The sequence below is a fragment of the Gopherus evgoodei genome, unplaced genomic scaffold, assembly GCF_007399415.2.
Source record: "Gopherus evgoodei ecotype Sinaloan lineage unplaced genomic scaffold, rGopEvg1_v1.p scaffold_48_arrow_ctg1, whole genome shotgun sequence".
Lineage (NCBI taxonomy): Eukaryota > Metazoa > Chordata > Testudines > Testudinidae > Gopherus > Gopherus evgoodei.
Genome location: NW_022060069.1, coordinates 1,061 through 289,418, shown reverse-complemented (window position 1 = coordinate 289,418; position 288,358 = coordinate 1,061). Strand labels below are relative to the sequence as shown.

At 43.6% G+C, this 288,358-nt stretch overlaps 1 protein-coding gene across 3 annotated transcripts; it reads left to right on the top strand.

Annotated features, from left to right (window-relative positions):
* Nucleotides 1-61,436: 61,436 nt before the first annotated feature.
* LOC115642983 (leucine-rich repeat and fibronectin type III domain-containing protein 1-like protein) lies at nucleotides 61,437-285,154 on the top strand. 3 transcript variants are annotated; one of them, XM_030546723.1, is made up of 5 exons: nucleotides 61,437-61,724; nucleotides 132,130-132,293; nucleotides 176,375-176,545; nucleotides 277,978-279,372; nucleotides 285,096-285,154. In XM_030546723.1, the coding sequence occupies exons 4-5, from the start codon at nucleotides 277,997-277,999 to the stop codon at nucleotides 285,139-285,141; spliced, it is 1,422 nt and encodes a 473-aa protein (XP_030402583.1). In that variant the 5' UTR covers nucleotides 61,437-61,724; nucleotides 132,130-132,293; nucleotides 176,375-176,545; nucleotides 277,978-277,996; the 3' UTR covers nucleotides 285,142-285,154. The 3 variants fall into 3 exon arrangements, with proteins under 3 accessions (XP_030402583.1, XP_030402582.1, XP_030402580.1); XM_030546722.1 differs by lacking the exon at nucleotides 132,130-132,293 and adding an exon at nucleotides 69,638-69,910; XM_030546720.1 differs by lacking the exon at nucleotides 132,130-132,293.
* The last annotated feature ends 3,204 nt before the right edge of the window (nucleotides 285,155-288,358 follow it).

Below are 288,358 nucleotides of genomic sequence, written 5' to 3'. Positions count from 1 at the left end.
TCCTATCAAAGAAAGCGATCAGATTGGTTTGACACGATTTGTTCTTTACAAATCCATGCTGGCTATTCCCTATCACCTTGCCACCTTCCAAGTGTTTGCAGATGATTTCTTTAATTACTTGCTCCATTATCTTCCCTGGCACAGAAGTTAAACTAACTGGTCTGTAGTTTCCTGGGTTGTTTTTATTTCCCTTTTATAGATGGGCACTATATTTGCTCTTTTCCAGTCTTCTGGAATCTCTCCCGTCTCCCATGACTTTCTAAAGATAATAGCTAGAGGCTCAGATACCTCCTCTATTAACTCCTTGATTATTCTAGGATGCATTTCATCAGGCCCTGGTGACTTGCAGGCATCTAACTTTTCTAAGTGATTTTTAACTTGCTCTTTTTTTATTTTATCTTCTAAATCTACCCCCTTCCCGTAAGCATTCACTATGTTAGACATTCCTTCAGACTTCTCAGTGAAGACCGAAACAAAGAAGTCATGAAGCATCTTGTCATTTCCAAGTTTCCTGTTACTGTTTCTCCCTCTTCACTGAGCAGTGGGCCTACCCTGTCCTTGGTCTTCCTCTTGCTTCTAATGTATTGATAAAAAGTCATCTTGTTTCCCTTTATTCCCATAGCTAGTTTGAGCTCATTTTGTTCCTTTGCCTTTCTAATCTTGCCCCTGCATTCCTGTGCTGTTTGCCTATATTCATCCTTTGTAATCTGACCTAGTTTCCATTTTTATATGACTCCTTTTTATTTTGTAGGTCATGCAAGATCTCGTGGTTAAGACGAGGTGGTCTTTTGCCACATTTTCTATCTTTCCTACCCATCGGAATAGCTTGCTTTTGGGCCCTTAATAGTGTCCCTTTGAAAAACTGCCAACTCTCCTCAGTTGTTTTTCCCCTCAGTCTTGATTCCCATGGGACCTTCCTTACCTATCAGCTCTCTGAGCTTACCAAAATCCGCCTTCCTGAAATCCATGGTCTCTATTTTGCTGTACTCCCTTCAACCCTTCCTTAGAATTGCAAACTCTTATGATTTCATGATCACTTTCACCCAAGCTTCCTTCTACTTTCAAATTCTCAACGAGTTCCTCCCTATTTGTTAAAATCAGGTCTAGAACAGCTTTCCCCCAGTAGCTTTTTCAACCTTCTGAAATAAAAAGTTGTCTGCAATGCAGTCCAGGAACTTATTGGATAGTCTGTGCCCCGCAGTGTTATTTTCCCAACATATATCTGGATAGTTGAAATGCCCCATCACCACCAAATCTTGGGCTTTGGATGATTTTGTTAGTTGTTTAAAAAAAGCCTCATCCATCTCTTCCACCTGGTTAGGTGGCCTGTAGTAGACTCCTAGCACAACATCACCCTTGTTTTTTACCCCTTTTATCCTAACCCAGAGACTCTCAACACTTCAGTCTCCTATGTCCATCTCCACCTCAGTCCAAGTGTGTACATTTTTAATATATAAGGCAACACCTCCTCCCTTTTTCTCCTGTCTATCCTTCCTGAGCAAACTATACCCATCAACACCAACATTCCAATCACGTGTATTATCCCACCAAGACATAGGAAAGGCAGTGCCCACTTGAATGCAGGGAAAAGCAGGTTCTTTTCCAATTGGTAAGGCAAGTTCAATCTGAAAAAAATACTTAATTTAATTGTGTTGAGTCTAAACTGATATTTCAACATATAAAAGCTTGACACTTCTTTCACGGCGCTCCTGCAAGGCAGGGAAATACCACTATCACCCCCATTTTACCAATGGAGAACTGAAGCCCAAAGGGATGATGTGACTTGCCAAAGGTCACACAGGGAATCAGTGGCAGACCCAGAAACTGAACCCGGATCTCCTGAGTCCCAGCACAGCACCTTAACCACAAAGCATCCTTCTCTGAATGCTATAGTGCTATAAACAATCATGAAGACATTCACATAGAATGCATTTGACTGAGCTAATCCAGTCTCCATTTAACTTTCCCAAATGCACTAGAGGGGTTTTAAGCCCCTGACGGATTTGTCTTCTGGTACACATCATCTGTCGACAGCAAGGGACTCTTAAAGGGACACAGACTATTCCAGATCCTCATCTGTCACTGCTTATTACTCCAAAACTTGGCAGAGATTCACATTAACAAGATGTTTAATATTTCAGCTCATTATACTGCTCAGACAATTCCACCATCAACTGCCTTCAAACTGATCTTATGTTCAGTCTAATTACTGTTTCCGGCATAGAAAGAGTTCAGAATTGCCAGAATTCATATCACTCTTAAAGGTGATATTCTACTGCAACAGAACAGAACTCTGGAACATCATGTACAGCAGGTGTCTCTTCCTTTCAGTTTGTGCTGCAAGCAGGGATATGCTAACTATCGCTACTGAGGATGTAACAGTATTCAGGTATACTAAACTAGCTTATCATATACACTAGGGGTCTCAAACACGCGGCCCACGGGGCTCTTGCGTGTGGCCGCCAAGCTCCCCTCGCCCCATCCCTCTGCCTACCCGTGCGGATTGCCCCGTGTGGCGTTGCGAGCAGCACACCCCTTCGGGCCGGGAAGGGGGAAGGAGGCAGAGGGCTCCTGCATTGCCTCCTTCCAGGCACTGCCCCCCGCAGCTCCCATTGACAGGCACAGGGAATGGCAGCCAATGGGAACTTTGTGGGAGGTGCCTAGAGGAGCGGCAAGAGCAGCGCACGCACGGAACCCTGAGCCCCCGCCACTCTCCCAGGGGCTGCGGGGACAGGGTTCCAGCTGCTTCCTGGAAGGAAGCGGCGCGGGGCCAGGGAGCCTGCCCCGGCCCCAGTGCATGCCGCTGCCACCCCGGAGCCGCTCTAGGTAAGCAGCGCCAGCAGGGCCGGCGCTTCCACTGCGGCAGCTCCACCAGAGCCGCGGGACCAGGGCGTGGGGCGGCGAAATTGCCGTCCACCTAGGGCGCTAAAACCCCTAGCGCTGGTCCCGGGCACCAGGCTAGAGCCCACACCCTGCCCCCCTACTCCCTGCCCTGAGCCCTCTGCCACATCCCACACCGCAACCCCCTGCCCTGAGCCCCCTGCCCCATCCCACACCCCTCCTATACCCCAACTTCCTGCTCTGAACCCCCTGCCGCATCCCACACTCTCTTGCTTTCCACTCACCAACGCCCTGCCCTGAGCCCCCTTCCACACCCTGCACACGACCTGCACCTCAACTCCCTGCCCTGAGCCCTCGCTGCACCCTGCCCCCTTTCTGCACCCCCTGGGGGCAGTGTTGGGGTGGGGACTTCGGGGAATGGGGTTGGATTGGGGCAGGAAAGAGGTGGGGCGGGGCGGGGCCTAATGGAAGGGGTGGAATGGGGGCGGGGTCAGAGGCAGCAAGGGGAGGTGTCAATGATGCGGCCCTGGGTTCAATGCACTAGTCCTCATGTGGCTCTCATGGTCATTTGAGTTTGAGACCCCTGATATACACCATGTTCAAAGTTGTCTCCAATTCATAAGCACCTTCAGGTTCAGAGACTCTCCAACAATGGGCAAAATAACAATAGTCAGGTAACACTTTTGATCCATGGGTCACAGAACACTTGACAAAGGAGCATCAGTGTAATTATCTTCATTTTCAGAGGGGAAACTGAGGCACAGAGAAAGGACGTGATCTGCCCACGGTTGCAGAATTGGGATAGAATCCAGGTCTCCTGATACCCAGTCCACGGAGACACTGCTCCTCTTAAACTTCCCAATAGGTCAGAAAAATGACTAATACTATGCATACAAAACCCCACACATGGGGTAGGTTAAATAAATGAAGTACTATGTCCACATGAAGCATCATCTTGTTATATCGGAAGACACGACTAGGACGATATAACCAACTGGCAGTTATGCTACTTAGTGTCAAGTCCTGTAATTAACTACAGCTCTCAGTTTGATTTAATACTGGCATTTATTTTTGCTGGTTTGTTTTGCATTTTTACTTTTCCTGTCTTCAGATGCTGAACTCTGCCATTTGTGCTGGGGTCAGTGCCAATCCATCTAACTTTTCGTTTTGGGAACTCCCGTCTGGCCTGATTGCATAAAAATCCCCAACAATAATACTTAGCACTTCACAGCTTCATAGCACTTTACCAACATTAAGTACTTTAAAGAAGTTCTCCCATTGGACCAGTCCAGATGTTGCACTTCTCTTTGTTTTACAGTTGGCTGTCACTGCTTTACATTGCTCACTGACGGCAAGGCTCCACTCTGTGTCTGACTGAGGCTTCACTAAAGCACGTATCTTTTTGCTGCTCTCTTGGGGCAAAAGGGAATTGTGAAAGTCTCTTGGTAACCACTCATCATCGGTGGAGAGCTGGAGCCGGTTCGCGGGAACCGGTTGTTAAATTTAAACCCTTTTAGAACCGGTTGTAAAGGGTTTTTAAATTTAACAAAAGCTCCAGCAGATCTCTGCCCTGCCCCCGGCCCCAGCTCACCTGGCTCCAGCTCTGCCTCCTCCCCTGAAGGCTCCCCCTCAGCGCGGGAAGCTTGGGAGGGCTGAGAAGGAAGCAGCAGCAGCAGCAGCTTCCTGCAGGTGAGCTGGGGCAGGGGGCACGAGGAGGGCTCTAGGCGCTGCGCGTCTCCGGGCCGGCCCCCGACTCCGGCCGGCCGGGCGGCGCGGCTCCGGGCTGGACCCCAGCCCCGACTCCGATTCCGGTCGGCCGGGCGGCGCGGCTCCGGGCCGGCCCCCAGCCCCGACTCCGATTCCGGCCGGCCGGGCGGCGCGGCTCCGGGCTGGACCTCAGCCCCGACTCCGATTCCGGTCGGCGCGGCTCCGGGCCGGCCCCCAGCCCCGACTCCGATTCCGGCCGGCTGGGCGGCGCGGCTCCGGGCTGGACCCCAGCCCCGACTCCAATTCCGGTCGGCGCGGCTCCGGGCTGGATCCCAGCCCCGACTCCGATTCCGGCCGGCCGGGCGGCGCGGCTCCGGGCCGGGCCCCGATTTCGGGCTGGCCAGTGGCTCTGGCCCGGCCCCCAGCCCCGACTCCGATTCCGGCCGGCTGGGCGGCGCGGCTCCGGGCTGGACCCCAGCCCCGACTCCAATTCCGGTCGGCGCGGCTCCGGGCTGGATCCCAGCCCCGACTCCGATTCCGGCCGGCCGGTCGGCGCGGCTCCGGGCTGGACCTCAGCCCCGACTCCGATTCCGGTCGGCGCGGCTCCGGGCTGGACCTCAGCCCCGACTCCGATTCCGGTCGGCGCGGCTCCGGGCTGGATCCCAGCCCCGACTCCGATTCCGGCCGGCCGGGCGGCGCGGCTCCGGGCTGGACCTCAGCCCCGACTCCGATTCCGGTCGGCGCGGCTCCGGGCTGGACCTCAGCCCCGACTCCGATTCCGGTCGGCGCGGCTCCGGGCTGGACCTCAGCCCCGACTCCGATTCCGGTCGGCGCGGCTCCGGGCTGGATCCCAGCCCCGACTCCGATTCCGGCCGGCCGGGCGGCGCGGCTCCGGGCCGGCCCCCGATTTCGGGCTGGCCAGTGGCTCTGGCCCGGCCCCCAGCCCCGACTCCAGGTGGCACAGCCCCCATCTCCAGGCAGCGCGGTAAGGGGGGCAGGGAGCTGGAAGGGGGTTTGGATAGAGGATGGGGGGTGGATTAGGGTCGGGACTCGGGTCGGTCAGAGGGCAGGGAACAGGGGAATTGAATGGGGGCAAGGGTCCTGTGGGGGCAGTCAGGAAGAAGCAGGGGTTGGATGGGGTGGTGGGAGGTAGTCAGGGACAGGGGTTCCGGGGCAGTTGGGACAGAGAGAAGGGGTGGTTGGATGGGGCAGGGGTCCCAGGGGGCCGTCAGGAATAAGAGGAGGGATTGGATGGGGCGGCAGGGGGCAGTTAGGGGACAGGGAAGGGGTGTGGATGGGGCAGGGGTCCTGGGGGTGGGGTGCCAAGGAACATGGGGGGGTTGGATGGGGCAGGAGTCCCCGGGGGTGGGGAGGGACAACCCCCTCGTGGGGTGAGGAGGAGGGAACCGGTTGTTAATATTATTACAGCTCATCACTGCCCCTCATCATAGTGTCTGAGCACCTCCTAAGCATTAGTTAATTCATCTAGAGCTAGGTGAGAGAGGTTTCATTTGCACCATAATTTTTCTTAGAAATTTTTTGGGTTTGCATTGAAAACCCAAACATTTTTCAGTTTTTGGTGACTGTAACCCAAACTCAGGTTTTTTAATGAAAACTGACAAATTTTAATCCAAACGGACATTTCCCACAAATTTATTTTTGGACAAAAAGTCAAGTTTCTGTCCAAAAAACTTTATGGAAAATTTTTGACCAGTTCTCAACATCTGTGAGGTGCAAAGATTTCAATATTCCCATTTTACAGATAGGGAATTGAGGCACAAAGGATAAGTGACTTGCAAAGGGTCTTAGAGGCCATCTGTTGAGTGCCAACAACTGAACTCAGATCTACTAGGTCCGATTCTCCATTGCCCTGCACTACGTATAGTCAGTTATACAAATGCAAATAGTGTGAAAAGCTACTAAAGGAGAAGCCCTCATTTTCATTCACACAAAGGCCCCTAATACACTGCTCTAGCAGTGGAATGAACCCTAAATATACAGTGCCAGAGTGGTGCAAAGGAACCTTAGTGTAAATGAGAACCAGCTTACAATGTTTTTGATGCATATTGCATCGGTGTAGCTGACTACACAAGGTGGAAACAATAGAGAATCAGACCCTTTGTGCTGAAGTCCAGTGCCTCAATCACCTTCCATAATCCACTGGGCTCAGTTATCTTGCTTTTGGTGTGAGATTTGGGGAGGATCAGGGGAAGTCCATTTGCTTTAAGAGAAAGGAACAATAGGTTACTATTCAAAAAGTCTATAGTAAGATTGCACACGAATGATCTTAGATCCAATTCTAATGGTTATTCATATTTGCTGGAAAAAATCTTTCCCATGGGGTAAATAACTTCACCTCTGTTGTATAAACCTTTTTCTCTCAATGGCTGGTTCTGCATGATATTCTGTGGAAGGGGAACTCATTCTTAGAGATTCTCTACCTAGCAGTTTTCCGGTGCATGTGATGGTAATGCTGTACCACTCACTTCCTCACATTTCTAATAAAGTATGAGATTTTAACATTCATCTCTTAATCAGTGAGTCTAGAGACAGGCCAATTATCATGGTATTTCTCTTTGCATTAGAGAAGGGATGGCAGTGTCCACCGAGGTGCCAAGCAGATCAGAGAATGCTAGACATGTCAAAGGAGTGTAAAAAATGGAAACAATTTTCCCTGGTATGGTGTTGGGGGGTCTGGAACAGGAATTTCAGTCCCTGTGCTATATGAAGGACATGTCAAGAGGTGTTTAGAATGTGGAATGCTCTGCACAAGTTGGAGACTGAAGTCTCAGAACTCTCTTCCAGGGAAGGGCTTCCCCGAACACAGGAGGCATGTATGGAAGTCAGGGAGTCTGCTCTGGGGATTAGCTGATTCCAGCTCCGACACCTCCTTTCTTCCTCTCACAGCACTCCCTGACTTCTCTGCCTGGCTCTCCGCGAGGCCAGATGCTCTGTGTTCATGGCTCAGCCCTCTGGCCAAGTCATGCATGTCCTGCCCTTCCAGGGTACCAAAATCTCTTTTTACAAACTGCCGCAAGCAATCTTCTCATTCACTGCCCAGCCAGTGTCACTTTTCTAGGCGCTGGCAGGGGAACCCATGCCCAGCTGCTGCTCCAGGTTCCAGCTCAGGATCCTCTAGGTCTGTTTTGTTCTGGACCTTGTTACCTGTTTTGTTCTGGACCCTGAGCCTTTCCTAACCCTCTGGCTCCCCCCCCCTCTGGGTTTGCCAGCCCGGAAACTTCCCCTCCCGGGGTGTGACTGTAGGCTGCTTTGTCTCTGTAGCCCCCAAACACAACTTCCTTTTCCCAGGGACTGACTGCAGGCCCCCTTGACCCATGCCAACATCCTGTCTTTATAAACCCAGCCCAGCTCCTTCCTCCTCAGCTGGGCTCCCTCATTAGTCAGTCAGGGGTTACTTACCCCCACCAGATTCCCTCACCTGTGGCCTATCTGGTGAATTGGCCTCCTTCTAAATCCACATTAACCCCTTCAGAGCAAGCGTGGGGTGAGAACCCCATCACTGTAACCCACACTGGTGCTCTATCTGTTCTAGGAACTTATCCAGCATTGCAATAGAATCTGAGTGCCTCAGTCTTTCATGTATTTATTCTCCACCATCTCTGTGAGGCAAGGAAGTGGTATCGTCCCCACTTCACAGATGGGGAACTGGGACAGAGAGAGGTCAAGTGATTTTGCTCACAGACACACTGGAAGTCTGTGGCAGAGCAGGAAATCACACCAAAAAGTCTCCCAGTTGCCAGACTCGCACCCTACAACTGACATCCTTCCATTTGCCCCCCTCTCGTGTCTGGTCCACATTAAAGGATATGCATATACTTATACGACAGCTGCCTGGTAGTGGAACTACTCCTTTAAGGTATTCTTCTAGTGCTGAAAGGACCAGTCCAACCCGTCTGACAGCTCAATCAGGGGTCATTTGCCCAAGAAGAACACAGTTGTCTCTGATGAGCCAAGAGCTGAAGGATGTGCGGCCGCACCCAAGCTAGGTTCCTGTAAGGCTACACATGCAGCCTGTCACAGATTAAATGTTTCTATGAATCTGTATTAGCCTCAATGAAACGGCGATAAGTGGATGTTTCTATCAAAGTTCTTTAAATATTTAAACACCATCTGACTAATCCAGCCATTATTAAAAGCCTTGCCATGTCCAATATCAGAGGCCTGGTTTTGTATTTTACCTACTGGTAATGTTTCCCAGAATTAGTTCCCACATATCATGAGGGTGTTTTAAAGACCTGCCTCTGCAGCTAGTAGAACAGTCTGGCTGTGGTTTGGTTTCTGAGGCCCTGTCCACACTAAGGAAAACTGACACCCATGCAGCCAACCAATGTAGTTACACTGATCCCAGGGGAGATGCGCTGTGCCAGTACAAAAGGGGGTCTTCACCTTCACGGGGGAGGATAACCAAAAAAAGTGGTGTTTTTACAAGGAGACAGCTCTCCGTGTAAAGTCCTAGCGGAGAGAAGGCACGAGTAATGTTTAATGCAATGTAGTTAGTGAAGGTAAACCCCAAGTGAGGGTGTAGGCTTCATCCTGAGAAGGTACACAGAGGTAAGTAGTACAGTGCCTACTACTTCTTCCAGTGAAGACATGGTCCTGATTACAACGTAATCTGGTAACATACCCCCAGTCTGCACTCACTGTTCATGTCCTTAATGTAGGCAGAGCCTGTGGTATCTCAGCCTTTTTTGGTCTCCAAATGCCTCCTGACTCATTTCTCTTTTGTCCTTTTTTTTAAATTAAGCTTGTCAGAAAGGGAAACATTGCTACAAAGCTAAACTTGTTACAAGTGTCAGCTTTTGGGTAGGAGGCCAGAAAGCCAGGGAGGCTTTAGCTTTAACTGCATACATTGATTTGAGACCAGTTTCAAAGAATTCCAAAATATGCCTACTGGGCTTTGCACCTGTTTAACTAAATCAGTTTTTAAAAAGCCACAAACCTTTAGCTGAAGAAGTGCAAGTTTGGCTCTGATAATCAGCACAGACAGAGCGCAGCCTGCCAGGGGAAAGCAGAGCAGACTTGGTTCTTGTTAACGTACTGGGAATTTGATGGTGCAGAGCAGCAAGCAGTGAACAAGAGAGGTAGTGGAGGCAGGAAGAGTTTTGCCAAGACATATTCAGGCCCCAGCAGATGCCAGGAGAGAGTCACAGTTCATGCTGTACCAGCAGGGAGTCAGTCACCCCCGAACCTGGTACTTCTACCAGTGGCAGACCCGGGGATCCACTGCACAGAGACAGCAACGGTTCTTGGATGAATTAAAGCAGGAGATCTACTCCTTAAACTTCCACCAAAATAACTAAATGGAATTCAATTCTCCAGGTAACGTCACCCACATAAAGGTTTGTAAAAAAGCAGCACAAGAGGGGGCGTGGACCAGGCTAATCGAAATCAACTTTTCAGTTCACTGAAAAGTTCTGAATAATTTTATCCCTCATATTCACTCAGCTCTAGTCCTCCCACAAAGCACTGAGATAGCAGGTTAATAACTGACTGAGGAATGTGTTAAGATAGCAGGTCAGATCTTCAGCTAGCATAAATCAGCTCCATAGAAGCTAATGGAGTTGTGATGGTTCATACTAGCTGAGAATCTGGCCCAGTATTTCTGAGAACTTCCTTTGACAAGGCTCTTCTCTTCTTATTTTACTGACAGTAATTTTAACCCTGCCCAATCTCTCTCATCCAGAGGAACACCTCATTCTCCACTGAAGCTTTTTAGTCAAACAGTGAATTTGATACTGATTTAATATGTTCATGGAGTCTTCCTCCTTAGATACTCACACACTGCATACCTAGGGTTACCATCTGGCTAGTTTTTGACCAGCCTGGCCATTTTTTTAAACAGATTTGTCAGTTGCCAGAAACATAATTTAATCTGTTGTGTTTTTTTTTTTTACATGGGTCTAAAGTTTGCATTATCATCACAACACACTGGGATAGCTAATGTTAAAAGTTTCTGTGTCCAGCTAAAGATGTTGCAGCATTCTCATTTCTATGGTTTAAGCAATAACAGATCAAAACAGTTGAAAATACAGCAGTTTGCACACCAACATGCAAATACACCACGTGTGTGAGAGAGGGTTTGAGTCACGTGAGAGCGAGGAGACATGCAATGTTATCAATCTTACTTATATGTGTTCTTTCTTGAGTTACTGGAAGTGATTGTTGAAGGGGGGATTGTGGAGTTGCGTTGGGGTTGTGGTGGGCTTGCCTTGTGTATGTGGGGGCGCCAATTTTTTTTGCATTTCAAAAGGTGGCACCTCTATGCATACCAGAACCTCCTTATTAGGACATTGAACATTCTGTTACCCAAGCAGCGAGAAAGCAGAACAATGTTTATATCCTTTGTGAAAGTTGAGCACACTCCTTTTCCATGTATTATAAGTAAGGTGTTGTGCATGTGGCTTTGTGACCTAACCTGGTTTAACTTGATTAATGTTACCAAACACAAATACTTTCCACAGAACACAGCCTCACCCCAGCTGTTTCCTGCCTCAGGAGGGTTCTGCCTTCCCAGAAGGAGGAGTTACTCATAGAAATGCTTTGAATCTATATTTTTACGCAGAAAGGAAAAATGCTTGTACCTTCTCCAAACACCTCACACTAAGTAGAACAGGGAAACTGGTCCCCAGTGTCACAGAAAGGGTCATGCAAGTTCTTGAATAACTGATTTCTTCATCACAGCATCTTTTCTGCACTGAAAAGGCATCTTGCAAAGTGAGCTCTGCCACCCTTACTCACAGTGAGTAGTGCCTTACTCTGCAAGCAGCATCATTACATTCAGAGGAGCACAGTACCTCTCACTAAGAATGGCCAGAGTGAGCATGGCCTGTCATATTTATTGTATTATTTCATAGCTGCAGAGTTAAAAGTCAGAAGGGACCATTAGATCATCCAGTCTGACCTCCTGTATATTGCAGACCATTAATTTTTCACCCCAATATCCCTGTATCAAGACAGATAACTTGAATTAGACTCCAACATTTCAGCCCTCAAAAGACTAAGCTGTTACCTGCTACAGGCAAAGAACAGGAGAGACTGAGTTGCCAGCCAAGGCAGGTTACTCATTAGGAGAGATTTGATGGTCTGTCTCTAGAATCACTGCACTGCAATCAATATTAAAAACACCCTTGCTTGCAATTATATCAGGTATGACACTATGTCGTCACAGCATTAAAGAAAGCTAAATATTAAGGCTTGCACTGACCCGAAAGCCCCGGCATTACCAGGCTGAGAATACTGTAAGGAATTGCACTTCTCCTTGAGCTCAGTGCAATATTTCAGGCTCCCATCACTGCATCCTTCAATCCCCCTAATCCAGCAAGATCTCAGAAAAGAGCAACCCTAAAAGTCTGAGTCTGGCATGTGAATGCAGATGCCCCATATCTGCCCTTGCAGGCGTGAACTGGGCTCTCTCCTGTCTCCTCATATCTCTTCAATCTCTATCTCAGCCCCCAAAGCTGCATGACTAGAAGAGAAACTCTGCTGCAACACACACAGCCCCCTTGAGTTAAAAACAAGGGCTCCAGCGATTTGGGGCAGCAGCAGGAGGCACCAAAAGATGAATGGGCTTGATAGGATGAGAGTCTAAAAGCAGCATGATGTATAGATACCATCTGGGACATGAACTGCCTTTGGAAGCAATCATACCACACAGAGATGGCAAGTCCAGGTGGGATCAGGTGCACTGGGGTAGAAAAGAAAAGCTCACAAAACAGGCGTTTGTTACAGAAATTGCTTGTGGGGTCTCTTTTTTGGATGTTTAATCTATCATATTATCAGTCTGAGGCAAATTCTTTACCTTCAATGGGACTTACCAGCCTAAATCACTTCAAACATTTAACTCATAGGAGCAGCCAGACTGGGTCAGAGCAGGGCTCCATCTAGCCAGTCTCCCAACTCCAAGAGTTGCCCTACAAGCAGCAGGGTTTAATTACAGTCTGTCCAAAACTTTGTTTTGTGTTATAACACAACAGCTATTTTAACAGCCAGGGTAATTACAGCTTAGACAATCTAGCTAGGTATACAGTTGATTTTCCATCATTTACAGTCTTTAAGTCAAGACAGGATATCCGCCTAAGACAGGGGTTCTCAAACTCGGGACCCCCCAGGGAGTCACAAGGGAGTCACGAACTGCCAACCTCCACCCCAAACCCCACTTTGCCTCCAGCATTTATAATGGTGTAAAATATATAAAAGGTGTTTTTAATTTATAAGAAAGGGTCGCACTCAAAAGCCTTCTATGTGAAAGGGGTCATCAGTACAAAAGTTTAAGAACCACTGTCCTAAGAGATCTGCTATTGCTCAAACAGAAATTAATGGGTTCCATGCAGAAGTCACTGAGTAGGTTCTCTGCCCTGCGTTATGGAGGAGCCCAGACTGGTCCCTTCTGGCTTTGTAATCCACGAATCTATGAGTCTATGAATAACTCTAGGTAGTCTCGTTACTCTTAGAAATATCCAGTCATCAGGGGTATCTTTGATGATTCTGGTGAGAACATTCAGATAGTTAATAAGGATTTTTTTTTTTTTTTAATTTTGGCAAGAATCTAATCCCTGCTTGAGGGCATGAGCCAAACACTAACTAATGGGGAATTAGATAGGACCATCAATAGCTATTAGCCAGGATGGGCAGGGACAGTGTCCCTAGCCTCTGTTTGCCAGAAGCTGGGAATGAGCGATGGATCACTTGATGATTCCCTGTTCTGTTCATTCCCTCTGGGGCACCTGGCACTGGCCACTGTCAGAAGACAGGACACTGGGCTAGATGGACCTTTGGTCTGACACAAAAGGGCCATTCTTATGTTCTTATAGGAGGAACATGTTCTCTTGTGGCCGGTTATCTCATCACTGCAAGGTTTCTTGCACCTTCCTCTAAATTAAAGCAGCTGGTCCTGGACCATCAGAGACAGGAGAATGGGCTAGAGAGCCCCCTGCTCTGATCCAGTCTGGCTGTTCCTATGTTCCTAGAAAGTCTGTGTATCTCTGGCTTCTTTGGTTTACTCAGGATTTCTGTCTCCATATTGGCTTAGTCCTTCGTTTCTCTGCAGATGCTGCATCTTGCATTTACAGAGAACCCCTGTGTTGACCTAAGAAAAGAGAACATGGTGGAAAGTGACATGATCTATAGTGTTAAATGGAGATGGCTCTTCCAGACTATTAGCACAGGGTGAGAGCCTTTTGGGGAGAGAGTTACTACTTTTACTTTGCGTGCCAGGTTGTGAACATTCTTCAAAAATAAATGGTAATTGGCCCCATATAATTGACCTAATAATGGCAAAGATACTGTAAGTAAAATAAACAAGCATGTGGCAGGGAAGGTCCCTCTCATGCATGCGGTGTCATTTCAATAACTTAAACAGGAGCAGTTGTCAAACAGCAGAGAGGAATGAATAGCCCAACTCCCTTCATATTATAGTGCTTTGTTAAAAAAAAACAAAAACAAACAATGGGGACTCGGCAGGCCACGGCTGGATTTTCTCAGACAACACACAGCAGAGAAATATTCTGAGAATCCCTCCCTAGATTACTTTAGCAATGGTATGTATGAAGGGAGTCCCTAGTGACAGAGGGAAATGAACAAAGAGACAGGATTACTACAGTAACACTCAACTGGGGCTGGAGAGGACCTAGGTTCTCCCACATGGCTTCCTCAGTCTAATGTGTAAAGTCTAGTTAGTTGTTCAGTGGCTATAGCTCTGCGTCACCACACAGAGGCAGCTAGCAATGCAGAGCAAAATCCGCCCGATGGCCTCCATACTGCTTACCACCAGTGAGGTGGCCACAGACCTAGCAATAACACTTGAACATGATCACACCCTCTCCATGTGCCAAGGGAAGATCTCACCCATCTGCTCTTACCAATAATTCAAAAATATGGGTCAGGGCAGCCCAAGGCTCAAGATTGTAAGCTACAGACCTAACTCATCTTTTCTATCTGTAGCTTCTCTGCAGGGGCGGCTCCAGACACCAGCGCAGCAAGTGTGTGCCTGGGGCAGCAAGCCACGGGGGGTGGCTTGCTAGTTGCTGTCAGGGCAGCAGGCAGGCGGCTTTCGGCGGTGCGCCTGCGGGAGGTCTGCCGGTCCCGCAGCTTCAGTGGCAATTCGGCAGCGGGGACACTGATGGTGTGGCAATGGTGGACTTCCCGCAGGCGCGCCGCCGAATCCGCATGAGCAGTGGACCACCCGCAGGTGCACCGCTGAAAGCTGCCTGCCTGCCATGCTTGGGGCGGCAAAAAACATAGAGCTGCTCCTGCCTCTCTGACATCCAGCCACAGGCCACATACCTGGATATTTCTGCTAAACTTATCCCCTTCAAATTAGTCAACATCAGGATTTAGAATATCTCCCTTAGGCATCAGATTTAACATACCCAAAGAGATGAATGGGAGGTGGCTCACACCTCTCAGAGCCATTGTTTCAGGCCATTTCTCTGTGAACTCAGGAAGACTGTGCTATAGCTATAACACATTGGGAGAGTTCTCTTTGCAGCCATCAGGGAGAGAAACTGGAGGAAGAGGGGGAGAAGTTTAAGTTCTGAAAAGCCAGTGGGGTTGTTGGCGGCACAAGCTGGTCTAAGGTAGCACTACACAGCTTTAGTGTCAGTGCAGAATCCCAGAACAGCAGGGCATAACTTTTCGCCCTGCAGTCATGAAAAACTGCATTGCTCTCTCAGGCCATGGCTACACTTACAGTTTTGCAGCGCTGGTAGTTACAGCTGTGTTCGTACAGCTGTGTAGGGCCAGCGCTGCAGTGTGGCTACACTGACAGCTACCAGCGCTGCAGTGTGGCCACATTTGCAGCACTTGCAGCGCTGTTGGGAGTGGTGCATTGTGGGCAGCTATCCCACAGAGCACCTCGTCCCATTTTGGCGCTGTGGCTTGTGGGAAGGGGAAGGAAGTGTGTGGGTCTCTCCGCTTCCTGTTCCAACGCCCCGTGGTGCTTTGCTACACATTCCGAGCAGTTTGGCGGCATTGTGAGTCTGCAGCACGATTTCTGAGATTTCTGTTACAAATGGAGCCTGAGCTGCTGAGGACCTTGCTGATGAATGTTGCCAGCACATCACTCATGGCAGTGGAGCTATTCCTTCAGCTGCAAAGTGACAGTGAGGAGTCAAACGATGATATTGAAACGCCTGACGCTCAAGACACTCAATTGCTTGTGGCAGTAACAGATGTGCTCAGCACTGTGGAACGGCGCCTTTGGGCTCGGGAAACCAGCACTGAGTGGTGGGATCACATCGTCCTGCAAGCCTGGGATGACGAGCAGTGGCTGCAGAACTTTCGGATGAGAAAAGCCACTTTCATGGGACTGTGTGCTGAGCTCGCCCCTACCCTGCGGCGCAGGGACACGAGATTGAGAGCTGCCCTGCCAGTGGAGAAGCGGGTGGCTATTGCAATCTGGAAGCTGGCACCTCCAGACAGCTACCGATCGTTGGCGAACCAGTTTGGAGTGGGAAAGTCCACCGTTGGAATGGTGCTGATGCAAGTTTGCACAGCCATTAATCGCACCCTGCTAAGAAGAACTGTGACTTTGGGGAACGTGCAGGACATTGTGGATGGCTTTGCAGAAATGGGTTTTCCTAACTGTGGAGGGGCAATAGATGGGACGCATATTCCTATTCTGTCACCACCCCACCTGGCATCAGAGTACGTTAATCGCAAGGGGTATTTCTCCGTGGTTCTGCAAGCGCTTGTGGATCACCGTGGGCGTTTCACTGACATTTACTCAGGATGGCCTGGAAAGGTGCATGATGCACGCATCTTTCGGAACAGTGCCCTGTTCAGGAGGCTGAGGGCTGGGACTTTTTTCCCAGACCGCAAGATCACAGTAGGGGACGTCGAAATGCCCGCTGTGATCCTTGGAGACCCCGCTTACCCCTTAATGCCATGGCTCATGAAACTGTATACAGGGAAGCTTGACAGGAGCAAGGACCGGTTCAACTACAGGCTGAGCCGGTGCAGAATGACTGTGAAGTGTGCTTTTGGCCGTTTGAAAGCCCGCTGGAGGTGTCTTTATGGGAAGCTAGATTTGGGGGAAAGCAGCATCTCCGCTATTATATCCACGTGCTGTACCCTCCATAATATTTGTGAAGGGAAGGGTGAAAGATTCAGTGAGGAATGGATCTCTGAGGTTCAACGCCTAGAGGATGAATTTGCACAGCCAGAGAGCAAGGCTACTAGAGAGGCCCAGTAAAGGGCTTCAAGGATTAGGGATGCCTAAAGGGAGCAGTTTGATGCTGAGAGCCAACAGTAATGTTTGGTGCCTTTGCTGTGCTCCTTTCTACCTTGGGGTACAATATTTACCACTTCCTGCAATAATAAAATGTATTGTAAAAGCCATAAAATCCCTTATTCACAGTACAGTACATAAAAGGCCAGGGGGGTTAGGGTGGTGGACTGTACATTCAGAGGTCTGAATATGTCCTGTTTGGATTACTGTTCAATGTCTGCTGCACTTCAGGATTACTATGCTGCAGAGTAATGGGGGTGGAGTGCACAGGGTAAGAATTGTAGTTATCAGGGCTGGTAGGTGATCGTATAGGTGTTGGGGGCAGCTGGGGGTAATAAGAAACTGGCTGCTGGAGAAGGGTGTTTTGTGCAAATACTGGGGAACAAGAAAGATAGCTTTGGGCGGGGTGTGGGTTACCACGGTACAGATCTGCCTGCATGGCTACGAGAGACTCGAAAGACTCAGTTTGGCGAGCCAGGAGGCTTATCAGCTGCTTTGAGGTTTTTTTGGTAGCCAATTCCTTTCTCCTGCTTTCTGTTTGCCTCAACTCATACATTTTCTCTCTCCATTCCTGCGTCTTCCTACTTTCTCTGTTGTAGTGAATCATAACTGCTTTGATCAATTCTTCTTTTGATTTTCGCGGATTTTTTCTCAAGTTCTGCAAGCGACGTGAGGCCGGTGATCCGGCTGCATTAGTCAAGGTCACTAAAAAAAAACATAGATAGAAACATGTAATACACAGAGGCTACATTGTTTATTATCACACAGTGAAGGAGTTTTTAGACTTTTTGTAGCATCCTTCCCACATACCTAACATAACACAGACAGGCCAGGGAAGCGAAGGCATGGCGAGCAATGGGGTGAGTGTTTCTGCCCCAACTGCACCTGGGAGGGGGAATTGACCGATGGGTCACTGGGGTTTATCTGCACTGGGTACAGGAGGTAGCTGGTGTCCTGCACAGGGGACAGTAGTGAACAGGAAGGTGGCGAGCTGCTGGCGGGGGGGGGGGGCGGTCCGCGTAACTGCCGGCCTGCTGGTGTGTAGGGGGGAATGCACAGCTGTGCTGGCTGCCTGCTGGGAAGGGGGGGGGGGGAAGACCGGAGCGCACCGCGGGGCTGGCTACGTGCTGGGAAGGGGGGGGAGAGACCGGAGGGCACCGCGGGGCTGGCTGCCTGCTGGGAAGGGGGGGAGAGACTGGAGGGCACCGCGGGGCTGGCTGCCTGCTGGGAAGGGTGGGGGGGACCGGAGGGCGCCGCAGGGCTGGCTGCCTGCTGGGAAGGGGGGGGGGAGACCAGAGCGCACCGTGGGGCTGGCTACGTGCTGGAAGGGGGTGGGGAGACCGGAACGCACCGCGGGGCTGGGGGGGGGACCGCGAACCTGGCGCCCTGCACTCAAGTATCCCTAAATTCTCAACAGGGTTTCCTACTGCCAGATATATCACTGCTGCGTGTTACCTGGGAAGAGAGGGAGGGTCTTCTACAGCAATGTGGATTCTGCCCTGGCCCCTATGCAGCTTGCCTGTGTGCAGCCATGGTCCCCCCACCCCTCGCTGCACAGTGGATCGGACGAGTTAGCCTGACCGGGACAAGGACCACGGTGGCTCTCCCTATAAACTTGCGAAAGCACATTGCGCACGCTCTGGCTGCAACTTTTCAAGAGATTACCGAGGCAGATTACAGAGACGTGATAGAGCAAATCAATGGGCTATTCCACGTTTAGGCATGCATGCAGGCAGCCAAAACCCAAACCCTCCTCTCCCAAAACATAAAAATCTGCTTACCCCGAGCACACTCCTCAGCTTCTTCCTCACCAGCAACTTCCAGCTGCTGCGACTGGCTAGCCTCCTCCTGGTTTGAGAAGAGCTCCTGGCTGCATGCCTCCTGGGACTCTGGGGTGTCTCCCTCCACACCAGTAGCCTCACTGTCGGCTTCCTCTACACCCTCCCCCATTTCTCCCTGCTCTGAACTCTCCATCGTGCTCCTAGGATTGGCAGTGGGGTCACACCCAAGTATGGCATCCAGCTCCTTGTAAAAACGGCAGGTTGTGGGGGCAGCTCCTGAGCGGCGGGCTTTGCAGTAAGCACTCCTCAGCTTTTTTATTTTGACCCTGCACTGCAACGCGTCCCGTTCATGGCCCCTTCTCAGCAAGGACTGTGATATCTGCCCATAGGTATCATAATTTCTCCTTCTGGAGCGCAGCTGTGCTTGCACAGCTTCCTCACCCCAAACACTGATGAGGTCCTGCAGCTCAGAATTGTTCCATGCTGGGGCTCGTTTGGGGCGTGGAGGCATGGTCGCTTATTGATTGAATGATTGATTGCACTCCACACCTGGCTGAGCAAACAGGAAGGGGATTTTTAAAATTCCCAGGGCATTTAAAGGTGGGGTCAGCTGAGCCCAGGGCAGTGGAGTGTGCATGATTACCAGAGAGGCTTCTAAGGTATGCTGGGATACCTCCTTATACCCCGGAGGTCAATAAAAGCGCTGGTGGGCGTCCACACTTGCTGACCAGCGCTGGATCACCAGCGCTGGAATCCCTACACCCGAGGCTCGACCAGGTGTACAGCCAGCGCTGCAACCAGGGAGTTGCAGCGCTGGCCATGCTTTGCAAGTGTGGCCACATCCTAAGTTGCAGCGCTGTAATCCCCTCACCAGCGCTGCAACTCTCTAGTGTAGCCATGGCCTCTGTCTACCACAACCCAATCAATACAGAGGCTTGAAGATGGCAGGAGGGCTCCAAAAGGCCCATCCATTTTAATGCCGAGTTCAAGCTGAATCCTTGCCTCAAATCTCCCAGGGACTGACTCTTTAACCATCCAAAGGCAGGTGTGTGAGCACTGAAAGCCAAAGGTTGGCATGTCTCTTTGGTATTACACAGGCACCTGGGCTGCTGTACTCTACTCTGGCGTCAGGTGGGTGAGTGGAAGTCAGGTTTCTCACAAGCAGAGCATGTACTGTCTCTTAGTGATCAGAAGTCATCTCTGTCAGTTCTTAGCCCTGGATAAGCATCTGCTTGCTGCCATCCTGTCTGTTTCAATATTACTCATTCTGGAATGAAATAAAAATCCACTTAAAACAAAAGGAACTCCATACATGAGGGCCAAATCACAACAATGGGGGAATCACTTATTGAGTGCTGCTGAAGGCAAGAGAAAAGAGAGAACAAGACAAGAACCTTGGCTGCCCTGACTTGAAACACAGCCCCAGAAACTATACCGATAAAATACAAGACAAAAAGCTTTGCTTCATCTCAGCTCATACAAAAGCAATTGCGCTTATACAGCAGAGACCATGCTTCATGCCTTAACTGATGTTTCACAAATCAATTATAAGCACAGATTATAAAATGTGAGGAAGGAAACAAATAGACAGCATGTCCACATGATGGGCTTCAGTTCACTTCCGAGACCTAGCCTGAATAGAAATGTTGGTTAGATGTTACATAAAATATTAATTATAGTTGGCACTGAGTTAACGTTACCCAGTCCTTTACAGGCCCAAGCCTCTGCTATCCACCCTACAACTGATTAGAAACTTTCTGATAATGTCGTTCCCATATAGCACATGCTCCTACTAAAACTTCTGTGGTGTTTCAGAGCTTCTGGTGGGACCCACGCAAAAAGATTAGAAAAGCAAGACACAAAATGAACTCAAACTAGCTATGGGAATAAAGGGAAACAAGAAGACTTTTTATCAATACATTAGAAGCAAGAGGAAGACTAAGGACAGGGTAGGCCCACTGCTCAATGAGGAGGGGGAAACAGTAACGGGAGACTTGGAAGTGGCAGAGATGCTTAATGACTTCTTTGTTTCGGTCTTCACTGAGAAGTCTGAAGGAATGTCTAGTATCGTGAATGCTTACGGGAAGAGGGTAGGTTTAGAAGAGAAAATAAGAAAAGAGCAAGTAAAAAATCACTCAGAAAAGTTACATGCCTGCAAGTCACCAGGGCCTGATGAAATGCATCCTGGAATACTCAAGGAGTTAATAGAAGAGGTATCTGAGCCTCTAGCTATTATCTTTGGGAAATCATGGGAGACGGGGGAGATTCCAGAAGACTGGAAGGGGGCAAATATAGTGCCCATCTATAAAAAGGGAAATAAAAACAACCCAGGAAACTACAGACCAGTTAGTTTAACTTCTGTGCCAGGGAAGATAATGGAGCAGGTAATCAAAGAAATCATCTGCAAACGCTTGGAAGGTGGTAAGGTGATAGGGAATAGCCAGCATGGATTTGTAAAGAACAAATCGTGTCAAACTAATCTGATAGCGTTCTTTGATAGGATAACGAGCCTTGTGGATAAGGGAGAAGCGGTGGATGTGATATACCTAGACTTTAGTAAGGCATTTGATACAGTCTCGCATGATATTCTTATAGATAAACTAGGAAAGTACAATTTAGATGGGGCTACTATAAGGTGGGTGCATAACTGGCTGGATAACCGTACTCAGAGAGTAGTTGTTAATGGCTCCCAATCCTGCTGGAAAGGTATAACAAGTGGGGTTGCGCAGGGGTCTGTTTTGGGACCGGTTCTGTTCAATATCTTCATCAACGATTTAGATGTTGGCATAGAAAGTACGCTTATTAAGTTTGCGGACGATACCAAACTGGGAGGGATTGCAACTGCTTTGGAGGACAGGGTCAAAATTCAAAAATGATCTGGACAAATTGGAGAAATGGTCTGAGGTACACAGGATGAAGTTCAATAAAGATAAATGCAAAGTGCTCCACCTAGGAAGGAACAATCAGTTTCACACATACAGAATGGGAAGAGACTGTCTAGGAAGGAGTATGGCAGAAAAAGATCTAGGGGTCATAGTAGACCACAAGCTTAATATGAGTCAACAGTGTGATACTGTTGCAAAAAAAGCAAACATGATTCTGGGATGCATTAACAGGTGTGTTGTAAACAAGACTCGAGAAGTCATTCTTCCGCTTTACTCTGCGCTGGTTAGGCCTCAACTGGAGCATTGTGTCCAGTTCTGGGCACCGCATTTCAAGAAAGATGTGGAGAAATTGGAGAGGGTCCAGAGAAGAGCAACAAGAATGATTAAAGGTCTTGAGAACATGACCTATGAAGGAAGGCTGAAGGAATTTGGTTTGTTTAGTTTGGAAAAGAGAAGACTGAGAGGGGACCTGATAGCAGTTTTCAGGTATCTAAAAGGGTGTCATCAGGAGGAGGGAGAAAACTTGTTCACCTTAGCCTCCAATGATAGAACAAGAAGCAATGGGCTTAAACTGCAGCAAGGGAGATTTAGGTTGGACATTAGGAAAAAGTTCCTAACTGTCAAGGTAGTTAAACACTGGAATAAATTGCCTAGGGAGGTTGTGGAATCTCCATCTCTGGAGATATTTAAGAGTAGGTTAGATAAATGTCTATTAGGGATGGTCTAGACAGTATTTGGTCCTGCCATGAGGGCAGGGGACTGGACTCGATGACCTCTCGAGGTCCCTTCCAGTCCTAGAGTCTATGAGTCTATGAGTCTATAAAATGATTGTTGTTCTCATCACATAAAGACTCTATCATAATGCACAAGGGGGCAGCGTTAAGGTTACACAGGCTACGTTAATTCTGGATTTCCTTAATTTTTGTGTGCTTCCTCTTGCAACCTTAGTGTCCTTTTAGAATAGTTTTTAAGTACGGAATATTATATGTTAATATTGAATCCGATAGCTAGCTAGATGTACTATGCACAGCACACATTAATATATTTTCACCTGATAATTTCCTTTTAGAGAAACTAAAAATAACACTTGACCCTTCCAAATGAAGCTGATTTCTCCTGCAATAAATAAATGTGGCAGAAATACCCAGTCACACCCATTTGATTGAAATAGGAGAGAGCATTTTTTATTAAGCCTTTTATTGTCTTTGATGTGGAAGGTCACCACATTTAGTCCCACTGCATACTAAGATGCTATTTACCATAGATAGGCTTTATTCGTCTCTGAAAAGTAATTATGCTGGGCTATAAATAATAATACAAGCATTAATCTCAGTGCCGCCTGTACTACTGGAAATAATTGGGTTGGAGGGTTCTAGAAATGAATGGAGAGAAGTTAAGTGAGATCTGTTATTGAACCATTTCATTAATTTAAAAAGATAGCTAACTAGCAACATTCTGGCTGTGAAATGAGAAACCCTAGTTACATTATCAGTGTGATAATTTCAGAGAAAGATGTTTGTCTTGTTACCTGTAAAACTGTTTAGGCGCTACAGCAGCAGCATAGAGATTTTCTAGCCAAAGAGGACATCTGCCATGCCATTCTAAAAACTGCTCTTCAGACCTCCTCCCCTCCCCCCAAAAATGTAACTTCTGGCTGAAATTGCTACCTGGGTACATCTATGGTCCCATCAGCCCAGTATCCAAATGCCCCATAAACATTCATGAATTTATCCTCACAACATCCAGTGTATACAGAGAAGCACTATGCTCATTTGACAGATGGGAACACAGGAGGCAGAGAGAACGACTCAGAGGGTCTCGCCCATGGTCACATAGAGAGGCTTGACACAGACAAGAATTGAAGGCATATCTCCTGAGCCTCAGCCCAGTGGGAAACACACTTCAGAGGATAGCACTGGCCATAGGAGGGTAATCCTGCTTCACAAATAGACAGATTGAAGCCCATTTCTCCTATGATGAAGAGGGAGATTCTTAAAGAGACTTTTTGGATCAGAAGACAAGGATGCTCTGTATGTTTCTGGTTCTGATGCCTCCTGTTATTGGACACAGATTAAATATGTGATGATTAAAAAGATTAAATTAATTAAGAACTCTACATACAAATATTCATTCTTCTTGAGTGAAGGGGGATTCACTATAACATGAAAGAAACCTCATTCCTCGCTTTGGTGGCTATACTTGAATTCTGTTTTTTCTAGAAGGACAATGAATGAATATCAATTAAAGAAAATCCCCATTTCTTAACTGCCTTCTGCAGGGTCTGTGGCAACTTCCAACAGGGACAAGACACTGACTGAGATGGATCCCTGGACTGATTCCCAGGAAGTTCTTAAGTCCCTGAATAGCTTTTAGAAAGGAACTGTTATTGAATTGCATTGTTTGCCTAAATGCTAACCCATTGAATCTATGGATCATAGGTTTTATGGCAGGTACCGTGAAATGCTGTGCAACTTAAAATTGCTTGGGATTTCTATTGACTGGTAGTGCCTACTCTTCAGCGAAGATGTTACCTCTAGATGGATTCTCAGAAGAGGATTTTGATAAACCAGGAAGAGCCGTCAGCTCATCATCACTATTTGCTTGCTCATCCAGGCTGAGTCTATACTTCCTCACTTCCTGTACTAAACAGTTGTGTGGCGATGGTGTGCTCTCTAAAGCAGCATTTTAGTTCTGGTCAATTTCTTTGTAAGTGTGATTCTAAAATGCCTTGGAATCCTTTGAGATAAAACCTGCTACGAACACATATATTATTAAAGGTCTCTAAGCCATGGAGAGCTCTTCTGACTGCCTGGGGGTTTCCTGGATACAGCCATGATCACGGTGCCTAGGCCATCTTGAAGTATTATTACTTCAAGAATTATTACTCCCTGTATTACTACATGAGGACAGAATCACTGGGCCCAATTCTCCATTCTGATTGAATAGTATTTTTACAACCACTCTGCAAAAGTGGAACACAAGCAGGAGGACAACAGAGGCCAGAATTTAAAGAGAAGACTTGCTTGGAATAATAGGTGTTCACTTTGCTTACTGCCATTTATTCAAGTACAAAATGCATCTTTGGCGGTATCTGGAGTTCAGACAGTTTGAGGAAAGATGGTCTCCCAAGCAGGAGTTCTGCTGCACAGATGGTCCTACTTATTAAGAAATCACTTTTCCTAGCATCTTTGGGAACCGTTCATCTTCTGGAATTATTTTAGTTTAGCTGGGTTGTTTCTTTCAGTTTCAGGAGCCAACACAGCTGCCAAACAGTATGAATTCATGGCCAGCCAAGGGTGAAGAACTATCTGATTTGACTTCTTACAGAATGACAAATGTGGAGAGTATCTTGTCCAGATGAATGATAATAATACAAGTGGAGGGCAATTTTGTTCTTCCCATAATTTTGTTTATGAAGAGAACAGCCATAATGATGGACCCTTCTGCACAGCAAGCCTCCAAGGACAAGCTAAAGGTAGTCAAAAAGCAGCAGTAGCAACCTAACAAAACTCTAGAGGTGTGATAGTTCACATATTAGTCCAGTTGCATTTTTCAGGAACGTAATTACAATGTTAAGTGAGGAGTTACTGTACTGGTTCTACAATCTCAAAAGTCATGTTGACCAGAAGGAATCACTTCAGTTCACTAACTACAGACAGTACTTCCTTGGTTTAATAAATCAGTTAGTTTTAAATGTGCACCATGTTTTGATAAACTTTCCCCCCTTATGTATCCTGTACTTTAAGGTAATTTTATCTAACCAATGAAAAAAATTTAAAATGCTATTCTTGTGAATTTTTAATTGAATTCCTCCAATTTCCATCCAAATGCCATTTGACACAAATCATAAGAAAAAAAGCGATCACCCACTAAATAAGAAATGCATCATTTTACAACATAAGTGAAAAAACATAAAAATTAAGAATCTGAATAAAATGTATGTTACGCTGTAGCTATATACGTTTAGTTAAGCAAATATATAGCTTATCATCCTGGTTAGTAAAAAGAAGGTGTCTGAAGCTTTTGAAAGAGACAATGGAAAACTGGAGAGGAATGTTCTGCTCCTGAAACTTCCCCTAAATGGGCAACTCCAGTATTTCATGGCAAGAAAATATTATTGATTTTGTATTATTTGATGCCAACTAAGATTAGGGCTCTATTGTACTATGCACCATATATACACATATGAGAAAAAAATCCTGTCCTAAAGAACTTACAATCTAAGTGGACAAGATAGAAAAAAGATGGAAGGGGAAACAGACATTTACCCAGCATCGCACAGGGAATCTGTAGCAAAGCCGAGAACAGATCCCATGTTTCCCAGACCTGTGTTCTATCCATTAGACAACATTGGCTTGCAAAGCAGAAGTCCATACTGCAATAGGAAAAATATCTCCACGCTGGAAAGAGGAGAGTAATTTAAAGGAAAGGAAGGAGCTCTGTGGAAACCTACGATACTCTCCATGGAGAATAAAAAAGAGAGGGCCACCAATAAGAGACTGGAATGCAAGAACTGAAAAAGAAAACTAAAGAGGAAATGCAAGAGAGGTAATTTGAGATAAAAATATAAAACTACAGAAAAATCCTTAAGTATCTGAAAACTAAAAAGCCTGGTAGAGAGTTAGTGCTTAAAGGAGCAGAGTGAGAAGCTAGTAGCTAGCAGTAAGGTCGATATCACTCATAGCTTGAATGATTCCTTTACCATGTAGTCCCAAGAGATTCTGAAGGTTACATCTTTCCTGGCAAAGGAAAATTACAAACCCCTTACATTGCATTAAGATCACTGCAGCTCAGATAATGAGGAAATTAAAACAATTAACACTTGAGAAAGCAGCAGGTCCAGGAGTAACAAGAAATTAAGGGAGATTCTGGTACCTGGAATTTGCAAAGTAGCAATATCTCCTCTGCTTCTTGGATGCATCTCCTGTATTAAAGCTGTGTCCTAGCCCTTGCAGGGGAAAGGCATTTAAAGGTGAAAAAGACCTGTTTACGAAGAGTGAATCCAGTATCCTAACTGACCCACTTCTGACCAACCAAACCACTGAACAATGTCTAAATGCATTTCCTACAGCACTTAAAAGAAAGTTATCAAGTGAAAAGCAACTGGCCCAACTCTGGCTGCAAGGAAAGTCTCAGCCAGGTTAAAACTTGATGATATTATGTGAAATGGAGAAATGCTTGGAAAGGGGTAGCTAAGAGATTTAACACAGGAAAGCTCCTGACACAGCTGTTTGAGTATAATAGACAAAGGAGGAGCAATGGTTGCACAGCACTTTGGCTTTCTGAAAAGCTTTGTTGTACTGTACCAGACCAAAGATTAATCTACAAAGCAAGTGCAGTAGCCTGGACAGCTAGACACTCAAATTAGAAACGGCCTTAGACATGAAGATTAGGTGGTGCTAATAAAAAGTGATGAACTGAAGGGACACCAGAAGGGTCAAATATCACTCTATCAAAAAATCATTGCCATTTTCAAAAGTGGCTGCATTTGCATGTGTCACATACGTTGCACAGGATGTAGGGCAGTGGTGACTAAACCCTAAAACTAGGGGAGGAATTATTTAGGATGGTACATGGGGAAGTATGTGGGGAAGGGGACTAACAGTATTGCCAACAGTAAGCATTCAAAAATCATTAGACCTCAAAAAGCATTAAATTGACTTTAAAATCATGAGTTTTTTTTAAAAGGTGTATGTTTAGGGTTCCTTTTATTTGCCTTCTGGATTTTGAACCTCTAGGACACACCCATGTTATATCTTTAAGGGTTTCTTCACAACGATGAGGGCTAGAAATTTAGTTTTTATTTTAAATTTAAATAAGAGATTTTCATATAATCTCACTTGGCTTCAGGAGCTGAGGATTAAGCCCACCACCAAATATCATGAGAGTTGGCAACACTGGGGTAAATAGGAATAATGAGATTAAATTAAGGGAAATACAGGCCGAATACTGTTAAGCACCAACAAATGCTTCCTGATAAGAAGATCTATTAGGCAGCAGAATCATCTCCCAAGGAAGCTAGTGGGATCTGCCACAATTTGGGAGATTTCAAACTAGCCTGGATCGTGAACTAGTCTAGCAAGGAACAGCTCTTTGTTGGCTAGTAGGTCTTTTCCATCTCTAAGGTCTGTGTTCCTTGTTCTCATGGTTCTGTTTGCTTGCATGATAATAAATGGCTAGGTTCACATGGCTATAATAAAAATCAAACACAGTGTGTTTAACTTGTGCTTGCACATACTGCTCGACAAATTATTGAAACTGAAAGAGATCATTACATTGAGTTCAAAAACATAACGTTAACAAAGAAAGTCAGACATTTTACTATTCCAGCAACACAAAGCACGGCTACTTGGTATTAAGAATAATATGGAAACATGCAAAGTAAGGCCTGTGGGGCGCTGGAACATAAAACTGGACTGGACCTCCTGGATCATCAAGTCCAGTCTCCTGCTATCACAGGCAACCCTGTCATATTCCATTTGTAAATTTATCAGCTCCATCTTAAAAACTAGTTTGGTTGTTTGCCCTTACTGATCCTATTGGAAGACTGAATCTCACTCCTCTGAGGGCTAGAAAACTTCTTCTAATTTAAAACCTAAATTTATTCATGGACTGTCTATGCCCACTTGTTCTTGTGCCAACATTTAACTTAAATAGTTCGTGGCTCTGCTTGGTATTTACACACACATACTTTATCAAGTGCAATCAGAGCCCCTCTCAGCCTTTGTCTTGCTAGGCTAAACAAGCAAAGCTCTGCTGTGTCTTCCTTGTGTAGTTACCATTGTTAATGGGCTTCAGTCATTCCACTTCAGTTTTGCAATACCCTTCCTTCCACTGGCCAGCTATTCTACTCTTTTCCTTAGTCTTCACCATGCACCCTCAACCATGTTACCTGATGTCTGCAAAGTGCCAAGATCCAAATTATTTGGGCTTTGCTTAAAGGAGAAAGTTCCTCTCTCCACATCTATTATTGCCCCGGTAGCAATTAAGGGAGGTACTCAAGAGACATGGGTTCTATCCCCACTTTACCACTGACCTACTGTGTGACCTTGGGCAAATCACTTCCTATCTCTGTGCCTCTGTTTCCCCTCTTATCCCTCGTCTGTTTAGACGCAGCTTGTCAGCAGCATTTTGGCAGATGCTCATCCGCGTGCCAGTACGCAGGTACACTTAGATGCCCTGGCGGGTGCCATGGCACCCATGGGCATAGTGTTGGGGACTCCTGGTTTAGACAATAAACTCTTCAAGGCAAGGATGGTCTCTCACTATCTGCCTGTGCAACACCCAGCACAATAGTAGCCCAGTCTTACTGCAATACAAGAGATAAAGAATACATACTGGAGCCCTTTCACTCTCCCTTTAAACGAGAGGGGGCAGCTAGGAGGATGTTTCTGTCAAGGGCCACTCTACTCCTTGGTCCAAAATAACTGCATGCATTGATCTGAGGGGAATATTGCAAGAAACATCCATGTTTCTGGGTGTTGGGAAAGGGCAAGAGACAGTGCAGGTTCCTTAGGAAGGATGGAGCACTCGTTTTATATTTCATTCCATGGCTGGTTAGTTGTGTTTGTTCTGTGATCTACATCTCTTTCATACAGGGTTTGATTTTTTTTATTCATCATGTACTAAATTATGTAAAATCTCCAGCTTTGGGCTAGGCAGCTGGCGTTATTTATTTATTTTAAATCAAAGTCGTTATTACACTCTAGCCTTACAGTGAAGCCTCATGGGATTTGATATCTTTTCCATAAAGCTAAATACTAGGGCCTACATTTTCAGTAGTAATGTGTGATTTTAGGTGCCCAACTTCAGATACCTTAAAAAGGGGCTGTTTTTCAGAATCAGGTCCTTCTAAGAATACTCAAGTTGAGCAAGCCAAGTCACTAACATTTTTGAAGATTTAGGCCTGGATTTTTTCCTGAAGTGCCTTGCCTGCAGTTGAGAGTCAGAGAATGTTTTCTCCAGTGATTAAAGAACAGGATTCCCAAGTGCTATACCTGACTCCTTTGCTCACTCCGTGACTTTGGATAAGTCACTTCTTTTATCTATGCCTCAGTTTGCCCCTGTAAAATGGATGTGATAATAATAGTTATCACTGCTACTCTGCAGTTTTGTATTATGCAAGTGGAGGGACGCTAAGTGCTTAAAAGGGATTGTAATTGGGCTTAACTCATTCTTATTTATAAAATGTTTTATAATCCTTGGTTGAAGGGTTCTACAGAAGTGCTACAATTTAAATGCTCTTCTTCTAGTCATTACTGTTACTATTCTCTACACTGTTTGCATTCTAGCCCAGACCTGTGGTCTAGTAACACTCCAGTTCACAACTCTACTGATGATAGTTTTAAATGTTACAGAAAATAATTCCAGGCTTCTGTTTAGAGAACCTTGATACTCTGAAATAATTTAGAGAGGTAATTGGTGTGATAACATGTGCTAATACATCTGTAGCAGGAGGTCCATACGGGACCCAGACAGCACATGCATTTATTCAGCACTCCCTTGGACCTCATAGCACGCATTTCCCCTAATTGGCTGCTCTTCCATCCAAGTAGTTAAATTAAATCATCATCAGCAACATACCCCCCAAATTATTACCCTGAAAGCTCTCAAGTCTATAATTGTGTTTGACAGTACTATAAATGCCACTATGGCTCTCTGTGACGGACTTCGCAAAGGTTTTCAAGCCAAGCAATTACACTGGATTTCCAACTAGATTTGGGAGATTAATCTTCCCATGGGGCTGCCCTGGAATAGGAGACGGGGCATGTTGGAGTGCTTCAACATGTGTTAAACCTCACATTCTCTGGCTATCAGAACTCAGAAACCCATCCTACACAGAAATCTGGGCAGTGCAAATAAAGCATATGCATCATGCTAAAACTGTTAGTGTCAAGTCAGGAGAAACCATAAAAGGGGATTGGGCTTACAAGCTTTCAAGAGCAACAGATATTTAATACTGTTCCAGTCTCTGTGCAAGGCATAACCTGGGGCTGCAGACCAAAACTGGCTCCTCACTTCCAGACTTTTGTTGTTTGCCTGTTTATAGGGAGACGCCTACAGATTTGTCCTGAACTTTGCACTTTCCTAGAGAAAGGCAATAGGGATCCTCTGTGGGTTTTGCCAACAGGCAGCAGAGCAAACGCTGAAATCAAATGAAGCAGAAGGAAATGGGATCATTTGGGATGTGAAATTCTCAGACAGATTGATTCTCATTACAATTTTAAAGACAAAGATGATGGACAGAAAGGAAGAACCATACTTTTGTTGAAATGAACTCTGTCAAATCTCATCCTTTTTTCCAGTACGAAGTGGGACTTGGATCCATCCACTTTCTTGTGATATCTGAGCAGAGGGGGTAAGAGGGTTGTTTTGGGACATGTCAGCACATCATTCAGATAAGCAGAAGGCTCCAGAGACATGACAGTCTCAAACCATATGGTCCGATCCACAAAATACTATGCAGATCATGTCTCACAGCCTTCTTGTAATTTACAAAAAGAATGCAAAGGACACTGGACCTTACGGTCTAATGTCTAAAGTAGAGCTGGGATTGTTGGGTCCTGTTCCTAGCTCTGGGAGGGAATACATGCTAGTGGGTCTCCTGGATTCTGTTCCAAGAGTCATGATGAGCATGTCATTTAGTGCCAAGAAGGGGGGTTGGAAAGTGGGGTCAGGAGACCGGGATTGTATTCCCATCTCTGTCAGTTACTTGGTATGGATGATCAAGCCACTTAACCTCTCTGGTACCTAATTTTATCTTCCAAAAGCTGTGTATGATATTTAGCTGTCTCACAGAGGTCAATTAATTCGAAACATCTGAGGAGGATAGTTTGACTCTCTTGAATAAAAAGTTATGATTGAGTTGTTACAGTTTTTTCTCAAAGTTTAAAAATGTTGTGACACATTGACTCAGAGATTGGCTCTACAAAGGGTACACAGCACTTCACCACCCCACAAATCAGGATATTCTGTCATCGTGTATTGCATTCACTATAGAAGTCCTCAGACTGATACACAATAGGGTAGAGGAGATGGCACAGGCACTGGACTGGGACTCAGGCGATCTGGGCTCAATTCCCAGCTCTGCCACAAGACACAGAGAGCTAGAGCTAGCAATACACTCCTGCCTTACTGGGGTGTGGTGACGATAAACTAATGTTTGTGAGCCATTCTGATGCTCTGGCGATCGATACCTCAATACACAGCACTTCTGCTACTGAGTACATCCCTACAGGTGGTACCTACCACCACTCAGGAATTGGTGGCTACAGATTATATTTGAAAACTCATTTTGGGAGCAGTCTCTGCATGAGGTTCCCTCTCCAGCAGTAGCTACCTCTGCTCCATAAAGAGGTGGTATAGCACTTGATGGCAGAGGAGGAGAAAGAGTTATTACAGCCCAAGGGTAGGATACAGAAAATCACCTTTAGTAATACAAAATATTTACAGGAAGAAGTGTGCCTAAGTTATTGAAAAAGTGGAGCGGCAGCAAATGAAATCAGTGGGTTTTATGTACCTATTTCTGCTTTTCAATAAAAATACATTCTTAGTTACCATGTCAACCTTTGCACAATGTGGTCTGAATGGTACTTCAGGGAGGCGGAGCTCCTTCTTAGGTGAACACACACTGCAATCTGCAAGGCAGCCCCATCGCTCCCCAAGCAGTGCCTCTGAACAGCAGAGTGACATTAATTGGTAATGTTTGGATGTTTGATTTATTTTTTAAAAACACCAAAACTAATATCTGGACTTTTCTGCAGTGATCTTATATTGCGAAGTGTCCAAAGACAACAGAAGACATCACGTTTAAACCAGAGGAATGGAAAGCATACATAAACTGAATACGGGAGAATCTGGAGATTTATGACAAATCAGAAACTAAAGAGAGAAAAGTAATAAAGGGGAAAAATGAAAAATGAGCAGCAAACTCCAAGGAAGTGGGGGTCATCTGTAGGTAACAGAGCTAAGAAAACAAAATGAGAGAGAAAATCTTGAATTCCTGAGACAGGTATTGGGACTTCAGAAAGAGACTCTGCTGACTCAGAGACCTAGTAACAGAGCTCTTTGCTGCTATGCAGGAGACTCTGGGCTAATTCCCAGAGCTGAGCTTTTGCTTCCCAAGAGCTACTTGTGCTTACCTAGCAAAGAATGTAACTCAAGGCTGTGCAGATGCCTCTACTGAAATTCAGGAGATGGTAGAAACACACAGAAAAACTGAAAAGGTTTTCAGTAGCATCACTCAACCTTGAAAATATTGTATGGCATTAGCTGTTCAACCCATGACCACCTCCCCTCCACTGCCTGACCACAACTCCCACTATCACCCTTATCAACTGGCTTTCCTTCTAAGGCCTTTGTCTAGACACAGAGATTGTATTGGTTTAACTTAAACAAGTGCAAAGCCCCCTGTGGAGCTCGTGTTTCAGTTTAACTCAAGCCAGTTCCCTGAAGTTATGCAAGTAGGGAAGGTGGAAGGAGAGCTCTTGATTTGAAGTTTCCGGAGGGAAGCTGAAGCAGAAGAATGAATTTGAATATTTGGAAGGTATGTGTAGTGCCACTGGCGAGAGATCCGGAGAACTGAAAAGATGAGCCCACTGTGCCTGGGCAACAGTGAAAAGCATGGCAGGAGTACTATGAGACCTGCAATTAAGTAACAAACTGAAAAGAAAAGTGTATGTGTTTGTCTCTGCCTGGAAATGCTGGATCTTAGAGAGATAGAAGAAAAGAAAATACCAGTAATACAAAATAATACACTGAGGAAAATGGCAGGCAAGTGGAAAGTAGACAGAATGTGCATGGAAGAAATTAGGGGGAAGATGTACTTGGAACTCTCAATGATAAATAGGTCGGAGAGCACACACTTGAGGTGGGCTGGATATGTGATAAGAATGGGAGAACAACAACCAGCAAAGAAAATAAGGGAGGAAGAGAATAGCAAGAAAGGACGTGGAAGTTCAAGGATACGAGGCAAAGACTCTGCCAAGAGAAGTCTGAACAGAAAAAAAGATGAACTAGAAGGCCTACAAACCTGTGCCATGGTCCAGAAGGAGTGGCAAAGGATCCCAGGGACCTCTTACTCTGTGTAAATAGGAAAAGGATTTGAGACGTATAGTGTGCAAACCCGTGTGGATGCTGTTGCTTCAGTTTAGTGCAAGCCGGTTCCCAATTGAGTTAACCTAAACTGGACGAAGCCACTCTGACACTGAAATAAGAGTGTTCACACAGAGGTCTCCATCAATTTAACTAAATTGGTTTAATCATGCTGTTAGTTAAACTGGAGCATGCAGACAAGCCTTGAATAATGACATGGTCATGTTGCTATTATAAGTCAGCTATTTACCAACTAATCCTATGCTGCTTTTTTAAAAAAAAAAATCTTTTATTATGCCTGAGCTTTGCAGGGCAGGGATGGTGAACCTTATACATTCCATAATGCAAAGAACATTACCTATATCTGTCTATCTATATGTATTTTCAACACTTCAACTAGTATGGCCTAATTTATCTTTGGGTTGTTTCATCTAAAGGAAATCGCCAAAGACTGGATGTTGGCCAATACTATGTCACTGTTTAGTGTTTATGCTCAGGGAGACGGTTAGTTTAACTTCAGTTAGTTTAGATTCAGTTGTGGGGAAAGTCTCCAAAATGATTCTGACAAGTCAAACGGGAACACTGTGAAAGAAAATACCCTAGAGTGGCTGGAACAGCTAATGTGATTTCAGGAATGGCAGATCCTGCTTCAGTGACTCCTGGGGACCCTCTGAGAATTACTGGTGTGAACTCAAAAATGAAAGTTACACAGTTAAATGTATAAACAGTTCTCTGTCAAAAAGCTAATTTTCAAGGGAACTGAATCATTGAAGAGGAAAAAACAGATTATGAAATTGAAAAAAAAGAATAAAGGGGTTAGTGCAAGACATATTCAGTGGCAACTATTTTAAAGCTTAGTTATAATTCCAGTGCCACAGGTGTACATACAACATCTTTCACTGCAGCCAAAGCAGTAGCAAAGGCTACAATGAATAAGCTTCAGATTTCATCCTGCATGATTTGCCTCATGCATAGCATAATTCACATATGTAGTTTACATGCAGAACATAGCAAATGCCATTTCTAGTGGCTAACAAAGAGGACTGAGAGTTAGGTCTCCTGGATTCTAGTCCAAGCTCTCAGAGGCAGTTGAGGCTAGCTGTTAGAACAAGAAAAGCTGGGGGTCAGGACTTTTTATTTCTATTCCTGGGTCTGCTGCTTGCTCCCTGTGTGACCTTTAGCAAGTCATTTCCAATATCTGAGCCTCAATTTTCCCCATTTGGAAAATATTGGGGATAATACTGACTTGCCTCAGCATGGGAGCTCTGATGGTTTATTAACTAATTGCCTGCAAAGCAGACCGGGATCCATGGAGAAGACACCACAGCAGTGCCACGTAGTACTGGTTTTGAATGTAGATCTGGTGCTCATCTTTGATAAGGATTTGGGTCGCAATACCTCTTCCAGCGCTACAACCTCCTTCTTTGGGAAGGACATCCAACATCCCATCAAACGTCGGACAAGGGCCACAGCTCACTGAAACCCAAAACAGGAGGCCTAGCATAACCCTCTCTAGAGCAACACGCATTCTCTGGAGTGTGGCCACCAGCAGAGAAGGGTCATTAGCTTAGGGAGACTGTGATGAGAAGTGTAGCGAAGACTGGGATGGGGAGGGCCCTGTCTGCTAGGAAAATGGCTGAGAAAGGAGGAGGACTATAATGGCTGTCATATGAGGAGAGATTAATAAGATTGGGACTTTTCAGCTTGGAAAAGAGATGACTAAGGGGGAATATGATAGAGGTCTATAAAATCATGAGTGGCATGGAGAAAGTAAATAAGGAAGTGTTATTTACTCCTTCTCATAACACAAGAACTAGGGGTCACCAAATAAAATTAACAGGCAGCAGGTTTAAAACAAACAAAAGGAAGTATTTTTTCACACAACGCACAGTTATCCTGTGGAACTCCTTGCCAGAGGATGTTGTGAAGGCCAAGACTATAACAGGGTTCAAAAAAGAACTACATACATTCATGGAGGATAGGTCCATCAATGGCTATTAGCCAGGATGGGCAGCAATAGTGTCCCTAGCCTCTGTTTGCTGGAAGTTGGGAATGGGCGACAGAGCATGGATCACTTGATGATTATCTGTTCTGTTCATTCCCTCTGGGGCACCTGATATTGGCCGCTGTCGGAAGACAGGACCCTAGGCTCGATGGACCTTTGGTCTGACCAAGAATGGCCATTCTTATGTTCTTAAAGGACAATTGTAAAGTCAGTCTGTTCAGTGAACCAGAGAATGAGGCTGTAAAAGCAAAGGCAAAGAAATGTAGTGAGTAGCTCAGAGAGTTAGAACCATGATCAGCTGCAAGCACGATTACTCAGCCCTGGCAGCAAAAGATAAACATGAAGGACAGCAGAGAAGTCACATTACTAGCATGCATCACAGAGCAAACCAAGTTTAACCAACATGGTATTGAAGGACCAGTGTCAGCAAGTCCAGAGTATCTTAGTGTCACATCTCAGCCATGTCCTAAGTGGAAAAGGAGGCAGCAAGGGGGCTTAGGAGTTACCAGTACAGCAGGCACCAGAGTGAAGGAGGTGAGCAGTTGAGAACACCTGGCAAGGCTCTGCTAAATCCTCTCCATCCTGATAATACTGAAGCATGATAAAGAGCCCAGGGATCAATTCAGCAAGGGTCAGCCAGAGATGATGAGAGTTAGGTTCAAGGGTAGAAAACACCAAGGTTAGCTTATGAGTGGGTGTCAGATGAAAAGCCCCAAAGTTCTTAATACGGCAAAACATAGGTGGGCATAGAGTGACATTGACAGGATGAGTCTAAACAGAGACACTGAGAATGTCTCAGATACGAAGGTGATGATGGCTATTTAAGAAGATAGCTTGAAAGACAGATACCAAATCCCTCTCTGGAGAGATGTCATAATGTATCATTTCCAAGCCATTTTTTAAGTCCTTCGTTATCATAAAGGCATGTTTGCGGCATGCATGACGACAACTAGGAAAAATTATACCAAGAGTTGCTCCATCTTCACTTTATAAAGATCATTAGGAAGGGTTACAAAATTACCAAACTTGGTAATGCCAGCAAACTACATTCATAGCACTAGCTGAAGAGACCAGTTAAACTATTATTTAGCTCCTGGCTACCAAGTCATAAGAACATAAGAATGGCCATACCAGGTCAGACCAAAGGTCCATCTGGCCCAGTATCTGTCTACCAACAGTGGCCAATGCCAGGTGCCCCAGAGGGAGTGAACCTAACAGGCAATGATCAAGTGATCTCTCTCCTGCCATCCATCTCCATCCTCTGACAAACAGAGGCTAGGGACACCATTCCTTACCTATCCTGGCTAATAGCCATTGATGGACAACCACCATGAATTTATCCAGTTCTCTTTTAAACGCTGTTATAGTCCTAGCCTTCACAACCTCTTCAGGTAAAGAGTTCCACAAGTTGACTGTGCACTGCGTGAAGAAGAACTCATTTTATTTGTTTTAAACCTGCTGCCTATTAAGTCTGAGTCTGATCTAGCCAGATGACATAAAATATGTGCTGTGCAGAACCAATGATCATTTTTATTATCTCAGCCATGCAGGCAGAGTTCCCCTTGCACAGTTTCGGTATAGGATGTTATCCCTGGAAATGAATTAAAATGGCCATGCAATTCCCTTAGCTTTATTTTCTAGACACCGAGTATAGTTTAAAGCAGCCTGTTAGGTATTGTGCTGTATGTTTACTCCTGAGGATTAGAGGCATGTGTATATTTCTATTGTGCTACTTCTGAATTGTGTCGCTGAAGGTCAGATGCAACCAGCTATTGAATACATGACATCTGAGAAATGGAAGCCAACTTACACCTACTCAGAATCCTTGAGGGAAGGTGAAATGTCTTTATTGTAGGTAATCTGGTCACTGGAATACTCCCTTTCATTTTGCAAACTCCGATGTGCTTTTTTGTCTATGTAGAAGTTTGTTCACAGCATTACAGTGAGAACACTGCATAGTCATTATCCCTGGTCCATCCTGAATGGAGTGAGGAACATTAGGATGATTTGGGGTTTTTTAAACAGAGGGTCAGATTTCAGCCTTTTCACTCTATTCACACATATAATCTGAGCTCACAAACACCTCAGGGTTAAGAGAATTTGAGTTTCTAACCCTCTTTCTGTCAGGCAGAGGTGTAGGGTTAGCTGGAATATTTTGGAATAGAGAGCAGCAAAACCCCTGTTTGTACCCCCTCAAAAACATTTAAAAGCTTTTAAAAAAATGCATGCATCCAAAGTGGGTATTCAGCCATGAAAGCTCATGTTCCAATACCCCTGTTATTCTATAAGATGCCACAGGACTCTTTGTTGCTTTTACAGATTCAGACTAACACGGCTACCCCTCTGATATTTAAAAAAATAGTTACTCCTGTCACACACTACACTCCCATTTCTTTGAGTCTCTTGCCCTCCTATAATGTTCCTAAGAGGAGGGTGTGGTACATTTGTGATTCCTGTATTGTTTTCTCTTTTCTATTATATCATTTAAATTGCCATTGACTGGGGGGGAATGGCAGATTGTACCCTCCCAGCCTGTAATATGAGGAAATGTATGCCCTTTAGATTTGTTGTATTTCCAGCCTACCTCAACAGACCTGCTCCAGATTTTCTACATCCTTTATTTTATTATGGGACGCAGGGCTTGGTTTGAGATGGGGAAAAAAGTATAGTGCTTCGCTCGGGTTGCATTCGTAGAACCTAACTTTTATAACACAGGCCCAGAGCAGCTGGATGTTTGGGATAAAATAATCCTAGGTATTCTGTTAGTGGTTAAGTTTTCACAGATTTTTAAGGGTACTTAAGGCACTGTGGCACTCAGATGCAGGAAGACAATTGCATTGAGTTAGGGAAGTGGATTGGACTGAAGAACGTGTGGATCTAAATGCGGAGGAGGCCTAGAATTACTTTAAGTCGCAGCTGCAGAAACTATCACAAGCCTGCATCCCAAGAAAGGGGAAAAAAACCATAGGCAGGAGTTGTAGACCAAGCTGGATGAGCAAGCATCTCAGAGAGGTGATTAAGAAAAAGCAGAAAGCCTACAAGGAGTGGAAGAAGGGTGGGATTAGCAAGGAAAGCTACCTTAGTGAGGACAGAACATGTAGGGATAAGGTGAGAAAGGCTAAAAGCCAAGTAGAGTTGAACCTTGCAAAGGGAATTAAAACCAATAGTAAAAGGTTCTGTAGCCGTATAAATAAGAAGAAAACAAAGAAAGAAGAAGTGGGACCGCTAAACACTGAGGATGGAAAGGAGGTTAAGGATAACCTAGGCATGGCCCAATATCTAAATAAGTACTTTGCCTCAGTCTTTAATAAGGCTAATGAGGAGCTTAAGGGTAATGGAAGGATGACAAACGGGAATGAGGATACAGAGGTGGATATTACCACATCTGAGGTAGAAGCCATATTTGAACAGTAAAAGCAGCAAAGAGACCTGTGGCACCTTATAGACTTAACAGACGTTTTGGAGCATGAGCTTTCGTGGGTGAATACCCACTTCGTCAGATGCATGTAGTGGAAATTTCCAGGGGCAGGTATATAAATGCAGGCAAGCTAGAGATAATGAGGTAGTTCGGTCAGGGAGGATGAGGCCCTGTTCTAGCAGTTGAGGTGTGAAAACCAAGGGAGGAGAAACTGGTTCTGTAATTGGCAAGCCATTCACAGTCTTTGTTTAATCCTGAGCTGATGGTATCAAATTTGCAGATGAACTGAAGCTCAGTTTCTCTTTGAAGTCTGGTCCTGAAGTTTTTTTGCTGCAGGATGGCCACCTTAAGGTCTGCTATAGTGTGGCCAGGGAGGTTGAAGCGTTCTCCTACAGGTTTTTGTATATTGCCATTCCTAATATCAATGGTAATTGGGACAAATTACAACATGGTTTTACTAAAGGTAGAGCGTGCCAAACCAACCTGATCTCCTTCTTTGAGAAGGTGACATTATTTAGACAAAGGAAATGCAGTAGACCTAATTTACCTCGATTTCAGTAAGGCATTTGACACGGTTCCACATGCGGAATTATTAGTCAAATTGGAAAAGATGGGGATCAATATGAAAATTGAAAGGTGGATAAGGAACTGGTTAAAGGGGAGACTACAACGGGTCGTACTGAAGGGTGAACTGTCAGGCTGGAAGGAGGTTACTAGTGGAGTTCCTCAAGGATCGGTTTTGGGACCAATCTTATTTAACCTTTTTATTACTGACCTTGGCACAAAAAGTGGGAATGTGCTAATAAAGTTTGCGGATGACACGAAGCTAGGGGGTATTGCTAACACGGAGAAGGACCGGGATATCATACAGGAAGATCTGGATGACCTTGTAAACTGGAGTAATAGTAATAGTATGAAATTTAGTAGTGAAAAGTGCAAGGTCATGCACTTAGGGATTAATAATAAGAACTTTAGATATAGATTGGGGACACATCAGTTGGAAGCAACAGAGGAGGAGAAGGACCTTGGGGTATTGGTAGATCACAGGATGACTATGAGCCGCCAATGTGATATGGCCGCTAAAAAAGCTAATGCGGTTTTAGGATGCATCAAGCGAGGTATTTCCAGCAAAGATAAAGAGGTGTTAGTATCGTTATATAAGGCACTGGTGAGACCCCACCTGGAATACTCTGTGCAGTTCTGGTCTCCCATGTTTAAGAAGGATGAATTCAAACTGGAACAGGTTCAGAGACGGGCTACTAGGATGATCCGAGGAATGGAAAACCTGTCATATGAAAGGAGACTCAAAGAGCTTGGCTTGTTTAGTCTAGCCAAAAGAAGGCTGAGGGGGGATATGCTTGCTCTTTATAAATATATAAGAGGGATTAATATTAGGGAGGGAGAGGAATTATTTAAGCTTAGTACCAGTGTAGATACAAGAACAAATGGGTATAAACTGGACACTAGGAAGTTTAGACTTGAAATTAGACGAAGGTTTCTAGCCATTAGAGGAGTGAAGTTCTGGAACAGCCTTCCAAGGGGAGTAGTGGGGGCAAAAGACATATCTGGCTTTAAGATTAAGCTTGATAAGTTTATGGAAGGGATGGTATGATGGGATAGCCTAATTTTGGCAATTGATCTTTGATTATCAGCAGATAAGTATGCCCAGTGGTCAGTGATGGGATGTTGGATGGGATGGGATCTGAGTTACTGCAGAGAATTCTTTTCTGAGTGCTGGCTGGTGAGTCTTGCCCACCTGCTCAGGGTTTAGCTGATCGCCATATTTGGGGTCGGGAAGGAATTTTCCTCCGGGGCAGATTGGCAGAGGCCCCGGAGGTTTTTCGCCTTCCTTTGCAGCGTGGGGCATGGGTCACTTGCTGGTGGATTCTCTGCAGCTTGAGGTCTTCAAACCACAATTTGAAGAGTTCAATAACTCAGACATAGGTTAGGGGTTTGTTATAGAAGTGGATGGGTAGGGTTCTGTGGCTTGCTTTGTGCAGGGGGTCGGACTAGATGATCACATTGGTCCCTTCTGACCCTAGAATCTGTGAATCTATGATTCCAGTTCTGAAGGTTCTCTTCTCAGTCTGGAAGAGCTAACCAAAAAAAAAAAAAAAAGGAGGGTAAAATTTTAAAGTTTAAATGGACACAAATTTTGGGGGTCCACTTGAGACACCTAAAGCTGGTTTTTCAGAGGTGCTGATTACCCACAACTCCAGTTGACATGAGTGGGAGCTGCAGTTGCTTAGCACCTCTGAAAATTGGGCCCAAGGTGGGGACCCAAACAGGGAGGCACTCTATTGAAAAATGTTACTTTTTTAAAAATAGAAGCATCAACTCTGCCCAGTTTGATGGGGTCAGCAAAGAAGTGCAAGGTAGGTGTGTGACGTATAAGTGTACTTGGCCAGTACTGCCTCACTCCAAGACCTGAGTGACCATTTCTGACATTTTTATATTGAACAAAGTATCCACACACCATTTCAGTTTTCCTTCTGCAGCTTTTTCCCCACCTAGCGGCTTATCATACTGAAGGATATTTGTGCTGATGAGGCCTGGATTGGAGTAGCTTGGCAGGAACATTCACTTTCATCTCCGAAGTCACACAGTGTATTGCAGACAAGCTATAATCGACTGCCAAAGTGTTCTCTGGTAAGTTCTTACAAGCACTTTGCAGGCTGGTAAAAGCAGAAGCTGGGGCCCACCGCATCAGTAAAACAGAATAAAATCTTCCAGAAATCAGATTAGAGGTCCCCTCTCTTCCATTGCAATTCTAACTAAATGGCCCTGAGAAGATCCTCCTTCTGAGATGAAATCCTCTCATGAAAAGCTTGAGGACCATGACTGAAATCTGCCATGGCTCAGAATGCAAAGCAGAGGAATGTTTGCTACACAAAGTAAAGTACTAAAGGAAACCAAGATACAAGGATTGTTCCCAGCAAATCTCATGTTTCTAAATATTTCATGAAGGTCACTGAAAACATCTGGTTACATGGCTTCTTAAATATATAATTATATTATAGATAATGTGTTTAATGCCACAGTCATATCTAAAAAAATTAACTGTGATCAGCTGCTTAATAATTAATAGTAACAACAAGGGGGAAGTAACATAAGCCAGAACAGGGAAACAACAGGTTAAAGAATATTTAGATAAATTAGATGTAGTCAAGTCAGCACGGTCTGACAAAATTCACTCTAGGGTACTTAGGTACTAGCTGAACTAGTTTCTGAATCATTAGCAATTATCTTTGAGAACTCATGGAGGACGGGTGATCCCTGAGGATTGAAGGGGAAACATAGTATCTATCTTTAAAAAGCAGAACAAAGAGGACTCAAGAATTATAGACCAGTCAGCCTAATTTCAATACCGGGACAGATACTCGAACAAATTATTAAATAATCAATTTGCAAGCACGCTGAGGATCCTAGGGTCATAAGGATAACCAACATGGTATGTCAAGAACAATTCATGCCAAACCAACTTAATTTCTTTCTCTGATAGGGTTACTGGCCAAGTGAATGAGGGAGAAATTGTAGAAATGTCTTATTTTGATTTTAATAAAGCTCTTGAAACAGTCCCACATGACATTCTCATAAGCAAACTAGGGAAATGTGGTCCTGATGTGCACCCAACTCAGAGGGGACTTATCAATGATTGACAATCAAATTGGGAGGACTCAGCTAATGGGTTACCACAGGAATCTGTTCTGGGTCTGGTACTACTCAACACTTTAATTCATGACTTGGATAACGGAGTGCAGAGTAGGATTATAAAATCTATGGATGACACCAAGCTCGGAGAGGCTGTAAACACTTTGGAGGATAGGATTATAATTCAAAGTGACCTTGATACATTGGAGATTCAATAGAGACAAGTGCAAAGTGCGACACTTAAGAAAGAAAAAATAAAATGCACAACTAGAAAATTGGAAATAACTGTCTAGACACTAGTACTGCATAAAATGATCAGGGGTTGCAGTGGATCACAAACTGAAGATGAGCCAACAGTGTGACCCAGTTGTGAAAAAAAAGCTAATATTCTGGGCTGTAAAACATGGGAAGTAACTAATCCTCTCTACTTGGCACTGGTGGGGCCCCAGCTGGAATACTATGCCCAGTTTTGGGGGTCACATGTTAAGAAAGATGTAGACAAATTGGAGAGAGAGTTCAGAGGAGAGAAACAAAGGTGATAAAAGGGTTCAAAAATCTGACCTATGAGAAAAGGTTAAAAAAACAAACAAACCCTGAGAATGTTCAATCTTGAGAAAAGACAACTGTGGGGGTTGGGGACTGATAACAGTCTTCAAATATAATAAGGACTGACACAAAGAGGACAGGGATCAATTGTCCTACCTTCAGTGCACATGGGGAAAAAGAACTAATGGGCATAGTCAAGCAGGGAACCAGGGTAACCCCTTACATACTGGGAGTTAAGGAGTTTATTTACAGGCCAAGCACCTTCCCACTGGCATTGTGGGGACCACCACCAGCCCAGGTAGGAGCTACCTGAAAATTTTGCGGCCAGTGACCTTCCCCTAGTCCCTTTCCACATTTTTTAAATTTTACTTTCCTGGCCCCTCACTTGATTTAGGCTCTCAGGCTCCAATCCTTGGGTCTGGCCAAGCGGAGCCAGACGGAGGAATTAAGAGAAAGGGCAAGAAGAGGCTTTATATTGCCCCTTTACATTACTTTGTCCCTCAAGCAGGCTGGGGGAAAAAAAAATCAGTCCTCAGTACAGGTCAGAGCAGCCTCAGGATTGTTATAATCTGGGCTGTCTGCTAACTTCCCCCCAAGGGGCTGTCACAGCTGTCAAGGACTGCTAAAGCAAAGTGCAGTCTTCCCCCTGTCCCTAACACATCTGCTATGCCAGGGAAGATGCCATAGATTGGGGTCTATGACAGTGCCCTCCATAGTCCATGTGGAGCGGCTGTGGCCACAGGCTGAATTAGAAAGTATGTGAGGGCTGCATGGCAGCCTTGCACCCAAGCCCTGGTTTGGGCTAGACATCAGTATTCATCTTTCCAGACTTTCTACCTGAACACTTGGTGTCTATCGGGGTGGGCTGAGAACCAAATCGAGGACCAGTTATATCATCAAGTTAATGGAGCATTGGAAAGAGTTAACATTTGCCTCTGGGATACAGTGCAGTTCAGAGGTTGCACTCTACTTTAGCAGAGCCTCTTTCCTTCTCTGACCAAGCTGGAGGGAAAGCAAAGTGAGAAAGCCTGAAAGGTGTGAGAATCTTTGGCTTCCAGTGCTGGCTCTTTGAGGCTCTGCTGTGGCTTGGGATGCCTTGATAAAGAACTGCAAATAGAAAGCTGTCAGGAGAGAAGACCTCAGCTTTAACAGGGGACTCAGGGGAGGAAGCCCAGCAAGCAGGACCGAAACAAACTAGCCAGAGAAAGACAAATCCATACACTCAGCAACAGAGATAAACTATTCCAAGCTCCAGGCCTTTATGGGTCTCTTAGACTATTTCCCTTTGTGCAAATCATGTCTCTTCTGCATCATTAATGAAGCCTTTTTATTTCATTAAATTTTAAGAAATGCCACATTACACACGTAGCCAAATGCAAAGATTAGCAAAGGGAAAAATCTATTTCTGGTCAGTGACTACAATGCAGTGCCATCTGCTGGGGGCTGCAAGCCAGCTGCCTGTAGTTATCATTCAAGCAAAGCCCAAGTCCCCCCGCTCAAACACACCCTCCCCCCCCGTATCATTTGTGTTTGGCAGTGCTTTGTCCCAGTTATATATTTTTGTACAGTGGTTTTCACACTAGGAAACACCCTGAACTATCTAACTAGAGTAACCATGGACCTGGATAAGACATGCCTCTACATCCCACTGATGCAGAAAACAAATTGCTGACACGTGGAGTCACCTAAGAATGCTACAAACTCCCTGAAATGCAAACAGAAAGTGTGAGACTAATATCAAGGAGAGATGAACTACAGGTGCACGAGAATGCACATGCGTGCGTGCACACATGCGCGCGCGCACACACACACACCGCTATTCCCACACAGCTGCTCTCACTTTTTACAAAGTTAAGACCTCCTTAGTCAATTGAAAGAGTTTCTCTGACACTAATTTGAGGAGAAGGATGCAAAAAGGCAGTGACACACTGAGCTATCTGTGCTCGTGTTTCATGACATGCTCTAAGGACACACTTTTAAACCAGCCTGGCAGAATCTGATTTTGCAGAAGTGTTGGTAGCTTGGACACTCAGAAACAGCTTGATATATTTATCTCAGGAAACTGTTTCAAGGAGTAGATGAACAAACAAACAGAGCATAAAGAAGCACAGGAATTTGCTTTTACCTATGTGGAGTTTGCATTCATCCTAGTCACAAACATGCATTTATCCACAATCAGAATACCTTGGCCATTTCTTTTCTTAAAAGGCTCAGAACTGGAAGAGCAAGGACAATGATAAAGCAGAGGGTCAGGGGAAGCCTAGGGCTGGGATAGCAGGGAGGCTGTGGGTCAGGATTGAGCTCTGCCAATGCCCGGGAGGTGGGGGTGGAGGGGAGGAAGGATGTAATGATATAAAAATGGAATGAGTTCAACATGGAGTCTCTTTCCTCGGCCATGGGGAGGTTACCAGTTAGCTCACCTGGTACAGATCCTGCTGCTAAAAGGGCCTTGGTTTGCATCTCAGTTGTGAGTGTGCTTACCATCACAGGCAGGGCTTTGATTGGCAGTGGCATCCATAATAATTAGCAGGCTAACAAAGCAGGGCTGGAATCACCCCAGCTTTACTCCTGTGGAAAATTCCTGCTTCTCTTTTATTTTTAATGTGAAATATAGCAACATTTAAAAAAAAAAGAGAGGGGGGTGAAATTCAGCCCTGTACAGAGGGCCTAGCACAAGGCCCAGATAGTACTTAAGTCCTAGGAAAGGCAAGCCGTTCATTTTACACAAAATATAACGCTGAGACGTGGCAGACCATTGTTAGGAGAGGCTTTTCCTCTTGGTGACAGCATTCTGGACACCAAGCAATGGGTGCCTTATAAATGTGTGAAATAATAATTACTATTCAGTGCAGTGTTAATATGAAAACAGGCAATTGTATGAAGTTGTCCATTTAAAAAAAATTTCTAAATGTTTTATGGAATAAAGTCTATTTTCACTTGAACCACATGTGGTCCTATACCCAGAGTCCTGTTGTAATGGACTGTCTCTCTGTCATTTTCTCTCCTTGTCTTAGTCCCCTGCAGTCTCAAAGATGGCAGGTTTCCCTTTCCTTCCATGTGGTTCAGGGCCCCTAATCCTGATCTGAGATGCACTGTGTTTTTCCACACACTTTTGAGCTCTGCTCAGAATTGGTCCCCAAGTGTTTTCAGAACAGCAATGCAATCCTGCTCTAAGCTGTCACGTGTGTCTAGTTAAACAGGAAGTCACTTCTTCCCTATGTCCCTGGCAGCCCTTGGGATCGCTTTTTGCATTGCTTACCTCTTAAATTTCCTTTATCTTGAGATCAAACATCAGTGATTTCCCTAGGAAGATTCATAGCAGCAGAAGGCCTGTTCCATATTCTTTATTTAGGGAATCAGGATAAAAGGCAGGTGCTAAAACAAAACAAAAACAGACCAATGCTTTGTGTTTGTTTTCTTAAGACTGGGTCACACAGTCATTCCATTCGCTATGAGTTAGCCCATTGCTGCACAAGAACTCCTTGGACACAAATCAGAGAATGTGACAGTAGTCATGAACATCAGCAATAAGACCAACCCTATGAAGTTATAAAAAATAAAACAAAAACCCTACACCTTTTTTTGGAGTCAGCTCAATATATGGGTCTTGGTTCCTGGACACCCCCACGTAAATGCAGTTCATGTTCCTATAGCTAAACTATTAATGTAAGTATAAATAGGTTGTCAAAATGCAAAGGTACAGTTAAACAAAACACACTGCACTGGAGTTTATAAACAGGCTGAGAGGATGCCACTGAACTCTATTAATTCCCCACTCTGAACTGACTGTGGTGCCTTGGCATTGTTTCTTTTAATGCTTTGCACAGGAAGATACTACTGTTATCTGGAGTAATAAATGACGACTATTTAACTATCCCCCCCTGCACATCACACTCTGCAGGTCAAAAAGGTCTTGTATTTTTCAACAGAAATGGGAGCAAATTTCACCACAATTGAAACAGTTTTTAGTTATGGCACAAAAAACTAGGCAGAATCAGGAACTTCTGCAGGGTAGAGAATAGTATCAGAGCTAATCACAGGTATTATGGTATTTGGTAACTAGAAACACATTCAGAAAAAAGCCCAGCAGATTGTCTCTGATGTGGAATCCCAGGCACTTCCTACAGGCTTCTAGACTCCATGTTACAGACTAACTGAGGCATTTTCTCCCCTCCCCCAACCCCCCTTTTTGCAGCAGAGCTGCTAGTAATGAAGGTATAGTTTGTTCTTCAAAATGTGCTTCCTTTGCTTTAGATGCCGAATCATGATGCCAAGACCTGACACTTCATCTGCAGGACTCCAATTCTCATCTTTTGTATCACCTTCAACTGGTGCATGTGGTAGCTTCAAGTTTTCTTAGAGATTTTGGCCCTGATCTCTCCTGTAGCCACCCAATGAAAGAATGTGGACTATGAGGGGAATCTGGAGAAAGGCGGTCAGGTTTCAGGATGGATTTAGTTGGGTGTGACACCAGGGATCCAAGGTAGTGGCCCTGGCAGCTACTAGACAAAACAGGCCTCTCCCCATGTGACACTAGCCTCGAGGCACACTCAACATCTCTCTTTCCTGTACCACTTACTGCTTCCAAAACGAAGTGTCCCGTCCCCCCGCCCCAGCATGGAGTATCCCCAAGTGGCTCAGAGAGTCACTGTAAACATGGTGCAGTGGGAACAGCCAGGAAAAATGGGGGGTGGCCAATGCATCTCTGCATCCTGGAAATCTCCAGTTGCTAGAATGACTCCTGGGTGTGTGTGCTGCCAACCTACTTTGGAACTGGCCTGATGTCTACTGGCCCCATAACTCACAGGAAGGGGGTGCCCATTTTGCATTCCCCACCTGAATGATGCCTCGTCCAGAAGGCCCACGCCTCAGGCCCTTTGATGCCCAATCTTGGAAGCTGATCCCTTCTCATTGATTTTTGCCAGCAAAACAGGTTATTTCTGCCTCTCAGCAGGTAGTGTATTAATTTTCTGTGACATCTGAATTTGTTACCCAAGTTAACATCATTCAGTTTGTCAGGTCCTGTGGAGAATGACAGAGCCAATGGAAATTGCTCTGGCATTAATTACACACTATATCCTCTGCAGCAGTTAATCCTGACGATGAGATGCCCTTACTGCAGTAGATGCACTGTTAATGCAACAAGACAAACATTTTAAACTAGACCAGGGGGTTACAAACTGGCACATTCATCACTGTTGTGCTGTTGCTGCCAGAGTCCCAGTGTTTAAAGTTGCACTGAAACAAAGAGAGCAATTCCAGATTTAGGGCTATGCTTCCATCCAGCACTCCGGGAAGTATGATCCCAGGGAGAAACAGCGTCATGTTGCACAGCTGCTCCTTCTGAGAGGCCTCTTTTGATGCTACTTTTACAGGAGCAGTGCCACAGAAATCACTCAGCCCTGAATTGTCCCCTCTGGATCCACATGGGATGGATTTGAAGCTGCCCTATAATAATTTATTAAGACTGTATGTTGGCCTGCCTATTGAGATGTTACCATATGAATATATTGGTTTAGTTTAATAGGGGGCTATTGGGAAAAACAAGCAGGAAGGGAAAGAATGGCTTCGGATAAACCACTTCTCAGCAAACACTTAAGAGTTGTTAAGAGACAATGCGAGAATTGGAAAAGGCCTGAGAATGCAGAAGAACAGAAGATCTCTGGCAGTTTGAAAAAGGTCGGTCACTCTTTCTCTCAAGAGAGGCAGGTAGTTGTTCAAGGGAACCTGACAAACACAGCAACCTGATGGGGATGGGGTGGGTGTGAAGAAGTTAGGCCTGCCCTCAGGGGATGGTAAAACTATAGATATACGCATACACAGACAGTTTTAAAATCATTTTTTTCTAAATGTTTTGTTCCTAAGATTACACAATACTTTGGTTTAAGACTGTCTGGTCACTGCATAGCACCTGTAGCACCCCGAACAGGAAGAAATGCAAGTGCCAGAACCCAATGGGGCCTGCTGGGTAAGCAGGATTGATACACAGGGTACCGCCACACAAGGGTTGGTCTAGGAGTGGGAGAACGGTGGAGTGCCGCCCCAGGAGACCTGAAGGCATGAGGCCTGGCATTTGAGGGGGTGCACTCAGAGAAACCGGAAAGGGGCCAGAGACGCAGCTAACCCTGTAACTGGGACGCCTTGCATGAAAGGGACTCTGCACAAGCCATCACCATGCTACCAGCACAGATTGGGGGCTTGAGCCATCTCCCACCCCAAAGCTCCCAGCAGGTACTCCGTATGGATTGATTTAAATCACCAGACTGGAAACCTTGATAAAAATAAATCAGTTTTAATTTTGTTTTGCATGTGTACTTTCAGTTATTTTGCTAAAGAGAGGTCAATTCCCATCAGTTGGTAGTTTTTAGTTAACAAGGATAGAAAATATCTATACACATCTTTATTTAAGCGATTATATAGCTTAGCACACGTTTATTGAGATTCTTAATTTTTATAGTTTTACTACATTGGAAAATGGTGAATGACTCATTTCTTATTTACTAGATATGATTAATTTTTCACTTGTAATTTGTGTCAAACTGCATTTGGATGGAAATTGAAGGAATTCAATTACAAATGCACAAACAGCATTTTAAAATTGTTTTCATTAGTTAAATACAACTAGCTTAAGGTGCTAAATACATAGGAAAAAGTACGTTTTGCATTTAAAACTGATTTATTAAACAAAAAAGTATTATCTGCACTTAGTGAATTGAACTGGTTGTTTCTGGTCACTATGTCCTTCGAGATTTAGAACTAATAGACCTCATTCTCTTAAACCTAGTTTTATTCATAGATTGGGAGAGTAAAATAAGCATTCCTGTGTTTTCAGCTCCCAAGCAACTTCTCAACTTTGAATGACCTAGTCCAGGGTTTCTCAAACAGGGGTCACCACTTGTGTAGGAAAAGCCCTTGGTAGGCTGGGCTGGTGTGTTTACCTGCCCCGTCCGCACGTTCGGCCGATCGCGGCTCCCACTGGCCACAGATTGCTGCTCCCATTGGCCTGTGAGCCCTGTTTGAGAAACACTGACCTAGTCATTGAATTGCACTAGTTGCATAACCTGAAAAGAAGAAAATACTCTCTCTGCATCTGCAGAAGAGGGTACTGCTGTCAACAGTTGGTTTACCCCTTCAACAAATTCTGGTTTCAGGTGCTCACCAGTGACTGTCATCCATTCAGTGGTTTGACTTTCTTTAAAACTTTGGCAGCAAACATGTTTAGTACTGTTTAGTATTTTTTAATTTCATTTACATTATTTTAATAGATTATATGAAGTTTAGGCCTTAACATGGGTTGTCAATTTCAAAATTTAAATCTGGATAAATACATTTTTCTTTTTAAAAATGTAAGTACAAAAATTCACACCCTAGCTCCATGGCTGGAGAGAGTGGTGGAGACAGGCTAGAGCCAGCAGAACTTGTACCTATCCCCTGTCCAGCCCCAGAGCTATTCCCCAAGAAAGATAATATAGCCTGAGACCATGTGATCTTCTCCACATATTCCTTACCCCTTCTCTGCGACAAATAAAGGCAGAGAGAGCTAATAGGACCACGCTACTGGGGGGAGCCCTGTTAAGAGCTGCACCCAAAAAGCCTCTTGCAGTGCACAACAAGACATTTTATTGGTCCTAGAAAACCCAGATATACTTGTGTATATTTGCGTCCACTGGCACCTTAGCTATTAACCAACTAATCAAATAGATATAGCCATCTCCTTTTTATAGAATATTCTCATAACCAGCTCCACAATCAGCCAGCAAAGCAGGGACAGCAGTGCAGAGGCACCACGGTTTGGGGTTGAATCCTGTGACTTCGCCACCAGGGGAGGGTGACCCCACACAAGGCAACATGAGGATTTGGGGAGACTCTACTAGGAAGGAGATCCTTACAGAGATACAGACCCCCTTCCTCCCCAGATCTCTCTCCTATGTGTTTTACTATTGCAGAAAGTGACCTGGCCCAAGGGCCTGTCCAAAGAACTCCGGGTGCCAATTACTGGGTAGGCAGGTCTTTAGGGGAGAAGGTGTCATGTAACCATGGGCAGGTCACCAGACTGGGTGCCTCACTCCCTATGGCAGGTTTAGCACATCAGCAGCAGAGAGCAGAACCAGCATCCCTAATTCCCAAAGAGGAACCGGAGCTACAGAGTTCAGATCTGGGTTTTTTTCCAGAGAGAGGATCAGAGCTGTGGTTGTGGCTCAGCCTAGGGGTCAAGTGCAGAGTTCCCATTGGGTGCACTCATATGCAGAATTCTGGTTCAGACCTATCTTTATTCATTACCCCTTTACATAGGGGGTTCATCAATCCCAGCCTAATTTTGCCTTTTCTTAAATCTTTTGGCTAGCCCTCTGTGAAATGTGACAGGCTTTACACAGAACTAAGTAGAGATACTTTTCATTGGAAGCTGCATCCATTTTCTTTTCATTGAGGGGTATAATATACCTCTTTCCTACTGAAAAATTGTAGCTGCTTGAAACAACAGTGCTTTGCCTTCCAGAGAATGCTGCAGTCCTAGGGGTGAAGGGAGTACAGTGACAAACCCACAACATGGTAGGGAATGTCAATACAGATTTGGGGTTTAAATGGCTTTTATAAATAGACACATATCAGACTGGCGGGGGGGGGGGGGAAGTGGGAGGTATGCAGTTGCCTGGTATTGTCTAGCAGAGCTAATAAGCAGTAGGAATAGCCTTCTCCAATGCTCATGACATGATATTCGGAGTCAAGAGAAAACCCTGAGCAGAATGCTCTCCAGATGCCAGGGAAAGGCACTTTGTTGCTACTGGTGTCACTGTCAGGAAAGTGGTGCTCTCTTTCCTCCAGCCAGGCAGCCCTTTGTCTAGCTATAATGCACCAATCACCATGGTAACCAAATATAGTATGTATCAATAAGATGTTCAATAAATATTTAAGTTCAGTTTCAGCTGAAATGGTACTAAGTTATGGTAAGAGTGCAGTGGGCCCTGCACAGAGCCTACATAAAATTTAATTCCTGCTTTGAGAGCGTAAGTGGCATGTAGAACTTGTGCAGACCCCACTGCATGGAATGAATGTCATCCAAAAGGTCTTTAACAACAACATCTTTACATAGCTCTGCTAATTACTAGAAGACCTATTGCCAATTAATTAATTTTGCAAATTAGCAAACGAACATATACAACAGAAAACTACGAGCCAAGAGCAAGGCATCAAAAATGCACTTTGTTCATTTATTTGACAAATGCAGTTTAGTTTTAATTATGCATGACAATGCTTCTGAGTACTCGGGTAAGCGTTCTGCAAGAGATTTTGTATGAGTACTGATGCCTTAGTAACATGAGACCTCACTAGGTCTTTGCTAGGAAGCAGGGAGAGACTTTCACATGCTTTTGGCATGTGCAATTAATGAGGGTCTACTATATTTTGCATTTATTTAGTGCCTGATATTCATAGATATTCTTCTCTAACGAGTACCTCATATTCCTCCTCTAAGACACCGCACAGCTAAAAGTGCCAAAGGATAAAGCTTTTGCCATTGTGGATGAAACTAATGAAAACATCCCTGAATTATTTGCATAAATACACTGATGCTCCAGACAACCTGGGGTTAATATAGAGCAACAGCAGCTGACTTCTGAAACATTACCCACTGAAGCTACAAGCCATCTCATCTGCAGGACTGTACTGAATTGGGACTCTTTTCAATACTGACTGTGATAAATAAAGGGTGGGGGGTAGCTCCCTTTGATGGACACCCAGCCAGCCAGTTAGCTGTTAAATCCCTCTTGGTAGCTGTTCTTTACTTGCTTTACCTGTAAAGGGTTAAAAAGTCCCCCAGGTAAAGAAAGAACAGTGGACACCTGACCGAAAGAGCCAATGGAAAGTTAGAACTTTTTAAAGTCTGTTGCTCCCTCTGGGCTGCAGGAACACCGAGCAGCAATGCTATAAGCAGAAATGCTGTGTAAGGTTTGAACCTTGTATGAAAAATTATTTTCCATACCTAGCAGGACTCATTGGGATAAGGAATGCTTAGATAGACATGATCAGGTTATTGCTTTATTTTGGTTTGTGGATCTCCTCTGTGCTAACACCGGATGCTTTTGTTTTCTTGTAACCTTTAAGCTGAACCTCCAAGAAGCTATTTTGGGTACTTAATTTTTGGAATTGCTCTTTTAAAATCTAGCAAAACCCTAAGTTCCAAATATATGTTCTTTATTTTTTATTTTAATAAAATTTACCTTTTTAAAGAAAATTTACCTATGGATTGGATTTTTGGTGTCCTAAGAGGTTTGTGTATATGCTGTTCGATTAGCTGGGGGCAACAGCTAATTTCCTTTGTTTTCTTTCTCAGCTCTTTCCCAGAGGGGGAGGTGAAAGGGCTTGAGGGTACCCCACAGGGAGGAATTCCCAAGTGCTCCTTCCTGATCCAAGGGTTTGTTTTTTTTTGCATTTGGGTGGTGGCAGTGTTTACCAAGCCAAGGTCAGAGAGAAGCTGTAACCTTGGGAGTGTAATACAAGCCTGGAGTGGCAAGTATTAATTTTTAAAACACTTGTGGGCCCCCACTTCCTGCACTCGGAGTGACAGAGTGGGGATTCAGCTTTGACACTGATAAACAAGCAGGAGTGGCTTAGAGGCCACTGTGCCAATATGTTACCAGGGCCAGAGGTATTGCCTCCCTGCCATTCCCAGTCCCTAGTGAATTAGGAATGATTCAGCACCACTAAGGGTTTAAATGGGACTTAAGTGATGAACAGGCCTCCAGCTGGCCTTCTGCATTAGTGAATTCCAACCCAGAAGAATAACTCCATCTAAATTCTACTTCCTAACTTGGCAGGATTAGGGGAAATGAGAGGCTCGGAGTCCATTACTCATTATTTGGGCTTGGCAGAACTCGATTTTCATTTGCTTGTAATTTCCAGTCATAATACAGATTATTTTAAAGCATTTTTTCTATTTTTAAATGTTCACAGTTGTGCAAAGTTATGGGTTTTAAGTGTTTTCTCAATGTGTATCACAGTGCAGGAAATTGGGGGAGGGGTCAGATGATTATTTAATTACAGTAGACATTAAAAAAGTTAAAGGTTTATAACCATTAAAACATAAAGTGTCAACCTCACGTCAAAATATATGAAGTAAATATAATTAAATCAAACATATAAGTTATCAAGCAGCATTTTTCTTACTTTGCCTAGGTAAATTTCAATTGTTGTCTTTCTGTGCATGTACAGTGAAATCAACGTTTACTGATAAAAATCTAATCCTTCCAATCTTATTATTATTGAATCAGCATCACAGCAGGGTTTGGTCAGTGGGGTAACATTTATGCTGCAGATTCTGCAAGCTGTGGGGTGCAGAGAGTCATAAATATTCAAGCTTTTATGAGATGGAAAATCCTGAGATAACAGGTGTCGTGGCAGGTTGAATTCTCAGGGAGTCACGAGAGAAATCACTTAGCTCTGGGAGAATGGACAATAAATCTTAACCCACAACAGTGTGAACTGATTGCCCTAAAAATAGAAATTGTATTACACACACATTCAACTTATTCCTCTGGCCAAGCACGCAAGAACCCGAGTCAACAGAGCTGGCTAATTTCCCACACAGAGGGTACCCTGGTGGAATGAAATATTCTCCCCTTGGAAACTCATTCATGTCCAAAATGATCTGCAGAGTTGATAGGCAGCTAAGAGAAAACATACTTCTCAGTTCAAATTAAATAGACTTCTGAGCCAGGTAGAAAGGCTTTTCCAAGTGAAAGCTCTAGAGTCCATAAGTGTTATCTGACTGACAAATTCCTTCAGAACCAGGGTGGGTGGGGGAAGAACAGTCTTACCCACAGTGTCCCTGGTGCGCTACTCTATGCAACGAAATTTTAAAAGAGAAAGTGGAAAGTGATGGGGCAGCTGTGGTTTGGAAGTAGGTGTACAAGCAGTGTCCTTCCTGCCCCGGGAGGTGGGTCTCTTCTTTTAGTTTCAAGCGCAGCCAAAGAATTGTCAAATTTTGTAGCAACTTAGGTAAGCAACGGTTGTGCAAGTAAACAAGCCCAAAATTTGTAAATCAAAGAGCGGGAAGAGGAAGAATACCCATTGTGCCTGCCCTCATACAATTTAAAGCAATCTGTCTCCACAATCTTTCATTGCATGCAACCCTCTAGGTAGGCTATAAATGCCATTGCAAAGACCTTTGATGCTTTGTGGAGACAGGATGCCTTATCCAAGAGTTGGACCACTAACTCCAAGGTATCTCTAGCAGGGTTCCAATAGCCTACTCCCAGCTCTACCCCATATGTATCACGTCAAACTCTTGAACAAAAGATTACAGTTAAACTAACATTTATGCCACTAAGTAACAAGCACCTTAGATGAGCAAGTTGTTGACAGCAGCACATTTTAGCATAACACTGAACTCTGAGTAAGATGCAAGCAGCGAGAGATTAGTATTTACAATACACAAATTTCAGAGACATCAAACAAGTCTCAGCAGGGGGAGCGTATCTTATTTAGAGTACTTCATTACACAAATGAAAAGGATCATAAAATCAGAATTTGCAGAAGTCTGCTGTGCCCTACAGGTCTTTACCTATTTCAGATGTGGAAAAAATGAAGCTAATCTGAATCCTTCATCTAGATGATGCAACACAACCAAATGGTATAATTAGGCTTTGTTTGTTTTTCCTGAAACTTTTGAAATTATTTCTTCAGAAATTAAAAGTAGCACTACAGGCCCTTCTAAAACAATGGGATGTAGCTACTACCATCACGGCCTAAGTCACCAAGCAGAAAGCCTGCTGAAAAATTTTAAATGCAGATTTTTATCTGTCTTACAGGTCCTCCTTCTGGAGTTAATACCAAATGGTCGTCAAACCCAGCCTTATCAAGCTTCTCATAGACTGTTTCCTCATATGTAATACATATGCTCAGCTCCATAAAGTAATGCACAAATAGAATATTCTAATTATTTCTATTGCAGTAGTGCCTGGATCTCTGAGTCATGGACCCAGCCTCACTGTTTTAGACACAATAAAAAGATGGCCCCTGCCCCACAAAGCTTACAGTCTAAGACATGAGAACACAGGTAGATAAAGACAGGTAGGCAGGGGAGCACAAGAAGAAATAAACATAGGATTGCTGGAAAATTAGAAAACTGACAAAGAGACTATTTTTCTGTTCACAGTAACCATAACCTGAAGAGCCATGAGTATTCTGCAGTATAATGCTGAGAGTTTCCAAGAAAAAGCTCTTTCGTGTTCCACATCCTAGAACACTGGATATAGAAACTAGAAAACGACCTGCAACACCGCTTTAATCAGATACAACAAATATTCTCAAACTTCATTAATTCATAGATTCCAAGGCCAGCAGAAACCCTCACCACTTTATCAACATCCTTCTCGAGTTACAGGTACCAGAAGTGGACACAATATTCCAGCAGCCATCATAACAGTGCCAAAAACCTCTTGACTCCTACTCAAGATTCCTGTTTATGCATCCCAGGATCGCATTAGCTCTTCTTCAAATAGAAGAAACCTCAGACCCAATTTTCCTCCACACCTCTCTGTGGCCTTCTCAGCTCAGGCTAAAGCCATTTTCCCTGTACAAGTATTTAACATCATGTATACACAACATTTTCCATTACATGCGTCTGACGAAGTGGGTATTCACCCACGAAAACTTATGCTCTAATACATCCAAAGGCAGCACGCAAGTTGATTTTCAGTGGCACTCACACTGCCCGGGTCCCGGCCACCAGTCCAGCATGCTCTGCATTTTAATTTAATTTTAAATGAAGTTTCTTAAACATTTAAAAAAACCTTATTTACTTTACATGCAACAATAGTTTAGTTATAAAATGTATTACTGGCATGTGAAACCTTAAATCAGAGTGAATAAATGAAGACTCGGCACACTATTTCTGAAAGGATGCCGATCCCTGCATTAGCATTTCTACCTGGAAGCTGTCTCCCCTCGACTGAGATGTGCCAGCACACGACTATTTCTAATCCTGAGTGGCAAGACGTTTCCAGTTGTAAATATTGTACCTGCTCTGTTTGAGCCTGCTCAGAGATGTGAATGACATCTCCAGCTATTTACTGTAGTTGATATTATCTGACTGTGGTTCAGAGGGTAGTAATACAGCAGCAGCATTTCACCTCTCACAGCCCAGGTTAGTAGTTTATCTGGCAGCTGTTCAGGGGCCCTATCTACCTCACTACACCACACTCCATAAGATGACCCCTTGTTTTGCAGTTCCAGGACAGAGGCTAGAGTTTATGTAGGCCATTAAGAATTCAATATATATTTTTCAAACTGATGGTTCCTCCTATCAGGCTGAAGGGGACCTTGCACTGCTTCTCTCTGGGTTATTTTGGGGGTCCAGACACATCAAATATCCAGCCCTGGGACTGATTTCTGTGAGTGAGTGGTAGTCACTCATTGCAGGGTCAAGGTGTAGAAATTTAGCAACAAAAAACCAACAAACTCCAGCAATCTTCCATGTGCAAGTCTATTCAGCATCTTGCCTTTCCTCTATTCACTCTGTGCTGTCACAGAATGACTGAGAATGTCATTGTGCCACATTTTTATTCTTTAGCATACATAAAAATTAATTAAACAAATTAAGTGACTTTGACACAAAAAATGGAAGGAATAAGGGAATGTAATAATTCACCCACAGAGTGAATGCAATTGATGGAATTAAAGGGGCAATTCTGACATTGGCAAAATGAAGCACAATTCATATTACAAGTAGGAAACAATCAAAAAAGCACCACAACAGAAATACAACATGTATAAGAATAACTCAAGGAGCAGAAAAATCTGCAGCCAAAATTGGTGTCAGAGTCAATAGAAAGAGAGAAACTTCAATGCATATCTCCACTGATTCACAAAGGAGACTGACAAAGAAACCTGCATAGAATAAATTAATAGGATGTAAGAGGAACATATATAAACCACTGCAGCACTGCCAGCTCCAAGCATTCAGAAGTCAATGCCTTGGACTCTTAGCATAAATATACCCAATATTTTTTAAGAAAAAGTGTTTTACTTTACACTGAATTGGTTGGAATAATGCCAGGATTGTATATCCCAGCTCCATCTCCTTAAGCCTTCATCTTGACAGAGAGTTCAGCAGCATATAGCAATTTGGCGAGCAAGACGTGGTCACAGCATAGGTTTGACGTTTCTGCAGACACCTCCATGGGGGACTGTGTATTCCAATTTTTACAAAAGTGTAATTAAATTAGTGTTCCAGCATCACTTGGATCTGTGAGTATAAAATGCACACATTGACACTGCACTGTTGCCAAGTCTTGTAACTTCATCGTGAGTCTTGCAATATTTACTATTTTCCTTAAAGCCCCAGCTCCTGGAGTCATATTGTTAGGTGAGAATCCCAGTTTTAACTTTAAAAACTAAGTGTCTAATCCTTGTGGTTGTGGAGAAAAGCTTGAAAACATGACTGGAGCAAACCCATAAGCTTTAAATGCTAGAAGGCAAATAAAAATAACCCAATGTGCATTTAAAAAAACAAAAATCTCATAATTTTTGGGAGCCTGACATGATTTTGCACTGCCTGGCCTTGGCAATACTGCCGTGGTTTATGTACGTAAGGTGCTCAGCTCCTTGAGAGCTTTGGAAAATGGAGCAGTAGGATCTGATCAGGGCCAGGGGAAGGGCATCTCAGTTTGTTGTGTGGTCCCCAAATGCCCTCAAACCATATGCCCAGATATAATACCAGCTGCACTCAGATATAATACCAGCAACTTTACCTGGGCAAGGACACAACCCACGATTAGTAAGAGGGACCTTTCAGCAACACACACAGCACCCCCTCAACAGTACAATGCACGAAGACCCCAGTCCTTAAGAGTACTACCACTGACCCATTATGAGTTCATATTGCACCATCTCAGCCTCAGTCCTGTAGGTCTGTTACAGGTATCTCTTACCTCTCATGGTGATCCCTAGTGCTTGGGAGCAACGGCAGCTCCCAGCCTCTACCCTATCACAGGCCTCCATCGCCATGGCTACTACTCCAGTCAAGATTCCCAGGCAGGCCCTGGGCCACTTTCCCAGCCTGGCTGCTGCCACCTATGCTGCTTCTCCCTCAGCCTATCCCTAGCCCCATGTCCAAGCTACCTTTGGGTCTGCTTGCTCCAGCCTCAGTCCTGGGGCACCTCTTTCCAATCCTACTTCTATGCCCACTGACTGATAAAGTGGCCTACAGCCAGTCCCCATCCCCCTTTCAAAAGTGCTAAGCTTCCACCCTAGAAGTACATGCCTTTTCTCCAACCAAGAGCAGGGAGTGAGAGGTGTGATTTCCTCCCAGTCCTCTGGCCAATAGCTGCATAGGGCCTGTTCTATTTGCTGACCCCTTAATCAATTATCTGGGCTTTGGGCAGGCAGGTCTGCCCTGTTTTAGACTGCTGCTGTGGGTATGGGAAGCGAGGCCATTCTCTCCGGCAGCCTGCAGAACATGCAGTAGTGCTCCTAGCACTTCCCCTTGTGCACTATGGCTAAAACTCTTAGCTAGAGCTAGTGATTTGGGATGCTGGGATTTCTGAGTGCCCACCTTGAGGCACTTTAAAAGGGGCCTGATTTTTAGAAGTCCAAAACAACCATAGCTGAATTCATTAGTGCTGCTGATGCTTAGCAGCACTGGAAAAATGAGGCACCTTTAAAGTGTCCCAATTTGAGCACCCAGACCCTGGGGCACCCCAAATAACAGCCATTTCTGAATGTTTGGGCCCACAATAATAGGGAATAGCTGTGCAGGCAGCTTGACATGTGCAGCAATGGGCGGGAGTGACCAAGTGTCCTATACTCCACAAACTGCATTGAATAAATGCAGGAGAGGACTCTGAGGTTCCCCAGGAATGGGGAAAATAAATGTAAATTTAGATTAAAGATGCTGTAGCTTTAACCCCTCACAGACCCATATGCTCTCCCACCCCTTGCTCTCCAGGTAGAAGTGTGGGAATTGGCATAATGGACTAGACAGATGCCCTATCTCTGACAATGTCCAGATGTTTCAGAGGACAGTGCAAGAACCCGCACAGTACATAGATGGGAGGCAATAAAAATCTCCCATGATGGTCCTACCCTTATCACTAATAGAGATTGCCTTTAAAACATGAGGGTTTATCTCTTGTCCTAAAATGCCTGCATCTGTAATTTTCACTCCATGCATCTGAAGAAGTGGGGTTTTTACCTAGGAAAGCTTATGCCCAAATAAATCTGTTAGTCTTAAAGGGGTCACCAGATGACTCCTTGTTTTTGTCCTATACTCCCTTAGTATTAACTATTTATAACTCTGGAAAGTTTTGTTAACCACACAGATGTCTCACCTCTGTTTGAACCTTGCTAAAATCTTAGCCAGTAGGACATCCTGCCAGAAGAAGTGAGTTCCACAGGCTAGTCACACCTTGTGTGAAAACATATTTCCCTCCGGTATCTGTTTTGAATTTGCCACTTCCCAATGCAACTGAATCTCTTCTTCTGGAGCGGGGAGACAGAAGCTCCCGCTCCCCCTCTCTAGCCCAGTAGTTTTAAACTGGTGGTCTTAGGACCCCTCAGGGTGTCTAAGATTTCCAAGGAGTCTGCACCTGACACCTCCATTCGGAATGTGTTAGGAGTCTGCCAGTCTAGACGACTCCTTACTTTACATACCACCATGCTCACCCCCAGCTGCTCCTCAGTCCCGCTAAAACACCCCCATCCCCTGCCCCGCAGGCACCGCGCTCCAGCCGCCTCATCTCCCGCCTTCCCGCCTAGAGCGCCGGGCGCGAGCAGCCGCCGCAGCCCCGCCCCCTCCCCCGCAGATCCCTATGGGGAGGGGGCGGCAGCAGCCCAGCCGCTACCGCGCGTGCTCGGCTCTTCCGGCAGGAGGGCGCGCCCGCCTCCCCAGCCAAGCCCCGCGGGCTGCGTCCCCAGCCGCTGCCGCCGCCTGTTCCGGAGCTCGCCGGGCAGCTCCGGCGGCAGGAGCGGGGCCGGATTGAGCCTCGCGCCCCGGCCATGTAGCCGCCGCCGCCGCCGCGTTGCGTTACCCGGAGCTTCGCAGCAGTAGCAGCGCTGCCGGGTCCCCCGCCGCCCCGCCCCAGGACCGGCCAGGCGCGGTGCAGGGGGTCCCGGAGACAGGCCGGCTCAGCCCGTGCTGGTCCTGGCGCCGGGCCGGGGGGCGCATGGAAGAGCCCCCCCGCCCCGCCCTTCCCTTCCCCGCCGGCTCTGTGGCTAGCCGCCCGCCGGGCTGAGCCCCGCAGAGCCGCCTCAGCCCTGCCCTGCCTGCGCCGGGCGCCGTGACCGGGGAGCCCGCGTGCTGGGCGGTCGTGGGCCGGGCGGATTTACAGCGGGCTCTGGATTCCCTTTGGGGCGAAACCTGGATGTGGTTTGTTCCTCTTCCTACGGGCGGGCGGCCGGCCGGAGAAACCAGCCTGCGGGACTGAGCCGCTGGGCGGCCCCAGTGAGGGGCCCCTGGGCAGCTGCGACTCCTGCTTGGCCGTGGGCAGAGAGCTGGGGAGCTAACCTGCCCACTCCGGACCGCTGCAGTGCCAGCGCCTCCACCTCTTCCAAGGTAATTCTCCCGCTCTCCACTCTCCAGACCTGCCTGTGCTCTTCAGACATCATCTGGCGCGCAAGGGAAGCGCAGATGGTGGGTGACAGCGCTGCCCAGCTCTGCAAGGTGTTATCCCCTGGGAATGGTGCAGCCCTGATCCTGCTGTGTCGGGGACTCAGTACCTCTTCTTCTGGTTCAGAGCCTTAGATCTGGAAAAGAAGGAATATGTACATGGTGGCCAGTGAAAGTCAAAGCTAGGGGAGGGAAGGGTCGGGAGCTTTGGCATGTACTCACTTCCCTTTACAAACATGTCTGGATTTCTTGGCTCTATGTTTATCTAGAGGGTTAGTTAATTTTTTAAAAAGGTTTAGAAAGCTCTAGTTGTTGGTGCTATGAAAGAAGCACTTGGGAGGGTTTTAATATTCCTTGATGTCCTGATTTCCATGCTGTTAAAAAATGCATAGGAGTTAAACTTGAGAAAACAGGTGATGAAGAGAGAAATCTTGACTTTGTATGTATGCTGTCTAGGAGATAATGTTTGCTATCAATAGAGAGAGAGGCTCAACTGATAAGAGGGACAAACAGCATCTAATTTTTTAATTATGTTTGCATTAGTGTTTGCCTCGGCTTCTTAACATTTTCTCAGCCTCAGCCAGAAGATAAATAATATGGGATGAACAGACTTTTAACAGTTTCATGATTTTTTCCCCTAGTTCTTGATAAATTGCATTGTCATTGTCAGATGTGCCTTGTGTTGCTGTGCCAGTGTTTTAACACTCTGTCTGTCTGTGTCTCTCTCTCTCTCTCTCTCTCTCTCTCTCAAGAGAAATGAGATCCAGCCTTAACATTACAAACACCTGCTGATAAGTGAGAATGCTGCTTATTCAGTGAGTGACTTTACAGAGCAAAAGCAGCAGAGAGTCCTGTGGCACCTTATAGACTAACAGACGTTTTGGAGCATAAGCTTTTGTGGGTGAATACCCACTTCGTCGGAAAGCTCATGCTCCAAAACGTCTGTTAGTCTATAAGGTGCCACAGGACTCTTGGCTGCTTTTACAGATCCAGACTAACAGGTCTACCCCTCTGATACTTTACAGAGCAAGTCAGAGTTGATTTTACACCGAACAAGGTTCCTTGTAATTGGTAACTTGATCATATGTGATGGCTAAAATAAAACTCTCAACGGAATTCTCTCAGGCATTTCATTTTCCTCTTTGTACTATTCCTGATTTAAATTATTGGTGCCTCATAGTTGAAAATGTTTTTTTTTTAAATGTCATCCAGAAGCCAAGACCTGTCAAAATCAAAGCTTGATAAGAATTAGGCTGGTTTTCTCTGTGTGTGTGTGTGTGTGTGTGTGTGTGTGTGTGTGTGTTGTGGCATATAATTTACAAAAAAGGTTTCTAACATTTCACTTTATACACATTTTCAAGGCTTACATGTAATGTGCTGTAACTAGCTGAAGGGAAGGAATCCTGATAAGCCATACGGTGCTGTTGTCTATGCGAGGCTCATGTTTTGTGCAGTGATAGGATGAAGTGGAGCTATGTAAATGGATCATAGTTGATTTTTGTAAAATATCAGTTGTATTTACATTCAGTCAGAACATCCTTTCAGGTTTCTTTGCTGTCTGCAGCTGGTTAAATGACCTGCAACTACAGGACACTGTACAGTTCTCATGTAAGAGATTATGGTGTTGTCATTGAGACCTGCTAAGGTGATGCACATAATACAAAAATGTAATGACTGCATAAATTGTAGGTTTGAACTGAGTTTGCTCAGATAGGAAGAACCCTCCCAAGATCATTCACTGGGGAGCATCATTTCCAAAAGAACCAGACATAAATCTGCGAGCAACAGAGTTTTTTTTTTTTTTTTATCTAATAGGAGTTTGAAACATCACAATAGCATAGTTACCTAAGAGAGTTTGTTTTAAGGATGCAAGATGCTTTTCCCTTTAAGGTTTATTTTTGTGAAGGTTTTCCTTCTATACACAGGAGCTGGGAGCACAGGCGTGTAAAGACTCATATGAAGTATGTATGCTATTTAATCCCTCGTTAAATCTTGAAGAGGTCTTCCACCTTCTTAAATAAAATTTTATCAGGAGTTAAGATTGATTTCACCTCCCTTTCTGATCAGAATAAAGATAAAGTGCTTCTTCTTAAATGCCATGATATGCATTAAAATATTGCTTGTAGGTACAAGATAGCTTTCAGATAAAAGCAGTTATGCTGCTCAGGGACCAGGCTAAAATACAGCTTTGACTCAACTGATAGAAAATCATTCTGAATTGGTGAAGCCCAGATAGATTCTTTAGTAAAAAGGTGAGTGGATGTCAAAATCACTTCTGTTCAGGAAAGCTACTACAAAATATACTGGCTGCTCTTTGCTTCTAAGAAGCCAATTGAAACTAATTATGTTGGGAGAATGAGGAAGCATCATTGTAGACTTAAATGTGGCTGTTTAGAGACTCAAGGATATTAGATTATCTCATAAACCCCAAAAGTTATAGTTTAAAGACAACCAGGTACGATTCTTCTCACATTATGAAGTGATGCATTGATTTTTAACTTTTTGTGTGAATTTAACATTGCTGAGAGGTGCTAGCTTTGGCAGCCCTGCTGTGTGAGAACCTCACCACAGAACTGGTTACAGCACTGACAGTGCAAGTCTTGCTCCTTGCCAGCCTGTGATGAAAGAGAATTCTCTGAGCCTATTCAAGCCTTGCTGAGTTTACCACAAGGGGGCCCATTCTGTGTCCAGTAGGAATTGGTTTGAGAGTCATTTTTTAAGGTGGAAACTGAACAGCCATTGACATGTCCTGGGTTTGAATTGATGACCTAGAGCTGAACCAGTCTATCGTCAATTACCAATTCCTAGAGCCACCCAGTCATCTTAGGCTCTAAGTGCATGGTTTGTGCTGTGGTTTTACACCTGTAACACACGAGAATCTAAAGAATAATTTATACATGCCCCAGGAGAGCACTGGCTAAAGTCAAGTTTAAAATCAGAATCCTTTGGTGGGTCAGAAATAAATAGGGGCTTTAGGACGCTTGCATGACGGGTATGGCTAAGCCCTCTGACCCATCAACCTGCTTTCCCTCTCACACTGTGGTACTGTGACAAGCTGCAAACCTCACCAGGTGCTGCACTTATACAGACATGAATGCTTCTCCCAGACACTCATGAACCAACAACAGAGAGGCTCCAGCCAATTCCCCCCTAGCTCAGGACCCCACACCTGTGCCATCTTGCCCTGGTCAGAAGTCTGACCAGTGTAAGTTTATTACCCATCTGCCTCCCCATCAATGTGGAGAGGATATGCACCAGCTTTTGTTCCTAAGCTGAGGTTTCCCAAGCACTTCAAGCAAAATACGCTGTTTTAAGTAAAACATAAAACAGGTTTAATAACTCGGGGGTTGTGCCGTATGACTGGAGGATTGCTAATGTAGTTCCAATTTTTAAGAAAGGGAATAAAAGTGATCCGGGTAATTATAGGCCTGTTAGCTTGACGTCTGTAGTATGCAAGGTCTTGGAAAAAATTTTAAGGGAGAAAGTAGTTAAGGACATAGAGGTCAATGGTAATTGGGACGAATTGCAACACGGATTTAGTAAAGGTAGATCTGATCTCCTTCTTTGAGAAGAAGACAGATTACTTAGATAAAGGAAATGTGGTAGATATAATTTACCTAGATTTCAGTAAGGCGTTCGACACGGTTCTGCACGGGGAACTGTTAGTCAAATTGGAAAAGATGGGAATGAATATGAAAGTTGTAAGGTGGATAAGGAACTGGTTAAAGGGGAGACTCCAGAGGGTCGTACTGAAAGGTGAATTGTCAGGCTGGAAGGAGGTCACTAGTGGAGTCCCTCAAGGATCGGTTTTGGGACCGATCTTATTTACCTTTTTATTACTGACCTTGGCACAAAGAGCGGGAATGTGCTAATAAAGTTTGCAGATGACACGAAGCTGGGGGGTATTGCTAACACGGAGAAGGACAGGGATACTATTCAGGAAGATCTGAACCACCTTGTAAACTGGAGTAATAGAAATAGGATGAAATACAATAGTGAAAAGTGCAAGGTTATGCATTTAGGAATTAATAATAAGAATTTTGGATATACGTTGGGGGCGCATCAGTTGGAAGCGACGGAGGAGGAGAAGGACCTTGGGGTACTGGTTGATAGCAGGATGACTATGAGTCGCCAATGTGATACGGCTGTTAAAAAAGCAAATGCGATTTTGGGATGCATCAGGCGGGCTATTTCCTGCAAGGATAAGGAGGTGTTAGTACCGTTATACAAGGCGTTGGTGAGACCCCATCTGGAATACTGTGTGCAGTTCTGGTGTCCCATGTTCAAGAAGGATGAATTCATACTGGAACAGGTTCAGAGACGGGCTACAAGGATGATCCGAGGAATGGAAAAACTGCCTTATGAAAGGAGACTCAAAGAGCTTGGCTTGTTTAGCCTGGCCAAAAGAAGGCTGCGGGGGGATATGCTTGCTCTATATAAATATATCAGGGGGGTTAACGTTAGGGAGGGAGAGGAATTATTTAAGTTTAGTACTAATGTAGGCACGAGGACGAATGGGTATAAACTGGATATTAGGAAGTTTAGACTTGAAATTAGACGAAGGTTTCTAGCCATTAGAGGAGTGAAGTTCTGGAACAGCCTTCCAAGGGGAGAAGTGGGGGCAAAAGACATATCTGGCTTTAAGATTAAGCTTGATAAGTTTATGGAAGGGATGGTATGATGGGATAGCCTAATTTTGGCAATTGATCTTGGATTACCACCAGATAGGTCTGCTCAATGGTCTGCAGGGAGATGTTGGATGGAATGGGAACTGAGTTACTGCAGAGAATTCCTTCTTGGGTGCTGGCTGGTGACTCTTGCCCACATGCTCAGAGTTTAGCTGATCGCCATATTTGGGGTCGGGAAGGAATTTTCCTCCAGGGCGGATTGGCAGGGGCCCTGGAGGTTTTTCGCCTTCCCCTGCAGCGTGGGGCATGGGTCGCTTGCTGGTGGTTTCTCTGCAGCTTGAGGTCCTCAAACCAAGTTTGAGGATTTCAATAACTCGGTCCTGGGATAGGGGTTGTTATAAAATTGGATGGGTGGGGTTCTGTGGCCTGCCTTGTGCAGGAGGTCAGACTAGATGATCAGATTGGTCCCTTCTGACCTATGAGTCTATGTAACTACAGAAAGATAGATTTTAAGTGGTAGGCATAAAGGATAGAGATGGTTACCAAAGAAAATAAAAAATCGGTGCACAACCTAAGTTCTATAAACTAAACGGGTTGAATCAAGCAGTGTTTCACCCTGATAGTACAAGCAGGTTACAGATCTTCCATACACAGGCTAGGACTCCTTTTCAGCCCAGGACTACCTTTCCCTTGTCAGTCTTTGTCCTCCAGATGTGTTTCCAGGTGTTGTGTTGTGAGGGGAAAATGAGGCCAAGTGAAGGATAACTCAGTGGTTTCAGTGGTGTGAGCATTGGTCTGCTAAACTCAGGGCTGTGAGTTCAGTCCTTGAGGGGCCCATTTAGGGCTCTGAGACAAAAAAGTCTGTCTAGGGATTGGTCCTGCTTTGAGCAGGAGGTTGGACTAAATGACCTCCTGAGGTCACTTCCAACCCTGATATTCTATGATGTCACTTTTCCTCTTCTATAATTGCTGGAAAGACCCTATGCGATGACACGAGTCAAGCAGTGTCCATTGTCTTCATGCTATCTCTGAGAAGTCTCCATTGTATACAGATCCTGGGATAGTTCTTGGGAGTGTGAATTCTCTTCAGTAGGCCGTTAGCATGTCTGGCTGCTCCATTGTTGTATCTGAAAGGCTCCAACGTATTTCAGTAACACAAACACATAGCAAAACTTCATAACTTCCCATATGATGATAGCACATACACTCTAACCAGGTGTTAATGTTCAACAGATCAAGACTTTTAAAATAATAGCTCACAAGGCATACTTTGTATAGAGTATATCATAATTATATGACATTGTTGAATATGGAGGTTCCATGGTGCTGTTTTGAGGTACAGAGTGCCACAGCTTGTCATTGGGAACTAGTGTTTGTTCTACTAGAAATGTGCTGCATGTGTTATCTGAGGGCTTGTCTACATCAGAAAGTTGCAGCGCTGGTGAGGGAGTTACAGCGCTGCAACTTTGAAGGTGTACACATCTGCAGGGCACCACCAGCGCTGCAACTCCCTGTTTGCAGCGCTGGCCGTACTCCCGTTTTGTCTCGGGTGTAGAGGATCCAGCGCTGGTGATCCAGCGCTGGTAATCCAATGTAGACAGTTACCAGCGCTTTTCTTGACCTCCGTGGAAGGAGGAAGCCTCTGGTAATCAAGCTGGTTTCCTTTCCCGGTTTGCTCTCTCGGTCCCGGAGCCAGCCAGCAAACCGCAGGGAAGGAGACCTGCTTGCTCGGGGTTCCGGGACCGAGAGAGCAAACCGGGAACGCCGCGGTTTGCTCTCTCGGTCCCGGAGCCACCCAGCAAACCGCAGGGAAGGAGACCTGCTTGCTCGGGGTTCCGGGACCGAGAGAGCAAACCAGGAAAGGAAACCAGCTTCGCCGCGGTTTGCTCTCTCGGTCCCGGAACCCCGAGCAAGCAGGTCTCCTTCCCTGCGGTTTGCTGGCGGGCTCCGGGACCGAGAGAGCAAACCGCGGCGTTCCCGGTTTGCTCTCTCGGTCCCGGAACCCCGAGCAAGCAGGTCTCCTTCCCTGCGGTTTGCTGGCTGGCTCCGGGACCGAGAGAGCAAACCGCGGCGTTCCCGGTTTGCTCTCTCGGTCCCGGAACCCCGAGCAAGCAGGTCTCCTTCCCTGCGGTTTGCTGGGTGGCTCCGGGACCGAGAGAGCAAACCGCGGCGTTCCCGGTTTGCTCTCTCGGTCCCGGAACCCCGAGCAAGCAGGTCTCCTTCCCTGCGGTTTGCTGGCTGGCTCCGGGACCGAGAGAGCAAACCGTGGGGAAGCTGGTTTCCTTTCCCGGTTTGCTCTCTCGTCCCGGAACCCCCCTTGAAGCCGCCCAACAGCGCTGCAGTGTGGCCACATCTAACACCACTTGCAGCGCTGGTTGCTGTAAGTGTGGCCACTCTGCAGCGCTGGCCCTATACAGCTGTACTAATACAGCTGTAACAACCAGCGCTGCAAAATTTTAGATGTAGACATGGCCTGAGAAGCAATTCACAGATGCCCATTTAAGAATGCAGATTGGCTCCTAATAGGTGTGTTTCAAGTCTGTACATCAAAGCTCACAGTTAAGTTGCTTCATCTTTTTTTTTTTTTTTTTTTTTTTTTTTTTCCAGAGTGAGGCATTTAACAGGGATTCGTTGTTAAGGCCAGAAGGAACCCTAATGATCATATAGTCTGATCACCTACATAACTAAGGCTAGGGAATTGCACAAAAAGGTCTTGCATCGGGCCCATAAGTTCTGGTTAAGTGTATTTTTTTTACCGTGTTGTAGCCATGTTGGTCCCAGGATATGAGTGACACCAGTTGGGTGAGGTCATATTTTTTTTTTTTTTTTTTAAATTGGTCCACATAGGCATTGTATGAGGAGGAGGGATAGCTCAGTGGTTTAAGCATTGGCTTGCTAAACCCAGGGTTGAGAGTTCAATCCTTGAGGGGGCCACTAAGGGATCTGGGACAAAAATCAGTACTTGGTCCTGCCTAGTGAAGGCAGGGGGCTGGACTCAATGACCTTTCAAGGTTCCTTCCAGTCCTAGGAGATAGGTATGTGTCCAATTTGGGGGGAGGGATAGCTCAGTGGTTTGAGCATTGGCCTTCTAAACCTAGGATTGTGAATTCAGTCCTTGAGGGGGCCATTTGGGGATTGGTCCTGCTTTGAGCAGTGGGTTGGACTAGATGATCTCCTGAGGTCCCTTCCAACCCTAATAATCTATGATTCTGTGATTTTTTTTTTTTTTAGCGAGACATACAATCTTGATTTGAAGAGTCCAGCTGACAGAGAATCCACCACATCTTTCAGCTCTTGCCAAGTATCTGCTCAGTGGTCTAGTGAGGTGACTGAAACATGAGGGCCTTGAGAGCGACTTTATTTGGAAGTTCAGAACTTGGGAGCTCAGATTGCCTTGTCTAAAACTTTAATGAGCAAGTTTACAATTTGGAGCTTCACTGTTGTGCTGGGTAGAACTGATCAATCCAGCTCCAACTGGCCTCAACAGCTCAAGTTCTTGCTCAGGTAGGACTGTTCTTACCATTTTGTGTGTGTGTTGGGGGGCAGTTAGTAGATAAAACTTTACTGGGAACACACAGACCATCTTCCACACCAGATAGAATAAGACAGCAAAGACTCTGATGTAAAATCTTTCATTCATCCATTAAAATAATTTGCTGATGAAAGGTGCCAGAGTCCTCTCTGGAGACGGGTGCTCTCTTCATCCACAGAAAGGTACAGCATGAGACCAGAAGTGACTGTGCAAGGTTTCTCTGGGTCCAGTGTACCTAGAGAAACCATCTTTAGGCAACTTCAGCCTCTGTGTTCCTTTCAGTCGATCTGTTGTCTTTCTGCTGAGATTGCCAATATAAATGGTTTTGGTGAAAAGGAATTTTGGGTTTTCATCAGAAATGAAAGCCTTGGCGTTGTTTTTAATGGAAAAAAAAACAAACTAAATTTGGTTGGTAAACGTTTTCAGGTTTTGGTTTAAAACTTAGGTTTCATTTTTTTTCTAAATTGAAAGCAATTGGGTTTATTTGCCATACAGAAAATGGTGTTCAGAAACAATTTTTGTCCAATTTATCTTTTAACTGAAAAATGTTAATGGGAAATTTCAGCACCTCTCCCCCAGCCCAAATTTCCTGTGAAAAGTAATTGGCCTTTTTCTTTTATTTTTTTCTAGCTGGCTGTTCTGGTAGTGGGTGTTGAAGAGTTTTTTGCTGGAGGTTGTTAATGAAATGCTACCATGATAATTACTTGGCACATCAGTGTGATCGAGCTGATTAGATCACTTCTCTTTTTACAAAGCTAAAAACTCACAGGCCTACATTTGCAGAAGTCACTAGGGATTCTGGGAGCCCAAGTGAGCACTTAAAAGAAGTCTGAGTTTTAGTACATTCTGTAAATTGGGCTTCCCTTCAAGTGTTTCAAGTTGAGGTAGTATGGCCAGATGGATAGAGCATTAGACTGGGACTTAAGAAACCTGCCTACTATTCCCAGCTTGTCCACTGATCTGCTGGTAAATCCATTTGCTTCTCTTTGCCTCAGTTTCCCCACCTGAAAAATGGGGATAATGATGCTTGCCTTATTATAATGTGCTTTTGGATCTGCTGAGGAAAAGGGCTATATAAAATTCAGATATTATAATTGGTTATTTCCCCAACTCACTGGCCATGTTTGAACATTTAGGCCATGGCAACTATGTGACACAGGATCAGCAGGATATCGGAGCTCAGGAAATGCAAAGAGTCCAGGGGTTCAAGGCCAAATCCCGGTTTATTAGCCACAAGAACGCACCATAGCTCCAGATGGGGTTCCTGGCTTCTTTCTGTCATCACTACGTACAGGCAGTCCTTGGACTTATGACACAATTGGTTCCTGAAAATTGCGTTGTAAATTGAAACATTGTAACTCTGAACCTCAATCTACTCCATTGTGGAACTGAGCATTGTAAAGTCGAAACCAATTGTCGTACGTTGAATCAGGGTGTCAATTCAGAAATGTCATAAGTGCCATTTGTTGTAAGTTGAATGTTGTAAAGTCGAGGACTACCTATACTCCTTCTGATGACTTACCAGGCCCGCCTACTCATAAAGGGGTAGCACCCTATCCCAAAGTAGCCAGCTGTTGGATTGTGATGATATGAAAACCTGTCCATAGGTCTCAGCATTGTCAGATCCCAACCAGATAGGTTGCCTGCCAGCCGAGAACTTTAATTCTTCCAAGTGCCTTGGACCATTTGTCTCTGGCCTTCTTATCATATGCTTTTCAGAAAATGGAATGGTCAGTCTGCTTGCATGTTACAGTAGGATTTGCACTAATCTAACAGGGGAATCATTTCTATGGCTATAATAAGTGAAATTTGCTGCATTGGAAGGTATTGAACAAAGGAGAACTCTTGAGCATAATTTCAAAAGAGGATCTCCATTGATTTTTATAACTGAGAAACTGTATGCCTCTGATCCAATGCTTGGTTTTATGTCCTTTTCCAGAAGAGCAATTAGTCTGGGAAAATTGGCAGTGCTCAGCCCAGTTGTGACAGGAGTTCACTATGGAATAGAATTCCTTTGAAATATGTGCATATTCTCATCTAATCAGTCATAATCACATTTCCAGACACATTTCTAGGATCACTGAACCTCTGCTGAGCCCAATCATGTGTACTCAGTACAATCTTGTGCAGGACTAAATAACTCCGCCTCTTGCTAAAGCTAATGGTTCCAGATATATATATTTGTTATCAAAACGAAAATATTTATATCCTTGTTGCAGCTCTTTGGCACCCAGCAGTTTCTGAAAGGGATTGTTCAGCACAAAGAGGGAGAGGGAAAAAATTAAGAAATCCCAGCCCAGTCTTTGCACCTCATGATGCTTTCAAGTTTACTCTTTCCTGGAGAATAACATGTGCTCCTAACCAAAGCGCCACCCATGCCATCACTTCCATGTTCCTGATTATCTTCAGTATTGATGACCAAATACTTTCTTTTCTCAGGAAAGAATGCACAGTGTGCTGGGTTTTGGGGGGCAGGGGCTGGGGTAGGGTGGCGGGAGAGGAAGAAATGACGTACTACCTCTTTTAAGAAACAGTCTGGAGCTTACAGCTATCATAACTCTAGTTCCAGATTTGGACCTTAGCGTCCAAAATATGGGGGTTAGCATGAAAACCTTCAAGCTTAGTTACCAGCTTGGACCTGGTACTTGCTGCCACCACCCAAAAAATTAGAGTGTTTTGGGGCACTCTGGTCCCCCTGAAAAACCTTCCCTGGGGACCCCAAGACCCAAATCCCTTGAGTTTCACAACAAAGGGAAATAATCCTTTTTCCCTTCCCCCCTCCAGGTGCTCCTGGAGAGATACACAGACACAAGCTCTGTGAATCCAAACAGAGTGACTCCCCCTCTCCGTTCCCAGTCCTGGAAACAAAAGCACTTTCCTCTTCACCCAGAGGGAATGCAAAATTAGGCTAGCAAATCCAACACACACAGATCTCCCCCTGATTTCTTCCTCCCACCAATTCCCTGGTGAGTACAGACTCAATTTCCCTGAAATTTTCCAGTAAAGAAAACTTTAACAGGTTTTAAAAAGAAAGCTTTATATAAAAAAGAAAGAAAAATACATACAAATGGTCTCTCTGTATTAAGGTGACAAATACAGGGTTAATTGCTTAAAAGAAATATGAATAAACAGCCTTATTCAAAAAGAATACAAATCAAAGCACTCCAGCACTTATATTCATGCAAATACCAAAGAAAAGAAAGCATATAACTTACTATCTGATCTCTTTGTCCTTACACTTAGAAAAGAAGATTAGAAAGCCGAAACTACTTCTCCAAAGCTCAGAGAAAGCAGGCAGGCAGGCAAAGACCTCAGACACAAAATTTCCTCCGGAGTCACTTTGTTTGGATTCACAGAGCTTGTGTCTGTGTATCTCTCCAGGAGCACCTGGAGGGGGGAAGGGAAAAAGGATTATTTCCCTTTGTTGTGAGACTCAAGGGATTTGGGTCTTGGGGTCCCCAGGGAAGGTTTTTCAGGGGGACCAGAGTGCCCCAAAACACTCTAATTTTTTGGGTGGTGGCAGCAAGTACCAGGTCCAAGCTGGTAACTAAGCTTGAAGGTTTTTATGCTAACCCCCATATTTTGGACGCTAAGGTCCAAATCTGGGACTAGAGTTATGATATGGTGGGAGCGGTGGGATACCTCTTCTTCTTGTAGTTTTCTGTGGTGGGCTGCATTTTTGGCTTCTTGTTTTTGTAGCCTTTCCATCTCTTGTTTGAGAGTTGCCTCATCTCTGGCCATCTGTGTTCTGAGCAGTTCCATCTGTTTTTCCATTGCCTCGAGCTGTACTGCCTCTGGTTTTCGTGACATTGTGTTTTCTTGTGTTGGGGTGCCCTCCGGTGTTTATTGTCTGAACTGCAGGCTCTCTGTTGCCTCCTGAAGTCTGCCTAGCAACAGTGATTATTTCCCTTTCTTTCTCTAGTGTAAACTAGAAAAACCACTTTATTTGCATGTATATAGTGCTGGTACTTGCCTCCTAATCGGAGGGCTATTGTGTGACAAAAGACCCTTAACAGTCTGGTAATGGCTTCTTGCTTAACATGCAAGCCACAAACTGCCAGAGAGAGCAGAAAAAAAAATTCTCTTTTAAACCCAAACTGTTTCTCTCTGCTAAAAAGCCCTTAGCAGAGAAGAGAAAAAAAATAATATTCCTACTGGCTTCTGGATTTTGTCTATCCCGTAACCGCTGCCACTCATATCATAACTCTAGTCCCAGATTTGGACCTTAGCGTCCAAAATATGGGGGTTAGCATAAAAACCTTCAAGCTTAGTTACCAGCTTGGACCTGGTACTTGCTGCCACCACCCAAAAAATTAGAGTGTTTTGGGGTACTCTGGTCCCCCTGAAAAACCTTCCCTGGGGACCCCAAGACCCAAATCCCTTGAGTCTCACAACAAAGGGAAATAATCCTTTTTCCCTTCCCCCCTCCAGGTGCTCCTGGAGAGATACACAGACACAAGCTTTGTGAATCCAAACAGAGTGACTCCCCCTCTCCGTTCCCAGTCCTGGAAACAAAAGCACTTTCCTCTTCACCCAGAGGGAATGAAAAATTAGGCTAGCAAATCCAACACACACAGATCTCCCCCTGATTTCTTCCTCCCACCAATTCCCTGGTAAGTACAAACTCAATTTCCCTGAAATTTTCCAGTAAAAAAAACTTTAACAGGTTTTAAAAAGAAAGAAAAATACATACAAATGGTCTCTCTGTATTAAGGTGACAAATACAGGGTTAATTGCTTAAAAAAAATATAAATAAACAGCCTTATTCAAAAAGAATACAAATCAAAGCACTCCAGCACTTATATTCATGCAAATACCAAAAAAAAGAAACCATATAACTTACTATCTGATCTTTGTCCTTACACTTAGAAAAGATTAGAAAGCAAAAACTACTTCTCCAAAGCTCAGAAAAAGCAGGCAGACAGACAAAGACCTCAGACACAAAATTTCTTCCACCCAAAGTTAAAAAAATCCGGTTTCCTGATTGGTCCTCTGGTCAGGTGCTTCAGGTGAAAAAGACATTAACCCTTAGCTATCTGTTTATGACAACAGCTAAAACAGCCTGTGTGCAATCAAGGAGCACCCTGCCTCATCCTTGGGGCTGGGCTGTATAAACAGGAAAAGAAAGCTGAGCAGGAGCAAGAGAGAGGGGACTGGGAGCCATGCTGGATGGGCCCTAGAAACTTTGTTTTTCTGACCACATGTTTGGCTGCTCTGTCTCATGCCTTTTAGGTAAGGGCCTTACGAACCGGGTTTTGGCGTCCCCTGTCTCGAATCTAGTACATGTACTTAAAAATAGCGAAGCTTGTGCAATCTTGGGTCATTTTTTCTGGGAGGGGTTTTTCCTGAAGGGAGATTTAGAAAACTCTAGGGCCCTGTTCATACTGCGGTCCTTACTCAGACATAATTCCCACTATAGTTTTGTCTGAGTGAAGACTGCAGTAGTAATGTGTGTGATGGGTTTGGTCAAAGAGGCCCCCTTGGGACTGTCACCTGACATGCTGAAACTACCTCTGAGCTGGTTTTTCCTGCTAGCTTGGGACTCCAGAACCGTGTCTTGTTGAGCCAGACTCCGCTGCAACACAGACCCAGGGTCTGAACCACACGGCTAAAGCTGCAGACTTTAACTAAAATTACTCAGCAGGTTTCCTGTCTCCAGCTCCCAATGGAATCCAAACCTCAAATAAATCTGGTTTACTCTGTATAAAGCTTGTACAGGGTAAACTCATAAACTGTCCGCCTTCTATAACACTGGTAGAGAGAGATGCACAGCTGTTTGCTCCCCCAGGTATTAATCACTTATTCTGGGTTTATCAATAAATGAAAGTGATTTTATTAAGGATGAAAAGTAGGATTCAAGTGGTTCCAAGTAATAACAGACGAACAAAGTAAGTTACCAAGCAAAATAAAGCAAAAACACGCAAGTCTAAGCCCAATATATTTAAGAAACTGAATACAGGTAAATCTCACCCGCAGAGATGTTGCAATAAGCTTCTTTCACAGACTAGACTCCTTCCTAGTCTGGGCCTAATCTTTTCTCCTGGTACAGCTCAGGTGGTAATTAGGGGATTTCTCATGACTGGCCCCCTTTTATAGCTTTGGCCCAAGGTGTGAAACCTTTGTCTCTCTGGGTTCCCACTCCTCCTTCTAAATGGAAAAGCACCAGGTTTAAGGTGAATTCCAGTATTAGGTGACATGGTCACATGTCACTGTAAGACCTCATTCTTCATTACCCACAGGCTGGCCCCCATGTCCACAAGAAGGCTTGTGGGTGAATAAACCATCTACAACCAATTGTCCTAGTCAGTGGGTGCCCTCAAGATTCTAAACGACCATTAATGGCCCACACTTTGCACAATTACAATAGGACCTTAGAGTTAACTTCATATTTCTAGTTTTAGATACAAGGGTTGTACATACGTACAAATAGGATGAACACTCAGTAGATTATAAGCTTTGTAATGATACCTTGCAAGAGACCTTTCGCATAAAATGTATTCCAGTTATATTCACATTCCAAGCATATTTTTATAAAGCATATGGAGTGCAATGTCACAGTGTCTCACAAGTGAGAGGCAGGCAGTTGCTGTCATAAACAGATAGTTAATGTCTCTTTCACCTATAAAGGGTTAACAAACAGTGACCTGCAAACACCTGACCAGAGGACCAATCAGGAGACAAGATACTTTCAAATCTCGTGGAGGGAAGCCTTTGTTTGTGGATTTGGGGGTTGGCTTTGTTCTCTCTGGGTCCTGGACGGGACTAGAGGTGCAACCAGGTTTCTGCCAATCTCCCTGCTACAGTCTGTTATCTATTCAGAATTGTGAGTAAGAAAAGGCGGTCATAGTCTTTTAATTTGTTTTTTTTTTCATTTACATATGTGTACTTACTGGAAGTAGCTTAAATTGTGTTTCTGCTGGAGAAAGTTTCTTTCTATTGTTTATAAGTTGAAAGACCCCGTAACTGTTTACCATCTAAAGTGCAGAGATAAACCTTTTACTTTTTTTCTTTCTTTTTTATTAAAAGCTTTGCTTTAAGACCTGTTTGAGTTTTCTCCTAGTTAAGGCTCAAAGGACTTGAGTCTGTGTACTCGCCAGGGAATTGGTGGGAAGCAAGGAGGGAAAGGTAAATTTGCATTGCCTCTGGGTGAGGGGGAGAGAGAAACTTGATCTCTCTGTGTTGTGTTTCAAGGAATTGATATCAGGCGATCTCCTAGTGTTCTTAGGGCGGGAAGGAGCTGGGAGGGGGAAGAGAATAGTTTATTTCCCTCTGTTGTGAGACTCAAGGAATTTGGGTCTTGGGGTCCCCTGGGAATGTTTTGGGGGGACCAGAGGGTATCAGGCCCTGGAAAATTCCTGATTGGTGGCAGCATATCAGATCTAAGCTGGTAATTAAGCTTAGGGGAATTCATGCTAGTACCCATATTTTGGACGCTAAGGTCCAGATTTGGGAATTATACTACGACAGTTGCTTAGAGTGTTTCTGATACTTACAGGGTGTTATATATTGACGGTATTTATTGGGTTAGCAATAATATAGACATGGCTTCCTTGTCCTTGCCAATTCCCATTAAAAAAGGATGCTAATAACCATTAACTGTATTAGAGCTCTTATTAAGCTTGTTGAATTGTAAAAGCTTCCTACAGGACGAACAATGGTCGGGGCAGTTTGTCATAGCAACATGACCTCTGCCCACTGTTCCTTCACCACCTGTCTGGAGGTGCTTTTTTCTAAGCTGTGAGAAGACAGTTCAGTTGTCTTGCCTAATTGCTGGCTTCTTTACATGGATTTCTGACAAGGGGATTAAATCTTAATATATAGACATCTGAATACTCAGAGATGTGCTGATCCCACCTCTTACAAGGGCTGTAGAAAAGCCTTCAGATGGCAGCATTTTATCAACCTAGAATTGTCTAAGTAAGTAGAGCCCTGCAAATCTGTGGATATCTGCATGTTTGCAAATCAGATGAGGATCCAAGTTTTGGTATCTGTGCAGGGCTCTATAAATAAGAGGTGAAAGTCAAATAGTTAATCTAGTCTCACCAGCTGGTAAATTCTGAGACCCCCAAACTATGATGCTGCTGCTGCAGCGGGTTTCTATCTGGAGTTTTGTTTTGTATTTATACTTCATACCTGTTTCATGAATGACTTTTTTTATGATATGCACAGTGTTTTGCGAATCTGATTTTGGAAATTCTTTGGGATAAAATAGTGGCTTAGTTTGTGGGGGCCCAGGGCATACAGAATGCCAGAAATAAGCTCTGGTTATTGTGCAGCTACAAGTCAAGAATTTGATATTTCCTTCTTTGTTGCCATTGAAGATTTGCAGATTATGCAGTTTTGTCAGGCTGCCTGCAAGGAGTTGAGCCAGTGCTCCCCACCTTTGCTCTTGTGAGGTTTTCTTTCTGGCTAAAACTCCAACTGCATCTAATTTTTATTACTCCCATCCTCTCAGTGTGTTTAGCACATTTCCTCAGTCCTCTTATCTTTTAACATTTTTATTCTGGGTGATCAATTGCTCATGAATGTGAGTGACGATAGCATAGGGTGCGAGCTGGAAGCTATCAAAATGCCTTCTGAGAGGGCATGGGGAAGGGTAAGATGGGGAGAAAAGTGAAGCTGGAACTAGGCCACACTTGGATAGGGAAACCATCCTCTTTTCCTATCCCCCAAAGGGAAACCCAGGATGCTACATGGGAGGGAGGGATAGCTCAGTGGTTTGACCTTCAGCCTGCTAAATCCAGGGTTGTGAGTTCAATCTGTGAGGGGGCCATTTAGGGATCTGGGGCAAAATAATCTGTGAGGGACAGTGCTTGGTCCTGCTGTAAAGGCAGGTGGCTGGACTTGATGACCTTTCAAGGTCCCTTCCAGTTCTACATTTCTATGATTCTATGATACTGCAGCAGACCTGCTAATGCTGGGATTTCAGACCTGCCTGCCAGTATATGGGGAATCCTGCCTCTGGCTGCTTTCCCCACTCCCCTGCCTCCTCAGGATGGCATCCCAATCAAGGGAGGCAGTTAACCCCTGTACCCCCGCCTCATATGTGCGCTCAAGAGCCAGGAGGAGTCTTTGGATATGGGAAAGGAAAGCTGGAGCAGCTGACTCTACTTGTAAAAGTGGGGAGGGGGGTGCATAATTGCTTAGGATTGTCCCGTTCTCCCCTTTGCCTCTCAATGAAAACTAAGTTGGTTCCTCTCCCTGATGCATAGGGCTGGGAGAAGAAAGGTAAAGAGGCCCTGGGGCTGTCCCCCTCAGACTTGGCAGTGTCTGTGAAGGAATTTCCCAGATGTAGGTGCGGCTGTGGAGGTGTTGAGCTGATAGGGGACTGGGGCAGGTATGAGAGTTGTGGGGAATGTTATTTGAGTTAGTTTGGGGCTGAGGGACAGATAGAAGGCTGGAAGGGCGTGTTATGAATGAGTTAGAGTTTGGGGAGAAGTTGAGCTCTCTGCTGTCATGCTGTACTTTATGCAGATTTGTGAACTCTATGCAAATTAGAAATCTACTTTTTTGTCACAATGTGGTGGCAGGTGTGAATGACCTGCGTTCCTCACACTCAGTATTACACTGGTTCCAGGTTTTAAGGATTGCTGTGGTGTCTGAGCCACCCTCTTTTAAGAGAGAGCAGAAATACTTTCTGAATTCTCATGGTCCTTGCAAGAGTCGGAGGGTGGACATGGATGCCGGTGTCCTGACTAAACTCCACTCCAGGTAGCTGTGTTCTAGCTGTACAAAGTGCCACCTGCAGATCTAATTGGATACCTGTATGGTTTACATCCTGCCCCACAGCTGTTGCTGCATGCAGTTTAAACAGCTGCTATTTTGTTTCAGAGGTAGCAGCATTTCATTGATGGGGGAAGCGATTGCTGTGTATATAAAATGCATTGGGATGCAAGGCACAATACAAACAAAGAATGCTGCTGTTTGTTAGCCCTGTTTCTATTGTGCTGCCCAATAGTAGGCTCCAGATCCAGCTTTTACTAGCATAGGGATCAAGGCAGTCAGTGCTTTCCTTGTCCTTGCTCTGAAGGTGTAGGCAGAGCTGCAGGGATGACAACAGTGAGTATGGTTCACTATGCTCTGGAGATCTGTGAGCTATGACTTACTGTGACATTGCAAATAATTTGCTGAAAGCCAGCTGTAAGGTTGTGTGTGTGTGTGTGTGTGTTACTACTGCCCTCTGGTGAAAGGATTGAGACCTGGTCCAATGTGTTTACAGGGGAGCTCCAAGAAGGCAACATAACAAGCTTTAGTGTCAGGCTCATTCAGGTAGACTGTATCTCATGGAACAAGTAGCCAAAGGCCGTGAGTTCTGTCCCCTAAGCCAGGTATTTGCAACATATATTCATATCATCTCTCTATCCACAAACCCTGGAGACTGAAGTTTGTTGTTTGCAAGCTGTGAGTACTAAGGAGAAGGGAAAAGGGCAAACTTACCCCTCCAGAAACCATCTCCCATCACCTTCAAAGCCTCTATTGTAAGATTATCTCCTTATTGGGCATATTTAAAATTTTATTTGTTATTTTCTGTGTGTTGGACAAGGGTTGAGAGGGGAAGCGCAGGGTGCGAAGCTGCAAAAATGGCCACTTTGTGCCACAGAATGAGTTCAAAGTTCCTTTCAGTAAGATAACATTTACCTCTGAGTAGTGCTCATGAAACCAGGAAACCCCCCCCCCCATCGTTAGACAAGCTCCTGTCATTCTCAGCTGGGAAAGCAGGTTTGCCACAGTACCAAGAGGACTGGTGCTTAACTTGGAGCTGTGGAGTGCATATTGTATTTTGCATTGACAATACAAAGTGGGAGGAATGAGCTCTGTGTTTTGTGAGAGTGTATTGGCCTCTCTGCTTTCTGGGGCTCACAGTGGGAGCCATTATGAACATAAGAACAGCCATACTGGATCAGACCAAAGTTCCATTTACCCAGTATCCTGTCTCCCAACAGTGGCCAATGCCAGATCCTTCAGAGGGAATGAACAGAACAGGTAATCAAGTGATCCATCCTCTGTCGCCCATTTCCAGCTTCTGGCAAACAGAGGCTAGGGACACCATCCCTGCCCACCTTGGTTAATAGCCATTGATGGACCTATCCTCCATGAATTTATCTGGTTCTTTTTTGACCCCTGTTATAGACCTGGCTTTCACAACGTCCTCTGGTAGTGAGTTTGACAGGTTGACTACGCACTGTCTGAAGAATGGCCGTTATTGTGGCCATTGTTGCCTGCAGTAATACAAATAAGAGTGTTCCATTCCCATAAATTCTCAATCGCTGTTTCTGTAACATACTTTGTTTTTTACGGGACAGGGTTGTTAGCCATGTGCCTAATCCCCAAGCTGGAAGACCAGAGTGTCTGTTTTGTCTGGCCCCTCCCCCACAGTCCAATCTGGCATGGTTGAACCTGCCAGGAGCAGAGAGCCCTGCCAACAGACTCTGAGGATCGTTAGAGCACATAGGCTGTCCCTCCACGACAAGGCACGGAAACCAGAGGACACAAAATGACGCGGCTTATCAGTGGTAAACAGCAGACGCCGACAAACACTCTCATCAGGAACAAACAAGGACACGTACTCACAACCAGAAAGGAACAAGAAATGCACTGGACAGAGCATTTCAAAGAATTGCTGAACAGGGAGCCATCTAAAGAGAACGCAAACATCCAGGAGGCAATGAAGATCTTGATATCAACATAGACACCCGAACTAAGGAAGAGATCATTGAAGCCATCAAATCCTTAAAAAATGGGAAAGCCTGAATGCAGAATAGTTCAAAGTAAATCCTAAATTAGCAGCATCTATCCTGGCTACTCTATTTACATCAGGCTGGGAAAGGGAAAAAGTGCCAGATGAGTGGACCAATGGGGTTATAGTGAAGATACCAAAGAAAGGAACTCTAGTGATTGTAATAACTGGTGTAGTATCACACTTTTATCTGTGCCAAGCAAAGATAAGATCATAGTCCAGCGTATATCAGAGGCAGTTGATAGCATTCTCAGAAAAGAGCAAGCTGGTTTTTGGAAAGGGCATGGATTCACAGACCAGATGTTTGCTCTACGAAACAACATAATAGAACAGTGCTTAGAATGGCAATGGCAACTCTACATACATTTCATAGACTTTGAGAAGGCTTTTGATAGCATTCACAGGACCAGCCTATGGCGCATTCTGTGGGCATATGGAATTCCTTTCTGTATAATCAGCGTTATCAAAAGCTTCTATTTCAACTTTACGTGCAGTGTTGATCACAGTGAGCTCAGTTTTGAAGTAAAAACAGAAGTACATCAGGAGTGTTTCATGTCTGCAATCCTCTTCAGCATTGCCATTGACTGGGTAATGCAGTGTACAACAGAAGACATGCCAAGAGTCATAAAATGGACACTCTTCTCAGCTCTTGAAGACCTGGACTTTCCAGATGTCACTCTTTTATCACATACTCAACACGATGTACAAGAAAAAACAACTTGACTCAATGCATTCAGCCAACAAATTGGACTGAAAATTGGACCTTTTAATATTGCCTCACCATTACCAGTATGGCAAGAGGATTATGTTCTCCCCAGTGTAAGAATGTTCACCTACTTGGGCAGCCAGGACAGTGGAACAAGCCAGGACATCCAGAACAAAATCAGTAAAGCCAGGAACACCTTCAGGAGCTTAAATATGTTCTGGAAATCATCAAAATACAGCACTAAAACCAAACTTAAGATTGATCAGAGTTGTGTACTTTCGACACTACTTTATAGTGCAGAATACTGGTGAATGAGAAAGTATGACATGTCCAAACTGTCTTCATTCCATACAACCTGCCTTAGAAAAATCCTCCATATTTTTTGGCCCAGAACAATCTCAAACCAAGATCTGTTGGCACAGTGGAGCTAAGACGATCTGAGCACTATCATTGCCAGGAGGTGTTGGAGTTGGATTGGTCATGTGCTTTGAATGGAAATTGATTCCATCACCAGAGTAGCAATAAGATGGACACCTAAAGGCAAGCAAAAATGAGGCTGCCCGAGAACAACCTGGTGAAGAGCTGTGGAAGCCAAATTGAAAAACCTGGGGCACAGCTGAGGAACCATTGAAAGACTTGCCAGAAACAGAGAGGAGTAGAGGAGCTTTGTCACTGCCCTAACCGCCAGAGGCATAATAGGAACACGATGATTCCCATAAAGAAAGGAGCTTATACTGTGCTGTAACTTTCTGTTTTGAGATTGGAAAATAAGGTCTTTGGGCTGAACTGGCAGGCCTGCAGGGCCTGATCTTTGAATTAGCAGCTCTCCATCTTTGGCTGTTGATACATAAGTGCCAGGAGTATAAATCTCTTCTTGAAAGGCCCATAAAAATAAATACTCCATACATCACGTCTTGTATGACAGTTTCTGTGATTGGCTAGGCCAGGCAGAGCTCCGGTTGAGTCTGTGTTTGGAATCTCACTTTTGGGGTTTATTTGTAACACAGTCTGTTTGTGACCCTCTTACAGGATCTCATGAATTCTTCAAGATTTGGCTGACAGTGTTTTACTTTTTGTTTATACAAACATTAAATCAAAACCATGAGCCAAACCTTGGTTTTAGGCCACCAATCCGCCTGAAAAGCCTACAGGCAGGAGGGGAACTGCAGGGTGAAACTGTTGATAAACATAGAGGGGGGTCAAACTCTTCTGGTCCTGCATGCATTGAACCAGAGATTGGCATTCTGCAGCCAGGCTTAATGTGTATTTTAGCATGTGCCTCCCTGCCCAGTGAACTTTAATCTTCTGCTGCAGTTAAATTGTGCATTTGACAGGAATAATCTGTTCAGGTGGTTGCCTGAGGCTTATGTCTGCTCCCTTTGGGCTTGTCTGCATCAGAAAGTTGCAGCGCTGGTGAGGGAGTTACAGCGCTGCAACTTAGGAGGTGTACACATCTGCAGGGCACCACCAGCGCTGCAACTCCCTGTTTGCAGCGCTGGCCGTACTCCCGTTTTGTCTCGGGTGTAGAGGATCCAGCGCTGGTGATCCAGCGCTGGTAATCAAGTATAGACACTTACCAGCGCTTTTCTTGACCTCCGTGGAATAAGCAGGTATCCCAGCATACCTGAGGAAGCCTCTGGTAATCAAGCTGGTCTCCTTCCCCGGCTTGCTCTCGCGTTCCCCGAACCCCGAGCAAGCAGGTCTCCTTCCCTGAGGTTTGCTGGGTGGTTCCGGGAACGCGAAAGCAAACCGCGGCGAAGCTGGTCTCCTTTCCCGGTTTGCTCTCTCGTTCCCCGAACCCCCGAGCAAGCAGGTCTCCTTCCCTGCGGTTTGCAGGGTGGTTCCGGGAACGCGAGAGCAAACCGCGGCGAAGCTGGTCTCCTTTCCCGGTTTGCTCTCGCGTTCCCCGAACCCCCCTTGAAGCCGCCCAACAGCGCTGCAGTGTGGCCACATCTAACACCACTTGCAGCGCTGGTTGCTGTAAGTGTGGCCACTCTGCAGCGCTGGCCCTATACAGCTGTACTAATACAGCTGTAATAACCAGCGCTGCAAAATTTTAGATGTAGACATGGCCTTTGTTTGGCTAGGGTAGAGGTGAAAACCAGCACTGTCTTGGGATGTGTATTGGGATGTGCTATGTTGCAGTGTAACTTGGCAATTAAAGGGATGCAGCGTGCTCGCACACTGTGTTGTATATCTCTTTAGTGGATGAACCATGTGGAAAATAAAACCTACTGCTGCTGCCAGCTAATGGAGTTACTCCTTTAGTACAAGTGGTAGAAGTCTGAGGTTTAGTATGGAACTTTTTGGTTTCAAACCAAGTAGATAACTCGTGCTAGGGGTCATTACACTGATGGTGCATGCAAATCCAAAACTCTCAGAATCATGTTTTTACAAGATGTTTATATTCATCTAGCAGAAGTCTGAACAAAAACATTTCCTTCCCTAGGTTTTTTTATGGTTTTGGTTAGAAATGAACAATTTAAAAAAAAAAAAAAAAGATTTTTCCTTTTGGCCAGTAAACCAAAAAATCAGTTATTCCCTCAGCTCTACTCACATGGGTGGTCCTGTAGCTTACATGTTTGCAGGGCTGAGACCATGATAAATCTTTTAACCACACCTTTTCCCAGAAGCAAATGTCCCCCAAAAGAAGGTAATTTAGTGGAGCAAATAGGTCGTCTGGTCTGCGGTTTGAAGACACCTGCAGAGAACTGAGTGAGCATTAGAGGGAAAAATGGAGAGCAGTAGTCACTGACCATGGTGCTGATTGTGGTTCTCAAACCACAGAAAGCGTGACTTGTTAAGGCTGGAACGAGACTTTTTGTTAGTAGATTTAGTTTCTCCTAAACCAAGCACAGGAGAGGGGTAGTAATCTATGGGCTTCTTCCGCTCTTGTGCCTTGTTCAGAGTCCAGGTTTGCTGAGGGGAGTGTTAAAATTAGTTAGAAGTATAAAAATTAAATTGAAACCTCTGTAATTTATACCAAACTAATATATACAAAATAGAACTAGAATGTGCGGCATGGGTCTTTCAGTGAAAGAAAAGGGAGCTTTTTGCGTTTGTAATTGATTAATAGAAAGGCGGGCTCCCAAATCATGTTGCTGGCCTATTTTTTTTTTGATGACCTGTTTTTCAGAAAAGGCTCCTGTCATGTTCCAATCTTTGAAAGAAATTTGGACCTGCTCAAACACTTAAACTTTTAATGCAGATCATAATTCTAGGCCTTTCAGAATAACAAAGTAGGTTAGTGCTAAACATGAATTTTGAACAATTGTTGAAAGTTCAGCTGCCATTTCTGGGTGTGTGCTGTATGCCTTGCCACATGTTCTTATTATCTTGAGGTATTGAAGAATGACTTAGCCATGTTGTGTGGCAATCCAAGTGTATTATAGAATTAAATCACTGCTGTGTAAAGGGGCCTATGCACTTCTGCCACTCTGCTTGTCTTCTGCTTGGGCTGAATGTCACCCACTGTGACAAGCACTGCTTAACAAGCTTCAGTCACATTCTGTGCCAGCTGATATTCTGGAATGGTCTCGTGATGTGCCCCCTTGTAGAGTATATCTTTATGTGCAGAATGGAGATTACAAAAGCATGTGTCTTTCTGGAAAGACCCACATCAAAAAGGAAAGGCTGTAGTCTTCTGGCCAGGCATGTGGTTTAAGCAAAACTTGTACCTCTACTGGCTTGTCAATGATATATAAAATTAAGGTAGTGAGAGCGTTGCAAACGGTGTTATTTTTGGATAGGAGATGAAATCTGCATAATGGCTGGCTTCACGTAATTGGATAGATGCTGCTGCTAACTGTCTTTGGGAGAAGTCAGGAGCAGCATAGGCCCATAGATGTTAATCTCTCCTCCCACTGTTTAGGAAACAGTAACTCTGAAAAGGACTTGGGGTTATGGTGGGTAATCAACTGAACATGAGCTCCCAGTGTGAAGAAGTGGCCACAATGGCTAATGTGATCTTTGTTGTATAAATGGAGTAATCTCAAAGACGAGCATAGAGGTTATATTAACTCTATATTTGACTCTGGTACAACCACTGCTGGAATATTGTGTCCAGTTCTAGTGTCCACAATTCAAGAAAGATGTTGATAAATTGGAGAGGATTCAGAGAAGAGCCCCAAGAATGATTAAAGGATTGGGAATCATGCCATAGAGTGATAGACTCAAGGAACTCAATCTGTTTGTTTTAACCAAGAGGAGATTAAGGGGTGACTTGATCAGTTTCTAAGTAAAACATGGAGAACAAAAATTTTATAATAAATGGCTCTTCAATGTAGCAGACAAATGTATAACACAATCCAATGGCTGGAAGTTGGAGCTAGACAAATTCAGACTAGAAATAAGGTGCACGTTTTCAAGTGAGGGTAATTAACCATTGGAACAATTTACGGGCTCTGGCAGATTCTCCATCGTTGGATATTTTTCCAATCTAAAGCATCCTTAGTGTAAACAGAAATTAATTCAGGGTAGTCGTATGGCCTGTATGTGCAGGAGATCAGGTTAGAAGATCCATGCTGGCCTTATCTGTGAATCTGTATAATTCCTCTATCTGGTGATTCCTCTAGGATTTTGGGTGGGGAGTCTCATTTTCTGTGCATTTAGATGCATAGAATTTACTTGGAGGTTGTTGTCGGCTGGTGGGGACCTGGGACTCCTAAGTTCTTTGTCCAGATTGAGACACCATAAAGGAGCCTGATTTTCAGGAAGTGCTGATCACCCACTCTCTGAAAACCGGGCCCCTTTAGGGCCCCCTCAACATCACTAATTACCTATCTGACATGTGACAGTTGGGTTTTTGGAGCCCCGGAATGAGGGGAGCCCAATTTAGACATGTCCCTTTCAGAGCACCTGGCAATGTGATGTCTCTGAGGCTATGTCTACACTACTGCGGGATCGACACTGCTGCAATCGATGCATCGGGTTGATTTAGCGGGTCTAGTGGATACCCACTAAATCAATGAGAGTGCTCTCCGGTCGACTCCAGTACTTCACCGAGAATGAGAGGAGTAAGCTAAGTCGATGGGAGAGTGTCTCCCGTTGACCCAGTGCAGTGTAGATACCACAGGCAGTCAACTTAAACTACGTTGACTCCAGCTGTGTTATTCACGTAGCTGGAGTAGCGTAACTTAGGTCGACTTCCTGCGGTAGTATAGATATAGCCTGAGGCATGAACAGAGCTTCCTAGCACTTACAAAATAAGACAAAATATTTAGGTTTGACTGTTCCACAACTCTTCCTTCACCCGCTATAATTAGAAGCCATTTCTGGGTTTTAAAATTATAGACTTAGACTCTGTTCTCAGGTGAACTTTTCTCTGAATCCCCTGGTGTTATGTCATCAGCAACTGAGAGAATCCTAGACTGTATTTTCTACCCAGTATTACAGGGAGTTAAAGATTCTGCTGTGATCACACATTTTCTGCTGTGCCTATTTTCCTATCATAAACATAATACACATAAGAGATATTAAGTCAACACACTCAGATTAAGAACACCGTAAACTTTCCATATCTGCAATTGGATGCTGGTTCTCTGTCTCATGTTAAGCCTACTCTAAATATTTTTGGCTTTTTGTGTTTTCTTTGTGTGTGTCAGACAGGAGCTTTGTGTATTGATAAAAATGAACATTTAAGTTCTGTTTAATTAAATTACCCTCTTGAGCAGCCTGACTGATATTTGTAGCCTTTCCCATGGCCCATCTTAAATGTTACAGGACTGGGATACTGCAAAATATAGTGTAGGCCAGACCAGCTCAAGGGCAAAATGCCCACTGAGCTTCAGTTCGACCAAGGTCTGGCAAAGTTCCTCTGACTTATGTTTCATGGGGCGAATCCTCCTCTCAGGTACGTACATACATACTGAAATCAATGGGAACTGCATATGTGTGGTGGCAGTTAGAAATGAGCCCCCTTTATAATAGATATTCATCAACATTGATTTAATATGTATTCTTCTATTTTGAGGGCATAAGTGCTGCATAGTCCTTTTGCTAGCCCTCCCTAGATGGGTGCATTTCACACCAATACATTTAAAAATTGTTTCATATAAAATGTGTATGTTTGTTAAATTATATGCATTTATATATAATGTTGCCTAATTTTAAGTACAAAGCCTGTAGCTAGTTAAGGCACAAGGCTCTAAGTCAAAATGGACTATTTTCATATTACTGTAAAGTAGTGAGAAGATTCAGGAAATAGCATGTTAGCTATATATTGGCATTTTAGAGCCAAATTGGAGCTTTAGTCACCAAATCTAGGTCCTTAGGGCATCCAGACTAATAAGAAGGTTGGGCTTTTTTGGTCTATTTTTTTTCCCAGATGCCGGAGCATTTGGCGAGTGTTCTGCAAGACCTCATTCTGTTTTGGGTCATACTTTTTCAGCTCACTTACCAAGGTCACACAGAGTTCAGGTAGAAAGATGTTATCAAGTGAAATCTCGCATCTGGAATCTGTCTTGCTCTTTATAAAATAAAGAGGGTGATGGGTTCCCCTCCCGCCTTAATCCAACTCCTGTCTTGTTTTTCTAAAAGAGCAACTTTCTACAGAGAGACATGTAAGATGCATCAAATGGTTTGTCAGGTTTACCCTGTGTGCCCTCACTGGCCCTGCTAGTGTGAGGTGTTGAAATCATGGGCCGCTGTTCCTCTGGTTCAGGCATAATGCTTAGCCTACCTGGCACAGGGATGGTATCATACTGCAGCATTGTTTCATTTACTACAGATTAAAGAGCTATAGCTGCAGGGGGAAATGCAGATAGAGAGCCCCTCAGATTTCAGTCAGCTCTGGGACTAATAATAGTTTACTTTCTTTCCTTAGTGTGAATTTCTGTTTTTAATATAAATAGGCTGTTTCCCGGTAGAGCTCATTACTACGGAGATAAACCACATGGATAGATCTAGATCGTAGCAGATTATTAGCAAGTTGGCTATACAGCTGCATGGTGCTGCGGCCGGAAAGGACTCTTTCATTAAGACTTTGTGATATGCATGATCAAGTTGGTATTGGATATGAAGTGTTGGGCCAGACCATGCTTGAGTCTCACAATTTCCCAGCCATTCAGAATCACAGAGAGAACTAGACGGGACTTGATAATCTTTTACAAACTCAACGCTCAGGGCAAGTATCTTGCTGCTGCAGGCAGTGATCAGTGTTAAAGGAGCACTGTGGGTTTCATGAGCACAATAAGACTGAAATTATGAAATCGTCATTGTTACCAGCTCTTGTTCATAGGATCGTAGGACTGGAAGAGCCATCAGGAGGTCATCTAGTCCTGTCTTCTGCACTCATGGCAGGACTAAGTATTATCTAACCCATCCTTGACAGGTGTTTATCTAATGGGCTCTTAAAAATCTGTAATGACAGAGATTCCACAACCTCCTTGGGCAATTTATTCCAGTGCTTAACCACCCTGACAGTTAGGCAGTTTTCCTAATGTGCATTCTAAACCGCCTTTGCTGCAATTTAAGCCCATTGCTTCTTGCCCTATTGTCAGAGGCTAAGGAGAATAATTTTTCTCCCTCCTCCTTGAAACCTTTTAACATGTTCCCACTCAATCTTCTCTTCTCCAAACTGAACAGGCCCAATTTTTTCAATCTTCTCTCATAGGTCATGTTTTCAAGACCTTTAATCATTTTTGTTGCTCTTCTCTGGACTTTCTCCAGTTCGCCTACATCTTTCCTGAAATGTGGTGCCCAGAACTGGGTATAATACTCCAAGTTGACGCCTAATCAGCACGAAGTAGAGTGGAAGAATTGCTTCTCGTGTCTTGCTTACAACATTCCTGTAATACAGCCCAAAATGATATTTGCTTTTCTTTTGATGGCAGTGTTACACTGTTAACTCATATCTTTTAGTTTAATAACAAATAACAGTGTCTAGTTCTCGTAGTTGCAGAGGGAAGCTTTAAAACATAAACCCTAAAAGCTCAAAAAAATCCCAGAAGACAAGGACCCCAAAAGATATCTACTTAAAATCATGAAGTTTTTTAAAAATAATCTAATGATTTTGGTGAGCCAGACTCCTGATATTTGAATGCAGAAGATTGGCATTACAGTGTAGAGTAGTACCTTACTCTTGGAGTGACAGGAATCCCCAGGAGCAAAGAGCAGGATTCAGCACGTAGTTTCTTCTCTTGTATTTGTTATTACTACAGGATGTTTGCATGAAAACGGGGAATAACAATAACAGCACTTGCTTAGGGCTTTGTATATACAAAAGACTGTACAAAAAGCGTTTGCAGATCACAGAATTCCTATAAGGGAAGTCAGTGTGAGACTGCCGCTTTATTAAGTGAAACATTATCATTTCACTGTTCTCTTGACGTGTCCACCAGCCCCATTTGTTTGTTGAATCTACCTGTTGGTTCTAATCATACTCTAAGATTACAAGGTCTGTGGAGGCAGGGGGACTGGACTGCAGTGCTACATGTCTAGTACAATTGGAACTTGATCCCTGCTTGGCAGGGTGGATAAAAATCAGTGATGTTTTGTTTAAACAATCAAAAAAATTGGATTTTTTTATTTAAATAGAATTTTTTTGATAAAAAGGTTTTTTCCCTTAAAAAGCAATCTAAAGGTAGTTTTAGTTAAGATATATTATAGCTCAAAGATATCTCATCATGGGATAGGGATTATTAATTCTATGGTATGAGACAATATATTCATATAATGTTTAAGATAAGTTTTGTAAATGAGTTCCAATAGCTCATGGATTAGGGACCAAATCTTATGGGATTCTAGGGGCTTCTGTATCGATTATTTAGGTTAATCTTTCAATCTGCCCAATGGGACTCAGTGCTAAGTCTAGAAGATACCATCAGAGATGCTTTAGTTTTGCAATTCTCAAACTGTGGATTTGTCTCCAGAGATAACATGTTTGTTAACAGCAAAAATGTTTTTAAAATAAATAAATAATAAATAGAGGTGAGAAATAACAGACCTCAAGCTTATTGTCTGTCTGCAAATTTGTATACACAGAGTCAATCCCTTGCCTATCTCTAAAAAGGCAGAGTTTCAAAAAGTTTGATGGATAGACCGTTGTTGGGGGCGGAATAGATCTGGACAAGGAGAAGTCCTCTGGAGATAAATGTGAGAAGAGTGGGACAGGCAGTAGAAACAGAAGTGAAACTGTTTGAGCAGCATATTCCAGAAGTCTTAAGGTCTTTCTGAGTGTAGCCTTCATTGATTTGAGATCTACCATACCATTCTGTCACTAGAAAAGAAAATCTATAATGGCAGCAGGCTGTAAAAGAGACCCAGTTTGGGTCTCATCTATCTCTGAGTTGTGAAGAATATGTATTAAGGTTATAACAACCAACAAGAATTCACTTTTATGTAGAAATTGAGTCTTCCTGACTAGTGATTTAAATCAAATCCACCCTGTTGCTTGGGTATGTGGCTGGAGGGAGGGCACCACATGGGGATTCAGGAGACCTAGATTTTATTTGCAGCTCTGCCATTAGTCTGCTGGATGTCCTGGAGCAAATTGCTTCATCTCTGTGCCTCAGTTTTCCCTCCCATCTTCTACCTGTTTTGTCTCTTCAGGTTAAGTTTTTTTCAGTGCTTACTATGTGTCTGTTGTACAGCATCTAGCACAAAGGGAACCAATCTTGGTTGGGGCTCCTGAGCGTTGCTGTTAAATAAGTAAGGGCTGCGTTTAAAAGCTTCAGAATCTATTTGGAGCTGTTTCCAAGACGTATGTTTCATTCTGACATTTCTAACATGGAAGCAAGCCTTTGTCCGATCTAACCCACATGTCAGCTCAGCATGTAATGGGTGTGAGTGTTTAATTTATCTCAGTGACAAATTTTACATTTGAAACACTTCTCTGGATCATCAGATGGCTGCGAAGACTGAGGCTTGCCCTTTTGCTGGGCACCTGTCTGGGTCAGAAGACCTCAAGCAGGGTCTGATATGGTGCTGCTTATAAACGTCCTACCTGCTGCTCCTCTGTCAAGATGCTGCCCTGATTTCACATATTTAATTCACTAAAATTGCTGCAAAGTCTCAGCATCCTGCAGTTTGTAACGTACACGTGTGTGGTTTTCTTTTAAAAAAATTTAGCTCATTCTCATTATAACTCCTTAAGTTTGTTTCACTCTCTGACTCCGTGCCTCCCTATCAGAATGTTCTCACTTGACTTACTATCACTGGGATCTGAAATGCATAATATATTTCATTAGAGAACCATTATCATGGAAAATTGATTTTTTTTACTAGTACCGGTCACAGAGCAGCATTAAAAATGTCTGTCCCATTGTCCCCAGGAGAGAGATGGAATTATGTTTATCCTAAGAGGGGAAAATACTTATCGCAAGTGCACACAATATTTCACAGTACCTGCATAAATGTGCATTTGTTGCTGTGCTGCCTTTTTTTTTTTTTGGCCTAACAATTTATCTTCAAAGTCCGACTGGCTCCTCTAATAGGGTTACTGGGAAAACCAAACAGAAGTAGTTTCTCTTCTTATGGTAATGTAACAAAAGAACAATGCTTAGCTTGCTAGCTTCCTTCTGAAGTAGACATGCTAAGTCCTTATTATTAACATTTTATAGTCACATTGGGTCTGTCTGCAGTCTCCAAACTAAAATCCCTTCCCCTTAACTTTTAATGCAATTGCCACTTCCTTCTCCCTGAAGCCCTTGCAGATCCTGACAGTAATTTGTTATGTACTAAATGTCCACTGAAAATTTCAAATAGTGCATTGGGCAATCCAGGGTCCCCCCACTATACCCTGTCTAAGTAACTTTCCAGCCATGGAGTGCATTTGGTCCTGCTCCTCCTTTGCGTTTTTCTGTGACTTATTAGAAATAAGAATGGCCATGCTGGGTCAGGCCAATGGGCCATCTAGCCCAGTATCCTGTCCTCTGACAGTGGCCAATGCCAGGTGCTTCAGAGGGAATGAACAGAACAGGCAGTTACCTGTCGTCCACTTCCAGCTTCTGTAAAACAGAGGCTAGGGACGCTCAGAGCATGGGGTTGAATCCCTGCCCATCCTGGCTAATAGTTTATTTATGAGCAAAATTCGCCCTTTGCAGAGGCCTGGTAGAAAGCCTGTGCTCTACTTTGAACCTCAAAATAGTGCTTAAGTGGTGCATATACAACACACTAGCATAGAAGGCTTTCTCTCCTCTGGGATTTGATCCACTGCAGGATAACAGCCTACAATTTTTGCTGGCTAATACAGTTACTGTTGTAGCTCATATTGTAGAGGTTGGTGCTGAAGGTCTCAGGTTCAAATCCTTCTGACAACACATGCAAACCTGATGGTGGCCCTCTGTTGAAGAATTTCACCTTTTTAGTACTCATATTTCAATGAGTAGTAGCTTTGAGGGTTTTATAGCATGTTGTTTCCCCCATCATGGGATTCTGCCAATAAATTCTTGGGATGTTTAAAAGGAAAACCCTTATTCTGTAGCAAGATAAAAATCTCTAACAAGAAGCTAGAAACAACAATTAACAGTCTTTCTCTTAATGCATTTGGTGTGCGGAAGCAGTCTCTGTGAGCAGCCAGGAACTAGGAATAGTTCCAGCAATACTCAAGGATCAGTGGCCGAAGCTGTTTGACCTTTAATATATAGATCGGGTGGATCCCAGCTGCTCTCTGGGGAATCTCTCTCTCTTGCAGTTGATAAAGATTGTGCGCTGCAGTCCTAGGGTTTCTCATGTTAACTGCTTCGTCCCTGTCTTTCACCTCGGACTACCCTTCACAGCTGTTTGGATTGCCACCCTCACACCCAAATATTGGGCCCGACCTTCCAGTGTAGGTAGTTGGAAGCTGCACACATCCCCACACCTCACTGCTCTATCTGGGGTGAAAATGAGAGACGTCTGGATTCTGCAATTGACAAACTACCCAAGATCTCCTGGGGGCCAGGCCCCTAAAAGTCCCTGTATGCTTCTATCCTGCCTCCGATGGGCCCCTCTTCATAATATGTGAGGGCCTCACAACATTAATGTAACGAGAGAATGCCTTACAGCCCCCAATAGGAAAGGGTCAGTATCCCCATTGTACCCATGGGGAGAGGGGAACTCGCTCAAAGGCACCTGAGGAATCTGTAGATGAGCCAAGAATTGAACCTGGCCTCCTAGCTCAGTGCCTTATTCACAAGGCCGATCTGACAGTGCTCTCCAAGCCCCCGCTCCCCAGACTGGGCACAGCAGATGTGAGTCAGAGAAACAAACTCATCGTTAACATCTGCTGGGAAATCCTATGGATTTGAGGGGAGGTGGTGCTGAGGATGCAGTGTTGCTGAGAACAGCTGTCCTTCCAGGCTTAGACCATGTTATCCCAACATGCATGGAGCCCACAGTGAATCAAGCCTCAGCCCTGGCCTCCATACTGCCTGGAATTGCTTGGTGCTCTTAGACCCCAGCAGAAATAGAGGGGAGCATTTGGCCCATTGTTTGGGATGTGATTTTGAGATGACTTTAAGGAGCATTCCTGGATGCTTGTGTTCCCTGGATCCTGGTATTTCTGTGAGCAGCATTTATACTGATATGATACAGATTCACAGGTACATAGGTAATGTCTTGCAAACTTATTCAGGATTTGGGCAAGTTCTCCATTTGTTTTGGCTGGTCGGGCATCCCTGATTATAGTAGAACATGCTGTCATGTAGAGCATCCATCTTCAGGTCTTGAGCCTCAGTCCTTGGCTCCTCAACCGTGGCAGTGTCTGTATTTAACAGAGGCACTCCAGTATCATCTGCTCATCTTGTTTATCAGGGCAGTGGCTGACCCAAGCCAATGCACTGATGGTGCTCCGCTGGCCTCTGCTGCTGGAAGGTTAAATGAAGGGGATGGATATAAATAGGCAGGGCTAGAAAAGCTCTCAGGAATGTACTCAAACCTGTTCAATGGAAGCAGAGCATGGCCTTCAAATTACTTTGTCAATTTATTTTCTAGATCTGTAAGGATGATGTAGTAAATGAAACATCATAACATTTTATTTTCTCAGCAAAATTTTACTTCGAAAGGTAAGCGACTTGGGCCTTGAGATCAGAGCTCCAATTAAATATGCACAATTTGAAATTAACAGATTGCTCAGCCTAATAGCACACCACAGGACGAAATAACAGGCATCAGCAGGCGTGGTCAGTTTGTTGATAGATAAAGTAAATTGTGAGCACTTTGGAGGAAAGCCCAATTGAAATACTTCTATGCAGCATGTGTTTCCCTCATGATTGTGTGTAGTATAGAATCATAAAAGTGTAGGACTGGAAGGGACCTCGAGAGGTCTTCTAGTCCAGTCCCCTGCACTCAAGGCAGGACTTAGTATTATCTAGACCAGGGATTCTCAACCTTTTTTGTTCTGAGGCCCCCCTAACATGCTATAAAAACTCCACTGCCACAACAACTGGATTGTTTTTTTTCATACAAAAGCCAGCGCCGGCATTAGGGGGTAGCAAGCAGGACATTTGTCCAGGGCCCCATGAAGCAAAGCTGCGCAAGCTTCATCTTAAAGCCTGGGTGTCGGAGTGGTGAGGTTTTGGCTTTCTGCCACAGGCCCCAGTGAGTCTGAGGTCGGCCCTGCTTGGTGGACCCTCTCAAACCTGTTTGTGGAGAGGAAGGACTTGCCCCATGTCACACAACAGGCCCAGTGCGGTGGTTGGGAATAGAGTCACAGAATTGAAGGCCAGAAGGGATCACTAGAGTATCTAGTCTGATCTCCCATATACCACAGGTCACCAGCACTCCCCAGCCAATGCAACAACTGAACAGAGACAAAAGCATTACAAGCCATGGGAGACTAGACTGGTGTGTGCCACATGCAGAGAATAGGAGGGAGCAAGGTACACCAGTGTCGCAATGGCAATGATTATGTACCCAGATAATCCTGGCAAATGACCCGCCCCCACGGGCTGTTGAGGAAGGTGGAATCCCCCATGGTTACTGCCAGTCTGACAAGGGAAAATTCCTTTCTGACCCCAGACTATGGCGATCAGTTAGATCTCAGCCTAGGAAGAAGAACCAACCAGCCAAGCATCTAGCAGAGAGAATGCCTAGGGCCATGTCAGAGTCCTCCCCTCCACCCGCCATTTCAGTGGCTTCTCTCCAGTCTGATTACCAATCGAGTATCCCAGTCACCACTTAGGAGTACCCCCAAGATGAAGGTTTTCTGAATGGGGTAGAAGACCCCGGAGAAGGATGTTTCTCGGGGCTGGCAGCATGTGCAGTATTGATGGAACTTTTCCTACTTCATGTGACTGAGGAAAAATAGCCCCAGTGCTATTAAGGTGATAGCCCTGCTGAGCCCATAGGTTTCAGCACTTATGAGAAGAGGTCAGTGTGTTCATTCAAATGCCCTTTAATGTTTTCAGCCTACATGCTTTCATGCTGTGTATATCGGAGAGGTGCAGAATTACCTGCAGGGACCTCTTGTATCCAGCAATCCACAGACACCGCAGGTGATAGGTTACTGAATCTATTAATTACCTGAAAAATAAGACTTATATGGTGGTGCATTTTTTATGAGCTTGACACACGAATATATATTTTTTCTAAACTAGGAAAGGGATTACATTAGGTAGAATGCAGAGCTCCTGCCTGTCATTGCTATTTGGGGGGTGGGGGAAAGGATGTGGGAGCCCAGCAGTTTTCCCAGGTATTTAAAGGAGAACATGGCAAGACATTTACAATAGGGGAACTGCTAGAATGCTCACAGCTCCTCTTCTTGGCAATCTCTAGCTGGTTTTATTAACAGCCACCCTACTTGTACTGCATTTTACCTAAGTCACATATTCAGCTGTCTGGGCATCACTGGTCTCCTAGGATGAGGCATGTCACTTGCTTAGATTGGCATCTTTGCCATTCCAGTAGTGTTTGCCGGGCTAGCAGAAATGGGTGTGTGTGTCATCCTGAAAACTCTGGCGCCCAAGAAATTCCAAAGGAAGAGGATCTGCTCTGAATTGTGCTTTGTAAAATTTTTCATCAGCTTTGAACACCAAGTTTTCTGCTGCTCAGATTTAAACTTACATAAGAAAACTTGGACCATGGGACAACTTCACCCCTGTGCAAAACAGCCTTTTGTGCATCGTTTAAAGCCAACTTAAATCTTATTTTGAGGGCTTAGGTGGTGCCTGTAGTGGCCCTTTTCTACAGAGGTGAATTTCATCTGTGAAAGATATCAAAGTTTTCTCCCTAGCATATAAATGAAACTTCCAAGGAACTGAATTTCTAGCCTTTTGACTTACTAACAAAGACTTTTTTTTTTTAATTAGTACCTCTTTAGATCCTAAAAACCATCCTGTGACTTTGCATCCTCTTCAAGGGCTTACCGATGGCACAGACATAACAGCTTCCTTATCCAAGGTCTGGGAGAGATTACAGACCGAGTGGAAACTTCTTTTTAGACACTGTAATCTGGTCCATTGTGAATACTTGTCTGAGATTCGAGTCATATTCGGTAAGAATTAAGAAGTGGGAGTTAATTTATTCCCTGACATGACCATGCTAATCCTTGGTCTGTTTGTCAAGACACAATCATTGGTATCATTACTAAGTCTTGGAGAGGCAAGAGGATTATCCATGATGCTGTCGTTCATTAATTCCAAGATCTTTGACTGCTGCATATTGGGTTGTAAGGAGAGGCCACCTGCTGGGGACATGTGATGGAAAATAATGCAGTGCTGATTGTTTGTAATAAGTGAGGTGGAGTGGAAAATTGCTATTTAGGTTAAGTGCCAATCGCAATACATCAATGTATTTGAGATGAAGCATCAGTAAAAGAGACATGCTGTAGGTGTACATCAAACCTATGTTTGAGGGTGAAAAGCTCCACTAGAGGGTGCTCAACATTATGGATGCATGCTGGGCAGAGTCCTATTACCTGCCAATCTCTGGGCTGCCTGGAGAAGTGCTGGTGTGAGGTTGTGATATTCTCTGACCTTAATATGCAAACACACACACCTCTCTCCATAAAATGACAGAATGCGTAATAGAATTCCCAGTGCTTTATGCTAATGAGAGATTCTGCATAAAAGCAGGACCCCTGCAAAGCTTTATTACCTTCCTTTACAAACAGGAGATGAGGTCAGGAATAAACAATTGGGCTTGGTATAGTCTAGCTATATCTGCCTTTCTGATCTCAGTTTTTGATGATACAGGCAGCCTTTTCTTTTGAAGTAATGCATAGAAGCAATTGATAGAAATCTAAATTCATAGTTTCCAAGACCAGAAGGGATCACTGTGATCATATAGTCAGCCCCTGTGCAGAACACAGGCCATAAAACTTTCTCAAAGTAATAGCTGGGGTGTTGCTGTCAAGATCTGTGTCAGGATAAATGCAGAGAACATGAAAATCCTGGAAAATGGAGATGGGACTATACCTGGAAGTACAGTTGTTAGGGGAAATAATTGTTTTCCCCCTTCAGAGAGGTAGCTGTGTTAGTCTGTATCAGCAAAAACAACAAGGAGTACTTGAGGCACCTTAGAGACTAACTGTTGAGAATAGCCCACTTCTACCTTGATTGAGTTGGCTCATTAGCACTGACCCCCGCCCCCACTTGGTAAGGCAACTCCCATCTTTTCATGAAGTGGGTTTTAGCCCACGAAAGCTTATGCCCAAATAAATTTGTTAGTCTCTAAAGTGCCACAAGTACTCCTCTATTTATTTATTTATTTATTTAGTAATTGGAGTTCTGTTAACCAGACTCATAGACTGTAAGGCCAGAAGGGAGCATTATGATCTTCTAGTCTGAAATCCTGCATCACACAGGCCATAGAATTTCACTCAGGCCATGTCTACATCTAAAATTTTGCAGCGCTGGTTGTTACAGCTGTATTAGTACAGCTGTATAGGGCCAGCGCTGCAGAGTGGCCACACTTACAGCAACCAGCGCTGCAAGTGGTGTTAGATGTGGCCACACTGCAGCGCTGTTGGGCGGCTTCAAGGGGGGTTCCGGGACCGAGAGAGCAAACCGGGAAAGGAAACCAACTTCGCCGCGGTTTGCTCTCTCGGTCCCGGAGCCAGCCAGCAAACCGCAGGGAAGGAGACCTGCTTGCTCGGGGTTCCGGGACCGAGAGAGCAAACCGGGAACGCCGCGGTTTGCTCTCTCGGTCCCGGAGCCAGCCAGCAAACCGCGGGGAAGGAGACCTGCTTGCTCGGGGTTCCGGGACCGAGAGAGCAAACCGCGGCGAAGCTGGTTTCCTTTCCCGGTTTGCTCTCTCGGTCCCGGAACCCCGAGCAAGCAGGTCTCCTTCCCCGCGGTTTGCTGGCTGGCTCCGGGAACGCGAGAGCAAACCGGGAAAGGAAACCAGCTTCCCCGCGGTTTGCTCTCTCGGTCCCGGAGCCCGCCAGCAAACCGCAGGGAAGGAGACCTGCTTGCTCGGGGTTCCGGGACCGAGAGAGCAAACCGGGAACGCCGCGGTTTGCTCTCTCGGTCCCGGAGCCAGCCAGCAAACCGCGGGGAAGGAGACCTGCTTGCTCGGGGTTCCGGGACCGAGAGAGCAAACCGCGGCGAAGCTGGTTTCCTTTCCCGGTTTGCTCTCTCGGTCCCGGAACCCCGAGCAAGCAGGTCTCCTTCCCCGCGGTTTGCTGGCTGGCTCCGGGACCGAGAGAGCAAACCGCGGCGTTCCCGGTTTGCTCTCTCGGTCCCGGAACCCCGAGCAAGCAGGTCTCCTTCCCTGCGGTTTGCTGGCTGGCTCCGGGACCGAGAGGGCAAACCGGGAAAGGAAACCAGCTTGATTACCAGAGGCTTCCTCCTTCCACGGAGGTCAAGAAAAGCGCTGGTGAGTGTCTACATTGCATTACCAGCGCTGGATCACCAGCGCTGGATCCTCTACACCCGAGACAAAACGGGAGTACGGCCAGCGCTGCAAAGAGGGAGTTGCAGCGCTGGTGATGCCCTGCAGATGTGGACACTCTCAAAGTTGCAGCGCTGTAACTCCCTCACCAGCGCTGCAACTTTCTGATGTAGACAAGCCCTCAGTAATTCCTACATCAAACCCAATAGCTTCTGTTTGAGCTAGAGCATGTCTTTTAGAAAGTGCTCCAGAGAGTATGATCTTTGAAAATATGAGGCTGAAGGCAATCCAGAAAAGTGTAGACAGAGAAGTGCAGTTCTGAATGAAGAAAATGGAGTTTCAGAACTGAATGTTAATTTGTTTAAGCAACTCCTGTTTTCTGTACAATACTGAGAAGTAACCTAGAAAAGTAGTTTAAACAAGGAAACTAGAGGCTGGTCAGCTCATTTCGTGTTTGCTGGAGAGAGAGTGAAAATTTACAGAATTGCACAGAATATATTGGCTCCCCTGAGATGCCCAGTACTACGAACCCTTGTCACTGGCTGAGGGATGCAGTTTGCACGCAGGAAGGAAGACCCAATTTGAACCCTATTCAAAGGAATCTTTAGCTTGGAAAACTCATGAAGAAGGGAAACGGATGAGTTAGTGTGAAGTTACAAAAAATAAAATGGCTGCTTTTCACGCTAACCAGAGTGATATTTTATAGCCCCAAAAATAAAATCCTACCCCAAGGAGATCTTCCATAAACTAAGGCCAGGTCCACACTACAGCGTTAAATCGATTTAAACAGCATTAAATCGATTTAACGCTGTAACCATCCACACTACAAGGCACTTAAAATCGATTTTAAGGGGTCTTAAAATTGATTTCTGTACTCCAGCTAAACGAAAGGAGTAACCCTAAAATCGATATTACTATATCGATTTAGGGTTAGTGTGGACGGAAATCGAAGTTATTAGTCCCATTCTTTTACTGAGCTACCCAGAGTGCACCGCTCCGGAAATCGATGGTAGCTTGGGACCATGGACGCACACCACCGAAGTAATGTGCCCTAGTGTGGACGCGTAAAATCGATTTTATAAACCCTGTTTTATAAAATCGATTTTACTAATATCGATTTTAAGCTGTAGTGTGGACATACCCTGAGAAGAGCCAAGGACTCTGAATTCTGCTTTGCTATGCTAATGTGGGACATGGTTAGATCATGGATACCAGAACAAAGCCCTAAGATGAATGAAGCTCTTAAGAGGATGGCTTCAATGATCTGGGGCTGTGTTTATTGGTAAAGGGGATTTTCCAAATGTATGGTGTAGGGGATACAAAGGAATGACAAGGCAACAGCTAGATTTAATTTATTTTACGCTCTGAGTTACGTTGAGCCATAGTGTGTTACCGAGTGACTCTGAAAATGCCAAAGCAGGAAACTGCACAAATGTCAGTTGTAAATAAATACCCCTACTTGCTGCACAATTTCCCCATCCACTTCCTTAGGCTGGATGCAGGGCTGGCTAATTACAGTCTGGGAGAGATCATCTCTTCAAGAGTGAGGTCATTTTGGAAGGAACCTGATGATGCTTTGACTGTAGTTTATTAAATCAGACATATCAGCTCCGAGGAAGCGAAGAGCTTTTGTTTTAGTGCTGCAAATCTTAGTGTCATAGTTTCATTACTTTTCTTTCCCTGAAAAATAACCCTCACCGTATAGGTTCCAACACATTAGATCATTCTAGATTTCTGGGTCTACATTTTTTACATTTCTATTTTGTCCATGGCGCGCACACTATCAGGAATCAGTGGTTTTATCTCTCTCAGTGCTTTTGGGCAGAGACTTCCTGCATTCTGAAGGCAGATTTGAATTTATTTAACAGGAAAATTAATGCTTTTCCTGCTAGATGGTGCATCATTTTAAAATATTATATTGCTTCCAATAAACTGTCCTACATTATTTCACTATTTTGTATTCTTTATCAGCTGTTGACAGAGCTTTTCTGCAAAATCTGATTTACTTCTCACTGCTATATAATACAGCAGTTACATCCTTTTAAAAGTGTTTAAATGGACCTTTTAAAGTGGTGGCTTTAAAACACTAATTTATCAAATCCTTTTGCTAAAACAACTGTCAAAGCAACTTTTTAACTGTTCATTGTGGCATATTAGAAGCTTGAAAAATATGTACATTATATAAATGCATAACCCCTGTACAAAGCATGGATGTGTGTGTATGTGCATTTGACAGGTTTTATTTAAACACAATAATCTGTTCTGTTCCTGCTAGTTTTGTCCTTTTCCCTTTTAAAAAGGAACTGGATAAATTCATGGTGGCTAAGTCCATAAATGGCTATTAGCCAGGAAGGATAAAGAATGGTGTCCCTAGCCTCTGTTCATCAGAGGGTGGAGATGGATGGCAGGAGAGAGAGAACTTGATCATTGCCTGTTAGCTTCACTCCCTCTGGGGCACCTGGCATTGGCCACTGTTGGTAGACAGATACTGGGCTAGATGGACCTTTGGTCTGACCTGGTATGGCCGTTCTTATGTTCTTTTAAAACACTGATTATTTTTCTAGTGTGTTCATTTTCAGCTGAAAATTACATGGCTACTGCTGCTGAATAAAGATCCATTACCAAAGTTCCATTCTAGGTCCTGTGATATTCAGTATATTTATTAATGATCTGGAAAGGGGTTTAGGTTTGTCAAGACCAGAGAGGAGCTTCAGGGAGACCTAACTAAGTTAGGGAGATTGAGTTTCATTTGCCATTGTGTTGCCAATGTCTATACATGCAGACCACCTCCCCGCAGACCAGGACACACAAACTCAAAGCAGCACCAGATCATGCCAGAACAAGGAAATGTAAAACCTGCAGACATCTCTCCACTGTTGCAATGATCAGTACCCCCCACGACAAACCTTTCAAGGTAGCTGGGTCATACACAGGACTACCTTCACAACATGTAGTGTACTTCATCCAGTGCACTAAATGCCCCAACAATTATGTGGGTGAAACCAGACAAATCATTACAGTGTTGAATGAGTTCAGAGAAAAATAAGACACGTGCACTCTATCAATGGTGGGTGAACATGTTTGACAAAAAGGACAGTACTTGTGGCACCTTAGGCCATGGCTACACTTACAGTTCTGCAGCGCTGTGGCCACATTTGCAGCATTTGCAGCGCTGTTGGGAGTGGTGCATTGTGGGCAGCTATCCCAGCATTCAAGTGGCTGCAACGTGCTTTTCAAAACGGGGGTGAGGTGGAATGTGACAGGGAGCGTGGGAGAGACAGAGAGATTGGATTTTTGGAGCTGACACTGTTCTCAGCTCCCTGCCTTGCAAGTTCTAAGGACTGGAAGATACACAGTGCCTACCTTCAATCATTTTAAAAGTTCTGACCCCTTCCCCCACCCCTCTCTTATTCACTAAATGCAAATTATGCACTCCTAAACAGCCGTCAGACCAGATAAGCATCTGCTCAACACGGACTTCCCCCTCCCCTTCTGCCGTGTGAGCGTGCTGTTTCTCTCTTCAAGCAAACAGCTGTGAACATTCCAAAGTAATTCCCCTGCCTGCCTCCGCTCGCTCAGCAAACAGGAGCTGTGTTTGTTTTTTAAATAAGCAGTTTGGCTGAACTCCGAGCTCCCCCTTTTTTCTGGTTTGTTGTGGACAGGAATTCTGGGATACCTCCTTATACCCCGGAGGCCAATAAAAGCGCTGGTGGTGTCCACACTTGCTGACCAGCGCTGGAATCGCTACACCTGAGGCACGACCGGGTGCACAGCCAGCGGTGCAACCAGGGAGTTGCAGCGCTGGCTGTGCTTTACAAGTGTGGCCACATCCTGAGTTGCAGCGCTGTAACCCCCTCACCAGCACTGCAACTCTCCAATGTAGCCAAGCCCTTAGAGACTAACAAATTTATTTCAGCATAAGCTTTCGTGGGCTACAGCTCACTTCTTCAGATGCATAGAATGGAACACACAGACAGGAGATATTTATCTTTTGATATGATGTCCATCTGTTTGCATTTGGAAAGGAAGATGTCTGTCTGTATCTGTACAAGTTTTTTCATGAAGTTGATGGATTTCCACTCCATACGGATACAGATGATGATGTTTGACAAGGCAATCACTCCATACCTGGCCTCTGCCTTCGTCCTCAAGGGAAGCCTGCATAACACCTTCAAAAGACAATCCTGGGAATTTAAATTCATAATCCTGCTGGATACTAAAATCCATGGACTTTGCAGAGACACTGGTTTTATGGATCACTACAACAATTGGTAACACATCCTACTGTTAACTAACCCTTAATTCCCACTTTGTTCTAAGCAGTTTCCTATAGTATGTGTGAACTCCTTATGCGTAACAATCTATTCTACCTTGTATTTACCTTGGACACTCTGTTTACCTTCTCCAGCAAACTTGAGGAAGAGCTCTGTGAAGCTCAAAAAAGTGCCTCTTCCACCAGCAGAAGTTGGTCCAATAAAAGATATTACTTCACCTACTTTGTGTCTCTCTCTAAATACAAAATAATTCATGTTGGAAGGGAAACTATTCCTATACCTTTTTACAAGGGTCTAAATTAATTGTATCAAATCAAGAAAGGGACCTGGTGTGATTTTAAACAGCTCCATGGAAACCTCTGCTCGGCATGTAGCATGTTGTGGTGGTTTTTAGTATGCATAAGAAAGGAGACAAATAAGAGGGGCATAATAAGTCTATAAAATAACAAATAGGTATAGAGAAAGTAGACTGGAGACTTCCATTCTCCATGTCTCGTAACATGAGAGAGGGTGACATTCAATGAAATTAAAAGGTCAGGAAATTTAAAACCAATAGAAGGAAATACTTGTTCACTCCATGTGTAATTAAGCTGTAGAACTTATTACCATAGGAAGTTGTTGGGGCCAAGAACTTAGCAGGATTCAAAAAGTGACTGGACATTGTATGGATATTAAGACTTAACATAGTTGATGGTAAATTTTGGTAAGGATATTAACATTATGCTTCATGGCTCAAGCCATTTCTTAACTACTGGAGACCAGGGTGTGGCCTAACATGAATTATCCACATCTGCTACTGCAGGGTTCTGAGATCTTCCTCTGAAGCATTTGGCTACTGCCAGAGAGGATACTGAACTGGATGGACCTCAAGACTGGTCCATTCTGGCAATGCCTATCTTTCTGATTTTCTATATCGTTCCTCACGCTGCCAGAACTAATTTGTTAGTACACCCGCAGCATCGCTAATCTTAGTACAGTTTTTTTTGAAAAGTATCAAGTTTACTGTTTAAGTGCAGCTTTGTAGCTGCCAGAGGATGAGTGTAATGTGGTATGTTTGTGGGCTGTTTGCAGAGGAAGAAGAATGGTCTTGTGGGTGAGATACTGCATTGGGACTTATGAGACTTAGGTTCAGCCACAGACTTTCTGTGTGACCTTGCACCTCTGAAATTCAGACTCTTGAACTCTCCCTGCCTCCAAACCCCATCTGTAAAATGGGGTTAATATTGATTTGTCTTGCAGGATAAAGTCAGTAACGTTTGTGAAGCGCTCAGATATTACGGTAATGGAAGCCACACAACACTTTCTATTATGTATTTGTATTGTGGTAGCACCTTGGAGCCCCAGTCATGGACCAGGACGTTACTGGGCTAGAAGGTGCATATGCAAAACGAAAAGATGACTGTGATGGGGTGTACTGGGCCCTTTGAGATTCCCTGCTGGAGTCTTCATGCTCCTACCATGCCCTGCCCCAGAAAAGGAGCAGTGAAGGTGGGTCCTCCAGGCCTGCCTAGAGAGGCTGCAGAGAAGCAGCCAATCAGAGCGCAGCAGGCTCAGTTAAAAGGCGTTGCAGGGTCTGAGCAGATCGGTTGCTTGCTGGGACCAGAAGGGTGGGGAAGGAGGAGTTGAAATCATCAGACCTGAGGTCAGGTAAAGAGGGAAGGGGCTACATGGGAAATGGCCCAGGGAATAGCAGCAGCAATTATTACAGGAAGCAGCTATTTATAGGGTCCCTGGGTCTGGACCTGGGGTAGTGGGTGGGCCTGGGTCTGGTCTAAGCCCAAAGAAGGGGATAGGGCATGTTTAGAGGCCTAAGTGAAGGGCTGGACTCGGTTTCCACGGAGGAAGCCCTGGGGCACTGCTCTATACCAGGCAGATACAGACTTAAAGCTAGCTGAGAAGAGCCTGAGGATGGAGCCCAGAGACAGGGCTAAAGACGGTAACGAGGGTACAGAAGCAGGCCCTGTTGGACCCCTTACTCCGGAAGGGGTTCCTTCACGTGTTTAGACTGCGTGTGGCTCAGCTGGAGGGCTCGGCCACTGAAGACCTGCCTGATGAGTCCCAAAGCCATTTATTCATTTTAATTTCAGGTTTTGCGTGCCGGTAACACATTTTAATGTTTTTTAGAAGATGTCTCTCTATAAGTCTATATATTCTATAACTAAACTATTGTAGTACTGTAAAATAAACAAAGTTCTCAAAACGTTTAAGAAGCTTCATTTAAAATGTTGATCTTGCGCCGCCAGCCTACTCAGCCTGCTGCTGGTCTGGGGTTCTGTTCACCTAGGCCAGCAGCGGGCTGAGCGAAGCCTGTGGCTGAGTGGCTCAGCCCACTGCTGCTCAGGAGTTCCATCCGCCAGCTCCTGCCAGCAGGGATCCTGGCTGCTGGACTTGCTCAGCCCACTGCTGGTCTGAGGTCCCGGCCCTGCCCACATACAGTGGGTACCTACTTTCTCCCTGGTTCTGGCCCATTCTCTTCCTGTCTCTGCACTGTGCTGAGGGTGGGAGTGCACTGAGCACAGGGCTGGGGGCAGGGCCGGTGCAACCATTTAGGCAGACTAGGTGGTTGCCTAGGGTGTCAAGATTTGGGGGCGCCAAAAAGCACCCCCAAATTTTTTTTAAGTGGTTGAGCGGCCGCTGCTGCTGGGATCGAGAGGGACCCGGAGCTGCCAGCAGCATCCGCAGCCGGCAGCCCAGGGTGTCCCCTGGGTCAGGGCGCTGCCGCGGCAGCCAGCAGCCCAGGGTTTATAGGGGGCAGGTTCTATATGTTTGCGGTGCTCGAGCACCAGCAATATTCAGGGCTGGGGGCCCTGCTCCAGCAATATTTGGAGCTCGGTCTCTCCCCCGGCCCTGCCTGGATTGGGCCCCGGCCCTGACCCTCGCGGGTCTCCCCCCCCCCCACATGCCCCACTGCGTCCCCGCCTCACAGAAAGCAGCGCAGCACCTCTCCCCTGCCTGCTTCTGTTGCTGGAGTAGAGCGGCTTCCGGCAGAACTGCTGTCTGCTGTCCCAGGTTCCTAGTGCCCCCCATCTCCTACTGGCAGGGCAGGCTGCCCTTACCTTGTGCTTCCGCCCTTGCCCTGAGTCTCTCCAACACCCCAAACCCCTCAGCCCCCCACACCCTAATCCTCTGCCTCAGCCCTGAGCCCCCCCATCATGAATCCCTCATCCTCAACCCCAGTCCTCATCCCCTTGCACCCTAATCCTCTTCCCCAGCCTTCAGTCCCCCCACATCATGAACCCCTCATCCTCAGCCCCAACCTTCATCCTCCTGCACCCTAATGCTCTTCCCCAACCCTGAGCCCCCCTGCAGCATGAACCCCTCATCCTCAGCCCCAACCTTCATCCCCCTGCGCTCCCTCCTATCCCCAAACTCCCTCCCCAAGCATGCACTCCCTCCCAGAGCCTGCACCCCTCACCCTTTCCTACACCCCCACCCCCAGCCTGCACCCAAACTCCATCCCAAAGCCTGCACCCCTCCTGCACCCTAATCCCCAGCTCAGGGCCTGTACCCCAGATTTCTCCCTCCAAACCCCTCCCAGAGCTTTAGGCAAGTGGGGGTGGAGTTTGGGGGGCAAGTTCTGGGCACCACCAAAATTTCTACAAACTTGCCACCCATGGCTGGGTCAGCGTGCCACCGGCAGCCCAGGGGTTCCACTGCGCAGTTGCTACTTCACTTTTCCCGCCTCCCAGGCTTGCGGCGCCAATCAGCTGTTTGGCGCCGCAAGCCTGAGAGGAGAATTAGAGCAGGACAGCGTGCTCGGGGAGGACACGGAGCAGAGGTGAGCTGGGATGGGGAGGTACCGCAGGGCTCCTCGGGCCGGGGGAGGGGAGCTGCTGCGGGGGCAGTGGGCACATTTCAGGGCGAGGAGCTGCTGCAGGCCTGGGGGGGTGCAACCGGCCCTGGCTGGGGGTGAAGGGTGTGGCCAGGAGCTAGAATGAAGGAGGGGACTCGGGGTTGGGGTAGGAGGTTTGAGTGTGGGACATTTACCTGGGCAGCTCCCATTTGATGCAAGGGGTGCAGGTGGGAATGGAGGGAGGGATGCAGGAGCTCCCGTTTGGTGCTCAGGGTGGGGATGTGTGCAAGAGTCAGGATGTGGGGGGTTCATGGGGTGTGGGGCGTGCAAGAGTCAGGGCAGAGGGCTGGGGGCATGTGAGGGGGGTGCAGCTGTTGGAGGTCTGGGGATGTGTGGGGGTGCCAGAGTCAGGGCTGGGGTCATGGGGGCTCTGTAAAGGAGTCAAGCAGAGGGCTGGGTGTGTATGAAGGGGGTACAGGGCTCAGGGCAGGTGTCTGGGGGGTGTGCGGGGCAGAGGGCTGTGGGGGGGGGGTCGGTCAGGGCAGGGGGCTGGAGGGGATATGCCCCCATTCCACCATCCCCCTTCCCCAAGGCCCTGCCTCCGCTTCTTCTCTGCCTCTGCAGGGAGCAGCCAGCACGCTGACTCTGCTCCTCCCCTCCCTCACAAGGGCCATTGGCAGGGAGAGAGGGAGGGATGGAGAGGCGGAGGAGGGACAGGAACCCAGCATGCTAGGGGAAGAGACAGGGGAGCCAGCAGGACCAAGCTTCTGCCCTCGCAGGGGGAGCAGAGGGCGGAGAAGAGCGGGCTGGGAAAATTGGCTTGTGTGCTGTCTTTGGCATGCATGCCATAGATTGCCAACCCCTGCACTAGACCCCACTTCCCACCCAGAGACAGGGACAAGAACCCAGGAGTCCTGGCTCCCAGACCCCACTCCCCACCCAGAGACAGGGACAGAACCCAGGAGTCCTGCTTCTCAGTTTCTGACCAAAAGGGAATAAGAAAGTAGAAGAGCAGCAGCAGAGTAGGGAGGTGGATAGCTCTGGCTTTAGCTGTCCTACAAGCCCCTCTTCCTCCCCACCCCCCAAAAAACCCACCTCTCTCTCTCTCTCTCTCTGACCCTGCTTCTGGAGAGTGCAAGGGTCAGATGCTTGTCTCCCTCCCCCCATTTGCACTTGTTCTGTTTAGTGCTGAGGGAGAAATTAGTCACTCTTGGCACTGCTTACCAGCAGGTGGGGGTGAGGGAGAAACTAGCTGAATCCTTGTCCTGAGAGAGAGAGAGGCTCCTCCCCCATGGGAGCTGCAAAGAACAGGACAGCTAGAGGTTTTTGCCCTTAAAAGTCGGATTAGTCACTAGACTTGCAGCTTTCCCAGCTGTCCATCCCTGCTGGTTCCATGATTCAGTACAGTGTGTAGTGTAGAAAAAAGCAGGTGACTCATGAGCAAAATGCTCTGATGGCAGAGACTCCTGTGTGCATCTTATGAAAGCCTTGTCAGCGCAGTCCATGTCGCGCATCTCAGCTCTTTTCTCTCACTGAGCTGCTGTACAAGCAAAATAATGATCAGTAACACAGCTGGCAAGCCTTTAGACCTTTCTCTTTCCTGCCATTTGTGGAAAAAGATGTTGTACAGTAGATGTGCACGGTTAAATACAAAAAATTTAAAACTATTTAAAACACTTCTATTTTTGGAAGGTCCCTTGTAACTCAGAAATGGCTGGACAGATTTTATTCAATTCCATGTATACATGAAGGGCCAAATCTGAAAATATTTAGCCTGGGATTTTCAAAGACGCTGAAAGGAATTAAGTGCCAAATTCCCATTGAATTTGGGAGCCTCACTGCCATAGGCTTCTTTGGTAAATCCAAGTCTTGGTATTGTACTGTTACATTGTATATTCTTTCCATTCCTTCCTAAAAGGAAGGGTGAATTGATGGTGTATAAGTTACAAACAAGCCAGCTTTGTTCCCCGGCAGCTTTGTATTTTTATATTATTACTTTTCTTTAGCTTATGTTTTGAGATGTGGGCTTAATTCATATTCCACAATGTTCCCCCCCATTGTAAACCCTGAAATTATAAATAAGACTGTTAGATAATCTAATATCCAGTCTTGGTAAAATAGAAAATTACAAAAAAGTATTTATTTGTTCTGCATAATAGAAATTGTAATATTATTCAATAATGGCACATTACTCACCTACACAGATGATGAAGTGAGCTGTAAATTGCATGTGTTCTGGGACTGAGTGTGGATAGAATTGTTAAAGAATCCTTCAGTTTGTTCTTTCGAGATTCTAGCTATTAAGACCTCCTACACTGTCCTTCTGGCTGGTGTGATGTGTCCTGACAGCCTCCAGAAACCAGTGACAAATGGATGCATTTGCCTCTATAAATGCCTTAAGGCAGTGATTCTCAACCTTTTTATTCCTGGGGCTCCCTGCCCCTCCCCCATATCAGTGATCTGGCCAGGATCCCTCTCCCATTTCACTATATGGGAAGGGCACTGTAGTGACAATACACTGACACACAGGTTGAGAGCCATTCTTAACTTAGTGTACATGTGGCAAAGGAAGGGGTGTCCCTGCTGCTAGCTCTGGGGTGTATTTTCCTACATGCCCCACAACGCCTTTTCTTTAGCCTCTAGTAACAATATGATGTGCTGGTTTTACACCTGTCTACAGGTTCTGGAGCTTCAGCCAAAAGATAAAACTTGGGTCAGTCATATAAGCATGAGGGAAGGTGTAGCTGGCCACACTAGCCACCTTTGCTTGGAGGACACTCAATAGTTGCTAGAGTTATTGCTTTTATCAAAACATCAATCTGTGCTGTTTTGGGGCTGTTCTTCCAGGCCTCCACTGGGGGTTTTGTATCTCAGGTATCTGGTGATTCTGGCTCAAACTCACTGTCCCTTTTACGGAGATCTAGGAAATTCTATTCTACAGACTTCTGTAGGTAGCGAGGGTGTGAACGTTTTCAAGTCAGCAGATTTAAAGCCTTGGCAAGTACTCATAGATGAGATGTGATTCCTGCCTGAGAAATCCACTTAAATGCAGCCCACATGCATCTGGCCTTGGCTACACTCACACTTTACAGTGCTGCAACTGGGGTGTGAAAAAACACCCCCCTGAGCGCTGCAAGATACAATGCTGTAAAGTGTCAGTGTAATCAGGGTGCACGCTACACCCGTAAGGGATGTGGTTTACATGCAGCGCTGGGAGAGCTCTCTCCCAGCGCTGCCGCTCTGACTACACTCACACTTCAAAGCGCTGCCGCGGCAGCGCTTCGAAATTCCAAATGTAGCCATACCCAGATCTGTCTGGATAATTCTGTGTGGTTTCTGTCGCAGGGATTATAGCAGGTCCTGATGGGGCTCGACTCTTGTCCTGGTAGGTAGAACAGCAGCAAAAAGTTTACCTGCCGGTAGCAAGAGGCACAGTCAGTCTGTAGCTGTGAAACTTGTGCTATACCTTTTCCCTCCCTACTGATTGAAATGGCTTTCAACCTTGTCCTGAAATGTTAAACGCTCTCCAAAGCACACCAGAGTCAGCTGCTCCTGGGTGGTGATTGCTCTCAGCAGGTGATGAGGGCAAGGTAAAGGGGGTCAGAGCAGTGAAAGGTGGGAGTGGAGTAGAGAGAAGAAAAGCATAAAATATACAGCAAAGGGGGCAAATTGAGGGAGTCGAGGACTAGGGAAAAACTTAAAGAAATGAGCAGGCAAGCCAGAAGGAGGGAAGTTAAATCTGTCTTTCTGATCCCTGTTTTCTCATTGCTCACATTTTCAGGGTTCCTTTCTGTATGTTCAGCACCTAGCATGATGGGGACCTGTGTCTGATTGACTTTCTGGTCACTACCCTAGTACAGATAATAAATGATGATCCTGCCATGGCCTCTGCATGCGATGTGCACAGGGAAGCCTGCTTAGGTCGTGACATGGCCTGGTAATGAGTTACCTCTAGCTTCAGTCTCCTCTTCCATTATAATGTGGACAAGCAGTCATTCTATGCTGCACCACTGAGGCCAGTGACAGTTTTGCCACTGACTTCCGTGGGTGCAGAATTGAGCCCTCCCTGAAGAGCAAATCGATGACAAAGCAGACGAGAATTGATGTAAAACCTATAGCTCACATTATGCATTTTATTGGATGCAGAGAAAGTATCATGGACTGGATTATCCTTTCTTTCTCCAGTTGTGAGTGGATATAACTACACTGAAGTCAGTTATGCCAGTGTAAAGCTAGTGTAACAGAGTGAAGAATCAAGCCACATGTGGTGTTTGAGCCAAGGTAAGTTGTCCTCTTTTTTTGACAGCCTGTGGAGCCATTTGAATGAACGAGAGAAGTAAAATTCCATTCCTGCTTGCAAATAGAATTTGTCAGAACTGCTTGGAGATGTAAGTGGTCAGGAGGAAAATTGCCCGAAGATAATATTTCTCACTGAGCTATTGCCTTGGGTCATGGCGTGTATCTCAGAATGGTGTTGTGGGACAGGAGACTGAGTGAGACTACTATGTGTGGCATGTTGCCCTCTTCACCATATTAGTGCCTTCTGCTCCAGACCTGATGGCAACTTTATAGAGACTTGAGTTCTGAGTAAAAACACAGCATGTACTGGAAATTTTTCCTTCCGTCCCTGGACTGAGAGATCAGAGTTAGAATTATTAACACAAGCAAAGCTAGAAGTTTCCTTTGATGTAGCCCTATAACCCCAAAATGGTCAGTAACAGCACAGTGCTTCCTCCCTTAGCTATGAGGTTTTTTAAGGATTGGATCAATTAATGAAATCAGAGTTAGCCCCATTTACTTCAGTGAGAGAACTCTTGGTATTCTCATCTGTACTGTGATAGCACCTAAAGGCATTGGCTCCATTGTGGTCAGCATGCTACAAAGAGCCATTCCCTACCCTGAAACGCTTACAGTGTAAGTGCAAGACCCCATACCACAGGTGGATATGACAGTCCGATGGGGACACACCAGGAAATGATACTGATCAGCTGTGCTCTGCCTAACCAGTGTCAATTTTTGTGTTTTAGGCATCAGGCAGGGAAAAGTTTGGAGAAGGACAGTGAGGTAGCTTTGCAGATAGTTACTGTTGTGAGCAAAGTTATTTATGTGCGTAGGATCTTTGGTACTTTGTTTTTTTTTTCTCCTAGTCCCCTCCACCACCATCTGAGGAGAGATTAAAAAGAGTAGGACTGTTCATCTTAGAAATGAAATGATTAAGTGGGGATATGATAGAGATCTATAAAATCACAAATGGTGTGTGGAGAAAGTGAATAAGGAAGCATTATTTACCCCTTCACATAACAGCAGAACCAGGGGTCACCCAATGAAATTAACAGGCAGCAGGTTTAAAACAAACAAAGGAAGTATTTCTTCACAGTCAACCTATGGAACTCATTGCCAGCCAATATTGTGAAGGCCAAACGTATAACTGGGTTTAAAAAAGAATGAGAAGTTCATGGAGAATAGGTCCATCAATGGCTTTTAACCAAGATGGTTAGGCACACAACCTCGCTCATGCTCAGCGTGTCCCTAAACTGCTGATTGCCAAAAGCTGGGATTGAGTGACAGCTAGATCACGTGATAAATTGTCCTGTTCGGTTCATTCCCTCTGTAGCTTCTGGCGCTGGCCACTGTGAGAAGACAGGATACTGGGCTAGATTGACCATTGGTCTGACCCAGTATGGCCATTCTTATTTTCTGTCCTAAGACTTTTTTTTTTTTTTTTTTAAATGTACATTCTATCTGTCTCCCTCACCCTGCGTCTATATCTCTTGAGTGGTTGATTGACCGTAATAGCCTTTCACGGTAAATGTAACCTATATTTTGCAATAACATTTGTTTTACACAAACTGAATAAAATGCGAAAGCTTGATCTGTCCACTCCCACTTACCTGCTATCTCTTTAAACATGGGACTCCATCACATCTCTGGGGAGCTAGAGGTGACTTACTGCAGGGATTTGAACTCTAACACTTGCTGTGTCTGCCTTGAATTGGCAAGTACCATAATCCTTTAGTTTAACATGGCATTATTTGTAGAGAGAAATTTAAACAGCTGTCAGAGAAGCAAGTCACAGATGATGGCTTTGTGAAGCTATGCATAATTCTTTACTGCAGTTTTTTGCTAAGGTAGAGCGGGAAACATGGCTGCAAAGAAGGACCCAGTCAGACTGAGTTTACACAATATAGAAAACAGTGTTTGGTTTAGAACTGAAGTTCGGTAACACTTTGATATTTGAGATACAATTTTCAAAAGTGTCAAAACTTAGGAGCCTTAAGTGACTTTTGAAAATGGGACTTTGGTGTTTTTGAAAATTTTTACCCTTTATCTGAAGGAGACCTATTTTGACCGTCTAAATCACTGTTGTGGTCACTGCAGCTAGTGTGAAGAGTACCTGGCTATTCCTGAAGGTATTTATGTATTTGTTATAATTACAAAGTCATGTAAGATTTCATTTTATAGTAATAGTTCAAGTGATTTAGAATAGTTGTAAATGTGTTTTGTTGTGCCAAGTGCTTTGCTGTAGGTATCTGAGCTCCCTGCTATGCTTCCAGAGTGTGCTGTCTCTGTATATGCAGATACATTTTATTAGTGATCTGATTAGACAATATCTCAGGACAGTGTGTGTAGGGTATCGATGGTTTATCATCTTGGCTTGTGAATTCTTCATACACACAGGAAAACAGACCTTTTCCTGAACAGTGCCCTAAATGCTGCCAGTGCACCCATAGTATAAGCAATAATGAGAATTACCTTTGGGGCTTGCTGCTAGTGGAGCAGCTCAGGTAGCTGATAGAGGATGGTCATGTATTTTAGTAGGGGTGTGTGTCTCGTCTCTCCCCCCCCCACACCCCCCGCAGCTCTAAAAGAACTGCTTCCTGAGTCAGGATCTTCTCTTGGTCTCTGGCTTTAACATTTCAAAGCTCACTGAAGGTTAAATTGAAATGTCTTCTAGCCAAGGTGAATCAGCTGCCCCCCATAAGGACAGAATTTATGTAGTACAACATCTGGTAGCAGATCAGTGCACAGGAACAGGGTGGGTACTTCCCCTCTCTCCTAATAGCTACATTTCACATTTATGCAAGGTCAGGATTCTCTCTGACAGGGCTGGTATTTGGGGCCTCGTTCTGTGACAAGTGACTTGGGTTCTGAAGGCAGCTAAGAGCTGGAAATGGTCAGTTTCCAGACAATACTTATGTGAAGATGATATACCCTGGAGGGCTGTGTGTGCTAGATTTAGCACGTGAGTTACTGACCGCAACACGTACTTCATCAAACAATAAAGGGTCAGAGTTTTGTGGTTGAGAAGCTAATTGGATAAAAGATTCTTACTCATGCCTGTTACGAGGGGTTTCTGGTAAAATGATATCTGTAATGACAAAGAAAATGGTATTAGCAGTCTCTACCTTGGGATGCCATAGTCTCTGCCTTGGAGAATGGAAAGGATTGAACATTAAGGCTTTCATTGATACTTCTCCCAAGGTGATTTAATCATTGACAGGAGAGCAGGAGATCTTGCTAAGGGGTTCTTAATGAGCCATCTCCACTCTTATTCCATGTGATTATAGCCTAGATGGTACTCTTCGTGTATAAAGCTGAACTTGAATTCCCAAATCAGCACCTGGCTGTGAGCTGAGAATGGTCATTTTGTACTAGGGGGGAATAATAGGACAAACCCCAGGCACTTTTCCAGCATGTGACACAGAATGATTGCCTCTGGCCCAGGGCTGCTTATGGACTGAGCTGACTAGCTCATGTCATCTTTCTGGCTTCTCCTCCCAGTTCCTGTCACTGATTCATCATGTAACCTTCAGCAAATCACTTCCCCTTCATGTGCCTCAGTTTCTCGATTTTTTTTTTTCAAAAGGAGTTAGTAGTGTCCCTTCACAGTGCAATTTACTAACGTGTGTTGGGATGGAATAGTCTTTTGACGAGTGAAATGTTATTGCTGTTTCCTTTTGAGATGGCTCCGCCACAATTCTTTTCTGCCTGCTCTTGGATAATTAGTGTCCTGCTGTAATGGGTATGTTAGATATGCCATAGATTATAGAGCAGAGCTTGCCACTTAATAAACCCCCTCCTCCGCTTTCTTGTGTAAGAAAAACTCAGTCTGAATCCTGAGCAGAACAAAGGAGATGAAGTGGCTTGTGCTTGTCGCCTTTTAGCCCTTAACTCTCTGCACCACGATCCTCAGCTCTCTGGGTCACAACTACATTGAAATGCATGGACATTTCTGATCTGCCCCATGCCTAATGTTCTTGACTGTAATAGGAAAATGACATTTAATTTGTAGCCCTATCAGAATTGATGCTTTCCTAAATAACTCTCTCAACCTTTCTGAAGACTCGGAAACAGGAGTGAATTGCATGTTTTTCTAATGTTTGATGCACTGCTACCAACACTTCAAAAGCCATAAGGGCTGAGCGCAAAGGAACTAGAACATTCCTTGCGCCACAGAATTCTCATCAGAATGGGCCCAGGGCTCTGAAAAACAGGAAATGTACAAGCGGGATGGGAAGAGAATAGGAGAGGAAATTGCCATGCAGGAAAAGGTGGGAGAATCAGGGCCGGTGCAACCATTTAGGCGAACTAGGCGGTTGCCTAGGGCGCCGAGCCCCCCAATTTTTTTTTAAATGGTTGACTGGCCGCTGCTGGGACAGAGAGGGAGTCTGAGCTGCCGGTGGCAGCCGGCAGTCCAGGGGGTCCCCTGGGTCAGGGTGCCGCCGCAGCAGCCGGCAGCCCAGGGAGTCCCTTGGGTCAGGGCGCCACTTCGACTGCCCAGAGGTTCAGGCTGCCGGCGGCGCGCTGACCCAGGGGAATCCCTGGGCTGCTATCAGAGGCTCAGAAATCAGAATCCCTCTCCCTCCCAGAGCAGTGGCTCCAGCCTGTGCAATTTTTCTCATTGCGGGGGGGTGGGGGGGCACGGCAGCTGGGCAGAGCTGCGCAGCTCTGCTTAGTGCACGTGGTAGGAGCCCTGCGATGGTGCGACACAAGGGCTTCTGGAGGAAAGCGGGGGCTGCCCCCTGGCTCAGCCTCCACATCAGCTCCAGTGAGGGGCAGGAGAAGAAAAGAGCCTCAGCGGTGGCCTGGTGGAGTGGAGGAAGAAAGAAGACCTTGACGCTCATGTGCTGGGCAGGGTAAGCAAGTGCTTCCCCACAGCTCGGCCTCAGGCGCCTGTGCTCCTGGCCCCTTGGTCCTTGGCTGGTCCCTGCTCCTGCTCCCCTTGTATGTGGGTGGCTCGAGAGAACAGCAGCCTGCAGAGCTGAGCTGCCCCAGTGCCCCCAGGCACCCCCCTTGACCCCATCCCCCCCACAGCCCTGACCCCCAGCTCCGAGCCCAACTCCTCTGATCTGGACACCACCCTGACCCCATCTCCCCACATCCCTGAGCCCAGCCTCTGTGAGCTGGGCACCCCTGAACCCAGAGCCCAGCTCCCCACCCAGCCCTGGACAACAACAGCACCACCCCCAGGCAGCGACAGCCCATTGGTACCGACCATCACAATCACCCATCATCTGCCCATTATGTAATTGCAAATGTATACAGACAATTACAGCTTTTAATGTTTTTAAATAATGTATTTAGTGTATTTTCAAATTATTACAAGTTAATTTTTGAATGTATTTCACTAGTTGTTTTTTACATTTCCTAATACATGTTACTATAGTATTGCAAATGTTTTAGGGAAGGGGCCCTCAATTTTTCTTTGCCCAAGGCTCACTGAATCCTCTGGGCAGCCCTGTCTGAGTTTTAAGCCCTGCTCTTGTGTTTTGCCTGCAACAGGCAGGCCTAAGCCTGTGAATGACCCCCATAGCAGCTGCCTGAAGAAGTGCTGGGGGAATCCTGCAGAAGGAGCGTGATATTTATTTGAGTTCTCTCCTCATGGAGGCTGTGCTCCACTTGGTGCAAGACAGCAGTCTCAGCAGGACTCTAGGCTCAGCACCTTTCCTCAGTTTGTGGACTTGTACTGCACCCATCGCCAGGCTCAGTCTGGCACCGTTACCCCTCACCAGTGCCCAAGAAGCAGTCAAAAAAGTTGGATGGACTGGTTAGATTAGTTGTGCTGTTGCTTGGCCAGCGTAGAGACCACTGAATGCATAATATTCCTCTGTGATGTTCTGTCCTGAGCACAATTGGCATGTTATGAGGTAGTGCCTGTGAGGGACAGGTGTCTGTTTATGTCATCCAGCCATCATGTCTTAGGTCTTCTGGGGGGGAGCTTTTCCATCCTGCTTTCTTTCATTGGATCAAAGTCAAAGATTATTTTCACAGGGAAGTTAGTAGGCATTTAGAGCAGATGAACATACCACCACAGAGAGCACTTGGCAACCATTTGAGTGTGTGTGACCTATTTAGTTAGAAAATGGAATTTTTCATTCAAGTTGAGTTTGTACCATTTGATGTTTTTAATCATTTGGAGGTGCATGGCTAGTTAGGCAGAATGGGTTCCGCAGCACTCCCAGTCAGATTTTGATATGAAGGAAGGACGTATACGTGACTAAAAAAGGTGTATTTCTGATTACAATCAACATTGCTTAATTTTAAGGGAAAGTCATCTTGATCTCTTAATCAATATTTACGTCAAACAGTTGATGAAATTCAAATAATTATGGTAAGTGACATGCATTCTCTGTCCTTTACTTTTAATAGTGAACAAGAAATAGGACTGATAGGAATAAAATTTCATTTTTTTTCGTTTACAGTTGATGCAGCCTCATGGCAGATTTAAAAAAAAAAAAAAAAAAAAAGGTCTGGGGCACAATTTTGTGACCGTGTATTGTGTATAATATATGTGATTTTGGGGGAGGGGGCGCAAGATGGAAGTTTCGCCTAGGGCGCAAAATATCCTTGCACCGGCCCTGGGGAGAATGATGGGTTATTTATATAGCAACGGATGTACATGATACTTCCCGGACAAATGAATCCCCGGCCCAGTGAGTCTACAGTTTGAGGCACTGATACTGAATTAGGATACATACAGTATTGCACTGAAGTCAGTTGGATGCTGCCCAGCTAGGGATCATTGAGCTCTCATCCCCACCTAGGAGCTGAGCCTAAGGGATTATATATTTTATGTGCCCTTCAGTATAGAATCTCGGGCTGATGCTAGGCTATAAACTGATGCAGATGGATGGGATTTTGGTTTCCCTGAACAGACAAGAGTGAGAATTTTCATTCAGTCCAAAGGCTGTCAAGAAAGAGGATGTGACTAGGATGCTGGAGGGACTGACTGACAAGACAAGATTAAGGGTCTAGTTTTCAGAAGAGATGAGCACAAACTCCACTTGGGATTGTGGGTTCTCAGAATCAGATGCTAACTGAATACTGTGGCCATGAGTTGCCTGTAATGCTCTTCAGGTATTTACTACCTGATCCTGCAGTTGGATCTGCGTGGGTGGACCATTTTGTCTCTGTGATCTGATGATAGGATTGGGACCTAATTGAATAAATACTTACCAGAGAGAGGAACTGTTTACAGTGGCAGAAGTGGGTGTAGCTAGGAGGAATAGGGTGACGGAAAGAGAGGGCAATTTAGGCTGACTATCAGGAAATCACTCCTGAGAATGAAATCTTAGTGTTTGAAATATGAGACCTTCTACACAATCAGGCTGGAGAAAGTGCTAGAAAATTGTCTTGCTGTGTAGGCTGAGGGGGATGAAGAGAGACCCTTGCAGGTCTTTTCTGCCTTTATATTCTATGCTTTTATTAAGGTTGTCTGTCCCTGGCTGGATGACAGAACCCTTCCCTTACTAGTTTTACGACTTGCCTTAGTCAGCAGAGGGGGATATGGATCAGATGTGGCTCTTTTTGAACAAAGGTCACTCCCAATTTGAATACAACTAGGCCAAGATTTTCCTAAACAGTCAAAGATTCTGGGTGCCCCACATGAGCCATTTTAAAGGGGCCTGATGTTCAGAGCGCTCTGAAAATCAGGCATCTTTGACATGTCAAGTTGGGCACCTAAATTCACTAATCACATGAGAATCTTAGCAAGTCCATTTAGCAGATCTGGCAGAAGGAGTTGCAAACTTCCCCCTTCCCTACCGTTTTGTCCTGGCAAGAAGAGTGGTAGCCAGGCATCAGTGAAAGAGGCGGAAGCAGCCAGAAAACTGAATCTGGCATAGATAGAGAAGAGGCAAATCAGAGAAAACGAACACAATATTGAGCTGAAGAGCAGGTGAGAATTACTCAGCAAAGAAAAGAATCAGCCAAACGATTCCTCTTTGGTTTGATAGCAATATCACTTACATTAAGCAGGGGTTGTTGGGTTTGGAAGCTGACCTTGGCTCCCCAGTCTCAGAGGAAAGATTTCTTTCTGAGGAGCCCTGCTACTTTGGCAGCTTTTTCCTAGAGAATGTGCATCTTGGTCAGCCATCAAGCTTCAGTTTTTGAAGGCTGGATATTGATGAGCCTTGTACCTGGCAGCAGACTATTTGCTTCCAAGAATCAGCCTTATGAAGTTATTGTGAATGTAATCTGAGCAGGAGGGAGGCTCTAGGCAAACTCCGAGATGTGGAGCCATTTAAATTATTAACAGCAATACCCAGGTAAACACAATAACAATGTGCAGGGATTAGAACCTTTCTGTATTTCTGAATGAAGCCCAGGCGTGGCTGCAAGATAGAATGTGCAAGGAGGAATAGATACGACTGCAAAATTCACCTTGTTTCAAAACCAAAGCAGACAAATGGGGGACCCTCCAAAATTATGGAGTGAGATATTATTGACATGCACTGTGGGACCCCAGCTCCACAGGGGAATCCACGCAGGGGCAAGACTGGTCATGGTGGAGACTCAACCCGAAAGGGGAATTCACGTGGGAGCTAAGCAGGCTAGCGTGGGCACCCAAACCCTTCTGGAGGGTGACCGGTTGCTCCTCGTGCTGGAGCACCTGCAGCAGGAATGGGTTGTCCCGCAGGCCCAGCTGAGGGGAAAACTATGCAGGTAGAACAATCACCTCCCTTGGTGGTGGAGGGGATCGTGAGGTGGGATGTGTGTATCTATTGGGTGTCTGGGAAGTGGGCAGGCGAAGCCCGCCCACTGCTAAAGGATCCCCCCCCAGCCTAAGGGGAGGACCCACAGGACCACAGAACCCACTGAGTTCGGGGGACAACTAATAGAAGAACAGGGACAGGAGTGAGGTCAAAGGGTCATAAGAAGGGAACCTGACGGGGACACCGAGCAGAGAACCCCGGACAGCGCCCACTGCTCCTCGAAGGCGTCAAGGGAGCCAGTGGACGCCGCCAAGAGGAACTCCGCCCGGATGCGTGAACGGACCATGGATCGGAAACAAGCCCCACAGTCGCTGGGGTCTCCATCGGCCAACCTCCTCTCTCTGGTCACGTGGATGGCCTTTTTAGCCAGGGGGAGGAGGAAGTTGACCAGGAGGTCCCGGGACTTCGTGGGGCCACAGATAGGGAGTGCGTAGAGAAGGAGGTGAGGGGAAAAGTGTAGCCAGAAACGTAAAAGGATGTTAATGAGGAGCCGGTGTAGGGGCTGCAGCCGGGCGCACTCTAAGTAAATATGCGCCAGGGTCTCCCTCACGCCGCAGAAGGGGCAGGTGTCCGGGACAGGAATAAACCGCGCCAAGTACACGCCCGTGCTCAAGGCCCCATGAAGGAGCCGCCAACTGATATCCCCAGTGGGCCTTGGGACCAAGGTGGAGTAGAGGCTGACCCACCGGGGCTCCTCACCCTCCAGAGGTGGCAGGAGGTCCCTCCACTTCGTATCGGGGCGGGAGTGGGATGTGTGTAGCAGGGTGCTTACCCTGCTCCTGCCCTGAAGGGCTTAAAATAGCCCTGGGGGAAGGTTGTGGTTGGGAGCTGCTAAGCTGGGCTGACTGAGAAGTGGCTGCAGCTGGGCTATGCCACAGCTGGCCTGTATAAAGAGGCTGGGAACCGGGAGCTCAGCAGTCTTCCTCAGCCTGTAGAGGGAGATGGGCCTGGCTGCAGGAAGCTAGAGACAAGGTACCTGAGTGGAGCAGGGCTGGGGAAAGGCAGAGGAGCTGGGGAGCTCCAGCCTGGAAAGCCCCAGGCTGCAGCCTAGCATAAGGCCAATAGGTACTGGGGGTTGTGGAGGGCAGCCCAGGGGTAGGCAAAGGCAGCAGGTCCAAACCCAACCTTACTAGTGATGAGTAGGCTGATACTTTAGTCTACCCCAGGGCGTGGGGGCTAGATGGTGACTGGCAGTAGCCTGATACTGAGGTGAGGTGGGGAGAATGGGTGGGGGTTTCCCAGAGAGGGGAGACCCTGAGAGAAAGGGGTTACTGCCAGGGGGCAGCATCCCAACTAACAGGGAACCAGATCCTGGGAGGGACATGAGGACCAAGAGGCAGCGGATCACCGACCTGCAGAGAGCGCTCCGGAGGCTGGAGAGCTAATTCCTGGAACAGACTAGCAGGAGGCGCTGCAGGAGTGAGTCTGCACGTCTACATGGGCGAACAATTTATGTGTTTACCCTGTATAAGCATTATACAGAGTAAAACAGATTTATTTGGGGTTTGGATCCCATTGGGAGTTGTGTGTCTGGGTGCTGGAGACAGAAGCACTTGCTAAGCCATTTTCAATTAAGTCTGAAGCTTTGGGGGTATGGGTCAGACCCTTGGTCTGTGTTGCAGCAGATTAGTGTATCTGGCTCAACAAGAGAGGGTTCTGGAGTCCCAAGCTCTAAGGGAAAATGGGCTCAGAGATTGTCACCTGGTGTGCTGAGACTGTCTCAAGAGGGTTTCTGTGACTGAACCCGTCACATGGAGTTTGGATGTTCCTCCGACCTAGCTGAGTCTGCTGGCACGCAGCAAAGCCCTTGAGAATAGGCTTTCCGAGTGAAATTCATCCCAAGGCCGATGCACCCCTAAATACCATTTATGCCTTCAGGGACTTGTGCTGGCTTTCTGCACAGAGGTGTGTCTGGCCTTCTGGCCGTGTAGGCGTATACATCATAGCAAGCCATTATCACTGTTTATTGCTCTACTGGAGGGTGCTTTGAGGCATGACGTTGCAGCATAATTTGAAACACTGAATTAAACAGACTGTTGGCAACCTAAGCAAGATTCCCAAAGGACTGAATCCGATTTAGAGACTGAAGCACCTTATTACCCTGAAGGGATGTGTGGGTGTGAAACTTGTCTTCCAGTTGCCTGTGTTATACCTGTTCAGTGACTAAACAACAGAGACTCAAGACCCTGTGGTTGTCAGGGCAGTGCCTTTTGCCAGCACTAAATTCACTTTAAAAGGAGAAAAATGAACCCTGCAAAACATCTCAGGGTGGGGGGGATATCTTTTCAGTTTATGGTTCTTTATTTTTCTTTCTGGACTTTTTATTGTTGCTTCCCAGCCACAGGCCGCAATGGTTCAAGGCTGCTTGGAGACGTTCTGTCCACCTGGCTTTTCCTTGTTACTACAGAAGTTGAATTGACTGATTTAGTCCTTTGAGTGAAAGATCTCCCAATCACCAGAACAGACATTTTATCTTCCCTCCTCCTTACCACCATATGCAAGCCAGTGTTCAGTATCAGAGGGGTAGCCTCAGTGTTAGTCTGGATCTGTAAAAGCAGCAAAGAATCCTGTGGCACCTTATAGATTAACAGACGTTTTAGAGCATGAGCTTTCGTGGGTGAATACCCACTTCGTCAGATGCATGTAGTGGAAATTTCCAGGGGCAGGTATATATAAGCAAGCAAGCTAGAGATAACGAGGTTAGTTCAAACAAGGAGGATGAGGCCCTGTTCTAGCAGTTGAGGTGTGAAAACCAAGGGAGGAGAAACTGGTTTTGTAGTTGGCAAGCCATTCACAGTCTTTGTTTAATCCTGAGCTGATGGTGTCAAATTTGCAAATGAACTGAAGCTCAGCAGTTTCTCTTTGAAGTCTGGTCCTGAAGTTTTTTTGCTGCAGGATGGCCACCTTAAGGTCTACTATAGTGTGGCCAGGGAGGTCGAAGTGTTCTCCTACAGGTTTTTGTATATTGCCATTCCTAATATCTGATTTGTGTCCATTTATCCTTTTCCGTAGAGACTGTCCAGTTTGACTGATGTACATAGCAGAGGGGCATTGCTGGCATATGATGGCTTATTTTACATTGGTGGACATGCAGGTGAATGAACCGGTGATGGTGTGGCTGATCTGGTTAGGTCCTGTGATTTTGTCGCTGGTGTAGATATGTGGGCAGAGTTGGCATCGAGGTTTGTTGCATGGATTGGTTCCTGAGCTAAAGTTACTATGGTGCTGTGCGCAGTTACTGGTGAGAATATATGTTTCAGGTTGGCAGGTTGTCTGTGGGCGAGGACTGGCCTGCCACCCAAGGCCTGTGAAAGCGTGGGATCATTGTTCAGGATGGGTTGTAGATCCATCAACCTGATGAAGAAACTTGCACAAATATAGGCAGATATCTTCCTTTCTAAATGCAAACAGATGGACATCATACTAAATGGACTAAAGGTAAAAAAAATCCACTGCTATCTACATACTACACAGACCACAGTGAGAGATTATGCCATACTCTATCAAAGAAACTGAGGAACCACCGGATCAGCATCCTATACGGCAAAACAGGAAAACATCAAAAAAGAGCTCTCCAATCTGGAGACTCTAATTAATAACCATACTTCCATACAAACGGACTTCACTAAAATAAGATAGATCTACATTACTCACTTCACCTCTCTACAAAGGAAAAAGGACTGTAAGCTGTCTGAACTCCTACCTGCCACATGGGGCCACAACCATGGTACCCCTAACCCACCCAGCAATATCGTCAATCTATCCAACTACACACTCAGCCCAGAAGAAAACTCTGTTCTATCTCGGGGACTCTCTTTCTGCCCTGCCACCCCCATCAACATGATACAGTTCTGCGGCGATCGGGAAGCCTACTTTCGCCGTCTCCAACTCAAAGAATACTTTCAGGACAACACTGAACAGTGCACTGATCCACAGGTACCCTCCCACTAACAGCACAAGAAGAACTACTCCATATGGACTCCTCCTAAGGGTCAAAATGACAGTCTGGACCTATACATTGAATGCTTCCGCTGACGTGCACAGGCAGAAATTGTGGAAAAACAACATTGCTTGCCTCATAACCTAAGTCGTGCAGAACGCAATGCCATCCACAGCCTCAGAAACCACCCTGACATCATCATCAAAGAGGCTGATAAAGGAGGTGCTGTTGTCGTCATGAACAGGTCTGACTACCAAAAGGAGGCCGCCAGACAACTCTCCAATACCAGATTCTACAGGCCACTTCCCTCGGATCCCACTGAGGAATACACTAAGAAACTGCACCATCTACTCAGGACACTCCCTACACTAACACCGGAACAAATCAACATACTCTTAGAGCCCCGACCCTTAGAGCCCCGACCAGGGTTAGTCTATCTACTACCCAAGATCCACAAGCCCGGAAATCCTGGACGCCCCATCATCTCGGGCATTGGCACTCTCACTGAAGGACTGCCTGGATATATGGACTCTCTGCTCAGACCCTATGCCACCAGCACTCCCAGCTATCTCCGTGACACCACTGATTTCCGGAGGAAACTACAATGCATGGGTGACCTTCCAGAAAACACCATCCTAGCCACCATGGATGTAGAGGCTCTCTGCACAAACATCCCACACACAGATGGAATACAAGCTGTCAAGAACAGTATCCCTGATGATGCCACAGCACAACTGGCTGCTGAGCTCTGTGCCTTTATCCTCACACACAACTATTTCAAATTTGATGACAATATATATCTCCAAATCACTGGCACTGCTATGGGCACCTGCATGGCCCCACAATATGCCAATATTTTTATGGCCTACCTGGAACAACGCTTCCTCAGCTCTTGTCCACTCATGCCCCTTCTCTACCTACTCTACATTGATGACATCATCATCTGGACCCATGGGAAGGAGACTCTGGAAAAATTCCACCACGATTTCAACAGCTTCCACCCCACCATCAACCTCAGCCTGGACCAATCTACATGGGAGGCCCACTTCCTAGACACCACGGTGCAAATAAGTGATGGTCACATTAACACCACCCTATACCGAAAACCTACTGACCGCTATGCCTACTTCATGCCTCCAGCTTCCATCCCGGACACATCACACAATCCATCGTCTACAGCCAAGCACTGAGGTACAACTGCATCTGCTCTAACTCCTCAGACAGAGACCAACACCTATAAAATCTCCACCAAGCATTCTCAAAACTACAATACCCGCACGAGGAAATAAGGAAACAGATCCACAGAGCCAGACGTGTACCCAGAAGCCTCCTACTGCAAGACAAACCCAAGAAAGAAACCAACAGGACTCCACTGGCCTTCACATACAGTCCCCAGCTAAAACCCCTCCAATGCATCATCAGGGATCTACAACCCATCCTGGACAATGATCCCACGCTTTCACAGCCCTTGAGTGGCAGGCCAGTCCTCACCCACAGACAACCTGCCAACCTGAAACATATATTCTCACCAGTAACTGCGCACAGCACCATAGTAACTTTAGCTCAGGAACCAATCCATGCAACAAACCTCGATGCCAACTCTGCCTACATATCTACACCAGCGACACCATCACAGGACCTAACCAGATCAGCCACACCATCACCGGTTCATTCACCTGCACGTCCACCAATGTAAAATACGCCATCATATGCCAGCAATGCCCCTCTGCTATGTACATCGGTCAAACTGGACAGTCTCTACGGAAAAGGATAAATGGACACAAATCAGATATTAGGAATGGCAATATACAAAAACCTGAAGGAAAACACTTCGACCTCCCTGGCCACACTATAGTAGACCTTAAGGTGGCCATCCTGCAGCAAAAAAACTTCAGGACCAGACTTCAAAGAGAAACTGCTGAGCTTCAGTTCATCTGCAAATTTGACACCATCAGCTCAGGATTAAACAAAGACTGTGAATGGCTTGCCAACTACAAAACCAGTTTCTCCTCCCTTGGTTTTCACACCTCAACTGCTAGAACAGGGCCTCATCCTCCTTGTTTGAACTAACCTCGTTATCTCTAGCTTGCTTGCTTATATATATACCTGCCCCTGGAAATTTCCACTACATGCATCTGACGAAGTGGGTATTCACCCACGAAAGCTCATGCTCCAAAACGTCTGTTAGTCTGTAAGGTGCCACAGGATTCTTTGCTGCTTTTATAATGTTGTTCAGTCAGTTTTTAGCACTAGATGTTTGCAAAGTGCTCTTAACTAGGTCAAGGTGTTACCTTAGGATAGAAACCATTAATTTCTTTGCCTTCAGCAGAACCCTTAACCAATAAGATGATGACTCCAGTTGCTTTTATGTTTCCACTGATCGTTCCTCTGTAGGTTTTTAAATATCTGTGGTTAAGAGTTGAGCTGAGGGTTTCATGCAGATCCTGGAGATGTCAGTTCCTCTTGCTTGTAGCTGTAGGGAGTTTTTGTTTTGTGCCAGCTTCAGAAGGAAGAATTTAAAAAGAATAAATTATGTTTAGGGGACCTTCGGTGCAATTAGAACTACAGCAATAACTTAGATTTATTGGAGCAGTGCACCCAGTTGTTAAACCTAAACATTCAGATCCCTACGTTCTCATCAGTTTCATTTTGCCTGTTCTATTTTTAGTCCATGTATTATCAGAAATGGTCCATCTGAATTATCTTTTGTTTCTTTCAGGATATGATAAAATCCCCTGTAGCTAAGCTTAGATGTTTCTCTCACTTTGGGGACAAAATCTTGTTTGAATCAAGTAAAAAACCTAGTGGCATATTCAGAGAGCGACAAATTTGCATCCTAAAGATTCAAACAAAACAAGGCATGAGATCAGTTTACTGAACTCTGCTTTTATCATTTCAAAATTTGGAACTGGAGTTACTTTATTTCTCTATTTTTACGCTTGGTCCTTCAAGTTAATTACATGTACCTTGTAATCTAAATAAAATATATTAGCAGCAGCAGTAGTAGTATTTTAGTAGCACCCCACTACATGCAGTCCACGCATAGGGGCCTGTCCCATAAAATGTACAGTTCTGTAGGGATTATTTCCAGTCTGATAATTTTAGTTGTAAAAGCCATTGTAATTTGATGCAAATATTATACTGCACTTCTGTCTGTTACCAGGCTGTTTTGTGTTTAGGAGATGGATCAGGTGAATAGAAGGCTGTGTTTTAATTTATATTACAGTATTAAAAAAAAGCCTCAATCAACAGGTGGTCAAAGCAGATGGACAGAAAACTATGCACACGTTGACTGACAGTACAGATTAACGCCAAACCCAACATGAATGCAACTCTGCATACTGCCAAGGAAAAAGCCCCTGTAAATAGATGATCCTGGTACCATGGTCTAAATACAAACAGATGGCTTTCATTGACCGTAGACCTCAGGGTGCTGGATTAGCTACGGAAATGCACACGCCCAGAGGTCTGTGCAACATGGGAGCAAGTTGGAGTCAGGACAGCAGTCTCCAGTGCAACTGTCATCTGCTTGGTACTATACAGGGAAGAAAGCAGGAGCTAACGGTGTGTGCTAGCTAGTGTGTAAATCACAGCTGCCCCTAGTGGATGGAATCAGACCTGCTTCAGCATGTGGGATTAAGGCTTGGTCTACAGTTAAAATTTAAGTTGACATAGCTAAATTGGTGAAGGGTTGTGAAAAAACCACCCCTCTGACCGATGTCGTTATGCTACCCGAACCCCCAGTGTAGACTCAACTATGTCAACAGAAGAATGCTTTGGTAAGTGTAGGTGCTGCTGTTTGGAGAGGTGTGTGGCCTCTATCTAAGGCAGATAGAGATAATATAGAGAGTACATCTGAACATCCATACTCCCACCATCCCATGCAGAATAACCTGAAATGTTAGTCATTATCTTCCTCATCCCTGTCACCTTCCTCATCTTCAGTGGCCATCATTCTGACATCTCCCAAGGGCTACATCTCTCTCTCTCTCCCTCCCCCCCTACTGCCCACAGCCTGGGATGCCACTTTTATAACATATTACGCAGATGCTACCATGTCTAATACATATTCAATAGGGGCTTCTCCTCTCTTCCTTATTTGTATTTCCTCCCCTTCCTAATGTTGAAGTGTCCTTCTATAGGTTAGTATATTATTCATTATCATATATGTCAATTAGTTGCATGGCACTTTTGTGGTTGGATGTTCTTTCCAAAACTTCCCTGAAGCTGGTGTTAACTCATGTTTCTGTGGTTGGTTGGTGTCATTAGGGACAAAATTCCCCCTTACACTCTACTTCCAGTTCCCCAAAACTTGGAGGTGACCATTGGGGCTATTTATGCCAAAGTTCATAGGCATCAAGTCTCATGCTAACTGCTGAAGCCAGTGTCTTACAGGATACAGGCGTGTAGGTTCCATGGGTTACTGCTGAATATAAAAAAAGCAGGTCAGTGAATATAGTAAAGGCAAGCTAGCCCTATGGGCGACAGGTGGTATTCCTACGCTGACCAAAAACCCCTTCTGTTAGTATAGGCTGTCTCTTTACTACAGGATGGTGCCAGTATAGCTATGCAGATATAGTCACCATAGCATAACCTAAGTCACCCTCTTGTGGTTGCAACTCACAGAGAAGCTGTAGAGAGATCACTTAATGGGCCAGGAAAGGTCACAAAGGCTAAATGGGGCCCCAGGAAGCCAGATGTGAACAAGAAGAGAAGCAGGAAAAAGGGAGAATTGCCACCTAGAGAGCCAGCTGCTATCAAAGTGACAGTGTAACAAGGGAAGGAGAAGCAGCAAGCCTGCATGGCAAAGTGCTTTGATACCCTGGCACCCAGCAGGGAGTGGGAGGGTCCGGTCAGTTGCATCAGTATGTGGGAAACCAGGAAGTTGAAAGTCAGGCTTCACATCCAGCAGAGTTTCCTGTGCCGTGTTTGTTGTGAAGCCACAGAAGGGATGGGACTCAAACCGCACTAGATGTTGGTCTGGCTTACCTGAGCTTTTACAAGAAAGTGAAATGAATAATACCTGGCACCATATTAATCCACTTCCATGAAAGGAACTGAACGACAGGGATGGGTCACTCGATAATTGCCCTGTTGTGTTCATTCCCTCTGAAGCAGCTAGCATCAGGCACTGTCCAGTAACAGAGTACTGGGCTAGATGGACCACTGATCTGATCCAGTATGGCCATTCTTATTTTCTTAGAACTGGGAACATTTTTTCAATCTGACTCAGCTGCCATTTAGGAGTGGCTGAAGAGAGAAACCATTAGGCATTTAACTTTTATGTGCTCATGACAATGCAGATGAATAATCAAACTGTTGATTCATTCTTACAGTCTTCATAGACTCCTAAGATAGCTGGTCAATTTTATGCATTGCATCACCCCAGAAAGCTACTGTGGTTTGTGTGGGGTGTAGCTGAGCATTTATTGAAGCTGACAGTTACTTGGCACTCACGTGATCTTCCGAGCAAATCAACAGGCTGTGGATGAGACAGAGGGAATGAAATCTGATTTCTCACCTCTTCACTAACCTGTGCTGGTAGCAAGTTCTACAGAACTAGGAAAGAAAACAGTAAGAAATATGTGTAATGCAATCTGTGAGCACAAAAGGAAAAATCCTCCAGGACTTCAGACCCCGTGCCCGTTCCTTCTGCAGTAAGGAAAACTGCATGAGCAATGTCAGTGTTGGATGGAGGAATAAAGTTAATACAACCTAATGCAGACAGACAGAACAAAATGAAGTGTCAGTAACACAAGCGCTAAAGCAATTTAACTTCATAACAAGCGAATGGGACTGAAGAGAGCTCTTCCATTAGAATACTTTTTTGACAGCAGCAGCTCATTTGGAGCCCACTGCATCAGTGCCATTCATGCTGTTTCAGATTCTGTTTGCTGCGTTGTGATCAGAAGCTCATGCTGTTTTCCCCTCCTTTTCGGTAATGAAGTGAGCATTACATGTCTTCACAGTAAAACAAATTTAAATTTTGCATACAAACAAAAGGCAGTATCAGCAATATCTGGAAATGGGTGGGCCCCCCCATTGGTTATCACTACAGTTATTAACGAAAAACAAATTGCACACTTCACAGCAACAGTGAAAGGAATTAAAGAAGGTACTAGGAAGTATTCTGTTCCCCTCATTCATGCAGTGTGTATACGCACATATTCAGTAGTTCTCCAAGGAACAAAGTAATTGCATGAAATAATTTCTCTGTGTGGAGCAGGAACTGTCTTTTTATTACATGTTTGTGCAGCGACCAGAACAATGGGATTGGAAACTTTAGGAATTACTGCAGTATAGCTAATATGTCATGATGATTTAATAATGTGAAACAAGTGTTTATATTATTAAGAGGCAATTGTCCATATTTTTCTGCTTCTTAGGTCTCAAACCCAACACTTGTTCATCATCTTCTGTAATAACATCTCACATTTATATAAATACCTTTCAACTCACTCGTTCCCAAAGTGCTTTATTAGCTATATACAGCACCAGTAAATACCTCTGGGGCAGTGGGTGGCAATCAGTTAATACACAGTCCATACAATAGTGACAAGGGAGAGTAAATTCTGGACAAGACTTGGGCAAAACTCTGCTCTTTTTTTAAAAAAACAGACGTGCCCCATAGGATCTTTTGTTTGTAACGCACAAACAAGGCTATGGTTTTTAGATCTCCTACAAAAGATTTGTCCTCATCTGACTGCTTGCAACATCATTTGTCAACTTTAAAAGAGTGAAGAGTAAAGTCAATGCTGTTGGGGGATTTGAACCTGTGACTCCAGGGAGCCTGATGTTTGAGCCTTGAGCTATGCCTTTTTGAGACTCCTCTATTGTATTCAAGGTTATGGTGGGGTCTAGCAGGCAACATATAGAGTTTTGAGTACAATACATCTGATATAACCTTACAGCTATAAATATTAGTAGAACACAAATGTTTTCATTCTACAGCTCACTTTGTAAGATATTTCTCATGTACTGCTTTCTTTCCCCAGGCACCCATGGTACTCCGTGTGCTCTGGTGTGTATGCAGTCTACAGGTGATCCATGGACCACAGTTTGAGAGTTCTTGATTTGTAGTTACATTGATGGGGTCATCAGGGAGATGCTGGCTCCGGCAAGGGTCTGTCCTCATATTAGACCATGACTGTGAAATCAGGTAATGGAACTGGAGGAGAATGACGTCAGATGCACCCAAGCCATCAATAATGCTGGGTTGAGTACTTCTAAGAAATTAAAACAGTCATAAGAATAAACTTGTGTTCACCATTTGTATCCTGCAAGACATGGTGTTTGCCTCTCATCTCCAGACTTCATGTTGCCTGCCAGAGTTAACAGGACCAATACAGCACTTCAGTTTTGGTTATGCTGCATTTTCAGGTCTTAAGAAATGGATAGGCCTTCTGCGTGGGGTGAATTTCATGCATGCATGAAGCAGAGGCTGTGAACGCATACACCATTATATATGCTTTCAGACACTAAATGATTCATATGTATCTTGAATATTTGCATCCATCTGCTATGTTCAAGTAATATTTTTCCAATTTACAAACAGTTGCTGCTATTCTGTATCCACTATTAACAGCTATGAGATAACTCTGTTCATTTAAAAAAATCAACATTTGAAGCCAGACTTGCTGTAAACTGAGTTCCTGAGAGTAAAGTTGGTTACAGCAGTAGCTCAGTCAGTCACTTAGGGGAAAGAATACTGAAGAGTCATCTACTTGGGTGTTTCTATCTTGATTGCTCAGTTGAGAAGGATAACAGCTGAAGAAGACTTGGCTGAAAGAACATGCTGGAATCACTTCTATATTTTTCCCAATAGAAACCAAGTTTTTGAGGAATGTAAGCTAAAATAACTGATAATTAAAGTGCTGTTCTTAGTTTGCATCAATTTTTTTTAGCTGTTTTTTATAAATTTGCAGCTCTTTGCTCCTCAAACCAGGTATCTGCTGGCCTCACCATAATTTAGAGCAGCTTGAAAATGTTTGAAGTACACTGGTGTATAATTCATAGTTCCCAAGGCCAGAAGGGACTGTTATGATTATTTAATCTGACCTTCTCTATAACAACGGTCATAGAACTTCCTCAAAATAATTCCTAGAGCAAATCTTTTAGAAAAACATCCAATCTTGATTTAGAAATTGAGAGTGAAGGAGAATCCACCACACCCCATGGTAAATTGTTCCAGTAATTTATCGCATGGTCAAAAATGTATGCCTTATTTCCAGTCTGAATTTGTCTAGCTTCAGCTTCCTGCTGCTGGGTTGTATTATACCTTTCTCTGCTAGACCTAAGAGCGCATTATTAAATATTCCCCATTTGGATACTTGTAAACTGTAATCGTCACCCCTTAACCATCTCTTTGTTATGCTAAATAGATTGAGCTCCTGGAGTTTATCACTATAAGGCGTGTTTTCTAATGCTTTAATCATTCTCATAACTCTTCTCTGAACCATCTCCAATTTATAAGACCATAAGAATGGTCATACTGGGTCAGACTAATGATCCTGCTAGCTTAATATCCTGTTTTCCAACAGTAGCCAGTGCCAGATGCTTCAGAGGAATGAACAGAACAAGGCAATTAGCATCTGATCCATCCCCTGTTGTCCATTCCCAGCTTCTGGCAGTCAGAGGTTTAGGGACATCAGAGCATGAGATTTCATTCCCTGACCATCTTGACTAATAGCCATAGATGGACCTATCCTCCATGAACGTGGCTAATTCTTTTTTGAATTCCATTATACTTTTGGCCTTCACAACATCCCCTGGCAATGAGTTCCACAGGTTTACTATGTGTTGTGTGAAGAAATACTTCCTGATGTTTGTTTTATACCTGCTGCTGCTTAATTTCATTTATTGATCTTTGGTTCTTGAATTATGTTCTTGCATTATGTTCACTTGTGGTGTTCACTTTCTTCACGCACTTCAAGATTCTCCTCACTCTATCATGTCCCCACTTAGTCATCTTTTCTAAGCTGAGCAGGCCTAGTCTTTTTACTCTCTCCTTGCATGGAAGCTCACATAGGTGCTTGAACTGAGGGTGCTGCTGCACCCTCTGGCTTGAAATACTTTCCAATACATACAGGTTTACAGATTTGTTCAATGGCTCTCAGCACCCTGTGACGAACTGGGAATGTTCTTAATGTTTTCTCTGAATACTGTGTTGGTGCCTCAGTATCCCCATGGCAGTTCTTAAGTATCTGGCAGAGCAATGGCCAGTGCACCTAAATGCCTGGCACTCTGTCTCCTAGCAACTGATGGCCTGGGCCCTTCCTCTGCAAAGGTGCCAGCTGAAGGTGTTGGAGACAAAGAGATCAGGTGACCTCCTGGCCCGGGAAAGGGGCTGAGCAGAGAGGAGGGGCTGGAAGGGGTGGTTAGTCTGGAGCTGGCTGAGGGCAGACGTGGGGGTCAGGCTCACTGACCCCCAGAATGGACCTGGCCGAGGGGTCTAGTTCTCTGTACCTACAAGCTCTGTTTTAGACCCTGTTCCTGTCATCGAATAAACCTCTGTCTTACTGGCTGGCTGAGAGTCACGTCTGACTGCGCAGTGGGGGTGCAGGACCCTGTGGCTTCCCCAGGACCCCACTGAGGCGGGCTCGCTCTGGGAAGCGCCCGGAGGGACAGAGGATGCCTAATGCTCCAAGGAGAGACCCAGGAGGTGAAGCCGTGTGAGCTTCTTGCTCTGAACAAGTCTGCTCCGAGGGAGAGGAGGCTCCCCAAAGTCCTGACTGGCTTGGTGGGGAGCAGTTCCAGAGCATCGCCCGGTGACTCCTGGTGGCAGTGACAACTGGTGGCAGTGGTGGGATGTACTGCACCCCGTGAATGGCGCTGCTTGCAGCAAGTGACTGGGGAGCAGTAAAACAAAGGAGGGATAATGAGGACCAGGCGTGCTGAAGGCTCAGAGAGGGACGGTTTCAGGGGGTGGTTAACCTCTGGGAGTGTGTGACCAGCGAGAAGGACTGTTGGAGTAACGGGGTCCCCCTGACGACTGCAGCGAGCAGTCTCAGGGTCGGAGGAGCTTGTCGCTCGACCCTGGGAGAGAGAAGGATTTTGCAGTAGCAGGGTTCCCCTGGGGATAGCAGGAGCAGTCCCAGGGGCGGAGGAGTCTGCAGCTCAACCCTGGCAAAGAGGTGGTGATCACGAGAAGGGCTGGCACACCCGGGGTTCTTCCTGGAAACCATGGGGGAGCCCAGAGCACACAGGCCTGTGAGTCCAGAGCCACTTGGGAACGGTGAAGTGATGGCCTATCACCATCTCCTTAAGAAGGAATTGTGATCCTGTGCACAAAGAGAGGGTTACGCATGGGGACGTTCACCAAGGCACAGTTAATCGTGCAGTTGGAGGAGGAGGACCGCTCTGAGGAGCAGATTCCTGGCCAGATGGGGCTACAAGAGGATCTGAGAGCAGCTGGAGCATCAGCCAGGCATCCCCGGGAGTCTGGTCCCCTATCAGACGAGGGTCTTCACGATTGGGTTCCCCATCAGGAGATTGGAGACGGATGGGATGGGAGCAGAGCCTGAGGAAAAGCTGCAGGAGAAGCAGCAGCAGCATGGACTGGTGATGGTGGAGCAGAGAGACATAGGGGGCTGCCCAGGGGTCAGTGGGGAAACACGCCTGCGGGGGCGAGACCCTGGGACAGAGAGAACTGTGGTGGTGCAACCCAAGATGCTGGGGGACTGTGGGACCTGGGTGAAGTTCCCTGGGGTGAAGCCCCTCACCCTCCCTATGGCCCAGATCCCTGTGCAGACCCAGGAGGGGTCGGGCTGGCTGGTAGTTGGGGGTTCTCCAGGATATCGGCTCGGAGGCCCTGTTGGGGGGTGACTGTCTCCCCATGGGACAGGATCCAGGCCCCGCTCCTGTAACGGCTAAGGGTTTGAATTCAAATCCAGGGAACCAATTGGCTAGGATGGAAATGGTCAGTGAAAATGCAAATGACCTGGCTGGCAGGGGGGAGGGCTGCTGGGCTCAGGATACCTGCCTACCTGTAACCAGCCCCCTGGGGCTGAGTGGGAGGGAGAGATGCTCCCCGCCCCCCTGCACACCGGAGAGGGGGCTCACGCTGGCTCTGATGCTATGACCGGAGCAGAGAGCTTGCTGCCTGGCCCCACTGGGACAGCAAGGGCAGCGCTGAGCACGGGGGGAGCTGAGACCCCAGCTGAGTGCGGGGACACCCAGGCAGGGCAGGTCAGCTGCCAAACAGGTTTGCCTGGTCCAGACGTGCTGCTGGGAAGTGATTACACAGCAGGGAGGGAGCTACCAGGGACAAGGCTCAGGGGGGCTGTGACCCCAGGCCCAGCCAGCGAGAGGGAGCAGGTTCCACTCCCTTCCCCAGCAGCTGAATCCCAGACCGAGCTGCAGAGGGATCCCTCCTTGGAGAAGCTGAGGGAAATTGCTGGCCACAGTGCTGCAAACCCCCTTGGGGAAGGCTGCAGGGACACAGTCCTGCCGGAGAAGGGATTCCTGTACCGGGAATGGGCTCCTGAACGGGAAGTAGAACTGGGGGGAATCGGGAGGCAGCTGGCAGTGCCCCAGGAATCCACAGGGTTCTTCCCATTTGAGCTGCTGGATGGGAGGAGAGTGAGGGCACCCCTGGACCTGAAGAGGGGATTGGATGGAGAAGGGGGAAGACCCCCAGGGGGATCTCTTCCCTGAGGTGGGAGCCAATCCCCCCATCAGGTGTTCCCCGTTCAGAGTCACTGGGAAAGCAACCCAGATCCTGGATAGAGAGGTCAGGAACATGCTGGCTTTAGATGGGATCCAGCCATTTTACAGCCCATGGGCCTCACCCATGGGGCTGATCCCCAAGGGAGACAGGATGATCTGGTTTTGTGGGGGCTATCGGAATCTTAAAGCCATCACAGTGTCCGATGTTGACCCCATGCCTAGGCCTGGGGAGATTCTAGACAAGCAGAGGGCGGTGGAGAACTTGGCCCTGGCAGACACTGATAACGTGCATCTTTAGCCAGACCTGGGAGGAACAGGTGTCCCAGGTGAAAAGGGGGCTGGGCTGCCTCAGGGAGGTGGGACTGACATTAAAAGCTGGAAAGTGTAAGGGGGGATGGCAGAGGTGTTGTGTCTGGGCCACAAAGTGGGAAGCGGCTGCCTAAGCCCAGAGCTGGCCAAGGCCAAGATGGGGGCTCTTAACCACTGTACATATTGTTCCAGCATACGTGGAAGCCCCTACTCCTAATCATTTTTGTTGCCTCTCTCTCTACCTTTTCCTATTCTAATACATCTTTTTTCAGATGGGGTGACGAGAACTTCATGCAGTACTCCAGGTGTGGGAATACCATTTATTTATTTAGTGGCATTCTCTTTCCTAATGAGCAGATGTTTTCAGAGAACTATTCACAATGACTCCAGTGACTTTCCTGAATGGTCACAGTTAATTTAGACCCCATCATTTTGTATGTAATGTTGCAATTATGTTTTTCCAATGTGCATTACTTTGCACTTACCAATATTGAATTTCATCTGCCATTTTGTTGCTCGGTCTCACTCAGTTTAGTAACTCTTCGTGGTCAGCTTTGGGCTTACCTCTTTTGAGTAATTTTATATCATCTGCAAATTTTGCTACTTCACGGTTTACCTCCTTTTCCAGATCGAATATGTTGATCAGAACAGGTCCTGGTACAAAACTTGGGGGAACACTCTATTTACCTCTCTCCATTCTGAAAATTGACCATTTATTCTTACCCTTTTGTTTCCTGTCGTTTAACCAGTTACTGATCTATGAGAGGACCTTCTCTCTTATCCCATTGCTGCTTGCTTTGCTTAAGAGCATTTGGTGAGGGACCTTGTCAAAGGGTTTCTGAAAGTCCAAGTACGCTATATCCACTGGATCACCCTTGTCTACATGCTTGTTGACTCCCGGAAAGAATTCCAATAGCTTGGTGAGGCATGATTTGCCTTTACAAAAGCTGTGTTGACTTTTCCCCAGCATATTGTGCTCCTCTGTCTGGCTGATAATTCTTTACTAAAGTTTCAACCAATTTGCATAGTACTAAAGTTAGGCTTACCAACCTCTAGTTGCCAGTATTGCCTCTGGAGCCTTTATAAAAAATTAGCGTTACATTAACTATCTGCCAGTCATTTGGTACACAGGCTGTTTTAAGCGATAGGTCACAAAGTATCAGCATCATTGGCGATCCCTCGATTCAAGGATCATCTCTACCACGGAATTACATATGGATCCTGAGATGACGCAAACATCTGATCTTGGAACCACAGATCTGCCTGCACTAGGTACAGATGTTTCCTGGTGGGCCAGCTACCTGCTGGGAGAAACTTTTTTTTTTTTTTCTTTTCCCTTCCTTCTCTCTTTTCAGGTTCAAGGTTACATACCATAGTTAGTAGTTCTGCAGTTTCATTTTTAAGTTCCTTCAGAAGTCTTGCGTGAATATAATCTGGTCTTGCTGATTTATCAACATCTTTCTTGAATTGTGGGCACCAGAACTGGACACAGTTATTCCAGCTGTGGTCACACCAGTGCCAAATACAGACGTAAAATAATGTCTCTACTCCTCCTCAAAATCCCCCTTTTATGCATTCCAGATTTGCATTAGCTTTTTTGGCACAGTGTCACATTGGGAGCTCATGTTCTGCTGATTATCCATCACAACCCCCAAATATTTTTCAGAGTCACTGATTCCCAGGATAGTCTCCCATTCTGTAAGCAAGACCTTTGTATGCATTCTTTGTTCCTAGATGTATACATTTTACATTTAGTTGACTTAAAACACACACATTGTTTGCTTAGGCCTAGGCAATCCAGATCACTCTGATTCAGTGACTGTCCTCTTCATTATTTATCAGTCCCCTATTTTTGTGTCATCAGAAAAATTTCAGTGATTTTGTTTTCTTCCAGGTCATTGATAAAACTGTTAAATAGCATAGGGCTAATAACTGATTCCTACAGGGCCTCAATGGAAGCATGCCCTTTTGATGACTGTTTCCCATTTACAACTGCATTTTGAGACCTGTCAGTTAGCCAGTTATGTCAGTACCTTACTGTGGCTGGGGATCACTGGGGAACTGCTTATTCTGGCTATGTCCTCACCTGCTCATGTCTCATACCTGATGGACTGGGAAGACATGGGTGTACAGCTGGCTTATATGGCTTTAGAGCAGCCAGAGATCCCTACCACCACGTACCTTCATGCCAGGAGGAACAATCAGCTTTCCTTGTGTTTCTCGTTGCATTGTTGGAATGGAACAAAGGGTACTTGGTTTGGTTCACGGTCTGGTTAATAATTAGGAAGACCGGATGTCCCAATTTTATAGGGACAGACCTGATTTTGGGGGCTAATAATCATGTTGTGTATTATTTGAACACCCCAAAATGTTTAACACTTTACAACAGAGAAGTACTCACTTCTACCCCACATTGCTGACAGCCAAGTAAAATAGCAATTAAATGTTAAGTAGCATTTCTGAGCTTTCCTAGTGGTTCCTCTTGGTTAAAATGTCATATCATTTGTGACATAGCCTTATTGGAAGAGGCCCCATTGCAAACTATTTTCCGTTCAGCTTTGTTAATTAACAATCAGATGAAGTTGTTTTTAATATTCAAATAAAGTATGTACTGTTTAAAGAGTCCACAGTGAAGTTCTGCTTGAAAATATCAACTGTGAAAATAGCTTTTATTTAAACACAGTTCCCTGGTGATACCTGTCATGTAGACTGCTACTCCTTGTAGGAACTTCCTCCACTGCATGGCTTCTTTTAAAGTCTATTGCTCTTCTTAGTGAGAAGAGACAATACGTAAAAACAGCTTTATTTTTTGTTTACCATTTTAATTTATCAGAATTGATGATGTCTCTCATTACATAGTTTTAGACTTCACAGTTCAAATTCCAGTGCTTCACAAACCAATTATCTTTTGGAGTTTGTTCAGTATAATGAAGAGTCTGTCAAGTGAGCCCACAGCGGTGTGTGGCCATGCTGCATGCATACTCTTCTATTCAATTGCCCAAAGACTGAAGCTTAATCAAAACACCTCCACTGGGCATTTCAACTAAATATCTGTATCCACCAGAAGTGCTCTGTGCAGCTTATGCCAGGTCCCAAGAACCTGCAGTGCCTTGCATAGTAATTCTGTGTTTAATACTAGTTAGTTTTTTGAGGTTACAGGTAAACTACTGGTTTAAAACTTTTGAATTCCAAGATGTGGGAGATTTGTTTTTGTCCATGCTTTTCATATTAACATACATCTAACATGCAATTCTACAATTTCCTACCAAAAGAACATGCATATTAGAGCTAATCAGCAAATGGGAGAAAGAGAGAGTTTTTTCTACAGAAAATTTAAAGTTTTTCTTGAAAAACCAAAAACCTTTAGGTTTTCAACAACTCAGTTTCCCCCCAAAAGCACACACTTTTCACAAACAGCTTTACTTCTCTGAAACACCAATTTTCTGTTAAAAAAACAAAAAAACAAACCTGTTTCAACTGAAAAATTCTGACCATGTCTAATCCAGATACTTGTGCTTCCAGTAGATGCCACTAAGTAGGGTTCTGCATTTCTGAGCTAAAATTGAAAGTGAGAGCAGAGCACTGGGCTGTATCCAACCTTGAAGCAGGGAGAGCCAGTTTTGTCCTTGATGCAACTCCATTGACAGCTTTGGGAATTGTGATGCCAGAACACTAATTGCATGAGTTACATGATGGCATAATAGGATCCTTTTTTTTTTTTTACAAGCAACAATCTTCTGAATGACTAATTTTATGAACCATTTTTCCCAGACATGGGAAAAAAAAACATAACAAAAGGGATACCAATGAAGAACAAGTCATCCCTTCACATTTCAGTGCCTTCAGTGAATTGTAAGTCACTTTTTGCAATAGTTTGAAGGACAAGTAGAAAATGCATGCATGCACTATGCTTGAATTTACTCACCATGCCTAATGTAATTTTGACATACTAACCAGTGACTGAGGAGCTCATAAAGCTGAGTTGGTAAAATAGGGGTTCTATTTATACATCCCACAGAGGATTCTTGGGGCAGGCAGGGGAGTGCTGCCTAACTTGTTCTGAGTCCAATATCTGGTTCATTTTCTGCCCTTCCAGTTGCCCAGTTTCAGCTGTTTCCAGCCTTTTGCTGAGTACACTGAGCAGTGGCCTCAGGCATTTTTGTGGAGGGGAATCCTCAAAGCTGGCATCCCGCTGCTTGGTAAATATTTCAAGTTTTGAATGCGTGAGTAGCTAGAACTTCACTTTTTAAAGTCCAATTCACCCTACCTTCCGTATCGGAGATCCTGTTGGGCTTATGGTGGCTCTTCATTTATCGCCCCTTAGGAAGCTGTTGTGAGAGTGTCTCATTGAGCAGCTAGAAATCCTGTTTGGAAAGCATGGATCTAGTGTGACTTAGAAAGCACTACATTTTTCATATAAATTATGCAAAAACTAGTGCTGTGGGGGTGCAAACCTGAATGAGCAGGGCTCAAAACATAAGGTGCCTTGGTTTAATTTTTTTACGCATTGCTTAGAAGTCAATCTGACTGCACAGCCAAGCAGCTTTGCATGTCATTACCTTTAATTTTGCATCTTGCAGGTCACTTGATTAGAATAAAGTGTTCTGTATTATTTAGTGTAAACCTGGGAATTCTGTACACTTTTACTTATATGAGGGGAGAGTCAACATGGAAGGTACTTTTTGCTGCTCACAAATTATTGTTGCTGCATTATTTCTACACCTTTAAGTCAGCTCTGATTATCTTGCAGCATGGAAATGTGTGGCGGTAACACAATAAAGGACTTTACATTATAGTCACAAGTTGCCTTCACATCAGCCTTTTTGTTCCTAGTTTATCACATCCACATTCTCACTGCATGTCTCTTATAACTTCCCATTGTCAAGGAATAAAAAACTTCACGTTGCACTTCAAGTAAATAAAAGGAAGAAAAAAGCAAGGAAGAAAAAGAGTGAGTTGGCTCTATCAAAACTATATGTAGCCCTTAAGTCAAATCTTTCTTCTTAAGATTGCTTTATAATTTTCTCTTTCCTGCTGAGTTCCCTTTATGTGACTGCTAAAGTGTAGGAGCATGCAATGTAACTTCACAGGGTAGAAGTTCTAGCAGCTAAAGTGGGGGCAACGTAGTTGCGCATGTAAATGTTGCCATTGTACTCCAGAGTGCTCCTGACTGGAGTTGGGAGTTGAACCTGGATCTTGTGAATCCCAGTTCTGTACCTTAATCAAACAAATGTAACAAGAATCTGCATTTTTATGTGTGGATTATAATCTGCATTTTAGCATGGTGGGTCTGTGGGTTGCACTTAATGCATTTGCAGGACTCTTCAGTGAGCTGTTGAGGTTTCTGCTTCGAATATTTCGTTTAAACACTCAAGTTTCCTATTCAATAATGGATTCTCCTAAACAAGGCTTTGTGCTGTCAATTTGAGCTTTTAACAGGTCATGTCAGTTACTCAGTTTGTAGTTTCTCACTTAATGTTACATCATGGCACAAAGGCGTCCATTTTTAAATTAGAAGAGCCTTAGCAGCAGCTGATGCAGTTGCAAGGAAAACTCCATTGGTACTTCAAGAACTGCAGCATATTCAGCCAAGTATAGGCTGCCATTGTTTCCCATGACACAAGTAGCATGTTCTGTGCCACTTTACTGTGACTGCCAAATTTTTTCTGGCATTGGCCCGTTCTTTGGTAGTGTGGTGCTAGCCAAGCTCTTAAAAATCCCAGCAGTTGATTTAAAAAAGAGAAGAAAATTAAGAGCATCAACAGAAATCCGTAGTTAGAAACGTGAGATGAAATCCAGGCTTCACTTAAGTCCTGGGTTAATAGAGTTTAAGGCTGGAATGTAGTGTTAGATTGGGGGTTCTCAAACTTCATTGCACGGCAACCCCTTTCTAACAGCAAAAATTACTACACAACCCCAGGAGGGAGAACGAAAGCCTCCCAAGCCCTGGATGAGGGGGTCAAAACCTAAGCCTCACTGCCTTGGATGGAGTGGCCAAGGCCCAAGGGCTTCAGCCGCAGGCGGGGGTCCTGTAACCTGACTGACTAACCCTTTGGCTTCGGCCCTGAGTGGTGGGACTTGGGCATCAGCCCCAGCATGTCTAATGCCAGCCCTGGCGATCCAATTTAAACAGGGTGGCGACCCACTTTGGGTTAGATCATCTAATCTGGCCTCCCATATGTACCAGGCCAGAGAATTTCACTCAGTTACCCCTACATTAAGCCCAATAGCTTGCATTTGGTTAACCAATCTCTTCCCAAAAGGCATCCAATCTTGATTTAGAGCAGTCTTTCATTTGTGGACCCCTAACCATTTTCAAATGGAGGTTTGTGCTCAGTCCGCTCTCTCAAACACTCCTAAATTTACTGATCTTAAGTGACTGAGGACCTGATTTTCAGAGGCTTCTGAGCCCCTCTGCAGTTCCTGCTGTCTTCAGCTGGATTCATGGTGCTGGGTACTTCTGCAAATCAGGCCCTGTATAAAAGCATTGAAATAAGGGTGACGGATGTGAAGAATCTCGATGAATAACTGTTTTATCCCCGAGTATAATTCCTACTCAGTGTTTTAGGACTTACCAGAGAGTAGGTTGTACTAGCCCTAATGGGTATGAGCTATGTTCAGGCATTTCCACAGCAGCTGGCTTTATAACTTCACTGTGATGAACCCTGTCATGCTATTTTAGACAGGTAGATTAGAATTATTACTGAGATCAATGGTGAGTGCTCAATACCCTCAAACTTGCAGGTTTTTAGGTAATTCTCCTGTTTAGTTTCCGATTAGACTTTCTTGACCCAGTCAGTTACTGCTGTGGAGTCTGGAAAGTATTTAAAACCTCTACATTCTTTAAAGAGCTTTTTGGATAATACGGTGCTTTCTTCTAGAGTCAGTGGATGCTATTTTGTAGGGTGAAGGTAACATTTTAAAAACCACCTAAGGCTTCGTATTCACTAAGGTACATAGGTACCTAAATCGCAGATTTAGTTGCCTAGCTGTTTTAGGCTGCATGGTGCTTCACGAAACTCCTGCCTAATCCTGTAGGCTCCTAACCTAACTCAGTACCTAACTGCAGGGTAAAAGTTTCCCAGGTATGTAGGTTTCTGCCACTGAGCCTCTGTACTGTTGCCTCCTATCGCCCGCCTAAGCCTCAGAGTGCTTCATGAACTGGGGGGAAGATGGGCATAGTCAGTTTCACTCATGTGTGCAGCCCGATCCCATTGGCATATTCAGGACAGTGCCATTCAAAATCTGGCTGGAGGAGACTCTGACTCATTCTCTCTGTCTCTTCCCACCCCACTGCTCTAAGTATTTGAAGTTGTTGCACTGTGGATACTTAATCATTGGGCCAGAGCGAGAGAGAGAGAGACTAAAAATTACTCTGTAGACTGCTGGTTAGGACACCCACCAGGGAGGGTGGACCCCAGGTCCTGCCCCCCTGCTCCAAACTGGTACAATTTCCACAGTGGGGAGAGAGGGAGTACTACCTCCAAATATCCTGTAGCTTAGTGGTCAGAGCAGTGTCCTGGGAGATGGGAGACCCCATTCAATCCTCTTTGCCTCAGGCATAGAGGGAAGTCTCCCACATCCCAGAAGAGTGCTCCAAACACCAAGCTAAAGATTATAAGGTGGGCAGTGGGACTACCTCCTCTTCCTCCGGCTATGTTGCATAGAGTATGTCTACACTACAGGATTATTCTGATTTTACATAAACTGGTTTTGTAAAACAGATTGTACAAAGTCGAGTGCACGCGGCCACACTAAGCACATTAATTCGGTGGTGTGCGTCCATGTACCGAGGCTAGCGTCGATTTCTGGAGCGTTGCACTGTGGGTAGTTATCCCGTAACTATCCCTTAGTTCCCGCAGTCTTCCCCGCCCATTGGAATTCTGGGTTGAGATCCCAGTGCATGATAGTTCAAAAACAGTGTCGCGGGTGATTTTGGGTAAATGTTGTCACTCAATCCTTCCTCCGTGAAAGCAATGGCAGACAATCATTTCGCGCCCTTTTTCCCTGGATTGCCCTGGCAGACGCCATAGCATGGCAACCATGGAGCCTGTTTTGCCTCTTGTCATTGTCACCATATGTGTACTGGATGCTGCTAACAGAGGTGGTACTGCAGTGCTACACAGCAGCATTCATTTGCCTTTGCAAGGTAGCAGAGATGTTACCATCCCTATTGCACCATGTGCCATTGTAAATTGGCGATGAGATGATGGTTATCAATCATTTTGTACCATCTGCTGCTGTCATGGGTGCTCCTGGCTGGCTTCGCTGAGGTCGGCCGGGGGCGCATGGACCAAAATGGGAATGACTCCCTGGGTCATTCCCTTCTTTATGTTTTATCTAAAAATAGAGTCTGTTCTGCCTAGAATATGGGGCAAGTCTACTAGAGAGCCAGAGAGCACAGCCACTCCGGGTCAGAGTCCCAGAGATCCCGCAGAAATGATGAGCTGCATGCCATTCTAGGGGATGCCCCTGCAGCAACCCCACCCATTGCTTCCCTCCTCCCACACCCCTCCTGGGCTAGTGTAGCAGTGTCCCCACATTTGTGTGATGAAGTAATAAAGAATGTAGAAATAAGAAACACTGACTTTTTAGCGAGATAAAATGAGGGGGAGGCAGCCTCCAGCTGCTATGATAGTCCACGCAGGACATTGAAGGGTGGAGGGGAGAGGAGCGCAGCCTCCTGCTGCTATGATAGTCCAGAGAGTACAGAATCTTTTCTTTAGACACGAAAGGGGGGGAGGGAGGAGCTGATGGAGCTCAGGCTCCAGCTGCTATGATGAGGACGGTTACCCAGCATTTTGTACCATCTGCCAGGAATGACAGGGAGTCATACTCATTTTTACCCAGGCGCCTCCGGCCGACCTCACTGAGGCCAGCCAGGAGCACTCATGGGCTGAAGACAGTTTTCCACCATTTTGTACTGTCTGCCATCAGGAAAGGAAGGGGAGGGGATGCTGATGTTCAGCGCCGCAGCACTGTGTCTACCAGCAGCATGCAGTAGATATACAGTGACATTGAAAAATGGCAAGAAATGATTTTTTTCCCTTTTCTTTCACGGGGGCGGGAATTGACGAGATATACCCTGAACCACCCTGGACAGTGTTTTTGACCCTTCAAGCATTGGGAGCTCAGCCAAGAATGCAAATGCTTTTCAGAGACTGCAGGGACTGTGGGATAGCTGGAGTCCTCAGTCCCCCCCTCCCTCCCTCCATGAGCGTCCATTTGATTCTTTGGCTTTCCGTTACGCTTGTCACGCAGCACTGTGCTGAGTCCCTGCTGTGGCCTCTATCATAGCCTGGAGACTTTTTCAAATGCTTTGTCATTTTGTCTTCTGTAACAGAGCTCTGATAGAACAGATTTGTCTCCCCATACAGCGATCAGATCCAGTATCTCCCGTACGGTCCATGCTGGAGCTCTTTTTGGATTTGGGACTGTATCACCACCCGTGCTGATCAGAGCTCCATGCTGGGCAAACAGGAAATGAAATTCAAAAGTTTGCGGGGCTTTTCCTGTCTACCTGGCCAGTGCATCAGAGTTCAGATCGCTTTCCAGAGTGGTCACAATGGTGCACTGTGGGATACTGCCCGGAGGCCAATACCGTCGATTTGCGGCCACACTAACCCTAATCCGACATGGCAATACCAATTTCAGTGCTACTCCTCTCGTCGAGGAGGAGTACAGAAACCGGTTTAAAGAGCCCTTTATATCGATATAAAGGGCCTTGTTGTGTGGACGGGTGAAGGGTTAAATTGGTTTAACGCTGCTAAATTCGGTTTAAATGTGTAGTGTAGATCAGGCCATAGAGTAGGGCAGACACCTCACTCTTCTCACAAAATGCGGCTTAGATGCCTAAGCCGCCTGCCGCCAGGCGAGCAGTTCCCATCCATGAGGTGTTAGCAGATGTAGTAGCCTCTTTGCACCCTGGATTTAGCCCATCTCCATGATGGAGTGGGATGTGGGACACACCCAGTTGTCGGCATCCTCCATTACCTGGCTTTAGGCAGCTCCCGGTGTAGTGTGTTGCAGGCTAAGGTGCTTCTCTCTCCCCCTTCATAGTATAGGGAGCCTAGGTACCTAACTCAGGCTTTGTGAATCAGCGTTCTCCTGTGACGTCCTAGGCCCCTAAAAGGGTGGCATTGCAATGCTCCCCATTCCAGCACCTGAGTATCTTTGTGACTCTGTCCCTCAGTGATGTAGCAGTCCAAGGCCCTAGTTAATAAGAGCCTGATTGTGTCACTCTTCTAATAAGCAGAATGTTATTTCAGGAGTAATCTATTGGGACTAGTTATGGAATAAATTATTACTTAGTAGGTGAAATTCTTGTGCAGAGGGCTAGGCACCACTGCAGTCCTAGGTACTGAAATCTGGTATACAGCTATAAGCAGTCTTATTCTGGTTGCTATATTTGTCTCTAAACAGATGTAGTTAAATCCATGCAAAACTGTGGAGAGCAGCTCCAAGAAAAGCCAGCTCGCTAACTGGAAAGGTAGGATGGTCAGAATACACAATGCTGTTCAAATTCAGATGTCCTAAAGAGAAAAAATTTAAAGCTAGAAGGAACCACCAGATCATTCAGTCTGACCGCCTATACATCACATGCTACACACCAAGCCCCACAACCAGAGTTAGACCAAAGTACTACAGCTCTCTGGAGACTAAACTACCATGTAACACAGGCAGAAAGCAGAGATGCCCCCATGCCTGAGGCCCCTGCAGTGGCAGAGAACTGATTCAGTGAGATATCCAGATCCTAACCAGTGATCTGCACTTCATGCTCTGGAGAAAGTTGAAAAACCCACAAGCTCCCTTCTAATCTGACCTGCAGGAAAATTCTTTCACAGCCCAAACTGCAGTATCTCCATTAGAAACTGAGCATATGAGCAAGACCCACCTGCCGAGCACCTGAGAGAGGGAATTCTCAGTGCCAGCTCGGAGCACTAGCACATCCCATCTAATGACCCATCTCAACCCATGGCCATCTATGATGCTTCAGATGAAACAAAAACAAACAAAGTCAAAGGGGGAAAAATTCCCTTCCTGACCCTTTCAGGTGACAGCTGAAGCATGAGATTTTTAGGAACATAAGATATGAACAGGAAGGGACTCCTCACACTGCTGAGTTTAGTCCCCCACCACCACAGACAACTCTGTCATATAATCCCACTCATAAATGTATCAGACTCTGTCTTAAATTTGAGAGGTGGTTCAGCACCTCACTCCTCAGATGATTAAAAACGTTCTTTTAATTTCCAGCCTGAATTTATTCAGGGCCAGTTTATCCCAATTTGCTCTTGTGCCAACATTTTAATTTAGGTCAAATGGCTCTTCACCCTCCCTTATGTTTATTCCCTTGTGTATTTATAGAGAGCAGTCATATCCCCCTCAGCATTTATTTTGCTAGGGTAAACAAGCCAAACTTTTTGATCAATAATATCCATTTGGTACCATATCAAATGCTTTCCTGAAGTCCAAATATATTAAATCTATTGCATTTCACTTATCTAAAAAAAATCAGTTATGGGGTTAGTCAGGCATAATCTGCCTTTGGTAAATCCATGTTGCATTACATCCCCTTTTCCTTTTACCTCCTTAAATTGAATTATTCTTTCCTTCAGAATTTGTTTTAAATGTTTGCATACTACTGAGGTCCAGCTAACATGTCTATAATTTCATAATCATTTTTTCCCCCTCACTTAAACATAGTGATTCTTCAGTCATATGGTATTACTCCCAAATTGAAATCCTTGCTACCGGATTAGCAATCTCATGTGCCAGTTCTTGCAGTATTCTGGGATGGAATTATCCAGTCCCCCCAGTTTGAGCACATTAAGCTCTTTAAATTTTGCTTCCATCTTGGATGTGGTAGCTTCCATTTCTGTACACATGTTTCCATCAGCCTTCACTCCCAGGTGCTATATCATCATCCTTATTGAAAACTGAGGTAAAATATTCATTTAGTTTTGGGGCCATACCTAGGTTATCTTTAATCTCTAACCCATCCTCATTGCATGCAGCCCTTCCTCATCTTCCAGTCATTTTATTTATATAATTCTAATTATAAAACCTCTTATTTTAATTTCCTTTGCAAAGCCTAATACAGATGTGATTTGCAGGGACAGAAAGAGGCTGACAAATAATACCTGGCATTTATACAGTGCTTTACATCTTCAAAGCACTTCACAAAAACACTTACTAATTGTTCTTCACAGCCTTCCTGTTAGGAGAGGTATCCACGTATTGCTGTCCCCATTTAATGGTTGAGGAACTGTGATGTTGTGGCTTGCCTCTGGCCACAATGTGAGTCAGTGGATTAGAATTCATCAGTGCCTGACTTAATTCCATGCATGCTGCATTGGTCCATGGTGGTTCTCTTGACACTGATTGTAGAGTTTTGTTTAATAACCATGTTGGCTACTTTTTTTATGAAAATGATCCATGTTATAAAAATACAATTCTAACCAATTATTATTCAAATGCATCTATTTTAAATTCTCAGCAATCTGTCTCTAATTTGGTATGTGCTTTTACTATGGATGTGCATGAATCAGAATAGCCTGACCTAGCTGCTGTTCAGAAAATGTAAGTGAATAGCTATAACATATGCTGAGATGTCTGGGCAGCTGTGAAAGTGTTTTTTTCAGACAGACAAGAACTTTGTCACTGGACAAATAAAAATGTTTTACCTCTGCAAGTTGATTAATAATCCTTGTAAAACCTTATTAAAGACCTTCTACCCCAATTCCTTTGCGTCAGATGTATTTACCATTTTCTCATTATTATAGTTAATATAAAAAGGGAAAGAGCAAACTCGCATTAATCTACTGAATAAAATACAGCAGCACCCTGGTGTGCTCACATCTGTGTAAAGTGCAGATAGGCTCACATAATGCTGTTCAAGTGTACTGGAAAGATAATGAGCATATACCAGATGTAGTTAAAACGGCCTCTAATTCCTAAGATGAGCAGCTAATTCTTCTGTCGTCTTAGGGGATTGTTTTACCGTTCAAATGCCTTCGTTATATAAACAATAAAATGTAAGCAGATGTTTTAATTTTTTTTAAAAGAACACAAGAATGGCCATACTGACTCAGACCAAGGATCCATCCAGCCCAGCATCCTGTCTGCCAACAGTGGCCAGTGCTGGGTGCCCCGGGGGAGTGAATCTAATAGGCAATGATCGAGTGATCTCTCTCCTGCCATCTATCTCCACCCTCTGACAGCTCAACAGTAAGATTGTTCTTTATAGTACAGTAACATCCAAAATGTGGTTAGGTGTTCTACGGGCAGAGGTACAGTCCCTGTTCCAAAGAGCTTACAATTGAAAAGGGAAATGCAAAACTACAGATGTATTATGGAGGAAAAGGGATGTCTAAACTCTTCTTCCCTACACGTCATCATGCTTATGTCTTCATCTGCAGTTTTCCAGTGACAGTAATCACTACAGCTAGCAACAAGTACTTTTCATAATGGCTGTTTGATTTCTGAACTCCTGACAGTCAGCCTCCATTTCCTTTTCTATTCTTACACCAACACACAGCTCTGTTAATGGGTCATCATCCTAATGTGCGCGCTGAGCTTCTCTTTAGCAGAGAAACCTTTTTTACAAGTGGTGCAGTGACACTGATGTGCACACACAGGTTCTAGGTAAGGAGTGCTCAATTCATTTTCACCTCTGATCCAAGATTGGATTTTGACTCAAATCTCCAGAGGTGGCAGGGAGAGCATGCTAATCCATGGCACCTCAGAGGTGTCCTGCTCCCATCTTCTATCCTTTCTGGGCTCTGCATTCACTAAGATACTTACACACATGCCTAATTAATACCTGGGTAGTTCTATTAACTTCAGTGGAAATACTGACTGCTTAAAATTAGGCACAAGTTTAAATACCTGATATCACTGGGGTGTCTTGTTTATTTGTGACAGACCCATGACTGAATTTCTACAGCCTGTATTATGCTGCTTGTGTACGGTGCCTTGAATAGATAAAAATGAACCCACAGCCCCAGAATGATAGTTTACTAGAAGGAAATGTCTGCAATAGGGCAACACTAATAAAGCAAAGTATTTATTAAGCACATAATTTCTCTGCAGTTTAAAAAAACCCACACAAAGGTGTTTGGACAATTCTGGGATTATCAAATTCTACACAACTTGATTTTTGAGAATGGAAATAGGTGCAGTGCAATGAAAACAAACATATGAAGAGCCACATTCTGTTCTTGTACTTGGTACAGCAATAGGGTGTTTGGTAATCTGTTGAATGTGATTCTGTCTGAGAAATCACACAGAAGAAACTTGGGCTTCATTTTCAAGGTGGCCCAGGTGAGAAATTAACCCATTTTTATCTCTGTAAGGAACAGGAGCATCTTAAACACCATTCCAGGTTGCCACCAACAGTCAAAGGATGAAATTTGCCCCTCTACAGAGGGAGACCAAAAAGACTTAAGGCCTTCTTAAAAGAGATTTAGATTGCCTAATAGACCTTGTGCAGCTCCTCTACACTTAAAATATGCAAAAGAAGATTGTGCTAGCTCTCTGCCAGTTCTGTTATCACTGGACTCATTTGATGATCCTAAATATTTAAGGATTTAAGTATTTGCTGTTTGTATCCTTTCAAAGATACCTGAAATAATAAAGGCAGCTACTACAAATCTCAGACCATCGATAAGAGCACGTACTGTGTGTTGTCAGGGAACAGATGGAGGAGCCAGGAATTCTTCCTAGCATGGAGTAGAAGGCAGTCAACGCACAATCAACCTATCAAACTCGTTGCCAGGGGATGTTGTGAAGGTATAAGTATAACTGGTTTCAAAAAAGAATTAGGTGGAAGAAAGGTTTTTGAGGGGTGAGAAATTAACACATTTTATCTCAGTAAGGAACAGGAGTAAGGTTTTTGACCCCCTCATTCTGGGATGCCACCTGATGTACTGGGATTTCACTGAGCCTTCCAGCTGCACTAGCCTGGGCTCCCTCTCCCTGTTTTGCTGAATTAGACACTCTGGCTTCTGACAGCACACACAGGTAGGGACGCACCGGCTGTAGAATCAGAGAGCTGTTAGCAGACTCTGTGCGTGAGAAGACTCAGCTAGGAAATCGCCCAGCACTCAAGTGCAGCTACCCTCTGGAAAGTACACCCAAAACAACAAAACATATACTAAGCTAAAGATCTTAAAAGGGCTGGTTTCAATAAATAATTTCTCACCCCAAATGTTGTTTTAGGCAAGTTGCAGAGTTTCTGTAGCTTAGAGTTCCAGGTGTTTCTCCTTATAGACTAGAGTCCTGTCTTAGTCTGGACTCAGCCCTTGTCTTTCCCTCAGATCAGTTCCTTTGTCTCTTCAGGTACTTTCAGCAGTCTTTCTTCTTGGGCAGGAAGGTAACGGAGAAGAGTCCATAAACCCTGACTGCTGGAATCTAGGATGGTCAACAAGGGATGGATCTCTCTGTAGTAATTAGGATCCTGTCACTAGCCACTGTTGGATAGGACAGGATACTGGCATAAATGGACCATTGGTCTGCCCCAGCATGGCTGTTCTTATTGGAACAATATTTTGAGGCCTTTTTACAGTGAGTTGAAAGCTCTTCTGTTTCCAGCAGAACAAATTTTATTCCCTTGCTATGCAAAAAGGTTTCTCTAAGGTAAGGTAGACTATAATAAGCAGAGATTTCCTAAGCACCTGGGTACTAATAGACTTAAAGACATCTGTCCAATTTATTTAGATACAATTTTTGCAGGACTGATCTAGAAGATTTTACCTTCCATCCTGCAAAAAAGAATTCTGGTCACAAATTCCCAACAAATAAACCTGCAGGCTGCAACATAATGAAATCGTACAAATTTTAATACTATCTATAACTTTTCTCCAGAATCTCGCTGTCCCTCATAAATAGATACAAAGAAGAAAAAGGATCCTCTTACCTTTTCATCTTGCAGACATCTCAGGAAATATTATGCAGCACTACTAATTGCTGCAGAAAAGAAGAAAAAATTGCCCTAAATGTATTCCAGCTTTGTTCCGGAGTAATATTTTAACCCATATACATCTTCCACAAGACTTTGACCTTGACCTTTGAGAATTTTCACTTTGAAACTAGAACACAAAGTCAGCTTCTTACTGATCAAGGTGTTGGCAGTGAATTAACTTTAAATAAATGCTTTTGCAGAGCTTTGAGCAGATAAAGTGTGAGATTCACCCTTGAGCTGATGTTCTGCATAAGGATGAATTTCACCAACTGTTTAATATCATTACTCCATGCAGCCATTGTGAGCCAGCAGTTGCTTTGGCTACTGTTAACGTCATCAAAGGGTATGTCTTCATTGCAAACAAAGAGTGTGTTCTGGACTGAGGTTAGCTAATTTGAGTTAAAATAGAAGTGAAGAGATGCAACTTTGCTTTTAACGTGAACTGCTAACCCAAGTCTTCACTGCTATTTTAACTTGAGTTAAGAACACACCTTTTTTTGGTAGTTACAAGTCCTGTGTGTATCACTATAGGAGTTGAAAATATACATAATAGGCCAGATTAGTCTCTTGTGTAACACTAGTGACTTAAATTAAATTTTAACGGGAATAATGTGGCCCAGAGCGCAAAGAACAAGCAAGTCTTATTCCTGCACCCTGAAGTAGAAGAGGGAAAGATCAATAGATTAATATAGCAGCATTGTAGGAGTACTGCAGTAGAAATGCAGCAGCACTTGGGACGGTTCCACATTATTTCCTTGCTAGAGTGTGACAGTCTTTGATTTCTGACTTATATTTAAATAATTGTGTTACTTAAAGCATATGTAGAAGGAAAACACTGTCTATATTCTGCAGTCCCTTGCTTGGATCTGTTTGTGTTTCCTCCCTCCACTGCCATTTTTTAGCTATTAGAGAGCTTAAAAAGACACTCTAGAAGGGCAAAGGAGTATTTTTGTAAATTTAAGAGGGCATTCTGGCAGGAAGAATCTCTTTGCACTATGTAATTTTTCCATGACATAATCCCACTATTAACTTCAGATTTGGGATTTTTTTGCTCTAACTCTCATGGCCTCATTTATTACCAGAAACATTTGGCTTTCCTTACTTACTGTCAGTTGAAGAGGTTTTTTGGCTTTTATTCTCTCAATAGGGTTAGGGTTTCTGGTTTGGGCATCTATTTTGTGACTCTTTACCCAGAAACTGCAGCAAAACTTTTTTGTCACACCAGCTGTCAAACTTTGAGCTCACAGAATCTCAGCCAGAACATTACAGTAATTTCCTGTAAGAGTGAATTAATTACATGTGTCTCATACATACATCAGCTTTTGCAGTGACTCTGTGTGTGCTCTCTTATGTTAGTGTTTTTTAGGGAAAAGGAATCTCACCATCCTTGCAATAATTTATTATCCATATCAGCCACAAGATACACTCCATTCAGCATCTGTGTAGGAGAACCTTGTAGTGTGCACTGATCTGAGGTTTGTAATTAGTTGTTCATTTTGAACACTTCCAACTTTTCCTTACAGAGGTGGAATGGAATTTATTCAGTGTATCATTTGACAGAAAAACACATTTTCGTAACATGACAAAAGCCCACTTTTTTTTCTTCATTCTGTTTCCGCCAGAGTTTTACTTCCACTGCCAGTCAGCCAGCCATGGTGAGGACCAAACCACATGCCCTAAAGCATCATTCTATTCCTGGGTAACAGACAGTCTCAACTCTTGGTGGTGGAACATGGGCTTTTTCAGCATTTTAACTCGATAGCTACTAAACATTTGGGTCTCTGCATTTCAGCTGCAGCAGGGTTAAGCGTTAAGTGCTGCAGAAAACAGATTTTTGTACTTAACTTTTCTTTTCACTCCTGTACACTCAGCTCTGGGGAGGAAGGAATATCGTTCAGTATGTCAATATCAATTTGAAGGGATTTTCCATTTAAGAATTATTCAAAATATTGTACTAGTAAGTTGGACGATAGGTCATTAAGGTGGCAACATTATTTGGCAGTCAAAACAAAGGAGGATGGTAAGGAACTGTGGAAGAGTTTATAGCAAAATTAAATCCAAAAGTATTTGAAATAAGACAATGGGAACAGAAAAATGGGTTTGGTTCTACTCCTCTGAGAGTGTAGTCTAAGTAAAGAGTGCAAGTTCCATTCCCACAAACTCTGTTGTAAGAAAGGAAGATAGCTTCTATCCCATAGACAGAAGATATTTCTAAGGGCTAGGCTACACTGGCAGTGCTTTAACGTGGCTTGTGTAGTCATGGCAGAGCGCTGAGAGAGAGCTCTCTCCGAGCGCTCTAAAAAAAACTCCACCTCCACGAGGGTTGTAGCTACTAGGGTTTTTTCACACCCCTGAGCGAGAAAGCACTGCCAATTGCCAGTGTAGACAAGCCCTAATATAAAGATCATAAATACCAGTGGTTGTGTTTAAAAAAGAAAGCCCCCTTCTCCCTCCCCCCCCAAAAAAAAAACCCCAAAAGTCATCCTTGTGGCACCTTAGACCAACAGATTTATTTGGGCATAAGTTTTTGGGCTAGAACCCACATCATCACGTGTGAGAGGTAAAAGATACAGGAGCAGGTATAAATACGTGAAAGGAAGCTTTACTAAATGTTAGGTCAGTCTAATGAGATAAAACAATTAAGAGCAGGATACCAAGGGAGGAAAAATAACTTTTGAAGTGGTAAGAGAGTGGCCCATTACAGACAGTTGGCAAGATGTGAGTAGCAGTAGAGAGAAATTAGTATTGGGGAAATTAAGTTTTCGTAAGGATCCAACCACTCCCACTCTGTTCAAGCCTAACCTGATGCCATTATGTGCCAGCAATTCCCCTCTGCCATGTACGTTGGCCAAACCGAACTGTCTGTACACAAAATAAATGGATACAAATCTAACATCAGGAATAACATTCAAAAACCAGTAGGAGAACACTTCAGTCTCTCAGGTCACTCAACAACAGACCTAAAAGTGGCAATTCTTCAACAAAAAAATCTTCAAAAACAGACTCCAATGTGAAGCTGCAGATCTGGAGTTAATTTGCAAACTAGATACCATCAGATTAGGCCTGATTTCCCCAACTGTTTTATCTCGTTAGTCTGACCTAACACTTGGTAAAGCAACCCCCATCCTTTCATGTATTTATACCTGCTCCTGTATCTTTTACTTCATACATCTGATGAAGTGGGTTCTAGCCCATGAAAGCTTATGCCCAGATACATTTGTTAGTCTCTAAGGTGCCACAAGGAGTCTTCATTTTTTTGTTTGCTGATACAGACTAACACAGCTACCACTGAAACCAAAGGCTGTTATTTCACTTTAAAGATCAGTGATCTAATTATATACTGTGTGTGTCTGTCAGTTGTAACTTTGAATGCCCATAATGTTACACCCCCAGCTCAGGTCTATGGTGGAAACACGGGACCTGATTCTCCTCCCATCAGTTTTATGCAGCTGTAACTCCATTTTCGTCAGTTGAGCTAGTTATTTCTGATTTACACTGGTGTAAGAGGAGAGAATGAGACCCAGTGAATCAGTCTCAAATACAGATTTGTAGTGTCACTGTGAAAGAGCCAATAGTATATCGAGAAAGGTTACTTTCTTTTGGTAGTTCCTCAGGTTGTTGCTATAATTAATGATTATTCAGTAGCAACTCCTAGGAACAGATTTTGCTGTTCATGTTATTTATTATTCAATATATAGTACCATAACTTTGCAGGGCTCTTTACAGACAGAAAATCACAGCCCTATGAGAGCACAACCAGTGCAAGACAAACAGAATGAAGATTACAGGTGGGAGGGGCCAGCAAAGGGAGGGATGAGTGTTAACCCTCATTATCTTTACTACTTTTATCTCATATTACAAATGGATCTTACAAGCTCTAATGTCTTTTGAGCTGAGAATGAAGAGGGATGAGATGACAGGAGCAGATAGCACAGGATTGGAGGTCAGCAGTAGAAAGCCAGGTGCAACTAGTGGATTTTGAAGAAGTATTTGAAAGCAGGATTTTGTCTAGCCTATGCGTTTTTTGGGTAGGTCTGCACTGCCAAAAAATAAACAAATAAATAAAATAAAGACTCATGCTCCCTCTTTGGGGCTAAAATTAGCAGGTTTGTACTCAGGCTCTGAAACCTGGAGAGGGGTTTGGTCTTGGAACCTGAGCGGTAACATTTACTTTGCTGTTTTTAACCCTGTAGCATGAGCCCCACAAGCTCAAGTCTGTAGGCCAGCAGTGAGACTCACTGTCACAGGTTGGTTTGTGGTGGTGGTTTTTTTGCAGTGTAGATGGTGCCCATAGAGAGTAGGAGGACACCCCAAGTTGTCCCACCCGAGTGCACACAGGGTAAAATTTGGCCCAGTCAAGGGAATTAGCACAAGGTCTGGGCACCACTTAAGTCCCATTTACCAATAGGGACGTAAGTGAGACTCACTTGTTATCTTGATCTTGTGCTAGCTCCTCTGCCAGGGTTAGAATTTATCCAGAAGCAGGTGATGGGTTTTTTTTTGTCCTCCAGGAAAAAACATTGGGGTTTAATTTGTAAGAGTCACCAAGGGCTCCGCTAGTCAAGGATTAAAAGCATTTTCTTGAGGCTGGCCTGGTGGGTTCCCCCCCCCCCTTCTTCCTTGTTTGTTGGTTTTAAAACAAACTAAGCAGGTTAGAAAGTGCTGCACACCACACATCTTTGGTACGTTTAATGAGCTGGCTCTCATCAAACCACGATGCTTAGGTGATTTATCCTGGGCTCTGGGGGCCTGAAATTACTGAATGAACATGACTTTTGAACTGCAGCTTTTTTGGCAATTAACAAAAGGTGTTAGCAAATGGAATCTAGGTGGGATGCAGTAGCATGCCTGTAAACCATTGCAACACTGGAGCAAGGTGACAGAGCTGATTAACACATTGTCCTCGCTGCTATGAAGGCACAGATTTAAGTCTCATGAAGTGATAAATTACATGTTGTGGAATTTGCTTAGGGGTTTTTTGTTGGTAGGTTTTTTCTCTTCTTCTTTTTTGTAGAGAAACAGTAATTTGAAGGGCAAGGGGTAAATTATCCAACTAAAGTTTCTAGTGGATTTGTTGTTATTAAAGCACTATGGTTCAGTACAGCTAGTGATCTTTGGTCTGCACTGCACCAAGAATCTTTAGTATTGGCAGGTATTAAAGCACATGGGCAAGAAGTGTTTGTAAAGTGCCTGTCTGAAGCGTCCGGCATTTTAGTGAGTTAATGAATTAAAGTTTCAGCCATCAGTGTGAGAGGGGTCAGTATTGTGCCCAATTTTCAGATGGTGAAATTCAGAGGGGTGTGAAATGACTTGCTCAGTCATCTTCAAGGTCTGCAGCAGAGCCAGGAACACAACCCAGATGTCCTCAATCCCAGTCCAGCACTTCAACCATAAAAATAGCCTTCCTCATGAATTCCTTCTTATCTTGTGTCTTGTGATTAAAAACGTATTGGCTCTTAAACAGAAAGTGGAAATTTAAATTGTTACATTTTCACTCCATTGTATTATTGCACTAATTCCAAATAGATAGGAAAGAGGTTTAGTATTGGCACAAGGTGACGTCGAGGGCATAGAAACCATGTAACAATGGAAAATAGACTGACAAAACTGTTGCTGCAAGTCTACAGAAATCAGCATGCTGTGACTTTAAATTCCATGGAAACTGTAGGCTAGGGCAGAAGGGGAGGAGGGCAGACAGTAGTAGTGGAGACTGAACACCTGAGAATTTCAAGGATCTAATTGATTGTTTAGAAATTCGGAAGAGGTGTGTCACATAAAGAATTTTAGGTATGTGACCTTTTCCTTTGAAAACCCAACATCCTTGTGGCTGGTAGGATCCTTTGGTGATACTCTGGGATCTGTACTTTAAAAAAATGAAACAACACATGGGAAAAGTTCTATCTTTTGCTGGTTACACAGCTACCATCACATGAAGGAACTATGCCAGCTCACTAGAGTCCAAATAACTGTGTTTACTGAATACACATAATGTGTGTAACCCTTTTGCCAGTCAGAGTTGGCAGCAACAAGGGTCGCATTCAGTATCTAGGTGTTTCTTTTAAAAAATAGAACACAAAAACTGTCTCAAGCCCCTACCCAGTGACATGGGATAATTACACCCCCCTTCCCCCCGGGTGCCTCTAAGAGGCAATATTTCCCCTCTTGCTAGCACAGACTCTGAATATAGCAAAAAAAAAAAAAAGGAGGGAAGTAACTCTGCATTAATTTGGGGGAACACTGCAAACAGGGTTTATAAGCATAAACCATGAGCAAAAGACCCACCCCCAAGTAAGTTGGGCAGTGTTCTTTATACCTCTGATTCCAGCAATCCAAAAGTCCCTTAAATGTGCCTGTCCCTTCTCTGCACCCCACTCACAGGTGCTGTCCTTGCTCATTGCAGACCCAGAGTTCAGAGGTGCATCTGCAGAGTTCACATCTCACCTGCAGGGTGAGGAGGAGGCACCTTACTCACTCAACTGCTTAGGCACTTGATCGCCACCCTCTCTACCTGCTGGCAACCCACTGCACCTCTCTGCTGGCTGCGCCTCTCCACCGGGCTCTACTCTGATCCTCTCCACCAGCCCCCCTGCTGGCTGATTGCCCAGATGTCTTCAGGGCCCACCACTTAACACAGCTCTCAGTGATTTCAGCTGTTAAGGAGGGAGCCTCACGGCTAGTGCACACTGGGCAGTCTTTTGTATTTGAGACATTGTCCCAAACCAGGTCTAATGCTTAGACCAGGGATCAGCAACCTTTGGGCACGCAGCTTGCCAGGGTAAGCACCCTGGTGGGCCGGGCCAGTTTGTTTACCTGCCTCATCGGCAGGTTTGGCCGATCGTGGTGACCACTGGCCACGGTTCACTGCTCCAGCACCCCGCTCCCCGAGCATTCCCCTGCCCACATATAGCCCCTAGATACCCCCTACCCATACACAGCCCCTAGCCTCCCCCTCTTTGCTCCCTGTGCAGCCCCTAACCACTCCCACCCTGAGCTACCCCTCTGCCTGCACACAGCCCCAGCTACCTCATCCCTGCCTCCTGAGCTATCCCCTGCCCACACACAGCCCCTAGCCACTCGCTCCCTGAGCTACCCATCTGCCCGCACATGGCCCCTAGCTTTCCCCCCTCCCTGCACCCTGAGCTATCTCCCTGCCCACACACAGCCCCAGCTACCCCCTCCCTGAGCTACCTCTTTGCCCCCACACGGCTCCTAGCTACCCCCCTCCCTGCACCCTGAGCTGTTTTCAAACTTTCTGAGCTGAGCCCCCCACCTTTGAGTTATAATTTTTGGTTGCGCACCCCTCCCCCTACACCTAGACAGGCTGGGTGGCTGAGGTTAGTCTGGGTGAAGGTGGCACTCTGTCTCTGGACCCTGCCATGTGGAGCTGGCTTGAGTCTGCTGGCCCCTGCCCCCCACCCAATAGAAGTCAAACTACAGCTATGCATGAGGCCTTTCTCCCCCCCCCGACCCAGAGCCCCGAGTCCCCTACTACCCTTCTGGGCCCTGAAGTTTTTATAGCATGTTGTGGGGGGTCTCAGAAAAAATTCGAGAACCCCTGCCCTAAAAGACTCAAACAATTTGAGGGATGCTGCACTATTCCTACTGAGTATGCTTTTTTTTTTGTCTTTTTCTAGTAGTTTCTCACTTCTCCCTTCTCCCAAACTGGGTCTCATCTCTACCCACGATGTCAAGCTTAAATGGTTATCACAGTTCTCCCATTCCTAACTTGCCATTTCTCAGACCACCCATTACAATTTAACTTCCTGCCTAGGGAAGCCAATGAACTCAGACTTCAGAAGGGACCGAGCCTTGGAAACTGTTCTCAGATTTCACATGATTCAGTTTTTCTGGGAAATTTCAAACAGACTGTTTTACAGTGATCTGAAGTTCCCTGAAGAGTGTTCCTGTATATCATTTATTACAATGGCATCATGTCATCATCCAGTGAGACTGTTCATTTCCTGTGGATGACAAAATATACTACAATTTAAAGACATACTGCAGAGGGGGTGTAATATTGCCCCAGCAGCCTTCTGTACCTACAGCCTAAGATTATGCTATCCTCATCTCAGAACCTTCTTGCTTCTGTGGGCCTGTGTGTCAGCTGTAGTGTTCTTAAAGGAGGGATAATCAGGTTAATTAAATAACTGTTCTAAAACAGAGAACTCCATTATAGGGAAAAGGAAACTGGAGGAATTAAAATGTTAGATAAGTAACAAAAGTTGTAGCCTGCCGTCATGTGGGCATGTACAGCACCTTCTGACAAAGGAGTAATAGTACATGGCAGCCTTCTAGAAGACAGGTTTTTCTAGGGAAATTGTGATAGCAGGGAGGGATAGCTCAGTAGTTTGAGCATTGGCCTGCTTAAACCCAGGATTGTGAGTTCAATCCTTGAGGGGGCCACTTAGGAATCTGGGGCAAAATCAATACTTGGTCCTGCTAGTGAAGGCAGGGGGCTGGACTCAATGATCTTTCAGGGTCCCTTCCAGTTCTATGATAGGTATATCTCCATATAGTGTTTATTATTCTGTATGCCCCTTGGGTTGTTAGCCACAACTGCTCTTAATTTGCTTCTTTCTCCCTTTCCATGTAATTAATGTATTCCATTGCTTGATTCAGAGGCTGCTGTAGAAATGCCAAGTCAGCCTTGTTAAGGATCCTGCCTAGCTAGTTTAGAGGTGCCACCGTTCTACCTCAGTGCTCTCGGAGATACAGGCAGGTGAGTGCCAAGGAAAATAATGGGTGTTGGGATGAGTGCCTGACACTGAGAGACACTGCTGAACTTTCAGAGCAGGTCCTTACATTATAACAAACATAATCTTCATCTTTGGACATTTATGAGTCACTCCTGTTGTTCAGATAATTAAATCCTGCTTGCATGTGTGGCAGAGACTCCTTGGTGGGTAAGGGGAGCAGCATACTCTAATTTGAAGAGCCTACTGTCCTAGCAAAGTGCTTAATTGGCAGCAGCCCTTCATGACATCTCAAAGCCATTGGGTGAGCTGCAATGACTTAGTCAGTAGGGGAAAAAGGAAAATTGTACAGTCAGGTTCAAGTTCAATGGAGCCTGCAGGGACTGGCTGGGGTAGAGAAATCATGAGGTTATGGGAGGTGGAAGTCAGGAGATGAAGAGAGGAGATCATTTTTGTCACTAGGAAACATTTTCAGTGGTCTGTATGCCAAAGACTTTTTTGTTGTTGTTGTTGTTGTTGACAATGAATAACTATCACAGAAGTCATGGGGTGAATTTGGAGATTTGGCCAGGTGAGTAGGAGGCACATGGGGGCTTTTCACATGTAGGATGGCACAGAAGGAGGTTGTTTAAGGTGGCGGGTAGCTCAGTGTTTTGAGAATTGGCCTGCTAAACCAAGGGTTGTGAGCTCAATTTTTGAGGGGGCCATTTAGGGATCTGGGGCAAAAATCTGTCTGGGGATTGGTCCTGCTTTGAGCAGGGTGTTGGACTAGATGACCTCCTGAGGTCCCTTCCAGCCCTGATAGTCTATGATTCTAGAGTAACCACATCAGCTGCATGCTTCTGTTAAAATAGTCAGTAGTGAGACAATTCATGTTGGTGTTGAAACTGATATTTCGAAAATGACAAACTGAACACCCCATGATGTGAAAGATGTGACATATCCCAACTCAGAACTATTGTCTCATGCTGCTTGCAGACTTGGGCTCATCCTATTTTTTTCCCAAAACCGGAAGGTCTAGAAACATTCCTTTCAAATGTAACCTTGGACTGATGAATAAATCTGTGACAGGTGAGATACATGGCACCCTGACTGCAGATCTGAAGTGTCATGTAAATGAGATAGAAAGAGATTTCCATTTTAAGCTTTTAACGAGTTAACAGCAACAAAATGTTCAGTGGCCATTTGTGACCGGATGTATCAAACCCCCATACTGGCCCAGCAAGGGGTGAGCACTCACTGTGGGCGAGGGTGGCTCCAGAGACTTGGTCTGCTAGGCCTGGTTGCCCTGTGGGCGAGGGCAGCTCCAGAGACTCTGGCCACTAGGCCTCACTGCCCAGAAGGTGAGGGGCCGCAGTCTCCGAAATGGAGTGAGTTCCTCCCCCCTTTATCCTCTGCAGCCTGATATCCTGCGACCCATCCCCTGAGATTGGGATGTGTTTGGGGATCTGTGACATACCCAGGGTACAATCTAGACTAGTGAGTAACTGTGCCACCCCTGCCCTCTAACCTGGGATGTACTTTACACTGCTTTGCTGCTGTAGCCTCCTGTCAGGACTGCTCACAAACACCCTTCGACATGTAAGTCACTCCCATCTTAGTGTGTGTGTACCTATAACCTGCCAGTCACACCTAGTCTCTTACCAGACTGAATTATACTGCTGGGTGACTCCAGCACAATCCCAGACGTTTCCCCAGAAATGTACATCTTGTACTGCCCAGCCCTGTGCTGGACAATACAAGCTTGTATAAAGTCTGTCCTAGGTATTTCAGTCCCGTTCCAAGTGAGAAAAGGCTCACCGTCACTAAATGGCTCCTTGTTAGCATTCTCAGCTAAGCCAAGGACTGAATATAAAACATTTCTTCTAATGGTCCCTCCAGTGGAACTTTGAGGTGCATTGGTGGGTCACATGGGAAGCTTTTGCTTTCTGCTGCTGCTGGTGTTGTTCCTGTTCTGGGATAACGACATTCAGAGCTGTCAGTCTGCCGGTTTTCACTAGCACTGAAATTACAAACACAAAAGAAAATACATGCTCAAAACTATTGTGCAAATTCAGACTGGGTTTTGTAATTCTGTTTCTGGGAAAGTTTTAGACCTGGAGTGGCACCTACTTACATCAGGGTATATTTTGGCCCCTTTTGCTTATTGTGACCCTTATTATTGGCAGGTACTATGTTCCTATTTGAGAGTTGTAGGCCAGGGACGAAAAAGAAACAGTGAATGAGTCATTGAACATAAAGAAGGTATTGCTTACAGTCACATACAAATGGAAAGGCAGTGATGAATACAAAATGTTAGTTGTGTTGCCTTTACAACTTTATGCTCTAACCATGCCTGTAATCTGTTTACATCACTGAATGTAGTTAATAGGAGTGTCTAATAATATGAATGAACGGCTCTTAGCTTTACTGTCTGCGATGTCGTGCAGGCACATCCCTTTTATAGCAGTTATGGGTCTTCTTGGCTTTCCCCAGAATTGGGCTTGATCTTGCACCCACTGAAGTAAACTGCAAAGTTTCCTCAATTCAGTGGCTACAGAGCCAGGGCCGTTACGACACCATTTCCTGGGACAAGTTTTAAAAGACTTAAACTGAGCTTCAGCTTTCATCTCAAGGGGATTGCTGAGTCTTCTGTGTCCCCAGACGCTGTTTAGGCAGCAAGATTGGGTTCAAGATTCCTCCTGTCCATCAGAGAAAAAGGAGCTAAAAGTTTTTGTTGCCGATTTTGTGTTTCGTGTCCCATATTGAAAGGACAATTGCTATTACAGCATCAGGGATGGCAGAAACTATTTATCATCTTCCTCTCCTCCACATTGTCCGAGTGCACAGCAGCTGGCTTAGCTGCTGCAACATTTCTATACCAGCTAAAACCCTAATGTAGATGCATTTATATGAACATAAAAGAACTTTTACTAGTATTGTTTGTTTTGCTCACTGAACTGGAATAAGCTTTACTGCAGAAGCATTTTTTTGCTGATATAAGGTCTATCTGGGCTGAGTTTTTGCTGGAATAGCTATACAGGTGTAGCTGCACCTGCAAACCTTCTAAGTGTTGTCTAGGCCTAAGGTTTGGACATGCAAAGATTTGGAGGTCAGCCAAAACTGCAGGCCATCAAATGCTAACCCAAATCGTATGTCATTTCCACTTTATCCCACACATCCGTGCGTTAGATCAGAATAGCTAAACGTAACTTGTTTTTAACTCACCTCTCAGTTCACCTTGGTCACTTGTCTCTTTTTTGCATTGTAAGCACTTCAAGACAGGGACAGTTGTTATTTTTGTGTCTCGTACAGCCCCAAATGCACCGTTGGCATAATTACAGCAGCAGCAAGACTAATAATAAACTGTCTTTGCAGTTTCGGGCACACACTTTCAGGGCTGTGTGCGACTGTACTTCTCTCCAACCCCTACCTGCATCAGTGCCCATAATAAAGTCACTTTACAATGGAAAGCTACGGGGTTAGTTTTATCAAACTCTGAATCCAAATATTTCCAAATAATTTACTGTTCAGCAGGCATTTGCCCATCCCTACTGCACAGTTCCCTTGATACAATAATTGATATTTTCTATTGCGAAAAATTGATTTCTTATCTGCGCTCAGCCAGTACTCACTTCATAAATTAACTTCACTATTTTAATTCTATACACACAAAATGCTCCCATCCTGACATCTTCAAAATGCCATTTAATTAAGCTGTAGTCCTAGAGTTCTCCAGCCACACAACCCACAGAGTATGCTTCCAGGACACCCTGCAATTAGATTTGATCTCTCATTAGCTGGGACAGTTTTTTCTCCTATAATATTCATTAGTGCTTTATCTACAGTGTAAAAAAAAATCTTCAAATGAATGAATGTTTTATTAGATAGATGTTCCTTCAGTTCACATTGTAAATGCTCCTAGTTTAGAACATTAACGTTTTTATATTCAATACGCCTAAGTAATTTATAAATGACATCTTATCTTATATGGTAGAAGTGCTCAAGAGGTATTTATTGATGCTTTTATACATGTAACTAGGAAGATTTTTCTTTCCCTACATTTCCCATATATTTAACTTACTTACGATCTTTTTAGAAAGTGTTTTCCGAAGGGTCATAATCCAATACTGTATTTCTTCTCATAAATGCCTTTCAGTGCTTTTCTAAATGAAACCTCATCACAGGGATCTTTAATTTGAATTCTGCTTTCAGTCTATATGACCCTTTGTGAACACACTCTTCTCGTTTCTTATGTTTAGTGATAAAGTTGCTGTTGTGTTATGTTAAATTCTCTGCATGAAAATATGTCAGGTCATGCACCTCCACTACTTTAGCATTGCTGTTTATTTTGATTGTTTTAAGATACTGCAGGGTGAATATTGGCCAATTTCTTTTCTTCATGTTTCTATGAACCTCAAGTTGCTCTACTTGAGACTTTGTTAGAATCAGCAATCCCCTTATGAACCCATATTTCAGCTGCAAAAACACAGCTCCCCCATGACTAATTCTTTTGCAAATAGAAGGCAACTAAACTTCTTCCATAAGTGGCAGTTTGCTTTTTTTTTCTTCTCTTTGGGATTTAGTCTACTCAATAGGGAACTGTGTTTTTATATTTCCTGCTTTTCCACCTCCCCACGCACTCTGTACGGAAAAATAACTGCACTTTTGTATGCAACAGGAACTATCTTCTGTAGGCAAAAAGAACTGTCGGTTAGAACTGACTCAAACTTTTAAAATGGGTTCCTAAAGCAGATTTTGTGCCACCTGTGTCTTTCTCCATTATTAGTCATTGTCACCTAAAGAGCTGGAGATGTACCGAACTGCTGAACCTTGAGTAATTCTGGTACTTTGGAAAATGGGTCTCTATCTGCCCAGGAAATTTGCACGTATCTGGTTTAGAGTGATCGTTTTCAGACACTCTCAAGGGAGGGGGGAAAAAATCTTTCCAGTGGTTCATTACCAGAAAGTGATCTCAGAGTCCAGCAGAGTAGATAAGGCTTTCTTCAGTCTTTGCACAGAAATACAGTGAGGGTAGGTTCCTCCAGATAGACAACACTTTGCAAAAGCTGCATATTACCCATAAAATCCCCAAACCCTCCAGATACTTTGTATATAAACATGCATTTATTTTGTAAAATAAATATCAATTGGCTGGAGATGGACAAAACTCTTTAATGAAGCAACAAATTCATACCCACTTGTTTTATTAAATAATAATACCTCACCTCTCAAATGAAGCATTGTAGATAGATAGTGGAAAATCTGATTTAAGTCATCCTTACTGTGGAAATGTGCCATACCTTCAGTAACAAAAAACAGAAAACATAATGGGAACTTACAAACTAGGGGCGGGGAGGTTCAGCAAATAGCTGCTAGTTACAAAATGGCTCTGTTAGGGCTACAGCTGCTTTGTTCTGCCAGGTTTTGAAGTGTCAGCTCCAGAAAGGTTTGCAGGAAGAAAATTTCCTATAAAATATCATTCCCTGCTCTAGGGAGAGTTAGGAAGGACTAAGAAGTCATCCGGTACTTGTGTGGAAGATGTTGTTTTGGTGCCATCCCTAATCCTAACCAAGACAGCCTTCTGCTCAGACCTAAGATAATTCAACAAGCCTGTATCCAGTATCCGAGCAGAAACTTTGGCTGAGTTAGCCATAACTACATTTGAACTGGCGAATATTTCTTGGTTGTGTCTTAGAATTACTTAAAAGGGATATTATTTTTAGATATCAAAACATGGTATGAGAAGATCTGTACCAATTTAGTGTGCATTCTTTTCTGTGTGAGGCATGAAATTGAAGATGATGCCCTAGAAAAGGGATGGGCAAACTTTTTGGCCTGAGGGCCACATCGAGGTTACAAAACTGTATGGAAGGCTGTGTAGGGAAGGCTGTGCCACCCCAAACAGCCTAGCCCCCTCCCCCTCTCAGTCCCCTCCCACTTCCTGCCCCCTGACTGCCCCCTTCAGAATCCCCGACCAATCCAACCTCCCCCCAACTCTTTGTCCCCTGACTGCCCCTCCTGGGACCAACCACCCCCCAGGAACCCCACCCCCTACCCACCTCTCCCGCCCTCTATCCAAACCCCCGCCCCCTGACAGGCCCCCCAGGACTCCCATGCCTATCCAACCCCCTCCCTGATTCCCTGACCGCCTCCCAAACCTCCACCCCATCCAACTGCCCCTGCTCCCTGTCCCCTGATTACCCTCAGGAACCCCTGCCCCTTATCCAACCTCCCCGTCCCCTTATCATGCTGCTCAGAGCAGCATGTCTGGCAGCCGCGCCGCCCGGCCAGAGCCAGCCATGCCTCCATGCTGCCCAGCAGGAGCTCGCAGCCCCGCCACCCAGAGCGCTGGCACCACAGCGAGCTGAGGCTGCAGGGGAAGGGGGACAGCAGGGGAGGGGCCGGGGGCTAGCCTCCCCGGCCGGGAGCTCAAGGGCCAGGCAGGATGGTCCTGCAGGCTGTAGTTTGCCCACCTGTGACCTAAAAGGTACCTTTATGCCCTCATCTATGAGTTGGTGCCCCTTTTGGGAAGAAAACATATTGCTGCTTGACTATCTCTATTTCTATTATTCATTTATCACTTTTGCTAGAAGTGCTGTCTCTGCTGATGATAGTCATCACGTTAAGGAAAGACTCTTCGGGTGGCAGGGTTAAATTGAGTGAGGTGCCTGTGGCTTGGTATGATTGATGGACAGTTTACTACCCATATATTTCTTCTTCCATGTGTTTCTGCCAATTTGGGAAGCTCCCACTCCATAGAAAGAACTAAGGAAGTATGCTGGGGCACCTGAAGGAGTTACCTGACCTCAAGTAGTGATTGATGCAGCCCATAATCTTTGAAGACGCTAAACCCCTTTATAAGTTCACTGTATTCAGACCTTTCTGTGACTGTTCTGACCATCCATCATTCTGACTCTGTCACTCCAGAACGTCTGCAGCTACAGTGATCTTATCCAGTCACTGCCCTGAGCAGGTACCGGCCCGTTGATGAAAGCATGACAGGCGCTCTCACCTGATGTACGCTTGAGGCACTGACTCGCAGTTCAATAAAACAAAAAAAAGTTTCTCAAATGCATGCAACACGTGATAATTGCCCTTGTTGGCATTGCTTCAGGATGTTTAACTGCCCAGTGCTTTCAATTAGCTAAGACTAACGCCTGACTGCTGAGTTCCTATTGCTCTAATTACAGTTACAACATTTGGAACCACTCGGTGCTACTTTCCATCCCATGGCTCTGCTCAATTTCATAACACCTAAATAACAGCGCAAGAAATAATTGTACACCCTGTCACCGTGCCTGGAGGGCTGGAACCACTCCCAGAACATAACGTGAGGCCCCTTTCAAGTTTAAGGGCTAATTGTTAAAGGAAAATTCAAACATTTGCATACATCCAAAATGCTCATTTAGCGTTTTAAAATGGATTAAGTTGTCCATTTAAAATAGGCATTTGTTAGCAATTGTTTAAGATGCTACACCATACTCAATTACTTGAATTATTCAACAGTTCATTCTCCATAAAATCAAAAAGACAGAGTGGTGTTTTTCATGGAGATGTTTTGTGTAATATAAACTATGAGGACCCCAATAATCGCCATACCATGTCTGGCCTGTAGCCTATTCAGTGCTTCAGAGGAAGTTGCTAGAATTCCTGCAGTGGACAGTAATGGAATAAACTTCTATGGAAGAAGTTTCTTTCTAATCCTTGTGGGTTAGTGGTTGGTTTATGCCCTGAAAGAGGAGGGCTTGCGTTATTTATCATATCTAATGTTACTGTGAATATTCTTATTATCCAGATAAATATCCACTCCTTTTTTTTAATCCTTCTAAGCTCTTGGCCACAAAGATACCTTGTGGCACTCAGTGCCACAGGTAAATTATTCTTTGAGTAATAAAACTTATTTCCTTTTATCAGTGTTAAATATTTTGCCTTTCATTTTCATGTTATTGCAAAATGAGAGGGGTGAACAAGAGTGCCTAATATACTTTCTTCATCATGTTGATTAATTATATATCTCTGCCATGTATGTCTTTCTTTCCTTCTCTACACTGATGAAATCCACCCTTTCTCTAGCTCCAGTTCCTAGTAATGGTGTGACTATCCTAGTAATGGTGTGACTATTAGTTTAGCCTTACCATTGATGTTTTGTTTGTCAGCCATCTCTAGATTTGTTTCTGATGTCCCCTTTTGAAGCTCTAGCAAAGGGAGTGGATTTTGCTGTCTCCTTATCAAAGCATTAGGAGGACAGAGGGAGTGTATCCACCCTCATCCTCTCTTTCTTACAGAAGCAAGAAGATTCTTAGATGTTTTCCCAGCCACTGCTAGGAGCAATAGAGAGACATCATTGATGTATTAAATATGATTCCAACAAAGTTCTTCTATCTTCTAATGCACGGACTACAAGGAATTCAATTTGCGAAGATTGGATTATAAGAGTCTTGTATAGCTTTTGGCTACACAGTCCTCCTTCAGTACCTTCAGATTGCCCCTTTTATAGATTGGAGGCTGTTTGTACATTAATAACCAGAGAACAAAGATAATTTTTCTCCTCCTCCCTCCCCCCCCGTAATGGTAGAGTATCTGAGCTTTTCTTATTGGTTTTGGCACATCTGTTTTCCCCTGGAGCATAATCTACTTCTCGGGTGCAATAAAACTAACAAAATCCCTTATTTTACATACTAAATTAGCAGAGTTATATGTGAAGCGAGAAGAGGCAGCAGCAAAACAACTTACAGGGTCAGTAAATAAAGCTGACTCTCTTGCTGTGTTACTCTAAGGCAGTGTTCCTCAACCTATTTACCACTGTGGGCTGCATATGTGGCGCACAATGTGTTATGTGGGCCGCAGCTCTGTGCTGATTTGGCCACAAGCGGCCCGTGAGTTGAGAACCACTTCTGTAAGGCCATGTCTACACTATCACTTATATCGGCAAAATTTATGAAAAAAACACAACTCTGAGTGACATAAGTGTCACTGGCATAAGTGGTAATGTTCACAGCGCTGTCGACCTAGCTGCCGCCACTTGTTGAGGTAGTTTTATTATGTCAACAGACAAGCTCTCTCCTGTTGGTATAGAGCGGCTACGTATGCCATCTTACAGCAGTGCCACTGCATTGGTACAGCTGTGCCTCTGCAAGCTCTCTAGTGTAGACATGGCCTAATATGGTAAACAGCTTTGCTTGCCACTGGCAAGGTGAAGGGTTTATAACCTGCAACAGGTAGTTAATAATTCTTTAAAATCACAACACTTGAGAACATTCTGTTTTGGAAGAAGAGCCAGGAATAGCCATCAGATTATTGATCCAATTAGTAATTTCCCAATTTATCACTTTTAAATATGTTAGGTGAGACATCCCCCTCAAAAACAGGATGTGAGAGAGGCAAGAGTGATCCCTAGATTCTATTCAGGTACCTACACTTCACTCGTCACCATGTGCCTCAATAACAAATCAGAAACAAGATTTACTAGTGCCTTAAACGCTTATTAATTATTGCTGCCCTATTTCTCCAAGAACTACCACTGTACTGTGCTACCTTATTAGTTGTATTACAACAGCACCTAAAGGCCCCAGAGGGCCAGATGTTGTACAAACATATCAAAAAACATTGTCCCAGTGCAGAAGAGCATATTATTATTTATTATTTGCATTATAGTAGTGCCTAGAGGCTTCCAGCCAAGATTGTGGGCCCCATTATGCTAGACAACATACACCTGCACAGTAAGAGACAACCCCTTTTCTGAAGAACTTAGTCTAAATAGACAAGAGACACAAAGGCTGTGAGAAAGTTCCTAGTGTTAGCCCCCCTTGACAGATGGAGAACTGTGGTACAGAGCAACAAAGAGTCCTGTGGCATCTGATAGACTAACACATGTATTGAAGCATAAGCTTTTGTGGGTGAATACCCGCTTCATCAGACGCATGGGTGGTACAGAGAGATCAGACGACTTGTCCAAGGTCAAATGGGAAGACTGTATTAGAGCCACATACTCAATTCAGATCCCTTGAGTCCCAGGCCAGTGTCTTAATCACGAGACTATCTTTCATTTCTGTGAGTACAGGGTCTGCCCTTATGGAACAGCTTGCAGGATCAGGGCGTAAGTTACATTAGATACATTTAATACTGTATGATCATTGGCTGAAAGGTATCCCTTGTTAGAATTTTTGTATTACTTTAATTGTCCTCCAGCTAAGGCCCTTGAAATAAAGGGCTGCACAATATAATGGGACAATAATGATAATTTGAATTTTGCACTAATACAACATACTAACTGGCACTTCTCGTTTAGTAGGTTCGGTATACTTAACATATGAACAGCAATGAAATTCAAGAATACATGGGAACAGATTTAAAGATGTGATAGACTTGGGTCAATTCCGCTTTTTTTTTTCAGTTAGCCTGATTCATTTTGGACAAACTGTATTTTAGAAATTAACAATTGACCTTAGCTAGACATGACAGCTGATTTCTCCAGTGAACACTTATAGAATGCTAGTATCTGAGAAGCAGCCACATTGAAAACCATATGGTAGTCTGGTTGATACTGGCTGATATTGAATAATGCATGTCTTTTACATGTTCCATTTTGTTAGAAATAAGGTATGCTGGGTTGTTTTTTTTTTGGTCTCTTATTGTGGGCTTTGCCTTACAATTAGGTTAAAAGTGGAAATCTAAAACTTCCCGGGAGATACTTATTTCATGAAAAATGCTCACTTAAAAATCATGGAATTTTCAGCTCCGTTAGAGAGGATTGGAGAGTAAGAACTCCTATTTCTCAATTCACGTACTTGATACTGTATAACTAGAAGACCAGGATTCACTTGCAAATCAAAACGCCAGCTGTGTGGAACTAGAACACTGAGAGTTTTCCAATTACAAGATAGACACAAATCAATTGAACTGCCCAGTGATATTTAAGCCTTAATTTTTGCAAAACTTGTGAAGATCTTTTCACTTTAAATATATTACGGTTTCTTCTTCGAGTGCTTGCTCATGTCGATTCCATTCTAGGTTTGCGTGCGCCCAAGTGCACAGTCGTCGGAGATATTTGTCTTAGTAGTATCCATAGGGCCAGCTGTGGCACCCCCTTGAGTGTCACTAGCCCTATGCCCTCTCAGTTCCTTCTTACTGCTTGTGGTGGTTAGTCAGAGCACCTTTCCTTGCATAGCAAGGGCTAGCGGTTTCTCTTCTGACTTTGAGCCTTAGGGCCTTGAAAATAGTTGTTTATACTAGTTAGTGTTAAGTAGCTGTTAAGTGTAGTTAGGAGTTAGAAGATAGAGTCCCAGCGGGGACTTCGCCCCAGGTGGGGCATGCCCTGCAGTTTAAACCCTGTGCGGACTGTAATAGGCCTATGCCTGTAAGTAAACCCCACAGCAGCTGCTCAAGTGCTTGAGTGAATCACATGTGAAGGACAAGTGTTTATTTGTAAAAAAATTTGACCCAGGACTCAGAGAGATCAGGATATTCATTTGTGGGATCTCCTCATGGAGGCTGCCCTTTGTCTGGCTTCTGAGCTGTCCCACCAAGACTCACCTAGTATCTCGGCCTCGGTGCACAGCACACCACTGGCACTGGGCTCAACCCAACAGCACTCCCCATCGCCCTAGACAAGAAAGGCCATGGAGCATTGGGCAAAGGACCCAGTTCAGGCTGCCACGTGAATGTGCCTCCCCAGTCAAGGCCTTTAGCCCCTTAAAGGATCCACCACCAACTCCTGGGAGTGGTAGGGGACCCAAACTCCTGATGTCATCAATGCTTTCCCAAGCTCTCCAGCGCTGAGAGAGCAGAGGCCTCTGCTCGCACCGCCTGCATTGTGCATTCTGCAGGAAGGAGCAAAGGCTCCCTATGAGGGCAAGCCTGCCGCTAAGATCCCTTGGGGTAGTGGAGCGCCGCCAATCCCCCGAGACAAGGCAATGCTATCCATCTCCGTGCCGCGGGACTCTGGCAACTCAGCACAGATCCTCTGGGGCTCATGCTCGGTCATTGGCACCATGATTATGGTCCCTGCCATCTCGACGGGGATCTCCTTGGGGGAGGCGCCAGTCTTCATTCTACCAGCACCATTCACCTTCCTGTCAGTTGTCCTCTCAGCGCAGATCTTGGTCGCCTGCCCTGTGGGAGCACTCCCTGTCGTGATTCTGGTCCCCCAGCTCCAGTCCCTCAGTACTGACACTGACCTCCCACTCCACACACCAGTCTCTGGCAGCGACGGCCACAGGCAGACACAGGCAGCAACGGCCCCACTGTTGTCACAAAAGGGCAGTTCACCCCTCATCAAGACTGCACCAGTGCTAATGGGCACCTGAAGTCGCGCCGACGTCTCTGATGCCGCCTTGGCAGCACGACCAGTGGCCAGTGCAGTGGCCTTATTGGAGTGTGTGGGGTATGCTGGTGATGACGATGCCCCCTTCACACCACTCATCTCCTGCCGCCTTGGAGCAACAGCTGGTGGCACCGGGCTCGGTGCATGAGACCTGCTTCGACATTGGGGTAGAGGAGTCAGCGTCCATCCCAAATCCTCCCTCCGCCACCAGGGATGAGGCCTAATCATATTAGTTGCCCTTTTCTGAACCTTTTCTAGTGCTAGAATATCTTTTTTGAGGTGAGGAGACCACATCTGTACACAGTATTCGAGATGTGGGTGTACCATGGATTTATATAAGGGCAATAATATATTCTCAGTCTTATTATCTATCCCCTTTTTAATGATTCCTAACATCCTGTTTGCTTTTTTGACCACCTCTGCACACTGTGTGGATGTCTTCAGAGAACTATCCACGATGACACCAAGATCTTTTTCCTGATTCGTTGTAGCTAAATTAGCCCCCATCATATTGTATGTATAGTTGGGGTTATTTTTTCCAATGTGCATTATTTTACATTTATCCACATTAAATTTCATTTGCCATTTTGTTGCCCAATCACTTAGTTTTGTGAGATCTTTTTGAAGTTCTTCACAGTCTGCTTTGGTCTTAACTATCTTGAGTAGTTTAGTATCATCTGCAAACTTTGCCAGCTCACTGTTTACCCCTTTCTCCAGATCATTTATGAATAAATTGAATAGGATTGGTCCTAGGACTGACCCTTGGGGAACACCACTGGTCACCCCTCTCCATTCTGAGAATTTACCATTAATTCCTACCCTTTGTTCCCTGTCTTTTAACCAGTTCTCAGTCCATGAAAGGACCTTCCCTTTGATCCCACGACAGCTTAATTTATGTAAGAGCCTTTGATGAAGGACCTTGTCAAAGGCTTTCTGGAAATCTAAGTACACTATGTCCACTGGATCCTCCTTGTTCACATGTTTGTTGACCCCTTCAAAGAACTCTAATAGATTAGTAAGACACGATTTCCCTTTACAGAAACCATGTTGACTATTGCTCAACCATTTATGTTTTCTATGTTTCTGACAGTTTTATTCTTAACTATTGTTTCAACTACTTTGCCCGTTACCGATGTTAGACTTACCGGTCTGTAATTGCCGGGATCAATCTCTCAGTATGAGGCAGGAGTCCTTCCCTCTTGAGCTCTCCTGCTTGATCTTCCTACCAGCATCCCACTTCCCCACTTACCTCAGGGCTTTGGTCTCCTCCCCCCGTGAACTTAGTTTAAAGCCCTCCTCACTAGGCTAGCCAGCCTGCCTGCGAAGATGCTCTTCCCTCTCTTCATTAAGTGGAGCCCGTCTCTGCCTATCCCATGGTCAAAGAATCCAAAGCCTTCTCTCCGACACCACAATTGACTTCTACGATTCGACGGTTGTTACCCAGGCCTTTTTCTTCCACAGGGAGGATGGACGAGAACAGCACTTTCACACAAATTCTGTTTGCTGGGGTTCTTGTGTAGAACTATGCACTCGAAAAAAGACTCTGCAGAAATCTATAGTATAGTTTAATTACTCTTGACCCTCTGGAATTAACCCAAAAATATTTGTTAGCAATTTCCTATTTATTTTCTGTTCCTGGGCTCTGGGGTATCTGCTATTGCCATATGCCTGAAGGGATTGTAGGATGGTGAATCCCTGATAATAAAAGAGAATTAAATTCTACTGTGCTGCATAACAGGCAAGATTCTTAGGTGAAATGCCCAAGTGTTGCATATATTAAAAATATGCCTCATAGTTCTCCTCAAATTGAGCTGAATTAGATAAATGTACTTTTTAAAATAGAAGAAGAAATAATTCTTTTTAAAATAGATAATATACCTGCTAATAAATGACATTTGTTAGTGCTCCAGCACTTAAGAGCCAATCTATAGGCATTGGGGAGGTGTAGATTCATTTTAATATCATTGTCTTTTACTTGAGCTAATTCTGTGCTTATAGAATCCTCTTGTTTGGTTTCATAAAGCAGCTTGTTGGTTTGGGATTTTTTTTGCCATTCACTACTATTGCCATTTTATCTCCAGATGAAACTCCTAAAAAAGGAGAGAGAGAAACAGTTCATGCTGGAGGAGAGCATTTTGGCTTCTCTCTGTACAGATTATGTTGAGATAGGTTACCCTTTTTATCTTGCTTTAATGTGCCTGTGTTCACTCTGTGTTGCTGCTGCCTCTGCCACTATCTTCCGTCATCCCTAATGATTCTGATAAAGTGCAATTCTAAAAGAGAATGTTGCCTCTTAATTTCAGGATGGATGGCCACCTCAGGGCCTGCGTGGTGCTGCACCATGAATCTGAATGGAGAATGCATTACTTCAAGGACTCCATACGCAAATGAATCACTAATGAAAGAGCATTGGAGTCCTGAAAAGACGCAGAGACTGGAACAAGTTTAACACTCAACTTGAAGGTCAATTTAAAGTAAGAGCTGACTGGTTTTTCTCTCTTCTTTTTCTTCTTATGGGTGTGGGTGTCATTTGTGTCTTGTTAGAGGCTGTTAGTCCTATGCAGATTACTATATTTAATCACCCAAACAAGTTAGAATTACAGCTAAAAGCTCCCTATCAAAACTCATTTGAGCTACCCACTATTTTAAGATGTGTAAGCAAGCTGCCTCCTGCATAGCTTCTTTGAGGATGTGCTCAACAGTAAAACAGAACAACGTGCATGCTGTTAGAATTAAAGCAAGAAAGCAAATCTGCGAAGGAAAATTTGATCTGTGTAGCAACAGAAACACAAAGAACTTGTTTAAAAAAAAAATCACTGCCCCTGGGATGAAAATTCCCCTCAGAGTTACTTTTTTTTAATGTTAATTTGCATTTTAAGGTCATATGTCTCCATCTACAATAGTGCACCTATGCTGTTTGCCAGCAAGTAATTAGAGTTGATATTTTGTCATACAATTAATTCTCTACGCTTACAGCTCTGCTAATTTTTTACACTGTGGTTTTGAATACGTTATTAGCACATTTTATGATACAGAAAATTACTAAAAAAAACTTTCATGTATTCCCTCCCACTGGGTGGACTTGGAATAGTTTGCATCTGTCAAATGTGCACAAGGAAAATATTCAACACAATTTTTTTTTCAGTTGAGAAACAAGCCTGTATTCATTGGGGTGCTGTTAAATCAACTTGGATTTTTTTGTGGGTCTTATATTTTTCCATCTATTACAATACAGGTTGTTAAAAAACTAAACTGGACAGACAGAATTATTTTCAAGCTGATTGGAAACCGCTAAACAGATTTCCAGCATTTCTTTATGGTTTTTAGACAGAAATTCTTGTGTTCAGAAAGCGATTTTGCAAGCCTGAATTTCGGTTTCAGTTCTTTCTCTGATTCAGTAGGCTAAAGTATTTGCCAAGACAACTACTTCTCAAAAATATCCCAGCACTCAAGAGCCAATAAACACTGGTTCTTCTTCGAGTGATTGCTCACATCCATTCCAGTTAGGTGTGCGCGCCGCGCGTGCACGTTCGTCGGAAACTTTTTACCCTAGCAACTCCAGTGGGCCGGCAGGTCGCCCCCTGGAGTGGCGCCGCCATGGCGCTCCATATATACCCCTGCCGGCCCACCCGCTCCTCAGTTCCTTCTTACCGCCGTGTCGGTCGTTGGAACTGTGGAGCGCGGCATAGCTGTCCTCCACGTCCCTAGCTCTCCTTGTTAACTCTCGTTATTGTTATAGTTGTTAGTTAGATCGTTAAGTGTAATTAGTAAGTAATTAGGTGTAAATAGTGTTGTAGATAGTTATTCGCCGGGGGCTGTAGCCCTTTCCGGCACCCGGCACCGGGCTCATGCCTGGTTCGCCGGGCTTCAAGCAGTGTGCGGCCTGTAGGAAGCCTATGCCTACCAGCAACCCCCACGACGCGTGCCTGAAGTGCCTGGGGGAATCGCACAGATCGGACAAGTGCCGCATCTGCAAGGCTTTCAAGCCCAGGACAAAAAAGGAGAGAGACCAAAGACTCAGGACTCTCCTTATGGAGGCGGCACTTGACCCGGCGGCTTCGCAGGCCGTGATCTCGGCGCCGGCATCGGATCGCACCGGCACCGGGAAGACTCCCCGGCACCGACCTTCTCCGGCACCGGGTGCAGAGCTGAGACAGTCAGCGTCTGCTACTCCAGCCAGGCAGACCCGACTGGAGCGCCCGGCCTCGGCACCGGCCGCGGCGCCGCCGGCACCGTCGACTCCGGGCCCGACGGGTCCATCGAGTCCGATGCCGCCGAGCTCCCCCATAAGATCTGGGGTTGAGCTATTGGTCCCATCCACGCCGGAGACCTTCGCCTCGGCACAGGACCTTATTGCCCTAACGGAGCCTACTCAGCCGCCACCCCCGGTACCTCCGGTGCGGGTCGCATCTAGAGGCAAGCCCATGATGTCGGCACCGTCTCGGGACTCGCGCTCGCGATCCCGGTCCCGACGCCACGGCAGATCAAGATCTCACCGCCGCTCGCAGTCCTGGCACCACTCCCCTCGCCGGTACCGGTTGCACTCGCGGCACCGATCGACCTCCAGACGGTCGCGGTCGGACTCCAGCCGCCGATACCGGCACCGTGACTCCAGGAGCCAGTCCCGCTGTCACTCACCGCACCGGTCGACCTCCCGGCACCGAGCTGGTAGCAGGTCCCGGTCCCGGTCGACCTCCCGGCACCGCGTCGGTGGCAGGTCCGGGTCCCGATCCCGGCACCGAAGCGGCGGCCGGTACCGGTCCAGATCCCGGCACCGAGACAGAACCCGGTCCCGGTCCCGATCCCGGCACCGCTATGACTCCCGGTACCGATCCCCGGCACGGAGAAGATCTTCGCTGCCGACTCACGCAGACCCTTACCAGCCAGGGTCGGCCCCGCCGTGGCCTTCTAGGCAGCCGTCGGTGTCTTCGCAGACAGACAGCGGGTATGCGTTGGGCACCGACCGGCAGGCGGCGCTTTTCCAAGACCCGCCGCAACAGGACCAAGGCCCGCAGCAGTGGGGGTTTTGGAACCCATGGGCATACCATCAAGCCCAGGGCCCCCAACAGCTTCCTGTTAGGCCTGCGACAGCGGAGCACAGGGTGCCAGAAGCCTCGTTGTCTCGCCCCCCTCCCTCCCCGGATGGAGAGGAAGGGTCCAAGCAGCAAGACTCCACTCTGAGACAGAGGCGAGGGCCGAGGGGGCCCCCCATTGGACACTCTCTTGCTGGGGGTCTCCTCATCCTCCTCCCCTGATGAAGCAGTGGCTGGCACCTCCTCCAGTAGCCCCCCCCCGCTGGATCTCAGGGCGCACCAAGACCTCCTTAGGCGAGTAGCTCAGAATCTGAGCCTACAAGCGAAGGAGGTCTCTGAGATCGAGGATCCGATTGTCACCATCCTCTCGTCGGATGCTCCCACCAAGGTCGCCCTACCCTTCATTAGGACGATCCAGGCCAACGCCAACACAATCTGGCAGTCACCGGCCTCCATCCCCCCTACGGCGAGAGGTGTCGAGAGGAAGTACATGGCCCCCTCCAAAGGCTACGAGTACCTCCATGTCCACCCGACACCGGGTTCCCTGGTGGTGCAATCGGTGAATGACAGGGAGCGTCATGGACAGGAAGCTCCAGCCCCCAAATCCAGGGAGGCCAGGCGTATGGACCTCCTTGGACGCAAAGTCTACTCGGCTGGGGCCCTGCAGCTCAGGGTTTCGAACCAACAAGCCCTGCTCAGTAGGTACGTGTTCAACTCGTGGGTGGCAGCGGACAAATTTAAAGAGCTGCTGCCACAAGACGCCCGCCAGGAATTTGCGGCCATCCTAGACGAGGGCAAGAAGGTTGCACGAACATCGTTGCAAGCTTCGTTGGACGCTGCAGACTCGGCTGCCCGCACCCTCGCCTCGGGGGTAACGATGCGCCGTATCTCCTGGCTGCAGGTCTCTGGCCTTCCACCGGAGCTCCAACATACCATCCAGGACCTCCCGTTTGAAGGCCAGGGCCTGTTTTCGGAAAAGACAGACCCGAGACTTAAGAGTCTCAAGGACAATCGGGTCATTATGCGCTCCCTAGGGATGCACACGCCGGGAACGCAACGCAGACCCTTCCGGCCACAGCAGCAACAGCAGCGCAGGCCATACCCCCAGTTCCGCCAACGGCAGGACCGCAATAGGCGCCGTGGCAGGAATGGAAGGCGTAGGCATTCGGGGAACCAAGGGGGCAGAATCAAAGCTCCTCTAAGCCCCCGCCTGGACCCAAGCCTTCATTTTGAAGGTGCACCCGAGGGCGCAGTAACAGTTTCCCCCACGGATCCTTCCCCCCCGTTTTCCAACCGCCTTTCGTTTTTCCTTCCGGCGTGGACCCAAATGACATCGGACCGCTGTGTCTTGCGTACGGTGCAGACGGGATACCGCCTGCAGTTTACATCGTTTCCTCCTTCCCGCCCCCCTTCCTCGTCCCTCTTCAGGGACCCCTCTCACGAGCAATTCCTTCGACAGGAGGTACGGATGCTCCTCGACAAAGGAGCTATAGAGGTGGTTCCGGAAAACGAGAAAGGCAAGGGGTTTTATTCCCGCTACTTTCTGATCCCCAAGGCCAAGGGAGGCCTCAGGCCTATCCTCGACCTGTGAGAGCTCAACAAATACCTGGTGAAGTTGAAGTTCCGCATGGTATCCCTGGGGACCATTATCCCATCCCTGGATCCGGGAGACTGGTACGCCGCCCTCGACATGCAGGACGCTTATTTTCACATTGCCATTTGGCCACACCACAGACGGTTCCTTCGTTTCGTGGTGGGCCCCCTTCACTACCAATTTGCAGTCCTCCCATTTGGCCTTTCCACGGCCCCGAGGGTCTTTACAAAATGCATGGCAGTCGTTGTGGCACATCTTCGGCGCAGTCGTATCCACGTGTTCCCTTACCTAGACGATTGGTTAATTCGGGGCACGTCGGAACTGCAGGTTTGCAGCCACGTCCGCGTGATCACCGGCCTGTTTGCTACCTTGGGCCTCATGATCAACATGGACAAGTCCACCCTGATCCCCACACAGAGGGTGGAGTTCATCGGGGCCGTCCTGGACGCCACCGTCGCCAGGGCTCTTCTGCCGTTGCCGAGGTTCCAGGCATTGTCGGTGATCGTTCATCGATTGCGGGCAGCCCCCTTAACATCCATACGGACATGTCTAACCCTGTTAGGCCATATGGCAGCATGCACGTTTGTGACCGGTTATGCTCGGCTCCGCATGAGGCCCCTCCAGTTGTGGCTCATCGAACATTACCGGCCGGCAAGACAGCCGCTGGACATGCTGATCACAATCCCCCAGGGGGTGTTAGATTCTCTCGACTGGTGGCTGAACCAGTCGGTAGTATGTGCGGGGCTCCCCTTCCACCCACCTCAGCCCTCGGTCTCCCTGACAACGGATGCCTCAGATCTTGGCTGGGGGGCCCACCTGGGAACCCTGAGAACACAGGGCCTGTGGTCCCCGCAGGAGGTGAGGTTGCACATCAACATGCGGGAGTTGAGAGCGGTCCGCCTTGCTTGTCAAACATTCTGTCACCAGCTTCAAGGTCATTGTGTCGCGGTGTTTACCGACAACACGACGACCATGTACTGTATCAACAAGCAGGGCGGCACCAGATCCTCTCCCCTATGTCACGAGGCGATGCAACTCTGGGACTTTTGTGTAGCCCACTCCATTCACCTCACGGCTTCCTTCCTCCCCGGAGTACGGAACACGCTGGCGGATCGCCTGAGCAGATCCTTCCTATCGCACGAGTGGTCCCTTCGCCCGGACGTCGCCCTCTCCATCTTCCAGAGGTGGGGTTATCCCCGTGTGGACCTCTTCGCGTCTGGGGGGAACAAGAAGTGCCAGGCGTTCTGCTCCTTTCAGGGCAGGGAGCCCGGGTCTATAGCGGATGCCTTCCTTATTCCATGGACGACCCACTTGTACTACGCGTTTCCCCCTTTCCCTCTGGTCCACAGGGTCCTTCTGAAGGTGCGCAGGGACAGGGCTCGCGTGATCATGGTAGCCCCGGCGTGGCCCAGGCAACATTGGTACCCCATGCTGCTGGACCTGGCCATAGCCGACCCAATTCCCCTGCCCCTTCACCCGGACCTGATTACCCAGGAGAACGGGTCTCTCTGTCACCCGGACCTGCAGTCGCTGCACCTGGCGGCGTGGTTCCTGCGTGGCTGACCGGTTCTGAACTGCGCTGCTCCACACCGGTACGGGAGGTGCTTTTGGGCAGCAGGAAGCCTTCCACGAGAGCGACATACTCAGCCAAGTGGAAGCGTTTCTCCTGTTGGTGCGTGGAGAAAGGTCTCCGCCCTATGGAAGTTTCGGTGGCCAATATCTTAGACTATGTTTGGTCCCTCAAACAACAGGGTCTGGCGATATCGTCGTTGCGGGTCCACCTGGCAGCTATCTCCACCTTTCACCCGGGTGGGGATGGCCGCTCCGTTTTTTCTCACCTGACGGTGTCTAGATTCCTTAAGGGGCTGGAACGTTTATACCCTAATGTCCGACTCCCTGCTCCAACATGGGATCTTAACCTGGTGTTGTCTCGGCTCATGGGGCCCCCCTTCGAGCCGTTAGCTACTTGCTCCCTACTTTATCTCTCTTGGAAGACTGCCTTTTTAGTTGCTATCACCTCAGCTAGGTGGGTGTCGGAACTCCGGGCTCTTGTGGTAGACCCCCCGTATACAGTCTTCCACAAAGATAAGGTACAGCTGAGACCACACCCTGCCTTTCTCCCCAAGTAGTCTCGACCTTCCACATCAACCAAGAGATATTCCTCCCGATTTTTTTCCCGAAACCTCACTCTTCAGGCAGGGAGCAGCAGCTCCACTCGCTTGATGTCCGTAGGGCTCTCGCGTTCTATGTGGAGAGGACCAAACCGTTCCGCAAATCCCCCCAACTTTTCGTGGCAGTAGCGGACCGCATGAAGGGGCTTCCTATCTCCTCACAGAGGTTATCCTCATGGGTTACTTCCTGTATCAGGGCCTGCTATGAGTTGGCCCATGTTCCTATGGGCCGTGTGACTGTGCACTCTACCAGGGCGCAGGCGTCGTCGCTGGCTTTCCTCGCCCGTGTGCCCATCCAGGAAATCTGTCGGGCAGCGACCTGGTCATCGGTCCACACCTTTGCTTCCCACTACGCCCTGGTCCAGCAGTCAAGAGAGGACGCGGCCTTCGGATCTGCAGTGCTCCATGCCGCAACTTCTCACTCCGACCCCACCGCCTAGGTATGGCTTGGGATTCACCTAACTGGAATGGATGTGAGCAATCACTCGAAGAAGAAAAGATGGTTACTCACTTTTGTAACTGTTGTTCTTCGAGATGTGTTGCTCACATCCATTCCACACCCGCCCTCCTTCCCCACTGTCGGAGTAGCCGGCAAGAAGGAACTGAGGAGCGGGTGGGCCGGCAGGGGTATATATGGAGCGCCATGGCGGCGCCACTCCAGGGGGCGACCTGCCGGCCCATTGGAGTTGCTAGGGTAAAAAGTTTCCGACGAACGTGCATGCGCGGCGCGCACACCTAACTGGAATGGATGTGAGCAACACATCTCGAAGAACAACAGTTACAAAAGTGAGTAACCGTCTTTTTCTGTGGGTTGTTCCACAGCTGAGATGCACTAAAGCCTTACTCAAGAAAATGTGCAAAAGAAGAGGGGTTGAAGTGATATTGTGTGCTGGGATGGGGAGTTTGAAACAGTATGAAGGGATCTAATGCATGTGTGGGACACTGCTTTAAATTTACTCTTTTCTGTATTTGAACTGTCAGGTGTTTAATATTTTCCTACAGAATGAGATTGTCCTTTGTTGTTCTGAATAGCTCTCTCTCTCTCTCTCTCTCTCTCTCTGCCCTTTTCCCCTGGGTACAGCAAACAATCTCAACAAATTGAGACCTAGCCAGTTTTGCCACATATCTCCTTACCTCTGGGTGTTGCCGTCAGACTTTGTTTTAACTTAGGCCAGGTCTACGCTACTAATAGCTTACAGTGAATAAGCCACTCCTCTGAGCGACATCAGTTACACCAATCTAAGTGCCAGTGTGGACAGCGCTGTGTTGGTGGGATAGCCTCTCCTGCTGATATAGCTACTGCCTCTCCTGTAGGTGGATTTATTATGCCAACAGGAGAGCTCCTGTCAGTATAGAGCATCTTAACCAGATGTGCTACAGCAGCACCCCTTAGTCCAGCAGCACCAAAAATAAGTTTTCTGCTGAAAGTACTAGCAAACCAATTCCCAGGTGCAATGCTAGTGTAGTCTCAGTGACTTACTACCAGATTAAGTGGACTACTGCTTCTGAGGCAATTAGAAATGTGCCAAATGGACAAAGCATGATTCCTCAGATAGATTAACAGCCCTTAAAGAATTGCAACCTGCATGCCAATAATCACTTGCACAGTGTACCTTAGCTGTGTAAGACTAGCAGAATTTTGCACATTCTGGTTTACTTTTTTTTTTCTTATCCACTGATAAATTTTGACGCCGCTGATAGAAAACATCATCTGCAGTTCTGACTCAGTCTCGAGCATTTCATAGATGTAGAGCATTAATTCTTTGCCAGCACATGGCCAATGTTTTCCTCAAACTGTTTGCAGTGGCTTCTGGTTTGGGGATACTGGATGATGAAGATTCATGCAGTGATTATTAGTTTACATTGAAAGCATCTGCAAAGTTTTGCATTGTTCTCAAGATGCACAGGCCATGGCAGATCTTTAGAGCTGCTACTCTTTCCCCAAGTAGCTTTGGACCAGGCCCTGCTAATCAGTGTAAAAACCAGAATAGAACAGGGTAGCTCATTAGTCTAGAGCACATGGGAAAGTGCCCCTCAATAGTGTGCCTGCCAGGCTTTTCAAGCAAGTCATATTGCTGTTGCTTTGGATCCGTATTCCCACCCCACAACATACACACACGCAGTAAAATGTGCTCATATGTGCTTGACAGTGTTGGGCCCCTGGGTCAGCTGCCCCCATGCAAATCTATGGCCAGTTCTCTCACCTCCAAATGCAGCTAGCTCCCACTGAAGTATATATAAATTGTTTGTATCCTCGAGTGGAGGAATTAAGCCCCCTGTGTTTTAGGAATTTATTCCTCTGTTTGAGTGTGAATTCCAGTCTATAGAACAATTCAGTCTCCTGTATATGACTCTCATATTAGTAATTCCGGTTACGGCAGAAGAAAAATATTGCCAGGAAACGTTAAATCAGTCATTACCACATTGGGAATTATATGGTTAAAGTAAAAAATGTGGCTGTTATTTTGTTGTTGCTTTATTCTGGACTCTCAACTTCTGGGCCTAGCAGTATGTGAAGGATGTTCATGTGGCTCTCGCACATTCCCCTACTATTAGTAGGACTTCTACATGAATAGATGGTCATAGGGAGCACAGTTTGCAAGGGAATTTCAGGCAAACTCTAGAATTCCTTTGAATCCAGAAATTAAATTTAGAAGCTAGTTGATCATCTGAAGCTGATCAGCAGCCTGAGATTTCAGCTGGATACAAAGCAGAGTCCATCTGTTCTTCAAATGAGAAGCAGCAAAAACTTTCAAATGGAATCATGATTCATTTAATTCATTATTAATTGCTTAGATAGTCCAATTCACGATAATTAATTCCTAAAATTGACTTAATTATAATTGTCTAGATCGTCATTCTCCTGATAATTATTCTGAAAATTGCAGAATCATAATAACCTCTAAATAAAACATGCTTTTTAAAATCCTGCAATTGCACAAAGTTCAGAACATCCCATTATCCATAATGAAAAATAAAATGCTTTTCCCAGGCATGATGATTACACTGTCGTGGTTCCTGCAGATGGTTGAATCCATCAGTCAGCAAAACACATCCATAACAAAGTCACAAGGTGAGAAACCACACAAAGTACTTCTAGGTCCATTCCACTGTCATCTCTTATAGCACATCTGCTACCTGGTTAGTGAAGCCAGTAGGAGCTGTGAGAATTACATTTATTTATATGCCTAAATATAAATTTAGGAACTTAACTTTAGGATCCTAAGTTAGAAAATTTGAGTGTTAGTTTCAGCTGGTTCAATTCATTCTAAAATAGAAACAGAAAATTATTTGAGTTCCATTCCTGGCTAAGCTCATAGCAGCCGATACCAATGAAGGGCGGATAATTTTGCAGTAACTGCCACATGCAACTGGAAATTTGGAATGACCTGGACATACAAGTCCTGAGATCATGATCGGACACACTTTTAGCATTTGTATGCACAATTCCTTACAAAATCTGCCTTGCAATGCAATTCGATACCCTCACAGTTAACCAACAATCCTTTCAGCAACTTTTAATTGAATAATAGAGAGAAATAAACACTCATTGCCATTTTCAGCCTCTGTAGTCATAGATTTGAATGTTGAAAAGGGCTTCTTGGATCATCTAACCCAGACCTTGATTGTCAAGAAGATTGTCTTCTGCAGTTCATCCTCTTATGTTATGTTTTATCTATTCTATTGATCTCTGTGTTAACAGAACTGTTTACTTCATGCACGGTAAGCTGTCTAGGTCAGAGAGTGTGTTTTCATTCACAAAACATTTAACAACTTTATTATTTATTTATTTATTTATTTATTTATTCGCTATTATTTATATTACAATAGTCCACAAAACATGTGTAGTGCTCTGTGGATGAATAAGATGATACAGGCTCTGTCCCAGAGATTTTTGCTGGTGGACCCTCCCAATGAAATTATTAGTGCTCTGTGTGGGTTAAGGGCTGTACTCACATGGAGCTCATTGCAGGATTGGAGCCTAAAACGACAAACAAATCAAGGATGAGGGGAAAGAGCCAGAAGCTGCAAGGTGCTAGTACTCTTTTTGTTTGTGTATGTGTATTACTATTCCCAACCACCACTTCCTGGTCATTGTTGCTTCCTTTGGTTGACTTCAATTCATTTGGGTGTCAGTTACCCTGCGAGCAATGGATCATGGTTCCTATATCTGAGCATTGTAGTCCACTCTCCCATTTGCAATGAATGAGTTTAAAATCAAATTGATATTGTTGCCCCTTTTAGTATTCTGAGCAATTGCTAGCTTTACTGTTTAGCTGCTTCATGAGAGTTCCAAGACACAGTAACCAGGCCTGATACAGGTTTGTCTTGTGTGTATTTTTGTGATGGGAATAACTATATTTTAAATAATCTAGTTGTTTGCTTTTATGCCTTTTTGATATAGGAGGCTATTTATTTATTTAATCTTTTAGTAAGTGACTTTAGAGTATCCCATCAGGAGATTAGGACAGTTTTCTGAGACCTCACCTGTCCTCCGTGAGTTCTTGAAAATAATTACTAATGTTTCCGAGATTGCTTCAGCTAGTTCCTTAAGTACCCTAGGATGAATTTCATCAGGCCCTGCTGACTTCAGTAGATCCAACTTACCTAAATATTCTTTAACCTGTTCTTTCCCTTTTTTAACTTGTGTTCCTTCCCCTTTGTAGTTAATATTAATTGTGATTAAGTATCAGGTGATCATTAACCTTTTTAGTGCAAAATAGGCATTAAATACCTCAGCTTGCTAGATGTCATCAGTTACTATATTACTATAATATTATTAAAATATTAGAAGATGAGGCATCCTGAGAAATGCAGAGGTGGGAATAATACTGAGGGATGTTTTTGGTTTTAATAATGATTTTGAATTCACTTCCATTAGTGGTGGCAGGGTTTGTTCAATCCCTTCAAGAGAACAGCCGATGCTGGTGAGGGCTTGCTTAGTCCATCAGCACCAACAATAAGTTTTCTGATGAAAGTACTAGCAAGCCAATTCCCAGGTGCAATGCCAGTGTAGTCTCAGTGGCTTACTACCAGATTAAGTGGACTACTGCCTCTGAGGCAATTAGAAATGTGCCAAATGGACAAAGCATGATACCTCAGATCAGTAGAAAGGCAGCAACATAAAAGGTGAATATTTTGTGTACCTGCCCAAAATTTGTGATAAGGCACTTAAACATGCAAAACAGGATTCTTATTTAGATTATCTTAATCATTGATTACATTAAAGTAGACAGAAGGCCTGCTTGCTTTGCTGAAAGCGGCTGTACTGTAGTTGTCATATTTCCTTATAAATTTATTTCCTGCTGTGGCAGCTTCCCAAATCTAAAAGTAGCTGACAGGTTTCTACTGAATGGATAGTGGTAGGGTGACCCCATTCATCTTGATTTAGTCCATTCTCTGAGCTTTATGACAGCTGAATACCATGCTGCCAACCCACAGCACTGCATGTTATAACTCAGTCTTCACAAAAAATCAATTTGTGTAACATATTTGAGCAAATGTTTGTGATGGACTACATTTTCTGCATGGCATGAACTGAACTACAAGGTGAAATTTACTTTCATTTTCCATTTATGTCCCTGAAAAAAGAGAAAAGACTAATATTTGCACTTGTCATTGCAGATAGTGCATAAAGATCATTAGAGTTTAGTTTCAGGTTCAAGAAATGTAAAGTTTGAGTAAATTTTGTAGTAACAGTTTATGGGGATTGTTTTTTTCAGATGTGATATAACACCTCTCTTTCAGAATACAACAAATGTGGTTAATTTTATAGAAAAGGGAAATGCAAGAGAAAAGAGAAATGGAAGGATGACCAACATAAATACCTTATTCAGAGGCCTTAACAATATGACTTAATTTTCTCTGCAAACTTAGATACTATTACAGCACAAATAACAGGCACACTGCAATCACAATGTCTCAAAGAATTCAATAAATATGAAAATTGTTCTAGGTATTAAGAAGAGCAATGTCTCAAAACAATAAATACATCCACCACCAAAAATATTGTTGCTATTGCAGGCACATATCTGGAAGTTGAGTCTATAATGCCTTGCAAGAACATTATGATTAAAAAAAATAAACTGTGGAAATCCAGAAAATCCTTCTATGGACTGGTACATCTCTCTCCAGCTTCTGGGCAGCAGACAGAAAAGAAAATGGTTTGCTGCTCCATAGGACACTTTGTATGGGCCTTGAGGACTTCAGGCAGAAACTAAGGTTTGGACAAGGGGAAGGGTGAAGGGTTAAAAGTGGATGTTGCAAATATTAATTGCTAGAGTTACTGACTAAAGTATTAACCCATTGTCACTTCCCATAACAACCCTGTACCATGCTAGCCCCTCCACGTTGTGTTTGATGAAACCGATGTTTTATTTTTCCTCCTAATAAACCTCGGGGGTTCTCTAGTGCATTTACTCATAGATTCCAAAGCACTTCAGAAAGGTAGATAAGAATTATCCTCCCCCTTTTACAGATAGGGTTACCTGAGACACAGAAAGTGGAAGTGATCTGCCAAGGTCATGGAGTGCATCAGTGGCAGAGTCAGGATTAGGACTCAGGTCTCCTGATTTCTTTTCTTGGGCGCATTCCCATATAGCTGCCAGCTATACACAGAATTCCATGGAGGTAATGAAATAATATGCCACTCTACATCACGGGACATATTCTGCTGTGTACTGAGTAACTCTATACCAAACAGATCTGCTAAGGACAGTTAGTTAGAATCATAACAGGTGGTAGACAAGAAACCAGTTGATTAACTAATCTAAAGAAATACTCCATGAATCAAATAAGGAACTTGTGAAAAGTCAAAGTCACTGGGACAAGGACAAAATAAGATTTATTTAAATTTGCAATAATCTTTTCTACTATAGTTGTCCTTAATATCACAAGTTTTTTTTTTTTACGGGAACATAATAAAGGGGGGCCAGATTTTCTTATGGCATCTTAATAACAGCAGTGAGCAGCTTGGATTTCCATAATGCTTTTCACAGAGTGGAACATCCTAAAGTGTTTTGCAAAGCATTTAATTACCAGTAATGCAGTGACTGCACTTTGCTGGCATAGCATTAAAGACAATATCTGTAAATGCAAAACTCGGAACCTTTATATTATAAGTAGTAAGATTGGAAATCTTTCAGCTTCCATGAGGAAATATTGTACTGTCCTCAAAGGTTAATAAAACTCTAGCAATTTTACAGTTGAATTCAACAATACCTTTGTGTTCTTATAAAAGCTGTTTTAATTGGAAAAAATCTGATACGGTATCTTCTTCATAGCAAATTCCTGAAATTCTAGAACACCTTTATGGAAAACAAGTTAAAGTGCTTTTTGAAGCAACGAATGAGAAAATGGTGCCATAATGTCTATGTAGGCAAATGCAGCTATGGTGTGGTCAGGAAAGACTCTCACAAAACTGTACTCATTAGAGCTTGTGTTAGCAGAAAGAAGTAATGTTGGCTGAAATACTGGTATCATACTATCCTCTGTCTTGAACAGAGCCAAGAGAGCTTTAACTTCCCTCTGGACAGCCGCAGTAACTGGGCAGGTGGGATTTTGGTTTAATATTTTATTCAGGGGATAGTAGCCTCCATCAATGCACTGCCACTGCTTAATACTATAATGTCACAAGAACAATGCGGAGTCTGAGCTTGCATCCTTACAGGAGACTCTAAATCATAACAAATTTGAGCCCAAAGGTGAAAAGGTTATCATTTGAGCCACACTGACGCAGTACATTGGAAAAAAAGATTCAAATTGTGATGTCTCTTGGGTTATAAGATTTTCCAGCTCAAATGAGATTCCAGAGACAAACCATTATTTCCTGTAATGTCTATTGTGAGATGCTTTTTGACATTAATAAAATCACTGTTCAGAAGGTCTTTGCTTTTTCAATCCTAGGCACAGAGTATTTTAAATTCTGTTGTACCAAACCATTCATTTTATTAATCTTCTCCATGCTGAAATACATAAAATCTGTAACCAAGTTCTGCACAACTGTACGTGGTCAAATTGCCAAAAATAGCTTTCCTAAAAAATGCTTTGCTATATTATATTCCAAGATGCCGCATGACTAACTGTTGTGCATACAATGAAACCTTCTCAGTTTTACAGAAAGGCCTGCAATTCTGCTATTACATGAGATAACCACAGAAACAAATTTGTTAGTCACCTCTGGCATAATCCTCAAAAGTGACAACTTTTAAAAACCTTCCGATGCATAAAATCAGATCTTGTCAGTTACATAAAATATTTATGGGGCAGAGACAGAAACTGCAAATTGTGTATTAGCCATTCAACAGTATAGTTATGGCTTCAAGGGACACCTTATCAGTCACGTGTTATATTAAAAAAAATGTATTGCCTAATGAATGACAGTTTATTGGAGAAGAAATTCACATACTAAATATTAATTCTTGTGAGGCTGGACTCATGCTGGCTAGTCACAAGTGCTAGAGAGAAAATACTTTCCTTCTGGGTTTCTCCAAATATTTCTGTGCAGTTCTTTTAATGCCCATAATCTGGAATAATCACCACCCATAATCTACCATTTCATTATAATGTTGTTTGTTAGGTTTTTAAAGAATTGGACTCTACCCCCTTACGCTGAGTGGGACCTTAAGCTATCTGGAGAAGGGACTGTCTTTGTCCTGTGTTATACAGTGCATAGCACAATGGGGTCCTGGTTTATGATTGAGGCTTCTAGGCACTTTGGTAGTACACCTAGTAATAATTAATAAATTCTGCCAGTTGGTTTCAGTGGCCCTGCTGGTGGAGGAAGGTATCATACAACATAAGGGTGGCAGAATCAAGGTTAACCTCATACCTCTGAAAACCAGACTACCCAGCTGCGTTCATTGGGGATGTTCAGTTGTATCCAAGAGCAGAATTATTGCTCACTGAGTGCAATAAATATTTTATACATTGATAGATAAACTGGATTCTCTAGGAAAATAATCATGAAGCATGTGAGATGCCCATGATGGTTAGCTGAGTTACAGACAATACATTCTTATATACATTTGACTAATATGGTGACAAGTATGAGCGATGGAGGATGGCAGCTCAGGTGACTGGTGGTGGGTACATTCAGTTCCCATGGAGATAACAAGATGCTGGGGAGAAATTGCACCAGTTTGATAATGCTTTATCATTCACTTGTCCAGTGTGTTGTAGTGAATTCTAAGTAAAATACTTGATAATCTGCAGTAGTATAAGATCTACTATCAGTCAAGTCTTGCAGTAAAAATCTTTCCACCAAAGTCTGTGTGAACAATTTGCACTGTAGTTTTCTTCTTAAACTGGCTTCTAAAATGTTATAAATGCCTGCTCCCCCTCCCCCCGCCAGGCTATGGTGTCATGGTATATTTCTCCAATCTGAACCTCAGAGTCCAAAAGTTGGGGTATCAGCATGAATTCCCCTAAGCTTAATTACCAGCTTAGATCTGATAAGCTGCCACCAGCCAGGACTTGGAGTGCCTGGTAAACTCTGGGCCCCCCCCAAAACCTTGTCCAGGGACCCCCAAGACCCAGACCCTCTGGATCTTAACACAAGGAAAGTAAACCCCTTCCCTCACCGTTGCCTCTCCCTGATTTCCCCTCCCTGGGTTATCCTGGAAGACTACTGTGATTCAGACTCCTTGAATCACAACACAGAGAAATCAGGTTTTTTCCCCCCCTTTTCTTCTCCTCCAGGTGTTCCCTCCCTGGGCTCCTGGAGAGATGGACAGATTCAAGCTACGTGAATCTAAAAAAAAAGGATTCCACCCTTCTCCCCTCCCTTCTCCTTCCCTGTTAAGTACAGATTCAATTCCCTTGAGCCTCAACAAGGGGAAAAAAATCAAACAGGTCTTAAAAAGCAAAACTTTTAATAAAAAGAAAGAAAAAAAAGTAAAAATTATCTCTGTAATTTAGATGGTAAAAGTTACTGGGTCTTATAGCTTATAGACACTAGAAAGAAGCCTCCCCCCCAGCAAAAATACAATTTAAAATACTTCCAGCAAACTACACATTTGCAAATACAGAAAACAATCAAAAGACTATAACTGCCTTTTCTACTAAATACTCACTATTCTGAATATATAAGAGACTGTAGCAGGGAGATTGGCAAGAAACCTGGTTGCACGTTGTCATAAACAGATAGCTAAGGGTTAATGTCTCTTTCACCTGAAGCACCTGACCAGAGGACCAATCAGGAAACCGGATTTTTTCAACTCTGGGTGGAGGGAAGTTTGTGTCTGAGTCTTTGTTTTCTGTCTGCCTGCTTTCTCTGAGCTTTGGAGAAGTAGTTTCTGCTTTCTAATCTTCTGTTTCTAAGTGTAAGGACAAAGAGATCAGATAGTAAGTTATATGGTTTCTTTTCTTTGGTATTTGCATGAATATAAGTGCTGGAGTGCTTTGATTTGTATTCTTTTTGAATAAGGCTGTTTATTCAATATTCTTTTAAGCAATTAACCCTGTATTTTGTCACCTTAATACAGAGAGACCATTTGTATGTATTTTCTTTCTTTTTTATATAAAGCTTTCTTTTTGAGACCTGTTGAAGTTTTCTTTACTGGGAAATTTCAGGGAAATTGAGTCTGTACTCACCAGGGAATTGGTGGGAGGAAGAAATCAGGGGGAGATCTGTGTGTGTTGGATTTGCTAGCCTGATTTTGCATTCCCTCTGGGTGAAGAGGAAAGTGCTTTTGTTTCCAGGACTGGAAACGGAGAGGGGGAGTCACTCTGTTTGGATTCACAGAGCTTGTGTCTGTGTATCTCTCCAGGAGCACCTGGAGGGGGGAAGGGAAAAAGGATTATTTCCCTTTGTTGTGAAACTCAAGGGATTTGGGTCTTGGGGTCCCCAGGGAAGGTTTTTCAGGGGGACCAGAGTGCCCCAAAACACTCTAATTTTTTGGGTGGTGGCAGCAAGTACCAGGGCCAAGCTGGTAACTAAGCTTGGAGGTTTTCATGCTAACCCCCATATTTTGGACGCTAAGGTCCAAATCTGGGACTAAAGTTATGACACACGTCTAGTCCCTTCCAGAACCCAGAGAGAACGAAGCCAAACCCAAAAAACACAAACAAATGCTTCTCTCCACCGAGATTTGAAAGTATCTTGTCTCCTGATTGGTCCTCTGGTCAGGTGTTTTTGGTTCCCTGTTTGTTAACCCTTTACAGGTAAAAGAGACATTAACCCTTAACTATCTGTTTATGACATATGGGAATAAGGAAACCATGACTTAGAGACTGTAAAATTGCACCACAATCTGTCTCTCTGTGATTGCTCTACACCACATTTCACCTGCTGAAGAAGAGTGTGTTTGAGCTAGTTAATGGCATGATGTTTGGCAGTGCCTAAAATTTTTATTTTTTGACCCCAAACATCATGGACCAAACATATGATGACCTTCTAACAGTCTCATTATTAATTAATTAAACCTTACCAAGCACAGTTCAAGTCAGCGTTTCAAGTATGGTTCTGTCAGATGTGCACACAGTAAATAGCACCTTATTACATGAATAGTCCCATTTTTTCCAATGAGACTGTGTGTATAGTAAGGTATTACTCAGCATGAGAAAGGGGGGCAGAATCTGGCCAAGTAATTATAGTATATTGTATATGTGTGACATATAATCTTGCCTCCTGGTGCATCACTGATTAGATGTCTGCCTTCTTATTGTAACTTTTACAAGAATGGATTTAAGAAATTACTTAATATGTAATGAGTCTGAAGGAGAGACGCATAGAATATCTGGGTTGGAAGGGACCTCAGGAGGTCATCTAGTCCAGCCCCCTGCTCAAAGCAGGACCAATCCCCCAAAAGATTTTTGCCCCCTCAAGGATTGAACTCACAACCCTGGGTTTAGCAGGCCAATGCTCAAACCACTGAGCTAATACATAAATTAAAGGATAATTTATAGATCCTTTAATATTAAACTATAGTTTATCTAATCAGAAGCATATACTGCTAAGGTTCTTACAGCTTTGCAGAAAGGTTTTGGCCTTATTTTTATTCTTAAGCAGCCCATTGCTAAGTTTGTTTACAGGAAAATTCTTACCTGGAATATTAGCTCACTTTGTGCTGAGAATGACAGTTTTGCTTTTCTAGTATAAGAATACATTGCTCTTCAGCTGTAGAAGGAAAAACAGTTTGTTTGGTCCTCTGTTGTTCAAGTAAGGAAACTTGATTTACCTACTAATGGAAATTGGACTCACTGATCCTTGGGACATCAGATGAACAAAACTAAAAGGATTATCTATTTTCTGTGCTTAATCAGGGCCTTACTGTTTTAATATGCTGGTTCTCAGCATTATCTCATATCAGTCCTAAATTAATTGGAATCAGATATTTAAAGTAGATGACTAATTTTATGTGCTTACTTATTAAAGTTAATTGGCCATTACCCATGTGCCAAAAAGGGACAACACGGTAATGGTTCATGACTACCTGTGGATAATTAATTTAATAAAGAGAAAGAAGAATTAGTATTTTCAGGAATCAGTACGGGGGAAAATAGTAGTGCTAAATGCATGGACCTTGAACTAGACTAGCTAAAGAGGTGATGGAATTACCATCAATGGAAGGCTTCAGGACATATTATTTCATCACAACTTTTGTTATCCGTTGAAGATGTTTCATGATGCAGCACATACAGTATTGGCTTTAGATTTCAAGCTCAAAACAGTGAGTATGAAAAATGTTATAGGTAAACTGTGTGTTGCTGCCCATCTCACATAATTCCAAAGTGCCTGGATAAAAACACATGCCATTTATAGATTCTCTTCTCACCTTCTGAGGACTTTACAGACTTTGGCTCATTAATCGTAGCATCATGCTATTCATACAGTGTGGACAGATGTTCAAAAATGAGTGTCTAGCAGTAGGCTTCTAAATCCATCATGGTGCATTCATCAGAGGGATTAAATTCTAGTGCAGACCAGCATGTTGCCCACTAGCAGGCTGTGTGATCCCTGCAAACACACTCTAATAGGATTACGTTAATGCATACTAGGGAACTTCCTAGGGTTCACGCTGGCCCGTTAGTATGTGACACGCTAGTGCGTGTTAGAATTTACACCCCTTTGGTGTGAATTAATGTACCATGTAGACAAACCTTGGGAGTGTCTGAGCACCCAGTCAATGAGAACTGCATGTGCTCAGCACCTTTGAACGTAAGCCTACTTTCATTTGGGTGCCTGTGAATTAAAAAGCCTAATTTGGTTTGGACATTTTGGCAGATGTATTTTATATTTTGACTAGCCTTCAGTGTCACTAATGATGTTGAAATGCTCGAGTCATGGATATGTTTTATAACAACTCTAAACTGGTGGAGCCCCCTATCTAGATTCAAATACAAGCTTAACTGCTAATCATAGCAGCAAAAAAAATCTCCCTTCCTGGAGGCTAAGTTCTCCCAGGGTTCCTTTAACAAGCTCGGAACCTTCTCCCCATTGGGCTACCCTGACCCCTCTTATCCAGGGTGGAGTCTAACACACTACACTACCCCAGAGGAGACAGTAAGTAACTTGTAGCTAACAATAGGATTTCAGCAGTTGCTAACAGGCGGGGCAAGTGTGGAATCCTGTTACAGCTACATCAACCTGTTAATACGAGTAATGGAGTAATATCCATTTTTCTGATGATAAAGTCATGGCAGTTTGACTACAGGATGGTGAGAAATGAATGGCATTGGCCCCCAAAGTCCTTGGGCCAAATCTTCCTTTAAGAAACATGGCACTATTCCCATTGCAGGGACAGTCTAGCATCCACAGGGATGTTCTTCTTTCTGAAGACCTAAGAAAGATGTGTCTCCATCACTACCTGGAGCTCACCCTTCTAGTTCTCCTCTGGTAATCTCACAACCTCCCTACTGTCTCCCTGTTCTTCTCAACACCAAATCCTCTACTGACCTTATCTTGTCCCTCAACAATACCAGCCCCTATTCTGCCATTACATATTGCTGCTCCTTATCATTGATCTTGTTGTCCACTGTGTATTTCCATGGGCATGTTCAGACTGTCATTCCTATCCTTTACTGTGATCATTCCTTACCTTTCCAACTCCTCTTTTAAAATGGCACTGTAGAGTAGGAAAAAGATTTGGGCACATAGCTCGTCTGCTGAGCCTTCTGCTCCAAATTTTGCAGTTTATTCTGAATACTGTGCATCTTGTGATCATTTGCAGCTCTTCCAATAGAGTTCCATAGTCCACAGGTCCTGTGAAAAAGTATTGGTTACTGCTGTATTCTAGTTCTGTTGGAAAGCTGCAGATGGTTTTGTTCTTTGAACCTTGAGTTCACATTAGAACTGAAGTTTCCTAACTGTCCTTTCCATGGGACATAGCCATGGCAGATATCTGGGGCCAGCGTTAATTAAGAGGCTGCTCTTTTATAACATTCCCCTCTATTCGACATTGGTAAGGCCTCATCTGGAGTACTGTGTCCAGCTTTGGGCCTCACACTACAAGAGGGATATGGACAAATTGGAAAGAGTCCAGCGGAGGGCAACAAAAATGATTAGGGGCTGGAGCACATGACCTTCAAGGAGAGGCTGAGGGAACTGGGATTGTTTAGTCAGCAGAAGAGAAGAATGATAGCTGCTTTCAACTACCTGAAAGAGATTTCCAAAGAGGGTGGATCTAGACTGTTCTCAGTGGTAGCAGATGAGAGAACAAGGAGTAATGGTCTCAAGTTGCAGTGAGGGAGGTTTAGGTTGGCTATTAGGAAAAACTTTTTCACTAGGAGGGTGGCAAAGCACTGGAATGGGTTACCTAGGGAGGTGGTGGAATCTCCTTCCTTAGAGGTTTTTAAGGTCAGGCTTGACAAAGCCCTGGCTGGGATGATTTAGTTGGGAATTGGTCCTGCTTTGAGCAGGGAGTTGGACTAGATGACCTCCTGAGGTCCCTTCCCACCCTGATATTCTATGAGTCTATGTAGTTGCAGCACAAACACACCTCTTTTCAGTTCTTGTTTTTCATCATTATGTCGTATTATTATTTTGTATGTGCAAAAATGAAATTAGCCATTGGTCTTGTCAGAATAGTTCCTTTTGCTGGAAGCATCAGTGCTTTGCAGGGCATATTTCTCAAGCTTCAAGATCTCAGTATTTGCTGAGACATGAAGTGGCACTGGTCACTGAGGAGACACAGCAAAGAATAAAGGAACTGTGCTGCAGAGCTGATAAGTAATAACGAGCTGCCATAAGCAAAGTATAAGGTCTCTGGTTTCACTTAGTTCATTATGGATAGTACCTGATTGAATGGCAGATGCTTATGAAAGTAAAATGACAATGATCAAATAAAGAAGTCAGCATAACCTCAGCTAGTAATAGCTATGTTTTTGTCCTCTGATGTGCACATTAAGTCCCCCCCCCCCATGTTGGGCTCAGGTACCTGAGGCTATGATTTAGCTCTAAGTAGAATGAACAATGCTTATCCCACTCTCTGGTTTCATCTCTCTGTGGCTACTTCATACGTGACATAATCTAGTGATATTAAACCTATGACTGTTTGCATGCCGCTCTCACCAAATTCCTCAACCTCTAACAGCTCAGCCAGAGTGACAGAGAACCCACCACTCATTTGTGCGTTGCCACACCACCATTCAGGGATAGAAGAGTCCTTTGTGGTTTCCAAGGCTGTGTACTACTGTACACAATGCTTGGCTAGAATGAACCAATATGAGCTGTGATGCAGACTGTGCTATCATTATGTAAAAGACACAGTGCAGATAGAAATAATACTGTAGGTAATTTATATTTGTCCATAAATATAGTAAAATAAAAACATAAAATCTTCACCATTCAATGTAGGACTAAAATCAAATGTGAGCCGAGGCGAGTCTAGAGCTTAGAAATAAGAGTTAGCACGATGATAGGCACAATATGAGAACCAGGATAGGATAAGAGAGGTCATGTAACAGAAGTAAAAGAAATGGCATTCTATAAAAAGATGGACACAAAACTTCACAAACAAACGGAAGAGAGGAAAGGGGTGCAAAAACAGAACAAGCAATGGCAGAATATACAGAGCTGTGCAAAACATTGAGGAGAGGTTCACAAGGGACATACATATATACATTGCCATGAACTAGAGGACAGTCAGGAGCTGGAAATAATAAAAACATAAGAATGGCCATACTGGGTCAGAGCAATGGTCCATCTAGCAGCCTGTGTTCCAACAGTGGCCAATGCCAGATAGTTCAGAGGGAATGAACAGAACAGGGCAATTTATTGAGTGATCCATCCCCTGTCATCCAGTCCCACCAGTCAGAGGCTTAGGGACACCCAGAGCATGGGGTTGCATCCCTGGCTATCTTAGCTAATAGCCATTGATGGACTTATTCTCCATAAACTTATCCAGTTTTTTTTAACCCAGTTATACTTTTGACCTTCACAACATCCCTTGGCAACGAGTTCCACAAGTTGAGTGTGTTGTGTGAAGTACTTCCTTATGTTTGTTTTTAAATCTTCTGCATATGAATTTAATTAGGCAACACTCGGTTCGTGCGTTACACGAAGGGGTAAATAACACTTATTAATTTCCCCACACAATTCATGATATTATAAAACCTCTATCATATCCCCCCTTAGTTGTCTCTTTTCCAACCTGAACAGTCCAAGTTTTTTTAATCTCTCCTCATATGGAAACTGTTCCTTACTGTTGTCCTTCTCTGTACTTCTTCCAAGTCTAATGTATGTTTTTTGAGATGGAGAGACCAGAACTTCATGCAGTATTCCAAGGTGGACAGACTTTTATCTAATAGTATTATGATATTTTCTGTCTTATTTTCTGTCCCGTTCCTAATGGCTGCTAACATTGTTAGCTTTTTTTTGACTGCCACTGTACATGAACTTCTCTGGATACACTGGTACTGAAAAGCACACAGGAAATTTTTTTCCAAAGTGTACTAGATCTTCTCTGGTATTACATCACATCAAGGCAGGTTTGAGAGGTATCAGCACTTTCAGACTGAATATAGAGGTTGAAGAGGCACACGGAAAATATCTGTTATGTGCTGAAACAGTGGTTCTTAACCAGGGGGTATGTGTACCTCTGGGGTTACAGAGACCTTCCAGGGGGTACATTAGCTCATCTAGATAGTTGTCTAGTTTTACAACAGGCTACATAAAAAGCACTAGTAAAGTCAGTACAAACTAAAATTTCATATGGACAATGACTTGCTTGTACTGCTATATATATTTACTGAAATGTAAGTACAATATTTATATTGCAATTAATTTATTTTATAATTGTATTGTAAAAATGTAAGTGGAAAAATGGAAGTAAGCCATTTTTCAGTAATAGTGTGCTGTGACACGTCTTTAATTTTATGTCTGATTTTGTAAACAAGTAGTTTTTAAGTGAAGTGAAACCTGGGGGTATGCAAGACAAATCAGACTCCTGAAAGGGGTATTGTAGTCGGGAAAGATTGAGAGCCACTGTACTGAGAGATGGGAGAAGAACACGGAGCGAGAAAAACATCAGGTAAGGTTGATTCATTGTCTGGTGGCAGATGCATGAACATCCCCAGTGCAGAAACAAGTAAACAGCTTGGAGTGTGCACTAAAGGGAAGATAATCCAATAAAACTGGAAGGAAAAACTTATTATTCTCGTTATTATTCTGCTGTGAAAGAAAGGTAACTAAGGAAACTAGAGGTTTACAGATGTAACAGCCTTCAGTCAAGGTCTTATAACATTTGTACACAAGTGCTAAATAGGTGACCCATTATAACGTGGGCTCCCAGTATGACAAATAGTCCCGAGATTCTGTCAGGAGTCTTCACAAGGTTCCACCATCAGCTGATAAATTAATTAGAGGAAATGAAAACGATAAACCTACCTCTATTATATGTCATTATACAACTGGGAAGTTTTATTTCATCTCAAAATAGATGTATTATAACCTATTCAAAGTCTAGCCTCAGGCAGAAGTTGTAGTCAATTATTGTAAATATTCATGGTAATGAATGAACCTTATGCAAAGAATAGTGGCAAAAATCAACATAAATCAAGAAGATCATGTATTTACAGAGCTCTTCATAGCTTGTCTGGAAACTAAATTGGGATAGAAAACAAGTCAACTGACAGAATATTAGAATCAGAGATACCAAATGATATTGTACATGCAGTTCCTGTGAGTTAGGCTGATGCATGAATGTGGGGCTGGAAAATTCAGCTTTTGGATCATGTCCCAACCAGTTTCTTTAGGCTGTCAGCTAGCAGAAGTGCTCATTTGTAAGGTGAGCAGACTAAATACGTATACAAAATGGTCAGAAATAAAACCAAGAAATTTTCTGCAAAATTAAAGCACATAGCCAGCATAGGCTGATAAAGGAAGAATGAGGAGTGCCAGAGTTCGTGTAGCATCTTAAAAGCTTTGAACTCTTCTATAGGAGTTGGAGAGTATCTGGTATGGACCTATGCTGGAACAGAAAGATTGACAAAATAGACAAATATTGCCATCAGAAGCTTTATTATGTATTCCATATGTACTTTGCTGTGTGTGTTTGCATACACAAATTTGTTTGCATTTAAGGTGAGTGATGTTTTACTTGTGACTGACTGCATAAATGGGACGAGTGCTTTTAATTTGGAACCTGTCTGTTTATTTAGAACCTTGATTTTTGTGTATGTGACAGACATCACACTTACAGAGACATACTTTTGGAACTATCAGTGGCAATGAGATGAGATCTTGGCATAATTTTGATAATGATGCTGCCTGAGATGGTCTCTGGTACTTTGAAAATGAAACAGTCTCCCAGCCAGGGAAAGGTGAATCCATGAATGAGGTCCTGTATCTTATGTTGAATGGGTTCCTTTCAAGTGATGGTCCCTGTTGTATTCCACTGAGAGTTACGCATGAGCACCATGCGTTTGTCGTATGCCCGGGGTGTGAAGAGATCAGAGGGAACCTTTTTCCTCTGTACCAGCAATTGGTCAGGATCCCTCTATAACACTCGGACTATGACTAGGATGAACCTGGGTTAGTCTGTGTGCAATGATCCATAGGGACCAAGGTTGGAGGTCAGCAAGTATATATTTTTTCCTCAGCTGGTGGTCAGTAGCAAGCACTATTTCTGTTTAAAGTCCCTCTGGTGTCCTGTCACTGCACTGTTTCGCCCAGCCCTTTCTTAGGGCCTCTGTCTCTGTCATCATAGTCATTTCCATAAAAGCCCATTGTGATCTTATAAATAAGAGATTCTAGCTAGAGAAGAGGAATGAAGCTGAGAGACAGATGAAGGCTTCAAAAACCCGTGTTCTACTTTTAGGCGCATATATTTATTAATAAAGAAACAGTGATGAAAACCTGAGACAATGCACGGGAGGAAGAGGAATTTATTCTAAACAAAATAGTTGTCAGAGTTTTTCCTCAGAGAAAGCAGGTCGCATAAACACTCATTGCCCATTATGAATTTGGTTATTGAGCGTTGGATCCAGTTGGCAACGGAACTCATAAATCTGAAACCAGGACTTTTTATTCATATCTCTAGACCCAGAAGGAAACCAGCATTTCCTCCCATGTCTGTAAACATCCCTGGGAAAGAAGATTTTCTGTTCCTACAGACTAGAGGCATCCATGCAAATGTCTTGATATTATGCTTGATTCAGGCCTCTCCCTAGCTTCTTTGTGCAGCAGAAAAGGGGAAAGTTACACTTAAAACCAAATATTTTCTTTCAACATGCTTATGTTTATTACAGTGTACACAATGCCACAGTCAGGTGTTCTTAGTGCATCCCTTTAGGTCTCAGGCCTCCATCCATCATCTCTCTTTGAGCAGGGACCTATTTCCCTCTCCCTTCAGACCAGGGATTTAGGTTTGCGTTCCCCTGCAGTTCTCTGTCTTATCCTACCAGGTCTGACCTTAGTCCAGTCACTGTCTCTTAGGTTCCAGTGAGCAGCCAGCTTTCACAAAGCACAATACGTTTATTTTAGGACAAAGTATTATAGAGACAACAAATAATAAAACAATGCACAGTCTACACCCATCTTCCACATGCACAACCTGGCAGGTTCCAGTCCTTCACACCCTTCCAGCAGGGTTTTATCCTCTTAGGTACAATCTCATGTAGGTTTTTGAATCAAAATAAAGAACACTTGGCCAGTTCAAGTCGATCTCTTATACCATGAGATATTTCTTGGTCTGCTGGGTCTCTTGAACCCATCTGCAGTTCCCCCACCCCTTCCCCACTGGTGGCACTTCTCAGGAGTTGTTTACCTGTTCTGGGACCTGCAATAATTACTCCCCCACTTCACACACACACATTCATTTTAGTTCCTTGGTAACGTCCCCCATGGAGCTAGAATACACTCCCTAGCTCACAAATGTACATATAACATTTTATACATACACTTTTTTATCACTAATCGTGGTACCTATAGCATCTGGCACATCTCAGCAGAATAGTTTTTTGAAATGTCCATGTTTTCACTGTTTCACCTCTGTCACACTCTTCCAGCCAGTTTTATCTCTCTCCATTGAGCCCCTCAGATACATACACTCTTCCCTCACCTCTGGCAATGCTGTTGGTCTAGCCCTGGAATATCACCTACACTACTATCAACTGATTCTGCAGATTGCATGTCTTTGGCCAGTCTTCGATAACATGCTCATAGGGCAGCTCTTCACAGCCAGGTTTCTCAGACTCATAGGAAATTACGAAGCTTATGCCTTTCGAGCTGACAGTAACTTACTTAGACAAAGAAAATTATGCAGTGAGAAATGTCGGGAATTTCTTGACATAGACTATAATTATATTTACTTTCTGTATTATGGTAGTGCTTAAAGGTCCCTGGAATGTAGCAGCTGCGTCCCTTGTGCCCTCTTGTGGCCTTGGGGGCACTTTCCATCATGAACTGTTCAAATAAAACTTTACCCAGGCTTTTGGTGGTCAAAAAATGCAGAGACTAGATTGGTTAATATAAAATAAACTCCAGACAAAACTCAAAATTCTAGAACAAAGTCCATCCAAAATTCTACCCAAAACAAAGGTTTCTCTTTCTCCTCCCAGGCCTTTCTGCCTGGGGCTTTTCCTGCTTTGGCAGGACGCTCCGACGTGGGTGGAGTCTCAGTCCTGACTCTGCTGGAGCCTGCTTACTTCTAACAATTTCTGATTCCTGACCCTTGCATCTTCCTGCTGCTTTTTTATAGGGAAATCACCCGATTCCTCCCGGGTGTGACTCCTTCAGTAATCAAGTTGTCTGGCCCCAGGCCGTCCAGCCCTTAAGGGGAAAACACTTTATTAGAGCCCCAATCAGGGTTGGGGCCTCGTTGAGCTGGGCACTACACAGAAATAAAAGACAGGCCCTGATCCAAAGAGTTTAAAAATCTAAATAGGGACAAGATGTAATAGGAGGGTGTAGGGTATATGAACTGAGGGACACGGAGTAGGAAGATGAGGTTGAAAGTAAAAGGAATGCATGGTTACATATTCTTTGGGTATGTTCACACAACCCGCTGGATTGGTGGGTAGCAATTGATCTATCAGGGATCGATTTATCGCATCTCATCTAGATGTGATAAATCAGTCCCCAAACATACTCCCCATTGACTCTAGAACTCCACCAGGATGAGAGGCGGAAGCAGAGTCAACGGGGAGCCGCAGCCGTCGATCCTGTTCTGTGAGGACGGGGAGGTAAGTCGATCTAAGATACATCGACTTCAGCTACCCTGTTCTCGTAGCTCCAGATCCAGACTAACATGGCTACCCCTTTGATGCTATTTTCGTAGGCATATCTTAGATTGATTTCCCCCCCGGTGTAGAGCAGGCCTTAGTAGGTGTACAGTTTGGAAACGCCACAGTTTATTACTTTAAGATAAATCACACATCCAAATATAGTTAACTATCACACTCTGCAAAGGGAATGCAAAGTGCATACAGTAAGTATTCTGGTCATTTAAAAATAAGACACTTATAACTTAATGTGCTAACTATAACCCAACTTTCAACCCATTTATTTATCTATGTTCTAATGACAAAACAGGATTTGTGTGAGCCTGAATGTCAAGGTACAGAAATGTTGATGTTGTGAACAAATATAATGTCAAGACATTAGAGCCTGAATGCAATGCTGTGATGTCTCTTGGTGCACAGAAATAGGAAAGAATGTGCAGCAACTGTAGTTTCATATCAGATGAACTGCCTGAAAGATTAAGTTTATCAGCTAGAGTGCAATATACAGTACAGTGTATGTGCATGAGGTGTTCCAAACAGTTCAAGAGAGCACTCCCTGCTGCAAACCCCTGGGATACAAACCCATTTTCATGCTTGAGTTACCGCCATAGGGAGCACTTTAATGGATGGGTGGATGGGTGTAGTTTCTTTTAAACTGAAAAAAGATTTTTGCACAAAACATCAATGTAAAAACTAAGGATGCATGAATCATTTAAAACTGCTCCCCATCTTTTCTCCTGGCTGTGTTCTTCTAGGCTTTAACTCTCACTAGAACTGCTACTGCAACAAATGTTGTTGTTTATATTATAGTAGTGCAGGATTGGACTTCTTTGTGCAGAGCACTGTACCAACACAGTGTGTGAGAGGCCATGCACAATGAGCTTACAACTGAAACAAATAAATATACTCTTTTGGTGGCCTTATCTCCATTGTTGAGATGGGGAACTGAGGCAAAAAGGAGCTCTGAATTAGCAAACATCATACCGGGAGCCTGTGTCAGAGCAGCAAATTGAATCCAGGTCTTTTGAGTCCCTGGCACTGTCTTAAGTGCAAGACAGACCTTCCTGACCATAGCGGCAGCTTTTTTAAACATTTCCCTTACTTACATCGCTACATGCTACAGAATAACAACTCAGAGTAAATTAGACTCTTTTTCTTTGATTGTATCCAACTAAACACATGCCAAAGTGATAGGAAACAGCCTGAGCCTAGTAAGAGACTCAACAAATCAGTTGGATACGTTGCTACAACTCATCTTCTGGCAGGTTCATTTTCTCTGGATCACTGCAATAAACTGACATGCGAAAGCACTTCTCTCATAGATGACAGAGAGAGGTAGTGAAATGGACAACGTGCAAAACAGGTACGAGTGTGGAATGAAATGTCTAGTGAAGCATTCCTGAAATCAAACCAGGACTCTTTTCTGAATTATACTCTTACATAAATACATACTGGGAAATCATTGAATGTATCTGTATGACAACACAAGAATGGCCATGCTGGATCAGACCAACGGTCTGTCTAGTCCAGTATCCTGTCTTCCAACAGTGGCTAGGGACATATGCTCCAGAGTACATGCTAAATTGGGCCTTTGGAGGAAAGCCAAGAACATAAGAATGGCTGTACTGGGTCAGACCAAAGGTCCATCCAGGCCAGTATCCTGTATACCGACAGTGGCCAATGCCAGGTGCCCCAGAGAGAGTGAACCTAACAGGCAATGATCAAGTGATCTGTCTTCTGCCATCTGTCTCCACTCTCTGACAAACAGAGGCTAGGGACCCCATTCTTTCCCCATCCTGGTTAATAGCCATTAATGGACCTAACCGCCATAAATTTATCCAGTTCTCTTTAAAACCCTGTTATAGTCCTAGCCTTCACAACCTCCTCAGGCAAGGAGTTCCACAAGTTGACTGTGTGCTGTGTGAAAAAGAACTTCCTTTTATTTGTTTTAAACCTGATTCCCATTAATTTCATTTGATGGCCTCTAGTTCTTATATTATGGGAACAAGTAAATAAGTTTTCCTTATTCACTTTGGGCCAATGGTAAGGAATGGTACCACTGTGTGAGCTCCATTTCCTTCTGCAGGCACAGTGCCATAACGGGCCAGTGGGGAGGCATATTGTGCCATTCCTCACAACTTTTATGTAACCCAATGTATCTGAGGCACAGTGCTGCCTGAAGGCAATTGTACAGTAGATACAGGTGGTTTAATTAATGAGAGTAAATTAACCATGAGACCTGGGTATATTCCCTCCAAGAACAGATGTGCTTCTGCTCAACTTCCAGCCATGTACCAGAGTCCTCAGGTGACCTGAGAGAAAGTCAGGTGAAGGAGAGAGTTTAAAAGGGAGAGAAAATATGACAGTTCACAAATGTGTACAGATAGTCTTTGATAAAGCATGTTTAGTCAGATTCCCTGGGCTTTGATGCAGTTTGATCTGGAACATGCACTGGAACTGTTTAAACATTTCAGTTGCCACTTTAAAAACACGTTATCTTCAAGCATTTTCCATAGAGGATTTAATTGGTGACATGATCCCTTTAGCCATGAAGAAAAGCCAGTGAAACAAGTACTGTATATAGCATGTGGTTAATTAACTGGTAGAATCATGGTCTGGGCTTCTGGTAAAGGGCAAGGCCTGTATGTGTTATATAACCAATGCTTTTCAGCTAATATTTCACTGCCCTGTTCTGGATCAGAGTCTTTGTGTTTTATTGTTTGTTCTCGCCCTTCAGTCTTAAGACAGATACATCATTATTAAGAGGCTGCCATTCTCAGCTGTTGAAATCAAGATAAGCTACAAAAAAAAGTAATTGTCCTTCATAAATAATCTCCCTTCTCTGACTGGCACTGTTCCTCTGGTGTGCATTATGCATGCCAGGAGCAAGTAGACATTATGCAGTTTAATAATCCAATTTTAAACAATCCAAAATATTAATATGTGGGGGTTTTAGAAACAGAGTTCAGTAGACTGTTAAGTGAAGGTACTAAGATTTGGAGACTGTTGGGGCCAGCGCAACTCCCCCAATCTTTGAGGCCCTGCAGCTTGGACTTGAGTCATAATGGAAATCACCTTTTGGGTGCTCTGTGACTGCTTGCATCTTTGAAAGTTAAGCCCCTCAACACTTCCACCTGATATTTTGTTTGTGTGACTCATTCCTACATCATTTTCAGAGTATACACGAGGTATGTGGCTCTTTCCCCCTTCGTTGTTCTTGTCCCTACGCTTATTTTGCCCCGTTCAGGCCCCTGTAGAGCTGAGAATATGTTTGACAAGTTCAGTGCCCAAGGGACTGTGTCTCTCTGTTTGCTTTTCTACCCTTTGTAATATAATTTTGTCTGTTTTGTATTTTGGGACTGTGTTCCTACCTTTCTTGCTCATTGGAGAGTCACATCTCAACTTTTTAATTTTTTGGAGATTGCAGATTCTGGCAAGTTGGTTTTTCAGATCTGTAACTATCTTTTCAAAGTACTCAAGGAATTTTCTGAGCTGCAGGTGTAATCTTTTTGGCTCTTTCCATTTCTGTTCCTTAATAGCACAGTCCCAATACCTTGAATAAGTAGAGAATGAATCAAACTTCTGTGCCCAAGGCACATACAAGTGTGTGTGTGTGGAGGGAATTAGCTGTGATAAAGATTAAAAAATAACTTAATCTTAAAGTAGTGTTATGGAGAAACAAAATATTTTGTCTTTGTCACAGAGGGATGATTCTCCTTAGAGAAGAATTGGGATGGTTTTTAAACTCTTCCCTCAATCAGGGTCTGAATTGGAATTTTACTTATGATTTTTCAAAACTACTCAACAAGATTTCCAGTGACTAGTGATTTTTAGGTGCCTCAATTTCTGAGTGCCTACCATGAGACACATTTTGAGGAGCATGATTTTCAGTAAGTGCTGAGCATCCACAAGTCTCTCTAAGTTGTCTCAGAACGGCTCCCTAAATCACTTAGTTTCTTTTGAAAATGTAGGTAACTAAAAATGTATCACATTTTCTAATCTTTGGTCAAAAAATGTCTAATGTACTTTCTGTATTATATATTTGGACTGCAGATCAGCCTTTCAGCACCCACAGTCTGATGACAAATGCAAAGGTAGTTGGTACAAAGCATTCATGCACAACAGCACCTTCTGGTACAGTAATTACTATCTTGTAAAAATTTGGATCATGTCGGTGTTGCAAATGTGTGTTAATCGTCTCAATGAATCTTCAGACTAATATGTCATCTCACAGCAAATATTCAGCAAACTCCACTATGATCAGATTGCTGCTCTGCACATGTTTACCGCCTCTCAAGGTGTTGCTGGACATATTTTTATCTCAGTAGCCCAAATATGCCTCTTGGATGCATCCCAGTTATTGAGACAAATTACAAATAAAAGAAACAATTTTCAAAAGCATTTCTCTAATATGAATTGGTTAATATAAGGCATACTGGAGCATTAAAATGTCCAAAGACATTTCATTAATAAGGGTAGATACAGTAGAACTACCCTGTAACGAACAATTACCTGGTGAAACCCATTTAAACAAAAGGATCTTATATTGCTTACTGAGGTCAGTTTCACCCGGAGCGTTTTTGGAGGCAAAGATCAGTGTCCAGCTATCAGGTCATTATGATGACCAAATAAAAAGTCATGCGCTTTGGCTATCAGAGTAAAGTAGCTGAGATGTTATGCACTTACCCTGTGCTCTTGAGCCAGCATGGGCAAATTGTTTGGCATCTTGGGGAAAAAAGCAAGCTGGCAAGGTTAGCAAGAACAGAGCAGAATTTGTCAGAGAGGCCCAGTAACACTGAACACCTTTGAAAATGACATTTCAGGTCTCTGAGAAGGCACAGAAAAATCCTGGTCTTTCCTTCTGCCACCTCTTTGCATCAGAGTTGTTTTTGATGCTTCACTCACTTATCTGGAATTTGATGACACGTGTATCTTATAACGATTTACTCTTACAGATTTCTTTATCATTCTAAAAACAGATGGTTTTCTATTTTGATGCATTTTCGTAGGAAAAAAAGACTCACTTCAACCTAACATGAGGGAGTTTAAGGTCAGGAAAGCAGAATAAATAGTAAATATTATACAATTATGCTGCGGTTGCAAAAATTTGGATGCCATTAAGGTTTATAGTGAGGCCTTGTGTTCCCCTTCCCCTGCCCACTCACAAGGAAGGAGGCCTCCTCCACAGGGATGAGGAGCATCAGGGAGTTGCTCCAGACTGAATGAGGTGGGTGAGTCCATAGTCCCCCATGGCCAGCTTCAGAACCTCACTATCGTTGCACAGTTTCATTAACAAGCACACCATATAGTCAGCTATGCATTTGTTTGTTTCAGCCCAGTCACTGCAATGTGAAGGAGATCCCACTGGATGCAGCGGTGGGTCAGGCTGGCTGAGGCACTGGCATAGAGCTGGGGTTCTCAACCTTTTTCTTTCTGAGCCCCCCCATCCCCTCCCCCCAGCATGCTATAAAACTCCACTGCCCATCTGTGCCACAACAACTGTTTTTCTGCATACAAAAAATGGAGCTGGCATTAAGGATGGCAAACAGGACAATTGCCCAGGGCCACATGCCACAGTGGGCCTCACATAACTAAGCTGCTCAGGTTTCAGCTTCAGGCCCAGGTGTCCGGGCTCGGGGAGGTGGAGCTTTGGCTTTCTCTCCTGGGCCCCAGTGAGTCTAATGCTGGCCCTGCCCCCTGAAACCTGCTCATGGCCGACTAGAGGGCCTCGGACCCCTGGTTGAGAACTGCTGAGATAGAGCACTGACTCTCAATCTTTCCAGATTCCTGTACCCCTTTCAGGAGTCTGATTTGTCTTGCATACCCCAAGTTTCACTTCACTTAACTACTTGCTTTCAAAATCAGGCATAAAAATATAGAAGTGTCACAGCACACTAGTACTGAACAATTGCTGACTTTCTCACTTTTACCATATAATTATAAAATAAATCAATTGGAATATAAATATGGTACTGGCATATCAGTGCAATGTATATAGAGCAGTATAAACAGGTCATTGTGTGAAACTTCAGTGTGTATTGACTTCACTAGGGCTTTTCATGTAGCCTGTTGTAAAACTAGGCCAATATCTAGATGATTTGCTGTACCACCTGGAAGATCTCTGCATACTCCAGGGGCAGTGTGCCCCCGGCTGAGAACCACTGGGATAGAAGGAACGAAAGGAGAAGTGGGGATGGCTTGGGAAAAATTTGAATGTTGTATGTAGCTGGTGAGAGATACACCTGTAATGTTTTACCTATAAATTGTCTGTTGTTCTTTGTCTGTCTTGTCCATTTAGACTGTAATCTCTTTGAGCCAGGATCCATGTCTTCCTATGTGGGTGAACAGCACCTAATACAGTGAAAGTCCCAACTTGACTGAGGGATTGGAGTACTGCTGTGATATAAAGAATAAATTATTAGGGCTGGTTTTATCCTTTACTTTAAATAGTCAATAAAACGCTGCTCGGGTGGCTAATTGCAAAGTTGAGGATGATTCTATCAGGAGAAGGTGACTGAACAGAGCTTACCTAAACTAAAAGCTAGTATTTAGATGGTATATAAACTTACTATATAATATTGAGCAACATGTTCCAGGCCCAAATCCCTCTGACAAAAACACCTTTAAGCATCAACTTTTCCTACCTGTTATTAAACCCCAGAAAATTCCCCTCAAACAGTATTAGCTTAAATGACTGTAATTTATACCATTCTTAAATATCACAGTCAGCACTTCCTTGTTCTGTAGGGGATTATTTTTCCATTCCTCCCTCTCAACTATCATGGTTAGTGATAGTTTGTATGAAGGGCACTAAATAAAAGGAACTATTTTATCAGTGAATGGTTTGAGTGAATTAGATAATATACTTTTTTCCACTCTCTTAGAACAAAAACATACCAAAAATCTGATTTTCACATTCTTGCGACTGAGTTATAAACACCTGAATTTATGGTGGAAACACTGTCAGACCCAGCATGAACACTATCCGCTATAACAACACATCCAAAGCAAACCCCTCCAAGGAGCCAAGGTCACTGCATTTCCAAGAAACCCCTACAGGGATAGTCTTCCCATTCATTGGGACATCCTTGTTCAGCAGGTGAAATAGTGTGTTACAGCACACTAACACTAATTGCCACTTCTTTCCCAGATAGTTGGAGTTAAAAGACCCATCTTTTTGCTTACTTTAGAGTAACAATAAAATGAGGATGAAGGTCAATTACATCAAGAAAATGCAGTCAGAAGCAAATACCCATGTCAGTGGCAGAAGTGTCTTAATAATCCTGTCCCCTAAAGAGCATGTATCCCTTTCTTTACCTATTTTCATTTGATACATACTTCGCAGAGGCAGGTCCTTCTAGATGAGCGGTAGCAAAGGAATAATTTCTGACATTTCTCAAAGGGCAAGTCTGTGCTCAGGTTATTACAGGAATATCTTTTAACTATAATTTATTTTATTTTGATTGCTCTTCTTCTTGCCTCTCAGCCTACAGGGAAAAAAAGAGGCATGCACGCTTCCAGCTGTGGTTTATGTAAAATTATATGATGTGCATGTGTCAAGCAGGACAGGGGTTCTGATGCATTAATACTGTGCTGGCTGAAACGCCATCCTGCACACTGACTACTGCTTATCTGTGGTGGCCAGATTGCAGTGGCATAGCATCTGATTGTGAAACAGACGCTGATCTCTCTCTCTCTCTGTGAAGATATCAGTCAGCTACGGGACTCTTGTCTCACACAGCCTGCAAGTTCAGTCCTATAGCTCTGAGGCCGAGCAGCTTACTCCCACAGAAACAGGGAGGGAATGTATTCCTAGCCCTGACCTGGCAGATCCTTCTAATTTATATATTTATTTTGCTTGAATGTACAGACAGGTTAGTATCAGAACAGAAATGTCTCCCATATTGATAGTGTTGTAAAGGGTGTGGAGTCGACACTTTGGCACAAAAAGTGGGAATGTGCTAATAAAGTTTGCGGATGACACAAAGCTGGGAGGTATTGCTAACACAGAGAATGACCAGGATATCATACAGGAAGATCTGGATGACCTTGTAAACTGGAGTAATAGTAATAGGATGAAATTTAATAGTGAAAAGTGCAAGGTCATACATTTAGGGAGCAATAACAAGAATTTTAGTTATAAATTGAGGACACATCAGTTGGAAGTAACAGAGGAGGAGAAGGACCTCGGAGTATTGGTTGATCACAGCCGCCAATGTGATATGAGTCGCCAATGTGATATGGCCATTAAAAAAGCTAATGTGGTTTTAGAATGCATCAGGCGAGGTATTTCCAACAAAGATAAAGAGATGTTAGTAATGTTATACAAGGCACTGGTGAGATCTCATCTGGAATACTGTGTGCAGCTCTGGTCTCCCATGTTTAAGAAGGATGATTTCAAACTGGAACAGGTACAGAGAAGGGCTACTAGGATGATCGAGGAATGGAAAACCTATCTTATGAAAGGAGACTCAAAGAGCTTGGCTTGTTTAGCCTAACCAAAAGAAGGTTGAGGGGGATATGATTGCTCTTTATAAATATATCAGAGGGATAAATATTAGGAAAGAAGAGGAATTATTTAAGCTTAGTACCAATGTGGACAGAAGAACAAATGGATATAAACTGGACACTAAGAAGTTTAGACTTGAAATTAGACGAAAGTTTCTAACCATTAGAGGAGTGAAATTCTGGAACAACCTTCCAAGGAGAGTAGTGGGGGCAAAAGACATATCGGGCTTTACGACTAAACTTGATAAGTTTATGGAGGGGATGGTATGATGGGATAGCCTAATTTTGGCAATTAATTTGGCAACTGATCTTTGATTATCAGCAGGTAAGTATGCCCAGTGGTCTGTGATGGGATGTTGGATGGGGTAGGATCTGAGTTACTACAGAGAATTCTTTCCTGGGTGCTGGCTGGTGAGTCTTGCCCACATGCTCAGGGTTTAACTGATCGCCATATTTGGGATTGGGAAGGAATTTTCCTCCAGGGCAGATTGGCAAAGGCCCTGGAGGTTTTTTGCCTTCCTCTGCAACATGGGGCACGGGTCACTTGCTGGAGGATTCTCTGCAACTTGAGGTCTTCAAACCACAATTTGAGGACTTCAATAACTCAGACATAGGTTAGGGGTTTGCTACAGAAGTGGGTGGGTGAGATTCTGTGTCCTGCATTGTGCAGGAGGTCAGACTAGATGATCATAATGGTCTCTTCTGACCTTACAGAAGTCTATGGGTGTGGAGTCGATGAAGAAAAGTAGACAGATGAGTGCATTTCCTCACTGATGCATGGACTATTTTTCCTGTGTTTCCTGTGTTTCGGAGCTTGTCATCATTCCTTGGTAGCCCTTTCTGCCTGGTCTGTACAGCATATACACATGTTAAGGAAAAACTATGGTCAGGACCAGCGCCTGTGTTTTTGGCGCCCTAGGCACATGGCCATTTCGCCGCCCCGCATGCTGGTCCCGTGGCTCCGGTGGACCCGCCGCAGGCATTCCTGCAGAAGGTCCGCTGATCCTGCGGCTCTGGTGGAGCTGCCGCAGGCATGCCTGCGGGAGGTCCACCAGAGCCACGGGACCAGCGGACCCTCCGCAGGCACACCTGCAGCAGGTCAACCGGAGCCACCTGCCGCCCCCTCCCTGGCAAAATGCCGCCCCCCAATAATCCTGGCACCCTAGGCGATTGCCTAGGTCCCCTAAATGGAAGCGCTGGCCCTGACTATGGTGGTAGCACCTTGTTAGCAGCATTGAGAGAAAGGAGCACGTGATTGGTCATATGTTCAAACAGATTGAATGCATGGATTGTTTTTGAGTAGTCAACCTTGGAAGTTGCATCTGCAACCCACCAAGACAATTGCAGTCATCGAGAACAATTTTTGGAACCAGCTCTGGCGTGTTCTCAGTGCTAAGTGCTAGGCTGTGGGAACACTACCATAAAGATGACAATGCATCCTTGTCTGAATGCTCACAAAGCCAAGAGCAAAACCCAGCTTTGTAGGTGCACACCCACTATAACAGGATCCAGAGAATGAAACTGAGGGAGATATAAAGAGAAGAAAAGAAAATCCCAAGTTGGTGATCAGTAAAACATTAAGATGTCAGAAGTGGACTCTATGTGAAATAATCTTTTGTGTTTGGTGCCTGGAATATATGGTGACTGGTTCCCCGGTTGTCACACACTTATAGTGAAACTTGACAAGTGCAATGCTATGTAGCCTAGTTCTTTATTATGCTGTACGCTTTATTTTGTTGTTGTTCATTACTGTTGTAGGGAAAAGTTTAAATTTGTTAGCCAAGAATCATCACTTTGAACTGTGTTTAATGCAAAATAAATTCCTACCACTAGCAAAAACTAATCTTTTGGAATGATGGAATTTTTTCTGCAAACATTTCTTCCACAGCAGAAATGTCTGGGAGCCATGGCCACTGATATTTGGAGTAAAAAAGGAATAGTTCTGTCTCATTTTTAGCTTTTCTGAGAGACACATCTGAATATGGCTGCTGTCCTGTGCTAAAAATGGGAATTTCAGAACAGACACTTCTGTTAGGTTGTAGATTCTTCCTCCAGTTGCAGGAAATGTTGGTTAGTGTGTGTGGAGGACACTTATAATGCAATGTGAGGAATTTAGCGTTTAAAGGAAGCTGTCAGGGTAAAAATAATATAAGCCCTGGATTGCTTTCTCTGTGTTTCTAATAGCACTTTGGATATTAAAAATGGAAGTACTTTTAAAAAGCTCACCGCCACTCTCTACCAGCTGCCATGCCAGCTGATCACCATGCCTCTTTGCAGGGCTCTGCTCTGGCTCTCTCCACCAGCCACCCTGTTGGCCAATTGCCATGACTCTCCACCAGCCACCCTGCTGGCCGCTCGCTGAGATGTCTTCAAGGCCCATCACTTAACACAGCTATCGGTGATTTCTGCTGTTAGTGGGGGAGCCTCCCTGCTGGTGTACACTGCGCAGTCTCATGCATTCAAGATGCTGTCCCAGGGCAGGTCTAATAGTTTGACATAGGTATAAGTGATTTCAGCTCTGCAGCATGTATCAAGACTCTCAATTGAGTCTAAATTAGCTCTTTTATTACACGGGGGGGGGGGGAGGAGGGGGAAGGAGAGAAGAGGTCAAATAGTGTCTAAGGCCCTTAAGCAGGGCCCACACATACAAATACCTGTCCCCACTCACTCTCAACTCACTGGCCTTTGGAACCCATGTCCTTTGCCTAGCGAGTGCCCTTCATTTGAGGGTGAGTCCTTCCATCGGGGCATGCCAGGTACAGTTCTGCTGCCCTCAATTCACAAGAAGAATAACAATACATTATTACTCCTGCCCCAATAACAAGGAGACTGGGAATCCAACACCAGCCACCAGGGATCATTTGAGCAAGCAATCCCATCATGCTGAGCACCTAGGCAGGGTTGGTGTGCCTATGCAAACAAGATCAGCTTCTGAAGTCCTCTTCCACAGCTCATCTCTAGATGTTAGGGAAGAACTCATTCAGACTCTGCTTACCCATGCTTTTTATTTACTTTTTGTACTTTGTTTAAATTGAATAATGAAAATAGCCTGTTTGAGTTCTCTTATGTATATAGCCATGTTCCTTTTCTGGTTCCTCTGCACCAGGACAAATGCTGACATGTTTGCTTTGCAAACATTGTGCAGTGAAATGTTTAAATACAAACACAAAACTGTTGCTATTGGGGAAAAAAAGCTCTATGAAACATTTCAGCTAATGAACCTAAGTGTGAGGGATAAATCAAAAGTTCATGGGAGTTGCAACACAATATCTGAGAACCATACTGAAGGATTTATCTTTTGATTCAGAAAATCTTCTGGTGAGTGTTAAACTGCTTCTTTTTATAGATTATAAGACTTTAAGTATATGCTCTTGCCTCTACATTACAGAATAACATTGGGCTACCTAGAGAGATAGATATACTGGAGGGTAGGAATAAGGTCCAGAGTGACCTAGACAAATTGGATGATTGGGCCAAAAGAAATCTGATGAGGTTCAACAAGGAAAGTGAAGAGTTCTGCACTTAGGAAGGAAGAATCCCATGCACTGCTCAGGTTGGGGACTGACTGGCTAAGCAGCAGTTCTGCAGAAAAGGACCTGGTGATCACAGTGGATAAGAAGCTGGATATGAGTCAGCAGTGTGCCCTTGTTACCAAGAAGGCCAACAGCATATTGGGCTGGGTAGTGAGGCGGTGTGGCTCCCCTCCAGCCCAGAGGAGGAAGAGCCCAGCTGGAGGCCAGAGTGGGCGGAGCTAAAGAGCGCTGAGCCCGCCCTCAAAGGGTCAGACGCCGACCTGGAACTATAAAGACTGGCTCTCAGAGCTCAGTCAGGGCCCAGCTGCTGGAGTGAGCAGACGTCCCTCAGGGAGCTCAAGACTGGGAACCCCCTGTGACCCAGGGCAGCCGCACAGACTGGCGTGAGCTCCCCTGCGCCCGCTACCTGGAGGAGCCACCGGAATGCCCCCATGCCCGCTACCGAGAGGAGCTGCCGGAGCCTCACCGCCCCCGCTACCCGGACGAGCTGCCGGAGCCTCCCCGCCCCTGCTACCCGGAGGGGCTGCCAGAGCTTCCCTGTGCCTGCTATCCGGAGGGGCTGCCAGAGCCTCCTCGCCCCCGCTACCCGGAGGAGCTGCCGGAGCTTCCCCACGCCCGCTATCCGGAGGGGCTGCCAAAACGTCCCTGCGTCCGCTACCCGGAGGAACCGCCGGAGCTTCCCTGCGCCCACCACCTGGAGGAACCGCCGGAGCTTCCCTGGGCTGACTACCCGGAGGAGTTGCCGGACCTGTCACCCAGCCCCAGCAACAACGAGCCCATGCTCCTGGACTCCTCGGACCCAGGTAGGCCCCGAGGGGGAGTACGGAAGTAGCCCAGGGGCAGCCGACCCCAGTCTGCCTGTAGCATTACTAGAGCCTATGTCAGTGTGTTGCAGCCAGGATCCCCACTGACTACGCAGCGGATCTTCAGCCGCTGCTAGGGCCCCGGGCTGGGACGCAGTGGAGTGGGAGGGCCTGCGTCCCCCCTGCCACCCAACTCCTGGGTGGCAGACTCCCGCTCTCCCTGGCCTGAGGAGGCCAAAGCCTATCATTATTGCTCAGACCTGCCTGATGGCCTGAGCACTCCTGATTCAGTGTTTGCTGCCTCGCCCTGACCTGGGGCCGGGCCTTAACTGTTATTGCTGCTCAGCCCTGCCGAAGGGCCTGAGCTTCCTGACTCAGTGTTTGCTGCTCCGCCCTGACCTAGGGCCAGGGCTTAACTGTTATTGTTGCTCAGCCCTGCCCCAGGGCCTGAGCTTCCTGACCCAGTGTTTGCCGCCCCGCCCTGACCTATGGCCAGGGCCTTAACTGTTATTGTTGCTCAGCTCTCTTGAAGGATCTAAGCCCCCTTGCCCCCACAGGGCAGACGATTGCCACAAGGACTGCTGCGCTATTTCCCCGGACCTACCGGAGTGTAGTGAGCCGGTGTGGCTCCCCTCCTCCCCTGGAGAGAGTCGAGCCTCAGCTGCACTCGTGTACAGGCTGTATTAGTAGGAGTATTGCCAGCAGATCAAGGGAAGTGATTATTTCCCTCTATTTGGCACTGGTGAGGCCACACCTAGAGTATTATGTCCAGTTTGGTCCCCCCACTACAGAAGGAATGTGGACAAACTGGAGAGAGTTACCTAGGGAGGTGGTGGAATCTCCATCCTTAGAGGTTTTTAAGGCCCAGGTTGACAAAGCCCTGTCTGGGATGATTTAGTTGGTGTTGGTCCTCCTTTGAGCAGGGAATTGGACTAGATGACCTCCTGAGATCTCTTCCAACCCTAATCTTCTGTGATTGTATGATTCTAACATCTCATTAATCTCCATGGTAAATCATCACTAACATAAGAGTTTGTGTTGTTAGAGAGCATCCTGTTAAAACAGGTCCTTAAAGCTACTTGTTATGTGGTATATTGCAAGAGCAGTGACTCTCACTCTTCCATTTCTAATTGTATTTCTCTGTTTGGTTTGTACTGTTCAACCTTGTGCCCCTAGAATTCATACCCTCCACAGCAACAACATGTTCGTTTGGCACAGATTTATTAGACTACAGCATTGTGTACGTTACTGTGCTATATAAATTATACTGAGTTGGCCAATTTCCAGTTGATTGAAAAGGAGCAAAATAACTGTTGTGTTCAAAAGCAAAGGAGCTAGATTTAAATATTAAATTACTGAGCATCTTTTCATCCCTTCTTAAAAAGATTGTGAGACTGGGATACTTACTCTGATAGACAACTCCATTTTACTTGTTGAGGGAATTGCTAAGAAAAGACTTGCCAAAGGTTACAATCTCTCACTGAGTTATATGGCTATATTGGACGGATGAATGACAGAGAAACAAGGTATCCTGAGGACTTGAAAACAATCACTTGCCCATCATGTGTAGCTGACGTTAACACATCTCGCTTTAGCCTATTTACTCCCAATGTTTCTTTTCTCTCCCTGTATTTTGAAACTCTGTAAATCCTATAGCCTCTTGAACTCTTCAATCTATTTACTTCATTGGTCTTTTGTTAGCTCGTTCTTGTTTGTGTGAGGTAATGCTTCCTAAGCTGCTGCTTTGCTCTCTAGTTCTTGGTGGCTTCAGCTTGGAGACTTTAAATAAATAAATTAAAAAAAGCTATGCCTTTTGTTGTTTTTAAAAGTGTGTACAAGTCTGCACATATACCATTAGATTGTCAGTGCTCATAGTTCATTAGCTCAGAGTTTTATGAGCTGGCGAACTGCATGAAAAGAAATGAATTTGATGATTCTGATTTTTAAGGCAAGGCAGTTTTCCAGCCTTATTTAAGACCCAGTTATCTGGGGTATGAATTAATTTTCTTGAAGCACAAAATACCATGCTACAGATATATGTTATAGTTCCCTGCAATAGAAATCGCCCCTTAATTAAAGTTTGTATAAGCAAAATAAAAACAAAGTGTGTTTTTGCTTAATTTATATAATGCAACTGTGTATATGGAAAGTGTTTGTTTATTAAAAATAATCTAATTATTCCATCATAAATTTGACATGACGCTGCCATATATTGGCTCGACCTTATGAACCTTTTCCTTGTTTGTAAGATGGGAGTTATCAAAATGGTGCAGCTGTGTGCGTTCATTCCTCTAAGTCTACTTACAGCCTTACTTCATCCTTGTCAAGTCAGTTTTAAAGAAATAAAACAGCTTGGCACATCATTATTGAGATGACCACAAACAAAAAAAGCAGTTTTAATTTGTTTCTGCAATTTGGCTGCTCACAGAAAAATGAGTTTTTCTGTTTCATTCCCACTGACTCCAGTGGGATATTGCTGAATTCCTCGCTCCAGCCTCCCAGGAGCAGGTTAATACAAAATGGTCACTGTAAAATTGTATGTAATAAAGTACCATGAGGCTTATTTTCTTGTGTTCCTAGAGCAGTAGAAGCACAGGGGAGATCAGAAGACAACAGCTAATGACATCTGTTTAAAAAGTCTACTTACTTTTTGTTTGCGGTGTTGTTATAGCCGTGTTGGTCCCAGGATATTAGAGAGACACGGTGGGTAAGATAATATCCTGTATTGGGCCGACTTCTGTTGGTGAGAGAGACAAGCTTTTTAGCTACGCGGGGCTCTTCTGTCTTTCACGACAGAAGTTGCTCCAGTAAAAGCCATTACCTCACCTATCTTGTCTCTCTACTTCGTTTTCGTTAAGAAAGAAAGAAAAATTATTTTGGTTATAACGACTTGGGGGACCCCAGGGTTCAAGAGTGACATCGAAATTACTCCTCTTTCCTTTCAATAAAGATTTAGAGAGACAAGGTGCCTGTGATAATATCTTTTGTTGGACCAACTTTGGTTAGGAGAAGGTACATGCTTTCAAGCTACACAGAGCTCTTCTTCAGGAAGCTTGTACCTGCCCCCAACAGAGGTTGTCCTGTAAAAAATATTACCTCACCTACTTGGTTTCTCTCATATTCTACAACCAACATGGCTTCATCAACATTGCAAAGAAAGACTTAGACTGTTGCAGAGTTGCCATCTGGACAGTCACTATGTTGCTGTTCAGGAATCTCCCTGCTGGGCAGTTCTAGAGGGACTTTGCTTCTTGCTAAGCAGCTATCCAAATGCCATGGTACTGTGGGGAATGTGAAATTATGTTGTTAAAATGCTCAGACGATAAATGGCTTCTTTGGACAGAAACATCTTTTTAAAAAATCTGAAAATCTGCAGTGTACAATCTACAGGGAAAGTTTTCAGGATGTGCTGTACTGGTCTCTGTAGGCATGTCTACTGCAGTTAAAAGCCTGCAGCTAGCCCATGCCAGCTGACTTTGGCTCGGACTAAAGGGCTGTTTAATGTAGTGTAGACATTTGGACTTGGGCTGGAGCCCAGGTGGGTCCCAGAGCTCAGACTGCAGCCCAGGCCCAAATGTCTGCACCACAATTAAACAGCGCCATAGCCCAAGCCTTGCAAGCCCAAATCAGCTGGCATGGGCCAGCTGTGGGTGTCTAATTGAAGCAAATTCTCCAGAGCAATATATACAGGGGCGGCTCTAGCTTTTTTGCAGCCCCAAGCATGGCAGGCAGACTGCCTTCGATGGCTTGCCTGCGGGAGGTCCCCAGTCTGGCAGATTCGGTGGCTTGCCTGTGGGAGGTCCGCTGGTCCCTCGGCTTCGGCATACCCACCGCCGAATTGCTGCCGAATCCATGGGACTGGCGGACCTCCCGCAGGCAAGCCACCGAAGGCTGCCTGACTGCCATCCTTGCAAGGACCGGCAGGGTGCCCCCTGTGGCTTGCTGCCCCAGGCACACGCTTGGAGTGCTGGTACCTGGAGCCGCTGCTGAATATACACCTCTACCCCAATATAACGCTGTCCTTGGGAGCCAAAAAATCTTACTGCGTTATAGATGGAACTGTGTTATATTGAACTTGCTTTGATCCACTGGAGTGCGCAGCCCCGCCCCCACGGAGCACTGCTTTACCGCGTTATATGCGAATTCATGTTATATCAGGCCGCGTTATATCAGGGTAGAGGTGTATATGCATGATGTTCACATCGTATAAACTAATACTTTGCCATATGGTGAGAGTGTCCCATGAATCACCAAAACAAAGGTCAAATAAATGACATTAATGGAAATGTGTATTTGTGTGTGTGTATAAAATGAAATAAGGAACTCTCCAATTTTCTGCAAGTAACCTTTACAAAAACTTTTGTTCAATTGTGAAGCATAAAAAAAGACCATAAGAAAACAGGTCTCAAGAGAGAATGTCTGTTACCTTAGTTATCTTCTATTCTACATGTGTGAGAGAACTGTGCTATCTGAGAAACTACTGTGAAGTAACGATGGGCAAATGTTGACTTTTTCATGGCAACCTTTGTAGATGTTAATGGGTGATGTTAATATATATATTATGAAATAAGGAACTCTACAATTTTCTGCATGCAACCTTTGTGTTTTATTGACTACAGAGTGCACAGAATGACTTGGTACGACATAAATATAATGGAGGAAAAATGCAGAAAATCCACAGATCTAGGCTTACTGTGCTTTTGCTACATTGCAGTTCACACAGAACTATCATTGTGGAATCCTTCTAGATAATGTTTGTTGGCATGGTTAATGCTTTGGAAGGGGAGATTCAGAAATTTTTCTGTAATCTGGATAAAGCATTCATTATCTTCTGATTCTTCAATATGACCTCTGTAGTCACAGCAGCCCATTTGGATATCCAAAAAAACCAACCAACTATGAAACAATCCTTTCCACCCAAGCAAGTCACTGTTGCTGCACATTGGCAATGGTATTTTTTTTTATTTTCCTTCTCAACAATCATTATGTCCTGTCTTGGAAATGCCCCTATTTCTTTAATTTTACCGGCTCTGCTAGAATCTTGGCTTTTCTAAAATAGTAACACCTAGAAAAAAATGTTGCAAATGGTGAGGCACAGACCATGCTAGACCACACAAATACATTAGGTATCAGCTGAATATTTTTGCTTAGAAATTCTAGGGTAATAAGAACTCTTATTCTCTGATGCAACTCAGTACAGTGCTAGCAATGACTAAAGCTTTAACAATCACTCCTGAAATGCTCTGAAAGTGAATGGGGCATGATCATTCCAAGCAGATAGTCTCCAAAATGCAAATGAAGAGAACCCAAATCCTGAAGATTCAGGCCTTTGTTATATATAAAGATCAAAAGGCACTGTCAGCCATTTTAGTTTTTAACAGCCTCTTTTGACTTCTGAACTAAATTCTGGGCGTCATTGTGTTTCAAAAGATTGAAACCTTGTTTCATTTTATATCACATAAAGCCAAAATGTAGGGCCTAACGGAAAAAAAAGTTATTGATTTTGCTTTGCCTTTAGCACCCAGTGTAAAGTCAGAAAGGAGCAGTAGCAATTAGCTCCAGAGCTGCTGCCCTGAAATCCTTGGTTCAGAAACCACTCATCACAGACCTGACCTAGGATCTTAGAAAATATCAGGAAGAGAAGAAAGAGTCTTTGTAAAGAAGAAAATGTTTCTATGGAAAAAGAGAGAGATTTCCCCATGTAATCCTCCCCCTTTTTCATTTTGAACCAAAGTTACTCTCCATTTGAATATTATTCTTTTGTTAATATTCTGTCTACAAATACTATCATTTCTTTGTCAGTGTAACGGCATACATGCCTGCATACGTAGTGAGCATGCAATTTTATGCTTGTTAGACTTTGAATAGTAGGAGCTATGATGGCACAGGATTTGTAATTAAATTATTGTCTGCCAGTCTCATTGTAACTGTCATTAACTGTCATCAATTTTAAAACATTTTGGGGTGGTTAAAAAACTAGAACAAAACGCTAACTAACATTAGAGTTGGTAATAAGCTTCACAGAAAATACTTAAAGTAGTAGGTGAACACTTCATTATTTTGCATGTTATTTTATACAAATCCCACATTTCACTGCTACAGAAATGTTAGGGGGAGAGAGCCTGGAAATAATAATTATCTCTTCTAAACAGATGACACCTTCGGCAGCACGATGACCCCTAGCACCACGCTGAGACATTGGTGCAGCACTGACTCAAAGTACCCCGTACTGAGTCACGCAGATTTCCTACAGACTTTTCTTTGGAGAGCTGCCATTCAGGTTTTGATCAGGCCCATCCCTGTTTAACTTATGAGATAGTGAGCTCATAACTCAATGATGGTGTGTTAAATTGGTGTTTGCTGATATTTTAAGAAGACACTAGAAACCAGTGATGCATGTTCCTTTCAGCAGAAGGTACAACATGTAGCCAAAAGAATTAGACGCTCCACTCTTTATACCAGTAATGGCAGCTAATTGTCTGTACAGTGGAAAACCTAGCTCTTGAGCTTTTAAGACCAGTGCCCTGACTCATAACACATAAGGCTAGATTTGTGTCCTATCCTTTTTTCAAACTGAGGGGATGTGGGGGAGTGTCTCATTCAGTGTCAGACTTTCTGGATTTTCCCTGAAGTTACACAATATGAAATAATACCATAAGTAGAATCAAAATTTTAATGCCTGTTGGCGTCTCTGAGTTCTGCTGCACCCTCCATGCAGAAGTTCACTACAAACTGTCCTGTTGATATTCCTGCCTTTTGCTTGCCCACGTTTCTCAAACACAATTAACTGGCTATCTACATTTATACCTAACTGTTAGCATGGTACAATGCCTGCCCCTCCCCAGGTATTAAGTCAGTATCACTAGCGTATTGGTGCCACCCAAATATGGATAGCCCATATAATACTGTAGTTGAATATTCTTTTCCCAATAGCTGCATAGCATCACTGAGTCACATGACCCCATGCTGTGGTTACTGGGTTTTTATATTTCATAAGAGTCCAAGAATGAGAAAATCTGTAGAGGTAATTTAAGAAAGGAAAACCATATGGGAAAATTGCTACAGTGCAGTCTTTTAGGCCTAATTATCACATTGTGCTCTGGCAATTAATATGTTTGTTCGAGAAGAAAACGAATGTGCATCATGTTGCAGTAAAGCCAGTTGCTGGTACCTAATACATTTTGACCTGGAGCTATTTCCCCAGAGGGTCCTCCAAATAAATGTCTTCGAACAAGCATGACAGTACAAAAGGTTTTGTGATTTCTCTTTATGGTTTTGCAGCGTAAATCCCAAGGAATGTTGGTAGGTGTGACATAGGAGGGTACAGTGTAGACTAATGAGTAGCTGTACCACACTTGCCCTGCAACACTGGGTGCCTTACAATGCCTTGCTGAAGGATTTTCCACCTCGGCCGCTCACAAACAGCCTTCCAGTATGCAAGCTATACCCTGAATGTCTGTGTGCTACAAAAGGATCACACAAAACTGGATGACTGGTCAACAAAATGGCAGATGAAGTTTAATGTTGATAAATGCAAAGTAATGCACATTGGAAAACATAATCCCAACTATACATATACAGTGATGGAGTCTAAATTAGCTGTTACCACTCAAGAAAGAGATCTTGGAGTCATTGTGGATAGTTCTCTGAAATCATCCAGTGGCAGTCAAAAAAGCGAACAGAATGTTGGGAATCATCAAGAAAGGGATAGATAAAACAGAAAATAATATATTGCCTCTATATAAATCCATGGTACGCCGACACCATGAATGCTGCGTGCAGATGTGGTCGCCCCATCTCAGAAAAGAAATATTGGAATTGGAAAAGGTTCAGAAAGGAGCAACAAAAATTATTAGGGGTATAGAACGGCTTCTATATGTGGAGAGATTAATAAGACTGGGACTTTTCAGCTTGGAAAAGAGGCAACTAAGGGGGATATGATTATAGAATCATAGGGTTGGACGGAACCTCAGAATGTCATCTAGTCCAACCCCCTGCTTAAAGCAAGGCCTAATCCCCAACTAAATCATCCCAGCCAGGGCTTTGTCAAGCCTGACCTTAAAAACCTCTAAAGAAGGAGATTCCACCACCTCCCTAGGTAACCCATTCCAGTGCTTCACCACTCTCCTGTGAAAAAGTTTTTCCTAATAGCCAACCTAAACCTCTCCCACTGTAACTTGAGACCATTATTCCTTGATCTGTCATATGGTACCACTGAGAATAGTCTGCAGCAGTGCATGGGATTCTTCCATCCTAAGTGCAGGACTCTGCACTTGTCCTTGTTGAACCTCATCAGATTTCTTTTGGCCCAATCCTCTAATTGTCTAAGTCCCTCTGTATCCTATCCCTCCTTCAAGCTTATCTACCACTCCTCCCAGTTTAGTGTCATCTCTAAACTTGCTGAAGGTGCAATCCATGCCATCCTCCAGATCATTAATAAAGATATTGAACAAAACCGACCCAATGACCGACCCTTGGGGCACTCTGCTTGAAACCGGCTGCCAACTAGGCATGGAGCCATTGATCACTACCCATTGAGCCCGATGATCTAGCCAGCTTTCTATCCGCCTGATAGTCCATTCATCCAGCTCGCACCTCTTTAATTTGCTGGCAAAAATACTGTGGGAGACCGTATCAAAAACTTTGATAAAGTCTAGGAATAGCACATCCAGTGCTTTCCCCTCATCCACAGATCCAGTTATCTCATCATAAGAAGGCAGTTAGGTTAGTCAGGCATGACTTGCCCTTGGTGAATCCATGCTGACTGTTCCTGATCACTTTCCTCTCCTTGAAGTGCTTCAAAATTGATTCCTTGAGGACCTGCTCCATGATTTTTCCAGGGACTGAGGTGAGGCTGACTGGCCTGTAGTTCCCCAAATGCTCCTCCTTCCCTTTTAAAAAAATAGGCACTACATTAGCCTTTTTCCAATCATCCAGGACCTCGCCCAATCGCTATGAGTTTTCAAAGATAATGGCCAATGGCTCTGCAATCACATCTGCCAACTCCTTTAGCACCCTCAGATGCGGTGCATCCGGCCCCATGGACTTGTGCTCATCCCGCATTTCTAAGTAATGATAGAGGTCTATAAAATCATGAGTGGTATAGAGAAAGTAAATAAGGAAGTATTATTTACTCCTTCTCATAATACAAGAACAAGGGGCCACCAAATGAAATTAATAAGTATCAGGTTTAAAACAAACACAAAAAAAGTATTTTTTTAATGCAAAGCACTATCAACCTCTGGAACTCCTTGCCACAGGGTGTTGTGAAAGCCAATACCATAAAAGGTTTCAAAAGGGAGCTAGATAGATACGTGGAAAATAGGTTGGTCAATGGCTATTAGACAGGATGGGGAAAAATGATGTCCCTAGCATCTGTTTGCCAGAAGCTGGGATTGGGTGACAGGGCATGGATCACTTGATGATAACCTGTCTGTTCATTCCCTTTGGGGCACCTGCCATTGGCCACTGTCAGGAAGTATTTACTCTATGGACAAAAAATACTGTAGGGTATGGCTAGTAATTCCCAAAAGGGATTCTCCCAGTAAGGCTTTTCAGCCTCTTCACTCTCTTCAATTGCCATTGTTCCCAAAGCAAGAAGGCTAATATGTGACAATTAGAGATAACACTGACTTTCATTCCTGTGATTCATGTGACCGTTTGGCATTAGTATTTACTCAAGTATTGAATAAAAAGAGAGTAATTACTTCAGCAACACTATCTTCTCATGACACTCATGGGATTTGTGCAAAGCCTAAATGGTTACTGCTCAGCCCTAATTAATGTCTGGGTGAGATTCAAAAATTTTTTCATGAGATTAGACAGAAAATGCAGTGGTGGAGTATGTCATTGCAGTTTGTTTTGAGGAGTTAAGATACAGCAACATCAATCAAAAATGATGGTGTAATGCAAAGCTGTGAATATGCTGCGTGCATGATGCACTCCAATAAATGACATTTAAAAGTATCCATGAGAAAAAAATCTGCCTCCTGACAGAGTCAAATGTTCAGGTAAAATTACCAAATTTTCCTTTTATTAATCCAGTTCCTCCAATTCCCACCCCCCAATAAATGTTGAGTCCAGTTTCCACTAGTAGTGCAAATGTTTTAATGTTACTTTGCATCACTGATGAAATGAAGGTAGGTGAGAAAGGGAAAATTAGCCTGAGTGTCAGCAATCCTTCCTTAAAACTTGATTCTGTTAACTTGTGAAATAGGCTTGCAAGGGCAATAGCAGAAGCCCTCACTGACTGGAATTTTAAATACCAGACCTGGTAAAGGTGGGGTGGACAAATAATACAAAAGGTAGTTCATGAATAAAAGGGATGAGTTCAGTCTACTGTTATGTGAGGTTGTTATTCATTTTTAACAACACCCAGTAGTAATTTGAATACTCTTGAACATATTAGCTAATCATTTTTGCATGCATGCATATTCATTCAAATATCTAAAATGGAAATGTTATTTATAATTAATAATTTATCATCCTCCCATTTAAAGCTTCTGTTCTCAAATCAGACAGCAGAAGCACTTTATTATTATTATTATTATTTATTTATTACTTAGGTAACCAGTTACACACCACAAAACAAACAAACAAAAAGCAAATAGGTGAAATTACTTTGGTGAACTATTCAGTGAATTCTAGATAGCATGAAAAGGGTGAAATTCATTCTGCAGACAGGGCTGGACTTCCAATTCGGCACAGTAGGCATATTTCTTGGGGGGTGCCTAAAAGTGAAAAGTGGCTTAAAAGATTCATTTTTGATGGAAAACACAAAGGTCAGCTGTAGGCGGAGGGTGGGTGGGAGGAGCACATAACGTGTAAATCTAGTCCTGCCGGCCAGCACAAAGTCTAGTCGTCACTGCAGTTCCAACTCTGTCCTCAAAACAGGCCTTCTGCAGAGGGTGAGTTGCCCCCAAACAGAAGAAAGAGAGCAAATTTCACTATGTCTTTTATTCAAATGAATAATTTGACCAGCTCTGAATGAAATACAACGAACAATCCCATACTGTCAGAGTAAATGATTTCTAGTTCTTTTTTTCCTTCTACATTTCTGTGATTCTGAAGAAGATTTTGTTGCTGATGCTGTTTCTCCTTATTTCTCCTCCTACATGTCTAAGTGGCTCTTGGCAGAATGCATCTGCATCTTGATGCCCCTTATAGTCATTGCTATTCATATTTGGTTTGTATTGACTAAAGAAAATCCCATTTTACAGTAGCCCTACAGGATACTTTATTTTCTGGCTCTAATTTTCAAGCTATAGTATTATGTTTTAGACTTGATGTAGTGCTCTCTTATCCAGGAACATACAGAGGTGTGTTTGAACTGCTAGCACATGAATGGCTAGACTTTGACTTTCATCTTTATGTCTAGGATTTTGTATTATGGAATTTTAGCAGAAAAGTACCTCTTGATTAGTTTGCTTGAGATGGAAGATTGTAGAGCAACTTGGGGCTTTACCAGCAAGATAAAAATTTCCCCCAAAATTTTTATGTCACAAAATATTTTAGAAACACTTAAAATTATTTCCTATTGAAAATCATGAATATCCAATACAGCTGCTCTTGAAAAATCTAATCATCACTGTTGGGCAATGAAAAAAGAAAATGTCAGGTAAGTGTTCTTGAGCAGCAAAGGAAGAATAATGCAATAGATGCTATAGAAATTAGAGCTAGAAAAGACATAGGAGAGTTTGTCCTTCCATCACATCCAGTTTTACTTCCTGCAGTCCACAGCAAGAGCTTTTCCTAGTCCAGTTTTAAACCACGCTAACAAGCAATCCCATTGAGATACTCTTTCCAGACTTGATCTTGCTAGTGGAACATTTTCCTTAATGTTCAGTCTAAATGTTATTTTCTTATCTTTATCCCATTGTTCACATTTAGACCCTTTGACCCTCCTGACAATCTCCTTCATTGAGATAGGCTTTTTCTTGTAGGTGGCTTTATATCTTATTGCTCCCCTATTAATTCCATCATAACACTGGTTGTGTTTAGAAATATTAGAACCAGGATCCTGTTCCTTCTCTCTCATATTATTTCTGTCATTGTATTGGATGATCAGAAGGGAGAAGATTTATCCTATGACTTATCAGCCTTCACTGCTAGAGTTTGCCGTTTATAAATAGCTTGTTTTACTCCACTCTCCATACAAATTAAAAACATGCAATTGCTTTAAGAACAGATACATCAAAAAAAAGATTACAACATTAGACCTTGTTGATTCTAATGAGGATTGTTGATTGAAGGTGCTCGTTGTACTTTATCTTCAAGGACTTGGAGACAGTAGTGTCTTGTAATTTTATATATTCTGACCATTGGATGTGGAAGTGAATTTACAAGTTACAGCACAGAGTGATAAGAACCAAATCCTAAATATTTAATTCTTTGTTAACTATAGCTGAAAAATAAAGGAGAAAGAAAACAGAAACTGGGGAAGATGATCCATTAGTGAATCTCCTTCTCAACGTTTCCTTTATAGCTTTGTGCCGACGACATGACATGCAGCTCTCTTCCATAGTGCAGACTGCTGCTGCCCAGCAGTCTTCACTTTTTTAGTGGACTCAAGATGGACTCTCAAATAGAGCACATTGCTGTAGTCTAACCTTGAGGTTACAAGGATGCAGTTAATATAGCAAGGGCCTTGCCCAGAATGAATGGTCACAGTTGTATCACCACACAGAGATGGAAAGAGAGATCTTGGCAATGGCTGATACCTGAGTATCCAAGAGTAGCCCCTGATGTAGTAAGACTCCTAAACTCTGAACCTGTTTAGTGATGCCACACTCTTGCAATCAGAGTTGCTGATGTAAGGCCTGATCCAAAGTCCATTGAAATCAGTGGAAGTCTTTCTATTGACTGCCATAGGCTTTGGTTCAAGCCTGTAATCCTTTACAAGTTTTTCTGGTTGTTTCCCACAGCTAACCAGCATTTGCTCAGTCTTCTCTGGATTTTGCACCAGCAAGATAGCCCTTATCCAATCAAGGCAAAGGCACTGGTGAAACCGAAAGTTACATTTGGCTCATTAAGTGCATGTTTTCTGTCCTTTTCAACAGGCAAAGCACAACACACTACTGCCTGCAAGTGCTACAGCCCTGTATGTTTAAAAGATACCCAGGATTCTCCTCTTTATCTTGAAGGATCTTGAATGGGGCCATACACTATGAAATTAATGGGGCCATACTCGATGATCTAGCAGCAGTAGTAGTTACAGTACTTTGGAGTTTAGGTGATGTTATATAAATTTTGCAGCAAGCCTTAGAAGCCAATGTCACAAAACCTTTTTAAAAGTTAACTTGCTATTACTGAATCTGTACTTCCTCAGAGATTAGCAGCAATGAATTCAGCTGGAGAAGTATTGCCTGTAGGTCATTATTAATTTCAGAAAACTGAATTACATTGTTGTTGAAAAATAATAAGCAGGAATTTATAAAGGTGTGGCTATGGCAGAAAGTCCAATTCCTATTTTATCTTGTGGTAGTGAGCAGATATGATGCTACCATTATGGAGTTAATAGGCATTTATCTGCATACTACACAAAATGGCACCAAATTCTAAGGTGAGTGAAACATGCTACTTATTGCTTGGAGGATGCTTTTTGGTTATGGTCCTTAGAGGTGCAGAGTAGAGCTGGTCAAAAATATTTTATTGAAGCAGTTTTCCATTGGAAAAATGCCATTTGTGACAACTGAACAGTTTTTTGTAAACTCATATCGATTTTGGCAGAATTTTTGTTTAGGGAAGAAAATAAAAATCATTTTGGAAATGACAAAACATTCCATTTCAACATTTTTTAAACAGAAGCTTTTGATTTTTAATTTCAAAACTTCTTTTAGAAATGTATTTTATGTAAACAAAATTTTCAGAAATAAAAAATAGTCAAAATCAAAAAGAAACAGTTTGAATTTGTCAAAACAAAATGTTTGATTGACCTGAAATGAATTTTGTGTTCTAAATTTTGTTTCACAAAACATTTGAAATTTGGACTTTTGTCCTGAGTTAGGATGAACGTTTTTTCAGAATCTCAAAAATGTTTTGCTGGATGGAGAATGTGTTTTCTGGCCACTTGTTGTGCTGAACAACCTTACTTCTGTTCCCTCTAGTGACCTGAGATTGCTCATCACTGTGCAGTATCAGGCCCTTCATTAGGAATGAATGGCTAGCAAAGCTGATTCCTCCAGACCTAGGTCCTCAGATGGTGGTGTGCATTTTACTTTAGATGATGCTGTGCATTTTGACAAATTTCTGTTAAGCTTGCGTAGCATTATACAAAGTCGTTGCCATCTGTATGTTATTCTATATGCTACGACGTGATATGCGCATTTAATTGTCAGCACTGACCGCAATCACAGTTTTGCTTTTGCTCTTATGACAATGGATTGTTGGCTTATTTGCGTAATTCGTGGAATTGCCCTGTTCCAAAAACAAGCGCTCCCATCGCACTAGTAACTACAGTGTTATGCCAGTAAGCAGTAGCTCAATACAAATTTACATTACTCCATACTTCAATGACTCTGTTTGAATCAATGCCTTACTGTTTTTAATATTTAGTGAGAGTTGCGTGTTTGATTTTTTTTAACTGTGTATATGTATCTGTGTAGCAGGGTGGCATACAAAAACTACTACAAAGTTTACTATAAAGAAGAGGGGTGCGATCAAATAAGTTTGTGAACCACTACTCTAGATAACTGCATATTGACAATTACTCCCCAGCAATATGGAATAAAGAGGTTGCAATTGCTGGCTTAACCACCCAGCTGAGAAGTCTCCTGGTATCGGATAGTCCTCATGTGGCACAAGACTGGTGCATGCCATTTCTCTCACAGCATCCAGGGTAGGAAGTGTAGGCAGAACTGTGTTCCAGGGAGCCTTAGCTGGTGCAGAGTCCATTCAGGCACCATTATAAACTGCTGCAAATTATAGCAGTGTCAAGTCACTCTAACTTGGTTGAGGGCTGAGCCAGCCTGATGACTGGTGGGGGACAAGGGTGACCTTTATTAGCTTAGCCAGTCCCTTGGATCAAACGTATTGTGTCTTAGAAACAATCTCAAGTTCAGATATATAGCTGGTTCCATTGAATTCATTAGTGGAGGTTACATCTGGAAATTAGGGACATTTTGTTTTATTATGTTTCCCTTAATTTGATCGGATTGGATAATGTGTCCAAGGAAAAATTATGACCATTAGAAGATAACAGCAGTTTGCTGTGCATTTTGGACCAGAGTACAATAAACATTATATATGTACAGAGTCAATAATCCTTGATGATACCTGGCAGTGAAAGGAGATACCAGACTCCAAAGAGGATAGTAAACATTACTGTCAAGCAGGGTCACAAAACAGAAGAATTTGTGCCATCCATGCAGTTCTTTTGAGAGTTCCAGTGGCAGGGCCGCACTAACATACTCCAGGATTTCATTTGTTTTTGCAAAACTGTCTTGGCCAAAGGCTCTCTATGGTCAGGAGCTGGGTAGCACACTGCAATCATTTGTGACTGTGGTCAACCTTGGTGAAAGCTGCCAGGCCTTATCCAAACAGGAGAAACTGGATATAGTCCATGTGATACTGAAGTATATATGTACAAAGTAACACAACTCCAAAACTGAGCAGAAATCAAATAACCCCAACCTGCCATCATCCAAGGGCACCAAAAATACTGGCATATTCCATGATAAGCCACACTGTTATGTCATGCCTTCCCCAAGATTCATCCATATTCTACATACAGGAAGCTGCAGCTGAATAACAGTGTCATTTTATCTCCAGCCTCCAGGAGAATCTGGTATCAGGAGTTAGGCTTTGTGATTATGAAATGTGCTTAATAGTTAATTTATAGCTTTTGAGTCAGCTGTGGCAATTTTCCTTATTTTATATGCTCATTACTTAGTGGCATCTGTAAATAAGATAGTGTCCAAACTAAAACTGTATTCTATCACTATATGTAACCATCTGTCTGTCTTAAGACATTTCTAAGGAGCCTGTCATTAAGATATGAAACTAACCACTGCTTAAATAATTGTGGTAGTAGTGAAAGTGCATATAGAATCATAGATTATCAGGGTACAGGAGGTATCTAGTCTAACCCGCTGCTCAAAGCAGGACCAATCCCCAGATGGATTTTTATCCCAGTTCCCCAAATGGCCCCTTCAAAGATTGAATTTACAACCCTAGGTTTAGCAGGCCAATGCTCAAACCACTGAGCTGTTCCTCTCTCATATAGATCAATGCAGCAGCTATTGTGTGCTTAGCACTAATTAATGCAGCACTTCACCCATTAGAAAGGGCAGTGTTGGCTAGGATACCTGTTTGTTACTACTTCTCTTCCAAAAGTACCCTCATGGGATCTATAACCTGGACAGCACCTGCTAGGGACAAGCCAGAAGCATTTGGGTTGAACAATTCATCTAAAGAACAGATAAGGGCTTTGTGGGGCTGAGCTGTAGATATTAAGGAGATGAGTGACAGGCCACACACCAAACTGAGCCCAGGCATTTTGAAGGATCTCTTCTGATACACAGACTTCTACCAAGTCCAAAGCTTGATCTGGCCTGATGTGCCCTATATCCCACCATGTCTTTTGTGGGGATCTCAGTAGGACTGGAAGTTTTGATTTGCCTCCAGCTGTCTGCAGATATTCTGATTTTGAGTGTTCACGTAGTAAATGCATTCTATTCTGACACGCGGAAGCCCCTATGCGATTTCAAAACAGCAGCTGGCCCAGCAGATGTAGTCAGATCCCACTGTGCATTCAAGAGGTTATTGGCCTAGGTGCAGATCAGAGTAGAATGGACCTTGGGTTGTGTCGCAGGCAAAGAGGTAAAAGGAGGAGAGGACTCAGCCAGTTGTGCTGAGCAAGAGGAGAAGAGTCTGATGTGGGTAGAAGGAATCAGGTGGTGAAATGGATTTGTATAAGACTGAAAGATGAGACACTAAGACCAAAGATTGCCTTAGAAGGGATGATGCAGGAAAAGAAGTATATTAGCATTTCTACATTTTGAGGTTTGCTCCATGCAGATTTTACCCCTCATTGTTTGGTGGATAATATTCTGAAGGCTTGAGATGAGTTGTTAAAAGGGCTTCCCCTCTATTTGGGTTGTCAGCATGGTTTGAATACAGGTCCGTCAGCACAGACTCTAGCACTTTCAGTAAAAGAGGAACTCTTATTTGGTAGCAGTAGAAGGCTGCTTCCTGTAGTGGACCAGACAACAGAGCGGAATGTGGCACCTATGCTGCCAGTGTGTTACATTTACTGTAACCTTGCTTACATTCCCTTCAATAGTACAAAGTATGTCACTCTGCATGTCCCTTCTTTGAAATGAATGCTGCATTAAATCCACGCCCACCGGGTAGGCACAGAGTTAGACAGCATTGCCAATCCCAGGGCTTTTCATGCTTTAATTAACTATTTAAATTGTTTCGGAAGTGGGGGCAGACTGTCTCATAGGAAGAAATTTGGTGTTGGAAGGCTGAGAGATCTCCTTGCATTGTGGATCCAGGAGTTTTTCATAGTGTGTGCAACACTTAAACTGATTTTTATTTGTTCAGGCTTTTTCTGCTAGTAAACTGAGATGCAGTGAAGCATCAAACAGTGGAATTTGAGAGCTGACAGCAGGCCTGAGCCAAGGTGAGGTAAGGAGATGACAGAGGTAGATCAAACCTACAACTAAAAACTAGCTGTATTTCAATGGAGCCTGTCAAGGTGTGTGCCACAATCTCTGTTGTGTATCCTCTACAGAGTGGAATTCTGAATTCTATTAACAATGGCTCACTATCCCACTGTACATCTTGGTATTAGATATTGCTCTGCCTTTTATATTAATCTTTTTCTAGTGATGCCAATAGAAATAGAAGGTGATTTAAACAAATAGTCTCAATTTAATTCTCAATATTCGAGGATTGCTTTAAAAAAATGATACTCGTAAGAATTGTTAGAATAAGCTGGGGAATAGCCTCCATATTCTAAACATCTAGGCTTATTTTTTTAAATTTAATCCACAATAATGTTTACATTTCTTGATGGCCACACATGTTCATGCAGGACCTTCTGTGCTGCTGTGAAGGGTTCGCAAGATAGGTGAGACCTTATTCTCTGAGTTGTGTATTTCACTGGTGATGTTGCTAAACGAGAAATGAAACAGAGCCAAATTGACATGCAATCCATGATTCTAACTATGGTGTTGCCATACTAAGAAGACTTCATAACTGGTAAATAGTCTCCTGAGCCCTCTTAATTCTACAAAACAGCAGAAAGCACAACTTTCAGTTCATCTAGGAAGTTGCCCCTTGATTCAGCAAAATAGGTTGTGGGGAAGGGCAGCAAAGCTGATCTACATCATCAGCTTTCATCCAATAAGGCATTTTCCTTTGTTTTTTATTCAAGAGAGTGAAGGAAGCATTTTGCATCAGGTTTGATGTGATAAGACTATTATGTCTGGCAGTTTTTCCATATTGTTATCATTTATAAAGAAACATAAAATGTAGGTTCGTATAGATTTACTTGGAAGCATGCTAGACAGGTAACACTTCATCTAATTTCCCCCATACCCCTACCCTATGACATAGTCAACTTTTCCCATCTGTCAGAGTCTGTCTGAATGTATCATTCTTTCACCATTCTCTCATTAATTTTCTCCTTGTAGAATTGTGACTTGGCTGCTAGCTGGAAAATTAACTTTCCTGGGTGTTGCTAACACACACTGTCTGGGTTTCCTAACTTGGTTGCTGACTGATCACTTAGGTACTTGTATGCTTCCTAAACATTATCTCTCTCTTAATTTTCTGATATTTTTTTCTGGCTTTGCTAATTCCCCTTTTGTAATCACCAGCAATGCTGAAACTGAATGCCCTTGTGACAGATCCTATCATTGTGGGAGCATATCATATCAAATAAAAGTACATCTACAAGAACCAGTTTGGGACTAGCAGCTTTAGAGAGTAAATCAATTTGTATCATTTCCTTATTTTCCACATATTACATGCAAATATCTACATTACGGAAACAGCATAGTTAAGATTCTAAAAGCATGTAAGCGAGGCAATCCAGAGGTCTGGTTCCTGCAGCAACCGTAATTCAGCCATTTTGTGCTTATGTAGTATTTTTCTCACTGCATATGGCATTAACTTTAATGCCCCCTCCCTCTCTGGCAGCATGAAATCGATAATTTCCTTGCTTTTGTATATAAAAAATTATATGTTGTTTTTTAAAAAGTGAGCTATCATGGGGAAAGATGCCATTTTGTATTATATGTCTGCATGTGCATAGTTAGAAACACTCAGTGTTGAATGAGACTTCTTATTATAAATGACATTTCTATTTCAAACGTTGCAGTATCTGGCATTGTGTGCTCCAGAGATTGCAGCATACTCCAGAGTGCACAAAATTGGAAGTCAGAGGCACTAAGGCACTGCAGAAAGACTGCTAAGTCTGCGAGACTCTTTCTGTACCATCTTAAAAATAGGACAGGTCTTCCACCCTCATGACAACCCCACACATGGGAATATCACTGGTTAGATATTACTGTGGAAGGAGCGATAGGAAAAAAATGAAAATGAGAGAGAGAGCATCAGGCCTAGAATTATGCTGTTTTAAAAATGGGTAATTAATATACATATACCTATGCGGCAATTTTTTCACTGATTGTTGGCACCTGAACCAAGCCCACTCACTTCCACAGTAATCAACAAAATACATGATTAGAGTATTTTTTAAAAAATTACAGCAGTTTATTCTCTTTTGCTTTCCTATAATTAACTTACAATTTTTCAGGGATGAATAACATATATTCTTAGCATTTTGGATACATTTAAATGTCAGATTTCAAGAGCACACTGAAGGAAATCCAGAGGGGAAAAATGCTATCTGAATAATTGATTTGTTTTTGCAAAACTTTGGAAGCTATGGCAGGAGTTACAGTTAGCTCAGACTTTCAGTCTCAGTTCTGACTTTCCCTCCTTCCATGGGTTTAAATCAGAGGGGAAACACTGCACAGATGCAGATATTTTCTAACATATCTGTTACTTTTATGATTATGAAAAAGAGTAATATTTAGCTATTGTAATGTAGGGTACGATTTGCCATTCAAAACAATAGCATTCTGAAGATACAGTTCTTAAAAAGGATAAAAGTGAGCTGGTAATATGGCTCAGAGATTTAGATAGCAGCAAGTTTTAAGATCTTAATGAAAGAGAGTTGCTTTGAGAAGTTGGTTTTTCTTGGCTGAGCCTGTGTTCATTGGTGGATCAATTGCTTTATTGACAGAATTTGGTTTTGTTTGCTGAAGCTGACAGACATGTTGCTAACATCAGATGTTGCTATGGGCACCATCAAACAAAAGTCAATACCTGGCAGTCAGTAGTGAGTATCAAAGGAAGAATATGAGAAAAAGTTAGATAAATTAAAAAAAGAAATTGAGAAGGACTCTGACTCACTTGTAGGCTGTAGACTCTATAACACAATAAAAATAATACATAATAATAAGACTTTGTACTTAGTATGGCATCTTTTTGCTAAAGATCTCAAAGCCTCTTCCTAGACTTTGTCCATATAATTAGCCCCAATTTACAGATGAGGAAGCAGAGTCGCAGAGAGGTCAAGTGACTTGTCCAAGGTGTTAGAAAGCTCAAAAGCTTGTCTCTCTCACCAAGAGAAGTTGATCCAGTTCAAGATATTTCCTCACCCACCTTGTCTCTCCAATATTCTGGAGCCAACATGGTTACAACAACACTGCATTGTCCAAGATATGACTGTCTGCTGTATCTGATGAGGATGTCACCACATCACTTGTGTTCCCGTGTGTCTGTTTAATCCAATCTGTGAGGAGCAAGCTCATGAACAGATGTCACACACAAGCGTGCAGGCTCCAATTGGAATCCCAGTGCTCACCTATGCCTGTCACTTCACTATTCATCCATTGCCACAAGACTTTCTTTCTATGATACATGAATGCCTGTGCACTGTTTTTTACATGACGAGACCATTGCATGGAGGCAATATCATTCTGTCAGCTGCGGAAGTAAAACACCAGTGCAGGAAGGGTCATGATGACTGGGACCTGGATTAGCTGCAGTGGATAATCATTGAAGCCTTTGTGTTTTGTCAAGTCTTATGTATTCCATGCAACATTTCTCCTCACCATGGGTGTTCCTCCATGGCTGCCCTCATTCAGTTGAAGCCGGTGTCCCAGTTTGTGTGTGCACTGCCACATATGGGCAGCTACTTGGAGCCACAGATGAGCGCTGGGTGTGAAGTGAGGACCAATGAAAGAGAACCACTCAAGAGTGCGAATGCTCTGACTTTCAGAGGTATTACCTCTCCTTCTACATCCTGTATATCCCACTTGTCCAAGGTAACACCTGTGCAAAAGGCAAACGCAAGGGCTATGCACCACTTACCTATTTCATGCTTGGTGAGTTACAATTCAGTCCTGCAAAGTGCTGTGCACCTTCATCTCATACTGGGCCTTAGATTCAGAAATAGCACCCTGGTCTCCTGGCCCCACACCAACAGCTTTCACTACCTTCCACACCACCTGATTTTAGAATTGCTCCTCAGACTTGGCCTTTTCCTGATTTTCAAGACTGTTACTCCAAGAATCTCATCCACACCCACATTGGGTATCAAAGAATATATTTCCCTGCTACAGTTCTGGCCCCTCACTTCAATAAAACCTCATCTTGTCAGCAGACCTCAGAGAAGCCATATACTGTACTTTTGCATATCAAATTTTTGATTGAACCATCAAAATCAAATAGAGTATCTTCTCTTCCTGACTTTGGACACCTCAGTTTCTTTTGCATGAATAATATAAAGCAGCCAACCTGGGACTAGAATCCTGCTGACATTGTAGCTTTAGAAATGGGTTAGTAAAAAAGCCTACAAGTTTGATGCTTTCTGCTTTGATGGTGTCTTTGAAGTCTTTGAAGAAGTGTAGCACACACTCCAATGTCTCATTCCAGTGCAGGACTCAGACAGCTCCAATTCAAAACCTCCCCACTTTTCCCTTATTAGCCTGGTCCTTAAATCGTTTATTTATTTTTAAAGTCTCTGAAGCAATTTTGCATTGTCTGTTTGCTGAGTAGACCAGCTAAACCTGTGTGTGGGATTAGCTCTCTCCTTCAGTCCCTGCTGAGAATAGGAAATCCTGGGCAAGAATCAGTCTCTCTCTTATGTCTTTGGGAATACTTTTGAATTCAGGAAGATAAAGAATTTGCCATGCTAGCTAACAAAACACAACCAGTTAAAGAATAAACAGCCCTCAATGTGAGCTTCATAGACTCTAGTATCCGAGATTTCAGCACTACAGCAAAATGTTTCCCTCCGTCGAGTGTGAAAGGTAAAGTAGCTAATTGTAATTCATGCTATATCCTAAGCAGGAAAAGACTGCCTGCTGTCCCAAATATTGCTGAATTAGATGTTAAGGGTATATGAGTCAGAATATTTCCCACTCTTTACTGAGCTGCATCTATCAAATTTATGTCACGTAGATGTCAGGGATGTGTTTGCACAGCCATTTGTCTAACTTGTGCACACATTTCTCAAGATGAAACAGTTCAAAAGTATCCTCCTCAATGTTAGATTGAAAGGGCCAAATCCCATGTTGACACACACCCTTTGCTGCCTCATTGAAGTCAGTGGACTTGCTGAATCAATGGACAATGCAGAATTTGGCTCAGTCTGTGCAATATACTGCACAGGAGTTTTGCATTTCAACAATAATGTTTCATTCACTAGGCCAGGGGTGGCCAACCTGTGGCTCCGGAGCCACGTGTGGCTCTTCAGAAGTTAATATGCAGCTCCTTGTAGAGGCACCAACTCTGGGGCTGGAGCTACAGGCGACACCTTTCCAATGTGCCAGGGGGTGCTCACTTTCAACCCCTGGCTCTGCCACAGGCCCTGCCCCTGCTCCATCCCTTCCCACCCCATTCCCTGAGCCTACCGTGCCCTCGCTCCTCCCCCTTCCCATCCAGAGCCTCCTCCACGCCATGACACAGCTGATGGAGAGGTGTGGGGAGGGAGGAGGAGACACTGACTGGCAGGGCTGCCGGTGGATGGGAGGCACTGGGAGTGGGGGGAGCTTATGGGGGGCTGCTGACGTATTACTGTGGCTCTTTGGCATTGTACATTGGTAAATTCTGGCTCCTTCTCAGGCTCAGGGTGGCCCCCCCTGCTCTAGGCAGAGAGATGGAGGGTGACCAAATGACCTTTACAATGTTAACATGTCTAGTAGCAGACTGCTTGAGGAAAGCTAAGAGTAAGATACATATTTTACTTGTACTTGAACAATTGTATACCAGAAATCTGCATGCTCTAGGGATGTAGTAGTCTAGGCGGGGACACTGGCCTCTGTGAAGGAAGAAGACAGTAGTCTGAAAATCAAAGATCAGCATCATTTCCTCTAAAAGGAAGATAAAGTTCTTACAGTAGTGTATTTGCCTCAGATTCACTGTAAATATCCCAGAATTTCTTCTGTGGAAAGTTGTTATTGTGGAATTTGTGATACAGACAAACGTAAAGGAATTCAAATGCAAATGTTTAAATCCTCAACACAGCAAGCTTATTTAATAAAATAAAATAAAAAAATAACCAAAAACAAACCCCAAAACACTTGGAAGTGAAATAGGGCTGAAAGATTGTTTTGTATTTTCAGTTAGGGTCTAGACATGGATTATCTGATTGCCATAGAAATAAGTTTTTATAGGTACTACTGAACTACTAGAAACAGAAGCTGTTTCTCTACCCTGCAACATGTGCAATCCTTTACACCTGTGCCATGAGGGTATCAAAGATAATGAAACCAAAATGGTAGCATCTTGAGAATCAGAGCTAGACTCTGCCTTCAAACAGAGTTTGCCCATTAACTTCAGTGGGAGTTAGGTCTACTTCTGTCTCCCAGGGCAGAATGTGGCCCTTAGCTAAGACTCTGGAGGGACATATGATTGGGATTATAGCCAAGCTTGATTATGCTTATTCTGTTGTTAATAATGCTTTGCTTTATAAATTGTTTTCCCAGATTAGGTGGGGAAGAACCTTCCATCTGAACAAAGTTGGCATTAAAAGCTTCTTTGTTTTTTCTTAAGCAAAGTTTATTTTTTTAATATCCTCTGTGAGAGAGTCGGCAGTGAGCATTGCCTCCCTTTCAAGTGTTTTGCATTTCAGTAGGTTTCTCCAGAAGTATCTTGAAATATTGAGGAGAGACAGGGTAGAGTAAACTTACTCAAAGTCCAGGAAGTCATTGTCAGAGGGAGAAACTGATAACAGGCAATTAGAAATTTTATACATCATGTGCTATCTTGTCATAGCATCTGCAAATCTAGTGCCACAGTTTATAGTGGCAGATATGAGAATTATTTAAACATAACTGAAACCTGACAAACATGATTCAGTTAAATGTATATCCTTCATCTGATTAGTGCTCTGGCCAGAGACTGACTATGGAGGGAGGGTTTGCTTGGTGGTTTGAGCAAACCTAGAGTTGTGAGTTCGATCCTTGAAAGGGCCATTTAGGGAACTGGGGTTAAAAAAAAGTCTGTCTGGGGATTGGTCCTGCTTTGAGCAGGGGGTTGGATTAGATGACCTTCTGTGGTCCCTTCCGACCCTGATATTCTATGATTGGCAGCTCAGTAAATACTAATGCTTTTAGGCATAAATTCCAAAAGAAAATTTGAGACTTACTGCAATTCTGATAATTTTCCTTTATTTCCTGTTTGTAAAACATATTAATAAATGTGATCAAGTTATCATCTTTCAACACAAAATACAAGCACAGGATCCACTGAAGGAAATTGACCAGAATGACTTGTCACCACAATCTTAATGGCTTTGGTTTGATAAGGGAGCAGCATTTCCACAGAATGTGTTCATTGAGTAACTTAAAGGGAGGCCTGCAAGAAAAAACTTGGTGCTGCAGTGGGTGGTGGTGGTGACTCAGTAGGGGGCAGATCCTGCTCCCATTGACATCAGCAAGTTGGTATGGGGGGGCTGTGCAGTTGAAGGCATGAGACTCTGTCTGGAGAGACATGAAACCCAGGTCCTGACTGTTTGTGGTCATTAAAGTTCCAAATGAACTCTCTGTAAGAGTTGAGCCATTAGTTCCCAGTGCCCTGTCCAGTTCAGAGTTATTTACTTATTCTCCTGAATTACTGTCTAGAGTTGTTCATCCCATAGTGATTGTATTTTGGACTGTACACTCTGTGGGGCAGGAACTTTATCTTCATATGTTTTGGTAAAGGGTTGGGCACACTGTGGGCACACTGCAGTCAAAATAATAGCAAGAATAATTATTTCAGTTATGAAGAAGGTATTTTCTGGGCAAACAAAAATAAATGTGTGTGTGTGTGTATGAGAGAGAGAGAGAGAATGAACACATAAATTAAGGCCAAATTCAGCTTGGTATAAATAAGTGCAACTACACTTAGGTTAATGGTGGTAAACTAACGTTGAGGTTCTGCTGCAATGTATGAATTTGTTTTGTTGCAAGGTGTTCTGGAATCTGTAACATATTATTGTAATATGTGGATTTTATTATTTAATATTGTAAGGGACGTTTCCTAAAATTAGCTGACTTGCACGAAAATATTTATGTTCTTGGCTATTATATGTAGTCGCACCACTTGGGCTTAGTTAATAAGACTTGAGGTGCAGGAGAGGTAATAATTCACCTTCCCCCCTTCATCCTCCAGTACCAAACTGTGAAGGGTTTAATCTAGATGTAAAGCAGTGAGCATTGTGGGGTTGCAGTTCATTTTATATAAAATTGCCCCTTCTGTTCTAAAGGGAATTACAGTTTTACATATTGATTTAGTATTTTTCATAATGTATGTTAGCTGATAGTTTAATTTCACATAATTGACTGCAACATATTTTATAAACAGTGTTTCCATGACATAACAGTCAACTTGGCCTTCATGAAGGAAAGTAAAACACCCTGATAAATTATAGGCAACATGAATGACTGACTGAATGAGGCAGAACTGTAAAAGGTCTGGTGGTGATATATAATTTTTGTACATCCAGATTCAATATTCTGAGATATTTAACAATTGTAGGCACATTAAACTTTATGGCAAATATTAAATATCCGTATCAGAAAGGAGTCATACAGAAAGGAAAATTATGACCCTTGACTCACCTTATAGTCCTGTATACATAGAGAAAGTTGTTTTTATAGCACTTTAAATTAGTAAGATTATAGCACCACTAAACACTTCTCATAAAGTTTTATCCAGACCTTGCTCATAAGATGGTTTCAGTTTAAGCAACAAGTTCCACTTTGCAGAGTAGTGAGGAGTCATTTAATTAAATGTTTTCACAGTCTTATGAAATATAATGTAACCAAACTACTTCAACACCCCCTCCCCCCAAAAAACAAACAAACCACTCCTATCCACACAACTCCTGGACGCTGAAGAGGCGAACACCTGGGTCTTGACTCCACACAGAGGGAAGTGGGTTTTTTACTAGTGTCCCAAAATAGCCCTTCCCCAACAAGTGTCCCAGGAGGAAGTTGTGGGCAGAGGGAGTTCCTGGTCCCCTGTTTTCAGTGGAGGCATAGCACCAGGGACTTTGGGGGACTCCCTGGCATGGATCCTTCGGGTTTGGGAATGGGGCCAGTAGTCTGTTCTGTGGGGAGATAAATCCTGCCCACCCTATTGAGCAAGTGGGTAGGAGCTCCCTCAGAGTACCTTTGCAGAAGGAGGTGGGGCTCTTCTTGGGGGATCCTCACTGAGCTAAGAGCAGGAGAGGGATTCTGCTGGGGGACCCTAACTGAGGGGGAAGGTGACCCACAATATTCATTTTTATTTCAACTGAGTTGTAGAAAAATGTCTGGACTTTTTTTCCAGTATCGTTTCATTCCCAATGTAACCCTTCTGCCTGGTGGAGTTGGAAGCAAAAAGGGGCAAGTTCAATATCTAGGGCAGTGGTCCCCAACGCAGTGCCCGTGGGTACCATGGCGCCCGCCGGGGCATTTATGTGTGCCCGCCTAGTGCCCAGCAGGGGAGAGAAGCTGCGGCCCTGCCCCTGCCGGGGGCAGAGAACTCCGGGGCTGCAGACTGTGGGTGTCCATGTTCTTGGTCCCTGGCAGGTGCAGGGCTGCGGCTTAAGCCGGAGAGAAGCAGTGGCCCCGTGACTGCCAGGGATAGAGAACTCTGGGGCTGCAGGCTTCATTCTGTGTTAAAGTAAGAATAATAAATATATTTGGGCCAGTAGTTCAACAATGTTTTTTTTACTTTTTTAAAATAAATAAGATGAAAACTGTTTATGATATTTATTTTGTAAAAACTCCTTGACTTTTCTTACAGGTGGATAAAAAAGAGCAAATTCACATGGTAAGGTGAAAGAGTAATTGCTGAATAATTAAATTAATACCTTTTACATGTAAAATTGCCATTTTATCTTATGGATTCATGTATTATGTAATATTAAATATGATGTTTTTCATATTATTTAAGGTACAAATACAAAATAAGCCTTGAAAAATTGTTGGTGCCCGCCACACTCTTCTGAAAACATGAATGTGCTACTGGCCACAGAAAGGTTGGGGACCACTGATCTAGGGGTTCCTCTTAACAATACAAAACAGAACTGGCTTGAGCCCAAACCCAGTAGTCTGGGAAAACTTTACACCACGCCTGGGCACCTCTAAGAGTCAGTACTTCCCCATGCGCAAGTAGTGAGTAGGTGTATAGCAAAAGAGAACTTTCATTGAAAGGGAAAGGGAACTAAATGTCACGGAGTCACTGGGCGATGCTCTGGATCTGCTCCCCACCAAGCCAGTCAGGACTTTGGGGAGCCTCCTCTCTCTTGGAGCAGACTTGTTCAGGGCAAGAAGCTCACATGTCTTCACCTCCTGGGTCTCTCCTTGGAGCATTCAGCATCCTCTGCCCCTCCGTGCGCTTCCCAGAGCGAGTCCACCCCAGCGGGGTCCTGGGGAAGCCACCGGGTTCTGCACCCCCACTTTGCAGTCAGACGTGACTCTCAGCCAGCCAGTAACACAGAGGTTTATTCGATGACAGGAACAGGGTCTAAAACAGAGCTTGCAGATACAGCGAACCGGACCCCTCGGCTGGGTCCATTCTGGGGGGCAGTGAGCCAGACCCACAGGTCTGCCCTCCACCCTTGACCCCAGCCAGCTCCAGACTAACAACCCCTCCCAGCCCCTTCTCTCTCCTCAGCCCCTTCCCGGGCCAGGAGGTCACCTGATCCCTTTGTCTCCAACACCTTCAGCTGGCACCTTTGCAGGGGAGGGGCCCAGGCCATCAGTTGCTAGGAGACAGAGTGTCAGGCATTTAGGTGCACTGGCCCTTTGCTCTGCCAGATACTTAAGAACTGCCATGGGGACACTGAGGCACCAACACAGTATTCAGAGAAAACATCAAGAACTTTCCCAGTTCATCACACTAAAGCATTAGTTTGGGATAACACCACACCCACATTCAAAAGATTGTGACCATAAGCAAACGCAGCCCCACAATGTGTTCAGTCGTGTTCTTTGCTTCAGTTTCACACCTTGCAGTGTGAAAGTCTGACAAACAAATGTTTGTCTGACACATTGCTCCCCTCTCCCTCCACTGCATCCCACTCATAGTTGGCTGTCCTTGGTTAGCAAAGACCCAGAGTTGAGAGGTATGTTCACAGGGGTTCACCTCCCATCCCTGAGGAGGCATCAACCAACATCTCTGCTGCTGTTTCTGCAATTGGCTCACAGCTGCCACTGTATCTCTGCCACTACTGGCAGCTGCTGCTTGCTGCTCCCATGACATCACATTCTGAAATTCTGTCACTTAACCCAGCTCTTAGTGATTTCCACTGTCACCAGTTTCAGCAGGTAGTGGGGAACTTTACAGCAAGTGTAATTTCTGTATTTGCTGTCAGCGTTATCATTAAACACTGGAGAGGAACAAGTCAAATGGCGTCTAGGTCTGTTTAAACAACATGCACACCACCTAATAGGAACACCTAACCCCAACCACAGTCATCTTCACTGAGATTTGGCATCTCTAATCCCAGTTTAGCAAGTGAGATTATATTTAGGGTGACCCCTCAATCAGGGCATGCTAAGCACAGTTCTGATGCCCTGTACTCACACAATAAGGATAACAACATTTAATCACCCCTGCATTCAAATACTAGAATGATTTGTAACCCCAAACCAGCCAAAATGGATCATTTTGGCAAGGCAGCTTCATCATGATACACGCCTAGGCAGAGTAGGTGTGTCTATGCAAAGGCAGTCTGCTCCTAAAATGTTTCCACCCAGTGTGGCACTAGATGTCAGAGGAGAGCTCATTGAGACCTTGCTAACATTTGTTAGTGTATTTAGGTCAAGGTGTAATAAGGCTTATGAGACGTTGGCAAAAACTAGTTTGAGTGACCATAAGAAACTGGAAATCAGCTTGGAATTTAGCCCAGGTTTGTGTGAATCTGTAACACTAGAAAGATCACATTTCAATGGCAGAGCCTAGAAACCTGCCACAGAATCGCCAGCCCCAAGTATAACAATCTGTGTTGGGTTCTGCTTCTTTCCCTTCTGGTTTTTTTGAGCCTTTGGGGACACATTTTCAAGCTTTTCTCTGCAACTATAAGAATTAAAAACAGGCTTTTTAAAAAATAGGAAAACTAAGATCTCATAATTACATGACTGCAAGAACTGGAACTTTAAGAGAAACACCAAATATTATTAGACATAAAATAAAATAATGAGAGTTAGCAATGCTGCTTCTGGTACAGGTCACAATAACAGTTAAGAAAATAATATATTAAACTGTCATATGGGCAAAATCTGTTTTCTTTCTTGAACTTTGTGTTGAAGGAAAATAGAATGGATCGTGTTAGAATTACATGTAAACTAAGGATTGAAGTAGATTGGTTGTTTCAAAACAACAGCAACAAAGCAGCTTTAGAGCTTTGTTTTATCTGATGGAATGTTGTTGTTTTTTTAAATCTACATTTGTGCTTTTCACCTTCTTAAACCCATACAATTTCCAGAAATTATTTTTCACGCTAGGAGTAATTTGAACAACAGATTCTTTTACTGCTGTGGGGAGCTGTGAAGCAGAGGTATTTTTAACAGTGCTATTTCCTTCACTCTGCTATTACTGTTTTATTCATTTCAGCAAATTATACAATCAGTGTCCAAAAAGTACATTCTTCTAAAGGTCACTTTCCTTTCATTTAGGGCTGTGATGCAAAAAGAATATTATTCTATCAGATTTATATCTCTCCAACATTTTTTTTCCTGTCAAATGGCGAAAGTTCAGTTTTGGTTGGTCTCACATCAGTTGTACTTCTTTACAAGTATTAATTTATGGGAAATGTGTCATTGCCTCTTCTATGTATCATGCTTTCCTAGATACTGTTGAGTGTCAATCAGCATTAATTATTTGAGAGAGATTCTGATTCTGCTATCCTTTGCTTAATCATATATCTATCTGGGATGGGAAGTCTCTCTTTCTCTCTCATACTTAATGCTCCTCCCTCTCTCTCACTCTGTCTTAATCTTCATTTTTCAGTTTTTGCAGGGATTCTACTGAAAAAATGCTCTGTCACCAGGCCTTGTACAGGTATGTCTGTTCTGCACACTAACTCCAGGCTCTGACTCAGGTTCCATACTCACATAAATCAGTCTGATGCAGGTCAGCTAACATGCAGGACTTGGTCCTAGGATCCTGCCAAGGGTGCATAGTCAGAGCCCATGTCCCACTGTGACTTGAGTAGGGTGACCAGGTATTTAATTTTCAACCGGAACACCCAGTCGAAAAGGGACCCTGGCAGCTCCCGTCAGCACCATCAACTGGGCCGTTAAAAGTCTGGTCAATGGTGCTGCCGGGCTAAGGCAGGCTAGTCCCTACCTGTTCTGGTACCGTGCTATGACCCAGAAGCGGCCAGCGGGTCTGGATCCTAGGTAGGGGGCCACAGGACTTCATGTGCTTCCCCCACCCTGAGCACACGCTCTGCAACCCATTGCTCAGTTTCCAGCCAATGGGAGCTGAGGGAGTGGTGCCTGCGGGTGAGAGCAGTGCACAGAGCTGCCTGCGTGCCTTCGCCTAGGGCCAGACCTGCTGCTGGTCATTTCCAGGGCGCAGTGCAGTCTGTGGTGCCAGGACAGGCAAGAAACCTGCCTTAGCCCACTCACTGTGCAGCTGACTGGGAGCCACCACAGGTAAGCCTATGCCCCAACTCCAAGCCCCAACCTGCTACCCCAGCCCTGAGCGCCCCCCAAATCCAGAGGCCCCTTCTGCACCCCAAACCCTTCATCGCTGGCCCCAGCCCAGAGCCCATACCTCTCCCACACCCCAACCTCCTGCCCCAGCCCAGAGCCCCCTCCCACACCCTGAACCCTTCATCCCCGGCCCCACCCCAGAGCCCTCACCCCCTCGTACATGCCACCCCTCTGCTTCAATCCGCAGCCCCCTTCCGCACTCCAAATCCCTTGGACCAGCCTGGAGCCGCCTCCTGCACCGCAAACCCTTTATCCCTGGCCCCAGCCCAGGATCCACAACCCAACCCCTGCCTCAATCCGCAGCACTCTCGCTCACTGTGAATCTCTCAGCCCAACCCCACAGCCTGGAGCCCCCTCCTGCACCCCAAATACCTCATTCTCACCCCGACCCCAGAGCTTGCACCCCCAGCCACCCCCCAACCTCCTGCCCCAGCGCAGTGAAAATGAGTGAGGGTGCAGGAGAGTGAGCCATCAAGGGAGGGGGAATTTAGTGAGCAGGGGTGGGGCCTTGGGGAACGGGGTGGGGCTAGGGTGTTCGGTTTTGTACAATTAGAAAGTTCAACCCTAGACTCGGGTCCAAGCCCTATCATTTTGCAGTGTGGCTGCAGCTCAAGCCATAGACCTGAGTCAGAAGGTCTGCATAGAGCAGTCTGAACACATTAGCATGACTGTGAGACCCAGGTCCAGCAATTGTAAACCCAGGTTTCTAGTGCAGTATGGATGCTCACATGTGGTTCCCTTAGACTTGGGTTTACAGTGCAGTGTATGCTAAAAAGTCACACTTGGGATCATGCTAATTTTCTCCAGCCCCAGGGGTTCCATTGAGGGTGCCCTATTCCAGTTCCCAGGAATTGCATTCCAGGTATAGTTTCTGCATCTTCACTGAGTCAGACTGGCTTGGTGTCTCACTGATGGTAGTTTTGGTCACCTCTGAGGTAGCCTGAACTCATAGGAACAAAGGGATTGACATACTTAATCAGACTTACTGATACGATATCCTGTCACCAAGAGTGACCAGTTACAGGGTCTTCATAGGAAGGTGCAAGAAGCCCCGCACAGGCAGTTTTTATAGCCTAACCAGGACAGGGAGCCAATGGAGTGGATAAAGCTTTGGTATGATTTACCATGGCTTTCAGGCCCCACACAGGAGGTGGGCTGCTGTTGTACTAGCTATAATTTTTGATGATCCGTGGCAGATGTAGGTAGGTGGATTATAGTTGTTAGGTGCTCATCTGAGAGCTAGGAACTACCGAAGACCCTGTGTTGCTTTTCAGAAACACCAAAACATTCCCATTGCAGGAACATTCTGATGTTTCCGAAAAAAGATATTTCAGACTTTCAGTTCCACAAAAAGTCATTTTTTTTTAAATTTTTGTCCCAATTTGAGATGAACAGTTTTGCAAGAACTCAACATTTTTCACAGAACTGGAAGTCCATTTCCTGGCCAGCTCCTTGGCAGCTCTAGCCATAACTCCTCCAAGATGCAACCAAGGTAGCAATCGGAGTACTAATTTATGTTCCTTGCAGTTAAAAATATTTGTAAAGCACTGTTCTTCTTGTGAAATGTCTCAGAGAAAAACTGTCTATACTTGCACTTGTAAAGTATTGGGAAAAGGAAGTGCATTTTCAGTCCTTTATGCCTCCTGCATTAAAATCTCCATGTCAAGAGATAAAAACATTCCTCAAAAATCAATACAGCCAGCCCCTGAAACCATGGTAACTAGATTTGCCAGTAGGTTCGTTCTCCTCCTGATCCGATTTAGGAGAATTCCCATAGAAATAAACTTATTCTGACCCCAACAAGGAAACCACACAGAATGTTCTGAGTTTGCATAAAAGAAACTCATTACTAACCTGATAGACTTTTATTGGGTCTTCTACCTTGGCAAATCAATTTAAACTCTCCTCAGCGATCTGATTTCAGTTTTCTAATAGCTCTGATAGTAGAATCTCAAGGCTTTCCCCATTGGCAGAATAGATAGCAGAACAGTTTGGTTATGTGTCTGCAATGACTAATGGCTATGCTGCCCAATCCAGTGCACCAAGAGAGTCTCTAGGAGACAGAAGTGCAGTGTTCAATTTAAAGTTATTCTTTTTGCATGGCTGCTCTTAGGAAAGATTGTTCTGCTGCAATTTGTCTTCAAAAAGAGTTTGTCCTTTCACTTAGATCAGTGTAAATCAGTTGTAACATCACTGGATCTGCACCTACATCAGCAAGAGAAGATTGGATCCTCGGTGTTTTTAGGAATCTTTTGGCAAACGATGATTTAGGGAGAGATTTTACTGCATAGGAATCAATGGAAAGAAGCTCACCAACTCCCATGTGGCTATTTTTAACTTCTGGGAACACAAGCGCCTCAGGGGCCTGTTTTGTTTTAATTAGCGGTAGCTCAGAGCTTCAAAGCTGGGATCAAGGTTTGGGTCTAAACCCAAACCCCACCACCAAGTTCTGCTATATTTGGATAAGAGGTTCAAGCCCAAGCCCATCTTTTTTTTAAGTCAGGAATTCTACAGAGATTAAATTTCATTATGGTACATCACTGGTTGTCATTGTTGATCTAGCAAATACATGCTAAATAATTGTTCATGTCTGTATGGAATTTGAATGGCAGAGAGATCCTGTGAGAGGGATACCTGATAAACCACATTAATGCTCTTGAAGATGTTTACTAAAGCCTAGAATCTCCCTGGCCCTTATTCAGCAAGATGGAGGGGACGGAGAAGGGAAAAGGCAGCCCACAAATGGACAAGAAGAATTGCAGCTGCTGTGCTTCGGAGAGTGCAGGACTGCTTCCTCCCAACTGCCCTGGAAGGACTCCGCACTCCTAAGGGGTGGTAAGGAGACAGGGCCAGAATTCTGCCCCACAATGCACTGGCCAAAGGAGGGTAGAAGAATAAGCTGTATCCACAAAGGACTGTGGTAGTTGGTTCAGTTGTAAGAAGCTTTCTTTTCCCTGAGGCAGGATGATTCCCTGTGCACCCCAAAGTAGACAGCTGTGCATCATCCTTTGCTGCCAGATGACCCTGTATAACACAATCTAGTCCTAAGGAGATAGGAGAGACACATTTGCTCTGAAGCCCAGTCTTGGCAATAGCAGTATAGGGTTAAAGAGAGCAATCTGAGTGGGATTATTTTGATAGATTAACTCAGGTTGCTCTCTCTGTATTGGGCTCCAGATACCTTAATATATTAATGCTTGTAATAAGCTTGGAGATTTTGGGGTGGAAGTGCTACCGAAATGCAAATAATTCTTTTTTTTGTTATTATTTATTGAAACCCAACATAAGTTAAATAGCCTGTATGGAAATTCAGGCCTTTGTTTTCCATTGTTGTGAACACTCGTAAGAGATTTATTATAAAGCACTATAGCATTTTGATGTTTATGATAATTTGTTGTAAAGAATTGCAGGTGAAAAGGAGTCTCATGCTGTCTGGAGATGGTAGAACATTGCCTTTAACTTGTTAAATAGAACATTTACTAAGGAAGCCTGAGGGCTTTGGTTCTATTCCCTCCTTCACACCTTCCATGTTCATTCATTTCATTATGAGCATGTACAATATGTCAGTTTAATAAGGTGCTTTCTGTGTGTGTGTATACAGTGTAATGCTAGGGGCTTGATTGTGTAAGGTGCTCAGTGCCCTGAGTTTTGTAGGTTGTAGAGAACTACTGCTACAATCCTGGTGAAATCAAACAAGTAGATTAGATAATAGACTTTATTAAACCACAATAGTGGGTGTATAAAGTGCAGGGACTTGGCTGTGAATGAGTTTTGCATTGCTGCAGTTTATAATAGATTTTATAGTTTAAAAAATCCTCCTAATTGCTAATATTTGGCTAACTCTGTGTGCGTAGACAGACAGTGAACCTAAGAATACCATGTATCACTGTGCTTACTTAGAAGTAGATTTACCTCCAGACAGTCCAGCACAGAGAACTGCTCTGGCTCTAGATAAAATGTCAAACTAAGCCCCATCTCTCTGTCTCATTATATGGATATTGTGAAATTTCAGGCTATTTTTCAAAATTTAAGAGACACTCTGACACTCAGCATTTTCTCTTAACAAAACCACAGATTAATTGATTTTAATTCAATCTTGTTGGTGGTAAATTAGCACAAAAGTAACTACAATGGCCACATTGTCCCACCTGCTAATTGTTAATTTAAAGTGTAATCCTATAAACTTCTACAAACTGTAATGGGAGTTTTGTTTGCTCAGACACTTGGATACTATGACCCATATATGTAAATGGGTACATACATGCATTATAAGATCTGAATGCTGTCAGTGTGATTACACATATTCATGATGGGATGGACCAGTGGCTGTGTAGCACCATTGTAGAGATCATAATGGTTTCCTGGTATCAGCAAAGAGAAAGCTGGACTGGTGGACTAAACTATATAATGTACCTGTCGTTATAGTATGAGTGTGTCATAGTCTATGGACTTTTCACTTTAGGCTTCAGGGATCACACAGCTTTTTCACAGCTGGCATGTCTAGATGTCTTTTAAACAACTCACATCACCAGTTGCCTTTCTTGCTGTGTTTTGATTTTGCTTTCTGTCATTAAAATAGTATTGAGGATCTGATTGAAGCTAACAAAAGTTAGGAAATCCCAGGACTGCTTTCTGTCCTTCACTCCAGTAAATATTATTGAATCTCATTCCATTTTTCAAATCTAGTAAGCCCAGCCTTCTACATTTATCTCCTCACCAGTACTGTTGCTAGACTCAATGAGCTTGCAGAGGTGGACACCATACAGACTTAAAATACGAGAAAAGGCTGTTCAGAAAGGGACCTGATCCAAAGACCATTGAAATCACTAGAAAGACTCCCATTAAATTCAATAGACTTTGGATCAGGCCCAAAGTTAGAGACTATGTCCAGTCTACTAAATTTTGTGGGGAAAGAAACCTGCCAAAGGATTAGTAAGAGGTAGCACTTATTCCAGAATAGCTTAACAAAAGCTAAACTTTTTTGTTAATAGTGGGAAAAAATCCATCAGAAACCACCAAAAACTTATTTTGGTCATGCTCTTTAGCTCTCTTTAGTCTTGATGGAGCTTTATAACATTAACTAATTTAAGGCTTCAGATGTTGCTATTGTTCAGATCAGGTCTTGTTGGGGAGAAATTTTGCTGCAGCTGAAAAGAATGAATTTATGCTGAATTTTTGTTCCTGCTAGTAACCCTTGACATACAGAGGCTTTTTCCTGTATAAGCACCCATCAGCCGACCATCAGATGTACAGTAAATGCTTTAACATGTCAGTTATTATTATACACAGCACAGGTGAGTAGTTACTTCCCTGAAACCTGCAGTCCCTGAACACATTTATAAATAGCGTTGAAGACTGATTTTTCTCCTTCTACCCTGGTTATTATAATGTATCTTTGGAACTGGTCCTAGTACAGCTTTAGCCTGAGGTTAAAACCATTTGAATTACTGTCCTCAGCAAAAGTTTAACAATTCCAGAGGTCTCACACAGAGAGAGCAGAATAGAACAGACATCAAAATCTGTTCACTTCATAGTCTTGTTGCTGAGAATTATCTAAAAGGTTGTAAGTGCTCAGTTCTTAATCAGATTCAATTTACATGGCTTTAGTCACAGCCTGTGATTTTTGGTTTTCTGGAATCTATACACCAAACCCAGGCCATACTCCTAAAATTGTTCAAGGGCATGTTTATACATATCTGCTACTGCACGCTGCCCCGTGGAATTTTGAATCTAAGCTTTGGTGATACAACTGTGTCTATAATTAAATCTGAAACGTTCTCACAAATAGATCATGGCCCACATGAATGGCATAACGGGGGGGGGGGGGGGGGGGAGGTGAAGCAGAGGGAATGCAGATATGATTCACACACTAGAAAGTGGTGCGTTTGGAACCTGACTGAAGAGCAAACTGGCAGCAAATATGGGAGTTTCAGAGTGTATAGCTAAGGATCTTGTGCTTGGAGATAGTGAGATTGGGTCAGTTTGTTATTGTTCTGTTTGTTCTATGTATATGGGTTGTGTTCTTGGGGTAAGACAGGTATGTTTTTCTCTCAGCCTATGTGGCTGTGACCATTGAGCCTTCGATCAGCCCCGCTCTTTGAAGTCTCTGAGTGTTTAATTGCTCTCTTAGTGAGAGAGTGGAACTAAGCATCCAAGCTCAGGATGAAAGTCAGTTGTGTGGCAAACTTGTGAGCAGCAAACAGGAGCATTTTGAGAGGGAGTGTAAGATGCTTTCTTTCTTTCTAGGTACAATGCTGTGTTCAGCCTCATGATGGCCAGTGATGGAACTGTATTTATGACCTGAAATGAATGTGCCATGTTTTCTTTTCTGCCTGAAGCCAGAAAAGACCACTGGAATGAAAAGTGTTTAATCATCATCATCGTGTAGTATGGCTATATCATCTGGGTTTTTCCCAAATGCGGAAGAGAAATATTTAATGAATACTGCCTTTTCTGCATTATTAATGACATTTCCATCCATCCTGGATAGCACTGCCTCTGAAAAAAAAATTGTGTTTTTTGGTGAATAATCAGCTGAGCATGTGCTCCCAGTGTGATGCTGTAGCTAATGCAATCACTGGATGTATAAACAGTAGGAATAGGGAGATTAATAGTTTTTATTTGGTACTGGTGCAACTGCTACTAGGTTACTGTGTCCTGTTCTTGTGTCTGCATTTCAGGAAGGATGTTGATAAACTGGAGAGTGTTTTGAGAAGAGTCGTGAGAATTTCTAAAGGATTGGAAAATATGCCTAATAGTGATAGACTCCAGGAGCTCAGTCAGTTCAGCTTATCCAAGAGAAGGTTAAGGGGTGACTTGATCACAGTCTGTAAATACCTACATGGGTGCTTTTGATAATGAGCTCTTCAGTCTAGCAGACAGAGGTATAACAAAATGCAATGGCTGGAAGTTAGAACTAGACAAATTCAAACTACAAATAAGGCACACTTTTTAACCATGGGGGTTGTTAACAACAGGAACAACTTAAACTAAGCTTTGTAGTGGATTTTCCAGCAATAGACAATTTAAAATCACGATTAGCTGTTTTTCTTAAAGCTATGCTCTAGTTCAAGCAGGAATTAATTCAAGGAAGTCCCTCAGGTAACTGATGGGCAGGATCCCCTGGGAGAATAGCATGAGGGGGAAAGGAGTCCAGGAGAGCTGGCTGTATTTTAAAGAATCCTTATTGAGGTTGCAGGAACAAACCATCCCGATGTGTAGAAAGAATAGTAACTACGGCAGGCGACCAGCTTGGCTTAACAGTGAAATCCTTGCTGATCTTAAACACAAAAAAGAAGCTTACAAGAAGTGGAAGATTGGACAAATGACCAGGGAGGAGTATAAAGATATTGCTCAGGCATGCAGGAGTGAAATCAGGAAGGCCAAATCACACTTGGAGTTGCAGCTAGCAAGAGATGTTAAGAGTAACAAGAAGGGTTTCTTCAGGTACGTTAACAACAAGAAGAAAGTCAAGGAAAATGTCGGGCCCTTACTGAATGAGGGAGGCAACCTAGTGATAGAGGATGTGGAAAAAGCTAATGTACTCAGTGCCTTTTTTGCCTCTGTCTTCATGAACAAGGTCAGCTCCCAGACTACTGCACTGGGCAGCACAGCATGGGGAGGAGGTGACGAGCCCTCTCTGGAGAAAGAAGTGCTTTGGGACTATTTAAAAAAGCTGGATGAGCACAAGTCCATGGGGCCGGATGCGCTGCATCCGAGGGTGCTAAAGGAGTTAGCGGATGTGACTGTAAAACCATTGGCCATCATCTTTGAAAACTCATGGCAATCAGGGGAGATCCCCAATGACTGGAAAAAGGCTAATGTAGTGCCCATCTTTAAAAAATGGAAGAAGGAGGATCCAGGGAACTACAGGCCAGTCAGCCTTACCTCAGTCCCTGGAAAACTCATGGAGAAGGTCCTCAAGGAATGAATTTTGATGCACTTAGAGGGGAGAGGAAAGTGATCAGGAACAGTCAGCATGGATTCACCAAGGGCAAATCATGTCTGACTAACCTAATTGCCTTCTATGAGGAGATAACTGAGTCTGTGGATGAGGGGAAAGCAGTGGATGTGTTATTCCTTGACTTTAGCAAGCTTTTGATACAGTCTTCCACAGTATTTTTGCCAGCAAGTTAAAGTATGGGCTGGATGAATGGACTATAAAGTGGCTCGATCGTTGGGCTCAATGGGTAGTGATCAATGGCTTCATGTCTAATTGGCAGCCGGTATCAAGCAGAATGATCCAAGGGTCAGTCCTGGGGCCGGTTTTGTTCAATATCTTCATTAATGATCTGGAGGATGGCGTGGACTGCACCCTCAGCACGTTTGCAGATGACACTAAACTGGGAGGAGTGGTAGATAAGCTGGAAGGTAGGGATAGGATACAGAGGGACCCAGACAAATTAGAGGATTGGGCCAAAGGAATCTGATGAGGTTCAGCAAGGACAGGAGCAGAGTCCTGCAATGAGGACGGAAGAATCCCATTCACTGCTACAGACTAGGGACCGAATGGCTAGGCAGCAGTTCTGCAGAAAAGAACCTAGGCGTTACAGTGGATGAGAAGCTGTATATGAGTCAACAGTGTGCCTTTGTTGCCAAGAAGGCTAACAGCATTTGTGGCTTTAGAAGTAGGGGCATTGCCAGCAGATCCCATCTATTCAACATTGGAGAGGCCTCATCTGGAGTCCTGTGTCCATTTTTGGGCCCCACACTACAATAAGGATGTGGAAAAATTGGAAAGAGTCCAGCGGAGGGCAACAAAAATGATTACGAGACTGGAGCACATGACCTACGAGGAGAGGCCGAGGGAACTGGGGTTGTTTAGTCTTCAGAAAAGAAGAATGAGGGGGGGATTTGATAGCTGGATATTAGGAAAAATTTTTCACTAGGAGGGTGGTGAAGCACTGGAATGGGTTACCCGGGGAGGTGGTGGAATCTCCTTCTTTAGAGGTTTTTAAGATCAGGCTTGACAAAGGCCTGTCTGAGATGATTTAGTTGGGAATTGGCCCTGCTTTGAGCAGGGGGTTGGACTTGATGACCTCCTGAGGTCCCTTATATTCTATGATTAAGTCCTATGGCGTATGTTGTACAGGACAGACTAGATGGTCATAATGGTCCCTTCTGGTCTTGTAGTGTATGAGTCTGTTAATCAAACCACTGAAGTATTTAATGTCTCCTTGGTAATTGTCCGAACTTCCTTCAACACTGAGTGTGTTTTTGAGTTTAGGAGCTGGGGAGGAGAGTCTGTTTGTGGCACTGGCACAGTGTTTCTAAATGATACCTGAGGAGGGGTGCTGCCAATGTATCTGTCAAATAAGTAAGTGAGGCAAGGGAAAGGCCAGCTCCAGGCCTTCATGCTGCTGTTTCTCCGCTCTTGCTTCTCTTCTAATATCTGTTCTCTCATTCTTCAAGTTGCAGCTCAGAAAGCTTGCCAGAAGCTGGGAATGGGCAACAGGGGATGGATCACTTGATGATTACCTGTTCTGTTGATTCCCTCTGGGGCACCTGGCATTGGCCACTGTTGGATGACAAGATACTGGGTAGATGGGCCTTTGGTCTGAGCCAGTATGGCTGTTCTTATGACATCTTCCATACAGAGTTATGTAGCTGTTTGGGTCCCAGAATACTAGAGGGACGAGGTGGGTGGGGTAATATCTTTCATTGAACCAGCTTCTGTGGGTGAGAGACAAGCTCTCAGACTTACATAGATATGAAGAAGAGCTCAGTGTAAGCTCAGAATCTTGTTTCTTTCACCAACAGAAGTTGGTTCAATACAGGATATTATCTCACCCACCATCAGTTATACGTAATATGTCACTGGAAGACTATCCTGATACTTCAGCTAACACAGAAGTGTGGCAGCCCGCTTTGCTTAGAGAGGTTAGCCATAGGGAACATAGTGCTCCAGACAGTGCTCCAAGGTGGGAGGGATAGCTCAGTGGTTTGAGCATTGGCCTGCTAAACCTAGGAGTTGTGAGCTCAATCCTTGAGGTGGCTACTTAGGGATCTGGGGCAAAATCAGTATTTGGTCCTGCTAGTGAAGGCAGGGGGCTGGATTCAGGGTCCCTTCCAGCTCTATGAGATAGGCATATCTCCATATTATTTATAGTATCTTCTGCTTGCAAGTCAAGGTGCTGGTTTTGACCTTTAAAGCCAAACTCTCCCTTCTGCTTCTGTTAGTACAAGGAAGCACAGTGCAATGGATTTGAGCGTTGTAGGAGTACTGCCTCTGTGGCATGTTCCCTTCTTCCCTGCAATCCACTGGGGAAAGAGCCAGGGTCCATTGGCAGGAGAAGTCTCAGAATTCTTTTTTTGATCTCAGACATGTTGTAAGTATACCTTGAATCGTCCCCATTATTGTATGCAGATCACTGTCAGGGTGACTGAATCCTTCAGCAGCTTTTGCTCAGGGGAATTAAAGTGCCTGACTTTAATTTTTCCTTGCAAAAAGATGTCTTATGCTGGCAAACATGGCTCTGGAGAAGATGGACGGGAAGGAACCTTTTCTCTGTATTTTGTAAAATGAAAGAGGATCTTCTCAATGCTAACTTAATAATGGGAATAAATTATATCAGGGAACAATAGTCTTTGGCTCCTATGAGTATAGTTTTTTGTAAAACTGAACAAAAATCTCTTTGTTTTCAGGCAAAAATATTCACAAACTATGAATTCATCCCTGTGCAGAGGGCCAGCATGAGACCTAGGCACCATGTGAACCCTGAAAACGAGGCTTAAAGGGGATCTGCATGGCGTCATGCCTATGTGCTGACCCTCTCTGCAAAAAGGAATTTCTCTTGAAGTGAATGAATATAACAACATCTTCCCAGCTCTCTAACCCACCTACCTTTTTTGGTAGCAAATCCCTGGGTTATCTTCATGACCTTGTCTTGGACAGCCCCATGCCTTCAAGATTTCCAGACTTGCCAATTATTAATGATAATGAACTAGAACTTTACAGATAATAAAAATACCTAGCTTACTTGGTCACAATTTGATTATACCCCCTTCTCTGCAGAAATTTATAGTTTAATGTACACAACTATCAATGTAGAGAATTGTGATATCACCCCAAGTTGAGAAATTCAGCTCTTGGCTACAAAATCCATTTCTCCATAAATAGATTTTACTGAGCATTTAATCCCTGAGAGGCACTTTAGGAAAAATAAGTATGTAGAGCAGTCAGACTTCTAAACATGTTTTAGGAGAGAGAGGGGTTTAACGCTGCACCTTCTCTTGGTTATCTTTTTTGAATATCATCCTTACTAATAATAATTCTGTTTAATGGCTAGTGTCTCAATTTTCTTGGTGGAAAAGCAATATCAAAACATTTTATGTCTCCCTTCTTGTTCATTTTCTGTACACTTCTGTCAGCTGTGTGATATCAGTCCTGTCAGCAAAGGATTTCCATTCATTCCCATTCAACAATGTGTCTCTTCTCGCATAAAGTCTGTCACCTGCCTTTTCCTATATGGTATTCGAACTTGCATATATTTTCCCCTCCTCACACAGTTAGCAACAGTTTAAAGCGTAACATTAGGAACATACTCTTTAACACCATTGCAATACATTTGACTAGAAGAACTTTTGGGAAAGAAAGAGTGGAAGTGTTTGTGCATGCAGTATGTTTATTTCTATTATATATTTGTATATATGTAATATTGCTTTAAAATACATTGTCATTCCTAATAGAAACATTTAACATTTATGCATCAGAATTTTAAAAATACAATTTATTTTTGCTTTTTAGTATCTGTTTGTCACTGTAGTGTAATAAACAGACACTGTTAATGCCACCTGCTTGTGGAACTGAACAACTGCAAGTAATCCTTGCTAAAGAAAATATGGAGACTGTTCTTGCCATCTAGTGGTTAAATATGAAAATTGCAAGAAATTGTTGCTTATTTGTATAATTAGCATAAACCAAACGGAGGTAATTGGAAAAATAACTTTTTTACAATTTATGTTAATTATTTGTTAATTAACAATTTTGTGAATGAAATGATTGACTTTGGACTGTGATTTGGATAAATATGTTGAGATAATAATTAATCCACATACTATTAACATTTATGTGAAATTGAGGGTTAAATATAATGTCCAAAAAGCCAAAATGCTAATACTAACTTTGGAAGACCAAGCTGATGGCTCAGATATTTCTAGATGAAACTGATAGCTACTTTTAAAAAATGGTCTCATTACATTCTTTGATATTATGTAATCTGGAATCTTTAGACACCACTAGAATACAAATGTATAATAATAAATAGAGATGCAACTACACCCTAAAAGTCCAGTCCCCATACCCAAGTCGACATATGTCCCTATTATAACTGGAACCCCAACGGTTTAGAGCTAGAATAATTTCAGTTCCTTACATATCATACAGATTTATTTATACTGTATTATAACTGGACACAGAAACTAGCAAATGTCAGGACAAAATATTACAAACCTGAAAATATTATAAATAGTCTTTAACTAGTAACTACTAAAACAAGTTATTGTAAATTAAGTGCATGGGAGAGGAGCTGTTTTTTTTTAACTGGTTGATCAGTTAAAGGGAAACTAACATTCAGTTTCCTCTTTAATTCTTGGCCAAAGCAGAATAAGAATAAATCCTTATTTGGAAGAAAATCTTTATATTTTTTGTAGTTGAGCCAGATGGTAAGCACCTGTCATTTACAATTAACAGGTTGTCACTGCTGTTTCAGTCAGAAAAGCTGCATTTGGGATAGAAAAACATGCAGGAGCACAGTCTGTTCATCTCAGCTAGACTCAGCTGGCTGATGGCCTCTGCAGAAATGTCTTTCTTCTGAATGTATTTCATTCTGCAGAAAAGTGTCGTTTTGATGGATGAAATATTTTGACCATGTTTCTGTATGGTTAGGATACACTGGACAGGAAAAAAGATGCAGAGAAGTTAGGAAAAGCCACCTGCTCCTCTTTGTGCAGTAAAAATGCAGTTGTGTAGAGGCAGTACTTTGGGATCGATTCGAGGAAAGGCAGAAGTGAATGATAGATTATCGTGCAAATCCGGAATTCAATTTAATATATTAGGATATGTATATCTATTACTACTACTGCTGACTATAGTTGAATAGTGTGAAAGGCCAACATTGTATGATTAAATTGCAATCAGTAAAATATCATCATAAACCGGCATCAGTGTGTGCTCAAAAATGGGAAAAAGGCATTTCTGTCTCTCAGAGAAATAATGTAAATGAAGACGGAAGCAGTGCTTTCTGATGCCAATGAATGGAAAACCTTCCTTTGCTCCCTTAGCCTCTCTGTGATATTCTGAACTGCATACACTGCCATATGCTGTACATTATGTTTGCGGCTACAAATACTAAACTATATGCAGGCTGTGCACTTAAACTGATCTCTAAGAAGTCGTTACAATCATAATATTACTTGCACTTTACATTTCTAAATGTTTGTACACATGAATCCTCATAGTATTATATTAGAAATATAATAATTAGGGATTTTATTGGTACAAACCTCCTAGTTTGAGGTTTTGTGAAACTTGCTCTGTAGTTTGGTTTCATAGTAGCTTTAATTTCTGAACCTTTTCTTCCTGTGATTTAAACTCATAGGGTGCCTCAGGTGGGGTTTTTTAAATGTTTTTTTAGCTAATGGAAGCCTGTGCTATGTATTGGGCATAGAAAAACACTCCCGAGAAGCGAGGATGGCACAAGAGGCTTAGGTCCACGCAATATGTTCGTTGATCTGTCTAATATTCTGTTTATTTTTCACTAGGATCTTCCTTTCTCCCTTCCTCTTTCTCCTTTTTACGTTCTTTGGTATTTGACTTTTGTAGTGGGTAGAGTGAGAAACGGCACTAAATAAAGACTTTAGCCATGGCCTCATCTTGACAGCAGTGTGGTTTATTATGGCAGTTCCACTTCCCAATCTCCTCTTCACGTTAAAAAGCCACGTGCTGTAACTCATCTCTGGAGACTGAAATCCATGACTTCTTATAAAGACGCACAATCACTCAATCCTGCAAGGCACCACACTGACTTCAAAAAAATTACTCATGTGCTTAAGAACTTTGCTATATCAGGGCCAGAGTGCTCAGCAATGCAGCTTGCAGGGCCATATCCTAGATTAGTGGACCTGAGATACAGCCTCTTCAGGTCACCAGGTGAGTGACTTCCATAAGGCAATTGCTTTTCCCATCCTTCAAGAGTGAGAATTCCAAATCTAGGTCTGGTCTATATGGCAGTTCTGCTGGCTTCTAACATCTTCAGTTCCAGAGCAGCCACTGTTGGGAAACTGACGTGCAGGTGACTGAGTTTTTCTGTTAGTGTGTCTGTTCGGAAGGGAAAGCCCCGTTGATATTCAGTTAAATATTTTTGTTCACGTTGTTATTGTGAAAAACAAATGTAGAATATACCATAAACAGAAGAAAAGGCTGCAAGTAAGTTTGGATTTGTTCCATCATGCTAGTATCGGAATGAGAACTGACATCTGTCTGAGCACTGACTCATACGAGAGTGTTTGAAAATCCCATATTCTTTATCCTGACTTAGAAACTTCTATGTTGAGCAAACTTCCCCACAGCTTTTGCCAAGGCACCTGAGTCCTGCCCTGGACTTCCTTGAATTTCTGTTGAATATAGTTGGCCAATTCTATTGAATTTTGTCAAGGTTTTGTGATACAAATGTGCAACCAACAGGATAAAACTGCCAAATCAATTTTCATTTGTGATCTGAACTCCAGTAGGAAACTTGATCTCCAAGGTTGAATGATGAATGCAATAACTTTCTGCACTACCAGGCTCTTGTTTAGCTTGAATTTCAGAATGCCCTTTTCTAGGTGGAAATCACAGTTGAGGAAACAGATGAGCTTCATCCCTTGTGATTATATACTTAAGATAGGTTTATATGTCCATTTTAAGTAGCCAGATACACTTTAAATTTGGTATGTACAAAAAATAGATTCAGCCTTTATTTATCATTGATATTCAGATGCACATATTGAAGGCTTTACGTCAACAAAATTAACAAGCATATATTGACTTACGATTAGTAACAGATGTCATTGTCAGCAAACTTTCATTGTTGATATTTGTACGCAAGACCTGATGACAATATCTAGTGGTTGAAGCACCATTCATTGTCACTAAAAGCAGCTTACAATTCATGGCTTTTACATCAGAGGAATATAGAAGATTATGTAAATAAAATATATTAATTATATTTTTCAAACATACACATTATGAGGCTTTACGTTTATCAGAAATATGCAAGTTAATGAACATTATATAATATTGCGTAGTTGCATCTCTCAATGAGTTTAAAAGTTCTGGCCCCAGAACACCTAAAGCACATATACATATGAGTCCATATTTAGATAGAAAAAGACAATATAGATACAACAGGAGAAATAAAATTTACATGTAGGAGCAGATAAAGCTACGTGGTTATGCCTACATATTTACAATGCATGTAGTTTACAATGGATCACACTGCCTTCTTTTGTATCCAGTGCAACCTGATGGAATCTAAGGAGTTGCAAGAGTGTAAATCAGGGACAAATCTGGCCCTTAGAGATCATAAGCTTACATTAAAAAAATTGACAGGAGGATCTACATTTTTTTAATAAAATGTCTACAGAGCAAAGTAACATTAATGAAGTAGGGGAAAAAACTTTTGACAGTAGTCCTCATGGAAAATTATAATAGAAAAAGACAGTAAATTGTAATAATGTGAATTACCATACTATTCTGTTTTTACCAAATCTCTGCTGGTGCTACAATCACATTCCTTACCAAAAAAGGTAGCATATTAAACCCATAACTCTTCCCTTCAGGTTATGGAAATCATGATCCTCTGCTGTCAGGGTTATTGGAGAGGTGGCACTGCGTCAATACTGTTTTAGTTGCTTAATGTTTTTCACTGATTATTTTTCATTTTAAGAAACTATTTTCTAACCTACAGACAGGTTTTAAGAAAATATACAGTGCACTTTCTGCACTTAAAACCTGTTTTCTCGTTTGAAAAATATATTTGAAATTCTTACGTAACTTTATAGAAAGAGGCTCTTTTGGAGAGAAGAATATCATTACAAAAGAAGACCAAAAAGTAAAATACTTCCCCTTAAAGTCAGCAGAAGCGTATGAAAAAACCTGAACGATTTAAGTTGGTACCAACTTTTCAGAGCACTTTTGGGGTGAAATGTGTTATTCTGCGAGTTGCACAAGTGATCTGCTCAGCTTTGCTTCATAATCTTTGCATCTAAACATGAGATGACTTTCTTGTACTCTAAAATACGTCTGTCTCAGTAGAATTATCAATGCCAGATCAGAAACTCACCCATGCAGTGCTGACTTAGAGTCACTCAAGGGTACCTTTTCAGCATAATTAGAGACAAAAAATAGATGTAAAAATTTAACACAAGAAAAGCTGGCTAGTATTATTAAAAAATGGAAAATCTGTGAGTTCAGTACATGACAATAAATTAATGACTTTGAATACCTGTGACTAACTAGGATCAGAGAGAATTCATGAATGCCCAGTTGACCTAAATGTCCACATCTGCTCCCACTAAAGTCAGTGACAAAAAACCCCCAAAACCTCCTGTCAATTTTAATGGGAGCAGAAATGGTTTGATAACTCCCATTGGAACAGGATTGGTTGCCAAAATGCACCACAACAAAGTGTTGTCAGAGGTGTTGTCAGAAGCTACCGGTGGTGCTCTGCTCTCTCCTTGTTGGTATCACTTGGCTGCGTGCATGTGTTCCCTCTGTGTGCTGCCCCAGCTCTGCGCAGATAGCTGACACAGCAGACCCGAAGAGAACCCCCAATGACCACAGAGTCTAGTAAGGTACGAAGGCACGTCGGCCAGGTTTATTGCCGTATCGGATACAGTAGTAGTTCCCTGTAGGTTTCTTAGCCTAACTCAGGGCATACTGCAAATATGTACCCACGGTCAATGGACTCGGCTCAGTCAGTGGCGGGACTTTCCACTGCCCCCTAGGCCGGACAAAGACATCGCCCCAAGGATGCATTCTTATACATAGGTACAAACAAGTTACACATCACTCCTGACGTATTGAGGTACAACCCTTCTACGTAGCAAGGGACAACCCCTCTACGTAGTAAGGTGCCGCCTCTGACCTTGTACATGTTGGTTTGAACAAAACAACTCTATCCATCATATTACCCTTTTGCCCTAGTCATTGGGATGGGTCAGTCTGTTCCTTGTTATCTGTGTGGAATGTGCAAGTATGTGAATGTTCTCATCTCTAGTGTTCAGTACCTTTTAGGTACGTATCTTCTTGCAGCATCAGTCCTCTCCTTGCCAGCTCCTGTGAGCAGGGCCTGCCTCTGGCTCACAGCTTCACTTTGCTTTATGTTAGCAAAGTCTTGGCCATTATTTTAGTTCAGGCCTCATACTGGGCCTTTATCAGGGCCTTCACTTACTACATAAAGAACTATAAATAACTGCTCAATCACATCATGTTTTCTTCAGATGACTCATATGGTTTCAAGAAGGTTTAACTATGCAGAAAGCCTGATGGGAGCAGTAACTAGTTTTTAAGATAAAGGCAGAAAAAGAAACATTTAAACAAAATTTGACATTTCAGATCGGTAATTTTTACTGATTTGTCACTTTCAAATTCTTGGGACTTTCTTCAAATTTCACAGAAGCATTCTCCTTATCGTTTACAATAAATAGGACAATTTTCCAGCCAAATCAAATTTCAAAGTCCATTTTGTAGGAGAAGCTAAATATGGCTTTATAGTGGAAGGTGTTTGCAACCAAATGAGAAAAAAATCAAAAGATCTCATTGCACAATTCAAAGGATTGAGAAATATTTATAAGAATCAATCATCCAGAGCTGCTTGGATCTTTGCCATGTCCTACAGTTATGCTCCCTGTTGTACAATTGCCTCTAGGGCTTTAAGAGAACTACAAGCAATCTACAGGTGTATAGTAACATAGTCCTTGTAATGAGCACTGTTGCCATGGATGCCCCCGGTCCCCTCTTCCATCACTTCCTGATGGTTTAGATAGCTACAGGCCAACACTGCCTTCAACATTCTGGGAAACAGCAAATACAGCAGCAGTGGATTTGCTTTTCCCACCTTATTAAAGGAGTCTTTGACAAAACAAACTTCTTAGGAAGTGCTCACACACACACACACACACACACACACACACACACACACACACACACACACACACACACACACACACACACACACACACACAAAAAAGCTTTGCAATTTCATTGCTATTAAACTGAGTACAGATGCAGACCTGGAAAAATGCCAGTGTTGATGTATTTGATTCTAAAAGGAAAACCAGTTAAGCAAAGAAGACAGAAACTGTGTGAGCTCAACAGAAAGGAAAGTATATTACTAACTGTTAATGCATCATGGAATATTTTGAAATACCATTTGGAAACTGTTCTGCTTTTATATCAGATTATCTGTTTCTTCTAGAGGTTTACATGCAGGAAATGCATCAATCTTTTGTTAGTATACCATGTGTAAGCTGGTAGCCGTGTATAAGAGAGAGGTGCATTGTTAGTAAGTTAGGTACAGGGGCAAATACTAATGTTACTGAAGAGGCACATTTGCTCCTGTTCCTAATTTCCACACTGAAGTCCTAATTCTTTGTCAAAATTATAATTAGTTGCTGAGGAGATGATTATGATGTCACAAGCAGAGGGTTATGATTCCTGTGGAGAATGAGCAGTAGAACAGATGAAATTATCTTGCTTCCTGCACATCTCTTTAACACTGAAGAACGAGATGAGAAATTTAGAGAATATGATATGGACTCAGAATGCATCCAGAAATGAATGTGCTTCCAGGCTTTCCAAGAGGTACTGGTTGCCTTTTTAAAGCTTGGTACTTGTAAGTCTCTAAAGGCAACATCAAGCCTTCTGGACTTACTTCCAGAAAAGTTTTCAGGTGACTTTGTTTAAAAATGAAGAGATCTTAGTGTTGAACTTCTCTGTTCTCTGAATATGTTTGCTTTTCCATGTTTCTCCCACCAGTGAGTAATTTGTCACTGAAGGTCCGAAAAAGAAATAATCAGCTGCCTGTGGCTTAATGACAGAAACACATGGTTTGAGATCTAGAGCTGGAAAAGGAACTGAACTGAAGACAAAGGGAAATAAGATCCTTTTGTGAAAAGTAGACCTAGCTGCATAGGAAAGTAAAGCCAGTTTGGTGTAGAAATAGTCAAAGTTGTGAGACACTTCATTATATCTTGCTAACAGCTACAATAACATGCGCATTAAGGGGCAAAAGGAGAAGGAAGTAAATAGTGCAGAAGTAAAATTGTCACTTTATATGCGTGATTAGTTTTCTCTCAAAGGTTGTTCGTCAAGAATTGAGCTGATTTTTACAATAGTCAGAACAGAGTTGTTAACAGTCCCCATTTAAAAAAAAAAAGCAAACAACAATAACAAAAGTTAGCTGTCCTTGGTATAAGAAATATTGTGAAGTTGTACTTTTTATATTGATTTAAGGCTCATAAATCTATCACCTGTCATATGCATACAGCAAACACAAATGGAACTCCCTCAGATGGAGTGAAATGATAATCCATCAGCTATAAACCAGTCAAGCCTTCAGCATCTTAACTGGGTCTGGAGTTACCGGTATTAAATCTCACTGCTTGACAATATTGCCTGAAATTCTAATGCACATTCCTTTACAACTTAATAGCAAATTCACTTAGGAGCAGACCCTTTTCCCTGCTACCCATGTTCCTTTATCCAAATCAAATACAAACCACTGGAAATCCCTGACAAGGACATGTTTGGGTTGTATATCTTGCTTATCTGACCTGAAACTCCCTATTATCTTTAAATTACACGATTAACTTGTGTGGTTTTTTACACCAAAATTAAGCCGTAACAGCACACTGAGTGACATAGAATGGCTAATAGCTGATAGTTCTTACTAACAGTAACTTTTAACTGAAAAGATTGGATCCATTGCAGTAATCCTGTGAGTGTGAAAAGAACTCCTCTTATGTGTTCATATAGGAAGGCATGGGCGAGGCAGACTTACTCTTTTCTTTACTGGGAAATATAACTGCTCTTCAGAGGGCTGCAGGTGGCATGTAGCTGAAATGTTTGACTGGAGACAGTCTCTCATTTTATTCATATTTGCTGCTGCAAGTTTTAAGTGATGGATAGAGGTGAGTTCTGGAAAGTTCCAAATGAAGTAAAATGTTCCCTTTCTAAGCATCGCTAACCCACACCTCCTGTGTGCTTTTCAATAGTGAACATTTGAATTTTGGAGCCATCCTTACCACTGGTTTACTGCTCTTCTGATATACATCATAATATTGAATATAACTAATATTAGCAAAGAGATGTGACTCTTACATGAGCCCATAGGGTGTGCCTCTTCTAATCTCTTTCTAGAAAGAGAAGTTACCATTCTTAGACACATTCAGTTTTTTAAAATTTTTCTTCTTATTCATGGTGGCAGAGACTCCTTTTGCCTTTGCGAAGGAGACCGCATGTCTTCATTTGACCTAGCAAAGCATGTTATAGACGCTCATCACTCTTCTCATTTTTCTTAGTATTCAGTGCATTCATGCATTCGTTGAAGGAAACAAATGATTTAAATAACGGCTTAACTTCCTTGCTGGAGTTCAGTTAGACATTCCATATTTGTAGCTATCCTAGGCAAGCCCTGTGCAGGGTTATAGACTCGCATGTTCAGAAAGCCTGCACTAATATGCTGCCCCTTTAGTAACTGACCTACTACCATCACTCTGACACAGCCTGTCCACAGAAACCATGCTCTTTAAGGTGCAATTTTATTACAGATGCTCCCTGGGATACACAAACCTGACTTATGCAAACCCGCACTTAACGGAAAAAGTTCCGTAAGTGGGTTTTTTGTTTTGTTTTGTTTTGTTTTTTTTTTCCATAATTGTCAGGTATACATCCCCGACTTACGCAAAATTCAACTTACGCAGGCATTCCGTTCTGGAACGCCTTGCGTAAGTCGGGGAGCATCTGTATTATTTATTTGTGTTACCCAGAAAGCCCAGTCATGAACTAGGGCATCATTGTGCTAGGTAGTGTACAAATAGAACAAAAACCCTGCCCCCAAAAGTTTACAGTTTCAGTATGAGACAAGATATGGATGCAGACAGACATGGAAACAATGAGACATTGTTGGTCAGCACGATAGGCAGGGGTCTCAGCACACCAGCAGCCTAACTGTTGTCATGTTGTGGGGTTTTTTTTAAGCACCATAGAAAAGGAGAGTTTGAAGAAGGATAATGAGGTGCATTTGTGGGTGTTTACAGTGAGTTCTTCCCAAGTGTGAGCTGCAGCATGGGAAAAAGCACAATGGCATTTGTTTCAAAATGTAACAAGTGGGCAGTGGAGGCTGGCATGATGGACGAGTCAGAAGTGGTACTTGAAATCTCAGTAGTGAATGAGACATGATAGGTTTGGTGGAGATAAATTGTGAAGGGTCAAGTGAAAGTAAGTAGTTTATTGCTGATGCTTTAGAGAAGGCAGAGCCAGCTGAGAGCTGCAAAGATAGTGGTGCAGTGGTCTAGGCGATGGGCTAGGAAAATGATCAAGTGCAGTTGCCCTGCCCTCTAGCTCTCTTTCTGGGAGCCCAGTGTAATTATGGGAGAAGCAGTCAAACACCCATAATTCCCTGGGGAAATTCCTGTAAGTCCCGATGTACAGAATTAATGCTTAGCTCTTGCTCAGTAGGAAAGGTTGGTGCTGGAACTTCTGAAAAGCTGTCACAAGGCATCTATGTTTGGGAGGGAAGATCCAGTCAAGTCAACAGGGCTGCACATGAGGGGGCAAGTTCCAGGCCTGCCTAAGGCTCGGGAGGGGAGGGGGAATCCCCCTCCTCCCCCCCGAGGATATGGAACCCAGGTCACCAGAGTCCCTGTCCAGTCATCTAACAGCTGAACCATGGACATGCATGTAGTTCATGAGAGTTCATATTTGCTATTGGGAACAATTTTGTATCTGGATGCAAGGCGTGTTATGGGTTTGCTGGGGGACCACATAGGCACTGCATGCCTAATGTCTAGCATAGTCAAGACCTTGTAGACTTTGAAGTTTAGACTAGTACATTTGGATTGTAATATAATTAGGTGAGTTTTCAATGCAGTGTTTGGACAAGTAGGGCCAAAGCTCTTTTGAAAAATAATTCAGGACAACAGCAATAATTCAGAGCTGGATCCAACTTTCCTTTATTACAGTCTTCCTCCAAATGTCATTTGTTTTACAAGAGTAATTGCACTTCAATCACTGATAGCACTAAAATTGCTAATTTTAGTGCCATAGTTTCACATTAACAACACTTAATTATATTTTTAACAGAATAATAGCTTAAGTGAGATGGTTACACACTGGCTTCTTGTAGCCCAGATGGTGGTTAATCCATTAAAATGCATTAATATTTGCTAATGACAAAACAGGGGAATTATAACATTGCAAGGCCGCCTGTTTTTAGATAATTGCACATCAGTTAATCATTTATGCCAAATGGGAGTGAAAAGATGGAGCCATTAGGGAGAAGCAGGGTGCAGAGCAAATATTTGAAAAATGAAGTAGTAATGCACTATGTTAAATATTTTAAAAGCTGATGATGGAAAAGATCATTAGGAAAAAAGACATTACTAAAGAAAAAGTTGATAGAAAAAATAGATACAAGTTGCCTAGGATCATAATAAGGTAAATATTAGAATCATGTAATTTACATTAGGTACATTTTACTATATTTTTGTCTTGACTGTACTTAAAAGAAAAGCTGATTTTATTGTTAGCCAAGTACGACCTGAAAAACATTGCTCTGATTCAGATGTTTGAATTCTGCACCACAGGACAGACATATAAAAGTTATTATTTTTGTAGTTCAATCTCAAGGTGAGACAAAGCCAGCAAGGAAATTTTAATTGCACACTTGGGATTAAATGCTCAGAAAATATCCCATAGAGATTTTGTTCTCTAAAGATTATAATGGTTTAAATACTCATCCACAATAAAAAAATTATTCTAACAAGTAAATAATTACTTAAGTGTAAAAAAAAAAGTTAAAACTATTATTTCAGTTCTCTGTGGCTGTGCTCCTATCAGACCTGAAATAATAGTAATGTTGTATAAAGTTTGTTGATGAGCTAAATTTAAGACCATTTACAATTTCATTTTATGTCTATGCAACCCTGATGCCAATCTCACTAAACAGTGCTTTTCAGAGTTAACAACTTTACTATGACATGATGTTTCTTTGATGGTTAATAATTATACTATACAAGATCAAACTCCTTATACAAGTCTGTTGGTCTTTGTAAGTGCTATTTACAGAATGCTCGTCATCATGATATATAGGCACCAATGCAGATATTCTGCGACAGTTGAGTGTGGTAAGGCTATTATTACACCTGATAATTAAATAAACACATGTATTATAGTACATGGAAAGCGTTGGATGCATGCAGCACTCCACAGGTCAAATATGACATATGAAGAATCCTCCCGTGTTCCTGAAAAAATGTATACACTCCCCTTCTCCTTTTCCTAATTAAAAAAATGTTGCATCCAACACAGGGGAATTCTATATTAGACCTCACCCTGACATATAAAGAAGAACTAATCACAAAACTAAAAATTAATGATACAAACTGATCACATTTTTAATGTGCAATAAAGTCCAGACTAAAGTTCAGAGTGTGTGTGTGTGTGTGTGTGTGTGTGTGTGTGTGTGTGTGTGTGTGTGTGTGTGTGTGTGTTTATATAGATAGAGAGAGCACCTAGGAGGAAGAATTTAATCAGAATAATGTGAGTGATAATTGGGAATTGTTTAAGAACACTTTACTAAAGGCCCAAAAAGCCATAACCTCACAATCAATGAAAGAGGCCACATTGGTTAAAAAATTCAACTTGGTTTAGAGGGATATAGATAGATATATATATAACAAATCGAAGAAAGGTAAAGTTGATAGTAATTAATATAATTCAGTAGCTAGGAATTGTAGAAAATTGATAAAAGAAGCAAAGGAACATAGGGCAACATCTATAGCCAACTGAGTTAATTAAAAAAAGAAGGAATTTTTAGGTATACTAGAAGAAACAGAATCTTAGCAAAGGTACTAGTCCTTTACTACATGGAGATGGTAAAATTATCAATAATAATGCAGAAAACAGAGAAGTGATCAATAAATGTCTGTTCTATATTCGGGGGAAAAACAAATGACGTAGTCATATCATATGGTATCACTCTTTCCATTCCACTGGTATCTCAGGAGGATGTTAAACAGAAACTGCTAAAGTTAGACATTTTTTAAATCAGTGGTTCAAATAACTTGCATTCAAGAGTTTTAAAAGAGCTGACGGAGGAGCTTGCTGGACCATTAATGTTGATTTTCAGTAAGTGTTGGAACACAGGGGACTGGAAGAATGCTAATGATGTGCCAATATTTAAAAAGCATAAATGGGCCTGTCAGTCTGATATCATTAACAGGCAAGATAATGGAGTGGCTGATATGAGACTTGATTAAAAAGAATTATAGTAGGGTATTATAATTAATGCTAATCAACACGTGGTTATGGAAAATACATTCTATTGAACAAACTTGATGCCTTTTTTTTTAAAAGAGTTAAAGTTTAGTTGATAAATGTAATAGAGTTGTAATATACTTAGACTTTTGTAAGGTATTTGACATGGTACCTCATGATAATTTAATTTAAAAACAAGAATATAAAATTAACCTGGCACACATTAAATGGATTGAAAACTGGTTAACTGATAGGGCTCAAAATGTACTTGAAAACAGGAACTCGCTGTTGAACAGGTGTATTTCTAGTGGGATCCCACAGGGATCAGTTCTTGGCCCTACACTGTTTAACATTTTGTTAATGACCTGGAAGAACACACAAAATGATCACTAATAAAGTTTGCAGATGACACACAAATTGTGGGAGTAGTAAATAACGAAGAGGACAGGTCACTGATGCAGAGGGACTTGGATTGCTTAGTAAGCTGGGAACAAGCAAACAATATGTGTTTTAATATTACTAAATGTAAATATATACATCTAGAAACAAAGAATGCTGGCCATACTTACAGGGTGGGGAACTCTATCCTGGGAAGCAATGACTGAAAAAGATTTGGGGGTCATTCTGGGTAATCAGTGTGGACATGAGCTCCCAGTGCAACTCTGTAGCCAAAAGGGCTAATGTGATCCGTAAATGCATAGGGCACACAGCCACTGACTGCAAATGGAATGCATTTTACCCTTCTGTTGCAGACATATATGTTCCTGGAAGTTTAAGATATCACAGGGAAACAGGCATAATGATATATGGAAATGCCATTATATTTTTATACATCTCACCTCATATGACATGGAAAAAAAGTTCTGACACCAGCTGAAACTCCTCACCCCACCAGGAAGGGAGAATTATTAATGAGTTTACTGCGGTGAAAATGATAAAGGAAAATGGAGGCTAAATGTCAGGAAGAACTTCCTGAGTTAGGTTTGTGAGGATGTGGAATATTCTCCCAAAGCAAGTAATGGAAACCCTGTTGTTTGTGAAATTTAAAACAAAACTGGGTAAAACGCTGGAGAATACATGTTCTCAGCAAATCCATGGTGAGTTGCAATTTTGTTTGCAATATGACTTTTGCAAATTTTAAAATGTAGTTAATCCCAAATCTTTTTTATTGAATAATGTAACTACTGTATGTTCCTCTTTAGTGATTTTTATGTCTGTTATCCTGAACTAATTAGAACATAATGGATACTTAGACTAATGTGCTGGATCTCAGATGCCATGTATATCAGGGGATATGTATTTTTGAACGTATAAATATATTTTAAAAGAAAAGAATTTCATTTTGCTCCTCACAGTTATAATTTAATACACAGTAGGGTAGTAGAATGAAGTACTGCAAAAAACAAAATTAGAAAATTGATTTTTTTTAAACTAGCAAATGTGTTTTCCAGAAAAACTGTAGTAATGTGACATCACATTACTACATTTTTTCTGCAAAAAGTTTTCTGGAATTCTGTCCTTTTCAGATATACCTTTAAAGTGATTTTAAATAGAATATTACAACTTTTCACTTTTCCCCATTTGACAATGTATTACAGAGACTTTGTAATTTAATTTGAATAAAATACATTTTCTTAACGCTGAATTAGTATTTTAGTTACATTATCAATTAAATTTTACATTATTTTTAATTTATTGTAATTCATTGTGAGTATTATTATCATCATTGTACTAGTTATTATTATTTTAAAACTTATTTTATCTTTTTCCATTTCTACCAGTGCTCCAGATATGGAACTAACTCCTGATCAGCTAGGATAATTAATTACTTCTTGGAGCAGCTAGTCCTGGAACCCACAAGGGGCGGGGCAATTCTTAACTTAGTCCTAAATGGCGCACAGGATTTGGTCCAAGAGGTGTATAAACGAACCATTCAATAATAGTGATCATAATGTAATTCAATTTAACATTCTTGTAGGCAGAAAAATACCAAAGAAAGGATGCCTTCCGCACTCACTGGTACCAGAAAGTGGAGCAGCCTGGCCCCAGCCCGCTCCACTCCACCAGCTCTCAGCCATGGAGTGGAGCTGGCTGGGGCTGCATCACTCCGCTTCCCACCGCTGGTGAGTGCAGAGGGCGTCCTTTCCTCAACCTCCCTGCACTCATTGGCAGTAGGAAGCGGAGCAGCCAAGCCCCAGCCAGCTCCACTCTGCCATCTCCCAGCCATGGCGCTTCAGTTCCCGCTGCAGGTGAGTGCAGGACCTTTCCCCAGCAGCCCCCCAGCGACACGGCTGGGGCCGGGGCAAGGAAAGTGGAGCAGGCTGGGGCCGCATCATTCCACTTCTCACCGCAGGTGAGTGCGGGGGGGAATCCTTTCCCCAACCTCACCGACGATGGGAAATGGAGTGCCGTGGCTGGGAGCTGGTGGAGTGGAGCGGACTGGGGCCAGGCTGCTCCACTTCCCTCCACTGCCAGTGAGTGCCTGTTGGGGGGGGAGGGTGGATAGGGGTCGGAGCAGTCAGGGGACAGAGATTGGGTAGGGGGTGGGGTCCTTGGGGTGATTAGGGACAGGGGTTTCTGGAAGGGGTGGTTAGGGAACAAGGAATGGAGGGGGCAAAGCAAGTTTGATATAGCGCGGTCTCACCTATAACACGGTGAGATTTTTTGTCTCCCGAGGACCGCGTCATATCAGGATAGAGATGTATTAAGAGTTCTTTGAGAGTGTCAAAAAGCATGCGGACAAGGGTAATACAATTGATATAGTGTACTTGGACTTTCAGAAAGTCCTTAACAAAGTCCCATACCAAAGACTCTTAAATAAAATAAGCAGTCTTGGGAAAAGAGAGAAGAACTTCTCATGGATCAGTAACTGGATAAAATATAGGAAGCAAATGAAAGGAATAAATAGCCAGTTTTCACAATGGGAAGAAGTAAATATTGGAGCCAGTGCCATTGAACATATTCATAGATGATCTGGAAGAGGGGGTAAATACTGAGGTGGCAAAGCTTGCAGACAATACAAAATAATGCAATATATTTAAGTCCAAGACTGACTGCAAAGAGATACAAAGGGATCTCACTAAACTGGGTGATCAGGCAACAAAATGGCAGATGAAATTCAATGTTGATAAGTGCAAAGTAGTGCACATTGGAAAACATAATCTCAACTATATATACATCATTATGGAGTCTAAATTAGCTGTTACACTCAAGAAAGAAATCTTAGAGTCATCATGGATAGTTCTCTGAAAACATCCACTCAATATGCAGCAGCAGTCAAAAAAGCTAACAGAATGTTAGGAATCATTAGGAGAGAGGTAATAAGGCAGAAAATATCATAATGCCACTGTATAATTCCATGGTACTTCCACACCTTAAATACTGCATGCAGTTCTGGAAAAGATACAAGGAAGGACACAAAAAATGATTAGGGGATGGAACGGCTTCCATATGAGGAGAGATTTTCTTAGAAAAGAGATGATTAAGGGAGAATGATAGAGGACTATAAGATCATGAATGGTGTAGAGAAAGTGAATAGGAAAGTGTTATTTACCCCTTCACATAGCACAAGAAGGTGGGGTCACCTGATGCAATTAATAAGTAAGCAGTTTTAAAACAAACATAAGGAAGTAGGTCTTCACACAACACACAATCAACCAGTGGAACTCATTGCCAAGGGATGTTGTGAAGACCAAAAGTATAACTCGTTTTAAAAAAAGAATTAGGCGAGATCATGGAGGATAGGTCCATCAATGGCTATCAGCCTAAATGGTTAGGATGCTCCTTAAATGTCAGACTGGCAGAAGCTGGGATTAGACTACAGGGGATGGATCACTCAATAATTGCCTTATTCTGTTCGTTGCCTCTGAAGCACCTGGCATTGACAACTGTCAGAAGACATGATATTGAGTAGATGGAACATTGGCCTGACCCAGTGTGGCCATTCTTATGCTTTTAACCTTCTTAACACAGCCTGTCTTTTTCCCCAGGCATTTAGGAAAGAAATGGAGTGAAGATTTGAGGAGTCTTATTTTTATTATGCCTGCCATGAGTGGTTACTGATGGATTTTTATTTATGACAGTGGATGTGCAGCCCATTGTATGTAATTTGTCCTTTTTGGTTATTGTACATTCTGGTATTGTTGGACTCTCATAGGCTGCAATCAGAATCAGAATCATTGTGTTAAGTGCTGTATCACTCACAGACAGGGCCCCAACTAGGAAGAACATAAAATCTAATTTAATGTGAAAAAGAATGTTAATTTTGGCTGCTCATAAAACATCTCCTAAACAAAGTGTGTGGCGAGAAAGAGAACTTTTACCTCTGGAAGCTTCAGGTCCCTGTAAATGAATAGATCCTATGTAATCCCCATCATTCAATTTTTTTTTCCCTAGTATTTACCTCACTTGCTACCACCATTGTGCAACATTTCCTTCTAACTTGTAAGGCAGGACAAGTCACCTCCAAAGCCATCATTAATGCTTGTCTGTGAAGAGCTAGCTCCTGGAGGAGTGGTAATTGATTCTCAAGATCAGTGCTTCAGTTCCCACAAATAGCAGATCTCTCCTACAGTCTTATTACACCTCTGTTAACCTCAGAGAGCAATGTATTTTTGCTTTACAATCAAGCCTGTGAGTTCTTATGATAAGATAACCAGATCAAGTGAGCTAAGAATTTTAATGGCTTAGCTCAGGAGATTCCCAGGCTAACATTATCAATTAAGTCATTTCAGTAATGCCTAGAATTGCATGTCTGATTTATTCAGAAGCCATAATTATAACAAATGTTTAGAGGTAAATGATCTTTCAAAGTTCTTGTTATTAAAATGGCTTTATCTGGATTTCTTGTTTTCTCCTTTAGGTTTGCTATCTTTCTTACAATGGAAAGGCTGGTTATCTATCTATTGGTTATTAGCACTGCTGTGAAGGCTATGATGTGTCCAAAGCGGTGTATGTGTCAAAACCTATCTCCATCCTTCACCATCCTCTGTACGAAGACTGGGCTTCTCTTTGTGCCCCCCAGCATTGACAGGAGAACAGCAGAACTAAGATTAATGGATAACTTCATCACCACACTTAGAAGAAAGGATTTTGCAAACATGACAAACCTTATTCACTTGACACTATCAAGAAATACAATAAGTCAAATCATGCCTTATGCATTTTTTGATCTTAAAGGCCTTCATGCATTACATTTGGATAGTAACAGACTGACTTGTATCAACGAGGATCATTTCAAAGGTTTAATTAATCTTCGCCACTTAATACTCAGTAACAATCAATTGAACTTTATTTCTCCTGGATCTTTAGATGACTTTATTGAAACACTTGAGGACTTGGATCTATCATATAATAATCTTGTTAATATTCCTTGGGATACAATTGGAAAGCTTTCTAATGTCAATACAGTCAGTTTGGATCACAACCTCATTGAGTTTGTTCCAGAAGGAATCTTCTCAAATCTTCACAAACTTGCTCGATTGGACATGACATCCAACAAATTGAAAAAAATTCCCCCTGATCCCCTGTTCTCCAGAATCCCCGTGTATGCTAAATCTAAAGGGTCTCCATTGTCCTCTCTGGTGCTTAGCTTTGGAGGGAATCCTCTACACTGCAACTGTGAATTAGTGTGGCTGAGACGCCTTACCAGAGAAGATGATCTAGAAACATGTGCCTCACCACCAGAATTGATGGGCAAGTACTTTTGGTCCATTAAAGAGCAGGAGTTTGTCTGTGAACCTCCAATGATAACACATCGAACGCCAAAACTGGTGGTTATGGAGGGCCAGAGTGTCTCTTTGAAGTGCAAAGCAGTTGGTGACCCGGATCCCTATGTTCGCTGGATTTCTCCCGAGGGGAAGTTGGTCTCCAATACATCTAGGACAATTTCCTATGAGAATGGAACTTTGGATATTTTGACTACTACTTTGACAGAAAAAGGTACATTTACCTGTATAGCATCAAATGCTGCAGGAGAGTCTACAGCTTCTGTTGAACTTGTTGTTAATCCTTTTCCTCATCTTGCTAACAGTACCAACTGTGATAAAGATGCTGAGTCTGGGCCTTCAGACATTCTTATATCTGCTAAATCAAGTTTCCCTAATGAAACTAAAGCTCAGCAAGAGAAGAAGGTTGTGGTTGCTGAGCTGACCTCATCCTCTGCTCTCATACAGTGGCCTTCCCAGCATTATATTCCTGGAATACGAATGTACCAGATTCAGTATAACAGCTCTTCTGATGATATACTAGTTTACAGGTAATCCTATTCACATAGCAATTCAATTGTCATTGTGAACTAACAAATAGGAATAAGAGAAAATGGTTGTATATTTAAAATTCCCTGATAAAATGCCAGATATGTTGCAGGCATTAACTGTGTAATGAAAGGAGCAATGGGGAAATGCTTTTCATAGCCCGTTTTCCATTTGTTGTCTCCCATTACTGAGGAATTATAATAAATATTACTAATAATACATTACCTTCTATGGTGCCTCCCATCCAAGGATCTCCAAACACTTCATAGACAGGAATTAAGCTTTACAATCCAACAGCCTGTATGAGGTTGATGAGTATTCTCCACATTTTCTAAATGATATAGAGAGAGAGGTGAAGTGGCTTGCCCAAGTTCTCACAACAAGACTGTGGCAGAGTAAGGAATTACAACCCAGATCTTCCAACTGCTGGGCGTGGCCATGGACTAATTTCATGAGCTTTAGCAGAGTTACTTGCATCAAAATGGCTCCCGAGGTTTCGAAACAGTTCCATTAACTAGTTAATGCAGGGACTTTGAATCACAAGAATGGTGACTTTTTGCATATGGATAACATTGAATCCATCTATATTTTTAAGCAAAAGATCAGTGAAATATCACTTACATTTTATGCTAACTAAACATGTTTCTGATCCATCTAAAAATATAGGGGAAGAGAAAATATTCAGAATACTAAATGTAGGGACTTGCTTTATGTATCTGTATTATATATACTATAAATGTACTCTAGGGTAACCAGATGTCCCGATTTTATAGGGACAATCCTGATTTTGGGGTCTTTTTCTTATATAGGCTCCTATTATCCCCCACCCACTGTCCCTATTTTTCACACTTGCTGTCTGGTCACCCTAATGTACTCATGAAGATATATATTTCTAATTCTTTGTCTCATACACATTATGGCACATGCCCCTAATCAGTTTCCAGCATTGCATATTTAATTTATACTACTATTTTGGGGATGCACTGGGCTAAATTCAACAGCGTGAGTTGCACATGTAGTTGAAATGGTAACATAGTGTATTTTGCACCAATTTGGCATTTAGAGGCTCCGAAATACCCATTTGGAGGGTTGGGGGGGGCAAGTTGTAAAACTTGTTTGGCTTAACTATTTGACCCTCATAGATGTTGATAGGCATCATGCAGATTGTGTGTGTTTCTGCTCCCATTTGCAGTATGTGCTCTGTCATTCTGTTTATAGTCCTTTTTGCAAATAAATTGGGAAGATTATATTTGAATCAGGAACTAGCATTTGAGCATATCAATCAGTATTTCATACTGTAGATTCCAGAAGGATGACAACATTTCTAAAAATAATGGTTCTAATTCTCCTCTCTCACCAGTTTTCCCGTGTTATAATGCCTTTGATTTCAATTGAGTTATTCCCAGTTTATAGCAATGTAAGTGAGAGGAAAATCAGGCCCAGTAGATTTAAAATAGACTGGATAATGCTATAGAAAATATATTACAGGGAACAGAGCTACACTGAAAAGGGTATGGGATAGATGCTACAATGGGACTTTTTGTACCTCTGATTTCTGCTATTCTAAATATAGTCCCATCAAAAACCTAATGTTTGTTTTTCTTTTAAATATAAATAACTGTTTTTACAAGTCTTTGAGGTAAGGTTTACAGGTGGAATGTTAGAACTTGCGCTCCTAAATCACTTAGGTCTTTTAAAGATAAACATTTTCTAGCCCTATGCAGACAATAAACATTCTGCTGTTGTCATATCCTGATGTAAAATGCAAATGTTTTTCTGCATCATTTGTCATGGGTAGAAAGGTGTAAACTCAAGCTAAGGTTCAATATTATTAATGCCTTTACTCAGCTCTGAGTAGATAATCCAGAGAAGAATGTTGCTGAAAACATTTCCTCAAATGTCTAGTTCTTGCAGGGACCGCAGCATGCGAATATCTATAGGCTTGTATTGCTTATTTATTCTCTTTGTGCCTTGATGAAAACCTACCACTGAGTTCTCAGAAAATTCAGTTTTTGAAAAATGGAGAGCAATGTACTCCATGCCGAGAAGTTTTTAGTGCTTCGTTTCATGAGAAAAATAGTGGCATGAAATATGAACCCCATGAAGTAAATTACAGATAATCAGAATAAAAAGTATAAGAAGTTGGTTAGCTTCAGTGGGCCACGGGACAAATTTGTCCTAAAGTTCATAAGAAAAGTGTATTAATCTTAGACAAGATGCTGCAGGTAGGGGTTGTTTGGGCCGTTATTTATATCATACATTAGAATTATTAGGGAAGGCCTGTAAAAACTGACAGAGTGCAGATAAGCACTGCCACTGGATAGGCCTAAGTCTCCAGTAAATAAGTATCTTTCCTTCACACTTCTTGGTTTCATTAGTGATCTACTTTATGGGTAGTGCTAATTTTAGTAAGGGGTAAAAGTATGTCTGCTGTTGACTAGCTAATGGGAGGTGGTGATTCTGTATCAGCTCTTGAATCTGTGAAACGCTAAACACTGTGAGCTGAATTCTTTGCAAAAAGTTCCCTTTGGCATACAATAGTCATTTTACACCCTTCTTCATCTCCTGGAATAATGGCAAGTTAGATACTCTGACATATTCCAAAACAAGGGGACAGTTTTAAATTATGCCTATTGAGCTTTCTAAATCTTTATAAATATATAAATGACTCATACAATCTCTTTAAATAAGATAGTCTGAAAACAGCTAAATTAATTGGTGCTACTAGATTACCTTGTTCCTAGAAAAGAATTTGTTGGAAGAAATGTTTTTAAAATGTCTTTGCACATTCCTTTCACATTTCACAGCCCAGATCTCTGTAAATGGAGAGGCTCAGTTTGGCCACAAAGCTATCATAGAAATTATGTTTCAAATCACAGAGCAATGATTCAAAATACTAAAATATAATAATCTATAGTATAATAGGTTCCTTAAAGATTGAAATTCATATGTTGTTCAGCTCCCAGAGTGAGTAACTAGCAAATACAGATTCTTAACAGAAGTGTTCTACTGAATTGACAGAGACTGGTAATTGTGCTTTAATTCTGTATGCGTGGTTATCTGAGATATTGTTACATTGTTTGTGCCATGTCATAAATGTTTATGTTTAGTTGCATGGATTAGTCAGTAGTGCAGAATAATGAGAACTAGCAATCTCCAAATACCATGCTAATCCTGTGTGTTCGTGGGCCAGTCACTTAACCATGGCATGATCCCAATCTGTGAAATAGAGATAATGAAAACAGTCTGTTTCACAGGAGGATGGTGAGGATAAATTAGTGATTGTGTGAAGATGTAGAGCTCTGCGATGGACATGTAGTGGCTCCCTGACATTACGCTACTGCACTAGCTTCCCTATTTAATATAATTTTAATGATGCTCATTGAAAATAATTAGGGGCTAAAAGTAAATGATGAAAATACATCCAAAAATATGCAACTCTTCTGACAGTGATGTTGGCAGCAATCAAGAGCCTGATCCTACTTTCTAGCATTTTTTTTTCCTAACACAGAAATAACTCCTGCTCGAGTCCCCACCCAGTTGCCTGGGAACCTCTGGGCACCATTGGTAGGTACCATTGATAGGCATTTTATTTCCTACTCAGAAGCACAGTAATCAAAGAGTTTAAACATGAAAACTTTATCAGGAAGAGGGAAGGGAAATGACAGGGCATCTTGTTTAAACCTTAAATCTTTACTGTTTCTATCACTGTAGCCCCAAGATGCAGGAGTCACAGTCCCCACCTATGTCCATTCTCAAAATGAGCCATGAGCGGCTAATGGGACGTTGTCACCTTCCCAGCTCCCCTCTCACAGTTAGTTGGCTAGGCAGTCCCAAGGAGATACTGAGTTTCAATTGCCAAAGCAGCTCTGGGAATCTACTACTTGACCAGCTATAGTGACATTCAGCTGTGATGCTGGGTTGGGGAGGTCTCAGCAGAGTTCTTAAGCAGATGAGATGTGGGGCTCAGAACCCTTCAGATCTGCTCCCCACAGAACCAAACAGCTGTTCCCCGTATACTCAGCCCTCAGCAACACCAGTGAAAGCTCTCATTTATTAGCCAAACTGCTACTTTGCTCCATCATTTGACTGCTGATTGATTACTCTCACCTAGGTGTTGCTAGTGACCTGGATCAGCTACTCTGCTGTCTACGGATGGTTTCTCAACTAGGATGAGATTTGCTACCTAGCTTTGTCCATACACTGTGGTTTCTGGTGTAGGATTAGATAAACTGCTCTTTTATCATAGGATACAGCTAATACTTTTAGCTCAGTTCTTTTAGAAAAAAAATAGTGCTATAAAGAACAGTACACAGAACCCTTACTATTTAACAGACAAACTCACTATCAGACTGAAATCAATGATTATCTTTTTCTCTTAATTTTTCTTGGGGCCTCTTCCCCAAGCACAGCAAACATTACTCTTCATCAGAGTGACACTGAATCCAGTCATTGTCCAGGCAATACCCAGGTGGTTCACAACAGGGTCATCTCCAAAATATCAGCACTAAGTACAAAGTATAGCCAAATTATTCCCCAGTGCCCCCCAAAACAATCCACAGATAATATGTAAATGAGGCATTGCCTCACTCAGTCAACTCCCCTTGTGTTCCAGGCAGGTGACAGCAAAGAACACAGCTGATATGTAAATCAGGTACTGTGGAGAATGCAGTTGGTATTTAAATAAGGTTTTGCCTCACTCAGTCCGCTTTGGCAGGAGATGCCTGCAGAGAGCCCACTCACTTACCTTCCAACTCTTGTAGGCTTCAGGCCACAGGGCATACAAATATCACTGCTTACATTATGCACAAACTAGCTCTACCTCTCAGCATAATTCTGTCCAAAATAACTGTGTGAATAGAAAGTTAAGTTTAAAGCCACATAAATCAGGAAAGTCTCTTTCTCCTCCCCCCCCCCCCCCGCCAAACTGTATGCCACATTTTTCTTACCAGATCAGTTTCATGTTGGTTATTAATTTCAGAGACCAATTATTTGTCTGTGTGTTAAGGGGAAATTGAAATTATGCCTGATATAGATATCTGTACTAACAGGTGTATCTTATATATTGATCTTTGACTCGTGAGTCAGTTTGCACTGCCTTGGCAAACTCTCATTTTTTTCCCTGGTGGTTGCCACCTTGTGGTCCAGAATCTAAGCTATCCTGTGTTCTAGTTCAAATAGGAGTTAATTCAGGGAAGTCCTATGGCCTGTGTTATGAAGGACATGAGACTTGATGATCATAGTGGTCACTTCTGGCCTTATCTATGACTTTTATAAGCTATGAATCTCTGTAAAAAATAAACAAAAAAACCCCAAAAAATTCTTCCTCATGACTGCAAAACAAACATTGCAAATATGATCCATATGTAAGGCCAGGTCTACTAGTGTGGATGCAGATTATACTCCACAACTGTGCTTTTACTGGTATATTTTATTCCAGCCTCTCCCCACCCGCAGCAAAAAAAAAGCTATAATACCAGCAAAAGTGCAGTATAATTGCATCTACACCAAGGACTTTTGCAAGACTGCTATGTCAGTCAGAGATCACACTTCAACACACCTCTGACCACCATAACTATGTTGGCATAACTGATGCAGTGATCTCTGCATGAGTCTGCAAACAGCCTGAAACAATACCTCTAAGTGAACTGCCCCATCAATATTAATTGGTGATAACTGAGAAATTTAATAACAGTTAATGGTGTTGCCATTTACTTTATTTCAGTGCTGATCACAATACAGAGGAAAGAAAAGGTCCAATCAGATCATGAAGATCTGCATAGTGGATGATATCTCACTTTGGCAACACAGATCAGCAGAGTCCGGGACGAATAACATCATCTGTATTTTTTAGTCTGACTCTTGCTTTGTGTATACAGTATTATACATACAGGCACAAGATAAGATGTGTTGCATATTTCTTACACACCCAAAACTGTTTCTTACATCGCTGGGTGCACTAGGGATCCAGGATAAAGTCCAAAATAAGAGAGAAAGAGAGAGCAATTACAACCTTGCAAAACTGTCATGCATATCTACCAGTCCAGGCACACACAAGCTGTTCACCGTCCTTTACCATGATGACATAGAATAATGTGAAAACTAATTATATTTTACTTGCACATCAAAATGATAATTGCTTATATTTACTGGATTATTACATGCAATTTCAGTGATGTTTAATTTATCGTTTTTTTTCACTCTCATTTGTATTTAAAATATACACATGATGCTTTCTGTTGCCACATGCTTCTAAAGGGAGCAACATGGATTTACACTGAACTTTGGTAAAAAACAAATGAACCATTATATCAAGGAGATGTTTATTTTACTTGAGAGAGTTGCTTATAAATGTTTAACTGAATGTATTATATTCATTTCCCAGGTATCATGTCTGCTTGATGCATTTTGTTGAGAATCTGCAACTCAGCTATTATGTTTAAAATGGCAGTTGCTAATGGTGCTCAGTAGGAAAGGTGTAATTTGAGAGACAATTATAGACTAAAATTGTGAAATATAACAGTGGTGAGATGAGTACTGTTTTCATTCATTAAGCAGAAGGAGGCCATAATTACTTCTCAGTTCACACATACCACCACTATGTTTGCTATTATGGATATACACTGGTGTTTACGGATACTGTATGTGTATAGGAGAAAAATTTTCAAATGTTTCTAAGTCACTTAAGCACTTTTGACAGTTTTACCCTATATATTATGTACATATTAAGCATTAAATGTTCAGGAAGTAATTCTTCCATTGGACTTCAAATTATATTTGCATAACTGTGCATGCAATCAAGTTATAGCTGAAGTCTCCAGTGGTTTAATATTTGGAAATGCTTATTTATTATAGGAAATGCTCCAGTTCTCCAATTCTTTTACACTTAAAATGACTGTTTTAATGGCATAAATTTCTCCACACTCCAGAGTACAGTACTTAGTACATGTTCCAATGGGTTTTGTATGGTTTCATCTAGGGGGAAAAATCAATCAAGCTTTTCACTCACTGGTCCATTTATTTTCTCTGTTTCAGTGGTGTGCCTTTATAAGCAGGAAGATAAATATTTTTCCCTTAAAGATTTGCTGTATGATATTTCAAGCTAACCTTGCTTTTTTCTGTGTAGTATATAGTATATATATTTTTTCTAGGCATCGATATTTTATGTAATGTCCCTTCTGTGACATTTGAGACAAAGCGTGTTACAATATGGCTGAAAGTGAAACCATTTTCAATGTAACACGTGTAGTTTTGTTAGAAACCAATTTATTTGGATTTAATCATAGAGGAACAATTAAATAGCATCTTTTTAAAAAAGACTAGCACACACATCTATTCACCTCCCTACTCTTATTTGTTACATTGAAAATTGTGTGGTGTTTGCTATGTTTATGCTTTCTAATATACCATTTGGAGACAAGCCAGTTTGTTAGAGAAGAAAGGTTTGTAAATCCTGTAGCCTGAAGCCTAGTAGAGAAGGGAGGTAACTGAGTGAGAGCTCTGCTGGAGAGCAAGGGGTGATGACTGAGCAAGGCTGTACCTTATTTAAATATCAGCTGTGTTCTCCTCAGTACCTCATTTCTGTATCCAGGGCCAGCTCCAGGCACCAGCGAACGAAGCAGGTGCTTGGGACGGCCAAAGGGAAGGGGCGGCACATCTGGGTCTTCGGCAGCGGGTCCCTCAGTCCCTCTCAAAGCGAAGGACCAGCCGCCGAGTTGCCACTGAGGAATCGGACGGTAGAGCTGTTGCCGAAGTGCCGCTGATCGCAGCTTTTTTTTTTTTTTCCCCTCCCCGTCGCTTCGAGTGGCAAAAAAGCCTGATCCAGCCCTGTCTATATCATCTGTGTTCTCTGCTGTCACCTGCTGGGAAGCATGGAAGTCACCTGAGGGAAGCAGTGCCCTATTTACATATTTACAGCTGTGGATTGTTTGGGGACATTGGGGTACAGCTTGGCTAAATTTTGTACTTGGGGCTGATATTTTGGAGCTGGCCCTGTTGGGAATCACCTGGGCAATGGTTGGCTGATGACTGGGTTCAGTATCACCCTGACAGAGACTGGTGGTTGCCAAGGTTGGGGCAGAGGCACTGGACAGAGTCAAGATTCAAGTAAAAAGAATGTGTGTGTTTTTTGTAAAAGCAGCAAAGAATCCTGTGGCACCTTATAGACTAACAGATGTTTTGGAGCATGAGCTTTCGTGGGTGAATACTCACTTCGTCAGATGCATGAGTTTTTTAGTTTATTGCAAGTATTATTTCTCACAGAATAGGGAGTCTGGTGGGTCTGTTAAATCACTGGACCCTTTTCACCTGAAAGTGGTGAGGTGAGAGGTGTAGTTATCTTGTTTGGCTAGAACTCAGCTGCAGTTCCAATCATATGGACAGTAAAAACAGAGCCTCGCAGCAGTTCTGCTCACCTGGTCAGCAGTAAGTTGTGCAAAGCAGTAACTGACACCGCCAATAACTTCCAGAAGGAAAACAGCAGGTGGAGTAAAGCAGCAGTGGACCCCATTTCCAGCAGGAGAGTAATGGACTGAGAGCAAATGTGTGGAAGCAGAGGCTTTTGCAGCATCAGTCTAAACTGTGCAGTAGACTCTGGTGAAGCCACCCTGTCCTACCTACAGAAATAATTCTAGCAGGACAGGTGGTGAAGTCCAAGATGCCTGTTTGTTTCAGGAATGAAGGCTGACATTTTCACAGTGTTACAGATACCTTCATCCAGGCAGCATCTATTAGCCTTTGAGTGAAACAGGGGAACAATTGAACAAGAGCTCAAAAGCCCCAAAATTGGGATGCAAACATTTCAGCGAGAGGAACAAAGATTAAAATAAAAAAAGAAAGTAGGGACTGAAAAGCTCAGGTCAGGAAAGAGGCTCAAATGTGTCAATGACTTTGGTACAAGAGTCTCTTTTGTGGGGACAGGAGTGTGTGGGGGGGGATAATGTTATTATTCCATCACAAGGGGAGGGACATCATCAAACTAAGGATGGT

Coding starts and splice junctions, on each gene's coding strand:
- LOC115642983 (XM_030546720.1), top strand. CDS start 277,997: ATGGAAAGGCTGGTTATCTATCTATTGGTTATTAGCACTGCTGTGAAG. Junction 279,373..285,095: donor GATGATATACTAGTTTACAG/GTAATCCTATTC, acceptor ACTTTATTTCAG/TGCTGATCACAATACAGAGG.